The 243793-nt window shown below is 36.2% G+C and overlaps 4 protein-coding genes and 1 pseudogene across 9 annotated transcripts; 2 read left to right on the top strand and 3 right to left on the bottom strand.

The window, feature by feature from the left end:
• Positions 1-242: 242 nt before the first annotated feature.
• On the top strand, positions 243-63981 carry SLCO1C1 (solute carrier organic anion transporter family member 1C1). 2 transcript variants are annotated; one of them, XM_047743256.1, is made up of 16 exons: positions 243-308; positions 603-738; positions 5639-5793; positions 7135-7276; positions 18764-18896; positions 30002-30126; positions 33562-33708; positions 35530-35628; positions 37401-37646; positions 38673-38837; positions 46899-47094; positions 51691-51856; positions 54509-54693; positions 57366-57430; positions 61334-61451; positions 63018-63981. In XM_047743256.1, the coding sequence occupies exons 3-16, from the start codon at positions 5665-5667 to the stop codon at positions 63238-63240; spliced, it is 2139 nt and encodes a 712-aa protein (XP_047599212.1). In that variant the 5' UTR covers positions 243-308; positions 603-738; positions 5639-5664; the 3' UTR covers positions 63241-63981. The 2 variants fall into 2 exon arrangements, with proteins under 2 accessions (XP_047599212.1, XP_047599213.1); XM_047743257.1 differs by lacking the exon at positions 243-308 and having other exon boundaries at positions 354-738; positions 61337-61451.
• A 13686-nt stretch (positions 63982-77667) lies between these two features.
• Positions 77668-146608, top strand: SLCO1B3 (solute carrier organic anion transporter family member 1B3). Of its 3 annotated transcripts, none has more exons than XM_047743052.1 (16): positions 77668-77737; positions 77901-78013; positions 98254-98402; positions 116278-116419; positions 119474-119606; positions 122798-122919; positions 124220-124366; positions 124560-124658; positions 124924-125154; positions 126203-126367; positions 127803-127998; positions 131258-131423; positions 134430-134614; positions 138930-138994; positions 143292-143409; positions 146229-146608. In XM_047743052.1, the coding sequence occupies exons 2-16, from the start codon at positions 78001-78003 to the stop codon at positions 146440-146442; spliced, it is 2145 nt and encodes a 714-aa protein (XP_047599008.1). In that variant the 5' UTR covers positions 77668-77737; positions 77901-78000; the 3' UTR covers positions 146443-146608. The 3 variants fall into 3 exon arrangements, with proteins under 3 accessions (XP_047599008.1, XP_047599009.1, XP_047599010.1); XM_047743054.1 differs by lacking the exons at positions 77668-77737; positions 77901-78013 and adding exons at positions 93691-93717; positions 94949-94978; XM_047743053.1 differs by lacking the exons at positions 77668-77737; positions 77901-78013 and adding an exon at positions 93634-93717.
• LOC125107707 (prefoldin subunit 4-like) lies at positions 117136-117520 on the bottom strand (annotated as a pseudogene).
• LOC125107706 (transducin-like enhancer protein 6) lies at positions 141694-143027 on the bottom strand. Its single transcript, XM_047743055.1, has one exon. The coding sequence runs from the start codon at positions 142893-142895 to the stop codon at positions 141756-141758; it is 1140 nt and encodes a 379-aa protein (XP_047599011.1). The 5' UTR covers positions 142896-143027; the 3' UTR covers positions 141694-141755.
• A 12090-nt stretch (positions 146609-158698) lies between the features above and the next one.
• On the bottom strand, positions 158699-216305 carry SLCO1A2 (solute carrier organic anion transporter family member 1A2). Of its 3 annotated transcripts, none has more exons than XM_047743087.1 (15): positions 216184-216303; positions 215954-216070; positions 210344-210485; positions 205641-205773; positions 201909-202015; positions 199491-199637; positions 196505-196603; positions 195737-195958; positions 193172-193336; positions 191353-191548; positions 187823-187988; positions 186602-186774; positions 173233-173297; positions 172574-172691; positions 158699-159613 (listed from the first exon to the last, which is right to left on the bottom strand). In XM_047743087.1, exons 2-15 carry the CDS (start codon positions 216011-216013, stop codon positions 159394-159396), a joined length of 2013 nt encoding a protein of 670 aa, XP_047599043.1. In that variant the 5' UTR covers positions 216014-216070; positions 216184-216303; the 3' UTR covers positions 158699-159393. The 3 variants fall into 3 exon arrangements, with proteins under 3 accessions (XP_047599043.1, XP_047599042.1, XP_047599044.1); XM_047743086.1 differs by having other exon boundaries at positions 215954-216075; positions 216184-216302; XM_047743088.1 differs by lacking the exon at positions 158699-159613 and having other exon boundaries at positions 172570-172691; positions 215954-216075; positions 216184-216305.
• Positions 216306-243793: the final 27488 nt, after the last annotated feature.

Genomic DNA, 243793 nt, shown 5'->3' with positions numbered 1-243793 from the left:
GGCCCTTTCTAGAGAGAACTCTGGGCAGAGCCTTGATCCTGACCTGGTATGTGGTCCGTAAGATTCTCGAATCCCAGCGGGAAAAGAAACCATGCAGAGATTTAGCCTCTGAGCCTTTTTTTTTTCTTTTTCTTTTTTTTTTTGTTTTCTTTCTCAGAAGGATCCCAGTGATGTCCTCAAGGAGCGGCTGGCTTAAAAACTTCTTGGAAGGAGAAGGAGGGATCTTTGTTACAAACTTCCGCCCCTCCTCCTGCTTCTGTTCCTTTCCCCTCTGCCCCCTGCAGAGTTGTGTTTCTGGGAATCAGCAAGTAAGATCACAAGTGGTCTTTTCTCTTTTCACTCTCTCTCTCATACAGAAAGCTTTATCACGTGTGGCCTTAAACTTGCAGCAAACTGCAAAGAAATGGCTCCAAAGCTTCAGCTCTTTCTGTGCCCTGGGAGCTGAGATGCACGTCAGTGGCTTTGCCAGCGTGGCCTGTTCTTTGCAGACTGCCAGAGAAAAGAGGCCAGGAGGAAAGAGGAAAGAGTCGAAATTGCCCAGGGGTGAGACCATGCCCTTCATCTTTTCTTTCCCCTAATTTGCTCTGTCTGTGTCCATCCAGGCTCTCCCCACCTGGCATAACTGCTCAGAGCTGCTGTAGAATTCACCCCAGTTTCCTCTCTCAGCCTGTGGAGTGGGGTCCAGCCTCTCCCTGAGCACGCTGAGAGGAACTGGCCGTCTTTGATCTCCACCTCCAGGTAAGATTTAGTTCTCCGCTTTCCTGCTTTGTGGCTCTCACGTCTGATTCTCATAGTAGAGAGGCTAATCAGCCCTTCAGTTCTGCACTACCAGCGTCTTACCCACACCCACCGTCAAAGTTGTTGGGGCCCTTGTTAGGTTGATAGAAATAGCAAAAGGGCACTGGTTAAAGTCAGGTCACCTCAGATCTGGGTTCAGATTTTGACTCTGAGAACTTATTAGTTGGGTAGTTCTTGACCACTGAATGGCTCTGAGTTGGATCATTTTCGTAAAATGGGTATTCTAATGCTTACCTCGTTGAGTTGTTTTTAGGATTAGCAAAAAGTCTGTCATTCGCCTGGCACATACATAAGTACTTATTCGATCTGAATCTGACACGAACACTTATTTGTATGGGGGTGAGGGGGGCTCAGCCTTCTTAACACACACTCCTTGTTGCAAGTACCGTGAGATTACTTGGTGTCCAGAAGACCAGCTAGTCCAGAGGTTTTCCTCGTGTGGGGTGAAGTAGAAGAGGAGTGGAGAAGAGGGTGGTTCTTTCTGACTTGCTCTCTGGCAGTCTTTAGGATTTGACGGTGGTTGGAGTTTATGTCACAGGATCACAGCACGGAGGTTCTGGGCATGACCCAGTCATAACATGCCGAGGCTGTCTGTGCTCTTTAAAGACTGAGAGATTGATTTTCAAGCCCATGTGAACAGAGAATTCCTTTTTTTAAAAAAGAGGAATAGAGATTTTCTATTGTTGTATATCTATTAATATATTATTTTATATTTATTAATAATAATCTATTCTGTTATCTATGGTTGGCTTCTTTTTCTTTGGCCCCCCAAATAAGACACACTCCAACCCAGGTTGGATGAAAACTTTGCCATGACTCTTTTTCTGGTGGAATCTGTTCAAGAGGTGGGAGAACAATTAAGGATTTGCCAAATGCAAATCCTTCACGGTAACTGTGTTCTTGCTCTACTTCTGTGACTGCAAATGAATGGAGAGAGAGAGAATTTGGAGGATCTTTCTGTTCAGGTCCTTGAGCTCGCCTTCCGTTTCTTTTCACAGAGGGATGAAAAGCTCAATGTTCATAAACATAGCCTCCTTGAAACATACTATCCTTGAGATGATATGCAAATTAGCCACCAAGATTCTGTAACAATATGCAGTGTCAGTGTTTTATATTATTTTGCCCTAACACCACATCATCTAGGATGACCATAGTTCTCTTGTTTTTGTTATCACTTCTGGATTCTAGTTAGAGTGATATTTGTGTCATCACCTCCTAAGTTTAAGAACACAGTGTGTTTGGTGTCTCAAGCTTTTAATATAATTTCAACATGATTGTTTTTCTCTTTAGCATTAGCATTCTGGATTAGTGTAGTGATAGTATATTTAATTATTAAAGGATTAATTTGCCTGTTCTTGTCCACTGGCTTTATTATGACTGGCCAGAAATAATATATTGAACCCCTGAAAGAGTAGGCCAATTTGAATGATATTTAAATTTTTTCTGGTGAGTATTTCTTGCTTGGTGATATGTTTGTACTTGTAATATTTAAAATATTTTTATATGTTCATTATAGAAAAATTAGAAAATATAGAAACACAAAGCATTTTTGAAAACATTATCTGCATTGTCACCAACCAGAAATAATGTGTTAACCTGTTCTTTAAAGATTTTCTCAAACTTTGTTGTTTCATATACACATGTGAAAATGGGTGCTTCTTCTGTAAAATAGAGTATTATATATATTGTTTTTCACCATGGATTTTAAAAATCAGTTCTCTAATAAACATATTCTATATAGTAGTATTTACTTCTTATACTAATTTCTAACTGGTTCAAAAGATTTCACTGTATGAATAGACCATAATTTGTTGGACAGTTAGGTCATTTAGTTGTTTTGACTTTTTATTATTATTTGTTATTATCAAATTATTATTATTATTAATAGCTGTGTGTCTCTGGCAGTTTAATTAAATATACTCAGTAGTCTTTTAGTGTGAAACCTAACTAATATTGCATAATCCAGTGTTTCTCAAACTCCTTTTTATTGTTCTGACAAAGTGTTGTTCTGGACAACTAGCTTCGTTGACTCTGAATGTACAAAGTTGGCCATTGGTATCAGATAGATGGTAAAGAAGAATTTCTATGTCCTTAGTTTCTTAGAATTTGGGTTTTTTATAAATCAGGAATGGATGTTGTATTTTATCACCTGATATTTTGCATCTATTGAGATTTTATTATTTTTTACTTTGAATTCCTTTTTTTCCCAGCTTTACTGAGATGTGATTGACAAATAAAAATTGTATACATGCATAGCATACAATGCGATGTTTTGATATACCTATATAACATACTGAATTTTTAATGTGATGATTTAGGTGAATAAAGTTCCTAATATTAATTGTTACATTTTTAAACTAGATCTTAATTAAAGAATATAAATTCATTTCAATTTGCTAGTATTTTATTTAAAATTTTAGCATCTCTAAATTTCATCTGAAGTGTTTTTTTTTCTTATACTATCTTAATGAGATTTTATTATCAAAATAATTATGTCTTTTTAAAATGAATAGGGATTTTTATTATCTGTTTCAGTTACCTACTATTTTCTCCTTGAAGGATATCCCTTGATAAAGCACTCCTGTTACATCATCTATCCTTATTAGTTTTGTTTAGGGGATAGTTTTAGAGTATTTTTGGTAGTGTCTTCCTTGGCTCTTTTTCTTTTCTGGTTTATATTAATACAGGTAATTCTTGCTAGAAAATTATCTATTTGGTCAAGACTTTAAAGTTATTTTTATATATTCATAATTTTTATGTTTTATACTTTTGAACATCTTTGTTTAGAACTCACTAATATAGGAGCGCCTGGGTGGCTCAGTGGGTTAAGCCGCTGCCTTCGGCTCAGGTCATGATCTCAGAGTCCTGGGATCGAGCCCCGCATCGGGCTCTCTGCTCGGCAGGGAGCCTGCTTCCTCCTCTCTCTCTGCCTGCCTCTCTGCCTACTTGTGATCTCTCTGTCAAATAAATAAATAAAATCTTTAAAAAAAAATTAAAAAAAAAAAAAAGAACTCACTAATATAGTATTCTCATGTCCTTATCTTTTGATCTTGCTTAGCATTTTCTGTTCTTTGTTTACTTTAGTTCTTTGGTATTTATCTTTTTTCTGTTTCATTCGACTTTCCTTTGCCCATTTTTTTTTTTAAAGATTTTTTATTTATTTATTTGACAGAGAGAGAGCACAAGCAGGCAGAGAGGCAGGCAGAGAGAGAGGAGGAAGCAGGCTCCCTGCTGAGCAGAGAGCCCGATGCGGGGCTCGATCCCAGGACCCTGAGATCATGACCTGAGCCGAAGGCAGCGGCTTAACCCACTGAGCCACCCAGGCGCCCCTCCTTTGCCCATTTTTTAAAAGTTAAATTTAGGGCTTCCTGGGTGGCTCAGTTGGTTAAGCAACTGCCTTCAGTTCAGGTCATGATCCTGGAGTCCTGGGATTGAGTCCCGCATTGGGCTTCCTGCTCAGCAAGGAGTCTGCTTCCCCACTGACCTCTCTCCTCTCATGCTCTCTCTCTCTCATTCTCTGTCTCTCTCTCATAAATAAATAAAATCTTTTTTTTTTAAGTTAAATTTATGCATCAAATAATCTAAGAATCAAATATATATATATTTTTTAAACAGGCCTTTGCTATACCCTTCTCAACTCATTTGCTACTCCTCCACTTCTAATTGTTCAGGTCTTTCTTTTCATATTTAATTACATATTTCAAAATAAAATTTATTTTTCAGTTTTGAGAAATTATCAAACTTCAAACTGTGAAGGATGAGGTTTAGTAAACACAAAATAAGAATTACATAAAGTCAAGGTAATATACTCATAGACAGAATAAGCCTCAGTTATTACCACAGTACATTTAATTTTACTTGTAATCTTATTTCTTTAATTAGTGCTATGAAAATACAGATTTCTGTTAACGTGAAAATGCATCATCTAATAAATATTAGGGTGATCTAGGAGTTATTTTGTTTTCTAATTTCTTCAGATACATTACTTTTACAGGCAGGCATTGAGCCATACAAAATTCTAATGTAAAGCATGGGACATATAAATACTGATATGAATAGGGAGAAAATAGGTTCAGAGTATATGGATCTGTCCAGGGCTTGGTAAGGATGGGTGGATGGGAAATTAAGCATAGGAAGGGAGGCCATCTTTTTTACTTCAAGGCAGGCTAAAGTAATTTTTGCCTGAATTAAAGGTAAGCCTAAGGCACAAATCCTGCTGCTTCCTTATCTGTCAAAGTAAAATGATACATAAATGGTCCTCTTCTTTTTTTGCCATATTTTATACCTTTCTTCGGATGCTACAGACCTATAGGACTTGCAGTGTGCCATAGGGAACTACAGTGAGCATCAATATTTTCTACCCATTCTGTTAAGATAGATTTAAAGGCCTTAATGACTTAATTTTCATGAATCAATATTCAGATGGTTGAATTCCTCTTCCTTTTCTGCTTGCTTCTAGTTTAAGCTGGCAAGACCACAAAATTCTGCCTCATTATTTATTCCAAAGGCAACATTTAAATTTCTTCTTTGCCATAATGAGGCTTAAACTGAAGGGATTGGGAAAGAATGCTGGCTAGAGAGTCCCGATAGCTGGATTAGTTAATCAAATATACTGGTCAATTTTAATTGAAAAACTTTGCTAGCTGACTGTAGTAAAGTAAGGTAGCTTCATATTGAATCATGTCCCCTGCATTGTAATCTACTGTGAAATAAAAACATTATTTAATAAATGGTGGATTTGAATTAATTTTTGTTTCGTTTTTTGTTTTTTTTGTGTGTGTTTTGTTTGTTTTGTTTGGTTGGTTGGTTGGTTTTTTACTATTGAAATCTACTTTGACAGGATCAGAGTCAAGGAATATTTCCATAATGGACACTTCATCCAAAGAAAATATCCAGTTGTTCTGTAAAAGTTCGATGCAACCTGTTGGGCGACCTTCCTTTAAAACAGAATATTCTTCCTCAAAGGAGAAGCAAGGATGCTGTGGCGAACTGAAGGTAACAAACAATTAAATGGTAAACAAACAACCATAAGTAGTGAGTGAAAGAGTAACAAAGAATTAGGTGGGAGGAAAAAGCCCACAGATTAGGTGGAGGCTATGTTGTTGACTCTCCATTCAGATGTGTGCTATGCAATTTCATAATTGATATTTCTGTACAATTACATATTTCCCATATGTAGCTAGAAGCGAGAATTTTTTTCCCTTTTAGAAAAGTGAACTTAGGTGCAATTATTAAAACATACTCTACCAGGCAGTGAAAGCCATCTCTTCCTACCATGTAGATTAAATTACTAAATATTACTTTCTGGGCTCATTTGAATGCCCCTCCTAAACTGAAGTAAGAGAGAAAAGAAACTAACATTTATTTAGTTTCAACCATGTTCCAGATATTATACTAAGTATAGTTATAATATTTAATCTATAAAACATCCATATCATTCCGATTTTATAAAGGAAAATTTTGATTTTCCTCGCCACACAACAAGGAGCAGGGAAACTTTTTAAATGGTGCCTAGTGTGACTCCCAAGTTCCTGTTCTTTGTACCCAACATTCACTCAGCAAATACATGTGCTTTTTCTTTTTTTTTATATAATGTTTTATTTTTTTATTAACATATAATGTATTATTAGCCCCAGGGGTACAGGTGTGTGAATTGCCAGGTTTATACTCTTCACAGCACTCACCATAGCACATACCTTCCCCAATGTCCATAACCCCAGCACCCTCTATATGTGCTTTTTCATATAAATGCTAACCTCCTCCATGGATATTCCATCAGGGACTCAAGTCTAGCAAAATATATAAGCCAGCTATTAAAAAAAATTCATACTCAAATGCATGAATTTACTTTGAATATGAACTTAAACATGAGGATAGTGGGTTTTTTGGTCTGTTGTATCTCCTGCTGGTGCATGCGTCACCACTGTGAAACCCAAGTCATGAGTACGAGACTTATGATAAAACATTAAGGCTTTGAATTATGGTTCTTGTTTTATTTTCTTACCTGTGACTGGCTCCTTCCACTCTTAGCTTCACCATACAGTGGATTTTCCTTTCAAAGCCAAGACTCCTTCAGATGTCCTTTGGAGGAAGGGAAAAGAAGGGAAAGTACAGAATTCAACATAAATTCTGAACAAAATCTGCTTTAGAATTTGTATTTTTAGCAATCTACCTAAGCTTGAGGCTGAAGGAAGCCTGTACCCATGCTTGAGAGAAATCTTCAGTGATAATCTTGTTACATTGTTCTTGGTTTGCATTTTGTCTATTTATTGAGTTAAGTTTCCAGTTGTGTGTCAAGCTCGAGTCAGACTAAGTGTGATTTCTCCTAATTTCCAGGTATTTTTGGGTGCCTTGTCTTTCGTCTACTTCGCTAAAGCATTGGCAGAAGGCTATCTGAAGAGCACCATCACTCAGATAGAGAGAAGATTTGATATCCCTTCTTCACTGGTGGGAGTTATTGATGGTAGTTTTGAAATTGGTAGGTATTGCAGAAGTCTGGTTTTACTTTTACATGTCCTCTAGGCATGACTAAATGACATCCTCACTGCATTCTCTTGTCTGCTCGACTCTGTCTGTAAATTCCTGTTGAGACAGAATTTGCTAGGACCTTATGTTACAGTAGAGGCAATTTGTTCTCTCTAAGCAAGCAACAATAAATTTCCTGCCTCAGGTGTTCACTACTTTGTGATTCACACAATTTAGAGTTTCCAACCAGAGTGAGAGACTTTCTTGGAGGAGAGGGTAAGGTTCTATTAGGATTTTAAGTTTGAAGTATTTGGGAGGTATTTTTTACAAAAAGAGTCCTATATCCCAACAGCCCTGTGAATCAAAATTTGGAAGAATTCAAATGGGCTCTACAAAAATTTATTGTAATGATTTAAGAAGTGAAACAGTAAAAGGGGTTTCTGCCCAGAGGTCTACACAGAGGATAAAGAAAGCCTACTAATGAGAACAGTAGAGCAAGGCAGGCAAGAAAAATTCTGCTCTCATGTGTCTTTAGGTAGCCTTTGACTATAGACTTCTTGGCACTTGAAAAGACCAAGTGATTTTTATTACTGTTTTGGAAGTACTTTGAGGAGTATAATCCCAGGTAGAGCTTCCTGAAATAATAAACTACAAGGCTTTAATTCTTCATTGAAGTAAACAGAATGATAGCTCTGGGGTCCTTACTCCCTGTTGGGATTCAAATATATGCTTTACTTTATATAGAAAAATCTCTAATGGCTCCACGTTTGGCTCACTTAAACTTTCAGAAAAGTAAAGAAATATTTTTCAACTCTGCAACAATGACTTTTTTAGTTCATACTGTATGTTTCAGTTCTTACCGTGAATATCACAGAAAGAATAAAAAGAATGAGGGGCGTCTGGGTGGCTCAGTGGGTTTAGCCGCTGCCTTCGGCTCAGGTCATGATCTCAGAGTCCTGGGATCGAGCCCCGCATCGGGCTCTCTGCTCAGCAGGGAGCCTGCTTCCTCCTCTCTCTCTGCCTGCCTCTCTGCCTGCTTGTGATCTCTCTGTCAAATAAATAAATAAAATCTTTAAAAAAAAATAAAATAAAAAGAATGAATAGGCAACATTTTACCTTTAGGGTTTTCTTCCCAAATCTGTCTGTCATCATCAATCATCACAGAATGAGATTATGTAGCTCAATAGTTATCAATAGTTAATCAATAGTTGATTATGATTGATCATAATCATAATATTGATTATGTAGTAATCAATAGTTAATGTGCCTACAAATAACTGGGCAGTCTTGTAAAAATGCAGATGCTCATTCTTTAGGAAGGGGAATAGGGCTGCCTTTCTACAGGCTCTCATATGGTGTGATGCCGTTGAGTCAATGGGCCATACTTTGTGTAGCAAATTTCTAAAGCATGATCATATCACTCCCTTGTGTAAATTCCTTAGATATGCCTTGATAGTTGATGTATTCCTTAATGCCTGTCTAATCTATAGCCCTAAACTGAGTGAAGGTAGACTGAGTCAAGGTAAGAGTGACACACTGAATCACAGGAAGAAACCAGTATGAAGAGGCAGTTGTTACAGATTGAAAGATTAAATCACACAGAAAGAACAAGAAATGAGCAGATAGAAAATTATGTATCAACTATTAACTATTGCTGATTCTAGATTATGGTATAAAAACATTTTAGAGCCAAAGAGACTTACAATATGGTCCAAATTTTTCTTGGGTCCCCAGGTCCTGATGCAACTTGAGAGATTCTGTATTTGATAGAGAGTATCAATGTTTCACAGGAAGTGACAGAGGATCCTGAGAATAAGTTCGTAGTAATTCTTCCAGACCATTCTAAGGATGGAAGTTATTTATTGAATAAAATGTCTTCAGATCCTCTCACTTACACTGCAAAACTTTATTCCAAACATCACCAGGTTTGCTCTAGATAATTGCAATCCATAATGTTTCAGAAAAGTGGGTCTCCTGACCATGAGCTTAATCTACTCCTCTTGAGTCTCTCCATATTCCTTCCTTCCAGGATTCTGGACCCACTCCCACCTGTCTCTAGCTCTCATTTCTTCTTATTTACAGAAAAATTTCATTTATCCTCTGGCATCATTTGGCATTATTATCTCATGTCCACATACTGGACACCCCATTTTTTCCCATGTATTTTCTCATAATGAAGTCTTTCTCCAACAACAACAGAGCTGCCAAGAAAATTGTTTAAAAAAAAATGTTTTCTATATCATGACCTCCTAATATTTCCAAATATTCTCTTTCAAATGTTTTCCCACATATTCTTATACATATTGAAAAGTTTTGCTTTTCATATTTTAGTATTTAATCATCAGATAGATTTTATAAAAATTTTGTTATTTAGAGTAGTTTTGGGTTCACAGCAAAATTGAGTGGAAGTTACAGAGATTTTTCATATATACCCTGTTCCCACAAATGCAAAGCCTCTCTCATTACCAACTTCCCCCACCAGAATGGGATATTTGTTACAGATGATGGACCTACAATACATTATTGTCATTCAGGGTCCATAGTTAACATTAAGATTCACTCTTTGTGTTGTATATTCTATGGGATTGAACAAATATATAATGGTTTGTATCCACTACTCCAGTACATGCATTCTACTTTCACTGACCTAAAAGTCCTTCTGCTCTGCCTATTCACCCAAACTTTGCCTTACCCCTGGCATCCACTGATATTTTTAATATCTCCATAGTTTTGCCTTTCTCAGAATGTCGTGTAGTTGGAATCATACAGTATGTAGCCTTTTTAGTTTGGCTTCTTTCACTTAGTAATATGCATTTGGGATTCCTCCATGTCTTTTCATAGCTGGATAGCTCATTTCTTTTTATGCCAGAAAATAATCCATTTTCTGGATAGGCCTTCGTTTACTTATCCACTCACCCACTGAAGGACATCTTGATTGTTTCAAAGTGTTGGCCATTATGAAGAAAGCTGCAGTAAACATCCCTGTTCAGGTTTTTGTGTGAACATATTTTCATTTTCAGCTCATTTGGGTAAATACCAAGGAGCATAACTGCTGGATCATGTCAGAAGAATATGTTTAGTTTTGTGAGAAACTGCCAAATTGTTTCCCAAAGAGTTTGTACCATTTTACATTCCTATTAACAATGAATGAGCATTCATTTTGCCCTGTGCCCTCACCAGCATTCAGTATGTTGGATTTTGACCATTCTAATAAGTGTGTAGTGGGGTGGCTCATTGTCATTTCAGTTTCCGGTTCCCTCATGTCGTGTGATGTCGAACATCTTTTCATATGCTTATCTGCCATCTGTATATCGTTTCTGGTGACCTGTTATTTGGCCTATTTTTAAATCTCATTGTTTGTATTCTTCTCGTTGAGTTTTAAGTGTTCTTTGTATAATACTGATAACTGTCCTTTATCTGATGTGGCTTTCTTTTCATCCTTTTGACATTATCTGTCACAGAGAAGAAATCTTTAATTTTAATGAAGTACGGCTTATCCTTTTTCCTTTTTCCTTTTTTTTTTTTTGGTCACAGATTATGCTTTTGGTGTTGCATCTAAAAAGTCCTCCCCAAACCTGAGGTCATCTAGATTTTCTCCTAAGTTATCTTCCAGAAGTGTTATAGTTTCACATTTTATAGAGGTCTCTGGTCTCTTTTGCCTTTACTTTTGTGAAGAGTGTAAGGACTGTGTCTAAATTCATCTTTTTTGCATGTGGATGTCCAGTTGTTCCAGGACCGTTTGTTGGAAAGATTTTGTTTGCTCTATCTCATTACGTTTGCTCCTTCGTTGATGAGCAGTTAACTATGTTTATGGAGGTCTGTTTCTGGACCTTATAAGCTATTCCACTGATCTATTTGTCTATTCTTTCACTACTGTTACACTGATTAATGTGGCTTTACAGTATGTCTTGAAGTTCAGTAGTGTCACTCCTTTAACTTTGTTCTTCTTCATTATTGTGTTGGTTATTCTCAGTCTTTTGGCTCTCCATTTTGTCAGCTTAGAAACCGTTTTATCAGTATCCACAAAATAACTCCCTGTGATTTTGGCTGAGATTTGAATTGAATCTACAGATCATGTTCAGTAGAACTGGCATCTTGATAATAATGAGTCTTCCCAGTCATGAACATGGGGTGTATCTCCATTTATATAGTTTTGCTTTTACTTCTTTCATCAGAGTTTTATGGTTTTTTTCATTTAGCTCTTGTACATATTTTATTAGATTTATACCTAAGTATTTTATTTTGGGGTGATAAAGTAAATGCTTTTTCAATCCCATTTGTCCATTGCTGGCCTATAGAAAAGCAGTTTACTTTTGTATGTTAGCCTTGCATCTTACAACCCTACTATAATCATTTATTAGTTTCGGGAGTTCCTTTGTCAGTTCTTTTGGATTTTCTATGTAGATGATCATATCTTCTGGGAGCAAAGACAGTTTTATTTTTTCTTTCCCAGTCTGCTTACCTTTACTTGTTTTTCTTGTCCTATTATATTTTTTTTCATTTTTAAAGATTTTATTTATTTATTTGACAAGAGAGAGATCACAAGTAGGCAGAGAGGCAAGAAGAGAGAGAGGGAGAAGCAGACTCCCCACTGAGCAGCAGAGAGCCTGATGCAGGCCTCGATCCCGGGATCCTGAGATCATAACCTGAGCCAAAGGCAGAGACTTAACCCTCTGAGCCACCCAAGTGCCCCCTATTGTATTTAGTAGGATTCCCAGTACAATGATGAAAACTAATGGTGAGAAGGGACATTCTTGCTTTGTACCTGATCTTAGTGGGAAGCTTTGAGTTTATCGTCATTAAGTATGATGTTAATTCTATGTTTTTGTAGAAGTTCTTTATCAAGTTGAGGAAATTTGTCTCTCCTGCATTTGCTGAGTTTTTATCATGAATGGTTTTTGGATTTTCGTCAAATGCTTTTTCTACATCTATTGATATGAGCATGTGATTTTTCTTCTTTAGCCTGTGATGTGCTAGATTATATTATTTGATTTTCTAATGTTTAACCAGCCTTGCATGCCTGGGATAAATCCCACTTGGTCACATATTCTATATACTGTTGAATATGACTTGCTAATATTTTGTTGAGGATTTTTATACCTGTGTTCATGAGAGATATTGATTTGTAGGGATTTTTTTTTTATCTGGTTTTGGTCTTAGGGTAATGCTGATCTCATAGAAACGATCTAGGAAATTTCTCCTTTGCTTCTATTTTTCAAAAGAGATTATAGAGAATTGGTGTAATTTCTTCATTAACTGCTGGATAAAATTTGCCAGTGAATCTTTCTGGGCCTGGTGCTTTCTCTATTAGAAGGCTATTAGATTATTGGTTCAACTGACCATAGAGTTGAGGGTCCATATCTGGGCTCTCTACTCTGTTCCACTGGTCTATGTGTCTGTTTTTATGCCTCAACTCTATGGTCAGTTAATCTTCGACAAAACAGGAAAAAATATTCAGTGGGAAAAAGACAGTCTCTTCAATAAATGGTGCTGGGAAACCTGGGTAGCTATATGTAGAAGAATGAAACTCGACCATTCTCTTACACCGTACACAAAGATAAACTCAAAATGGATAAAAGACCTCAACGTGAGACAGGAATCCATCAGAATCCTGGAGGAGAACATAGGCAGTAATCTCTTCGATATCAGCCACAGCAACTTCTTTCAAGATATGTCTCCAAAGGCAAAGGAAACAAAAGCGAAAATAAACTTTTGGGACTTCATCAAAATCAAAAGCTTCTGCACAGCAAAGGAAACAGTCAAGAAAACAAAGAGGCAACCCACGGAATGGGAGAAGATATTTGCAAATGAGAGTACAGACAAAAGATTGATATCCAGGATCTATAAAGAACTCCTCAAACTCAACACACACAAAAAAGATAATCATATCAAAAAATGGGCAGAAGATATGAACAGACACTTCTCCAATGAGGACATACAAATGGCTATCAGACACATGAAAAAATGTTCATCATCACTAGCCATCAGGGAGATTCAAATCAAAACCACATTGAGATATCACCTTACACCAGTTAGAATGGCCAAAATTAGCAAGACAGGAAACAACATGTGTTGGAGGGGATGTGGAGAAAGGGGAACCCTCTTACACTGTTGGTGGGAATGCAAGTTGGTGCAGCCTCTTTGGAGAACAGTGTGGAGATTCCTCAAGAAATTAAAAATAGAACTTCCCTATGACCCTGCAATTGCACTACTGGGTATTTACCCCAAAGATACAGAGGTAGTGAAAAGAAGGGCCATCTGTACCCCAATGTTTATAGCAGCAATGGCCACGGTCGCCAAACTGTGGAAAGAACCAAGATGCCCTTCAACGGATGAATGGATAAGGAAGATGTGGTCCATATACACTATGGAGTATTATGCCTCCATCAGAAAGGATGAATACCCAACTTTTGTAGCAACATGGACGGGACTGGAAGAGATTATGCCGAGTGAAATAAGTTAAGCAGAGAGAGTCAATTATCATATGGTTTCACTTATTTGTGGAGCATAACAAATAGCATGGAGGACATGGGGAGTTAGGAGAAGGCAGTTGGGGGAAATTGGAAGGGGAGGTGAACCATGAGAGACTATGGACTCTGAAAAACAATCTGAAGGGTTTGAAGAGGTGGGGGTGGTGGGAGGTTGGGGGAACCAGGTGGTGGGTATTGGAGAGGGCACGGACTGCATGGAGCACTGGGTGTGGTACAAAAACAATGAATACTGTTATGCTGAAAATAAATTAAAAAAAAAAGATTAAAAAAAAAGATTATTGGTTCAATTTCTATAACAGATACAGGCCTGTTCATATTGCCTGTTAATTCTTAGGGATATTTGGCAGATTGTGTCTTTTAAGTAGTTGGTCCATTTTATTTAGATTATAGTATTTGTAAGTATAGAGTTATTCATAGTACTCCTTTATTATTCTTTTAATGTCCATAAAATTTATAGTGATGTCTCCCCTTTCATTTCTGGTATTAGTATTAGTATCTTCTCTCTCGCTTTTTCTTGGTGAGCATGACTAGAGGCTTATTGATTTCATTTATCTTTTCAAAGAATCACCTTTTGGTTTTGCTAATTTTCTCTTCTGAGTTTCTGTTTTCAATTTCATTTATTTCTGCTCTAGTTTTATTATGTCTTTTCTTCTACCTACTTTAGATTTAATTGGCTCTTTCTAGTTTCCTAGGTAGAAACTTAGAAAACTGACTAGATTTTTACTATTTCCAAATATATGCCTTCAGTGCAATGAGTTTCCTTTTAATCATTGCTTTTATAGTAATAGATTTTTGTTACAATTCCTATTTAGTAATTCCTGGAATATTGTAACCATATTAATATCTAATGTTATCTGTATGCAACAACCTTGCTAAACTTATGTTAATATTTTTTAACTTAAGTATAGTTGACACAAAATGTTACATTAGTTTCAGATGTTCAACTTAGTGATTTGACAAGTTTATGATTATGCTATGTTAACCACAAGTATAGTTACCATCTATTCCATCACATCACTATTATAGTATCATTGACTATTCCTTATGCTGTGCCTTTTATTTCTATGACTTATTCATTCCATAACTTGGAAGCCTGTATCTCCCTCTCTCCTACACTCTCTTTGCCCAACCATCCCAACCCAATGGCAACCTTCAATTTGTTCTCTGTATTTAAAGGTCTGAATCTGAATCTGGTTTTTGTTTATTCATTTCTTTTCTTAAGTGGAATTGTATGATATTTGTCTTTCTTAGTCTAGCTTATTTCACTGATAGATTTATCCATGTTGTCACAAATGGCATGATCTCATCCCTTTTTATGGCAGCATAATATTTCTGTGTGTGTGTGTGTGTGTGCACGTGCATGCACATGCAGGCACGTGTGTGCCCATGTACATGTGTATACACCTTCTCTTCTTTATCCATTCATTTAAGAATGGACATTTGGATTTATATTTGGGTTGTATTTATATTTGGGTTGCTTCCATATAATATCTTGGCTATTATAAATAGTGCTGCAATAAACATAGAGGTACATATATCTTTTTGAATTACTGTTTTCAATTTATTTTGGTAAACACCCAATAATGAAATTATTGGATCATATAGTATTTCAATTTTTAATTTTTTGAGGAACATCCATACTGTTTTCTACCAGCCCTGTACCAGTTTTCCTTCTCACCAATAGTTTCTTTTCCTCCACATCCTTGCAACATTTGTTATTTTTTGCCACTTTGATTTTTGCCATTCTAACCGGGATAAGGTGATATCTCATTGTGGTTTTGATTTGCAATTCCCTGATTAGTGATTTGAGCATGTTTTCATGTGTCTGTTGGCCATCTGTATGTCTTCTTTGGAAAATGTCTATTCAGGTCCTCTGCCCATTTTTATTATTTTTTTTTCCATTTTATTTTATTTTATTTCTTTTCAGTGTGCCAGCATTCATCGTTTATGCTCCATTTTTAAATCAGATTGTTTGTTTTGGTGTTGAATTATAAAAGTTCCTATATATTTTAGATATTAACCCTTATCAGGTAATATCATTTGCAAATACTTTCTCCCAGTCAGCGGGTTTTCTTTTTGTTTCATTAATAGTTTCCTTTCCTGTGCAAAAGCTTTTTATTTTGATATAGTCCCAATAGTTTTTTTAGCTTTTGTTTTCCTTGTGTGAGGAGACATAGCTAGAAAAATCTTGCTACAGCCAATGTCAAAGAAATTACTACCTGTGTTCTCTTCTAGGACTTCTTTGGTTTCAGATCTCCCATATAGGTCTCTAATCAATTTTGGGTATATAGAAAAACTGATTTTTGGATATTAATTTTGTATCCTGCCACTTTACTTAATTTCTTTATTACTTCTAGTAGTTTTTTTTGTGCAGTCTCTAGGATTTTCTATATATTAGTATAAATGTATGTCAATTTTAATTGATTATCAATTTTAATTATAGATGCTGTAGAGTTTTCTTTTTCTTTTAGATGCTATAGAGTTTTCTGAATAGACAATCATATTGTCTGAAACAGAAGTCAGTTTTATATTATTCTTTCCAATTCTAGATCTGTTATTTCTTGTTCTTGCTATATTGCATTGGCCTCAGTACTGTGTTAAATAGAAGAGGTGACAATGGGTGTTCTTTTCTCATATCTGACCTTAATGAAAATGCTTTTACAATTTCACAATTAAGTAATATGTGTGCTCTATAGTTTGGTAGATATGCTTAAATGTTAATTGGCTAGCTGAACATAATAAGAAAAACTAAAAAATAAAAGTTAATTTGCTTAAATATTTTTCTTCTCACAAGTGGGTGGTTAATTATATTGGATGCTTTTACTACATCTATTAAGATAACCATGGATTTTTTTCTCCTTTTGTCATTTAAGACAATGATTAAGTTAAATTTTTTTCCTCTTATTTGGTGATACCCTTGCACTTTTGGAACAAATTGCATTTGGTCTTTTCTTTCATTGTCCTTCTCTCGTTTTTGTTTTCAAGGTATATAAGTCATAGGAGATGAGTTGGGTGGCTTTCTTTTCTGTTATCTAAATTATGTGTGTGGAGAGAGAGGGAGAGAGAGAGGAAGAAAGAAGGGGGGAGAATCGGTTACTTAAAAGTTTGGTAAAACAGTTTTAAAGCACTGTGGTTGTATTGTCTTTTCCAGAGGCTAGTGATAACAGAAGTGATTTTTGATATCCAATTTAATTTTTTAAAGCTCATCACCATTAATTTCCTATGTGTATCTTCTGAGAACTCAGAAGAGATACTAAGTAAAGAAAGCAAAAACTCTGTAGATATCACAGGCACTGAAGTGGTAGTATGTGGTCTTTGGCATACCCACTAATGTAACACAGAAACAGCCTGAAACATAAGTCCTTTATTGTGAGGTTTTGATGTTGTGGGAGGCGGGGAGGGTAGGTGATATTGGTTGCAGTGATACGTTATCTATAAACTAAAGGTCAGCTTTCACTGTACTTTAGTTTATTAACTGTGACACATTAACAAAAGTATAGACATAATTATCACTGGAATATGACACAAAATTACTTCCACTCAATGCTTAAATATCAAATGAGAAATCTCATATTCAAGGGTTTTGTTTTTTGGTTTTTTTTTTTCCTATGAAAAAAGAAGCTTAATTCTTTCTGGAGCCATAAAACTTAGAGCCACTGTGCATGCTAATTTTCTCACTGTCATTATTGTCTTCAAGGCTATAAAAATTGCTGCTCTTTTTGCACTTGACTGAAGCTGGCAATGTGAACAAACAGTAGTAAATTAGATGATTGCTTACAGATGTAAGCAAACATATTCTTGCTAGAAAATTGGAAACATTGAAGGCAGAGCTTCAAAGTAACACTACCCATCAGCCATCACAATCAATTGCTGGGGAGTTGCTAAGTTATTACTCTATCTAGCACTGCAGTTTTTAAAAAACTATTCCAAGTGCAAAGAGCTGAAACTTTAAAAGCCCTTTGAAATCTAAGATCCTAAACAGTGTTTATCAAAGCATGTTCCTGGAACCATCTCCATCAGCACATTTGAGCGATATTAAAATGCAGATTTCTTGGCCTACCCCTAGATCCATGAAATAAGAAACTGTTGGAAGCTTCCAAGATTTTACATTTTTAAGGTTTCTGTTTCCCTTACCACCTCCTTGTAGTATTTTTCTATACAGCAAAATATTTTCCCTAAAACATATTTAGTAACTCATCACCATCATCAACTAAAACTAATTTATTCCATGCTTCTCTAGAAACTTTATGAAAGCATAATTTCCACCTTCAAAAAAATTTTGTCAATTATTTTTTTAAAAAGATGGGTACATTTTATGGAAATTTTGTATTTCATAAAATTTGGATTATAAGTAAACATTGAGATTATATAACTGGTATATTCCTGAAGTTTGCTTATATGAAGTAATTTTTACCTCTGTTTTGAGTCTTTTTGTAAAAAGCACATAGCAAATTGTAAAGTATCTTAGTATTAACATGAATTTCATAATTTGATTTAACAAAGTGAGGTATAGTTGTGTTTGTTTTACTTTTTCTATGAGGAATATCTGCTAAAATAAGAATATGTAATGTATGTTTCAAGAGCAAATGGGAAACTGATAAAAGCTTTCATAGAAAATGAATGAAGAAATAGTAATAAAGTTCACTTCAAAATCACTAAGGAAAACTTAAGAGAGCAATAAAGGAAGTATTTGATTTACTGATAAAACACTTTAAAAAGGACAAATAATTAGGGCGGATAAAGTTGAGGTAGTAGTATTCATAATTAAAGTATCTTGATCAATGGATGAGCTAATTGAAGTAATGAGTATGCAGGCAATTTCAACAGTCATCTTAGATTAAAGCAAAGAAAGACAAAGGATGGGAAAGAGGGTGGGGAGACCGTTTAGTTAAAACAAAACATTGCCAGACCTGCTAAGAACTTTCATTCACTTAGTTACATTCATTTAGTTATGCTGATGACTTTTTCTAAGTTATCTAACTGATAAACATTTTATTCTTTGCCCCAAGGGAATCTCTTAGTCATAACATTCGTAAGCTACTTTGGAGCCAGACTTCACAGACCAAAAATAATCGGAACAGGGTGTCTAATCATGGGCGTTGGGACATTGCTTATTGCATTGCCTCAGTTCTTCATGCAGCAGTAAGTCTAAAGCAATTCTCTTTTCTTGCTTTTACCAATTGTATTCCTCCCTGCTTATAATTGCAATTAATTATTTAAATTTACGGAAATGACACACAGCTTAAAGTGTAATCATTATATCTCATTTTTGCTGTATCTTCTTTGGGCAAAATTACAGCATATTTACACTTTTATTTATAATTCAGTAATCTATAAAAACTTTGTTTTGATAGACTACTGTCGATTGATGTTAGCAAAAACTGAAGGGACATTTTCATTAGATGTCTTCATTCAAATAATTTATCTGTGATGGTAAAATAAGTAAGAAATTAGCATATTGTGGTAAATGTCAAATGGCTGTCAAATAGGTAATGAATGAATGCTGCTGACAATGTGCTGGATAACTTGACTGGCAGATCATGGACTTAAGGATATATTATCGATTCAAATAACTATTTAGTGTCCAAATATCATCTCATAGCATTTTCTCAATAGAAGTAGGATATGTGTATTCTTTAACCCTAAAGTCTACTTTTGGTACTTTAGCTAATGCTTTTGTTAGCATTTGCGTACAACTTCGGTAGTTCCGAAGGTTATCATCATTATTATATCATCTTACCTTTACCTGTGAGGTAGAAGAGTATACTTCTTATTTAAGGATCTGACTTTCTCAAGGTTAGGTGCCTTGTAATGATAGAACTGGAAACAGGTATTCTGACTTATTCATGCATATCCATGTTGCCTTCCTTGTCCAGTTACCTGTGCCAACTTAGAGAAATGACTACCTCGAGGCTTTGAAGCAGGATAATTATAAAAGTTATATATCAAATCATACTTTGATTATTACCCACTCTAGATCATTATATCATGACATTTTAGAGTTGAAGAGACTTAGGTATGATATAGTCCAAACTTCTTCTTGGAATCCCAAGTTACTTATATAGTCAGATTTTTACCTTTGTGATCAGTCTATAAAAGTAGTACACAGAATCCTGTGTGGGATTTTTTCTACCTATTAGGATGGTTCCCCTGGCCCCTTTATTTTTACTTGGAGAGAGATTTTAGAACTTCTGTCTGCTGTTTGGATGCTTGTCCAACCTCCTTTCCACAGGGCAAAGGTTTTCCTTAGATCGCTGAGGTTCTGCAAAGGTTCTACACAGAGCCAATGGATAAGGAGGAGCAAAGGAGAAGGCTAAGGGAATGGGTCTTCACTCTGCCTCATCCCTTCTTGATCAATAGCTGTGCCACTATTATCCGTTCTAGTCCCTGAGCCCTCATGCAACAGTTTGCCCGGGGGTTAAAAGAATTCCATTACTAAAAAAACTAAAATCTGAAAGTAGTTGCAGAGGATAAATAAATCCTTGACTCTTGATATAACTCATTCTGCAGTGGATCAGTAGCTTTCCTGTATGACTTTGGGCATGTTGCCTAACCTTTCTAGGCCTCAGTTGATGCATCCTAAAAATAGGTATTATAGATATTAAAAATAATATCTAGCTTATAATAGCATTGCAGATATTAGATGACACAGCTAAAACGCTTATAAAGTTTCCTGATATAACTAGTAGTTGTGTCATTATTATTAAGTTTTGCTATCGGTCCTCCTTAGATAATTAAGCCACCTGGTTTTAACCAGATACCAGCAATAGTTTGTCTTAAAGGTATTGATTTCAGATTAGTAGTTTTGTTACTTCAAGTTAATGATAAATATAAAATGCTGGTACAAGAAAATCAAAAGACCAGACAGGTAGCCAGGTTAGGGCTGTCAAAGGATGCCAGAGAGTCAAATACAGATTCTTATATACTATCTTTATATATGTTTAAAGTTATATTTGTTATATTTGTTCATTCATTATTTAGTGACTGCCATTTTCCTGGCACTGCACCATGTAATGGGGCTACTTCAGTGGGAAAAAATGAAATAAATATATATGCAAGTTCTTTACCTATTAAGTTTTCTGTCTGCTGAGGGTTATTATAATAACTTCTTTTCAACTTTTCACAGCATGAATTGTCCAAAATGTCATTTTTGATCTCTGTAAGACAACTATACCCTGTCTGCCTAGGAGAAATACCTTTGATGTCCAACAAAACATAATATGGATATTAATTATTGAGGGTCTAACCCCAACCAACTTTATATGTGTTAGCTCACCTGATTCATGAATTTAACAAATATGTGGCCATTGTTTTAGGTAATGGGGATAGAGTAGAGACAAAAATCTCTGCTCTCGTGGATCTTAGGAGGAGGAGAGAAATCATAAATAAATGATAGAGTATGCCAAATAATGTTAAATGCTATAGAAAATAGTAACTTCCTGAAGACACATAAGGAGTATGTTGTGGGGAGGGAGGTTTGCAGTTTCAAGTAGGGTTGTCAGGAGGTGGCTCACCAAGATGACAACACTTGGGAAGGACTGAAGGAGATGAAGGGGAAACCCCTGCAGATACCTGGGGAAGAGAGATTTTGTGCTGACTGAATGACGAATGTAAAGTTCCTGCAGCAAGAGGGAGTCTGGCATGTGGTTGAGCTGTAGGAAGGCCAGGCCTCTGTAGCAAGGGGAAAAAGAGGACGAGCAAGGGGAAAATGGAAAGAGGAAAAGGAGAAGCCATCAAGGCTGTTTCTCAAACTTTGATGACATTTGTGTCACCTGAGGCTCTCTGTAGACTGTAGATTCTGATTTAATAGCTCTCCCATAGGGTTTGGTTTCAGCTGATGCTGCTAGTCTGTAGACTTCACTTTGAGTGGTAAAGTTGCAAACAATTACAACGACTCCAGCTTCTCTTTGGAATGAGGTGGGAAGCCAGTGGAGAGCTTTGAACAGGATGACATGACCTCAATTACATTTTTTTAAATGTCATTCAGACTACTGCTTGGAAAAATAAGTCTGATGGAGGAAACTTGGAAGGAAGGAGACTATTTTGGAGGCTATTGTATCAGAGTCAAGATTGTGTCTGAGTTTGAATCAGGTCAGATCTAAAATCCATGATTTAAAAGCATTTAAAGCACTGGTCCCCCGTTCAGCTACTTCTCTGTGTCCATATCCAACAGAGCCTAAAGAGGCACAGACTACATGGATACCCTCATTTTACCACTATGAAGATTGAAATTTGAAGAAGTTAATTGATTTTTCTAGAGTATCATATATAGTAATTAGTGACAAAGGAGACACTTGCATAAAATTCCATTTTATTTATTTATTTATCCAAAATATAAATAATGGTTATGCTTACACAGTTGCATTTTGATAGAATGAATTGAGAAAGCTCAAATAATTTAAAGTTTTCATAATACTGTTTAATCATTACAGATACTCATTTTAAGAACTTTGAGGCATTATAACAATCTGGTATCTCTGGAATTATTAAAGAAAGAAAATTATGTTTATCATGATTTACATGTTCTCTCTGTATAGCTAAGAATTGAAAAACAGTTATCCTCACTAAGTGGTTCTTAACCTATTTTGGTCAGAGAACCATTTGATAAATGTAACAAAAACTATAAACTTCTTTCCTTAAATAATAACATACTACAAAAATATTCTTTTTTGGGAGCTTCTTGGAATCGTTGAGGTATAGATTATGCAAAACTGATATAAGACTGAATATTTTAATAATTCAGTATATCTCTTCCTTACATGGTTGAGTAGGTTGTTAATATTTAAAAATATTACTCTGATTACTAGTCTTTTGTCACATGGTACTTGAACAAAAGGAAAATCAAGATGATGTTGTGATTTCCTCTTACTAGGCACCTCTTCCCTGAGGGTGCAGTAGAGCAGAAAAGTTGGCTCATGAAGGATAATTTGAGAGGCAGTGTGGCTGGGGAACTGAGACTGAATTATCATAGTGCTACCATTCAGCATTTGCTCTTCTATGCAGCTGTTATTATAACCTTACATGCAGAGGAAAGGGTGGAATTAGAAATAACTTAGAGCCAGATCAATAAGCTGTAGAAGAAAGCAATGCCATCCAGATAAATGGTCCAAAACCCCCACATGTCAGAGAAGAAGAAAATGGAGGCAGAGTAGGAAGACCCTAGGCTTGACAATTCCCATGAGCAAAACTAGATAACTATCAAATCATCCTAACTACTCTAGAAATTGACCTGAAGACTGAAAGAACAAACTCCACAGCTAAAGGGAGGGAAGAGTCACACTGAAGAAGGTAGGACGTGTAGAGACTTGATTTAGGGAAGAGACAGATCAAATTGCAAGTGTGGCAGAGGAGAGGGGGCTGTAGTCCCAGAGAAGGGCAAGAGAAAGAGAATCACAAAGGGGGGACCACAAGGAGAACATTTCCCCAAAGCCATTGGCTTGGAAAATGAGAGAGGCTGAACTTCATGAGTTCTTGCAACCAGTGGGGCATAAAGTTTGAAGTTTTAAGGGTTAACAGGCTTCACTGGGATAGAGCCCAGAGGTTACTGTGCTGCTCCTGGAGAGAAGGCAGGCAAACAATCCAGGGGCATACAGCGTGGAAACAGTGATCTGAAGAATGCCTAGGGCACACAACAGGGACATTATTTGCTCTTCTTGGAGCACGTCTCTGAGACATAGCACTCATAGAGACACCTCTGAAACAAAAAGGAGCTGATTGGCCATTCCCCACCCCCACTGTCCCTTAGCTTAAACACAGAGCAACCTACAGACACTGGCTACCTAAATTGCATATACCAAGCCCCACTCTGGCAGGACTACTCTTCTCAGTTAAGCTTGCCTCAGAGTCCCAGTGCAGTGGGCCCCTACTTCAGGAAGACTAGCACAAAACCCTGCTCAGACCATATCTCCCAAGCAGAGAATTCTGCAGGGCCTCAGTTCTGATGGAAGTGGTGTCAAGTCTCATTTCATAAGCAGACCAAAGCACACCTGGTTAAAACTCACTGTATTCAAGCCAGGGATAAAACACTGTCCACTGAAGGCAAGGAGAGCCTCTGAGGATGACTGGCATGAAGGATAGCTTAGATAAAAGACAACACCAGAACACATGCAGCATATACGTGAGATACTCCCTGAAACCAGGACCTGGGCACTACATGATCTCTTATTCATGAGGCCATTACTTTCAGGAGCAGAAAACATAATTGGCTTTTCTAATACAGAGAAGAAGGCAGAGACTTAGAAAAAATTCAAAGAAGGAAGCATTTATTGCAAATGAAAGAACAAGATAAGGCCATAGCCAGAGATCTAAGTAAAACAGATGTAAGTAACATACCTGATGGAGAATGTAAAAAAAGAATCATAAGGAAACTCACTGGACTTGAGAAAAGAATAGAAGACGTCAGTAAGTCCCTTACAACAGAGATAAAAGAGTTTAAAAATAATCAGAGATGAAGAATACAATAAGCAAAATAGGAAACGGGCTTCATGCAATGAGCAACAGGCTGGAAGAAACAGAGGAACAGATTAGTGACCTAGAAGACAATGGAAAAATAATGAAGTGGAACAAAAGAGAGAAAGAAGAATTATGGAACATGAGAATATGCTTAGGGAACTCGGGGACTCCATCAAACATAACATTCATATTATAAGAGTCTCTGAAGAAGAGGAGAGAGAAAGGGGGCAGAAAATTTATTTGAGGAAATAATAACTGAAAACTTCCCTAATCTGCAGAAGGAAACAGACATCCAGATCCAGGAGTCACAGAGAATGCCCATCAAAATCAACAAAAGCAGGCCAACACCGAGACTTATTGCAATTAAATTTGCAAGATATAGTGATAAAGAAAAAAAAAAGGCAGAAAGACAAAATAAGTCTTTAACTTACAAGGGAAGATCCATAAGGCTAGTTGCAGATTTCTCAACAGAAACTTGGCAAGCCAGAAGAGAGTGGCATGACACATTCAAAGTGCTGATGGGAAAATCTATAGCCAAGAGTACTCTATCAGCAATGCCATCATTCAGAATAGAAGGTGAGATAAAGTTTCCCAGATATTTAAGAACTGAAAGAATTCATGACCAATAAACCAGCCCTTCAAGGAATATTAGGGACTCTTTTAGTGCAAAGGAGAACAGAAGTAACAAAGACAAGAAAAGATCAAAGAAATGTCCGGAAACAATGACAAAACAAGGATAAAATGACAATAAACAGATATCTATCAATAATTACTTTGAATGTAAATGTACTAAACAATAAAAAGACATAGGGTGTCAGAATATATTAAAAAATCCATCTATATGCTGCCTCTAATAGATTCATTTTAGACCTATAGATACAGATTGAAAGTGAGGGATAGAGAAACATTTATCATGCAAATTGATATTAAAAAAAAGCCAGAGTAGCAATACTAATATCAGACAAACGAGACTTTGAAACGAAGACTATAACAAGTGACAAATAAAGGATACTATCTCATAATAAAGGGGACAATCCCACAAGAAGATCTAATAATTGTAAAAATTTATGTGCTCAGCATGAAGCATCCAAATACATAAAACAATAACAAGCATAAAGGAATTGATAATATAATAATAGTAGGGGACTTTGACATTCCACTTATATCAATGGACAGATCATCTAAACAGAAAATAAATACAGAAACAATGACTTTGAATGACACACTGAACCAGATGCACTTTACAAATACATTCAGAACATTTGATTCTAAAACAAAAAAATACACATTCTTTTCAAGTGCGAATAGAACATTTTTCAGAATAGATCACATAATATGTCACAAATTAGGCCTCAACAAATACAAAAAGATTGAAATCATTCCATGCACCTTTTCTGACCACAACACTATGAAATTAGAGGTCAACCACAAGAAAAAATCTGGAAAGACCAAAATTACATGGAGTTTAAATGACATACTACTAAACAATGAATGGGTCAACCAGAAAACCAAAACAGTAATGAAAAAATGCACCAAAAGAAATGAAAATGAAAATAAAATTGTCCAAAACTTTTGGGGTGTGGCGAAAGTTATTCTAAGACGGAAGTATGGAGCAGTAAAGGCCTACCTCAAGAAGCAAGAAAAATCTCAAACAACTTAACCTAAAGGAGCTAGAAAAAGAACAATAAATGAAGCCTAATGCCAGAAGAATGAGGGAAATAATGAACAGCAGAAATAAATGATAGAGAAACTAAAAAAAAAAAAAAAATACAACAGATCAATGAAATCAGGAGCTGGTTCTTTGACAAAATTAATTAATATTAATAAACCTCTAGCCAGACTTCTCAAAATAGAAAAGAGAAAGGACCCAAATAAATAAAATCACAAAGGAGAGGGCCACCTGTGTGGCTCGGTTGGTGAAGTGGGTAAGTGTCTGCCTTTGGCTCAGGTCATGACTTTAGGGTCCTAAGAATGAGCCCTGTATCGGGCTCCCTGGTCAGTAAGGAGTCTGCTTCTCCCTTTCCCTCTCCCTCTCACTTGTGTTTGCATTCTCTCTCTCTCTAAAAAATAAAATCTTTTTTAAAAAAATCACAAAAGAGAGGAGAAATAACCAACACCACAGGAATATAAACAATTACAAGAGAATATTATGAAAAACTGTATGCCACAAATTGAACAATCTAGAAGTAGATAAATTCCTAGAAACATATAAATTACCAAAACTGAAACAATAAGAAATGGAAAACTTGAATAGACCTATGATCAGCTAAGATACTGAATCAGTAATCAAAAACCACTAAACAAACAAATATCCAGGGCCAAATGGCTTCACAGGGGAATTCTAAGGAACATTTAAAGAAGAGTTAATACCTGTTCTTCTCAAACTGTTCCAAAAAACAGAAAAGGAAGGAAAACTTCCAAATTCATTCTATTAGGCTAGCATTTCCCTGATATCAAACCAGATCAAGACTTCACCAAAACAGAGAACTACTGGCCAATAACCCTAATGGATGCAAAATTTCTCAATAGAATACTAGCAAACAGAATCCAACAATACATTAAAAAAATTATTCACCACAATCAGATGGGATTTATTCCTGGGTTTCAAGGGTGATTCAATATTCAGAAATCAGTGTGATACACCACATTAATAAAAGAAGGGATGAAAACCAAGCAGATGCAAAAAAAAGCATTTGTCAAAGTGTAACATCCATTCATGATAAAAATCCTCAACAAAGTAGGTTTAGAGGGGATATACCTCAATGTAATAAAGGCCATCTGTGAAAAATCCACAGCTAATATCCTCAGTGGAGAAAAACTGAGGGCTTTTCGGGCTTTTCCTCTATGGTCATGAACAAGACAGGGATATCCTTTCCCACCACTTTTATTCACTATGGTACTAGGACTCCTAGCCACATCAATCAGACAACAACAACAACAATAAAAATAAAAAGCATGCAACTCATCAAGGAGGAAGTCAAACTTCTGCTATTTGCAGATGACATGACACTCCAAATGGAAAAGCTGAAAGACTCCACACACACACAAAAAAAACCTACTAGAACCAATAAATGAATAAACAAAAAGTGGCAGGATACAAAATGTACAGAAATCTGTTGCATTTCTGTTCATCAGTAATAAAATAGCAGTAAGAGAGTTTAAGGAATCAATCCCATGTACAGTTGCACCAAAAATAGTAAGATATGTAGGAAAAAACCTAACCAAAGAGGTGAAAGACCTATACTCTAAAAACTATAAAACACTGATGAAAGAAATTAAAGATGACACAAATAAATGGAAAGACACTCTTAGATTAGAAGAACAAATTGTTAAAAATATCTATACTACCCAAAGCCATCTACACATTTAATGCAGTCCCTATCAAAATACCACCAGCAATTTTCACAGAGCAAGAATAAACAATCCTAAAATTTGAAGGGACCACAAATGACCCCAAAGAGTCAGTCATTCATTCAGTCATTCATATATATATATATATATGTATATATATATGTATATATGTATACATATATACATAACGAATATGTATATATACATATACATATATATACACACATATATACATAACGAATACATATACATATGTGTATACATATATACATAACGAAACTATAGTGATCAAGATAGTATTGTTACCAGCACAAAAATAGACACATAGATCAATGAAACGGAATTGAAAACCCGGAAATGAACCCACAACTATATGGCCAACTAATGTTTGACAAAGCAGAAAGGAATATCCAATGGGAAAAAGACAATGTCTTCAATAAATGGTGTTGAGAAAACTGGACAGCAACAGGCAAAAGAAAGAAACTGGACAACTTACACCACACACAAAAAAAAACTCAAAATGGATGAAAGACCTAAATGTGAGATCTAAAACCAGAAAAATCCTAGAGGAGAACACAGGCAGTAACCTCTTTGATATCTGCCATCTCCTTTCTAGATATGTATCCTGGAGCCAGGGAAACAAAAGCAAAAATAAACTACTGGGACTTCAGCAAAATAGAAAGCTTCTTCACAGTGAAGGGAACAATCAACAAAACTAAAAGGCAGCCTATGGAATGGGAGAAGATTTTTGCAAATGACATCTGATAAACATTAATATCCAATATATATAAAGAACTTATAAAACTCAACACTCAAAAAATGAAAAATGCAATTTAAAAATGGGCAGAAGACATAAGTAACATTTTTCCAAAGAAGACATACAGATGGCCAACAGACACATGAAAAGATGCTCATCACTAAACATTGGGGAAATATAAATCAAAACTACAATGAGATACCATCTCACACCTGTGAGAATGGCTAAAATCAACAACACAGGAAACAACAAGTATTGGTGAGAATGTGGAGAAAAGGGGAACCCTCTTGCACTGTTAGTGGGAATGCAATCTGGTGCTGCTACTCCGTGAAAAACAGTTTGGAGATTCCTCAAAAAGTTAAAAATAGAACAGCCTATGATCTAGTAATTGCACTACTAGGTATTTATCCAAAGGATATAAAAATACTTGATTCAGGGGCGCCTGGGTGGCTCAGTTGGACGACTGCCTTCGGCTCAGGTCATGATCCTGGAGTCCCGGGATCAAGTCCCGCATCGGGCTCCCAGCTCCACGGGGAGTCTGCTTCTCTCTCTGACCTTCTCCTCGCTCATGCTCTCTCTCACTGTCTCTCTCTCAAATAAATAAATAAAATCTTTTAAAAAAAAATTTAAAAAAAAATACTTGATTCAAAGGGATACATGCACCTCTATGTTTATAGCAGCATTATCTCCAATAGCCAAATTAAGGAAATAGCTCAAGTGTTTATTGACTGATGACTGGATAAGGAAGATGTGCCATATATATATATATATATATATATATACACACACGCACACAGTGGAAAATTACTCCACCTTCAAAAAGAATGAAATTTTGCCATTTGCAATGACATGAATGGGACCTAGAGGATATTATGCTAAATGAAATAAATCAGTCAGAGAAAGACAAATACCATATGATTTCACTCATATGGGATTTAAGAAGAAAAACAAATGACCAAAGGGGAGAGGGAGGGAGGGAAAGAGGGAGACAAACCAGAAAACAGATTCTTAACTCTGGAGAACAAACTGATGGTGACCAGAGGGGAGTTTGGTGGGGGGATGGGTTAAATAGGTGATGGGATTAAGGAGTGCACTTGTGATAATCACCTGATGTTTCAGTAAGTGTGGAATCACTATACTGTACACTTGAAACTAATATAACACTGCATATTAACTAACTGGGATTTAAATAAAAACTTAAATCCCCAAACCCCACATATCATATCAATTCTCTAGTATCAGCAAAGCAGTTGTTCTACTAAATTTACAACTCTAAAACCACCGTGCAAGACCATAGTTCTTAAATTATTTCTTTTATGCTGACTTAGAGATCATCATGATTTTATCAAGTGTTGGATAATTTTTTCATCAGGAGAACAGGTGATTTAGGATCCTTATTTTTACATTAAAAGGAACCCTTGTAAATAATTCTTCTTTTATTTTCTTTTACCACACCGGGTAATTGGTTTGGAACTAGTGGAAATACCAGTGAACCAGACTTCCCGGCAGAGTTTCTGGCTATCTCTTCAGGTCGTTGCTGTTATATGCTGTTTCAGTTTTAATGATTCAGATTCAGGGGTAGCTGCAAGCTCGAACATGTGCCCTAATAAGTCATACAGTGTCCATATAATATTTTTAACATGATGTTAAGTGAATCTGTAGTAAAGAAAACATTCTTTTTGTACAGGTACAGATATGAAAAGTATTCTCCTTTCTCTAATTCTACTCTCAGCCTCTCTCCATGTCTCTTGGAGTCAGACAGTCAGTTACCTCTCTCGGTTATAGAAAAACCACAATCCAAAAGAAATGATGGTAAGATGATTTTTTTTTTTTACTTGACTAAGAAAGCTAAAAAAGAAAAAAAAAAGACTTTATGTGTGCTTTAGGATGGACAAAAATTTCTGTGAATTTTTTTTTCTGTTAAAAGCTTTACCATTTAAATCGCGATATTATAGTGCCATAAAAATTCCTAGAATATAAGGCAGTATATGATGAGATCCTAAGAGAATATGCAGAGATTCAAATCTTATAGAAAGGGCTATTAATTACCAGTGACTGATAAAAGTTCATTAGGAATGATTAGTTCCAAATAAGGTGGGCCATCAAATCAGGATAAAACTAGCTTGGCACATAACAGATCTCAGTCCATCGCTCCACTACGAAAGAAATATATTTTTCCACCAGATCTCAATTGAAAATCTGTGTGCAGCCTCTTTTCATCAGAATGACAAAAATTTAATCTCAATTTGTCCCTAACCTTCACCCTTTTCCCCAGGGGTGGCTTACATTCTGGGGAGCTTACATAATAGCAAAGGGGGTGGTCGTGGGAGGGGCCTCTTGGTGTTTTCAGTCCCTTGTCAACTTAGATATTTAAAATCCCTCCAACCACAGTATGTGGTCATACATGTCACATTAGTGCCACCCTGTGTCTACCTTTATGTCCTTTTTAGAACAGCAACTCGCTCTGATGCAGAGGTGACAGTCTTAGAAACTCAGAAATAGTTCTATTTTCCACACAAGACAGGATGCAGGGAATTTTGTTAGAATGTCTAGAGTTCCATATGGCTGACACATATTCTATAGCAATGCATTCTGTGAGCCACCCATGGGAACATGGGAATCATCCAGAAACCCTTTGAGGAGTCCAAAGAAGGAGTGTTTAGCCACAATGTACAGCTTTCTCATCTTTGGGGTCTTGATACCTTGCTGGGCTCTATATGCTCATGGTAGCACAGGTTCTCCCTGCTCATGGAGTCCACACCATCTACCCACAGGTGTCTGCCCTGTCTCTAGGATGCTAATGAGGCAGGAGTTCAAATGTCCTCTCTCTACTGCCCTTCAGCATTGACATGCTCTATGCTTCCTCTTCATCAATCCTATCTCCCTCCCTGTGCCTAGCCTCTGGATTGATTTCTGTATAGGCAGTGTGGAAGCTTCTCTTTTATCTACCTGCTAGTCATGCAAATCTTTTATCTATAGCATAAAACCTTTTGTTTCCCCTGATATCCTCACCAGTGCTTTCTTTTTAGATGTCTTTTTCCTGAGCACTGAACACTTGAGGTCTTGTTATTTGAATGAAGGGAAGGGGGACGCCTGGGTGGCTCAGTGGGTTTAGCCTCTGCCTTAGGCTCGGGTCGTGATCCCGAGGTCCTGGGATCGAGCCCCGCGTCGGGCTCTCTGCTCAGCAGGGAGCCTGCTTCCCCCTCTCTCTCTGCCTGCCTCTCTGTCTACTTGTGATCTCCATCTGTCAAATAAATAAAATCTTAAAAAAAAAAAGTTGAATGAAGGGAAGGGCCAGAGGATTAAAGAAAATCTAGAAATTTGAGGGGATGAGGTATGGAAGATGTAATCATGTAAAAAGCTTACCCCATCCTGCTGTATGAAAAGAAGCAGAAAAGCACACTGGAAGAAGAGGAAAGTATAAGAGAAGGGCTTGCACTTTCATCTCTACATGTGTACAGTCACTGAAGATATTTTGTTTTTGTTTTTGATAATCATGGAATATGTGATACAAATGGCAATACAACTAATTAGGAAATATTTAAACCTTTAATGTTAAGAGAAACAGGGTTAAAGGCGAGAATTAAAATGTTTTTAATGGGAAGAGAGACAAGTTATTAGACAGGTATATAATATAAGACTCACAACTCAATCTCTTTCTTTCCTTTAAATGAGGTCTTGCTCCCTTAAAGCCATAGACCTATGTGGACATCAGACATAGTGGACACAAAGTTCATCCTAAAAATGATAGTGGGGTAAATATAGGGCTCTTCTCAAAAATGCTCCACCTACAACTCCCATCCCCCCACAATACTGGAAAGCAGAGCTGTCTGACAGAACTCTCTGCAACGGTGGAAATGTTCTGTATCTATGCTGTTCGATATAGCAGCCATTAACCACATGTGATTATTCAGTACTGTAATACAGCTAGTGTGACTGAAGAACTGAATTTTTAACTTTCTGTAACTTTAATTAATTTACACTTCAGTAGCCACATATGGTGTGTGGTTACTATACTGGAAAGCATAGATCTAAGATATCTTCCCCTATCTATAAGACTTCCCTACAAACAAGCTTCTTGGGATCCCACAAATGTTAGGGGTAGAATTGAATTAGAATCAGTGTTTCCAGAAAAGGAATTCACATTATATTTGGGGGGGTGGGTAGACTGGAAATCCACAGAAAGATTAAAAAAGAAATGCTTCATCACTTGGCTACATTTTCAGAAGACGCAGAGTTAGAAGCAACAAAACTACACAGTAGTTTTATCTGTCACACAATCTGACTCATCTGCACAAAAGGATTCACCTCAGTTCTAAGTAACCATATTTTAGTTTCAAAATTTACTTTAAGGGCTACTGAAGAGTGGAAATAACTCTCACCTCATAGGATCATAGGAGAATTTAACTTTAAAAATGCCTGCCAATCACTTAGCCCAGTGTCTGACAGGAAAAGAGCACTCAGAAGAGGTGATTGTCAGAGATAGAAAGTATTATCTCTTTTATTAAAGTGATTAAACTCTTCAAAGTGTATTTCATTTGTGATATGGGAGTTAATTCTCCAGCTTCACATGATTATATCAAGACATGACTTCTATAAAAGCATTTAAAAGTTGTTAGCTTTGAATTTCATTCTAACAATACTGATGAAAGGTTCTTTATGTTGGAATAGTTACTAAAGCATATAAGGTTTTAAAATTTTATGTGAATTTTATTTCCTAAACCTGAGCCCTAAAAACCATTATTTGTTGTCAAGCAGTTGTGATGCTGCCCAAAGTTGAAGATTTACCCATATAAAATTTTGAATTGCAGGTGCAAGTTGGTCAGCAATAACCTTGCAAGTGATTTCTGCTGAAAAATAGAAAAGTTTAAAGATTAAGAAGAAAAAACCTTTCATTCAAAATTGTGTGTTTTGTCCCAGACAGGATATTGAATGTTATAGTAGCATAGGAATTCAAAGAACTCAGTGTAAATAAAAATAAGAAAGAGAAGAGAAAATTAGAAACAAGGCGTCAGAAAGAAAAATCAAAGGAGTCCCTCGATCAAAATCTCTGAGGGATTTACCCTACCTAAAACATTGAAGCTTAAATATTTTCCGATCTTGGTTTGACTCCTATCAAATTATGTCTGTTGAAAATTTCACTTTTACATCCTAATCCAATTTCACTACAGCTTGTAGAAATGCAGAATAAATATTTAACTTCGATACTGATCTAATTTCATTCCTCTTGTTTGCTTTTCTTTCGAGAATGTGAAATGGATGCCAGCTCTTCCATGTGGGTTTATGTTTTCCTGGGGAACCTTCTTCGTGGAATTGGGGAAACTCCTATTCAGCCTCTAGGCATCGCCTACCTTGATGATTTTGCCAGTGAAGATAATTCTGCTTTCTATATTGGTAATACCTACCTCATTCATCTTCTGAGGACGCAGAGTACCCAGTTTTCTTGACTCCACTCCAAACTAAATAGGGCATGAAAGGTTTTATCCTTCAGATCCTGTTCCTTTACTGAGTTCATATGTTTCAGAGGTCCACACTGAGGATTTGGATGATGAAGAAACTCAAATTAGAAGGACCAGTTGCGTTAGGGAAAGAACATCAGATTAAAAAGAAATAACTGGAAGATGGACTGCCATGATGTATGACTTCATGCAAATATTTTCATGAACTTCAGATTTCATAGGTTCTTTTTACTGGGTTAACTGTACTACTGAACCACCTAGGTATCATTTATATTCATTTTTTATTTTGTTTCCAGAGCTCTAGGAACTGCTTCCCATCTTTTAAACCCTATTTAAAGCATTTTTATCCTATGAGGGATGGGCAAGGAATTTTGAGATCTCAATAGCAGGCATGAATGGATAAAAACACAGGAAGGATGAGAGCAAGGCCTGAGGTGAACCCATGCCTGGAACAGGTGCCAGTAGATAGACCAGCAGCTAAAATCACACACACACACACGCACAGACACACACGCACACACACACACAATACAGCAAACTAATTCCAAGGCCAGGTGCATCTAAGCAGCATTTATTGAGTGCCTCTTATGTCTCGGAAACTAAATTTTTCTCCATTTCAATATCAACCTTGATTTCTTGGGGTTCTAATCTTTTGAGGGCCTGGCCTTCAAGGCATAGAGGACAAGATTTAAATTCACTGAGAGGGGCTGCGACCAGCCCTACACTATAGTTCTGCCCTGGCCATGTGTGCAGAACTCCAGAGGGCTCTCCTTACAGTCAGGTGAGCTGTAATTAAAAACAGGTTACCTGCTCTAATGGAACACTGCAGTGTAAGTCAGGACCTGGCACAGAAGCTCCATCACATGTGCTAGACAGTTACTCTGGGGACTGGAAGAAAAATTGCAAGCCAAGAGATGCATGCAGGTGTCCGGGTGTCCCTTCCTTGCTCTCTCTCTTCATTCTTCTCTTCTGTTCCGGAAAGGATCTGTTAATTGCCATTTACTCTTTTTCTTAAGTTAATCTGCCAGGGATACGTGTGTGAGAAGTTCTGTGGTGACATGAAAGGCAGATGGGACATACTTTGCAGGGAAGAGCTACCTTTCTGGTAACAAGAAACGGTGTTTTTTAAGTAATCTGCTCCCGTCTCATATTAATGCGGCCCAGGCTGGTCATGATTGTTCCAAAGAGCACCTCTCTGCACTCCCAGGTCTGACTGGTTGTATTCAGGGATCTGCATGGCTACCGCTCCCACAGATGGTCGCACAGACTCTCTGAATGCATGCACTTTGGCACTAAGGTGGAAAAAATCAATTTTCATGTTAAAAGGACTCAACACTTAACCAACCATAAAAAGTTTTTGAAAGACTGTCAAAATAGTATAATTCTGATTTTTTTTTTTTAAACCAATAGGGGAAATCTAATTCTAGGGAGTAAAGTTTTCTCCATTTGGGGGAAATTAACTTCTTCAGAATCTTGGTGTTACTTCCTTACTAAGAGGCAATTAACGCCTTCCACATGTTCATTCTTCTTCCAAAGCTGAGCAGGACTTATTTCATGATTCAGTAAGGTTGAAAAATGGACAAATTAAGCACAGTTAAGTGAAGAGTTGATGAGATATTTTCAGCTACTAACTGGACCTCACTCCTATTTCTTGTTTAAAAAATTAATCATTTACAAAAGTGGAGAAATGCCACTTCTTTTTCATTTTCTTTCTTTCTTTTTTTTTTTTTTTTTTTTTTTTTTTTTTTTGATGCAGGGTGTGTGCAGACGGTTGCAATTATAGGACCAATCTTTGGCTTCCTGCTAGGCTCACTATGTGCCAAACTGTATGTTGACATTGGCTTTGTAAACCTAGGTAAGGAAGTTTATTTTTATTTATTTATTTATTTTAGTTACTGAACATTTTTAATGGGGATGGTGTAGAAAATATCAAATTCCCTTTTTATAAAGTGACAGGATGGCAATCTTTCATAAAATGAAAATAATCCACTGAAAATTGGTCATTGATATAATCACTGCATGCATTAATAAATGGAATATGAAAAATAGGCAGTGGTTAGAACTGGATGACCCATGGTTTGTTATTCAGATGTATCCCTTTCCACTTCTGGTTTGCCACTTCAAATGAATTCCAGCATAGTTAAGACTAAAAACTGTGGCTTCTTGTTGGTTCAGGTGTAGCAACATGACAGTCACATCAGTTGATAATGTATTTTGTAGATTTGCCAGAAAGACCAAGAATTGAAAGTCTTCTGGCAACCAAAATATGTTCTTTACTGTACAGATCTTTTTCAGATGGAGGTATATTAGAATGAGGCTACCTAATTCTCTGGGAGAGTGCTTGTGGAGGGAACAAATGGGGGACCTCATCTTTCCATTCTATTAATGTGTTTCTTTCTTGTGAGATGTACCTCCTAGATGTGGAGATCACTTTTCTTTCTTTTTAAAGAAGTTCAAAAAAGCAGTTAGAGACAAGAAAACAGGTTTCATTTTTTTTTTTTTAATTCTGAAACTACATTTTGAGGTCCACATGTGTTAAAGTTAAATGCAAAATTCTTGAGCCAGGTTTTCTTTTTTATCAAACTGCAAGACACATTCCAAAATTTTTTTTTAATTCATTCATTTATTATTCATTATCCTCATTAATTTTGCATCTATTCTATCCCAGGTGCTGTTCTACCACAAAATGGTGAATACAATAGTAGTTGAGTGCTTGACTTCCTGAGGTTTTAAAATCCACTCATGGAGGCTGATTCAGATAAGAAAGCATAGGTGTGATGAGTGGTACAGAGGGAAGTTGTTAAGGGGAAGAAATGAAGATGTGATGATGAGCCAGTGCGAACATTTTACCAAGTATAATGTGGCAACGGAGCCTCGTCGTCACAGGACATGTGTTTAGTTCATTGTTCTCACGGAGTGTAGTGGAGGTAGATCTATCGTAAGTTTTATGGGTTCTGATATAGAAATAGAAAAGAAAAAAAAACACTTGATTTGGTTCAAAAAAAACTTCATCACCACTTACCTTTTTGTCAAATAAGAAATGGTGTCAAAAATAAAGTTTTGCTGATGAATAAGATTTTGACATTTTATTTATATAAACAAATCTTGCTTCAGACCTAGAGTAGCTCTGGAGTATTACTGTCATTTAGTGAGTAACACTGAGTGTTTTAGACTACACTGGGACCAGTCTTTCTTTGAGAAAAATCTTGGACAGACATTCAATATGTGGACCAGATGCAAGGGTTGCTGTTGGGGGGTAGCCGGCAGAAGGCTTGGAGCCCCCATAATTCTCCCTCATAGGGTGCTTGCTTCCGTGTCATGGACCAGGGGTTTCCTCTGCAAAACCCCAGAGTAAGACCCCCTCCCCCAGGATTTAGGCTCTATATTTTAAATCTAAGGAACAAATAAAGAAAAGCAGCATGTTCCAGAAATAAAGCAGCATGTTTCCTTCAAAAAGCAAGAAGATGATAACGTTCAGACTAGAAAGTTATCATGCATGAATTATTAGGTATTCTTATGATGTGATAGAGCTAATGCTAGGATTAAAAAAAAAAGAAGAAGAAGAGGCTTATTTCAACTCACTGGCTTTGCTGTATATGCAATTTAGCCGTCCTCTCTGTCTTTCAGATCACATAACCATTACTCCAAAGGATCCCCAGTGGGTAGGAGCCTGGTGGCTGGGTTACCTAATAGCAGGAATTGTAAGTCTTCTCGCAGCTCTGCCTTTCTGGTGTTTACCAAAAAGTCTTCCGAGACACCGAAGTAAAGAGGATTCCAGTTCCTCCTCTGAGAAATCCAAGTTTATTATGGACGATCATACAGACTACCAAACATCCCTTGGAGAGAAGTCAAAAATAATGGAAATGGCAAGAGGTGAACCAGACTCTCCTTGATTTTGAAGCACTTTCAGTTTTCCTGTTAAGACTCTGTAGGGGATCTATATATAATACCCTTCTCTCCCCATCGTTTGTTTAGAAGAATTCAGAAACTATACAGGACACAGAATTGAAGATTACAAAGTCATCTTTATTACTGGAGAGTAGATTAAAGAATATGACCCAAAGTTTGGGTAACCTTCATTGCTGACATTCCCACCCTTACACTACTTCAGGTTAGACCTAGCAATGGCCCCTATCTGGGATTGCTGCTTCACATCAGTCTGGGTGGACTGAAGAGAGTGAATCTTCAGATCTTGTGGCCTTTTGACAGATGAGATTCAGTCATTTGACAAATGTGTCAGTGCCTGTTTCCCACCCTTGACCGAAGGAGTGAGTGCAGTGGGGGGGCACAAGGCCAGACATGTTCACCTGAATTCCTTCCACATGGAAAAAGAGTGACCATGAGAATGATGGGTCCCCCTTAGTTGGGCCCAGCAAACAGTATTTACAGAAAATCTCCACATTTCAAACTTTTCAGCTACATCATAGGAAGAAGGGAGAATGCTAAAGCTCATTTCTTAGATTAAGTTAATTAAATTAAATGGAGATAAGGTTCATGTTTCTTTGTGACCATGATGCAAGTTTAAAGAGGAGATACCAGAAAACTGAAGTTCTTGATGTCCTGCCAATGACTTTCAGCTCTGTGGGGAGGGAGTATTCTTGTTTCTCTTTCCTTCTACCCATGTCATTGGGAGGAACGTGTTCCTGTCTGACTTCTACCTCTAACTGTCATCTAAATTATATGCCTGTAGAAGCGAGTGCTTGTGTCTTGATATGAACCCGACAGATCTCAGCCTTGACTTATGCCAGTGCTTCATATCCATAGTGTCTCACTGTGCTAGAACCGCTCCTTCTAACTGTGGCAGTGGGACCCGGCCAGCTGTGCCCTGCTGGCAAGACTGTGTCTTCTGCTGAGTGCAACACGGTCTTTAATTACTCCCACGTTATTTTTGTCTTACAGACTTTCTTCCGTCACTGAAGAATCTCTTTGGAAATCCACTGTACCTGCTGTATTTGTGTGCCAGCACGGTTCAGTTCAATTCTTTGTTTGGAATGGTGACCTATAAACCCAAGTATATCGAGCAGCAGTATGGGCAGTCATCCTCCAAAGCCAACTTTGTTATCGGTATGCTCATCTGTCCTTCACACTCACCAGTAGGCACCGTCAGCTGCATCTTGTTCATCCTTAGGTATTTTAGAGAAAGCTCTTCTCCTGTTTAGACTGAAGATGATTTATGGCATTTTAGATATGAAGTCAAAAAGTGAGTGAAAACAAATCTATTAGAGTGAAAAAAATTCAGTTAAAATACTGAGGTTGTCGGTGGTACAACTTCGCAGCAAGAATTATTCACAACTGTAAGTGAGTGACCTTAAGAATATTACATAAACTGAATGTGCATTTTATTAGGAGATTGTGATATTGGGTATGTGTCTTTCAAGTGTAGCCAGAACTTCCTAACAGTGGCCATTTAACCTGAACCGTTTCTAGGATTATAAAAAAGTGAGTATTCAGAGAGGTTAAAAGGTGCTCATTGCAAAACAAAGTTTGTTTTTGCTCAGAGTTAAAGGACTTTTCTGAGTCCTGGCATTCAGGTTATTTTTAAGGGCTGTGTTTCTAGCAGAGCAGGTCAGTCAACGATGAAAAAGCTATTGAAGGGCAAAGAAAAGCATGAAGAAATGAAGGAAGAAGAACCAGAATGTGCAAATACATGAACATCATGCTCCTAGTAATTGGATACTTTTAAAACCTGGGTTAGCTCCCTTAGTCCATGAGGACATCATTTAATGGTTCTGTTTCAAGGCATAAATAGATTTTATTCCTTTGGACAAATTCCTTAGTAGTAGGAAACTCCAATGATTTAAAAACATTTCTTCTTCATAAAATGTTTTTAAAATTTTCTATGTATCTATCTCTAAAAGAGGCCTCTGCGCTTATTTCAGAATATGCAATTATCCTGTAACAATCCTGGGTAATGGGCACTTAACAGATGTTAATTTAATTGACTATTCAGACTACTCTTCTAAATTACAAATATTAAAGCTATACCACTCAACTTTTGCTTTCAACATTGATTGGTTCAAATTAAGTTAATTGTGTGATTTAATGGTGGAGCTGAAAAAACATTTTAGGTTTTATTCCCCCCAAAACCCCATCATGCCAGTTGGTACTTTATACTGACTTTAACAAGAATAGAAGAGAAATAAAAGCTTAGGAGACATTTTTAAAATTTTATTTCAAAATCTCCTTTGTGTTTATTGAGCCATAACTTATAAGCGCTAGTTAACTCTGCAGCCCCTAAATGTGTCGCTCGGCTGGATAAATGTTTACACCAAAACCTGTGTAGTGACTGTCAGCTAGAATGTGGAGCTCATTTCAGAATCACAGAGGGCTCTCTCAAACCTTGTCCTACTCCATATGCTTTCCCAGAGCTAATAATTACCCTGAACCCTGCCTGAACCCTGTCATCATAGATGGTTTTTGAACTTAGACAAATGGGATCGTATGTTGCGTATGCTGTGTAGTCTTTTGTGTCTAGCTGATTTCAGTCAAAGTGAAATCTATGAGACTCATTCATGTTGTGTATAACAGTTTGATCTTTTTCATTGCTGTGTCATATCCTATCACATAAATATACCACAGTTTGTTCATTTTATTGTTGGTGGGTATTTGGGTTGTTTTCTGGTGTTCACTAGTATCAATAACACTGCCTGATCATTCTATATGTATTTTAGTGGGTGTATACACAATGTTTTTCTTGGCTGTAACTTGGAGCAGAATTGCTGGTCATGGAAAGTATATATGTTTAGACCCATTAAATATAACCAAAACATTTACAGTAGGGTTGTGTAAATTTATACTCACACTAGAAGTATAAAAACGTTCCAGTTTCTCTGTATCCCTGTCATACTCACTATTGTCAGTGTTTTTCATTGTCACCATTCTTACGGGTTGTGGAGATATCCTATTATAATTTATTTGCTTGTAACTGGTAACTGATGATGTTGAGCACTTTTTTGCAGGCTTGTTAGTCGTTTCAATGTTCTCTTTTTGTGGATTATGTTCAAATTGTTTGCCTGTTTCTCTTGAGCTGTCTGTCTCTTATTGATTTGTACGGATAGGTACTTTTTCTTGATACAAGTTCTTTACTGAATATACGTATTATAACTATTTTCTCACAGACTTCAGTTCTTTTTTCTCTCCTAGTGGTGAGCTTCATATTTTTTTATTACCATATAATGTATTATTAGCTCCAGGGGTACAGGTCTGTGAATCACCAGGTTTACACACTTCACATCACTCACCATAGCACGTGCCCTCCCCAATGTCCATATGCCAACCACCCTCTCCCTAACCCCCTACACCTGGCAACCCGTTTCATATTTTTAAACAAGTCCATTTTCCAGTCTTTTTCTTCTCATTACTGCTATTTTAAGCCTGTTTCAAGAAATTCTCAAACCTGAAGGCCGTGAAAATGTTTTCCTAATATTTCTACTAGTAGCCTAATTGTTTTAACTTCCACATTTAGGTTATAATACATTTCAGATAGTGGATTGTTTTCAAAGATTTTATTTATTTATTTGAGAGAGAGAGAGAGAACACAAGTAGGGGGACAGGCAGAAGGAGAGGAAGAAGCAGATTCCCTGCTGAGCAGGGAGCCAGATGTGGGGTTTGATCCCAACACCCTTGGTTCATGACCCCAGTGGAAGGCAGATGCTTAACTGATTGAGCTACCCAGGCGCTGCTGGTTATAATACAGTTCAATTTTTTTAATATAATGTGAAAAAGGTCAAGGTTCTTTTATCAAAATGAAAAAGCCACCTTTTCCCCATGAATTGCAATGAAGTGACACATCTTTAAGTGTATGTTCATTTCTTATTATTCAACATGTGCATAACACTTAGAGTTTGAGGGCATTTGATTTTGGTGTCACTAGAATGATAAATACATTTTTTATTTCAAATTGAAAACATTTATTTCATAAAGGAAAATTAAGAGCATTGTTTGGGAAAAGATATTTATAATAGAACATGAGATTGTATGTAATCTCATTTTTTTTATTGGGTAGATAATAAGTGAAATACTTTTGCTATAAAATTATTCTTAAGAAAAATTAGCTCAGATGAAAGAACTTAAAATTCTGAGAGATTCAATGGTCTACCTAATTGCATACATACATTATAATGTAGCCAGGAATAAAATTATTTCCCCTGAGTTATATTTCTTCTCTGGACATAATCATTTTTGGAAAACTGACAAGAAGAATCTAATAATTGTTTCTTAAGTTGTGGACAGTTGATTTCTTTCAACCATAATCCTCTGTACACTCATATGGTCCCTGAGAGCCAAGCTCATCATCAGAATTTTTTAACTCATCTATCAAAGTTTACCTAAGATTCTGATTCTTCATAGTTTCCATCATGTCATGTCTATGGATTATTCAAGTACTTTATGAGAGATAAGTAATAGTGTCTAATGATTTCAATCTTTATAGCTAGGATTCTTCTCTGAATGTATCTGGGTTTCACATTAAGTATGGAAAAAAAAGCAGAGTAAGGGTAAGTGGGAAAATGAGTCAACATCCATAATACTTATTTTGATTATCTTTAGAATGGCGAAAATAGATGCATCATTAGGTTAAAATAGAGATTAAATAAGACCTAGAAAATGCATTGTAAATGTCTATCGCTATCATTCAGTAAATACTGTTCTCTCACTTCTTTCTCTTCTTCTATCATTCTTCTCTCTCTTTCCTCCTTCATTTTTTTTGGGGGGGGTGTGCTGGGGGAAATTATAAAGGATGATCCTTTCTGTGATGAAATAAGGGAGAAGCACAAAGAAAGCACGTTTCCTCTCTGCTCTCAGAGAAGGCATTTGACCTGACATGGCAGAAAGAATAAACAGAAATTTTCCTAGTTTTCAAAGACCAGTTGATACAATGTTGATTTATTTTTGCTGTATGTGTTTTGCTATGTTGGCCGTATTTCTAAAGTTTAGATTAATATTTTCTCATGTTAACTACTTATTAAAATATTTTAATTATTAAAATTATTATTAAAATATAATTTTGCCAAGAAAATTAATGAAAAATAAGCAACAAAAATATTTCAAATTCAGGGACTAGGAGGCATATGGCAAAATGATCTTGCTTTTTCAAGTGTGTGGGGTTTTTCTTCCCCCATTGCAGTTTCCACTGGAAGAAGTTTAGATAGATAGCTTAATTTTTCTCCTTTTTTCAAAGCTTCTCCTATCACTGTTAAGTTACATGAAAATGATCTTAAGTTTTATTTTCCTTCTTAATATACAGATTGCAATTTTTTAGCCATTTTTCTTAATTTCTTGGAGTTTTTTTTTTTATTAAATAAAACAATACCTAGTGGACATGATACATTGACATTGCTTCTCATTGACAGCAGTGATCCATTCTCCATTCTTGGAGATGATACACAGACAAATAAGGGAAAGTTATGATAATTACTTCGGGAAAGTTGCTTATAATAGAAAACATTAATTTTTTGTGGCTAAGCTAGCATTAGCAAATTAAATGTGTGTTATGATATGTTCTAAAATTAGGTCAGGTTATATTAAAAATCTGAGAAATAATGGAAAACAATCTTAGTCTGTGAGAAAAAAAATACTCTTATTATACCCAAGAAAGATGGCTAATTTTACTTCTTTGTCTATACCAAATTGGCTACATGAGTGTGAAAAGTCCCATATATTTAAATCTTCTAACAGTGTAACATTGTGAAGGTCCATTATATATTACAGAATTTTACTTTGCTGGGAGAAAAGCTCTAAAACATCCCAAAGTACTATTATTACTATAACCTATTACCATTTTATTTTAGTGGCTAAGGCTATTGTACATTTTATGGGAATCAGAGTTCCCAAATTATATTGTAACTGTGCTGTCGGTCTTAAAATATTTATATTTAATATATATAAATATTTATATTTAATAACTCCTGTTTTGAACAGTAACAAAGAATAAGGTCTTCAGCTTGAATGAGTATATGGAAGTAACAACAACATATTCATTCTTAAATTTCTCTTAGCTTTCCTGTTATTTGAGTAAATATATTAAATTCAAAAGACATACATAAATTAAATTGAAACAAATTGTGGATGCTGGTGTAAATTACAACTGGTATTTCCATTTGGAGTATTTAAATGGTAAACGTTTTAAGATCAGCACATTTTATGGTGTGAGTGAAAAGAAGTGTGTAATGAAGAAATCAGTGAAATTTCTACTTCATCAGCTGACTTAAAATACTTTAGATGAAAGAGGAGAAGCTTTGGGAGGCAAGCAGCACATCTCATTTGATGTTTAGGAAATCTGCTATCAATTCAACTTGGCCCAGCATAGATAGCTTACAGATCCTAGAGAATTTGAAAGGGGGAATCAAGTTGACAGTATATTTGAAATGTACTGCTACTGTTTTTACAGAATCATTTTATAATTCATTTTTCTTGAAATAAGAAAGTAAAATATCCAAGAGAAATGTTGTATGTGAATAAACTAAAGTTTAGCCATTTGGCACATTTTTATGGAAAACTACAAGGAGCCCAGGATATGATGGTGAGCACAGTTTTTGTCTTGAAGGTGCTATGGGAAGGTGAGGGGTGTAAACCAGATAAGCTAGCCAGTAATTGTGACAAGGACCAAGACTGATGCCTATGGGACCCTGTACAAGGGCCAGAGGCAGAGGGAGGAAAGGGGCTTCTGATGACCCACCTTGTGCACCCTGATATCAGAGATGTCTCTGGAGGCACCATATGGCTGGTGGAGGCTGTGAGAAGTCTCTAGGAGTAGTCTAGAGAACTCTGGGAGAACAAACCCTATCTTGGAGTCAGAAGAAAATCCTCTAGGAAGAGGTATCAATACCTCTTAAATTAAAAGCAAAAGAATAAGGGGGTGTTAAAACATGAAATGTGGACACTAGGGTGGTGTACTGAAAGGATGTTGATCAGATGAAGCAAATATCTTGCCTAGAAAGGACTGGAGGCAAGAGAGTGCATGAAACTTTCTGGAATTTTAGGAGAACACAGGCTCTAAGAGGAGATCAGTCAGGAGAGGATATTCCTGATTTTTAACATTCTGTACTGAGGGAGCAATGCCCTTAGAATCACCCCATTTTGATTCTCAAGGTCTTCTAGGCCAGATCAGGGTGGGGAAGAGTTAGGGAAACCCATACAGCATGAACGTACAAAAAATATCAAAGGATATCCTTTGTGATCCTTTGTGCTATGACTCCTTATGTCCCAAGTTTGGATTGATATTTTACAAAATAAATGAAATTCTAAGCACACTCTCTCAAGGTTTCGATATAGAGGCTAGTTTTCAGAAGATATGTTTTTTATAAATTGCTTTTGGGAGATAGAATTGAAAGAGAGAATAGGACTCTGCCCTTTTTGTGTAAGTCTTGGGTCTGTGAGAGGGGGATTCGAAGTCAAGTACTGTGAATATGTGTATGTAAAAATAGGGTCTTAAATGGCACATATCAACTCCATGGCAATGCTTAATTCTTGAGAAGGAAGATGGAATCTGGAACAGAGAAGGAATCTATTTTATATATCTCCATATTTAAAAATCAGAAAAATTGGGAGAATATATTAGCATTTATTAACTTGGGTCATGAGAAACCAAGTTTGTTATATTATTTTCCATTATATCCTCTCTTTGGAAAAATAAATAATAATCAGTTTCCTCTTAGTTGACCTTTGGCTCTTAAGGGGCCCAGGATACATTTATCTCTACCACTTGCTATAGCCACAAACCTCAGCTTAGCTGGGAAAGAAAAAACTAGCATCTCTCTTCTTTTTTTTTTTTTCAACAGTTTTGTTATCTTGCCTCCTTCAAGATGGGATGATCTCTAATGCGATCATTTTAATTTTAACATTTACCAATTTAAAATCTAAACAAGAAGTCAGCAAAGAGCCTGTTTTCCCACCTTTTCTAACACAGAAATGTTCCACTCCACCCACCCATCCCAATATTTTCATCTTTGTGACTCTAATAGATGGAAATGCAAGTAACAACTTAGTTGAATGATATTTATGTGCCATATATTGTGCTAGGAACTTTTCATGTTAACACCTCAGTACTATTTTTGCTCCATATTATAAGTAAGGTGACAGGTTTATAGAAGTTCAGAGAAATCACCTGCCATTGCAAAGCCATGAAGGTATGGGGCTGAGAGCCAAACCAGGCAGTTAGGTCCCCAGAGTCCAAGCTCTCAACCACTTTGTTGGATCTATTCTTAGTGCTGTTTTAAAATCACATGTATTTTATTACTGGTGAGATTGCACATCTGTTTATCAAGAATCCTGAGTCCCAAACTGTCTGGAGGAGAGATGGTATAATGTAGTGACTAAAAACAAGAGATTTGACATCAGACTCTGTATTGTCGAATCTGGTTTTAACACTTACTAATCATGACCATGAATAAATTACTGTCAGAAGTGAAAAAAAACAATATGGCTATCTACTAGGGTTGTGGTAAAGAATAAATGTGAGAGATACATCAAATGCTTACCCAAGTGGCTGGTACATTATAAGCAAATAGTAAATATAAATGTCGTCAACTAATACATTGTTTCGTTGTTGCGGTTGTTAGGGTAGATACCGAACTAAACAACTAAGAGTCTAAATAAAATAAATTTGGTTTGGGCCAGAAAAAAAGAAACAAAACTGTTTTTGTTCCCTGAATTCCATGTACCTATTATTCTCTTATGCACAAACTTAACGTTAATTTTCACCTAGTTGCCCCTTGATTGTACCTGTTAATCCTGGGATTAGACCAGAAAGACATTGACTCATTGATTAATTCAGTGTTTATTGATTTTAAACTCTGTGCTGGATATTGTGTTAGGCAGGCTTCTGAGACTCTCAGTTGTGCTATCCTTAATTGATAACCTAGACACTCACAAAATCTCTTGATATGTCAGTGAATAATAGTAAATGAATATTTCTATAACTTAAAATGGCCAACCAGTCTAATAACTTGTCAGGAATTATATATAGCTTTATATAATCTCTCAGAAAGTTTATGTCGGTTGTCAGGAATTATATATAGCTTTATATAATCTCTCAGAAAGTTTATGTCGGCACACTCAAATTTCTTTTAGAGATTTACAAAATTACATATATATATTTGTTTGTTTGTTTGTTTGTTTGTTCTTCAGGACTCATCAACATACCTGCAGTGGCCCTTGGAATATTCTCTGGGGGGATAGTTATGAAAAAGTTCAGGATCAGTGTGTATGGAGCTGCAAAACTCTACTTGGGATCGTCTGCTCTTGGGTACCTCCTATTCCTTTCCCTGTTTGCACTGGGCTGTGAAAATTCTGATGTGGCAGGAATAACTATCTCCTACCAAGGGTAGGTTCACTTATTAAGTAATCTGAGGAGATTGGTTTGTTTAATCAAATTAATTATAGATAGAGCTTCAAAATAAGATAATTTCATTGTAAACATAAGTATGAGACAGGATTATAGTTTTATCATGGAATAGCTGACGGTACGTTGACATGGGAGCTGTTATTGTCACCAAAATTTGTCATCTCCTTTGAATTTGGTTGTCTACGAGAAATTATTAAAAATGTTAAATCTACATCTTCCTGTATAGGGCAACCTGACAATGGAAAACACAGACCTTGAATCTCACCTCTGTTCATCATTAGTGAAGTGACATTGCATAGGTCATTTAATCTAATCAAACCTCAAATTTTCCATTATAGTTTTTAAATTTTTTTAAAAGATTTTATTTATTTATTTGACAGAGAGAGAGAGCTCACGAGTAGGCAGAGAGGCAGGCAGAGAGAGAGGAAGGGAAGCAGGCTCCCTGCTGAGCAAAGAGCCCCGTGCAAGGCTCATCCCAGGACTCTGGGATCATGACCTGAGCTGAAGACAGAAGCTTTAACTGACTGAGCTACCCAGGCACCCCAAATTTTTCTATTTAAAAAAAAAAGAATACTAACTACCTTATAAAATTTTATAAGTTTTAAGCAAGATAATATACGTGGAAATGATTAGTACTTGCCTGGCACAAAAGAGATGTGCCATTTGTAAATAATTGTATTTTTTTTCTTTGAACACTTGGGTAACTGAAAAGGTCTCTGTGCTACTTTTTGTAGTCTCTGTTGTACTCAAATCATGTGAAGTTTCAGAAGAGAATGCTATTTCTCATCCTGGTGAACCACACAACAGCTCTGTTTAGCTCTTAGCAATTGGTCAAGAGAATATTTATTGATGTTTTCAGACCTGTGCCATCTCGTATGGGAGGGATGACTACTTTTCTTAGTTTCCAGGGTCTGTCAATCTTAATATGAAGCTGCATCCTGAAGGAACTACCCTGTCTTTTCCTTTGAAGAGTCCTTGCCATCACTCTACCTCTGAACATGAGTTCCCAGACACAGCTGTCTTCATTCTTCCACCCAACTATATATTATCTGTTTAAATTAAACATTGAGCCACTACTGTATGCCAGGCCTACCACCCTGACTGCACTACCTCACTGCCCAAACTCTGCCTGTGCCTCAAAGGCCAGTGCTCCTGATCTAATGATCTGTATTCTGTTAGTTCAGCTGCTGCCTATTTACTGCTTGCTCTCCAGGCTTCTTCCTGTGCTTCCTTCCATGCTTACCTGTCTGTCTTGTCTCCATAGTCCAATCTCCATCACTCTCATTAATCTGCTTTCTCCTGCTCTTAAGTGAATATCAGTTATACTTTTCACCATCTAAAAAGTCCAAGAAAACTAGTGACTGTGAAGTTTATATACTGTTGCTTCTGGGAGTTACCAGAGTGATGTTAGACTTAACTGAGTGCAGTAGCATTGCTTTGCTAACAGTCAGCAATATAGAATAAGGACGTTAGCTGTAAACAGGAATTGCAAGAAGATTCTGGAGAGAGTAGAAGCCCTACGCTCTTCAACTGTCCCTATGATCCTGATGGTAGATGGACAGTGGTAAACTTCTTTGTATTTTGCAATTTACAAAACACCATGACTTTCATTATCTCACTTGTATCCTCAAAGCATCTTTATGAGGTAAGTTTTGTTACCCTCATTTAAAAGAAACTGAATTTAGAAAGGTCAATTATCTCTTCAAAGTATAATATTCGTTGTACAACATCATGGCATTTCTAAGCCAAAAGTAAGCACATAAACAGGCAACAGTGGCAAAGTTTTGAGGTTCACGTTAAAAGTATACTCACACAATAAATGATTAGATATTTTTAAACAAATAAAAGATAGCGTATTCATTGCATGAGTACTAGCCCTAGAAGTACTAGCTCTTGAAGCAGTTGCCTTAAAAGACTACAATTGCATTACAATAATGCTATCATTGTCTAAAACATTCTCAAACTTCTCTTTTGAAATTGCTCTCCAGTGCTCGCTTTAACAGCACATATACTAAAATTGCCTTTCATGTTTTTCAGAATATTCCCAACAATGGCAAAGATTTAACCTTTAAGAGTAGCTTTGCTATTGGAAGCAGCCAAAGAAATGGCAACATCCCTGGAAAAAGCTCTTGCATCCCAACATGATTCTTTTGTTTTTGTTTTTGTTTTTTTTTTAAGATTTTATTTATTTATTTGACAGACAGAGATCACAAGTAGGCAGAGAGGCAGGCAGAGAGAGGGAGGTGGAGGCAGGCTCCCTGCGGAGCAGAGAGCCCGATGCGGGGCTTGATTCCAGGACCCTGGGATCACGACCTGAGCTGAAGGCAGCGGCTTAACCCACTGAGCCACCCAGGCGCCCCCCAACATGATTCTTTTGAAAGCAAATCCCATTTGAGTATAAACATTCTGATATATTTGATAAAAGTTATCTTAAAAATTTTAAATAATTCTGTCAACACATCCTTTGTAAAACATGCATGCAATTAATTTCTGCTTCAAGATAGTCATAGATGATAAATTTAACTTACTTTTAGTAATAGAAAATAATTGGCTTTATAGAATACAACATGCTCCCCAGGGATTATCCTGAGTTGTTTTGTTCCACAAGGCTGTTTTGATTCTGGACATTCAACAGGAACCCTGTAGACAGCTTTAGATATGGTAATGGAAGAAACCTTTCTTCTGCAATAATGAGAGTAAGTTTGATGTGAGACAAGAATTTAGAATCCAAAGGCCTGGAAGAATTCTCATTTTGAAGTTTGTCTCTAATAAACATTGTGAATTTGAGCCAGTAATTTGCCCACTTTGGACATGACTTTCCTGATCTGCCGAATGAGAAGTTGGCCTAGATCTCCCCCAAAATTCTTTCCGCACAACCTTCTGAGATCTCAGTCCTACACTACCCATAGTGGCCTGATTCTAGGCTTTCAAAGGCACTTATTTATACTTTCAGATACTACCAAATAGTTTCAGTTAATTTACCAAATACTGCCTTATGGAAGAGAACAGGATGAAATATTCCTATATGACTTCCCAGAAGGCCTAGTTATACCCTTTTATTCTGTCTGGAGACATCTCAGAGGCTGTTTTTTGTTGTTGTTGTTGTTGTTGTTTTGTTTTTGTTTTTTATGTTTGCAGTAACCAAATGCATGACAGTTCTACTAGATGGAATTGTCTATCAATTAAGAAATTATAATTGCAGTCATTATGGGGTTTACCTCTTAGAAGGAGGGGCCAAAATGACATTTATTTTCCTCCAAAATAGAATAGCATTTTACTTTGATTGACTTACCAGAAATCTTATTCTTAACCTAGTATATTCCAGATTGTTATTGCTGCTGGAGATACAGGAGTGAATAAAAGAAATCGTTCTGCCCTCACTGAGTGTACATGACAGTGCCCTTGGGGGTTTTGTTGTTGTTTTGGTTTTAAGGCCCTCAAACACTTTTGTTTAAAAAAAAATGAGAGGAGGAGAATAAACAAATAAATTCAAAATAATGGAAAAAAAAAAACAAAAAGAATGATGGAGTGCTAACGGATGAAAAATAAGTTGCAAGTAGAAGAGAAATATCACTGCACAAGTATCCCCTAGAAGGATACAGGAATATGAACAGAACAAGGAGAATAAAAGAAGAAAAATGAGGTCATTCAGTTGAGGAGAAGAAATAGAGGTGAAAGAGGAGGAATTCTGGGAGAGGTAAGGGGAGAAGGTAAGACAGAATGACAGGGAGAGAAAAGTGAGAAGATATCAAAATTATGTAAAGTTAACTGTTAGAACCAAAAGATAGCTCCTTAAGGGCAAATATTGTCTCATTCGTATTTGTAACTATCCTCTCTCCTCCCAAAGCTAGCACTTAGAAGGCTTCCACAAAATTTTGAACGCATGAACAAATGAATGGGTAAGTGATTGAAAAAGCATGTGCAAGAGAATCAGAAAGAATGACATGAAATATGGAAGAGCTACGTAGAGTGGGAGATTATGAGGGAGAGAAAAGTTAGATGAACTGCCAATGCTTTTTTTAGTAAGACACTCACATAGGATGTGTAGTTCTTCCAAACTGAAGTCTGTTGACAAAATGCTGACTGCTTGACTGTTTTTTTCTTTTACTGCACCATCAGCAATGCCCATTTTAATTGATGCTGGGACAGTTGTGAAGGAAATTGACAGAAAAGTACACACGCGCATGCACACACTGCCTGCAATGCATTTAAGAAACGTCATTAGTTGCTCTAGAAGTTTACTCTATCTTTCTGCTTTGTTAGCCGTTTTCCTCCATCTTTGCACAGAAATACATTAGAAGATGCTAGAGAACGTCGATTTTAATAGAAACCATAAACCAGGAACTGGATATTATGTGAATGTGTAAACCTCTAAAGATAACTTTCAAGAGAAAGCTTTTTAATAGTAGACTCACATTTAATAATCAGAAACCAGCATTCCTGATGACCATTGTGTTTTCAAAAGGCAAGCTCCATTGGCTGTGCCACTTATATACTCAAGAACACTGACTTTTGAAGATTTTAGGGTGCTGCTTGCTAAGAGGTAATATTTTATACTGTTACATTTCTTTTCAGAACCAAACCTGTCTCTTATCATGAACGAGCTCTCTTTTCAGATTGCAACTCAAGATGCAAATGTTCAGAGACAAAATGGGAACCTATGTGTGGTGAAAATGGAATCACATATGCATCGGCATGTCTTGCTGGTTGTCAAACCTCCACCAGGAGTGGAAAAACTCTTGTAAGAAATCCCTAATGTGTGTGCCTTGTGGTGCCTTCTACATAAACCACACAGCTCTGTGGGAGCTCAGGGACCAACCCAGAAGCAGACCACACTGGTCGCTGCTCTGGATCTTGCTCTACCCTTGTTCTTTTACGTGGAGAGCTAGTGGACTAGACTTGTTGAAAGAACTAGGGTAAGAATTAGAATCATGAAACATGCTAGAAGAGCCTCACGTGATGTAGTTCTCTCATTTTGCTTGTGAGGAATATTAGCCTCAACTGAGAAAATTTTAGTGATAAGATCTGCATTGGGATCCAATTCTTCTGGCCCCAAGGCCAGTGGTAGTTGGTGGTTTTAGGGACAGGACAAATAGAGGCCAGTGTTAGAAAGTCTAGCCTGAGAGGTCTAAACCCAGGGATCACAAACTTGATTTTGAGGAGACTGATAGCACCAGACATTCTGCCTGGGAAATCAAGCCCATGTGTGAAAAGAGTAGATGCTGGAATGAAGGAGCTCTGTAGGGTGGATTATGGAGATGAGGTTGGAAATAAAGGTAAGAAATCAGTTGTGAAGGATATTATGTACTTTAATCATTAAAAGACTCATTTCTGTAGTCACACCTTTACATTTCTGTCGCATACATAGACTCTCTCTTGTACTCTCCGTTTATATGGCTAGCAGTCAGACTGCTGTCTATTTGTGGTGATGAAATCTGCCTGTATTTGACAGTCCTGGGGGGCTGAAAATTAACCTACACATCTATTTACATATACTTATCAACTAGATAAGAATGCTTAGGCAAAGACTTATGTTGATGTAGAGTAATATGTTAGTTTTCTCTGTTTATTGTTACTTTGACTTTTTATTCAGAGTAGGAAGGGTTAGCCTCCAGCAACCATGAACGGGACTACCTACCCAAATGAAACTGAGTTTTGCCCTCCATTCCCCTTTCCCTCTCCTCTCCTCCTCCCCATTTCCCTCTTCCCTCCTTCCTTTCCTTTCTCCCTTTCCTTTCCTCCCTCCCTCCCTGCCTCTTTTTTCTCCCTGCCTCTTTTCTCCCTTCCGTCTGTCCTTCCTTCCTTTTTTTCTTCTCTTCTCTTTTCTTTCCTCTTCTTTTTCTTTCTTTTCTTTTCCTTTCTCTCTTTTTTCTTTTCCCCTTCCCTCCCTTTCCCTTCCCTTCCCTTTCCTTCCTCCCCCCCTCCCCTTCTCTTTCCCTTCCTTTCCTCTTCCTTTCCCTTCCTCCTGCTCCTTTCTTTTCTTCCAGCCTCTACTCTTTTCTCCAAACTGCTTGAAAGTTTTCCTTACCTAGAACTTCCACTTATTGAAAGCATTCATGCCAGGAACTAAGAGAGGTGCTTAAAAAAAAATGGGATTTAAATATCATGATCTTCGAGTAATTAGGTATTACTTATCTTATTTTTCTCATGTGAGAACTGAGGCACTGAGGTGCCTAAACTCATGTATCTAGTAAGAGGCAAGGTCAAGGTTCAAAAGTTTTTACCTGACAGTTAAAAAAATAACCAACAACATTTCTACTCTTCCTTGGAAAGGAAATGCCAGCTTTATTTCACTGTTTAACTAAAAATTCACAAACTCTTTTGTGAAATTTATAAAAATAATGAGGGATTATCAAAGTTGCCTCTCCAAGATTTAGTTGAGGTTTATTAGTCAGGATTTTTTCCCCCAGTTACCATTAAAAAGTCACATCCTCAATTTATGCCCATTTATTTAACAGATTTTTTTGTTGAATGCCTAAAAAGAGGAACCTTCTTAGGCTTTACATATGTGATGATGAGAAAGTAGATGGTTTCTGCTAGAGGTTTCATTCTAGTGGAATATATAGTTTAAAAACAAATGAATATATAGTATTCTAATGAGTAATGATAAGATGAGTTAGGATAAAGGATGGAGAGATGGGGGTATTTTTTTTGAATGGGTAGTCATGGAAGCCCTCTTTAATGAACTAAGCAGAGACCTGGGGTACGTGCATCAGCCTTCCTACTATCTAGAAGAGCTACCCAGCAGAGAGAACAGCGAGGCTGTGAGGCATGGGTAAACTCACCATGTTCAAAGATTGGCAAGGGCACAGTGGAAACCCATGTGTGCCGCTGAAGCAGAGGGAGAGAGGGAAGATCACTGAGCTGTGAGATCAGAGGGGAATCCAGGAGCTCCATTAGAGTATGTATGCCTCTGTAAGGATTTTGGATTTTATACAACCATAAGAAGAAGCTACTGGAAGGCTGAGAATAGTGACTGCCATTTTTAAAGGCTCACTTTGGTTACCGTGTGGGTAACAAACGATAGCTGGATAAGAGTGGAAATAAGTTGAGCATAAAGAGATCACTACAATAACCAAGGCAAGGAATAATGGTGGCTTAGACTTGGAAATGGCAGAGAAGAAGATGAAGTATGTTTGGACGCACCAAGATTTACTGAGGGTCAGTAGGGTAGGGTCAGTAGTTTGAACAGCTGCTGTTTGGATGAAAACAACATGATCTCTATAGATTTCACTTTGCTCACTATACTTAACACAGAGAAATAAAAGAATATTTACCTTATCGTTATATAATGCATGCATACTATATTGTGAAGTCTATTTAAAAATATATATATTTTCAATTTTACTTAAATGTTACCTCAATAATTGGACTTTGTTCTGTTGTATTACAGATATTTTATAACTGCACCTGTGTGGGGATTGCAGCCTCAAAGTCAGGAAATTCCTCAGGCATGGTGGGCAGGTGTCAAAAAGATAATGGATGTCCCAAAATGTTTCTGTATTTCCTTGTCATTTCAGTCATCACGTCCTATACTTTATCTCTAGGTGGCATACCTGGATACATACTGCTTCTGAGGTGAACACTGATTCTCCCTGACCCAGTTTTAATAAAAGATGTACTACAATAGTTTGGAACATTGATTTCAAATTCTGTTCCATAGAATTGTGATTCCTTATTGCTCTCTCAGGGGTCTTGACCCATATCCTTGTTCTAGTTTTAGACTCTTCCCATTTGGGGTTTTTATGCAAAAATATGGTTGAAAAGAAGTTTTTCTAGTTAAAAATTTTTTGCAAATCATTGGTCTAGAGAGCCTACACCACTATAGTACCTATATCACTATAGCCACTCAAAAAATACACTATGCTATTTCTAGATAATATAATAATTATCATATTATTATTGCCAATAATAATATGCTATTTCTGGATAATATTATCCAGTGTAGACTAAATGTGTTTTTTATTATTTTTTTAAGATATTAATTTTAAGTAATCTCTACACTCAACATGGGATTCAAACTTACAACCTAGAGATCATGTGTCACATGCTCTACCAACTGAGCTAGCCAGGTGCCCTTAGGTTGTGTTTTAGATTAAGCATGGTTTCACCAAATTATGGATGATAAAATTTTAAGATAGTTTTAAAGATTCATCTAATATCACAATGTTTCACATTTATTATTTTAATATATAGGTTATTTTTCTTGTTCTGACTAGAATTATCTATATATATGGGTGTGAGGGGTATTCATGACTTTGAATCAATTGCGTTCTCTAATCTATGAATATATGTTAATGATTCCAAGTGTGTTTGCTTAAAAACTCTAAAAGAATTTTTAAAACTGTGTACCCCTTTTGCATATTGTTAAGTGAACATCTAAAAATTTAAGTTTAATAGTAAACATTGATTTCCAGTATATTATAAATATTTACATTTAAAAATATAATAATTTTAAATGTAGATCACTTTAAATATAATCAGTGAGAATCTAGAAAACAGATTAGGTAACCAATATTACCTAATTCAAAATTACACACAAAAAAATCTTTTACAGTGAATATGTTACATTTTCTTCTTGTGCTTATATCTTAATTCAACTTTCCTATAGGCTTCTCTTCTATTGTAATATAATTTATGTTTGAACATTACTTATTGACTCTCCTATCATAGATCTCTATAAAAAAGTATATAAATTCAAACTTTAAAATAGTAGTTTTATAACTATATATATATAGTTATAACTATATATAGCTATATATAAGTATATTAAAATGGTATTGGATAATTGTCAGTGATAAAATTTTGTCAGTGATAAAATTTTCTTTCTAATGAGGGGCGCCTGGGTGGCTCAGTGGGTTGAGCCTCTGCCTTCGGCTCAGATCATGATCTCAGGGTCCTGGGATCAAGCCCCACATCGGGTTCTCTGCTTGGGAGAGAGGGGGAGCCTGCTTCCTCCTCTCCTTCTGCCTGCCTCTCTGTCTGCTTATGATCTCTCTCTCTCTCTCTGTCAAATAAATTATAAATAAAATATTTTAAAAAAATTGTCTTCCTAATGGAACTAGCCATGCAAATATTACTATTATACAATTGATAAAATAATCTAAAAATATTACAAATTTTGGTTAACTTATTAAGCATAAAAAGTCAAATTTTATCAGAAACCCATCTTTTATGAAATGATTAGTTGATTTTTAACTTAATGTACATATTGAAGGATGAATATAACATTATTCTACAATGAAACTCATCAAAAGTATATATCTATGATTTCCTACAATATATTAAGGAAATTGATCAGGAAAAATAAACAGAAAATAGGACCTAACATCCACAAATACATTTTTCGCAAAAGGGCTTAAGGAAAACATGCAATACTGTGTTTTCAAATGGGAGCATGATATGGAGAGCATTGCACCAGAGTTCTCAAACCAGAATTGTTCTTCATGGGTGGCTGTTTCTTCTAGAACTTAAACTGGGTCAAGTGCTTAATCAGGCTCCTAAGGAAGAGTTATCTTTACCACCAGCCCTTCAGATAAACCACGCTGTGTTTTGATGGCAGAAGGAGATGTCCCTGGACTAAAGGAGAAAAGTTGTGATTTTTACCTCCTTTAAAGTAGAGATTAAGTGATATTATACATACAAAGAAATTGGTACCATGCTTAACACTCAATAGTTATTATAATATCATCATGATTATTCTCATTAAAATTGACAGGCCAATTAGTTAAAGCTATACAGTCATATTAAGGATGCTCTTGTTATTTAGGTATTCTTACACTTGGCGGCAAGATTCAGGTCCCCACTATTTAACAGAAACACTTAGCATGCCACAGCAATGGTGATTGTATCAACTCGGATCAATACAGTCCTGTGCTTTTAGAGCAAAAGCCACAAAAATTAGTTATAGGTTATTGATCCCTTGTTGCCTCAAATTTCTTAGAATTTTTTGTCTGTCTTTGTTGTTTTGCTGATTAAACTCACAATTTTACTTTATCCAATACCATTTGAATATATCATGGAGAGGGGATTTACATTTTGGAAATAGTAACTGTAAACTCTCTGATGCATTGTATCTAATAGCACATGGAGTTACATAATTTGCCCACCCTATGCTAGGACACTATGGGTTCTCCATAAATGCTACTTGAATTCTAACATTATTTCATTTATGTTAAGCAGATTATCACTAACATTACTATTTGCTTTAATGGGCTACATTTTATTTATAGTGCTTTTGTTGTTTTTAGGTGCATTAAGCCACAACTTAAGTCTTTTGCCCTGGGTATCTACACCTTAGCAATAAGAGTTCTTGGTAAGTATAATGTATGTTTTAATTATGGTAGCCATGTCAAATGTGTTTTGAATACTTTTCTGAGTATTTTTTACAGAATTGCCATGCATAACTAAATAATATAGGTGGTTAGGTCCCTCTTTATTTTATTTCTTCCCTTATTTTTTTTTCCTTCCTTCCGACTCTCAACTTCTCCCTTCCTTTGTTTTAGAAACTGAGAGCCGATGCTCTGCTTGTGGTATAATAAAGTGATGTTGTGAGAAGAGTGACATTTTTTTAACAATCTTGTCTCTTCCAGCATTGGTCTATTGTCAAAAAGTTTATTCTTGTTATGAAAGAGCCCTCTGGGAAGAAAGCAAGAAATGAATCAGTAAGAAAGGCTGAAGCCTTAATATAATTTTTTCAGTTGTTAAAATAGAAAGAATTCTTTTGACCTAGTCTCAATGCTGGGATATATCATTTCGTAGCTCTTTCATACAGTCAAAACAGTATGGCTTTGAGCTGACAATTTTTAAATGTAATTGGAATGGTTCTTTTATAACTGATAGATTTTTCAGTATGCATTAGTTAAAACCCATAGAAAATAGAGTTAATGAATCAGGTAAGTTTTCTGTTTGTGCAAAGTTTATATTCTAAGGGAGAAAGCAAAACAATCACACATGTTCTTCTGTAATTTAACAGAAAAGAACTGCAGGGAGAAAAACAAACTCAGATCTTTAAAAAATCTGAAAATAAATAAATCTCGATATAAAATGGGTATATATGAAGATATGGTATAATCCCAATGAAATTGGGGAAGCAGCAAATATGGAAGTTTATCCCATTATGGCTGAATCCAGTTCTACAACAGAGCTTACTTAGAAAAACATCAGATTTTTGAGCCTGAAGGAAATCTCTGACTAGAATTGGTTTCTATGTCTACTCCTTTTGGAGATAAAGATATAACCTACACCATGAAAAAGATTTCAAGGAAAAGAAATGTTTCACTGGGGCACCTGGCTGGTTCTGTCAGTAGAACACATAACTCTTTATCTCAGGGTTGTGAGTTTAAGCCCCATCTTGGGAATGGAGCCTATTTTTAAAATGAAAAAAAAAAAAAAAAAGTATTAAAAAAATTCATAAAATGGATTCCATAAAAGTAAAAATATACTTGAAAATGGCAAAAATATCATAAGCAAGTCAAAAGGCAAATGATAAACTTGGAATAATTTTTTTTGCCAATTATGTAATAGACTATTTATAATATCCCTATTACAAAGAGAGCCCCTAAGTATCGAGAACAAAAAGACCAACACCCATATGGAAAAATGGGTAAAAGATATGAATAGCTATCTCATGGAAAAAAAAATGTAAATGCCTCTTAATATATGAAAAGATAGTCAAACTCATAATAAAGAGAGCACAAATTAAAATCATACTGAGAGAATGTTTTTTGCTATCAGATTTGCAAACTACCAAATGTTGTTCCCAACGCATGGAAGAATAGATATGCTTACATATTGCTGTTGAAAAAATGGTGCTGGGGTGCCTGGGTGGCTCAGTGGGTTGGGCCTCTGCCTTCGGCTCAGGTCATGATCCCAGGGTCCTGGGATCGAGCCCCACATCGGGCTCTCTGCTTAGCAGGGAGCTTGCTTCCCCCCCCCCCCTCTGCCTGCCTCTCTGCCTACTTTTGGTCTCTGTCTGCCAAATAAATAAATAAAATCTTAAAAAAAATAAAAATAAAAATAAATTTTTAAAAATGGTGCCATTTCCTGATGATTATGTGACAGTAGCGAACAAAAAAACTATGTATAGATTTATCTTTTGATCTAGCAATCCCACTTGTAGAAGTTGATACCAAAAATTTGCTAGCAAAACTATGAAATAAGTAAAATTTTATGGATGTCTAATTATTGTGGCATTATGTATAATAGCAAGACAATAAACAATCTAGTTGTCCATCAATATGACATATTTGAATAAACTATAGTTAACCCACATAATGGAATCCTATGCAGCTGTAAGGATGAATGGGGAAAAAAAACTCCCTCTAATGTTAACAAATTCATTAGTCATCTCTGGCTGCCATAACAAAATACCACAGACTGAAAGACTTAAACAACAAAATTTATAGTCTCACAGTTCTGAAGGCTGGGAAGTCCAAGATCAAGGTACCAACAGGCCTGGTATCTGGCGAGATCCCTGAGACCCTTTTCCTGGTTTGTAGACTGCTGCCCTCTCACTGTGTCCTTACAAGGATTTCCCCTGTGTACACATGGAGAGAGAGGGAGCTTTGGTATCTTTTACTCCTCTGATTAGGATACCAGTCCTAGCAAATTAAGTCCCTTAGGACTTCACTTAACCTTAATAATCTCCTTAATAACTCTGTGTCCAAGTGCAGTCATATTAGGGTTAGGGCTTCAGCATATGAATTTCAGAGGGACACAGCAGTCTATACTACCAAGGGATCTCCAGGCTATACCCTTAAGTGAAGTAAAATGTAGAACGATGTTCATACTATGATACACTTGGTGTAAGAAGTATGGAAAGGTAGAATTATTATAAATATATGCAAAGGTATTTGCTAACATTTAAAAAAGAAACAACGGAAGTATAAACTAAAAACGATGATGATGATGATAGTAATGGTAGTGGTTGCGGTGGTGGTTACCTATAAGGGAAGGAAGGAAAAAAGTAAGAGAGGACAGACTGGAAAGTAGAGTTTATAAATATAACTCTGGTTTAATTTTTAATTTGAAATCATGCAAAGTTTTTTCAGATCTTGATCTCAGGGCCTGGGATGGAGCCCCATGTGGGACTCTGTGTACAGTAGAGAGTCTGCTGAAGACTCTCTTCCTCTGTGTCTGCCTCTACCCCCTCCCGCACACCCCCCTGCCACTACTCATGGGCCCCCTGCGTGCTGTCTCCTCTATCTCTCTTAAATACATAAGTAAATATTTTTTTTTAAATGAAATTATGCGGGGTGTCTGGGTGGCTCAGTGGGTTAAGCCTCTGACTTTGGCTCAGGTCATGATCTTAGGATCCTGGGATAGAGCCCCGCATCGGGCTCTCTGCTCAACGGGGAGCCTGCTTCCTCCCCTCTCTCTGCCTACCTCTCTGCTTACTTGTGATCTCTCTCTCTGTGTCTAATAAATAAATAAAATCTTTAAAAAATATACTGGGAGAAGACATTTTAAAAAAATGAAATTATGCAAAGTTTTTTTGTAATTGAAAACAACAAAAAGAAACTAAGACATTTTTGAAACAAACTGAAATTTGTTGTGTATCAAATAAGAGGCACAATCATAAAGAAAAACAGGTTTAAAAGGACAGAATCATTACCAAAGCCACATAACTTCACTACATTTTGTAGTCTTATCTTTAATACTAACATTGGTGTCATTATGTTGAAACTATTATGTATTTTAAAATAAAGCAAAGGAGAGATTATGTTAATATCATTAGAAGTGAGTATTGTCTGCCCAATAGAAAAGTGATAACATAGAATAAGTAAAACCCATTCTTAAATAATGGGAAGGTGACCAGGAAAAGTAAGGTAAACAAAGGTTAGATTTGTTAGGGAGATTTGGGTGGGTTCCTTCTCCTTTGATTAAAGCCTTTTAGGATTAGGAATCCTCCTCTTCTGGGTACAGAGATGTAGACACCCTTACAAATGGAGATCTCTGTTATAAATGTTGCTTCCCTTACAAAAAGGAAACTTCTGCTCTGTCTTAGGGGTTTCTGTGCCTTCTGTTGCTCAAAATAACCTTTATGCCAGAGAAATATGATGAGGTGGTGTATTCTGGTCTTCTACAGGTACCCATTTCCCCCAAAGCAGTTTTTTTCTTTTTAGTTTGAAAGTAAGTGGTTCTGAGACTCATTCATTATAGGGTAATCAAGAGATGGACATATATTTTTAGTAGCAATTGTGTGTTTTTCTCACAGCAGGAATCCCAGCTCCTGTGTATTTTGGAATTTTGATTGACACTTCATGCCTCAAATGGGGATTTAAAAGATGTGGAAGTAGAGGCTCCTGTAGATTATATGATTCAAATGCTTTCAGGTACCGTATTAGACTCGTTCCTGCGTCTCCCCACTACAACATTCCAGGTTTGAACAATGAAATGAGCAATAATCATTCCTTATGGAGTTTCACTGCACAAGGATCATTGAACCAAGAAGCATGTTCTATTTTATAGAATAATTTTATTGCTATTTACTTGGCTAGACCTTTCAGCTTTTCCCCATTCCTAATCTTGACTCCCATTTTAAAAGAGTAATCTTTTTTTAAATAAAGTTTACAAAAGATTCCAGAATATAGTAGAATTTTTGTAAGTTGATGCACACAAGTGGGTAATTCTCTGAAGCTCAGAAGCATTTAAATTTAGGTCACATTTTGGGTTTAATTCTATTCTTTTTCAAACCAAGCCAAACTGTCCCATTTACGTCAGATATAATCCCCCTGGGCAAGAGTTGGATTTGGCTCTAAATCTGTCCAGCTTTTATTGCCAAACTGATGTTCAATTATTCCAGTACTTGAGATGCATAAAAGTAAAAGGTTTTTTCTGTGTGTATGAGTGTGCATGGGGTTGAGGGGCATGGGTTTTTCACTGTGGTATCATTCAGTTCAGTTCATCAAACTTTAGTCCCCTTATTGCTGAAAGCAATGCTTCAATGGCTTAAAAGCAGGAAGGATTTTTTTTTTTTTTATTTACAGTCTGAGCATTTTCAGGAGGAATAAGCTTGGTACTAAACTGTATAAGTTGGAAGTTGGATGTGAATTGAGCCAAGCATCTCAAATAAGTTTGTTTGATTAATAGGCTTTGATGTTATGTGAGAAATTTATTTTGGTCTTTGAAAGGGACTTGACCTTTGAGTAGAATTTGTGCTTTGCTCACATTTGCTAAGGTGGCATTTCCTTTAATGTAAAGACAATGTATTTCAATCAGAGACTGATTATGTGTACAAGGTGGCCAGAAGAAATCATCCAACCTGCCCTTCCATACCTTCCTGTTTTATGATAGAATGAAGAACTAAAGGCTTCTTACTGAAGAAGGTGATTTAAACCTATGGTTAATTCTTAAGTCATTCTGCTCTACTAAGAGCTCTGATTCTCCCTTGGCGGCTTTCTTTCTTTCTTTCTTTCTTTTTTTTTTTTTTTGTAGAAGTGCATCTGGGCAGGTTTCAAGGGTAGGGTAACCACATAATTTATCATTCAACCTGGACACTTTTGAGGGTGAAAAGGGGCACTATTAAAAAGTACACTGGGACAACACCAGCATAAGCTAGGACTGTTCTGGGCAAATAGACATATGGTCACCTGGTCTAAGGGAATAATTTACAGAGAGGATGGAACTGATTATGTAATTAGTAGTAACTAAAAATTATGGCACCACTAAGAAGTCGCTTTATATTAGCATACTGCCTTCAATAGTCTGCCAGATGTTCATAGAACGGTCCTTTGTAGCCACTGAATTTGCATTCTTAAGAAAAAACATCCTCGTGACAGTTTCATTGATAGATTGGTTTTCTTGGTATTGCTATCTACTGAATGATACTGTTACCTTCCTTGCCCATTTTAAAGTTGGATAGTTGCAATAATTATGACTGAGTTTCTTTCTTCTTTTAGACATATATATCTGGGACTTACTGTGATGCTGGGCACAGTATCCATTTTCCTAAGTATTGCAGTACTTTTCACTTTAAAGAAAAATTGTGTTTCAAAACATAGAAGCTTCAGAACCAAGACAGAAGGAACAATGGTGTCTACAAGAATCAGGAAGGAAAATTGTACTACAAGTGATCATTTGCTACAACCCAGCTGCTGGCCAGGCAAGGAAACACAGCTTTAGAAAAATGATGACTTGAAGCCATGTTTTCTAATTTCTGGAAATTTTGCAAACAAATAGATTTTAATCAAAGGGGTTTTTAATGTGTCATTTTTTTTCTCCTTTCAAAATATGTCTTTGACTCCAAGTATGAGATAATGTACCTAATAACAAATAAAATTAAACATATTACAGAAAATACAGATAATAAAGCTAATCCAAACCTTTTATTTCTTCCTTATATTATTTATATAAATTCCACATATTATTTACTCATTCTGCTTAATTTTGCCTTGCGCCTGTTATCTATTAGCTGTATTGCTAGAACAATTGTCCTGATAGTCTAATGGCTATGCATAGAGTAATTTTTAAACTGAAATACTTGTCAAGGGGAAGAGAGTCCTGTTAAAAAATTAAATTATATCTTGGCCTCCTTCAAATATGACCTTAATGAAGATGTTGGAATAGAGCCAGAATATGTAGAGAAAGATTTCATTTTAAGCTCTTCCTTTCTTTTGGACTTTAGTAATTGGCACAGAAATATATAGTGGCAAATGATCTTGGAGGATTAAAATTTTGGATTATTAGCTCTTCTGCCATCCATTATATGTGCATTGTGTGTGACACCTGAAGTGACCATAATGATAAAGTATAAAATTATTATTACCATGCTTCATTGTCTGGCCAAAATTAATGAGACAGTAAACAACAAGAGGATGTGGAGAAAGGGGAACCCTCTTACACTGTTGCTAGGAATGCAAGTTGTTATAGCCACTTTGGAAAACAGTGTGGAGATTCCTTAAGAAATTAAAAATAGAGCTACCCTATGACCCTGCAATTGCACTACTGAGTGTTTACCCCAAAGATACAGATGTAGTAAGAAGAAGGGCCATCTGTACTCCAGTGTTCATAGCAGCAATGGCCACAATTGCCAAACTGTGGAAAGAGCCAAGATGCCCTTCAACAGACAAATGGATAAAGAAGATATGGCCCATATATACAATGGAGTATTATGCCTCCATCAGAAAGGATGAATACCCAACTTTTGTATCAACATGGATGGAACTGGAAGAGATTATGCTGAGTGAAATAAGTCACGCAGAGAGAGTCAATTATCATATGGTTTCACTTACTTGTGGAGCATAAGGAATAGTAAGTATGGAGGACATGGGGAGATGGAGACAAGAAGTGAGTTGGGGGAAATTGGAAACCATGAGAGACAGTGGACTCTGAGAAACAAACTGAGGGTTTTGGAGGGGAGGGGATTTGGGGGAGGGATGAGCCTGGTGGTGGGTATTAAGGAGGGCACGTATTGCATGGAGCTCTGGTTGTGGTGCAGAAACAATGGATCTTGGAATACTGGAAAAATAAAATAAAATATTTTTTAAAATGCTTCATTGCCCTTCCATTTTTTCAGTGGATTAAGAAGTACAGTTAATTCTGCCCATATTTTAATGTATGTAAGCTCCTCCAGACATACACACATGATGTGATCCTAAAATGCTATTCAAAGTTGAATTTCTGAAAGTCTACAATAAGCTTAGATGGTGTAAGAGGAATGCAGAGGTGATGGGTTGAGTGATGGTGTGGTTCTTGGGTGCTTTATCTGGCACTCATCATGGGGTCTAAGGGCTTCTGGGCAGGGGGCTGCAGCTTGCCAGATAGCTCTTTCATTTGGGGCATTTCTTCTCTGCTGGCTTCCTGGAGCTTCTCTGAGGAGATATAGTAGGTTCACCAGTCCTCCATCATCAGCTCTATTACTTACTATATGTTTCTTCCTCCACCAGCTGTGTGAGAGGAGCCTGGGCCTCCTAAGAAAGCAGACTTAAAGTAGAGACCACTGCAGTGGAGTCTTGAAATTGTACCATGATTCTTAGCAGCCTTTACAACAAATAGAGCATGCAATCAGAACACTCCCAGCAAGAAGTTTGTTTGAGGAGTTTCTAGGAGCCTAAGTCCAACAAGAAGGCCCAGTTTAAAAATGCAATAGTCAAAAAACAAAACAAACAAAAAAACCAACCAAACAAACAAACAAGCAAAACCAATAGTCTTCAACAGTGGAAGGATCAAATAGTCCAAACAAAACAGTTTGCTGTTTTTTCCTTTTTCCATTACATACCAATCCTGTAAATACAAATGGAAAAAAAAATGAGATGGAAAGTTTGGGGATGGAGAGCAGAGGACTTTTCCTTTAAATGTATATTAATGTTGTCATTTCATTTGAATTAGTGATGTGAGATCATCTCATATTGTACTATTTTTGAAAATGAAAATAGACCTGTTTTGTTTCCAGCAGGCCTCCATCAGACCTGCTGCTGCTGTGCTAACTTGAGAGCAGGAATTCTTTTTGTCGTCTCGGTATCAGTCTTACCCAGAACAAATATTTTTCGAGTCGGTGAGTGACTACGCTTGTCAAGAATTTTCTTTGTGGGGATGAAATTAAAATTCATGGTCCTCATCCTGTCTCCCACATCCTCTTTATTTTTCAAACCTTTCTCTAGCAAAATTCTGAAAAATAACTTTTTTGCAAGTAAATTTCTAAACGGAATCCTATCCAATTTACTCTTGAGTAACTTGAAAAATAAGTAAAATTTGGCATGAAGGCTGATTGGATGATCTTTTTTTCATAAAAGTACTGGATGTCGGTGAAAAGGAAGCATTTTTTATGCATAACCATTAATTTGACAGTGGAATTATAAAAACTAAACTCACTAATATGGCACACGAGGGTATCATTTAGTGGGGAATTGAATTTACTAAAGGGGACCCTGATATTTTGGATGAGTAAATTCATCTGACAGAAGTAAGCAGGCTTTTTATGCCTCAGAAAGCACATGATTAACTTTTTTTTTCTAACAAGCCCAACTTCATTTCAAAGGTCAAAAAAATCCCCTCAGCTCCCGGGCCAGACATTTAGAGGTAAAGCCTTGACCAACACGCGGGACTCCACAATTGCTCCATATTCAGTGGGCCACTTTCTTCTCTTGTTCCACAGCCATAGCCTCTAGAACTGACCAGCACCTCAAATGACCATCTGATTCCCTGTAACTTTCAGACAGGTTAATCTCCAGCAATGTCATTTTATGAATGGAGTGACTTAAATTGGATGAAATGATTTAGCCAAGGTGGAGGGGGGCAAATTAGTGCTGGCTTCTTCTCTTCCATCATGAGGCCTCTGAAGCAGGTAATAAAAACAAGCCCTCTGAAACTCTGAAAAACAACTAGAAGAACTTTTATAATTAATAGCATTTAAGAAATCTCCACTGGGGCACGTAGGTGGCTCAGTGGGTTAAAGCCTCTGCCTTTGGCTTGAGTCATGATCTCAGGGTTCTGGGATCGAGCCCCACATTGGGCTCTCTCCTCAGCAGGGAGCCTGCTTCCCCCTCTCTGTCTCTGCCTGCCTCCCTGCCAACTTGTGGTCTCTCTCTCTGTTAAATAAATAAAATCTTAAAAAAAAAAAGAAATCTCCACTTATATATGACAGATTTATATAATAATACATAAATGGAGATTGATAGAATACAGTGACTGTAGCATATCCTTGAGAATAATAATCATTTTTAATAATTTTATAACATCTAGTAAGTATAACAATATTAAGCATTCTCCATATGTGTGCTGAGTGCTTTAGACACATTTCCTCAATTTCAAATATCAAAATAACATTTTGTGTTGGGTATAATTAGTGATATCTTTAAAGGAAGAAACCTATATTTAGAGAGTTTAGCAACTTATTCAAAGCTAACAAGTCTCAGTAATTGGTTGAGCCAAGATTTCAATTGAGTTTTATCAGATTTGGACAGCCACATTATGCCTGTATTAATCTATACCCTAAATTGTTATCTCCCAGTAATTTTGCTAAAAATAAATTTTGGACATCTACTTTGGAAGTTTTGACATACCAAAATATGCACATGGTTAAAGAAAATCAAATGATGCAGAATGATTTAAAATGAAAAGTAACAGTCCTGCACCCTAACTTCACTTCTGTTCCTCAAAGGCAATTACTTCTTGCAAGTTTGGGTTGTTGGTTTTTCTGATTGTCACTTCCCTGTTTTTAAATAACATACAAATACTGCTTCTGGACTCATCAACTTTGGGCAAGGTCTATTGACTGTCCACTCTGATAGATTAGGAGTAATGCCTCTCCTCCCCTGTAATTAGCATATAGTGAGGTCATTGTTCTGAGTTCTTCAAACGTCACCCTACTACCTCCATTTCTCATTTAAGAAACACAAACCATATTGTGTTTCCCCACCCTGCAAAATGAAGACCCTAGAGCTTCCTCCCTCTCCTTGATGTTTCCAAACTCTCATCTCCTTTCTGTTCACTGTGCCTTTACTTTAACATTGTCGAGAATAACACCTGTCGTCAGCTCTGTGAACTTTCCATCAGGAAAAGCCTAAATGGTTATGATAAGATCGATGCCATCTACTGGTGAAGCCATGAAATCTCACAATTAGGAAAAAAGAAAAAGGAATAAAACCATGTATTGAGGACCTCCTACGAATCAAGCATTAAAGGCACATTAACACATTTAAATATTAACGAGTATAATTAAAAGTTTTATGCTTCAATAATTTTAGAATATACTGAGTTAATGATAACTCACACAAGTGCAGGATCTCTAATGTGATGATGAGCACTACTGATGTCTTCAAAAGATGAGTAACTTTATTTGGCAGATTTATTTGGCATTAAATCTACTTTGTATTAACAAGTCTTGGACCTAGGTAATTTTAATTGCAGTGTATTAGGAAAATACAATTTTATCCTCCTCCTTTATACATTTTTGTTATCCTATATGTCAGCTTCTGGTATCAGGCTTACGCAGTTTTGTAAAATTAACTAGAAAACTATTTCGTTTTTAAAGTTCTGGAACAGATTTTATAGCATAGGAAGTATCTGTCTCTTTTACATTTGAAAGAATGTTTTAGCCTTTTAAAGAAATAATACTTTGAAAAGTTTTTGATTGGTTATTTTAACTTTTTAAAAAATATCTGCTTAGTGATTCAACTTTGAAAATTTGTGTTTTTTCCTAGAAAAATCTTCTAGTTTCTTTAAAGATTTTTTAATTTTATAAAATTAGAGCAAGTAAGCTTAGATTATATTCTTTTCTCATTCTTAGTTTTATACTTGGGTTTTTCATTTTTGTGGATTTTGCTTGACAGAGACTTTACTGAAATTTTTGGAGAAATGGATTTTGGATTCTGTTTCTCAGCTGCCTAATTAATATTTATTTATTTTTAATTAATATTTATTTCTTACTTTCCTTCTTTCTTTAGGCATGCTTAAAAAAAATCTTTACCTAAATTCTTGACTTGTAAGCTTACAATTATATGCTCTAGCTTAGTAATGAAAACAATATCTTTTAATGTAAAAATTTGTATATGATTAAAAGGTTTGCCAAGCTGCAGTACCAATGATGTTTTCCAAATTGTTTACAAATACATTTTGGATTTTCTATTAGATTCAAATATCCTATTTGCTCTGAAAGGAAAATGATTTAAAATTTCTCTGTTTGGATATTTTAATTTAAATTTGTCTTTTATTTTTCAGATTAATCACATTTATAGTTAGGGAATGTAGCTTATTCAATTTATCCTTTTAGAAATTAATTGAGGACTTAAACCGAAGAAATCAGTTTATGAATATTAAGTTCAGGTTTTGAAAATAAAGTATGTTCATTGATTGTAAGACTATATTAAATATATATTTACCAAATCAGACCAATTAATTATGCCATTCACATCTTTTGACACTTATTTTCTTTACTGTTTTTTAAAGCTTGAGAGTAATCGTATATTAAAGTCTTTTCATATGATTGAATGAATTTTGTGAATTGCTTCCATTTTTTCCAAAAGTTTTCATTTGTAGAATTTAATGTGTTTTATAGCTATTGTGTATTTATGGTATATAGACTTGATTTTTAAAAATTTATCATAGTTAATATTTTTTTGAATTTTATTATAATAATATTGCCACTTTTGCTGTCTATATTGATTATGTTTACTTGATATATTTTTGGCCCTGCCTTTATTTTTTTTTAATTTTTTGTGTTCTGTTTAAGGTTAGAAATTTATTAACAGGATAAAATTGGATTCTTTCTGTACTTTATCTAAAATTTTTCTATTAGCAAATATATTTATTTTTTTTTAATTTTTTTTTTTATTTGACAGACAGAGATCACAAGCAGGCAGAGAGGCAGGCAGAGAGAGAGAAGGAAGCAGGCTCCCTGCTGAGCAGAGAGCCTGATGCGGGGCTCGATCCCAGGACCCTGGGATCATGACCTGAGCTGAAGGCAGAGGCTTTAACCCACTGAGCCACCCAGGTGCCCCAGCAAATATATTTAATTGTCATACTTGATGTTTGATTTTCCTTCTTTTATATTATTTATTCCATTTTGTTTTATGTTTTCCTCCTTGTGTTTTCCTTTATTCTTCCATATGCTATCTGTGCTATATTTTTGCTTTTATTTTTTTTTTAAGATTTTGTTTATTTGTCAGAAAGAGCACAAGCAGGGGGAGAACCAGGTAGAGGGAGAAGCAGGCTCCCTCCCAGGACCCTGGGATCATGACCCGAGCTGAATGCAAACTTTTAACCAACTGAGCCACCCAGGCATCCCTATATTTTTGCTTTTTGTTCTTTTTTTTTTAAAATTTTATTTTTTATAAACATATATATTTTTATCCCCAGGGGTACAGGTCTGTGAATCGCCAGGTTTACACACTTCACAGCACTCACCATAGCACATACCCTCCCCAGTGTCCATAATCCCACCCCCCTCCAGCCCTCCTCCCCCCATCAACCCTCAGTTTGTTTTGTGAGATTAAGAGTCACTTATGGTTTGTCTCCCTCCCAATTCCATCTTGTTTCATTTACTCTTCTCCTACCCCCCTTAACTCCACATGTTGCATCTCCTCTCCCTCATATCAGGGAGATCATATGATAGAAGAAAGAGAAATTAAGGAGTCAATCCCATTTACAATTGCACCCAAAACTATAAGATACCTAGAAATAAACCCAACCAAAGAGATTAAGAATCTATACTCAGAAAACTATAAAGTACTCATGAAAGAAATTGAGGAAGACACAAAGAAATGGAAAAATGTTCCATGCTCCTGGATTGGAAGAATAAATATTGTGAAAATGTCTATGCTACCTAAAGCAATCTACACATTTAATGCAATTCCTATCAAAGTACCATCCTTTTTTTTCAAAGAAATGGAACAAATAATCCTAAAATTTATATGGAACCAGAAAAGACCTCGAATAGCCAAAGGAATATTGAAAAAGAAAGCCAAAGTTGGTGGCATCACAATTCCGGACTTCAAGCTCTATTACAAAGCTGTCATCATCAAGACAGCATGCTTTTTGTTCTTACTAACAACATGGAAGTTATAACCACTTCTTTAGCAATTTGAAAAATATTTTGCAATTGGTTATCCTAAAGTTATCCCCAAATTATATAAATGCGTTAATACTATTTTTCTCTTCTTAAAAATGCAAAACATCAAATAATGCTTTCCATTGACTCTTTGAGGTTAAACATAAGAGCAGAGCTCCTTGGCACTAGTCTTTTTTTTTTTTTCAAAGATTTTATTTATTTATTTGACAGAGAGAGAATGAGAGAGAGAGAGAGAGAGAGAGAGAGAGAGATTACAGGCAGGCAGAGAGGCAGGCAGAGAGAGGAAGGGAAGCAGGCTTACCTGAGCGGAGAGCCTGATGTGGGGCTTGATCCCAGGACCCTGAGATCATGACCTGAGCCAAAGGCAGAGGCTCAACCCACTGAGCCACCCAGGTGCCCTGACACTAGTCTTGACAGTAATTTTTTGGATTTGACACCAAAAGCAAAGGCAACTTAAGCAAAGATAAGCAAGTGGGATGACATCAAACTAGAACGCTTCTGCACAGCAAAAGAAAAACACAACAAAATGAAAAGGCAACCTATAAAATGGGAGAATGTATTTGTAAATCATATATCTGATAAAGGGATTAATAGTCAAAATATATAATGAATTCATACAACTGACAGCAACAAAATAAACAATCCAATTAAAAAATGGGCAGAAGAACTGCGTAGAAATTTTTCCAAGGAAGATATACAGATTTCCATCAAGAAAATGAAAAGGTGTTCAATATCACTAATCATCAGGGAAATGAAAATCAAATCCACAATGAGATATCTCTTCACACTTTGTTAGAATGGCTATCATCAAAAGACAAGAGGTAATGGGCATGACAGGGATGTGGAGAAAAGGAAACCCTTGTAAACTATTGGTAAGAATATAAATTTATGCAGCCACCACAGAAAACAGTGTGGAGGTTCCTCAAAAATTTTAAAATACAACCACCATATGATTCAGTAGTTCCACGACTGGTATATATTCAAAGGAAATGAAAACAGGATATTGAAAAGATATCTGCATTTCCATGTTCATGTTCATCACAGCATTATTCATATAGATAAGATTTGGAAGCAACCCAAGTGTCCATCAGTGGATGAATGGATAAAGAAGATGTGGTATACACCTACTATATATGATGGAGTATAATTCAGCCATGAGAAAGAAGGAGACCCTGCCATGTATGACACCATGGATGGACTTTGAGGGCATTACGCTAAGTGACATAAGCCCAAGAGAGAAATACAAATACTATATGGTATCACTTACATGTGAAACCTGAACAAAAAAAATAAAATTCATAGAATCAGAGAGTCGAAGAGGGTGTTGCCAGGGGTTAGAGGGTGGGGAAGATTGAGAGAGGTTGGTAAAAGGGTACAGATTTTAAAAGGGTAAGAAGAAAGAACTGAGGATCTAATATAAAACATGGTGATTATTATCGATACTGTATTATATAATTGAAATTGCTAAGAGAGTAGAACTTAAATGTTCTCACACACAAAACTGAGGTTATGGTTGTGTTAATTAAGTAGATGAGGGATTCTTTAGATATAAATCAAACAATCACCATTATGTATATTTGGGATATCTTACTATTTTATATGTTAATTTTACCTCAGTAGACCTACTACTTGTTTCAATTTAAAAAATAAAACTACAAAAAATTGTCTTTACTTTCTATCTCCTCTCCTCATCACAATTCCAAGATTGTTTTACTAATGTAATCAAAGATGTAAGACATAAATTATTAATAAATTACTTTTGTGTGTCTTGTCTTTGCTATATAAACAAATCCACAAGGAAAATTTTAAGCATACACCCCTTTGCCTATATTTATTTCTTTAAAATAGATTCCTAGAGATAGAGGGTTTTAAATATACTAACCAGTGGCATTCCAAAAGGGAAAGAAAATAGAACGTCACACAAACTGCATTTGAAAAATTAGCTGTTCTAAACGTCACTAATTTATCAATTTTATACATTAAAAATGGCATATCAGTGTTTTGATTTTCATTCTTTTTGCTAGTGTGTTAAAACTCGTATGTTAAAACTCGTATGTCTACTGGTCACATCTCTTATAGGTTGTGTTTACAGCCTTGAATATTATTTATCTTGGTAGTTATTAATGATACTAACTGTGAGTGTGTTCTGTGTGTAATATTTTTTCTAATTTGGGGATGGAATTAGTTTGCTAGAGCTGCCACAATAAAATACCACCGACTGTGTGGCTTAAACAATGGACATTTATCTTCCAGCAGTCTTGGGAACTGGAAGTCCATTATCAAAGTTTGTCAGGTTTGCTATCTCTGGAGGGCTTCCTTTTAGCTTGCAGAGAGCTGCCTTCTCCAGGTCTTTGTGTGGTCTTTTTTTGTGTACATATGTATCCCTGGTGTCTCTTCCTCTATCCTAATATCCTGCTCTTATAAGGATATCAGCCAGATTAGATTTGGGCCCACCCTAATGGCCTCATTTTAACTTAGTCACCTCCTGGAAGGTTCTATCTCCAAGTACTGTCACATTTTGGGATACTGGGGTTAGAGCTTCGCGTACTGCAGAGAACCCATTATGGTAGTAGGGCTGACCATGGAAAGCAGAATACGTACTACCATAGTAATCAGAGTGCCAGCAATCCGGGTGGTTTCAGAAGTCGTCAGTTAACAGATAGGAGGATCAGGACCACAGAAGCAAAAGTGCTCGTCGTCCACAAAGTCAGGTTACCTACTAACTGTGTGGGGTTGCTAGGCTGGTGCCCTGACTCACCACCAGTACCTGTCATTGGCCAACCTGAGTTGAGATTCAAGGCCTCTGAAGTTCAAGGTAGACTAACCTAGGATAAAAACTGGTGTGAGAAACTCTGATAACTTTATGAGTAGCGCACCCACCTAATTCAACATATAATTTTTGGCATTTTATATATATATATATATATATATATATATATATATATATAATTATATTATATATATATATTTAATGTGACCATGGCCTTCCCAGTTCTTACATAACTTAAACACAGCTACCTCTCACTCTCATTTCCTCCTCTCTTCCCCCTCTCACTCTGCTCCACTCAGGCCTCCCTCATGTTCCTCCAGCACATCAAGCAGCCTTTATCAGGGTCTCTGCATTTCCTGAACCCTCTCTGGAACATTTTGCTTCTATGACTTGACCCCTCACTCTCTCTTTGTTCAAACATTGGCCCTTAGAAAACTTCCATGAAAACCCTATTTAGAATAGGATGTGTGACCCCTTTCTATTCTGTTAATCTTACTTATTTCTCTTTACAGCAGTTATTCCTCCTTAATATATAGATATATATCCTCTTGCTAACTTATTTATTGCCTGCAAGTTCCACAATGTGTCAAGAAGTAGTTGTCCCCCCTGTAACTATCTTGGCACAGAATGGGTACCCAGTGACTAAAAGAATGAAACATCCCAGATTTGAGAGAAGTGTCTGGAGGTTAGAATACAAGTCTTCTTCTCCATTAAAAAACAAAAACAAAAACAAAAAAACATTTTGTCCGTTAAAAAAAAAATGTGCTTAATCCCTCCCCTGGGGATAAAAATGTATGTTTATAAAAAATAAAATTTAATAAAAAAATGTGTAAATAAATATCACATACTGGAAGCTAACAAACTCTCATACCAAAGTTTGACATGAATTTTTACAGAAATTTTTATTTATTAAGGTATTATTTACAACTAATTGGGCTTTACTACTGAGGTTATTTGGTCGTACCTACATATAAGACCCTTTAACAGATTGCGTTTTCTAACCATTCAGCCTCCCACATCATTACGACCCAATCTCAGGTTATGCAGTGCTTAAGGCCAGGTCTGGCTTGGATTAAATCCATGTTTTAAAAATTCAGGCATTGATTTATTTCATGCCTAAGGCCGGTGTGATTGGAGCATACTCCATCCTTCATAAGCAAAATCCAAAGTAGTAAAATATTCCAATTCCAAGACAGAAAAGTATTCAGGAGGCTAACAAGTGCATCAGTTTTGCCTTATTCAGAAATGCATATTAAAAACAACAACAATAACAAAAACAACAAACCCGCCAGAACCCTGGCCATTTTGAAAGGATTTCTCTTCCTGCAATTCTTCATGTGATGAGTGTTTATTGTACATTTGTAAACGGAGTCTTTGCCATTAGGTATCTGGGTTTGGATTGCCTGGGAGCTGGCAAAATGCCATGTCTGTACATGGACATCACCTCACCTACTCTCCTGTCCACCCCACCATACTTGAGGGAATGCAGTCCCTCTCACGACAGGGGCGCCCTGCTTCTTTGCCTTCATCAAAACATTCTACAGTCCCTAGGAATTTGTCATAGAGCCACAGGCATCAGTACCTGCTCTTGTGGCCCTGTTCCTGAATGCTTCCTCCTGCCGGTTATTTCTGGGCTTCCGATTCCTCCAACTTGGAGGAACAAGGTAGCTAAAGCACTTGACTTCTGTACACAGGATGCTTATTAAAGACCTGTGTCTGAAATAAAGTTCTGCTTCAGTATCCAGCTTTTTTTTTTCTTATATTGCCTTCCCACTAGATAGTGAGTTCCTTTTTCTCAAGCTATTAAAGGAAAAAAAAAAATGGGAGAAAGAGAACAACTCCTTCTTGATCTTACAGCTCCCTGTAGTTACTATTTTATCCTTCTTTTATTATACCCTAGTTCCCAAAAATATTCTGTAGAATATTAATAGTTATTTTTCATCAATCGCTAAGTATAGGTATTATGCTCCTATAAACATATACCTTCAATTAATGATCTGAACAATCAAGATATGTAAATAATGATTCCTGTGTTAAAGATGAGAGGGACACTGAGGCTTAGAGAAGTTAACTAATTTTCACAAAGTCACAAGAGTCTACAGAGCCAACCCTGGGTTCAAATCTAACTTCTGGTTGCTTTCTTAAAATTACATGACATTCCTAGCTTCCTTTCCTATACAGCCACCAGTCCTATTGGATTAGGGCCCCATCCTTATGACCTCATTTAACCTTTATTACTTCCTAAGAACGTAATCTCCAAAAGCAGCTATACTGAGTGTTAGGGCTTCAATATATGCATTTTGGGACAACACAGTTCAGTTTAGCACCTCTTTTTAATGTAAGAGAGAATGACCAGACACACTGACCATAATAATGATTTAAAGTAACAGCAGCACAATGTGCCCACATTGTTTTTTAAATTGGGATAAAATTTACATACCATAAAATTCATTAAAGTATACAATTCAGTGGGTTTTTAAATATATTGGAAGAACCATGCAAACATCATCACTGTTCATTTTAGAACATTACTACCCCCCAAAAAACCCCACTCATTAGCAGGCACTTCTCACTCTTTCTCTATCCTGCTGCTACCCCTGTCAACCACTAATCTATTTTTTTTTGTCTTGATGTATTTGTCTATTCTGACCTTTCGTGTAACTGGAAATATAAAAAAATGTGAACTTTTGTGGCCAAAATTGTTTTAAATACTTCAAATATTTCTCGTGTTTAATCTTCCTAACAACCATAAGGCAGGCATTATTATTATTTAACAGATGAGAAAAAGTGAGACATGGTTTAGGAACTTAACTGTGTCCCAGTGTTCCTAAGTGGAAGAGCTGGAATTGAAGCCTACGTAATCTGTATTCAGTCTGTGAGCTCAAAGGTATATGAGTTTCTCCTTCAAGGAGTTTCATCAAAATTTATCTCCAGAGTGATCAAGAATGGAAAGAATATCAGTTGGAGTCTGGGGAGGGAAATAGAATATCTATGGTCGAGTGAATGATATTTAAGGTGGCATGACCAATATGGGAGTAGGGTCTCAATCTGAGGTGAGAGTGGAAGCAGATTCAACTTCTTGGAAGAGAATGAGCTGTTGGAACTATGGTCAATAGTGTAGACAATGGTGTAGACTAGGATCATTTCTAAAGTGGAGCATGATAAAGAAGAGGAATGAGATTATGTTCAAGATTCACATGTATTTGAAGGAAATAACAAAATAAGATTAATTATTAATAAGACTAATAAGAAGGCAGTTACCACCTGTGTTCTTTTCCTATTGCTACTGTACAAAGTATCACAGACTTAGTGGTTTGCCCTAGCACAAATTTATTCTCTTCTGGCTGTTGAAGTCCCAAGTCTGAAATCAGTTTCACTGGGATAAAGTCAAGGTATTGACAGGGCTGGCTCCTTTGGAGACTCTGAGAGTAGAGTCTGTTTTCAGGATTTTCTCAGCTTCTAGTAACTTGTATTCTGAGGCTTCTGGCCTCTATCTCCATGTCAAAATGTGTTGCTGCAGTCTGTGCTACCACCGCATCACCTTCTCTGAGTGTAGTCAAACCTTGTTAAAGAACACTTCCAATTGCAGTTAGGACCAATCCAAATTATCCAGGATACCCTCCCTATGTTAAGATCCTTAATCACATTTGCACAGTCTCTTTTGCCACATAAGTGAACATGTACAGGTTCCGGTGATGAGGATATCTTTGGGGGCCACCATTGAGTTTCCCATGTCATCATTCTCCACTGCCTCCATCAGATATTTGATGGATATCTACTAGGTATCCAGAACCGTGTTAGCCCATTATAGATATAGTCTGGCCTCCTTGGAACTCACAGATCACATTATCCCCTTTATTAAATAATGTACACCCTTCCCCTTACTCCTTTTCTTGCTTCTGTGAGTTTGCCCTTCATTGTCCAGTCCTGCCTTCCTTACCCTGAATCAGGTAGCCTGATTTTGTCAGAGGATGGGGCAAGAGCAGGATTCATGTAAACATTTAACATGAATAGCATGATTTGTTTATTAGCATTAGAAACCTCAGATGGTGTTTTCTTCTTCAGTTATTACTTTTACTTCACCTAACCTGAAGGTTACATGGAAATTTAATATCCTAGGCATGGGTTAAATTTGGGACGGCCCCTAATCTCCTTTGAATAGGGATTAGTGACGGTATAAATATTGCCCAAGAAAGAGCTGATCTTTGGAGAATGATGGCTGCTTTTACCGCAAATGGCTAAACGAGTGCTCAGATGTGTGAACTGTTGATAGTATTCATCTTTACAGATAGGAGCCTGCTTCCATCTACTGGCTGGAGAATTTCACAATCAGGACCACACAGGTAATTTCTACTTGGATTTTTGTATTTGTGTCTGAGTTAAAGGCATAATGTCCACTCCTGCCTACTAGGCCTTCTTTACTCCCAAACTAACAGCTCTTTCTGGTCCTGCCTTCTAGAGTGGGTGATTACACTAACAAGTGTGCTGTCTTATGAAAATTGTTAGGTAGCTACAGAGAACCAAGTATCTCAGAGGACATCTGAATCCAGGAGGAAGTCCGTGGAATACAGAACACACTTAGAGGACCCTGAGGAAAAGGAGCAAGATGATCAAAGGAGGTAAGGGCATGACTGGAATTTCAGGGGGCCGAGGTTAGCCATTGCTGAGGACAGGAGAATTCTGTTGCTCCAAAGACAGTCTTCGGGATTGTAACTAGTCTTTGTTATGTCATGTGAGAGCAAACAGCTTGAAAATTCTCTAGGAAAGTTGTGATTTCCAGAACAAAATATTTATTTTACTGTCAGAAATGTTAAGAATCTTTTAGAAAACAGGGTTAGTTAGGATTTCTATTACAGAAAACCAAATGTTATACTTGTGCTATTCAAGAGAACACACACTTTCGCCATTTGAGTGTGAAAAATATTATTCTGGGTTTGAGCCAAAGAGACCTAAAAAGAATTGAGGGAAAGATTTGAATCATTTGAAATATATTAGAAGATTCTGTCACAAAGTCTTACAGAATTAGCATGAATGTAGTCTATGATCAAATAAGTGCAAAAATGAAACAGTGAGATTTCATTTTGCAATTAATTGTCCAAGATTGAAGGAATATATGATTGATGAGTAAGAATTAAGAGATGCAGTGTATTTGGAGGCACTGTTACTAATCCTTTTAGAAGGCAATTTTGAAAAGTGTACTTTGAAAAGTTTATATTCTGATTTGGTCGTTTTGATTCTAGGATTTACACCGTAGAAATAATCATAGATGTGTTTAAATATTTACATAAAAATATATTCCTTACAGTATTGTTTAATCAGAAAAGGTCTATTATAATAGTTACCATATATTCAGTAGTTACAATGTTTCTGCCATTGTGCTTGTTCCTTGATCTTGAGAGACAGCAGGGAAATAAAGGAAGAGAAAAGAGAAGGAAAAGAGAGGAATACTATAAGAAAAGAGAAATTAAAAAAAATTAAAAAGAAAATAGAAGTAATAGGGTATTCATTGCCTATCCCCGATGTTTCCTAACAACCTATGATTTGGTATTTCAGGCCTTAGGAAGAGTTAGATTAAAGGTGGAAGCCTTAAAAATGGTGTAAGATTCTGTGACACTCATAGGAAAAGGCCATTTTCCCTTTGCTGCACTTCAGCCATGATACAGACTGATAATCCTGAAGTTATGCTGCCCAATAAGGCAGACCCTGTAGTTACATGTGGCTACTTACATCTAAATTAAAGAAAATAAGAAATTCAGTTGTTCGGTCACACGAGCCACATTTGAAGTGCTCACTAACCACACATAGCTAGTTGCTACCACATTTGAGAGTACACTTATAAAACATTTTCATCATTATAGGAAGTGCTTTTACATAGCACTGCCCTGAAGGCTCAACACAAATAAATAACTGTGAGTTCTATGCCTTGCTGAGCCGTGGGAAAGATCTATTCCATTTCACATTAGTCATCCCATCTTGTACCTGGTATTTATTATCACTGGGAAATTGCTTCAAAATAATAAAATTAGATTTCCACTTTCCCCCCATCATCTCATTCCCTCACTTGTTCTCCATATACCCTTCTTCCTGCCTCATTGGACTTTCAATTTATTGGTCCCTCTATTTTCTCCTTATCCACTGGTACACTGATGTCCAATAAACATATAATGAACTATGATGATTATATAGGTACTCTGACAATCTGCATTACTTTAAGGAAATTCTAGTCATGGTTTGCTAAGTTTTTATGATGAGTAATGAAGAATTTTATCAAATGCATTTTTTGTACCTTTTAAAATGATAATATAAATTTAGAGGATTTTTCCTCTTTATTCTATCAATGCAATCAATTACCTTGATTGACTTTTGAATGTTAAGCTATTAGTGATTTTAAAATCTCAGAAAACTAGAAATAGAAGAGAACCTCTTCAGCCTGTGTGTACAGAAACCTACAGCGAGCATCATTCTTTCCAAAAAAATTATTTATTTATTTATTTATTATTTATTTATTTATTTAGAGAACAGGGGGAGAGACAAAGGGCAAAGGAGAGGGAATATTTCAAGCAGATTCTACATTGACTACAGAGCCCAAAGCGGGACTCAGTCTTACCACCCTGAGATCATGAGCTGATCCAAAATCAAGAGTTGGACACTTGACCAACTGAGTCACACAGGTGCCTGCTAGCATGATAATTTTTTATTAACATATAATGTATTATTTGCTTCAGGGGTATAGGTCTGTAAATCATCGGTCTTACACAGTTCACAGCACTCACAATAGCACATATCCTCCCCAATGTCCATAACCCAGACACCCCATCCCTCCCTATCCCCCCACACCCCAGCAACCCTCAGTTTGTTCCTGAGATTAAGAGTCTCTTCTAGTTTGTCTCCTTCCCAATCCCATCTTGTTTCATTTTTTTCCCTCTCTATCCCTCACAACCCCCTGCTCTGCCTCTCAAATTCCTCATATCAGAGAGATCATATGATAATTGTCTTTCTCCGATGGACTTATTTCGCTTAGCATAATACCCTCTAGTTCCATTCACGTCATTGAAAATGACAAGATTTCAGGGGTTTTTGATGGCTGCAAAGTATTCCATTGCATATATATACACCACATCTTCTTTATCCTTTCATCTATTTATGGACATCCAGGCTCTTTCCATAGTTTGGCTATTGTGGACATTGCTGCTATAAACATTTTGCACGTGCCCCCTTCAGATCACTACATTTGTATCTTTAGGGTAAATATCCAGTAGTGCAATTTCTGGGTTGTAGGGTAGCTCTATTTTCAACTTTTTGAGGAATATCCATACTGTTTTCCAGAGTGGCTGCACCAGTTTGCATTCCCACCAATGGTATAGGAGAGTTCCCCTTTCTCTGCATCCTCACCAACATCTGTTGTTTCCTGACTTGTTAATTTTAGCTATTCTGACTGGTGTGAGATGGTATCTCACTGTGGTTTTGATTTGTATTTCCCTGATGCCAAGTGATGTTGAGCACTTTTTCATGTGTCTGTTAGCCATTTGGATGTCTTCTTTGTGGAAATGTCTGTTCATGTCTTCTGCCCATTTCTTGATTGGATTATTTGTCCTTGGGTGTTGAGTTTCATAAGTTCTTTATACATTTTGGATACTAGCCCTTTATCTGATATGTCATTTGAAAATATCTTCTCTCATCCTGTCACTTGTCTTTTGGTTTTGTTGACTATTTCCTTTGCTGTGCAAAAGCTTTTGATCTTGATGAAGTCCCAATAGTTCGTTTTTGCCCTTGCTTCCCTTGCCTTTGGCAATGTTTCCAGGAAGAAGTTGCTGCAACTGATGTCGAAGAGGTTGCTGCCTGTGTTCTCTCAAGGATTTTGATGGATTCCTTTCTCACATTGAGGTCTTTCATCCATTTGGAGTCTATTTTTGTGTGTGGTGTAAGGAAATGGTCCAGTTTCATTCTTCTGCATGTGGCTGTCCAAGTTTCCCAACACCATTTGTTGAAGATACTGTCTTTCTTCCATTGGACATTCTTTCCTGCTTTGTCAAAGATTAGTTAACAGTAGAGTTGAGGGTTCATTTCTAGGCTCTCTATTCTGTTCCATTATTCTGTGTGTCTGTTTTTGTGCCAATACCATACTGTCTTGATGATTACAGCTTTATAATAGGACTTGAAGTCTGCAATTGTGATGCCACTGACTTTGGTTTTCTTTTTCAACATTCCTCTTGCTATTCGAGGTCTTTTCTGGTTCCACATAAATTTTAGGATTCTTTGTTCCATTTCTTTGAAAAAAAAAAAACAAAGATGGTATTTTGATAGGGATTGCATTAAACATGTAGATTGCTTTAGGTAGTATAGACATTTTCACAGTATTTGTTCTTCCAATCCATGAGAATGGAACATTTTCCATTTCTTTGTGTCTTCCTCAATTTCTTTCATTAGTACTTTATAGTTTTCTGAGTATAGATTCTTTGTCTCTTTGGTTAGGTTTATTCTTAAGCAGCTTATGGTTTGGGGTGCAATTTTAAATGGGATCGACTCTTTAATTTCTCTTTCTTCTGTCTTACTGTTGGTATATAGAAATGCAACTGATTTCTGTGCATTGATTTTATATACTGAATACTTTACTGAATTCCTGTATGAGTTCTAGCAGTTTTGGAGTAGAGTCTTTTGAGTTTTCCACATAAAGTATCATATCATCTACAAAGAGTGAGAGTTGGACTTCTTCTTTGCTGATTAGGATGCCTTTTATTTCTTTTTGTTGTCTGATAGCTGAGACTAGGCCTTCTAGTACTATATTGAATAGCAGTGGTGACAGTGGACAGCCCTGCCATGTTACTGATCTTAGGGGAAAAACTCTTAATTTTTCCCCATTGAAAATGATATCCACTGTGTGTTTTTCATAGATGGCTTTTATGGTACTGAGATATGTACCCTCTGTCCCTACACTGTGAAGAGTTTTGATCAAGAAAGAATGCTGTACTTTGTCAAATGTTTTTTCAGCTTCTATTCAGAATATCATATGGTTCCTGTTCTTTCTTTTATTACTGTATTTTGTCACATTGGTTGATTTGCGGATATTAAACCAACCTTGCCACCCAGGAATAAATCCCACTTGGTGGTGAATAATCCTTTTAATGTATTGTTGGATACTATTGGCTAGTATTTTGGTGAGAATTTTTGCATTCATGTTCATCAAGGATATTGGTCTGTAATTCTTTTTGATGGGGTCATTGTCTGGTTTTGGAATCAAAGTAATGTTAGCCTCATAATGTGAGTTTGGAAGTTTTCCTTCCATTTCTCTTTTTTGGAACAGTTTCAGGAGAACAGAAAGAATTAATTCTTCTTTAAATGTTTAGTAGAATTCCCTGGGAAGGCATCTGGCCCTGGGCTCTTGGTTTTTTGGGGGAGATTTTTGATTATGGCTTCAATCACCTTACTGGTTATGGGTCTGCTCAGGTTTTCTATTTAGTTCTGGTTCAGTTTTGATAGTTTATGTCTTTAGGAATGCATCCATTTCTTCCAGATTGTCAAATTTGCTGGTGTATGGTTGTTCATAATATGTTCTTATAATTGTTTGTATTTCTTTGGTGTTGGTTGTGATCTCTCCTCTTTCATTGATGATTTTATTTATTTGGGTCCTTTCTCTTTTCTTTTTGATAAGACTGGACAGGGGTTTATCAATCTTATTAATTCTTTCAAAGAACCAGCTCCTAGTTTTCTTGATCTGTTCTATAGTTTTTTTGGTTTCTATTTCATTGATTTCTGCTCTGATCTTTATTATTTCTCTTCTCCTGCTGAGTTTAGGCTTTCTTTGCTGTTCTTTCTTTCTCCAGCTCCTTTAGGTGTAGGATTAGGTTGTGTACTTGAGACCTTCCTTGTTTCTTGAGAAAGGCTTGTATTGCTCTATGCTTTCCTCTGAGGACTACCTTTACTGTGTCCCGAAGATTCTGAAGAGTTGTGTTTTCATTTTCATTTGTTTCCATAATTTTTTTCAATTCTTCTTTAATTTCCTGGTTGACCCATTCATTTTTTAGTAGTATGCTCTTTAGCCTCCATGTATTTGAGTTCTTTCCAACTTTCCTCTTGTGGTTGAGTTCTAGTTTCAAAGCATTGTGGTCTGAAAATATTCAGAGTATGATCCCAATCTTTTGACACTGGTTGAGACCTGATTTATGACCCAGGATGTGATCTATTCTGGAGAATGTTCCATGTGCATTAGAGAAGAATGTGTATTCTGTTGCTTTGGGATGGGATGTTTTGACTATATCTGTGATGTCCATCTGGTCCAGTATTTCATTTGAAGCATTTATTTCCTTGTTGATCTTTTACTTAGATGATCTGTCCATTTCAGTGAGGGAGGTTGTTAAAGTCCCCTACTATTATTGTATTATTGTCAATGTGTTTCTTTGATTTTGTTATTAATTGGTTTATTTAATTGGCTGCTCCCATGTTATAGGCATAAATATTTGAAATTGTTAGCTCTCCTTGTTGGACAGACCCTTTGAATATGATATAGTATCCTTCCTCATCTCTTATTATAGTCTTTGGCTTAAAATCCAATTTATCTGACAGAACAATCGCCACCCCAGCTTTCTTTTGATGTCCATTAGCATGGTAAATTGTTTTCCACCCCCTCACGTTCAATCTGGAGGTATCTTTGGGTCTAAAATGAGTTTCTTGTAGACAGCATTTCAATGGGTCTTGTTTTTTTTATCCATTCTGCTGCCCTGTGTCTTTTGACTGGAGCATTGAGCCCATTTACATTCAGAGTAACTATTGAAAGATATGAATTTAGTGCCATTGTACTGCTTGTAAGGTGACTATTACTGTATATTGTCTCTGTTCCTTTCTGGTCTACTACTTTTAGACTTTCTCTTTGCTTAGAGGACCCCTTTCCATATTTCCTGTGGGCTGGTTTGGTATTCGCAAAACCTTTTAATTTTTGTTTGTCCTGGAAGCTTTTTCTCTCTGCTTCTATTTTCAATGACAGCCTAGCTGGATATAGTATTCTTGGCTGCATATTTTTCTTGTTTAATGCTCTAAATATATCATGCCAGTCCTTTCTGGCCTGCCAGGTCTCTGCGGATAGGTCTGCTCCCAATCTAATATTTCTACTATTATATGTTACAGATCTCTTGTCCAAGCTTCTTTCAGGATTTTCTTTGTCACTGAGACTTGTAAGTTATACTGTTAGATGATGGGGTGTTGACCTATTTTTATTGATTTTGAGGGGGGATCTGTGCCTCCTGGATTTTGATTCTGTTACCTTCACCAAATTAGGGAAATTCTCTGCTATAATTTGGTCCAATATACCTTCTGCCCCTCTGTCTCTTTCTTCTTCTTCTGGGATCCCAATTATTCTAATATTGTTTCATCTTATGGTATCACTTATCTCTCAAATTCTCCCCTTGTGGTCCAGTAGTTGTTTGTCTCTCTGTTTCTCAGCTTCTTTATTCTCCATCATTTGGTCTTCTGTATCACTAATTCTCTCTTCTGCCTCATTTATCCTAGCAGTAAGAGCCTCCATTTTTTATTGCACCTCATTAATAGCTTTTTTGATTTCAGCTTCGTTAGATTTTAGTTCTTTTATTTCTCCAGAAAGGAATTTTATTTCTCCAGAAAGGGATTTTCTAGTATCTTCCATGCTTTTTTTGAGCCTAGCTAACACCTTGATAATCATCATTCTGAACTCTAGTTCTGACACCTTACTAATGTGTGTATTGATTAGTTACCTAGACATTGGTATTGCCTCTTGTTCTTTTTCTTCTGAGCTGAGTTTTTCAACCTTGTCATTTTATCCAGATAAGGATAGATGAATTAGAGAACAAAATACTAAAAGTGTAGCAATGACCCCAGAAAAAAATACACTAACCAAATTGGAAGAGAACCAAAATCAGGGGAAGAAGAAAGGGGTGGGGGGAGTAAAATATATACATACATATATATCCACATACCTATATAAATATATAGATATCTGGTGAATAGAACAGAGCCACACATTTGATTTTGGGTGTATTTTGGTCTGTTAGAAGAAACTGCCTCCCAAAATTTTAAAGAAAGAAAAATTTACATATATACAAAAATGAGGGTAAACATGATGAAAGGATGAAATATAACTGTATAGATGAAAATTGAAAAAGATTCTAAACAGGAATTGATAAGTAGTTGGTTGAAAAGAAAAAAAAAAAAGTAAAGAATGATCAGGCTGGAGACTAGAATATAGCCATGCATGAGATTTAGGATATATTTTGATCTGTTAGAAAAAACTGTATCCCCAATTTTTATTTATTTATTTATTTATTTAAAGATTTAATTTATTTATTTGACAGAGATCACAAGTAGGCAGAGAGGCAGGCAGGGTGGGGGGTGGCAGGAAGCAGGCTCCCTGCTGAGCAGAGAGCCTAATGCGGGGCTCGATCCCAGGACCCTGAGAGCATGGCCTGAGCCGAAGGCAGAACTTTAACCCACTGAGCCACCCAGGCACCCCATATCCCAAAATTTTAAAGAAAGAAAACCTATATGTATACCAAAAATAAGGTTAAATACAATGAAGGATAGAATATGATTATAACAATGAAAATTTTAAAAGATTTTTTAAAAAAGGTATTGATAAAATTAAATAGTTTAAAAAGGTTAAAAGAGGAAAGAGTAGAAATTTTAAAAATAGAATAAGAAAAAAATAAAATTAATAAAATTAACTTTGAAAGACTAAAGAATCATAGGAAAAAAGCCATAAATTCTGTGTTGCCTTCCCCTAGCTCTGGAGTTCTACCGTTCTCATTGATTTGTGAACTTAGTATTGGCTGGATCCTCTTGCTGATCTTCTGGGGAAGGGACTATTGCCGTGATTCTCAAATATCTTTGCCTGAGGTGGAATTGCACTGCCCTTGCAGGGGGCCAGGGTAAGCAGTCTGCTTGGTTTTGGTCTTGGGAGTTTTGTTCCCTGAATGCTTTCCATAGAGCTTTGGAGGACAGGAATGAAGATGGTGGCCTCCCAGTCGCTGGCCCATAGGAACCCAGAGCTCAGGGCCCTGCTCCTCAGGGCACCCTCAGAGGAAAGCAGTCAGTCTCTCCTGTTCCTCTGACTCCGGCCACACTCCGTGCTCACCCGGACTGTGATTGAACGTTTCTATCTCTGGTGCACAGCCCTTTTTGGAGTCTCCAAACCCAGCAGATTCCTGAAGTGCTCCCCTGCAGCTCCTCCCAGGGGAGGAAGGAGGGGATCTCCCTGGATCTGCCACTTGTGGGATCCCTGCTCCATGAACAGTGGCCCGACTGTGCCTCGGATCATGGTTTAAGGTAACCCTGAGCTGAGAACTGACTCCTTGGCTCTGTCTCTGGAGCCAGCTTCCCTGCTCCAATACCTGGGAGCTCTGCCGCACTCAGACACCCCTGTTCTTTCTGTGACCCAACAGGTCCTGAGACCACACTGTCCTGTGAGGTGTCCACCCACCTCTTAGCCTCTGGAGTGACATCCCTCAGTGGAGCAGACTTCCTAAAGTTCTAATTTTGTGCTCTGCTGCTCCACCGCTTGCCAGGAGCCGGCCCCGCCCCCCACAGTCTATATTCCCATTTATTGCGTCAGATTCACTTCTCTGCATGTCCTACCTTCCAGAAAATGGTCACTTTTCTGTTCATAGAATTGCTGCTCTCCTTCTCTTCCTGCTATCATGATTCTTAATTGTGAAAGGTTGAAAACTTTCCCCACTAATATTGGGACCAAGGCAAGGCCCTGCTATCACCTTTCCTTTTTTGTGATATGATAGTATAGAGAGAACCCTGCAGGTTTTAGTACAATAAGGACAGGGAAAAGGCATCCAAATTAGAAAGGTAGAAGTTCAGCTGTCTTTGTTTGCATACAACATAGTAATCTACACTAAAAATTCTAAGAAATAGGGGGAGCCTGGTGGTTCAGTCAGTTAAGTGTTTGTTTCTCGATTTTGGCTCAGGTCAAGATCTCAGGGTCATGAAATCAAGCCCCTCACTGGGCTCTGCTCTGAGCATGGAGCCTGCTTAAGATTCTTTCTTCCTCTGCCCCTGCCTCTCCTCACGTTCTCTCTCTCTCTCTCAAAAAATAATAATAATAATAATAATAATGCTAAGAAATATATTTTTTTAAATCCAGTAGAACCACCAAGTGAGTTTAGTAAGATTGCAAGATATAAGTTCAATATTCATACAAAAGTTTTATTTTTACATACTAACATTAAGCAATCAGAAATAGAAATGAAAATAATATAATTTATAATAGTATAAAAATAGTAAATGCTTAATAAATTTGACAGAATATGGGACAGACTTGTCACTGAGAACTCAAAACCGTGCTATGAGAAATTAAAGAAAACTTAAGCAAAGGGGGGATATAGCGTACGTGTGGATTGTATGACTCATTATTGCTAAGATGACAATCTACCAAGACTGATCTATAGAGTCATTGCAATCCCTACCAAGATTTCAGCAGAGCCTTTTTTTCAGAAATTGACAAGCATATTCAAAAATATATATGGAAGTGTCGAGGACCTAGAATAGCCACAACATTCTTGAAAAAAAAGTGCAAAGTAGGAAGACTTATATTATCTGATTTCAAGATTTATTATGAAGTGATAGCAAACAAGATAGTATGGTATTGATAAAAAGATCAATGACCCAGAATAAACAGCCTAGAAATAGACCCACATATTTATGTTTAACCAATATTTTACAAAGATTCCAGTCTAAGTTAGTAGGGAAATAACAATCTTTTTAAACAAATATTCCTAAGTAAATTGGATAATAATAGGCAAAATAATAAATCTTGACCCTTGTCCCATACCTTATACCAATAGTAATTCTGTAATGCAGTATAGACTTAAATGTAATATCTAAAAGCACATGAACTCTAGAAAAAGATGAGAAAATCTTATTGACTCTGATTTTGGTGAAGATTTCTCACATAGAACACCAAAAGCACAAAGGTAAAAAATTCATAAATTAGACTTCATCAAATTTTAAAGTTCTAACTTGAAAATCTTTGTAAACATATATCCAACTCAGATCTTGTTTGAAGACATCTAAATAACTCTTACAACTCAGTGATAAGAAGACAAACCTTCCAGTAAACATTGAGCAAAATGTTTGAGCAGACATATTACCAAAAAGGGTTGCGGGGGTAGATAGCAAATAAGGACATGACAGGAAACTCAACATCATTAGTCATGAAGTAAATGAAAATTTAAAATCAGAATTATATGCCACTACATATCTACTAGAAGGAATAAAATTAAAAAGACTATTCATACCAGTTGTTGGTGAAGAGGTTGAGGAACAAAACTCTTATGCGCTATTGAAGAGAACGTAAAATGATATAATTATGTTAGAAAACAGTATAGCAATTCCTTAAAAACTTAAATACACTCTTCCCTTATGATGCAGGCATTCCACTGAGGCATTTTTCAAGGGAATTGAAAGCATATGTTTACACAAAAACTTATAAACAAATGTTCACAACACTTTTATTTGTAATAGCCAAAAACTGGAAACAACAGAAATTCCTATAAACAGTTGAATAAAGAAATCATGAAATATTTATTTCTCTAAGATTTTATTTATTCATTTGAGAAAGAGTGAGAGTAAGAGAGATCACAGAGGGATAGGGAGAAGGAGAAGCAGACTCACCAATGAGCAGAGAGCCAGATGCGGGGCTTGATCCCAGGGCCCTAAGATCATGACCCGAGCTGAATGCAGATGCTTAGCCAACTGAGCCACCCAGGCACCCCTGTAATATATTTATATAATGAAATGCTCATCAGCATAAAAAAAGGAATGAACTATTGATATACATAACAATATGGTTGAATTTCACAATAATTATCTTGAATAAAAGAAGTCAGAAAAAAGGTATCATTTGTGTGGGAACTAAAAATTGGTGATGGAGCAAGATATGTAGATATCTGGAGAAAATGGGAAGAATGGCAAGTAGAAATACTCTGAATAGGGGGTCTATATTTAGGCCATTCTTCTTAAGGCCATTCTTTGGACTTTATGATGAGTTCTAAAGAAAGCCATTGGGGGGATTTGGGCAGGAAAGTGTCATGATATGACCTATTTTTACATGATTATTCTAGCTTCGTGGTGAAGTTTACACAGGGGAGTGGAGTTGGTAAGTTTAAGGAGATAGCTAAGATACAAATTAGAGAGTGTCACAGTAATTCAAGACTGGAGTGGTAGCCATGGTGGTGGTGAGAAAATATTTTGAAATTAAAGCTTGATATATTTTGAGTAAGGAGGAGTCAAGAATGATTCCAATATTGTGTGTGTGTGGGTGTGTTTATGGGTGTGTGCATACATGCATGCATGCAAACGCAACTGGAAGGATAGAATTACAATGGACTGAAATATGGAATATCATAGGAGGAGAGATTTGGGAAGGGAAGATGAGGGGAAGAGCTTTAAAAATTTTAAGTATCAGAAGCCTATTATCTATCTAAAAGGATATGGTGAGCAGGCAATGGAAAAAATGTAAAGTCCCAAGGAAAAATCTCAGGAGTAAAGTCTTGACCAAAGGCAAAAATTTTAGAATTTTCAACATATAGAGAACATTAAAGATATGAGAATAGATGAGATCATGAATGATTGAATCCCGATGTGGTCATGGAAAAACTGGGAATGACTCATAAAACTGTCATGGAATAAATGGGAATTAAATCCTGAAATTCCCATTAAGAGACCAAAGATATATAAAATATTTAATAAATGAGGTGGAAATGGAATAACCAATGAGTTAAGAGGAAAACCACAAAGGATAGGGTCCTGAAACCTATTTCCAAGAGAAGGGAATATTCAGGTATGAAAAAATGGCTAATAGGCCATTACACTACCACATTTAGGTAATTTATGACAGGCGAAAGTAGTTTGAATGGAGTTGGGTGTATAAACTTGATAGAGTGTACTCAAAGAATATGAGAAAATGAATAGAAAACAATATTATAGATAAGAGTTTTGGGAGGTTTTTTTTTAATAGTACAGAAATAGGACGGTATTTGGAATGTTATCAAAAGAGGGATTTTTGAAGGTAGGAAAGTGAGAACATACTTATAAGCTGATGGGAACATTTCTTTAGAGAAAGAAAATTGATATCCTTGGGAACACAGGGTGAGAGACAACTTTGTAGACAAATGGAGGATGGTCTAAGCTTCTTCATGAACAGTTCATCAAGGTGAAATATGTGGTCTGATGCTATAGAAAGATAAATGAGATGGAAGGAGATTTTGGAATTTTTAATAGGAGAGGATATGTTAGAGTTTTGAGGAGAGATATGAAGTTATAAAATAGAAAACAAGGTGACATGAATTAGGAAAATGCGGCATACCTACGTAAAATGAAAGGCTCATTTGAGTTTCTTAATCATAAAGTTAACATGTTGAGGGTTTTTCTTCAACCCTATTCAGTAGCATGGATGAATGGACAGGGTTGTCTGAGAGTTGGGCTTCATCAAGGTTGTAGTTTCATCAAGCAATTAAAACACAAAAGTTACTAATAACTTGAATATATGTGGAAAAAAGTGATTACCATGACCACTAAATTTAACCCAGATATGCAGGAAAATGAGGACAGGAAACAAAGAGCAGTGAAATCTGCAGTAGAATCAACCAGTGGATTATATAGATCCTGATTATTACATATATATTACATATGTAATATATATTACATATATATACAGATATATATATTACAGAGTATATGCTGGAAAGATAGACAGTGTAATTGATTATCTTTGTACTTTATAGATGAGAATATTGATGCTTAGAAAATTTAAATAACTAAGTTCATACTGTTAACAAGTAGCAGAGACAAACTGACATTAAAATTTATTGGATTTCAAGGACCATGATATGTCATCAGAACTGTAACAATTATCTCTTAAATAAATATCACGAGATTATTTTAGTAAATTTTTACAATTTTTGTGACCCATGGATGTTGCCATAATATGGATCTTGAAAGAACTGTTATAATATTTTTCTTCTGACCATGTTATTTCTCCACAAGGTTCACAAAAATAGTCTAATTAGTATTTAAATTGTCATGCAGAAGGAAGAACACAGAGAATGCTCTTTGACCTCTGGAAACACTTCCAGATTTCACCAGAAGGCTTTGGTTTAGGGATTAGAAATGTTTTCACTTAATTTGTTCTGTTTTACCTTCATTCTTTTTATATAGCTGTCCCGGAATAAAGTTTTGGGAGGAACCTTGGGTGGAATGGAAATTTGAAGAGAAAATCACTAACATGGGACAACCTAAACTATATTTCCACTCTGAATGATAGGGAAGTCCATAATGTCCTGAAAGTGTTCTCTTGTTCTGCTATAATGGTTCTCAAAATCTAGTGTTAAATAAAAAATTAACCAAAGTGCCTATCAAAAAAAAAAAAAAAAGAAGAACCCACATAATTTTTATTCAGGTGAATCAGAACTTCTTGTGGGGAGATTTGAGGAGGGGTGGGGGTGTGTGTCGGGGATGCACGCTGGCCTGCTATAGATTCTGATTCAGCAGAAAACTATCTGGGAGCCCAGGTCTTAATTTTCTTTGCCCTAGGTGTACATTTCCCAGTTCCCCTTCCTTGGGAAATTAGAATTTCCCAACCCCTTCTACCTCTCCTTAGTCTCTGGTTCTTCTCATGATTCTAGTACTTCCAAGAATAAATGAGGACAGAACTAATATATCAAATAAGAGAGAAATAGAACTAAAATATGTATTGCTGCAGTGTACAAACAGTTGTCCTCCAGAAGGGATTAAGGTTGGGGCACCTGGGTGGCTCATTCAGTTAAGTGTCAGACTCTTGATTTCAGCTCAGGTCATGACCTTGGGGGAGGGGAGAGCGGTCATGAGACTGAGCCCACCCTCGGGCTCTGTGCTCAGTATGAAGCCTACTTATAATTGTCTCCCTCTCCCTGTCCTCCCCCAACTCAAACATGCATGCATTCTCTCTCTTTCTCTTTCTCAAAATAAATAAATAAATAAATGAATTAATAAATAAAACTTTTTAAAAAGAAGTGATTAAGGGGTAATGTTTTCATATATGCCTCCTCACATTATGTGTGTGTGTGTGTATATACACACACACATACAGTGCTATGTAATAGCTAGTATTCATCAATACCATATTAGAATTGTACCAAACTATCAAGTAAAAAAAACCATATATTTTTAAAGATTTATTTATTTATTTGACAGAGAGAGCACAAGCAGGGGGAGCGGCAGAGGGAGAGGGAGAAGCAGGCTCCTCGCTCAGCTGGGAGCCTAGACTCAGAGATCTGAGCAGAAGGCAGACACTTAACTGACTGAGGCCCCCAGGTGCCTCCCGAAAGAACATATTTTATCTTAAAAGCTAAAGGAACCAGTAGACACATTTTAATAACTGTTTTTGAATTATTTTCTATTTGGAGGAGTTTTAACTATCTTGGATAATCTGTTGTAATTTTGAAGAAAAAAATATTATGTAACCAACATAACCAAATATGTTATTCTCAGAAACAAAGCTTAATAATTAAACTTTTATGTAAAAATAATTTATAAATTCTGAGAAATTATTAATATAATATAGTATAAAGTCAGACTTTTTTTTTCTTTTCTGTAATTGAATTGTCTGGCTTAAACTTTGATTACCAAAGCATTCATTTCAAAGAGGCATCCACTTCAAAGAGAACTATCTCAAATAAACACACTGCCAACCACCGACTAGGTGAAGAGCCAGGCCACTGTCCCCAGCACTGAGGCATCTTTGTTTTAACAATCTTGGTTGACTTCAATAACTGACCATTTGGGTCATTTTTATTTTTCTTTTCCTGAGTTTTATGTTTTCACTGTTACATTTGAAATTCACCAATGAGAGGGAGCTGGCTAGGGCCTTAATCTCAACCCCAATAAAAGCAGAGTCCCAGGCTTTGAACTCTCTCCTTCTACCCATGACCTTGCTCCGTGGCCCCATGTGTGCTGTGTAAATTCCAGGTCCTATAAGAAATAAACCTTTATTTTTTCTAAGTTCCCTGATGGTTATTGCTGAGGGGCGTCTTGAAATCATAATGAGAACCACCCAGAGGGGTCCAACTGTAACATTGGTTGTTAATAGACTGAGACTGGCACAAAATATATAACTTTAAAAATACCAGAATCTGGAACAGACTGCTAGGATAGCTAGTTAATTTTCTTTTATCTGCCTAGGACAATGACCTAGTAAGATGGTTAATCATCATTGAACTGATAAAAAAAAAAAAAAAAAAGTCAGCTATTTAAAGAGAGGCTTTAACAACAAATAAAGGATGGACTTGTAGCTGCTGCTGTAAGATTCTAAGTCCAGGTAAGAACCTTTGACATTCTGTAATTTCAGGGTTTCTTCTATGTGAGAAACTGCCACAGATTTCAAGGGAAAAATTTTTCAGATGGAAATGATAAGTATTAAACATTTTATGCTTTCTGTCTTCTACACACTTATGTTTAAGCCTTTAAAGCTCATTAAGTATTCCTTCTGGAGATAGGTGAATCTCAGGTTTATATACTCTTAAAGATAAAATACAGAAAATAAGACATTTGTAATTTAAAAATAAAGTTTGAAACCCTGTTCCTATTACTTTCTAGATAAGTGGAACTTCAAGTTTAAAAAATGGATCTCTGGTTACCTTCTCAAAATATACCACAAGGCAATTATTTTCACTAACTACATGGAATAATTAGATTTATTTCCTATTTTTTTGAGTCCATCTTAACTGGATAGTATGGGGCAGAGTGTTAGCAAACATTAAGAAACGGGATGTGTCTCAAAGTCATTTACCCACCTCTACATTCCTGTTTCAACTTGTTTGATTCAAGGTGAGGAAAAAGAAGTTTTCTAGATAATTTTGTCTTTGATCGAATGAGAAAAAAAAATTGCTCAGCATGGTTTCTGGCAAAAACTAAGAATTTAATACATATTATTTCCCTTCTCCAATTCAGGAAGGTGGCTACCTTATAAGACAGTTGTTATTGTCAAAGGAAGGTAGAAAATGGGGAAAATCCACCTATAAAATGTCAAAAAGTTAGTAAATTTGTTTTTCTTTTTTTTCCTCTTCAGTTCCACGGATGCATAGTACAAACTGGGTCACGTGGCTTGTACTATTTTTCAGTGGCTTTCAAACAGTAAAATCTTGATGCAGGTAAGGAGAGGCTGGTGAGATCCAGCTCTCCTCTCCAGTCCAATCAAACTAAGCAGAACTGGGCTGTTCTGTTGAAGGAAGAATTGCAGTGCTCTGTCTGAATGCCTGTGATCCTGTTTTATAAACATATCATTTCTCCCAGATTTATTTAAATGTCAGTTTTTGGGGACTCTAAGGAAAAAAATATGTCCAGAGAAAAATAAGTTAAATTCTCCTAGTCAGACTTAAAATGTCATGATGAAGTAGAAAGTGGGGTTTTAAAGCCAAACCTAAATTGATATTCCAACTTTGTAATTACTCTGGAGTTACCTATTATAATTTAGCTGTTCTCAGAAACGAGGGGGGAAAGTGCCTACATTTCCCACTTTTTGTCAACATATTTTTTTCTCAATTATCTAGGAGAGAGGTGTGGAATATTGACCTGTCTGGGTAAGTAGTGGAAATAATAGGGAAAATTAATGACTATGTTACATGTTATATCCTCTAGTGGAACAACAGTGTGGAGAGGTTTTTTTCAGCTGGGAGTAACTGGAGAAATACCTAAGAAGGGTGATTTGGGAACAGAATTACAACCAAGAGATGAGGAAGAACATTACAGGTTAAGAAGGAATATAGAAGGGCAAGGTATTCTAGGGACAGGTGGTTCCACAAGGCTGAAGGAGCTTATGGGTGTCTTGGGAAAAAGACTAAAAACAAGGGCTGTGTTTATTCATAAACAACCTCAAATAGGAAATGTGAATTTTATTCTATACACTATAGGAGACCTCTGAAAGATTCTAAAGGTGGATATGATAGTTATAAAACAGGAAGAAGGCTGAAAGGATAATCAGTATTTAATCAGTTGCAGTAAACAGGACCAGACTGGTCAGGTAATGGCCTTCAGGAGTTCTTGTTCAGTAGCTAAAAAACCCAACCAACCAAACAAACAAAACTAAAGCTAAAGGGCATATACACACCATGTCAATCATTCAGAGAGAGATCTGTAATAATAGAATTAAGTGGTAAAAAATGACTTTCTAACATTTAAATTCTGGGGAAGGATACAGAAGGAGGTATTCATGAAAAAAAAATAAACATGAAATTTATCAAAGGACTGCTTATGATGTTGGGACCACCCAACTAATAATTTCTTCCTCACTCCACTCCATTCCATAACTGAATAGGTACAGGCATGTTTGGAGCACATGCAAAAAAGTGGAATAACTAGGATTTACTTAGATGTACATAGATATGGATTTTTGCATTGATGCATATGTTTATATACACAAGTGATAATATCTTTAGATATTTATCATTTCTATATCCTGCATTGTACATTAAATTGGTATTATATATATTCATGGTCTTTATATAATATGGGTACTCAATGAATCCTTATTGAATAAATTGACACATAAAATATATAGTTAACTCTCATTATTCATGGATTCAGTATTTGTGAAGTTGCTTTCTCATTAAAATTTATTTTTAACCCCCAAATCAATGCTGCTCTTTTGTGGTCATTCATATGCCTGACAGAGTGACAAAAAATCAGAATTGTCCAACATACATGGTCCCCACTGAGGTCAGATAAGATGTGGCTCTGCGTCCTTGTTTTATCTTTCATATTGTAAATGAGAATGCCATATCTTTTTCATTTTTGTTCTTTTTTTTTTTGGGTGATTTTGCTGTTTAATCAGCTCCCAAGAGTACTGCAAAGAGCTGGTCGGTGTGCGTAAGTGTAAGAAGGCCGTAATGCACATGATGGAAAGAATATGAGTACCAGAAGCTTCCTTCAGGCATGAGCTATAGTGCTGTTGGCCACAAATTTAAAATTAATGGATCAACAATATATTTTAATTAGATGTCTTTAAACAGAAGCACATAGAAACAAGGTTGTAAATTGATTGTTTGATAAAAATGCTGTGACCAGAGATATACAGGAACCTAACCCTATGAGAAATAGGGTTAGGTTCCCTATAGGGAACAAACAGTGTTCAGGTTTCACAGTTTGCCGCAACTTTATAGAACACGAGTACTACAAATAATAAGAATCAATGTAATTATGGAGACTTATTAATTATTATCTATTTATGCTTATGTGTGTTTCTATATATAAATATCTTAGATATATAAGTATGTATTATTCAGATATGTATGAATGTGAATATATTTTCTAAACCTCAGTGAAGAACCCACTATTAAAGAGCAAATCTAAGGAATAAATTGCTCATTTTACTACTCTTTAATATAGAGGCTTAATGAAATAAGTCAGTCAGAGAAAGCAAATACCATATGATTTCACTCCTGTGTGGGATTTAGGAAACAAAACAAACGAGCAAAGGGAAAAAAGAGAGAGAGGCAAACCAAGCAACAGATTTCTTTACCAAAGAGAACAAACTGATGATTTATTTGGAGGTGGATGGGGGATGGGTTAGATAGGCGACAGGGATTAAGGAATGTCCTTGTGATGAGCACTGGGTGTTGTATGGAAATGTTAAATCACTTTGTTGTACACCTGATACTAATAGTACACTGTATGTTAACTAACTCTAATTTGAATAAATTAAAATAAAATAAAAATAAAAAATTAAATAGAGGCTTAATAACTTACAAAATTACAACCTCTTGCATTTTGACCTCAAAATTCCACTTGTAAGAATTTGTCCTACAGATATTATCATACATATTAAGAAAATGTCCTAATGTGAAATACTTAGATACAACTTAAAAGTTTTCAACATGTAACTACCTAGATATATTATGGATAATGGGATAATCTGCAACCATAAGAAAACTAAGGAAGTCATTTATTAATATAAAGTATATAAAGTAGCATAAAAAGGTTGAGAGCAGCGTTAATGGTATGCTGCCATTTGTGTTAAAAAAGGAAACCATTATGTATTTAATTAAAAATACATATTATATTTCTAGATAATATTCACTGAAAACTGATATTAGTCTTCAAAATAAGAAACTAGATTCTGGGTGGATAAGGGCTAGAGGAAGAGTCTTTAATATATGTCTTTTTGATATTTTGTACTTTCAACTACATATATTTTACATATATTCAACTGCATACATTTTCTCTTCAAAAGTAAATGAACAAAATTAAAATAAAGTAGGATCGTGATGGTGGTAAGGTCAGGCATGGCTAGAGTCTGTCTGAGAGGTACTTAGAGTGTGCTTTGCTTTCTTTAACAAATCCAACCTGCATTTCAAACCTGGTGCTTGAGGTATCTCTTCCTTGAAAACTTCTGGGCTTAGCCACTGTAATTACAGTTCATTACATGATTTTTCTACCCATTTTGACTGTTCACTATGTGCAAGACATTCTTTGACACTTTGTAAAACTATAAAGATGAATTAAACTTGTATTTGCCTTCCTAAATTTTATAATGTAGGTAGGTAAAACATATTTAAAATTTTTGTGATTTAAAATTTTTATCTCATCTAGTGTGTGACTCTATACTATTTACTTGTTTCAAGTTCTCTTTATAAATCTATCTTCCCAATTAAAATATAATCCCCCTAAAGCTAGTACTCTGTGTGTGTGTTTACCCTCCCTTTGTGTCTAGCATTTACCTAGTCTAGTGCTTGTGACATTAAAGACCCTGAATGAGTATTAGTAGGTTTATTGATTGAGGTCAACCTTGCAGCTTTTCTTGTTTTTGAATCCTATATTGTTAAAGTGAAATAAATTCTCCTTTTTCCTCCCTGAATAGGTGATCATTTCAAACCAAGCAGCAAGGACAGCTGGAAACACTCACATGCTATCAGTAGTTCCATGATGGACTCAAATCAACATTTGAAAAAGACAGTGGAAGAAACACCTTCCAAGGAAAGGGAAACTAGATGCTGCAATGGATTCAAGGTAGGAATAGTTTCATGCTTCCAAACTAAAATAAGTGGGGGGTTTGTTGTTGTTGTTTAAGCCAGTTTTGGAAAAGAACATTGTATTTCAAATTAGAGTTTCCAACTAAAGCACATCTTAAAATATTAACAGAATGATCTATATCTTGATTTAAAGAAGTCTTTAAATTTGAAAAAGGAATTTCTTCCATGATAATTCTGATGGCTGAGAGTTTACTAATGTTAAAAAAATTTAGAATTCTTTTGATATTTTCTCTTTGGTTTTTGATGGACCAAAAGATATTTATAAATTTCATTAAAATAAGTCACTGTATAATGAATAGTATATAAGATGAATTCTTGGAACTGACCTATAAAGAGAGCAGATTCATTAGTTTTATGAATCACTTTGTGGTCTTGACCTACTGATTATTTTTTCTTTTGAAGAACAGCAATTTTTATTCTAATAATTTAAATAATAGAGGCTGGTAGAAAAGAGATTTGTAATAACAATTAAAAAACATGAACCAAATACCTAACTACTGTCTTAGGAAAGCCATTTAATTTTTTCATATGCAAGTTAATAAAAGTAATAATGTTGTGTCTTGATTTTGTCTTACAACTGTAAGACATTAGAGGATATAGACTGTATTAGGATTTTCATTGACAGAAAAAAGTACTCCCTGAGTATAATGTTGAAGAAACCAAGATTCAAGGAAATTGAGAAGTTTGCCTAATGTCATCCAGCTTGTAACTGAAAACCCTTAAACCCAAGTCAAAACTTTTCAACCCGCATAGAGAAGTTTTGAAGAAATTAAAAAAATTTAAAAAACAAAAAACGTCTGTCTTTTACCAGTATTTTAAGTGTTTTCCTCAAAGTTGTAGTCTTAGTTGCTGAATAAGGACCACAGGAATCAGACTCAATTGCAATATTGTTATATAAGGTCCCTTTTAACTTTGTCCAGAGAACATGTTTGTTTGTTTTCAGAGATTACGGATAAGATCTATTCTGATGAAAGATTTGAGTAATATTTAAGCAGAATAGCAGTCACAAGTAAAAGGTAATGGTGAATGCAAGTCTAAGGGTAATATGGAATGCTGGGTTCTTTCTGCTTTTAAACATTGAGGGTTACAATGATCTCATTTGCACATCAATCTGGCTGAAACAATTAAAATTGCCAGAATGGTCCTCTGTAGCATATTTGCAAGTTAGTATGTACAAAGTATGTTAATTGCAGTATAATGATCCGGACCTGAGAGCTAGAATAACAATAGAAGCTAACATTTATTGAGCACTTATTATATGTCAGACTCTGTTCTAGCCATGCTTTAGTGGTTTTGTTCCTTACCACGATTCCACCGCCAGATGCTAGTATCTCTCTTTTACAGATGAAAAAACTGAGACACAGAGAGGGTAAATGAATCCTTCTTGGTCCCAAAGCTGTTGGAGCCAAGGTCCAAACTGAGGCAGTCTGATTCCAAATCCCATGCTTTCAATTCTACTCCACATTGCTATAGTAACTGTGGTTTTCTATATTAGTACCCTCCAGATGTTCTGGTAGGTAGGGATTCAGTGATCTTCCTCATTCTGTGTTTTTAAAAAATTCACCTTCAGACCAAGTAATTCAGTATCAAGCAACCACAGGATTCTTAAATCTGTTTAGGTGCATGGGCACACACATGTACACATGATGTTATTAACAAGTGTAAACTCAGAAATGTATCAGAGTGCAAATAGATAATAGACCTCTGAAAATAACAACAGCATGTTAATTAATTGAATTTAAATAAAATAAAATTTGAAAAGCTAAAAAAATAACAACAGCATAGTTTGATTTTTTTCCTTACCACTTTCCCTCAAGTTTTAGACTAAACCAACTACATCACATAAACCCTGCTGATACATTCTTCATCTTTACATGTGTCATTTCTGGCTTCAGATTTCTTGTACCATTATGTTGTAACAAAAATTCTTAAGGCAATGATAATGCATTGTTATCAAAAAATGTAAATAATAAGGTGGAAGTAAAAGTCCTCCCTTTTTGCCTTCATTGCACTCCCCCTTCAAAAACAATCAGAATAACCACCCCTTATGTAACCATCAGTAATATTCATATCCTGCTGGTTTCCTCTGACTCACTTTCCATATTAACCATCAGCCATATTAGACTTTTGCTAATTTGTCAAAATGTTGAGCAAACTTCTGACTTGGAGAAGTTTCTACTTGCTATTTTCCCTTCTGAATGTTCTACTTCCAGATACCTTGCTCCTTCATTTCATTCACATTTCTGTTTAAACATTACCTAATCCCTGACTACCCCATATAAAATACCCTTTCCTACTCATAACTCATTGATTAAATTTATTTTTTTCATAGAATTTATCACCAGCTGACACTGACACACAAACTCAGATATGTAGATGAGTGTGTGCACATGTGTGCCTTTAATGGCATAAAAAACTAATTTATTAGAGTTCTGTAATAATCTTAGAGTCCTGAAGTTCAGAAGTCCAAAATGGGTTCACAGTGTACTACAATCAAGGTGTTGGCAAGGCTGTGTTCCTTTTTGGAGGCTCTAGGTAATAGTCCATTTCCTTGCCTTTTCCCGCTTCTGGAGGCTGCCCAAAGTCTGTGGCTTAAGGCTTTCTTTCATATGCAGAGCTGGTGGTCAGTCCAAAAGTCTCAGACTGCATCAGGTGAACATTAACTCTTATGCTTCCCCCTTCCACATTTAAAGGACCCTTGTGATCCCATTGGGTTAACCAGGATAATTCAGGATAATCTCTTTAGGTCATCTGATTAGCAACTCCATTTGCAACCTTAATACCTCTTTGCCATTTACCTAATAAATTCACAGATAGGCAGAATAACAGCCCTCAAAGGGAGATGTCCAGGTCCTAATCTCCAAAACTTGTGAAAAAATATACTATGTGTGTAAATATGTATATATACACACTTTGTATATTACATATATTTTATATATTTTGTCTTGGTACATTGTATGTTTTTAGTAATTTATCCATTTCTATTAAGTTATCCAGTTTGTTGGTGTAGTAGTCTCTAAAAAGTGGTCTTTCACAGTAGTCTCTTTTTATTTTTTATTTCTTTTTCTTTTTCTTTTCTTTCTTTTTTTCTTTTTTTCCTTTCTTTTCTTTTCTCTTTTTTTTTTTTTTTTTGAGAGATAGAGAGAGAGAAAGAAAGAGTGCATGCATGCATGTGGGAAGGGTGGAGGGAGAGAATATTAAGTTGACTCCTGGCTGAGCCCAACTTTGGGCTCATCTCACAACCCTGAGATCATGACCTGAGCCAAAACCAAGAGTCAGATGCTTAATCAAATGAGCCCAATCATTTTTATTTCTGTGGCATCAATTATAATGTCTCTTTTTAAAAACTCATTTGAATATGTTATCTTTTTTCTTAGTCTAAGGGTTTATCAATTTTTAATTTTTTCAGTGACTAACTTTTAGTTTTATTGGTTTTTCCTATTGTTTTTCTATTTTTTTTGTTATTTCTGCTCTGACTTTTGTTATTTCCTTCCTTCTGCTAATTTTGGTCTTAGTTTTTATCTTTTTCTACCTCATTGATGTAAAGTTAGATGGTTTATTTTTTAATTTTTATTATTTTTTAATGTAGGTGCTATGATGTTCTCTCAATACTGTTTTTTCTGCATTCCATAACTTTTTATAGGTCGTGTTTCCATTTTTGTCTTGAGGTATTTTCTAATTATTTCCTTGAATTCTTCTTTGACCCATTGTTGTTGAAGAATGTGTTGTTTAATTTTCACATGTTGTAAATTTTCTAGTTTTCCTCTTGCTGTTGATTTCTGGTTTCATTCTATCATAGGGAGAAAAGATACTCAGTATGATTTCAATCCTCCCTAATTTGTTAAGATTGTATTTTGTGACCTACCATCAGATATATCTTAGAGAAAGATATGTGTACCTTTAAGAGAAATATATATTTTGCTGTTGTTAGGTAAATGTTCTCTATATATTATTAGGTTTGTTTGCTTTATATAGTAATGTTCAAGTTCTCCATTTTTTTTAATTGAAATTCCATCTGGATGTGCTATCCATTATTTAAAATGAGGTATTAAATGTTCCTATTGTATTGCCATAGATACTTTCTGTTTTGTCAGTGTTGACTTTATATATTTAGGCACTCTGATGTTGGATACACACATATAAAATACATTTATAATTTTTCTATCTTACTGGTCAATTGATGCTTTTATTGTTATATAATGTCCTTTTTTGTTTCTTGTGACTTTTTTACTTAAATTCTATTTTGTCTGATATCGGTGCAACCACTCCTGTTCTCTTTTGGTTACCAATTGCATCAAATATCTTTTTCCATCACTTCACTTTCAGCCTCTGTGTGTCCTTAAATCTAAAGTGACTTTTTTATAGACAGGGCATAGTTGAGTCTTCTTTTTCTTTTTTTTATCTGTTCAACCATTTTATGTCTTTTGATGGGGGAGCTTAATCTATTTACATTTAGAGTAATTATTGATAGAGAAGACTTACTATTGCTACAGTGTTGTTTTCTGTTAGTCTTGTAGAAGTATACCTCAGAGATATTTTGGGTTTGGTTTCAGACCACCATAACAAAGCAAACACTGCAGCAAAGGGAGTCAAATAATTTTTTATTTGTTTGTTTCTCAGTGCATACAAAAGTTATACTTCACTATGATGTAGTTTATTAAGTGTGCAATAACATTATGCCTAAAACAATGTACATACCTTAATTTTTAAAAATATTGCTAAAAAAATGCTAACCGTCATCTGAACTTTCAGAAATTGATAATCGTTTGGCTAGTGGAGGGTCTTGCCTCAAAGTTCATGACTACTGGCTGATCAGGGTGGTGGTTGCTGAAGTTTGGCAATTTCCTGAAATGAGACAGCCGTGAAGTTGGCCACACAAGTCAGCTCTTCCTTTCATAGCTCTCTGTTTTGTAGCATTTCACCATAGTAGAATTTCTTTCAAAACTGGAGTCAAGCCTCTCAACCAACCCCTACTGCCGCGTTAAGCTAAGTTGATGTAATATTCTAAATGCTTTATTGTCATTTTACAGTCTTCGTAGCATCTTCACCAGGAGTAGATTCCATCTCAAGAAACACTTTCTTTGTCCTAAGAAGCAACTCCTCTTCCATTAAAGTTTTATCAGGAGATTGCCGCAATAGAGTCAAATCTTCAGGCTCCACTTCTAATTCCAATTCTCTTCCTGTTTCTACCACATCCACAGTTGTCTTCTCCATTCACAAAGCATTCTAACTAGAAATTCTTCTGAGCAACAGTACTATCTGAAGATGAGAAAAAAATCAGTTTATTTCGGTAAAGCAAATAGCATAATAAATTTACATTACAAATATTAGTGAATTAAGATTAATTTAAAAACCCTATACCTTGTTCCTAAAAGGCAGGAAAAAACTTAGATATAGTTTTCAAGAGATAACTGAAAACAAACAAATGAAAAAAGATCAAATAATAATTTGTAGTATTCAACTATGAAAATTTTGCATTTCAGTAAAAAAGCTAAAACAGCGCCCCATGTCATTATATTAACATGAAAAATAAGTTTTTTTTTAAAACTAAGAGCTCTAAGAATAAAAATGGAAACACAACTGTTTCCATTTTTCTTAATTTAAATTCCAGCAAACATTTAGTTAGTGTATACTCACATTATAATTCCAGCAAACATTTGGTGTATACTTACATTAAATTCCAGCAAACATTTAATTAGTGTATACTCACACTATTTTCCAATTTTGCCTGACTTTTGCCTTACTTCTTATCATCCCAGCTGCACCTCCCCAGCACCACCTGCCACCTTTCTCTGGACCTCTCCTTTATAAGAGTCTCCCCCTGCAACTTTTAGGTGGCTGTGGTTAACCTAAACTCTTCTTTTTCATTTTTTGGGCTAAAAGGACTACAGGGATTTTGTTCCCCCCACCCCCGCCCCCGCATGCCCCTGGGAGAGAAAATGCATGTGCACAAGTGCAGGGAGCAGGAGCAGAGGGAGAAGGAGACGGAGGACCCTAAGCAGGCTTGATCTAAAGACCCTGAGTTCATGACCTGAGTGGAAGGGTAGTTCACTCAATGGACAAGCCACCTAGTTGCCCTAGAGTTGTAGCTTTGAAGGTACTGTGGCCTCACCTCAAAGCCATTAGAATGAGAACCTAATCTTATACCTTTTCTTCTAAGTGTCAACTCCCAACCAGAGTCTGACTGCTTTTGTTTGCTCTGTTCCTGTGTCTTCCTCCAGGTGGTTTTGGGTTTCCCCTTAGACTTTATAATTGTTATTTGCTGGAGGATCCGTTTCATGGGAACTTACTGAGCTCTTTTGGAGGCGGAAATGGTTATACATATTTCAAGATCACCCTGGCTACAATGACAGTTGGTGAGCTTTCCCAGAAGGGGTATGTAGAGTAAAAAGAGAAGAGAGTCTGAAACAAAACCCTGAAAAAAAAAATTGAAAAGCAAGAATAACATAAGCCTGCTCAGAATACTTGAGAGGAGTGAGGCAAGAAATAGGGTTTGATTCATGCAAATGTAAACAACTTACTGGAAAGGACAGGAAAGAGACTTATGGAAAAGTGAGGGTGCAGTGGGGCAGGAGATTTTTTTAAATAGAATAAACTTGAAAATTGATTAACTATAAAGCCATTCCCTTTTGCCTCCAGACAAAACTCTCTTTTGAGCACCAAACCTGCCAGCTGTGTCTTCTTGATGCATGTTTATTTTTAGGAATCTCACACTTGACTTTTGAAAAGGTGATTTCATTGTTTTTAACCCCAAGACTTCTCTTCTCATCTCAAATAACAATGTTAGTACATACACTTATCCAAACTAGAAACTTAGAAAATAAAATCAGAAAACTCATTTCCTCTTATTCCCACATCTTGTTGATTCTCCTCTTAAACTTCTCCAAAGTGTGTCTGTGATCTTTTGTTTCCTTCTTTCCAGCTTAGGCTTTCTTTTTTTTTCTGAGATCAGCTTGCTTTCTTCTTTGTTTTCTTTCCTTCTTTTCAAATTTTCTTTTTTTTTTTCTTTCTCTCTCTCTTGCTCGCTTTCTCTCTTTCTTTCAAGATTTTATTTTATTTATTTATTTGTCAGAAGGAGAGAGAGAGAGAGCACAAGCAGCAGAGGGAGAGGGAGAAGCAGGCTCCCCAGTGAGCAGGGAGCCTGATCTGGGGTTTGATCCCAGGACCCTGGCATCATGACCTGACCAGAGACTTAACCATCTGAGCCACCCAGGTGACCCTGAAATTAGCTTTCTAACAAATTTCTTTGTTACTAAGTCCATCTTTTACATGGATACTGGAATCAACCCTCTAAAAATTTAATTTCCTTATGCTGCATTTAAAAATACAATTGCATGTCTCAATGTTTGGCATATTTCTATCCTTCTGTTCCACCTACACAGATAATCTTTCTGTTTTTCAAATTATCTCTGTTCTTTCACTACTTGGGCTTTTCCTGCATTTCCTATTTTGTTTTAAATGTTTATTTCTTCTTCAATTTCTGAGTTTCTATTATCTCTTTTTTTTAAAGCTTATTTTATTTATTTTTAATTATTTATTTATTTATTTTTTAAGATTTTATTTATTTATTTGACAGAGAGAGATCACAAGTAGGCAGAGAAGCAGGCAGAGAGAAAGAAAGAGAGGGAAGCAGGCTCCCTGCTGAGCAGAGAACCTGATGCAGGACTCGATCCCAGGACCCTGAGATCATGACCTGAGCCAAAGGCAGTGGCTTAACCCACTGAGCCACCCAGGCGCCCGAGTTTCTATTATCTCTTAAAGACATAGTTCAGATGTCACCACACCTATAGAAAATTTAACCAGGATAGACAGAATTAATCATCTTTCCTATGTACTCATGACTTTATAAATTTATAGTATTCATTACATTATTATGCTGGCATTATTTATTGCTTTTGCCCCAGGAAGTTATTAATACTTTAAGGGCATTTATTATGTCTAGCTTTACCGCCCTTCTTACTCTGTACCTGTCTCAACTCCAAGATGTAGCAGAATAATTGCTAGATTGGAATTGCTCAATAAATGTTTGCTGAGTAAATCAATTGAGGTTCAAATGAGTTAACCTAGTTAATCATGGCTGTACCTCTGGCAAAATAGAAACTTGGAACTGTCTCCTGACTTCAATCCCAGAACTCTTGCCAAAAAATATAATGAACTAACTTGCCATGATTGCAGGTAAATATAGACTTTATCTCTTACCTGAATACCAGTATCCTTCTTCAACCTGTGATACTTTAATATCCATTTGATAATTGTGAACATTTGTATCTCTGTTTTGAAATCTTTCAGCCTTAAATTCTCTCCCTCATGGCATGTCCTTTTAATATTTTTCACTAAAGATTTTGGCTTTCTTATTCCTTTTGATTTTTTTTAAGTTCTGAGAAAAATCATTATATCATTCTTTCTCTGCATTTCAGTCCTACATTAGGAATAGGGTTAAAAATGCCCATCTCATGGGGTTATAGTTAGATTAAAAGAAAGCACATTTATAAATCTATCTACATTAACTAATTTCATATCCTTCTAAAATCCCAGGTCATTGGAGAGATTCTTTGGTGGCTATACGTTTACATCTATTACCTTTTTCCTTTTTAAATTTTAATTTATTTTTTATTTTAATTTATTTAAATTCAGTTAATTAGCATAGAGTGTATATTGGCTTCAGAGGCAGAATTTAATGAACTTTTCCCTTTCTTTAAAAAAGTTTAGAATTATGCTATGAGAGTTCCACTATTTTGAGTCTCTTATCTTTTTTTATAATTAAAAAAATTTTTTTATAAACATATAATCTATTATTAGCCCCAGGGGTACAGGTCTGTGAATCGCCAGGTTTACACACTTCACAGCTCTGAGTCTCTTATCTTAAGCTAATTTGCCTTTTAAGATTGTAGATATGAACTGTGAAAAAGCTTTCCCTGAACTTCCAGAAATTTCCTCTCATACAGGTCAGGGTTTATATTTGATTATATCTGCTTTAATGAGATACTCTGTTACTTTCCGAAATTTTCTCTTCTTTGATTTCACAAATGAGTGATTTAGTGGTCAGTATTTAGATGAGTTCACTTTTCTGTTTCTTTAATAATCAATAAATCATACTGTCAATATGCTCATTACTGATTCTGCAATGCCTATCATAGTATATGGCATAAAATTGTGTTTAGCTAAATGATCATAAGTTCAGTTTTGCTCTGAATGAACCTAAAGTTTATGAACCTAAAGTTAAAAACTGGATGATGTGGCACATAAACAATGAATTCTGGTACACTGAAAAGAAATTTAAAAAATAAAAAATTAAAAAAAAAACTGGATGATGGTATCTCATAATGGTAATAAAAATACATTTATCTGTGCTTACTGTATGGCCAGCACTATGCCAAGAATTTTATATATATTATTTAAATTAATCTGCCTAACAAATGTACAAGAATTATCTCCATCTGAAAACTCAGAAAACTAAAAAATGAGAGGTTTCACTACATGTTGACTCTGTACCAGATTTACAATCTGAATTGGGGGAATAATAATTCATCTAACAATCCAAAAACATTTATTGAGTCTTTGCTCATTGCATGTTAGGCATCCGAGTTTGATGGAGAGCCTAATAACATTTTCTCTATTTATTCACTAGAAGAGAGTCAAAACTCGAAGCCTTCCAATTCTTCATAGCAGACTGAGCATAAGGCAGAAGCCACATCTTCCTCCCTCCAATTTTAATAAATATTCTAAAGGGTATTAAAAGCAACTGATAACCCTGTTAGACAACAAGAAGGGATATATTCTGTAAATCAGAAACCATGAGGGTTTTCTGAAAGGTAAATAGTAAAAAGAACTAGAGATTCTAGTCCAAGACAGGTGCAAGAGAAGAAAACTGTAAAGCACAGAAGTAGCTCCAAGTGTATATCAAAGGCAAAGACACTGATAACAGGAGGAAGAGAGGTCCCAGGGAAAACTGACAGGAGGTTGGTTGGGTATCCCACTCATTCAGTAAATGAAAACATGCATCTTTCCTTGTTTAACAGGTCTCCCCTGATCATCAACATACCCCCACTTAGTAGTGTGAACATTTTAACTTTGCATAACATGGACATTTTAACAATATTTTATCTTCTAATCTACTAGCACAGTTGTCTTTCCATTTATTTGATCTTCTTTGATTTTTTTAACAGTATTTTGTAGTATTTAAGATACAAGTCTTTCACCTCCTTATTCTTAAATATTTTATTCCTTCAACGCTATAGTAAACAGGATTCTTTTTTAAATTTCCTTTTCAGATTGCTTATTTTCAATGTATAGAAACAACTAATTTTTGAGTGTTAACTTTTTTATCCCGTATCTTTGCTGTACTTGTTTAGCAGTTCTAATAGCTTTTTATATGTGGAATCCTTACAGATTTCTATGAACTAGATCATGTCATCCATAAACAAATAATAATAATAACATAAAGTATAAATAATATAGTGGGGCGCCTGGGTGGCTCAGTGGGTTAAGCCTCTGCCTTCAGCTCAGCTCATGATCCCAGGGTCCTGGGATCGAGCCCCACATCGGGCTTTCTGCTCAGCGGGGAGCCTGCTTCCTCCTCTCTCTCTGCCTGCCTCTCTGCCTGCTTGTGATCTCTCTCTGTCAACTAAATAAATAAAATCTTTTAAAATAAATAAATAAATAAATAATATAGCAAAAATGTAATTTTGCTTCTTTTCCAGTTTGTATGATTTTAATTTTTTTTTCTTGTCTAATTACTCTGGCTAGAACTTCCAGTACTGTGTTGAGTAGTAGTGGCTACAGTGGGCATCCTTACCTTGTTCCTGATCTCAGAGGAAAAGTTTTCAATATTTCCCCATTGATTATGATGTTAGATATGGGCTTTTTACATATGGCCTTTATCATGTTGAGATAGTTTCCTTCTTTTTTTTAAGACCTTTATTTGACAGAAAGAGAGAGATCACAAGTAGGATGAGAGGCAGGCAGAGAGAGAGGGGGAAGCAGGCTCCCTGCCGAGCAGAGAGCCCAATGTGGGCCTTGATTCCAGAACCCTGAGATCATGACCTGAGCTGAAAGCAGAGGCTTAACCCACTGAGCCACCCAGGTGCCCTGAGATAGTTTCCTTCTATTCCTAGTTTGCTGAGTGCTTCTAACATAAGACTGTTGAATTTTATGAAATGTTTTTTCTGCATCTGTTGAGATAATTATGTGGTTTTATTCTCCATTTTGTTAATGTGATGTATTACACTGATTTATTTTCATAAGTTAGATTTTCAACAATCTGACTTGCATTCCAGTTATAAATTCCACTTGGTTATGATATGTGATCCTTTTTATGCACTATTAATTACCGTTCACTAGTATTTTGTTGAGAATGTTTACAACAGTAGTCACCAGGGATTCTAGTCTGTAGTTCCTTGTGATATCTATGTGGCTTTGATATTAGGTCATGTGGCCTCATTTAATGGATTTGGAAGTATCCCCTCCTCTTCAATTCTTTCGAAGTGTTTGAGAAGGATTAGTATTAATTGTTTAAATGCTTGGTAGAATTCTCCAGTGAAGCCATCCTGTCCTGGGCTTTCTTTGTTGGGAGTTTCTAGCTACAGCTTCAATCTCCTCACTGGATACAGGTCTGTTCAGAGTTTTAATTTCTTCGTTACTCAATTCCAGTAAGTTATTTCATCTCTAATCATTTATCCATTTCTTCAAGGTTATCCAATTTTTTGGCATATAATTGTTCATAGTAGTGTCATAACTTATTTTATTTCCGTGACATTATTTGTAATGTCTCCTCTTTCATTTCTAACTTTAGCTATTTGAGTCTCCTCTCTTTTTCTCCATTAATCTAAATGTTTGTCAATTTTGTTGATTTCTTCAAAACCTTACTCTTAGTTTCATTGATTTTTTTCTATTGTTTTTCTGTCCTCTTTTCATTTATCTCTACTCTAAAATCCTTATTATTTACTTACCTCTGTTAACTTTGGGTTGAGTTTTTTCTTCTTTTTCTAGACACTTGAGGTATAAGGATAGGTTGTTGATTTGAGATCTATTTTTTCAATGTTATCATCTATCACTATACATTTTTAATAGTGCTTTTACGACACCCATATGTTTTGGTATGTTGTGTTTTCATTTTCATTTGTCTCCAGATAGTTTCTAAATTCTCTTGTGATTTCTTCTTTGATTTATTAGTTGTATTGTTTAATTTCCACATATTTGTGGATTTTTCTGTGGTCAATGAGAAAGAATACATGTATGATTTCAGTTTTATTCAATTTGTTAGGACTGTTTTGTGACATAACATATGGTCTGTTTTGGAAAAGATTTCATGTATACTTGAGAACAATGTATACTTTGCTGATAGATGGAGTATTCTACAAATGTCTGGGTCCAAATGAGTTTAATTGGCTTACCGTGTTGTTCAAGTCTTGTTTCCCTATTGATTTCCTATCTAGTTGTTCTATTCACTATTAAAAGTGGGGGTATCGATCTCTTATTCTTAATATGTTTCTATTTCTACTATTCTGTCAATGTTCGCTTCAAATATTTGAGTTCTAATTTTAGTTACATATATATGTGTTTACAATTATTATATCTTCTTGATATACTGACCATTTTTTCATTATATAATGTCCTTTGTCTCTTGTGAGTTTTTGTCTTAAAGACTATTTTATCTGTAGAAGTATGGCTATGCCTATTCTCTTTAGGTTCTTATTTGCATAAAATATTATTTCTCACCTGTTTGGGCAGTATAGCAAAAATACCATAGACTGGGTGACCTAAATAACAAATATTTATTTCTCATAATTTTGGAGTTTGGGAAATTCAAGATCAAGCTGCTGGCAGATTAGGTTACTGATGATGGCTAGTTTCCTGCCATAGCTGTTTTCTCATTGTGTCTACATATGATGGAAAAAGGGCAGGAGAGCCCTCTGGTGTCTCTTTTTTAAGGATGCTAATCCTATTCACGGGGTCTCTGCTTGACATAATAACCTTCCAAAGGTCCCACTTCTTAAAACCTTCTCTTTCATGATTAGGTTTTCAACATGAATTTTAAAGGGACAGAAATATTCAGATTATTACATACTTTTCCTTTTCAGCCTTTTGGTGTCCTAGATCTAAAGTGAATCTCTTATAGACATGTAGTTGAATCTTATTTTTTTTAATCAACTCAGGAAATCCATGTCTTTTAATTAATGTACTTAATCAATTTAAAGTAATTATGAATAGCAAACAACAATTATCATTTTTTCATTTGTTTTCTTTCTGTCTTAAAATTTTTTATTTTCTTTTCCTCTCTTGATGTTTCTCTTCATGTTTATATTTTTTGTAGTGATGTATTTTGATACTCCTTTCATTTCCCTTTATGTATACTCTATAGACAATAAATTGTATTATTGTATTGTATTTTATATTTCCTTTACTAGGGAATTTTATATTTGGTATGGTTTTGTGTTGCTATTCATCATCCTTTCACTTCAACTTGTAGAAACTTCAGCGTTTCTTGTAAGGCAGATCCAGTGGTTATGAATTCCCTCAGCTTTGACTTATCTGAGAAAATCTTGATTTCTTATTCTTAAAGGACAGTTTTGGGGCACCTGGGTGGCTCAGTGGGTTAATCCTGTGCCTTTGGCTCAGGTCATGATCTCAGGGTCCTGGGATTGAGCCCCACATCGGGGTCTCTGCTCAGCAGAGAGCCTGCTTCCCCATCTCTCTCTGCCTGCCTCTCTGCCTACTTGTGATCTCTCTCTGTCAAATAAATGAAAAAAAAATTTTTTTAAAAAAGGACAGTTCTGACAGATATAATATTCTTTCTTGGCAGTCTTTTTCTTTTAGTACTTTGGATACTTTATTCCTTTCTAGTTTGCAAGGATTTTTGCTGAAAAATCTGATGATAGTTTAATGGGAATTCCCTTGTATGTGATTAATCACTTTTCTCCTACTGCTTTCAAGATTTTCTTTTTGTCTGTGGCTTCTGACAATTTAATTATGATATATTTGGTGTCAGTCTCATTACATTTAACCTAGACTTGCTTCTTTGAATTTATCAAATGTGTACGTACACTTCTTTACTTAGATTTGGGAAATTTGGAGCTATAGTCTTTGAACAATTTTTCTGCCCCTTTCTCTTTCTTCTTCTGGTATTCTCATAATGCAAATACTGTTCTGCTTGATGGTGATGTTACATAGGTCCTTACATTCTTCATTTTTATTCATTCATTTTTTTCCCCCTCTTGGATCAGTCTTTGAGTTTGTTGATTCTTTTTCTGTCTGGTCAAGTTCAATTTTGAGCTCCTCTGGTGAAGTTTTCAATTCAGGTAATGTTTTCTTCAGTTTCAGAATTTCTGTTTGATTCTTCTTCCAAGTTTCCATTGCATCATTAATAATCTCACTTTGTTTATGCATTGTTTTTCTGATTTCATTTAGAGGTATCCTTATGATGAATATCCTTATGATGATAATTTTGAATTCTTTTTCTGGCAATTCATGTATCTCCGTTTCTTTAGGGTCAGTTTTGGAGGTTTAATTTCTTCCTTTGAATGTGTTATGTTTTTCTGTTTCTTTATACGTCTTACTAATTTTGTTGTTGGAAATTTGGCATTTGAAGGATCAGCCATTTCTCTCAGACTGGGTGGCTTTGTACAGGATGAGATTAACTATGTAGCCAGGCTAGAGATTATCTAGACCTCTCAAGTTTTTTCTGGATGTTTGTTCTTGGGCTATTAGAGAAGTTTGCTGGTGTCTGCTTAGGAGTTCTGCCCAGTGCCTAAGATACTGCACCCTCTCCGATTTAGTAAATTACAATACTGGTGCTCCACCTAGTGTCTGTCCTTGGTACTACAGATTCTAGTTCATTGTTCATTGTCTATTTTGAGCTTCTCAAATCTGGCCATTCACTTTTGTCAGTACTTGAATACTAACTGGTCCCTCGTGCTGCCTCCTTACAAGCCAGAACATTGGATATAAGTTCTATTCCTTTTTCTCCCCATACAGAATATGGGAGTTGGGGGTTTTGTCCCAATCGCATCAGTGATGCTTTTTTGGGGGAAGGCTCTGACAAGAAAGTTGAGAGTGTCACAGATTTTCCTACTGAACTTGTGCAGTTGGCTTCACACTGTGTAGGATGCAGAATTATGTCAAATAATTTGTGGATTTCTCACAGAGATGTTCAGTTTGTTGTTGTTAAGCTTATATATCCATGGGGTAAGGAAGATTGAGTGTTCCTATTTTGTCATCTTGTGGACATCACTCCTATCTCCATTTCTTAATTTCTGGTGTCAATAACATGATTCTTTTGAAATGACTAAAACTGGAAAATTTTCCTTTCTGTTCTATAATGTAAAGATAATAAGTGATATTATAATATGTCAAAATTGGCTTTCCATGAAGAAAATATTGATAATTTTTTCTAATCTCTCTGGACAAATTTATTTTTTTGTCCTGTGAGCCTTGTTGTTCCCTTTACCAACCTAAAAAAACTGACTTTGATACCCTTCCACCTTTGGTGTTTCATTCTTACATGACTTCCTATATTTTATATAAGAATTCTTAGTTATTTCTAATAAGTTGTAATATTTACAACTTTTCTCGAGCTCTTTCAACTTCATTGCAAGTTCCATATACAAGAAGGAAAGTACGCACAGTTTTCCAGCCATGGAAGAGCTGTATTGGGCCTTTTATCTCCTCCTCCAAGCACCTCATGTAAGACACATAGTAAGTTCTAGTTATACAACAGTTTAAAACACTTTTCAGCATCTTTGTAGCAGACACTGTTCTAAGCCCAGGGATAGGGGCACCTGGGTGGCTCAGTGGGTTAAAGCCTCCGCCTTCAGCTCAGGTCATGATCCCAGGGCCCTGGGATAGAGCCCCGCATTGGGCTCTCTGCTCAGTGGGGAGCCTGCTTCCTCCTCTCTCTCTGCCTGCCTCACTGCCTATTTGTGTTCTCTGTCTATCAAATAAATAAATAAATAAAATCTTAAAAAAAATTCTAAGTCCTGGGAATATAGCAGTGAACAAAACAGACAAAAAAAAAAAATCCTTCACTGATGAAAGTTATAGTGAGGGCAATATATATTACATACATAAATAAAATATTGTGAGGGGGATATGGTATAATTTTAAATAGGATGGATAAGGAAAGCCTCACTCTGAAAGTTACATTGAGGAAAATCCTCAAGGATGTGAAGGAATGAGTGATAGGGGGATAACTATGGGGAAGAGCTTTCCCTGCAAGAAGAAAAGCAAGAACAAAGAACCTGTGGCAAAATAATAAGCCTGGAATGCTCAAGATAAAACAAGAAGGCTCTTGTAGATGCAGAGCAATGAGCAAGAATAGAGTAACAGAAAATGAGATCAGAAAGGTAAAATGGAATATTTTTAGGGAAGGGATAATCAGGGGAGGACAGATCATTTAGAGCATTGTAGGCTATTGGAAAGACTAGATATTACTAAGAGTGAGATGGGAAAACAGGGAGCAGTGGCATAATCTAATTTTTATTTTGAAATAATTTTTGTAGTTACTGTGTTAGAGGAGACTGTAGGAGGGGTGAGAGGAGAAGGAGAAAGATCTATAAGAGGCTAATGTGATGATCTAGGTTAGACATGATGGTGGCTACCACTGGTGGTACAGGAGGTAATGAGGAAGACCTGTCTGAATCAGTTTCGGTTGCTATAAGAAAATACCACATATGAGGTTGCTTAAACAGAAATTTATTTCTCGGGACTGGAAATCTTGAGATCTGGGCACCAGCATAGTTGAGTTCTGGTGAGAATGTTCTTCCTCATTTCCAGATGGTTATATTCTTGTGTCCTCACAAAGCAGGGAGAGAGAAATAAGCCTTTTTAAGGACAGTAATCCTATCATGAGGGCTCTACCTTTATGACCTAATTCCCAAAGGATCTATTTCCAAATATCATCACATTAGGGATTAGGGTTTCAACATATGAATTTGGTGGGGACACAAACATACAGTCCATAGCAGAATAATATTTTAATATTAGAAGTAAAAGGAATTTACTTATGGGTATAAATGTGGTCTTTAAAAAAGATGAATCAACACATTTTGTTAAAATGAGTTTGAAAATAAAATATCTATAACCACTAAAGTTAAAGTTTTTGTTTGTTTGTTTTTTGTTTTTGTTTTTTAGAATGTTGAATATACTACTTTGTTGTTTTCATTTTTATTTGGACATCTCCAGTAATAGGTTTTGTTCTGTTTGGTTTTGTTCTGTTTTTATTTTTTAAAAATTTTATTTATTTATTTGAAAGAGAGAAAGAATGAGAACAAGCGAGCATGAGAGGGGGAAGGTCAGAGGGAGAAGCAGACCCTGTGCTAAGCAGGAAGCCCAGTGCAGGACTGGATCCTGGGACTCTAGGATCATGATCTGAGTCGCTCAACCAACTGAGCCACCCAGGTGCCCAATAGTGAGGTTTTATAAATTTTTTAAAAAGTTCCATTTTCCAGCGGACTTCCTGGAAATGCCATCTTTGAGAATGTCTAGCCACTCCTTGCACAATCTATACGATCATGGGAGGGGATAAAGAATAGCTTATCATCATCACCATCTCAGGTCATTATCTAGCTTCTCAAAAATCAATTAGTAATGTAAAATGAAAAATAACAGCCTCGACTGCCCTGCTCTAATTATCTCATGTTGTAACTAAGTTCGAAAATGATGCTTTATCCATATAGTGATGATAACCTTAAAAGGACTAGGAAGTACCAATTGGTATAGAGGAAAGTTGAGTATGATTTTAATGATAAAAATAATCTTTTTAAGTAAAGAAGATAAGTTATTTTTAATTCGGTACATATATAAGCATTATAGTCTTTTTATTGATCATTTTCTCTTTTCTTTCTGCTTTTTTTTAGATGTTTTTAGTGGCCCTGTCATTCAGCTTTATGTGTAAGGCACTAGGTGGAATCGTTATGAAAAGTTCCATCACTCAAATAGAAAGGAGATTTGACATATCATCTTCAGTTGCTGGCTTAATTGATGGAAGCTTTGAAATCGGTAATTTTTATTAATATTTTTATTATTAGCAACAAGATCTACAGAGGTAAAAACTGTTCATACAGCTCTACAGCACTGATTTTCAGTCAGGAGTAAATTTGCCCCCCAGGGACAATTTGATGATATCTGATGTTATTTTTGATGGTCATAACTGAGGGGAGAGAAATTGTTATAGGCATCTAATAGTGGAGGCTGGGGGTGCCACTAAACATCCTACAGTGCATAGGATAACACCCATGACAAAGAATTATCTGGCCCAGAATGTCAATAATGCAGAGGTTGAGAAACCTTGATCTATACCAACTCATTGCTTGCAAACTAATGCTTTGCAGGGCTGTACCTTCCCTCTCTCAAAATGTCCTAGTTAAAAAAAAAAAAAAAAAAAAAGAGGTTGGAGAGAGGATTATGATTCTGATGATTTGAGGAAAGAGGGACAGCTTTGAAGCAACCTCTGTTAGGTTTGTATTGTTTAACTGGGTATAAAATTGGGGATGAAAAGTGTTTTGTTTTTTAGAACATTGAATATATTGCTTTGTTGTCTTTAATCTGGATTTTTCTAATAACAGTGAGGTTTTATGTAATTATTGGATATTATTTTTCTCTTATTTTACGAAATGTTAGCTCATTACCTTGCCATCTCCCCTGCATAGATTTTTTTAAATTTTTAAATAATATTCAAGTTTATTAAACAAATTTTTAAAAGTATTATAAAATGTTTAACTTTCATCAGCATCAAGGTTTATGTTGCTCCCAAACTTTGTATATAACTGAGTCTGCTAACACCCCTGAATTAATTTCACTCTGGATTCTCCGACATCAATTTCTTCTTACAAATTTTTCTTTGTTTCTTTTAACATTTCCTATGTTTCTTCTTGAGAATGACTAATGAAAACATCATCAATTTTGTCAGGTATCATTAAGCAGTCATTATCTGCAAGCATGACGTCCTCATAAGCATCTTCTAAATTTTAGAGTTGTTTCTTTTTCACTTCTTTCTTCCTTCAGCTCTGCCTGTATTCAGTGCAAATTTGTTTTTCTTTTATTGATCTTCAAAAATAACATTGACATCTTCTCAGCCCCCTTCTTCATGACAGCTGCCATCTTAGGCCCTTTTTAGACTCTTCAGTGATTTGAAGGGACTCAAAATTATGTCTGTTGTATTAATTACAAATGAGTTTGCTGTTAACTTATTTTAAGACAGATTAGCTATTGAATATTTTTAAAAATAATTGTATAAAGAAAGACAACATTAATTTTTTTATAATGAACTCTGTCTTTTTATGACTAAGAGGTTATTATTCCCTGCATATCCTTTATTCTTCCACCTCTGAGATTTAATGAAATCACCTAAAGTTTTAGTTTTGAACTACTAATTAGCTCTAAATTCTAATTCCGTATGTGTCTCTTTTTATTGAGGAACAGATTCTTAATATTTTTGTTAAACTTTGTGCTATTTAACAGCAATTATGTGGGCATGGCTTTAGGTTTTACTAGTTTCTTTGCTTACCATTGTTAACTGAATCTTATAACTTAAGATCTCATCTTTAGTTTTTGTGAAGTGTATCTTCAAGTGGTTATTTTTTGCATGGGAAGAATTGTAAAAACATATTTTCCAAGCCCTTGCTTGTTGGAAAATGTATTTACTTTACCATTATATTCAAGTAATAACTTTTCTGATTATAGAATTAAATTTTTTAAATCTTTTTTCCTCAGAACACTTAAAATATTAACCTGGTTTATAATATTCAGTGTTACATATAAGAAACCATTATCTATGTCATTGTCACGCACCTCCTCTTTATCCCTGAATTTCAGAAATTATAACAACATATATCAGTTCTGTTTATTTTACATTAGTTAATGCTGGAGAAATATAGAAGTTTGTATCTGAAGGCTTAGGTCTTTCTTTAACTAACAGAAATCCCCCCCCCACTTTCTTATGTGTTTTCTTCTGAAACCTGTATAAGATGAATATTAAATTTCCTCACAATTTTGTTCCTTTAACTTTTTCTGTCTAAAATCCTACTTTTTTGCTTATGTTCGTTCCATCAGTCTTCTCTGATACCATCTTCCATCTTATCCAGTCCCAAAATGTACATGGTTTAAGAGTATTTTTAACTTACAAAAATTCTTTTTTGCTCTCTTATTTCTTGTCTGCCAGTTCTTATATTATAGATGCAACCTACCCTTTTACCTCTAGAGAGGCTCACTAGCTTCTTTTCAGGTTCTCCTCTTTTTAGTTTCTTTATTTAATGGTTTCTCCACAGGTTACTTTATCTGCCAGTTCATTTTGGTGCTGTTATTACATGCTTTTTTTCCCTCCATCAAATGTTCAGTAATTCTTGGTTGTTGTCTATTTGTTATTATACATGTAGCTCCAGGTGAGTCTGGTTGGTCATTACTTCTTGACTTGGAATGCTCTTCTTCTCCTTTTTAATCTAAATAACTTATGTCTACATTACATCTCAAGTGGCCTCTCCTCCAGGAAACTTTATTGTAACCCCTACCTTTTCCTTTCTGTTGTCCAGTAGCACCTCTGTTCATCTACTTATTTTTATCACTGGTATATAAGTTTCTGGAGGACAAATATTATGGTTTATTCTCTTCTTTATATTTCTAGCGCCTAGCTCTATGGCAGGTACTTACTAGGAATTTAAAGAATGGTAGGAGTGAATTAATAAATGTTTGAATGAACACCTTTCTCTCAGGTCAGGAGGATTTTCTGCTTTTTTGTTTTCCAGTCAAAAACAATTCAGTCAACTCCCAATTCTTTAATAAAATTTTGCTTCATTAATAAGACCAAGTTATTCAGGTGCTTTATTTCCTATCTAAATTTCATTCTTCTTCTTCTTAATAGCATATAAATTTACAGTGAGTAGTTTAATGTAAGTGCTTTCATCTTCTGAATTAAATTACATGATCTTTGGGGAAAAGCACCATGTCTTGTGCTCTATTCATATTCATTCTGGGGCTTTCCATTCTTTTGGACACAAAATTGTACTGGCATTGTTTGTGATAGTAAATCATACCAAAATAATTTAATTCTCTTTTTAGGAAATTTGCTTGTGATTGTATTTGTGAGTTACTTTGGATCCAAACTACACAGACCAAAGATAATTGGAATCGGTTGCTTCATTATGGGAACTGGAAGTATTTTGACTGCTTTACCACATTTCTTTATGGGATAGTAAGTGTTAAACAGCTCTATGTCATTAATTATCATTTACTCATAGATTAAGCAATCATCTTCTGAGAAGAATACCCACTAAACATGTGTAGAAATGAAATATATTTTCTATGTTATAACTAACTTATTGCTTTATCAGCCATAACTTTTGTTGATTTTGAAATATGAATAGCACGAAGGAAGATATACAGTTTCCTGGAGGAAATAAATGCATTTTTGTGACTTTTTGGTATAACATATACTTCATGTCTTTGTCTATAAGATTTTAATTATAGTCAATAAAAGTTCATCACCTAACCCACTATCATTTCTGTTGAGAGTATTGTTCTTAAGGTCATGGTATATTTATGATTAGAGTCAGATACTAATGACAGAAAACCTAAAATGGTGATGGCTTAAATAAGATAGAAGCTTATTTTCTACATAAAAAAGTACTGTAGCCAGACCAGGCATGATGGGTTCCTGCTTCTTTTTATTGTACTGCTCTGCCTTGCATGCCCTCAACCTCATGTTCCAAATTGTGACAATGTTGTTTCACGCAACAAGATAAGAGAAGGGAAGAAGAACAAGAAGAAACAGTGCATGCTGGCTGGTGCTTAAGAAGTATTTTCAGTGTTTCAGAAGTACTTCTAACTTCACATTGACCAGAACTTTTTTATATCTCACATTCAAATATCAAGACAATGGAATAACTAGACTTTATTCCAGATTGCCATGCTCCTAGCTAAAAATCCAAACTTCTATTACAATGGAAGGAGAGAAGAATGGATATTGAGAGACAATGAACTGTTTCTGCTAAAAATATTAATTACTTACTCATTGCCAAAGCCAACAGTCATGTCTTTTGGTTACCATAGTAATTCCCTCCTCACCTCCCTTTATTTGACCCTCATAAGTACTTTCTTCTTCCTGGTACTGCTTCTTTTTATTTTCATTGTATTATGTTCCTTGATTTATTTCCTATATTTGTGGCTTTGTCATGCCCATTGTTTTATTCTGCTGCTGACACCATAATGTCAGTATCGCCTAAGCTCTCTCTTCAATCTTCTTCATTTTTCATTCTAGATTATTTGTATGAAGTATGTGCATTAAATGTAGCAATCACATATATTGACTTTTTCTTATACTCAGGTCTATATAATCAGTCACCTCATGGGTGTCTCCTGCCTAACATCTGATAAGAATTTCCCATCTATATATTCAAAATCAAATTCATCACTGTGCCAAAACTGGCTGATTTTTCACTTTTTCAATAATGACTCATTTAGCCACAAGGAACAGAAACCAAAGTCAAGGGGGCTCATTCTAGATTCTTTCATTATTTCAATACACATGGCAAGTGGTCACCAAATATTGCTTATTCTACCTCCTATCTGTCAAAGTTGTTTCCTTCTTTCATCCCTATTCTTAACTTTCTTGAAGCTTCCCACATCTCTGGCCTTGACTACTTTGCCTATAATCTCAACTCCATTCTAACTCATATTCTATACTAAAATATTCATTTTTAAAACACAAATCTAATTATTTTACTCCTGCTTAAAACTCCTAATTTCCTATAGCAGTGTTTTTCAAGTGTCAGATTCTAAACCGTGAGTGGACCAATAAATCAATTCAGATTATCAAAATCAACAATTTTTGAGAGTAGAGGATAGAATAAAATAGAAGAATATACAATGTGAGAACAAACATTGTTCTGCAAAACTTTTATTTTGACTGCACATATATTTGTGAGTGTGTGTGCATATGTGTGCATATGTTGTGGTTGTGATGAAAAATGTATTTCTTACTGTTGGTCACAGTTGAAAATATTGAATGCCTCTTGTCTCTGGATTAATATCTAAACTCATTTACATATGTTTTCACTGTCTTTCTAGCTTCATCTAACTGTGCTCTCCGTGGTGGAGAACCACACTCTAGGTTTGTGGTTTTCCAAATGTGTCATAATATGTTATATTTTTGCACATGGTGTTTCTATAACCTTGAATAATTTTCCTCCTTTGTCTACCTAATTAACTCCTATCCATTTTTTTTTGCTCTTATCCATTGCTAAGATTTATTTCACATGTCATTCTCATCATGAATTCTATAATCCACCACCTCTCCTACCTCCAAGGAAAGCTAATCATACCCTTTGCCTTTGTGACAACTCAGGACTTGTTATATTAAACTTACCACATGTTTTATTATATATGTTTATTTTGTAGAGTAAAAATACCCTGAGTACAAAAGCTGTGTATTTTATTTCTAGTTCTCTGGAGCTGAGCATAATGCCTGGCCTGCAGTAGGTTGCCCTTGAGGGTCACAGGGCACCTCAGCATCTTTGGATCAGCATTTGTCCCTATTCCAGCTCCATCTCTGTTGTTATTAAGTTCTTCCTCATCAAACTGGACAAAAATTTTTTAAAACTGAGTTTTGTAGACTCAGAAAGTTGAGTGTATGTGAGAAGGAGGAGGGCATGAATATCTATGAAAGAAGACCAAACAGGTTATTGATTTTAAAAAATGTAGATGAGGGGTGCCTGGGAGGCTCAGTCTGTTAAGCATCTGCCTTTGGCTCAGGTTATGATCCCAGGGGCCTGGGATTAAGCACCCCCTCCCCAGTCAGGCTACTTGCTCAGTGGGGAGTCCACTTCTCCCTCTCCCTCTGCCCCTCCCCTTCTTCCCCCACCCCTATTGTGCTCTCTTGTGTGCCCTCTCTCGCTCAAAAAAATACATAAATAAAATCTTTTTAAAAATGTAGATGAATTGGTATGTTTGTAGATTGACTTGTAAAACGCCGTTCTAAAATTTAGTAAGTGTTAACAGAAAGTTAATCAGGAAATGAGACCACTTTTGAAGATAATTCAAATGGATGGATAGACACAGTTAGTGGGGTTGTTTTTTGTTTTGTTTTTTGCTTTTTAAACAAAACCTGAAATCAAGGTATTTCATATCTTGAACAGATTATAAGCACTCCTAGAATGATAATCCACCTTTCCTGGGAAGTATTGAATAATATGTCTTAGTGGGCATTCCCATTTCATTTTTACCCATCACTTCCCCTAAAATTCAGGCTGGGAAATTAACAAAAAGGATTCTGATAATTTAGAGAAGAAAATTGTGCAATTAAAGTAAGAAAATTCCTCTGTATGTCTGGGAAAGTGTAACTATTCAGTAGATAAGCAAAATTTTAAATCTGGTGATATTTTACAGTTACAGGTATTCTAAAGAAACTCTCATTCATCCATCAGAAAATTTAACATCAAGCTTATCAACTTGTTCATTTGATCAAAATTTGTTACTCAATAGAACATCACCTGAGGTAGCAGAAAAAGGTAAGAATTGATAGTATCACTAATAAATATTTGAAAACTGGTCAACTTAATTATATCTGTAAAAATGATTATGATATTTATAAGCAAAAGTGATTAAAAATAGGAAAAACATTTACATCTTATGTATATAAGAAAAAACAATGTTAACATATAAAGAGCTTTTAAGAAGTAATAAGAAAAGAAGAATATTTCAGTAGGAAATTGCCAAAGAATATATGCATTTAAATTAGGGGAGTGGTATAAATATGTAAAAAATATAATTTTATGAAAACACTAGTTATTATACCAATTAAAGATTTTTTTACCTATTGAGATACAAATTATGATTATAATTTTTTTACCTTTAGATGTTTCTACCTATTAGAAAAACATTAAATATAAAAAGATTTTCTACCTATTTTTATCAAAAATAAAAAGGAATGACATAGAGGTAAAGACATCTTATGCATTGCTGGGAGTATATAAGTTTCTAACTCTTTGAAAGTTAATTTTCAATATAATAAAGAACAAAAATATGCAATATGCTTAAATCAGCAATTCTACTTTTATTGACTTAGGAAAATAATCAGGAATGTACATAAGGATTTATTTATAATTATAGCCATGGTGTTCCTGTTTAACAAAATGGAAACTTAGAAATGTTTCATGAGGGGTGCCTGGATGGTTCAGTCAGTTAAGCTTCTGCCTTTAGCTCAGGCCATGATCCTGGAGCCCCTAGAATCTAGCCCCTCCTCAAGGTCCCTGCTCAGCAGGGAGTCAGCTTCTCCCTCTGCCCCTCATCTCACTCATGCTTGCTCTCTTTCTCTCAAATAATAAATAAGATCTTAAGAAAAATATTTCATGCGTAAAAAGTAAGGGATTGATTAAATAAATTACAAAACTTTTATTCAGCATACCACCATACAGTCATTAAAATTCTGGTATAAAAGAAGTCTTCAAACATGGGAAAATTGACATAATATGGTGTTAAGTTTAAAAAAAGTACATTATAATATGAGTTGGACTTTTAAGTATATAATGTACATAAATATTATGCATATTTATATGTGAACTAAAAATGTGGAGGATGTAACAAACACAAGGAACTACTCTCTGTGTTTGGTGGGGTTATAGATTTTATTTTTACTTGTTTACTTTTTGCTTTTCTATATTTTCAAATTTTATAACATGAATATGAATCATTCTTACAATTAGAAAACAAAAAATCTTAAATGAAATAATTAAGGCATTAAAGAAGTTGAGTTACTAATAGGAGTGCTAAAATTAATATTTAAAATAAAACACTATCTCGTCTACATAGGTTGTGAAAAGGAATCTGGGTCATATATATGGATATATGTACTCCTGGGTAATATGCTCCGTGGAATTGGGGAAACCCCCATAGCACCCTTGGGGATTTCTTACATTGATGATTTTGCTGAAGAAGGACATTCTTCTTTTTATTTAGGTAATGTACAGAAAATACTAGACTTTATGACTACTTTCCCTGAGTCTACCCTTGAAATAATAGTGTTCCTAACTTCATTCTTTTACTTACTAAAAAAATATTTTTAGGCATGTATAATGTTACTTTCAAAAACATATTGAAAAAGAACCATGTGTTCTTGGCATCTGATAAAATTGTTTTATAATATTTTCAGGTACCTTGCATGCACTATCAATGGTTGGTCCAATTATTGGCTTTATACAGGGATCTCTGTTTGCTAAAATGTACGTGGATATTGGATATGTAGATCTCAGTAAGTATAATCAGAACAAGGTAACATAATAACGTTCTTCAAGTACAGGACACCATTCTTCCAAATATTGGATTCACTTTTTCAATAGCCCTTTGCTGACTATTTGTATATGAAGTGTGAGCAAAATTAAAAAAAAATAGCATCTCTGAATTGATGTAATATAGTTTACTTTTTTCATATATGAAGGACAACAATCATTATTGCTCAGAATTTATTGCATTGCAAAATGATTTTTTGACTGGCTGCTTCTAATTCTTTATTCTAGGCAATATCAGAATAACTCCTAAGGACTCTCGTTGGGTTGGTGCTTGGTGGCTTGGTTTCCTTGTGGCTGGAACATTATCTATTATGTCTTCTATACCGTTCTTCTTCCTGCCCAAAAATCTGGATAAATCACAGAAAGAAACATCTTTGGATTTGCTCAAAACAAATGAAGAAAGGACTCAAATGGCTAACGTGATCAATCATAGGCAGAATGTTAGTGAAAATATTACTGGTAAGTATTTCACATTTATAATCAATTTGGAATTATTAATTTCAGTGAAAGTAGATGAAACTATTTCTTAGTTGCCATTGGATAGAAAGCTTAGTTCTGACAATATCTGATGGAAACCTTTAGAGATCTATAGAGAGAGGTATTTCAAAGTCCATATCATCCCTCTCTAAATAACTATATCTGGTTCTGTCTTGCTAGACTCTGATACTACTATTTTTTCTAAAAAAATTCCTCCAACTTTTAACTTCTATTACAGTTGGCTAACCTGATTACAGATCCAGGTCACAAAATTCTTACCACAAACAGAAATTACAATTTCTTACAAACCTGTTTGTAGGCACAAGTTGCTATACTATTATTGTCATAATGTCACCTGAAATGCAACATTATTATTCTCTTCCTCTCCTTGTACCATAAGAAAAGTGATTTATAATACTACCAGATTTACTGATACAGTATTTTATAGTAGAAAAGCTCTCTACTAGGAGTCAGATCTGAGTCCTGGTACTAAATTGAACTTTATAATTTTTTTAACTTTAGTCTTCTCATTTTTGTGAACTTTGAATTATGCTGTCTTTAAGGTAAATTTTTACTTAATAATTTTATTATTAACATAACAATATTAAGTGCTAACAAATAAGAGACATTGTATGTCTATTCACCTTGGTTTCTTGAGCATCTAGCATATTGCCTGGGACCCAGTTGAAAACCAAATATTTGTTAAATGAAGGAATAAATGAATTAATGAAATATGCTGTTGTATGGTGGAGTGCTAAGAATAAATATGAAGTGAACTGAGCAAGTTGTAAAACAGCATGTATGCATGATTTCATTTTGGGGTAAAATAAACTGAGTAGATATTAATGTACATATGGGAAAATGAAGGAAAATATAAAAAATGGTTGACAGGAATATAGGGTACTCTGACTTTCTATGTCACATGTTTAGGTAATTTTCAATCTTTTATAACTTTTATTACATTTATAAAATTAATATATTAATCTATATTTAAGCTGTATTGTAATATCTTATTTTTGTATTTTTATAGGTTTTTTCCAGTCCTTGAAAAGCATCCTTACCAACCCCCTGTATGTTATAGTACAGTTTTTGTCATTACTGCTAGCCAGTAGCCATATTGGTGCTATTACTTATGTCTTCAAATATATAGAGCAACAGTATGGTCAGTCAGCATCTGAGGCTAACATTTTGCTTGGTAAGACACATTATTTATATTCACTTGATAAGCTAAATACTACCAAGTAATTGAGCTTCAAGTGACATTTCTTTGTGAAGGTAATTTTATATTTTAGCAAACATAATTTCTAATTATTCTATTGCAAGTTTTATCAAATCTGTTGATCTCATAACATCATCATTTCTCTGCATTTGAGGCTGCCTCTCATGTTATTTTTGAGAAGATGAATTCCTAAAAGAAAGTTGTGTGTGAGTGGAACATTTAGCTATAGCATCTGCATAACTGATTTTATAAGGTTGAAATCCTGAGACAATTCCTTTTGTAATTTAATCATTATAATTTCATAATTCATGCACTTTGAATAGGACTCAGCTACATACAAAAAAATTGGACAAAAGAAAAATCAACTTAAACACATCATTGATGTCTACATAATTCAAATAAGTATCATATTTTAGGAGTTATTTTGTTATAATATCTATTTTCAATGACATATAAGAAAAGGTTTTGTTATATCATTCTTTTCTCATCCCCAGTATAATATGAGATTCTTGGGAGAGCAGTACGTTACCCTGTACAGTACTCAACACATTGTAGAAACTCAATAAATATTTGATAAATTGAACTGAATTTGTCAAGTGGTATGTGAGTAGGTCATTAGTAAGCAAGAAAATAATAATTTTGTTGGATACTTTTATTGAGCTTATGATAAAAATTTAAACTGTGAGAGTTAAGTTTGACTCCCAGGTCATGTTCCCAGCCTGAATTTGTTGTTGCCGTTAGAGGGATCTCCGCCCTTAATAGCTCTTGTAGAACAGTGACATGGAAAAATTATACCATAGATCAATCATTTTTAATACCATATTTAGTCCTGCTGATCATCACATGGCATAGGTATGTTTGGATACAGAAGAGGTATTAATTCTAGTAGTTAACTTTAAAGTGATGGGCAAATTTGGAATGAGTTTTTAAGGAATTGGAACTCTTCATTTTGAGGAGATGTAAAGGGTTTTATTTTTTATTTTTTTTACTTTTTTACTATGTTCAATTACCCAACATATAGTACATCACTAGTTTTGATATAGTGTTCAGCGTGTAAAGGATTTTAGATGGTAGGATGCAAGACTTACAGGCAGGAAGATGATAATTTTGTTGCTGTTTTCCAAAAAAAAAAAAAAAAGTTCCTCATAAAAACCATCGATTAATACATTCAAATATCCTAGTCACTTTTGCTATTGGGGAACCCAGATTCTCAGCATTGGCATCAAGAAATTATTTCTCTTTCTCCCATGTAGTACACTGGTCTCTTACCTCCATCCAGTGCTATCGACTTTCTACTTACGGAATAAGATGGGATGAATTTGGTTGATGCACTCTGTGTTTTCTTTATAAAGATATTTCAGAATAACCATATTTATATAATCACAATCTTTTTCTCTTTCTTTACTTCTAGGAACCATAACCTTACCAACTGTTGCAACTGGAATATTTATAGGAGGATATATTATTAAAAAATTCAAACTTACCTTGCTTGGAATTGCCAAATTTTCATTCTGTACCAGTGTATTGGCTTTCACATTTCAACTATTAAATTTTGCATTAATTTGTGAAAACAGATCAGTTGCTGGCCTAACTTTGACCTATGATGGGTTTGTATATATCAATATATTAGTTGCAAAATGTATAAACTATCCAATGTGAAAGATTATAAGGAAAAGAGGGCAGATAGCAATCTTAGCTAAACTTTCTTTTGAGAGAAATTTCAATTTACAAAATCTTAAAATGTCCACTTCCTAAGATCTCAAAAAAATTCTTTTATTCCTAGAAGAAAACCTACAAAAGTTGTAATAATGATAGTTATTCTTTATGGGGTGCTATAATGAAGATAGGTACTTTTACCGCCATTTCATAGGTAGGGAGAGCAGAGCTTAGAGAGAACACAGATTACCTAACTAACAGTGTTAAGATTCTGAGTTAAATTGGGGAGTTTAGACTACAAAACTTTAAGTCTTAACTACTACAATTTTGGATGCGTCATAAGAGGAATATAAATAACATTTCCCAAAAGTGACTGAGCAATTTTTATCTACCATTAATTTTAATGGTTAACAACTACCTTTATAAGAAAGCACTTCCTTATATTGTACTGAATTCTCCTTTCCTGCAAGCTAATACTATTTATTCTGGTAATATTGTTATTAGCAGTAGAGTCAACAAATATCCTATACATAATTGTATGTCAGGCCATATAAAACATTTACTTTATGTTATTATCATATTTTTGAAGTATTCCTAGTACTATAGTTCTGCCCCATATTAGGGGCAGGATTCTGGTATAGATTTTTTAATCGCCTCTTGAATATAACCAATAATTTAAGCTTAGGAAGGTTCACATTCAGGCAATAAGGAAAGATCTTTGGATAACAGTTGAGTAACTATGATTGCTGCTTATTATTGGCTCTGAGCATTTATACTCTGGATCTTATAAGATGTCAGTTTGAATTTGTCAATTTTCCTCACATTTCTTTACCTTAACACCATCCTATTCTTGGAGACCTGTCAAACTAGTCTTGAATTATCTCTCAGCTTCCTTCAAATCCACCATTATCCACTCTAGTGAATACACAGTACTTTAGAACATTGAACTTTTGAGGTAAAAGAACCTTAAAGATCATGAAGCCCAAAACTCTTACATCTTCTTCATTTATTAGTTGAGAACCAGGGGAACTGACTTATTTGAAGTTATACAATGACTCCAAACTGATGCTGCATCACATCAGTAGTTTCAAGGGCTCCCAAGTTGTCAGACATGCTTTAGAGTGGCTTTAAAGCCAGTTACCTAAAAACAAGTCTAGTAACCGGGCCATCTCTTCAAAAGAAAGCAGCTAGAGTTGTATGGGATTCTCTCCATTCTATAAAATTTTACCAAGTGCCTCCTTGAGGGTCAAAAAGATTTATAATAAGATCACTGCCTTCATGAAACTCATAGTTTAATGATAGCAAATTACAGAATTGATGTATTTAGCATTTATGAAGTGCTAGTAACAGGAGTAAGTTTTTGAAGTATGAATTAGTACAGAGGTTCTCAGAATGTGAGGGGTTTCTGAGACCTTACTGAAGCACATTCTAATTTTATTTTTAATAATAATCTAATCTAATCTATTTTTATAATAATACCAGGATGATATTTGCCTTTTTCATTCTTTTTTCCTCATGAGTGTATAGTGATATTTTCTAAGGCTACAATAATGTGATGATAACATCAATCTGGTGGCTAATGATGTGTGCTTGTGTATTATCATCTATTTTTTTTTAAAGATTTTATTTATTTGACAGACAGATCACAAGTAGGTAGAGGCAGGCAGGGCGGGGGGAGCAGGCTCCCTGCTGAGCAGAGAGCCTGATGTGAGGCTTGATCCTAGGACCCTGGGATCATGACCTGAGCTGAAGGCAGAGACTTTAACCCACTGAGCCACCCAGGCACCCCGTATTCTCATGTATCAAAAGAATTTTTTTTTTTTTTTGAGAGAGAGAGAGAGCATGACCGGGGTAGGGAGGGGCAGAGAGAGAGAGAAAATCTCAAGCAGACTCCCTCTGAGCTCAGAGCCCAACACGGGGCTCAATCTCTCAACCCTGAGATCATGACCTGAGACGAAATCAAGAGTTGGACACTTAAATGAGTGCACCACCTAGACACCTCCTGTATTAAAATTTTTTAGAATTAATTTCTGATTATATAGCTATCAGTGTCAATATGTATAACCCACTTGGACAAAAAACCTTTGAGGTTCCCAATACTTTTAGGAGTATGAAGGGCTACTGAGAACAAAAGGTTTGAGAACTGCCATATGAATTTTTCCCCCAATATCCCTATGTGGTTCATGTTATTATCTATGACTAACAAATGGCAAAGCTGATTTTAGGAAGAGTAGTCACAACACTCTGAAGTGGCAGAACTAATATGAGCTCAGGAATATCTCATGGCAATGTCTGGATTTGGTCATTAATCATTATGTTTAACATCTCCCAGTTGTATGTTCCCAAACAAAATTAGGTATTAGATGCATTTTAGTAAAATTATTGGTAATAGACTTTATGAGTTTCTGAATCTCCTTCTTCATGTAAATTACTTCCTTATTCAAAGATAATTTATCAATTCTCAATTATTATCAAGGTTTTTATGAATTTTTATGAATTTTAATCTATAATCAGAAAATTAATTATACAAATAATTCATTTTTTTAACTTTAGCCATATTATAAGATTATATTTTACAAATATAACTGTGTTTTACAGATAATCATTATAAAGTATGTTGTCATTTCATTTAAAAAGTGTATAGAGTTTTTCTAGTCTTTCTTAACTAATTTTATTATTCTTGATTTTTAAAAAAAATTATCCTTAGGGGTTCTGAAATTCTTATGTAGTTGAAATATAGATTTTAAAATTTGAACTAAATAACACAGATTCATGAGACTTTACAGTAAGCTGGGAAGAACTTTAGTCTATCACCTTATTGAAGAGAAAACTGAGTCTCAGAAAAGTGAAGTGACTTGTTTAATGAGTAATTTCTCAGTAAAATCACAAAGACCTCTCATATAAATTTTATGGAACCTCTTTATGTCTGGGTAAGATAGGAGGTGTTAAGTTAACAAATAGTATATAAAAATGCCATTTTGACATCATCACTCATCAAATTTCACTGTCTCATTAAAGTCCAATTGTTTTCCTTATTTCTCACCTTCCCTCCTTCCTCCCTCTTCCTCTCTCTCTTTCCTAATGGCCTTCTCCTTTTCCTCCTTTCTCTTGGCTTTCCTTTCCTATCTTTCCCTTTCTCTCTTCTCCTCTCTTCCCTCCTTCTTCTTTCTCTCTCTCTCTTTTTGATATGTGTCTACCTTATATTTCCAGAAATAATCCAGTGGCATCTCATATAAATGTACCACTTTCTTATTGCAACTCAGACTGCAATTGTGATGAAAGTCACTGGGAACCAGTCTGTGGAGACAATGGAATAACTTACCTGTCACCTTGTCTAGCAGGATGCAAATCTTCAAATGGCAATAAAAATGCTATGGTGAGTATTTGTTATTACTCTCTCTTCTCTCCTTGATCAACATCGTAGATTTGATTTAACAATTACTTATCAAATCTATAAGTAAGGTCTCTAGTAAAAAGAGAATAGACAAAGACTCCTAATATTGTCTGTCATTGTGATGGCTGTGCTGTTGTGTAAATGAAAGCCTCATGTAAAATCCTGCTCGAAATACAGATAGGTTTTCCTGTTGCTTAAATCTCATTTGAGATTATTCCCACTTTCCCTCCTTGAGTTTATGAGAACATGACCTTCTGGAATTTAAATGCATTTAGGACACGTAGGAAGCACCTCATTTTACTAATTAGATTAAATTAGAGGTACTTTATCCTTCGGAAATTAGGGGAAAGTTCTGATCCAACCACTTGTCAGTACTCCCTTCCTTTCCAGGACAATAATCTATATGCAATTCTGCATGTAGTTCTGACAAGTTTATCTTTAGGCTCACTACACTTTCACTTTCCAAAAAATTAATCAAGACTTCATGCTCACTTTGTCCAATTCTTGGCTTCGAATTTTGATTTCCCCAAGGGTGGCACTTCTATCCTAGATAATTTGGGCTTTTGCCTACCTATTCCTAACATTTTCAACAGAAATGCCATTTCCTTCTTCACTCAAAATATTCCCTTTCATGCAAACTATGGGCTCTTCCTAATTCCCTGAGTTTATTTCCAGTAATTGGGGATCGGGTATCGTGTTCTCTATTCCATTTCCAATCTACTGAGTATCTCACAAAATTGAGGAGCCATATCCTGGGCCATTTTCTTATCACCAATATTAGTATAATCAGCTATGATCATTGCTCTCTACCACACAGTTCTGTCTTTGATTTTCAAACATTTTCTATCTTTTTCTTGTCCATAATGCTACTAATTGTATTGTTGAAGGACACTGAGAACTTTTTTTTTTTTTAAGATTTTATTTATTCATTTGACAGACAGAGATCACAAGTGGGCAGAGAGGCAGGCAGAGAGAGAGGAGGAAGCAGGCTTCCTGTTGAGCGGAGAGCCCGATGTGGGGCTCGATCCCAGGACTGTGGGATCATGACCTGAGCTGAAGGCAGAGGCTTTAACCCACTGAGCCACCCAGGTGCCCCAGGCACTGAGAACTTTGAAGAATAAAGCACCTGGATTCTTTGAAGCCAGGCCATGAATTTGCACAAATGTGACCAAAGGACCGCACTTAAAAACTCTTATCTTGGGGCCCTTGGGTGGCTCTGGAGGAGGCATAATATTAGAATCCTAAAGAAAGCTCTGTGTACTATGGAGACATTTTTCTTAATACCAGCAATGACTATCCAATTTGAGGATAACTGTGGAGTTCTTTTACCAAATCCCTAGTAATAAATCAACCCTTCTTAATTGCTCAAAATTATGTCCTAGGTTTTATTTTATTTTTTATTTTTTTTAAAAACAGTTTATTTATTTGACAGAGAGAGATCACAAGTAGGCAGAGAGGCAGGCAAAGAGAGAGGCGGAAGCAGGCTCCCTGCTGGGCAGAGAGCCCCATACTGGGCTTGATTCCAGGACCCTGAGTCCATGACCCTGAACCCATGACCCTGAGACCGTGACCTGAGCCAAAGGCAGAGGTTTAACCCACTGAGCCACCCAGGCGCCCCTGTCCTTGGTTTTATTGGTCAGCAGGCTTGATACATAAAGGATTTGTCCATATTTTTCCTAGTGAAAAAGTAAAGCTTGATTATCAGCTGAGTATGGGTTCAAATACTTCTCCAATTCTTCCTTCAGTAAATAAAATACTGATAGGTTTAAGCTTCCCTTAAACCTTAGTTTAGCCTAGGGTGCCTGGGTGGCTCAGTTGTTAAGCCTCTGCCTTCACCTCAGATTATGATGCTGGTGTCCTGGGATCTAGTCCCACATTGGGCTCCTTGTTCAGCTGAAGCCTGCTTCTCCCTCTCCCACTTCCCCCTGCTTGTGTTCTCTCTCTTGCTGTCTCTCTCTCTGTCAAATAAATAAATAAAATCTTTAAAAGAAAAAAGAAAACCTTAGGTTAGCCTAGACTCAAACAGAATTTATTAAAACTACCACCTATCTAAATAAACTGCCTGACAAATTAAATCTCTAAAATCATTTGTTCCTAAGTTTTCCCTTTCTGTGATCTGCCCATTAGGGTATTCTGTTGTGTTGTACCTCTCTGGTAATAACATCATATATCCTATAATCTGTCACTATGCTCTTGGATGTTGTTTTTATGGACCTAAGTAGGATTCTAGTACCTCTGCCTAGCTCCTATTCCCCTAGACTCTGACCCATTCTAATGGGTAGCTCTAGTGCCAGGTTTTGCCCCCCACAAAACTTTCTTTTCTGGATTCTTTTAGTAATCCTTCCCTTCCCTTCTCTTCCTGCTCCTGACACTTAGTAGCATTGTTAAAAACAGTACCTAGTGGGGCGCCTGGGTGGCTCAGTGGGTTAAGCCGCTGCCTTCGGCTCAGGTCATGATCTCAGGGTCCTGGGATCGAGTCCCGCATCGGGCTCTCTGCTCCGCAGGGAGCCTGCTTCCCTCTCTCTCTCTCTCTCTCTCTGTCTGCTTCTCTGCCTACTTGTGATCTCTGTCTGTCAAATAAATAAATAAAATCTTTAAAAAAAAAACAAAAACAAAAACAGTACCTAGGTGTTTTATAGAAAGTACAAATGAGAGGGAGAAAAATTTATTAAAAAAAAACATATATTAATGAGAAATTATATACAGTGTTTCAAACATTAATTTTTTTCTATCTTTTCCTAATTTTTAATTTAGGTATAAATTAAATGTTAATAGTGAATTGAATTTTTTGTTGTTGTTGTTTAGAGAGGAATCCAGGAACTTTTTGCCTTTTAACTATTAAACAACTGTATTTTCAGAATACTTTCTTTACGCATTGTAAATAATTTAGCTTGAATGGATGAGACTTCTTTAAATATAATGAAATGTATTTATAGCCAGCCATATCTTCTAAATATATTCTGCAATATTTCAAAAACTATTTTTTAGGTGTTTTATAACTGTAGTTGTGTGGAAGTAACTGGTGTTCAGAACAAAAATAATTCAGTGACTTTGGGTGAATGCCCAAGAGACAGTCAATGTACAAAAAAATTTTATATCTATTTACTGGTACAAGTCGTGAATTATTTTTTCTCTTCATTGGGAAGCACCCCAACTATCATGCTGATTTTTAAGTAAGTATGACATTTTAAAAAACATTTTTATTTATATTAGACTATCAATACACCTAATAATGTACATATTTTCCATAATATATTTGGAAAACAAATTTGTATTTTGTTCTTTATCTTAATAAGTCTTAGCTTTTCAATTTAGGATCTCTTCCAGGGTAAAAGAGGGTTTTAGAGATCATTGTTTCATTAGTGTCATTTATATTTATTTTTAATGACATTATACACTTATAATGTCATTTATGTTTTAGAGATCATGGTTTCATTAATGTCTTTTATAATATCATTAATAAGGTTACATTAAACATTACCCTTGTCAAAAACATATACTAATCTCTCACCAGCCTTTGAATTTATTGAAAGAAAACTTCTGTGAAGCAGACTGTAGAATAAAAATATAAACCTCAGCCTATTAATAATTTTCCAATGCTTACATCATAAGGCTGTTATTAAAATTAGACTAAGCGTTAGTGATAATAGTCACTGATTCAATCTATTCATTTTGTGTGTCAGGCACAATTATAGGTGCTAAGGTCAGAACTGTGAGCAAAGTGATGAAGTTCTTGCTTTCACTACCTTCCAGGGGTGGTGAGGGATGAGGGACTGGTCAGGGTAGAAGAGAAGAAACAATAAATAAATAAGCAAGTAAGTGTGTAAAATAGAAGTGTTAAGGATTAGGAAGAAAAATAAATCAGCTTAAGAATATAAGGGGGGGCAAATAAATGGTACTAATTGAGATATTGTGCATTGGAAGTCATTTGATAAGAGACCTGAAAAAAAACGAGTGTGTGAGCAATGCTGACATGGGGACAGGTGAAGAGCATGGTCCAGAAAACCAGAAAACACACCCTGTGGGGCACGGTAACAACTTTGGAGTTTATTCTAATTGTACTGAGAAGCCAACATAGACATTTGAGCATTAGAATTATACAACTGACTTATCCAATTAGAAGATCACTCTGGCTTTGAAGTGGAGAAAAAGTTTTTGGTATGCAAGAATGGAAACAGGGAAGAGAGAATGCTGTGATAGTTCTTCAAAGGATGGCAGTTTGCTTGAGGATTGTGATGGTAAAGGAAATAGAAAGTGTTATGAATCTCAGTCTTTGTTCTGTTTTTAAGGCAAAGTCAATAGGATTTGCTAATGGATTGAATGTGGCATGTAAGAAAGAAAGTTTAAGGATGATCCCAAGGTTTTAGCCCAACTGTGAGAAGATGGTATTACTGTTGAACAAACTAGTGAGACTAGGGAGGGGTAGTTTGGAGAAAGTGGAGAAGTAAGACTTTGTTCTATCCCTGTAAATCTGAGATGCTTATGGAGAAATATTAGAGGTGGAGACATAAATTTTGGAATCAGCAACATACAGAAGCTATTTAAATCCATGGCACTTTTGAGATCTTCTAAGGACTGAGTAAATATAGAAACAAGATTTCAGAATCAAGGTTCAGGCACTCCATCTCCAGAAACCAAGAAGAGGTGGAGAATCTATTGAAGAAAACTGAGAAGGAGGTCCCATGAGGTTGGAGAAAAACCAAGAGCGCGAGTCGTGGAAGTTAAGGGTTAGGAAGACATCACTGGATTTCATTTTGTGCTTGTCACTGATAGCCTTAACAAAAATAATGCATAAAGATGGGGGTGGGGGCGGGGGGAGAAAGCTACTTTGCAAAGGATCAAGAGAAAATGCAAGAAGGGGAAGTGCAGATACCCAATAGGAAAATTACTTTTATGAGTAGTGTTATAAAAAGAAGCAGAGAAAAGGTATGGTAAGTTAGCACGGGTGTGGCCTCAAGATTTCTGTTTATACTAGATATTATAGCATGCTTATGCGCTGATGAGAATTATCCAGTAGAGAGGAAGGTGATTGATAGTGTAGGAAAGAGAGGGAACGATTAAACGGGGAACAATTAAAAGGGATATAACAAGTACACAGCGTTTACTCTGTAATAGAAAGGAGTGTTGGGGCACCTGGGTAGCTCTGTGGGTTAAGCCTCTGCCTTCGGCTCAGGTCATGATCTCAGGGTCCTGGGACTGAGCCCGCATCAGGCTCTCTGCTCAGCAGGGAGTCTGCTTCCTCTTTCTCCTGCCTCTCTGCCTACTTGTGATCTCTCTCTGTCAAATAAATAAATAAAATCTTAAAAAAAAAAAAAAGGAAGGGGATGTCTTCTATGTGGTAAAAATAAAATGATAGGTAGCTTTAGTCATGCAAAGCTATTGAAATTTTGTTCTGATTGCTTCTAATTTTTCTGTTAAATAAAAAGCAAGGTAATCAGCTAAGAGGAAGGAGGAATAAGAGGCTTCAGATGAGATCAGGAAATGGAAACTAGTCATCTTAAAGGCTGGGAGAATAAACTGGAAAGATAAACTAGTAAAATACAGTAGGATTGTACTGGAGGCCCTGAGGGTTTGTGTTTCAAATGAGCTTAGTCAGAGTATTTGAATGATTTCCTCCAGCCAGCAGTTCTCTAGGTATAGGTGCAAAAAAGGTGGGGGTTGTATGAAAGCATTTTTGCTTGCCTGGGACAGTAAAGCATGGGAAGGACAGGAAAGTCCAGAGCCTACGAAAGGAATGATTATATCTTGGAGAGAACATGGTGAGAAAACTGAGGACATGAAAATGGAGATGACCTGGCACAAAGTAGGAGGTGGCAAGGGCCTGAAGAGCCCTGTGGGCCTGAGGCTTATTGGAGAGAGTGAGTTTAAAAGTTGAGAGGTGCTTCCGTGAGTGTGTGCTCAAAACTGAGAATTAGGGAAGGTGTACTGATTAGCATGACCATGGGGTAGGTGAGGTAAGACCAAAGGAGTGAAGAGGTCAAGAAACCCAGAGGCCAGATCATTGGAGGATGGTCTACATGGATTATTATAATTAGGAAAAGTGGCAGCTGTAGTTTTGGAAAAAAATGACAGAGAGTCTAGTACTAAAATCTCCAAAGAATGATCACAAGGAATGTGATGAAGATACTAGTATCTGTAGTTACAGAATCTATAGGCAGGAGGTGGTTAGGGAATGATATATTAGGATAGCACACCACTTGAGGGGAGTTAGAAGTTTTTCAGAGGGGGCACTAGGGTCTGGAGGTGTTTAAAAGAAAAAGAGCAACAAGGACATCTACACTGAGGCCCAGTAAGATTGCAGAGAAAACCAGCCTTTTAAGAGTTGTGTGGAAAGAGCACCTCAGGGGGCAGCCAGGCTTGATTAGAATAAGAAGGTGAATGGGTTCTTAAGAACTCAGGCTCTAAGGATTTTGCCGGTAACAGGGAGCACAAGGGAAGTTTGAGTGATATAAAAGGAGCCAGAGACTGGGTGTGATTAAAGAATGATCTAAATCATGTGGGGGTGAGGGCCCAGCAACCCAGGAATATGAAAACCAGTGCCAGTGCTAAAAGAGGTTACATGACTTCTCCAAGTCACTCAGTCAATATGAAACACCATTTATCTCTTTATTCAAGAAGAACTACCATGGAGTACCTCAGGGGCCTATTGGCAAATGTTTGTTGAATGACTACATCTACTTTTTTCTGTGAACAAATACAGTCATCCAAACAGCTCAAGAAAAAACAACCATCACCTTTGTATCACTTAATCAAATATTTCAAAAAAGACAAGGTTTTTGAGCTTCCCCCCTATCCTGCCACTGCTGCTGGATAATTCGTTTCATATGATGTGTTTTAAGCTATCACAGGAATATCACAGAATGACATGGTAGTGTCATCATCTTATTGAACACAGAACAGTGGAATTATGGAAACAAATTTCCAAATGCAAGTGAGTTAATTTCTAAGAGAGGATACAAATGTGCTTGCTCCCTTTAAAACGACTTTAAATACACTAGACACTAGAATACAAGTAACTTTTTTGACCCTCCTGGTTATATTACATAGTTCATGAATCATATTAGTGAACTTTGTTGTTAGTAGCAATGGCAGAAATAAGACGGTAAAAAAGTTCTCATACCAAGATCTTAATAAAGGGATCGCTGTAGCATATGGCCTGTGTCAACTGAATGGGTCACATGAGAATTGCTTCTTCATAAGCATAATAAAGTCTGTTCCCACCACACACTTATAGAATTTCAAAGGATCAAGTTTGAAAATGTTAAACCATCTTGAAATCTCAACATGCTGAATAAATAAAAGAATAATTATTACTCAGCTCTTTGCCTTTTAAAACAACTGAAAATAAGACTTGAAATAATGTCAGCCATTCACTTGAAGGTTTTCATCTGATCATGAAAAACAATGCCACTGAGAAATGTTTTGATACTGAACTTGGTTTGGTATTTTGGAGATGGTTAATGTGCCTTTGCCTTTATCTTATTTCAGAACTGTTCAACCTGAACTGAAATCCCTTGCGGTGGGTTTCCATTCACTAATTATACGAGCATTAGGTATGTTAAATATACAGATTAAAAATTTAAGATATACATTTTCGCATCAAAGCTCACAACTGGATGTAATTAATTTCCAGTCACAAGAAATTTTTAAAGGTGTAATTAAAAATAATTGTTATTTTTGGTGATAAATAAAAAATAATGAGACAGAGGAAATCTAAGTAACTTAAAAGAGACTTTGATCATTAATTCTAGTCGAAGTTTATCTTTAATATTTAAAAAGTCATAATATTTGTTTTACACTCTTTCTAACACAAAGATAGGTATTGTTCAAAGTTTTTCTGCTTTCAGACTTAGGAATATTACTTCCCATAGACAGAGTGGAGGGCCTTCCACATAAGGAGGGTAATACCCAAAACAGCTTGGAAGGCCTGGGAACCCAGTCATGCCGAGACTGCGTGATATAAGAAGACTTTTTGTTGCTCTGCTTCCCACTGTCCACTTCTCTAAGGCTGGGGAAGCTGATCTTTATCAGAAGTGAAAAATGCAAGAGGAATGGGAACTAAACTTGTAGGTAGGACTGAGCATCTCGGACTAAGGGAGTGCCTGAATGAAAGCAAGCCCAGGATATTGTGCTTTTTGTTGTTTAAGAGTAAGGCCTTAGACTTCAGAAGTAAGAGTTCTATTTCTAAATATTCAAATGAGGTGATTAGCCCAAGATTTAGGAAATCATCCTTTTCCCCTTATCCCTATGAACTTGCCATTTATACCACAGAGATTTCTGTTGTTAGCTCTACAAGTGCTGACCTCACGCCTGTGTGTGCCCCTTTGTAAGACGTATTAACAATAATATGCTTGCTCCTGGGAAGTAGGAAAAGAGCCTCATTCATCTAGGGATTGGGATAGAAGACTGACCATGGCCTGGAGGCAACCACGAATGGCAGAAGGAAAAGGAAGTGGGAGGGGTCAATCCCTGGGATCCTTGCAAGCAAAAGAAAGAAGCATAACTCTTTGGCTAAGTGCAATGGAGAAGTTGTCCAAGAAGTATATTTGGGGAGAAGGCCACAGATCCTCAAAGGTCAAAAGAGGAAATATAAAGGGCTTGGAGAGAAGAAGATGGAGGTGCTGCACGATTACCCTCTAGTTCTTATCCCAGCCTTCTCTTCTATCCTTCTATCCTTCTCTGCTCTTGCATTTCTGTCTGTCCTGGCAGCTTCTCGCCTCCAGATACAATGGAGATACCTCTCTCCTAGAAGCTAGGCCACCGAAGCTAGCAGAGGAACGTAGAATGTGGGAATCTAGGACTCCCCTTTAGAGGATGAAATAAGATGAGCCTAGTGGAAATTCTTCTAGTGACATAAAGAGAACAAAGGGAATTTTGCAATCCTAAATGTGAGTTTACTGTTTTGATATGTCCAATATATGGCACAGTAGAACCTAACTACTTTTTGGAAAAAATACTTCCTGAGTAGTAGTCTTCAATTCACAAAAAGCTGTCTTTAATACAACACATGTGTAAGTTGTGGGAGGTCTATAGAGCATATTAAACTGAAAAGGATATTTGGAAAATAGATTATTTGAAGTTTCAAAATTCCAGTAATGACTAAAGACCAAGCTGGCTACCTAAAACATTTAATGAAAAGTTTGGCCAAACCAGTGGCATTGTATGGGAGAAATAAATTATTGGCATGTATTTTTTCATTTTTAAAATGGTGGCTGTAATTTGTGGAAAGCTGTAAATTTCTCACACGTTTTCTTAGTACCAGTTTTTCTCAGATATGTTTGGCCCCAGACACCAGTCTTTTGTCATCCCAGATTTCTCTTTCTTAGAAAAATGAGATTTAGAAATAAATAGAATCAATACAATTTTGAAATATGAATCACTACCATTTTTATGTAACAAAATAAAAATTGAAAATCACTCATCAAAATACAAAAAGAACAAAGTAAAATCATGACCACTTCAGATCTACCATATGGAATATAGATCTCTACCAGCATGTCTCTAAAATTTTGGTCAAATTAACAATACTTAGAACTAGGAGTGTTATCTCAGAGTTTATTAAAATAGCAGTAAGCAGATGGGTGCTTCTGCTGTAAGACAACATCTGTGTTTCTAAAAAAGCCTTGCATTCTGAAAAATCATTCACTACAGATAAAAATTGGCTTAGGCACAGACCACCAGACACCAGGTACTGTGATCAGAACAGAAACAAAATTCAGCCACAGGCCCTAAGTTGGACAGCCTACACTGCTTTGGTGAAGTATTAAAAATGCATACAATTAATGGAGAGAAAATGCAAGATTGTGACAAAGTGGAGCTCTGAGCCAAGAAAGAAGGACAACATGTCAAGGGCCCAGTATTCTGTGAAACTGGGCCTGTATTTTTCAAGGGAGGAAGTGCTAGCTTTCTTAAAACTGGGGTTGAAAACTCTCCTGACTTTGCAATAGTTGTGCTGAGAGGTCTTTCCTTTCTCTGAGAAGTTACAATTCTACTCCCACACTTTTCAGCTCTCCTTGCCTAGGAAAATTATATATGAACCAACATAACTTCTGTGCTGACAACATTCTCCTTCTCGCCAGTTAGGCTTAAGTTAATTGGTAATAATAAGAGGAACAGAGCATATGGGCATTTAATGTTCCCTCTTCTCTTCCCTCTCCCCCCCCCCCCCCTTTTTTTTTTTTTTGCTTCTTCCAATTGCTTTACTACCTGTGCAGTGGGGGAAGAGACCTGGCCCCACACACACACCCCTCCACCTTGTTGGGGGCAAAGGACAAAAAAAAAGGGTCCCGAGTCAGGACGACAGGGCCAGACCCCTCAGTAGGTGATCTGGTACACTGAGGCGTGGTCCTCCGACCCCGTGACGACCAGGCGGTTGTTGCGAGACACATCACAGCACAGGATGGAGGAGGTCTCGGGCACTTGGAACACCACGGTCCCCGCGGGCATGCCGTAGATGCTGACCAGGTCATCCGTTCCAACGCTCACCCACCACTGGCCAAATGGGGAAAACTTGAGACCCAGGATGGTGCCGTCCTTACACCCCACCATGTGCTTCTGGCCCCCTCGGGTGGGCTGTAGCCACTGTTGGCCACTGGCTGTGCCCACCAGCACCCAGTCTTCCTGGGGACTGGGGGACAGGCTCATTATCTGAGACTCGAATTGGTATTCCAGGGGCTCCCCGGGGGTCCTCAGGTCCCAGCACCTCAGGCAGGTGTCCAGCCCCCCCATCCAGATGTTCTGGTCTTTGACAGCAATGCTCTTGGTTCTGTTTGGGGGCCCCGGCAGGTCCCTGACAATGCTCTGGTCCCGCAAGTCCCAGATCCTGACTGTGCCGTCGGTGAAGCCCGCGAAGGCCAGGGTGGCCTCGGGGCCGGAGGCCAGGGCCTGGCAGGTGAGGCCTGCGCAGGGCAGCTCGCCGGTCACACGCAGGGAGGGCGCGGTCAGGTCCCACACGCTCACGCCGGCCAGTTTGTGGCCGCCCGTCAGCAGGGTCGTGCTGGTCGGGGACAGCAGGCAGGTGCGCAGGTAGGCCTGGGGGGTCTGTACACGCAGGTGGCTCTCGGGGCGCCGGTCCTCCAGCCCCCAGCCCACCAGGCTCCACACTTTGACGCCGCCGCAGCCACAGGTGAACGTATGTCGCGTGCAGCTGCTGACGGCTGTGGCCAGCACCGGCTCCCCGTGCTTTAGCGTCCGCATCTTCTCCGCTCCGTGCGGGATGGCCGCCTTCTGGGATTGCCAGGGCAAGGCATCTGGTCTCTTCCACGTGTCCTCGAAGTCCTCAGGGTCCCAGCATATGGGCTTCAGGAACCGGTAGGCTCTCCCAGCAGGCTCCTGGGCCATGCGGAGGGAGAGCATCCCTTCGGTGTCCAGGCCTGGCAGGCCTAGCTCTGTGCTCTCTTCTCCGGAGCCCTCGGGGGAGCTGGGGGAGGGCTCGGGTGGGCGGCACCACAGCATCTCTGCTCCGTGGTTCCAGTCCTGAGTCCTGTGGTCCTGCGTCCTGGCTCTCCAGGCCTGGCAACTGCTCTGTTGTCCTGCGGCGCTGGTCCCTCCTGTGGGTCCCCGCAAAGATCTGCCAGAGCTGCTCGGTCAGAACGTCCCTGCCAAAACCGGGGCTCGGGGTCTGTGTGTTGGCAGGGTGAGGCAGATAGCAGATATCTATGCTATTATATGTGATTTGAGACTTTGAGATTCCTAACAGTTTCAATCCTTGAGTAAATTTACATCAAAACAATGGAAGCATGCTCCAAAATTTTCAACTTTTACTTAATCTAAAATGTATCAATGAAAAATATCACCCAGTTATGTTTGAAACCATTCCTTGGATTGGCCTTTTCTCATCTTATGTTGCAGGAGGAATTCCAGCTCCTATATATTTTGGGGCTCTGATTGATAGAGCATGTATGAAGTGGTCAACCAGCAGCTGTGGGAAGCGAGGGTCTTGCAGGATATATGATTCCACATTATATGGGTAAGTTGTCATAAATATTTTTATTAATTGATTTTTCCTTTGACTATATTAATCCCTAAACGATGAAAGGTTATTTTCAGTATAATAATAATTACAGCCACCCTTTAATGAATTTTGCATTCAGTATTTTATCAGGCAACATGGTATCTCATTTTAATAGTCGGAAACTACAGGAGATGAATGATTTTCTCCTTTTTCCTTAAATATGAAGAAACAAAGACTCAAGAGAATGAGTAACTTGTTCAAAATCATACAGCTAATAAGAGAAAGGTCTGGGATTTGTACTAAAATTTGTTTTGTTGTTTCTAAAATCTCTCCTAATACTAAAAAAACCTATATTCAATGATCTGGCTTCTCTAAGAAGAAACAAACTGATGCTGGGGCTCTGGTAATATGTCAGTGGGAAAAAAAGAAAAAAAAAGTTTCTATATTGTTCTGTTCATAGGGAAATAACCGGATCGAGAAAAGAAATTGTTGCAGAAGTACCTTAGCCTTAAAAAATTAATTAGAGGGGCGCCTGGGTGGCTCAGTGGGTTAAGCCGCTGCCTTCGGCTCAGGTCATGATCTCAGGGTCCTGGGATCGAGTCCCGCATCGGGCTCTCTGCTCAGCGGAGAACCTGCTTCCTCCTCTCTCTCTCTCTCTCTCTCTGCCTGCCTCTCTGCCTACTTGTGATCTCTCTCTGTGAAATAAATAAATAAAAAAAATCTTTAAAAAAAATTAAAAAAAAATTAATTAGAGATTATTCAAACACACAAATTTACAATATGAAACTATGAGTATTAAAAAAATTGTGGTAGAAATATATTTAATTATCTAGGAAGTAGGAATGTGTTTCTCAGTAAGACCCACACCCCTAAAACCACAGTAGAAAAAAAATGATTAAATATTTTTAAATCTCTGTGTCACAAAACTTAAGCAAATTTCAAAGACAAAAGATAAACTGGAAAAAGAACTTGTAACTTACAACCAGACACAAGGCAAATGTTCTGAATATATAAAGAGCTCTTAAAAAGAATAAACATTACGAATGCTGGCAAGGATGTGGAACAACAGGAAATCATATTCAGTGCTGGTGGAAATGCAAAATGATTTAGTCACTTTGGAAGAGTCTGAGTTTGTTATAAAGCTAAACATAGGCTTGTTATGTGGTCAAGTAATTGTGCTCTTGGTGTTTACCCAAATAAGCTGAAAACATGCCCACTCAAAATCTGCACATGAATGTTTATAGCAGCTTTATTCATAATTGTAAGAAAAAAATGAAGCAACTAAGATGGTCTTCCATGGTACATGGAAAAACAAACTGTGATACATTCATACAACAGAATACTCTTCAGCAATAAAAAGAAATGAGTATCAAGCTACAGAAAGATAAGGCAGAATCTCAAGTGCACATTGCTACGTAAAAGAAGGCAGTCTGAAAAAGCTAAATATTGTATGATTCCAACTAGGTGATTTTTCTGTCATAAAGTTGGTACCGTTCCAACCAGCTACAAATAACTAACACTCCTAGAACTCTTAATACTTTGACGTCCTCTTATGGCCCTTATCACGTTCCTTTTGGTCAATTGTGTTCATTGCCTAAAGTACTTTGCAAGTAATTACCTAAAGATCATCTGAAGTGGAATTTTTAAAAACAGCCGTGAATTCCCCAATAAAGAAACAGTGAAAATGATAGTCACTTTATGATTTTTTTGGATTTAATATTTTGTAATAACCGGATAACTGTTCATTAATTTTATCTAACAAAGACAAATAATAATAAATTCCTACTGCAAGGAATTGAAACCTACATTATGACATCAATCCTAAATCTAAACCCACTTTATTCAAGTTTTCTCAGCAACAGTCACATAACTAAAAGTGCATAGTAATTTTTCTATTTTCAATGGAAACTCTGAAAAGTTTAACATTGGGGTAGAACTACTTGACATAACCCCAAAATGAGACAAATGTATTTGATATTTTAAAATATTTCTTTTGTTATTTTTGGTACACCACAACATTATGTTGTCATTTTAAAAGATTTAAGCCTAAACAATTCAAAATTATGTAATCCCATTTATCTTCAATTAAACCTAATAATTTTTCAAGGTTTTTGTGCCTAAAGCTTTTCTACATTTAATTAACAATGTCATTAGGCCAGTGAGTGCTTCCTAAGCTACTAGGTCAGTGGTTATCAATCTTTCTTGTTCTTTATAATCATCTGAAGAGCTTTAAAAAATACAAATTTCTGTGTCCATCTTCAGAAATTTTTATTTAATTGGTCAGGGGCTGTGTGCCCTGGGCATGGGATTTCTAAAATCTCCTTGGATGATTTTAATATGCAATCTAAGCTAAGAATCACAAGATTTGACCATGTGTGCTAGGTAATTTAATATAGTTTCACTAGAACTTCCAGTAGTCCACGTGACAGCTGTTGTGGACTGTATTTAGCCTATGAACTAAATTTTGGTTCCTATCTAAATGAATTCACTTTGGTGATCTCACAGTCAATTCCTTTATAATCCATTTCCATTACACATGAACTAATCTGCCTTTGAGAAAGTTAAACATCTGAAATATACCTTACTTTTATGGAAAGCATTTGGGTAGATTGTTAATCACCCTTAGTTTCTGTGGCTTAATATTCCTTTTAAAATAATTTAAATTTTCTATCTGTGTCAATAAGAAAAACACTAGAATTTCTGCCTTAGTATCGTTATGTATAATTTCAAACATCATTTTTTTATCTTTTAAGGTCTTCTGCATACTGGAGAGAAACACTGTAAATTGTTCCAAATACTTTAACGTGAAAATTGACTTTCTTCTCTTTTCACAGAAATACCTTCATGGGCTTGATGGAGAGCTTAAGATTCTTAGCACTTATTTTATTTGTTGTATTAATTTCCACTATGAAGAAAATATATCAAGGAAAAGATACCAAGGCATCAGAAAATGGAAGAAAAGATACAAATGAAGCAAACTTAGAATCCTTAAATAATGATGGATATTTTGTACCTTCTTCCAGAGCAGACAATGAAACATATATGTAAGGGGAGAGAAAAAAATTAGGTTGTTGTATTTCAAACAACATTGTGTGAATTTAGTAGGATGGTATTTTGAGCAGTTCTTGGTCTTTCACTAATAGTTCTCCCACCCTTATGATGGTACAGTGAATCACCTGTAAATTTGTAATAATAAACAGACTGTAAATGAAAAGGAATGAGAGCATGCATTGCTTAGGATATGGCTGTGCATTTGAGGTGAAGATTAGGACACATGTTCCATACAAATTTAAAGTGAGAAGTATGGTCAGTATATAATAAAAGAAAAAAATATTTGCTCTGGTAATTATAACTCAATAAAACCAGTGATTAAAAAATGGAGAGGAAAAGGGAGGAGAGAAATTAATAAACTAAATAAGGAGAGAAGCCCAATAGCTTTTTTTAAGCCAGTTTGGCCCCCGTAACTCAAGCATGAAGTTAGTATGATAGAACCACTATACTATCATGACATCTGTCATTCATGTATTAAGTCATATATTTCACAGACCTTATTAATTTATAATTTGAAATTGCATTCAACTAGGAGCCCATGATGCATCTTCTTCCAACCTTCCATTAAAATACTGCTGGAGAAATAGAGATATTTTAGAATTTGCAAGCTATGACTGCTGAACAACATATTACGGAATGTATTAAGTTTCTTTTAGGACCATGGAAGTGGATTAAGGAAACACATTTACTTGAGAAAGCAAAGCTCACTTAAAGGATGTGTCTTCATTTCATTTGTCTGTTCCTGGAAGACATGGAGTCTGTACCAGATAATTTACCAGCTGTTTCTCAGTTGCATATTTGTGTGTCTGTGTGTGTCTGTTTTTGGTTCACCAAGAGACAGCTTTCACATCCCCAAAATTAAGACAAGAGGAGAGTGGATGAGAACAAATACTTGACTATTCTATTTGTTAGATGACAACAGCTTTATACTGAATGCTAAAACTTGTAGTTTTTATATTTAGTAGGTTAAAAGACACTTTCTGGCATTAGAATAACCTGTGAAACTCCTTCTTTTTTTTTTTTAATTAAACAGATTTTTATTTATTTATTTGACAGAGAGATCGCAAGTAGGCAGAGAGGCAGGCAGAGAGAGAGAGAGAGAGAGAGGAGGAGGAAGCAGGCTCCCTGCAGAGCAGAGAGCCTGATGCAGGACTTGATCCCAGGACCCTGAGATCATGACCTGAGCCAAAGGCAGAGGCTTAACCCACTGAGCCACCCAGGCGCCCAAAACTCCTTGTTTTAGAAGAAACCAATCATGTGCCCAACCCAGAAATTCTGATTCAAAACATTTGTCATACAGCCTGAACATCTCCTTAAAAAAAAAAAAAATCTGTATAGAGTCCCTGGTAAAGAGATACAGAAAAGAAAGCCACAAGATAGAAGATAGTCCTGAGTATAGTAAAGTCACAAAAAATGAATGCTTGCTAGAATCTGAGAATTAGTCTACAAGTTATATATGTTAAATTGTTCTCAAGCTGCAGCCCTGAGAAAGGATTCCTTACTCCCACAAACAGAGATTTGGAAAAGCCACCAACATGCTAGGTTACTGTGTTACAAGTCTGATGGGATCTTATCTCAAAAAAGAGAGGAAATTGTGAAGCTGTTTTTTAAAACACTGCAAAAAAAAAAAAGGCAACATCTTGAATATTTATATCTTCAACAGTTATTGAGTATCAAATATCTGTCAGGCAAAATGAAATATAGTAAATAAAACAAAGGACATTATCTCATGGAGCTTATACTTTAAAGGAAAAGAACATTAAATTAAATTATTAAATGTTATAAAATGATATAATTTAAAAGAATAAATTTATATTTATAAATGTGATATGTACATTGAAGGAAAAGAACATTTAAAAACATGTCTCAGATAATCTGATCTACTTCAGAATCCAAGAATCCAGAGAGAATATTAATCCTTAATTCAATGGCATTTATTAAACAGGAATACATATCCTAGGGGGAAACAAGAAGGGGTGGTGATTCAACAAACGTATGAATAAGAGAAAGAAAGTTTGCAAGGATGCAAAATAATACAAGTATGTAGTTAAAACACACATTGGATAAGGTTAAAAGAAGACAATGGCCAAAAAACCAAATCATTGATAAAGAAGTTATACTTAAAAATCTGAAATTGTGGGGGGAAAAGATAAAGAACCAAATTGTGAAGAAAAAAAGGCAATTCAAAGGACAATCTAAAGTATCTACCTAGAAAATCTGATGGTTTTGAGGATGAAATCAGATTTAGAAAAGAAGCATTAAAGATTTAGTTGCAGAATGCCTTCTCGCTGTGAAGAAACCCTTGAGTATACAGACTGAAGACTCTATTTGCACCATATCTTCATGTTCTCATCCATTTTCATGCAGTGGGCCTTTGACTATGATTTTTCTTCCTCTTGAAGTGCTCCTTTTCCCACTGAATTAACTGATTTTTGGCATTCAGATAGAGGCTCAATCACCATTCCTTCAATGTCTCAGACTTCTTCACTGCTTAAGAATCCTCCGATTAGGGACGCCTGGGTGGCTCAGTTGGTTAAGCCGCTGCCTTTGGCTCAGGTCATGATCCCAGTGTCCTGGGATCGAGTCCCACATCAGGCTCCTTGTTCTGTGGGGAGCCTGCTTCTCCCTCTGCCTCTGCCTGCCACTCTGTCTGCCTGTGCTCGCTCTCTCTCTCTGACAAATAAATAAAATCTTAAAAAAAAAAAAAAAGAATCCTCCGATTATATTTGTAGCAGCATAGCACTTAACGATATAGTAATTTTATATTTATTTGTAATTATTTGTTAACTATTAGTCTCCCCAACCAGTCATAAGCTCCAGGAAGGTAGGAATTGAACATATTTTACCTATGTATTTTATTCCCTGCATTCAGCTTGGTGGCTGACACAGAGCAAATGCTTTATCAATTATTTTTGAGTGAATGAATGAGTAAACTCCCAAAATTCCAGTCATAAAAATATGAGTATTATAAATAAGAACTAAAAACAACATGCATGCAAAAATTTTAAAGGCTGCATCAAAGTAATTGGATAGGGAGTGAGGGCTTCAGATGGTTTGAAGGTTTTCTTTAGTATTTTAAAATGAAAAAATATATTTTAAAATGTTAAAAAGTGTCCTTTGACTGCCATTTGTGTACTAAACACAGGAAATAAAAGCATTTACAAAAATTGAGGTTGCCCCAATTAAAAGTTTATTCTTTTGAAATAAGACTTGGTCTCCTTTCAAATTGGAAGAGATTATGTATTATCAGTTATTTTACAGTGTGAGTGGAATTCCAATCTTTTTTAAGAAGCAGGTTTTTGATCGTGGAAATGAAGAACATGAGGATATTCAGAGAATAAGAGAAAAGGTCACAGAAAAGCAAGATTATAAATACCAAAATATATTTCATCTCTGTGTAGAATTGATATTAATAATGATTCTATATATTTAAACCTTATGCTTTGAGTCACATTCATTTAAAAATGTCTTTTTTTTTAAGTGAGAGAGAGAGAGCAGAGGGAGGAGCAGAGGGAAAGGGGAGAGAGAATTCCAAGCAGACTCCTCACTGAGCATGGAGCCAGAAGCGGGGTTTGATCTCATGACTCTGAGATCATGACCTGAACCAAAATAAAGAGTAGGATGCTTAACTGACTGAACCACCCAGGTGCCCCTAAAAAATTTCTTCATTTGTTTAAAATCCTGTCTAATCATTTGTCTAAGAATCTATTTAATATCTGAGCTTGATTCTGAGCTTGATTTGTCCACTCAGACTATGTTTGGTTTGGTTGTGTTGTGTGTCATAATTTGTTGTTGAAGACCATAAATGTAATATAGGACATTGGGAGATGGAGAGGAGAAGGGGGTTGGGGGAAATCGGAGGGGGAGACAAACCATGAAAGACTGTGGATTCTGAGAAACAAACTGAGGGTTTAGAGGTGAGGAGGGTCGGGAGTTGGGTGAGCCTGGTGGTGGGTATTATGGAGGGCACGTATTGCATGGAGCACTGGGTGTGGTGCTTAAACAATGAATTTTGGAATACTGAAAAAAAAAGCAATTAAAAAAAATATAAGACAGTCAATACTGAGGTAAATATTTTCTATACTTGTAAATGAATGCATCTTTCCTTCCACTAGGACTGTAGTGTGGAGTTTGTATAAAGAGTAGAGCTGGGTTTGAAGTTTGTTGTTGCTATAGTTACCCTCAATGTACAAAGGGCTTCAAATTCCTCTAGGGGAACCTTGTGTTTAGTGTTCTCACTGTATGAATTTGGTTCTTCCTTTTGCCCTGTTACCCAGAAACAATCAGTCTTTTGCAGTTCTCCCAACTATATTCCACTCTTACTTTTACCAGATACTTGTTACTATGGCAAGGGCGTAGAGGAGAGAGACTGAGGCAGGTTCTGTGAAACATGAGTCTTGGGGATGACCACAGGAGTGAAACTTTTCTTTCTTGCTTCCCTTCCCAACTGCAGGAGTTTTCATCAGTATCCCTAAACTACACTTTTGTTGCACTTCCCCACTGGAGAGAAAGGCTGTTGTTACTTAGGGGAAAAGGGGTTTACTGGTCTGAGTAGAATTTGAGTAGTGGCTGCTGTGCTTCTCCCCCAAGCCAGCATCAGCAGTGCTTTTTCAAGATTCTCTCTAAGCTTCCTGAGACTGCCTGGTGGGGTTCATGAAAGAATCACCTGCAAGAGGTATAAACTCACTTCTGTTTGCCACCTTCAGGGGCCATGCATGCCAACCCACATTTGATCTTTAGCTACTCATTAAACACCTCTAGCTGTGTCATTTTACTAACTTACATGGCATTGAGTGGCTTCTGCCCCAAGTGAGTAAGTATTCCAATTCTCTTCCTACCTGCAGGAGCCTCTCCTTCTCCAGGTTTCCAGTTAGCTGCTGGCCCATAGTATTGGTTGACTGACGGGGCATTTTCTTATTGTGAGGTTGTGGGTACAACACCTTTCCTGCTCTGTGCATGCCTGAACTGAAGCTGGAAGTCTCACTTTTATTCCTTTGATATAAAAGGAAATGTGTTTCAATTAACTATGAATTTTCAAGACCACTTTGATTTATTTGAGAATATTTCTCTTCCTTTTCTTCATGTGCTTCTAGTCAAAGGCTTCTCCAATAAGTAGTAACTTATCTATTTGGTAAACAATTCTCAGCATATCTACCATCCTGAGATACATCTTTTCTAAAGTAAGTCATTCCAGCTTAAGTCATCAGGCAACAAGACTTTATTTTGTTTCTACTGAGTTCCTTCTATCTTCTCAGTTAATTTTTTTCTTTTAAAGACTGGAATTAATAAAAAATAGGACCCAATTTTATTAATTCAAATATTTATCCTTAGCACCTATGCATAAAGAGTTCTAGTAAGGTTGTCCTAGCAATATTCTCATATTCTTAATATGGTCTTTTCTTTAATATGAGATCTCTAAACAATTGATAAGGAAAATAACAAATAGTGCCATTAAGGATGAAAGTGGAAGAAAAGGTGTAATCTTGCAAATACATCTGATATTTTGAAAGACTGCACAAACATATCCTATGTGGTGAACTTGTTAGAAGTTATTAGGTGAATGCTGCACGAGCCCTGCAAGTGATTTTTCTTCCATGTCTTAAAGAAAAATGCAGAATTATGAAAACAATGAGGTTTTCCACTCATGTGAAAACCACCTAAGTATCTTTTCCAGATATTAACCTATTCTAAGAGACTTAAAACAAGAGGTATATCTTTACTGATAGGAAGAATGTGTCTCTCTTTTTCCCTCCAACCCCCCCACAACCCACTGCCATCCTTTCCTCCCTGTCAAGTAAATTATTTCACTGTTAATTATCAAAAATGATATTGATGGAAGAATTTTGAATTTACCAAACTTGACATGTCACTGGGATCAGTTAAATTATAATTTTATTTGGAAGTTGACTTCAACAGGAACTATACACATCTCAGTTTTACAAGAGTCTTTTTCTTTAATTTTGTTTTTAAGTAACATTTGTTTAAATTTTTCTTAGGGCCAATTGCAAAAAGATTTCATACTTAGCTTTTATCACACATTAATTCACTAGCACTGTTTCTTTTATTTTTATTTATTTTTAATTTTTTAATTTCTTTCCAGCGTAACAGTATTCATTGTTTTTGCACCACACCCAGTGCTCCATGCAATACGTGCCTTCCTTAATACCCACCACCTGGCTCCCCCAACCTCCCACCCCCCGCCCCTTCAAAACCCTCAGGTTGTTTTTCAGAGTCCATAGTCTCTCATGGTTCACCTCCCCTTCCAATTTCCCTCAACTCCCTTCTCTCCATCTCCCCATGTCCTCCATGTTATTTGTTATGCTCCGCAAATAAGTGAAACTATATGATAATTGACTCTCTCTGCTTGACTTATTTCACTCAACATAATCTCTTCCAGTCCCGTGCATGTTGCTACAAAAGTTGGGTATTCATCCTTTCTGTTGGAGGCATAATACTCCATAGTGTATATGGACCACATCTTCCTTATCCATTCGTCCGTTGAAGGGCATCTTGGTTCTTTCCACAGTTTGGTGACTGTGGCCATTGCTGCTATAAACATTGGGGTACGGATGGCCCTTTTTTTCACTACATCTGTATCCTTGGGGTAAATACCCAGTAGAATAGCACTGTTTCTAACAGAGCTCTGGGCACTACTTGGGCCATTTCTATAATTTGTGTCTTATATGAGTTGTGTATGTACATATGTTAACCAGGCTATAACATTGAGAAAAAGTAGAAGTAAAGTAAATGCATTGTTTAGAAACAAAAACAATCTATTCAGACAGTTGTTTGTTAGAACCACAAATCTCTTGAGTAATAAATTTAAAAATTATATATGCAAATCATAAATTTTTAAATCACTTCCAGGATTTCCTGCATTTGCTATATGGTTGAACAAAGTGAAAAACATTTTAAATATTTAGTCAATAAAATAAACTCTTTGTTTCTATCTAGAGCAGGAGATAATATGAAATCAACTTGTTTTAAGGTAAAAATGTTAATAAATAGCATTTATTAATCTAACCCTAGACACATATAAACTTAGTGTGAAAATATAATTGGCAATATCCATCTACTCTCTAGATATATGTTATTCCAATATAATACTCACTTTCCAAAATTTATTAAATTTTCAATTGTGTTTTTCCCCTTTTCCCTTCCTTTCTCTTCCCTTCTCTTTTCTTTTCTTCATTTAATCTTGTCTTTTTTCTAACTGAATAATTTGATCCTGAGACATTAGATGGGGCAAAGCAAGTAGATATGTAGGTAGATGGGGGAAACGGTTAGCTATTGAGGGGAACTACAAGGGACTGAGTAGCATGTGAAAGTCCAAGACCTCAAACAGTGTTAGAAGAGTGATCATAAGAGGGATAGATCAGCATGGCTGCCAGAATCCAAGGAAGGATTATTGGTCAGGATTCTCCAGATGAACAAAATCAGTAGAATATGCGCAGAAGCTTTAACCCACTGAGCCACCCAGGCGCCCCAGGAAAGCTTTTAATATTCCTTATTTAACTATAATGTTTGCAGTAGGGTTTTTTTTTTTCCTCATGATGTGTCCTAAATATATCACATTGAATTTGTTGTAGGTTTTTTCTCATTCTAAATATCCCCTTTTAGCCTCATTTCATATTCATAATTTTGAATTTTTTTCTTATATAAGCTCTTCTTTCAAGTTTAAAAGCTTAATACTCCACAAAACTAGCCTTGACCTGCTTGTGCAGGTGTTCAGGACTACCATCAGGTAGCCAGGCTCTAGCCATCTTTCTGCTCCACCTTTCTTTCCTCAAATAATGTCTTCAATCCTATGCCTGTTGTCTCTTGGTTGAAAGAAGGCTGCTGCTTCTCAAGGTCTAATATCCACAGTTCAGGAAGAAAAGAAAAAAGAGCAGAAAATATATTCTCAGAAAACTTTTTCTCTTCTTTCTCTTCTCTTCTCTTCTCTTCTCTTCTCTTCTCTTCTCTTCTCTTCTCTTCTCTTCTCTTCCCTTCCCTTCCCTTCCCTTCCCTTCCCTCCTCTCCTCTCCTCTCCTCTCCTCTCCTCTCCTCTCCTCTCCTCTCCTCTCCTCTGCTCTCCTCTCCCCTCCTCTCCTCTCCTGTCTTGCCTTGCCTTTTTTTTTTTTTTGTTAGAAAGAGATTACTAATTAACAAGCTTCTGACAATATATCTGTAGTTAGCAGTAAAGGACATATTCTTAACATTTGTTTGCTTCTATTCTTCCCTTAATTAGGACTGGATTTTTTTCTTTGTCTCTTTTTAAAATATTTTATTTATTTATTTGACAGAGTGAGAAAGAGATAGTGAAAGAGAGAGCACAAGGTGGGGGGCGGTGGGGTAGTGGCAGGCAGAGGGAGAGGGAGAAGCAAGGTCCCTGCTGAGCAAGGAGCCCATTGCTGGACTCTATCCCAAGACTCTGGGATCATGACCTGAGTCAAAGGCATATGCTTAAGGACTGAGTCACCCAGGTGCCCTAAGATTGTTTCTTTCACTATATTTTGCAAATTTAATTACAATACATCTTGGTGTTGGTCTGCTTTTGTTGATTTTGTTGGGAATTCTCTGTGCCTCATTGACCTGGATGTCTGTTTCATTCCCCAGATTAGGGAAGTTTTCAGCTATTATTTCATCAAATAAATTTCCTGTCTTCTTTTCTATCTCTTCTCCTGGGACTTCTATAATATGAATGTTTGTTGGAGTCCCTGAGTTCTCTAAGTGTATTCTCGTGTTCCATAATTCTTCTTTCTCTCTTTTGTTCAGCTTCATATTTTCCATTATGTTGTCTTCTAGATCACTAATTCATTCCTGTTTCTTCCAGCCTGCTGTTCATTGCATCAAGCCTGTTTCCAATCTTGTCTATTACATTCTTCATCTCAGATTGATTCTTTTTAAACTGTTTTATCTCCGTTGTAAGTGTCTTACTGATGTCTTCTTTTCTTTTCTCTAGCCAAGTGATTATCTTTATGATTATTTCTTTGAATTCTCCATCAGATTCATTACTTATATCTGTTTCGCTTAGATCTCTGACCATGGCCTTATCTTGTTATTTCATTTGGGATAAATTCTTCTGTCTTTGCATTTTGTCTAAGTCTCTGCCTTATTTTTTGCATTTGAAAAGCCAATTATGTCTTCTGCTTCTGAAAGTAATGGCCTCATGAAGAGGTCATTGAGGTTCCCAGAGCCTGGTGCTTTGGGGAGTGTCTCAGGTATGTGCTGCATATGCTCTGCTCTTGTGTTTTGGCTGTTCTATCCTTCTGGACATTTTGCAGAGGATCTCCTTGCCTGTTGTGGGCCATTTTTGGTCCCTCGCCAGAATGTGGCCAGTTTTAACTAGGTATGCTCTGGTCTGCTTGTGAAATGAGACCTGAACTAACTCCACCAGAACTGGGGCCCTGCAGAACTCTGGTCAGGTGACATGATGTGAGCACGATTTTGTGCTTATCTTCTGGGGGATGGGAGGACTGCTGCTCCAGGACTGAGACAAGCTTGACTGAGAAGGGCAGTCCTGTCAGAGTGCAGGGGGGTGGGGCTTGGAGTTAACACATGCAGCAGCCAGTGTTCCTGCTGTACTGACCTCCTACAGGTGGTTCTGTGTTTATGATGAGGAGTGGGGGAGGGAAATGGTGCCAGCCAGCACCTTTGTTCCCAGAAAGACAGCTCCATGAATGTTGCCTCTCAGGGACAGCCTCTGAGAAGAGTAAATCATCTTCCTGCTGTTTACAACAGGTGCTCTTTAGATCACTGTTTCCCCACCGTCTGCCCAAATACTGTTTTCCTACCTCCTCTCCAGGAGCAGTGTAGTGCCCTCAGGGCTCTAACCCAGCCAAACCCATTGACCTTTAAAGCTCCAGTTGCCAACCCCTGCTGGTTGCAAAAACTAAGAAAATTTAGCCTCATTTTCCAAGCCAATGACTTTGCGAAAACATTTTCCTTGCGCAACCATCCCCTTGTTCACTCCTTTCAATCTTGCCCTTCTCTGAGACGATGGCTCCTTATCCCTCCACAGCACCTGGCATCTGTTTCTTCCCTGAACTCCATCTCTGCACTTTCTACTGTCTTTGATGTGGCCTCTTCTCTCCCTTTAGTTGTGGAGTTTGTTCTGTTTGTATTCAGGCCAATTTCTGGGTCATTTAGGATGATTTGATAGTTATCTAGCTGTGTTCATGGGATAAGATGGGCCAAGGGTTTTCTCCTCTGCCACTATCTTCCTCTCCCTCCAAAAGCTTCTTATGTGGTGCTGTTTCCTTTTTCTCACAAGTCTCTGGAAATAGGGTAAGTCCTTGTTCCTTCTTTTAGCTTCCAGGTGATTCTTCCCACTTCCTTCCTTCCAACTCCAGATTTCCTGTCATCAGACTCTAACACTCAACTATAAACACTGAACTATACTTCACTACTGCAATCATACCTACCCTGATTGACATTCCTCATTTCCAATGATTAGCTCTTCTCACTTGTTTCAACAATACTCCTTCCTGTCTTGAATCATGGTTATTTTTAGTATAACCAGAAATGAAATCTCAAGCTCCACAAGTCCAAAACTTAACTCTTATAGGCTGCCTTATCCAGTTTTTCTCCTCTCAATTTCTTTCTTCTCATATGACACTTCTAATCATTCAGGAAATTACATTAGTCTTCAAAACATCTTTAGGCAGTCTTTCAATTAACTGGTCTATTTTCTGTGCAACTATCAATTTTTCTGGTGGCATTTGAACTTGCAACTCAGAGGCTCCTACCTACATCCCAGGCTCCTTGTGACTGCATTCTAGATTACACCTTCTTCCACTCTTCTATCCCTGGAGGAAGTCACATTCCCTTTATATTATACAATATATAAACATAGTGTATTGCTATCCATTTCTCCCACCCTCCCTTCCTGTGATCTCCTCACCATTATGGATTTATATAATTATTTATGTATTGAATATTATTTGAGTGGGATGGAAATAAGGAGATAAAATAAGAATTAGATAAATATGGTTCCTTATTCTACTCTCTTGAACCAGAAACCCCATATCATCAATAGGGCCTCTTGTCTTTTAAAAGTCTTTAATCTTTAATGGACACATGAAAAAGTATTCATCATTATTAGCCATCAGGGAAATTCAAATCAAAACTCCATTGAGATACCAGCTTACACCAGTTAGAATGGCAAAAATCGACAAGGCAAGAAATAACAAATGTTGGAGAAGTTGTGGAGAAAGGGAAACCCTCTTACACTGTTGCTGGGAATGCAAGTTAGTGCAGCCACTTTGGAAAACAGTGTGGAGGTTCCTCAAAAAATTAAAAATAGAGCTACCCTATGACCCAACAATTGCACTAGTCGGTGTTTACCCCAAAGATACAGATGTAGTGAAAAGGGGCATATGCACCCCCAATGTTCATGGCAGTGGCTTCCACAATAGCCCAAATGTGGAAAAAACCAAGATGTTCTTCAACAGATGAATGGATAAAGAAGATGTGGTCCATATACACAATGGAATATTACTCAGCCATCAGAAAGGCTGAATACCCAATTTTTGCATCAACTTGGATGGGACTGGAGGAGATTAGGCTAAGAAATAAGTCAAGCAGAGAAAGTCAATTATCATATAGTTTCACTTACCTGTGGAACATAAGGAATAGCATGGAGGACATTAGGAGAAGGGAAAAATAAAAGGGGAGAAATCAGAATGGTAGAAGAACCATGAGAGACTATGGACTCCGGGAAACAAACAGAGAGTTTTAGAAGGAAAGGGAAGTGAGGGGATGGGTGTGTCTGTTGATGGGTATTAAGGAGGGCATAGATTGCTTGGAGCACTGGGTGTTATATGCAAACAATGAATCATGGAATACTACATCAAAAACTGATGATGTACTGTATGGTGGCTAACATAACACAATAAAAAAAAAAGAAAAAAAGAGAAAAGTCTTTCATTCTTTTATTGTAACCATAAATGACAAAATAATAATATCAGTAGATTTAGTTTTAAATGTGTATCTTGAATTTTATTAACCCAATTTCATAACAGAAGCTACTTTTTAAAGGCATCATTCTCTAAGATGAATTATGGAAAATTATATTGTGTTCTAACTTTGGACACCATGGATAGGATAAACATTGATTTCAGAAGGTCTCCTGAATTTAGGAAAATGTTCCCTCAACAATGTCTGATACTAAAGTGTTTTTCTAATATCAACCTTTCATCCTTTGACTCAGACACTTGTTTTTCCAGAGTTTAGTCACCAGGTTTGAATTGCTTAAAAAAAAATCCAACAATCTTTGCTACATGATTTTTAATGAACTGACTTAGTTTTTCAGTATCGTGAACAAAATGGGCAAATATAGGACTTGAGTGATAAAGCTGGGAACAAATTGTGAGCAAGTGATGGCTTATTAATGAGTAATTGATTTTAAAACAATCATGTCTGAAAGCAATAGGGAAAGTTAAAGAATAATTCCTAGAATTAGAAGGTGTGGGCTTCTGTCATACAAAAGTGATACATTTGAATAAAATAAATATTCATGTAAGCAAGATAAGAATTTCAGTCTCTAAATAACCTCAGTATCAATCAGAAGTTCAATGGAATTAAATAGGAATTAAATTTATAATAGGAAATTTTTAGAATCATTTGGAAAAGGCGATATGGGAAATATACTCTCATTTCACATGAGTTTAAAGAGAAATTGCTATTTTCACATAAAAAATAAAGCTGGCTCTAATATGCTGTTTTGAAAATTATTATAAATGTCCCTCTGAGAAAAATCTCAAGTGTCATGGATGCCTCAGAAATACCAATTGAACATTTTTTTACCTTGAGCAAAAACAACAACAACATCAACAACAACAAAAGACACCAAAACTTGAGGTTCATAAAGATAAGAAAAAGTTATCTTCTGTATCCCTATTGATTTTAAAAACAATTAAGTTGTAGTGAATTCTCCAACTCTGGGAAACATGATATAATAGGGCATCACAGTTTAGTTTTCAATTCATCATCATTCAAGACTTTGGAATTTTGATGCATATCTTTGCACTCATTTTCCTTCCCTGCAACTTTTGCCTCTATAAGCACAGTTCCTGAAGATACATTTTCACCAGGTAGACGACGTTTCTTCAAAATAATTAGGATTAAAAAGGCTGGAATATAGCTTATTCCTCTTAGAGCTGATGGCAAGCCAAGATAGATGTATCTATCAAAAAAATGTTAAAACATATTAAATCTTGCATAGTGTGGTGAGTACAAGCTAGTATTGCATATCTTTAATTATTAATATTTCATTCCCATGAGGACAATAGCAGCTAATTGTTTTGCATGTCGATTTTATATAAGCAACTTTTTTGAATTCACTTATTCTAATGTTTGTTAAATGTTTTTTTTTTTGAATTTTTCATCCAGAAAATTCACACTTATTTTCTTCTTTTCTAATCTTTTAGGTTTTTAAAATCTTTTTACATTAAATTGAACCTCTAATTTAAATGTAATACTGACAGCAATAGCAGTTTTATTCCAGTATCTAATTAAGAATGCTCCCAAAGAAATCTCCATCAATTGTGATTTCTACTCTGTGGGGGTTTTTTGATGACCTTAATCAAGTTAAGGAACTTCCTCTTCTATTCTGAATTTGCTCAAAGTTTTAATTATGAATATGTAAAGTATCACCAAATTATTTTTCTGCATATAGTTAGCAGAATATCAAAGATCTTACCCCCTTTACTGTGTTAATCTATTAGGTTAATAGATTTTTCTCATATTGAACCATCCTTGAATATCTAATATAAACTCTATTAGTGTTTTATACATTAGATTTGATTTGTTCATTTCTTATTTAGAATATTTGCATGCATAGTTATAAGTAAAATTAGCCTGAACTTTTTTCCTTCTACTGAACTTGTCTAATGTGAATATCAAGATTGTACTAATTTGTAAATGAACTGGAAAATTTTCTCTTTTCTTCCATTTCTTAGAGTAACTTGTTTTATGCAGAAATCATTAGTTCATTGAAAGTTTGTAAAACTTGCCTTAAAAGAATCTGGACTTGGTGCCTTTGGAGAATGGGAATTTTCAACTGATTCATGTTTTTAAATAGCTATGAAAATATTCATGTTTTCTATGTATTTACAGTAAAATTTTATAAGGTATACTCACCTAGAACACTCTCTATTTAATGTTTCCAAATTGCTGTATCTATCTTTTTATATTATTCATAGTGTTTATTTGTGTCTCCTCTCTGTTTGCCTTCCCAGATAACTGTTATTATTATTATATTTTAATCTTTTCAAAAAACAGTGTTTCACTTTTTTATGACCTCTATGGTGTGTAGTCTATTAATTTCACCATCTTTTAATTTCCTCTTTTTACTTCTAAAATATTCTTATGAAACACTTCAAAAATATAGACAAAATAAACTAACTAATATGTTTGTACTTACCACCCAGGTTTTCAAAATGATTAAATTTTACCATTTTTGTTTCAGGCCAATTCAAAAGAAAATATTAATACATTAAAATCCCATGTGTGGCCCTATGATATTATCTTCTAGCCCTTCCTTGATGTAAGACTATGTTGAATGTTATGGATTTTCTTTCTTGTTTATTTTTATAGTTTTACAAGGTATATATTAATAAAATATATAATTTATATATTTTTACATTTTAAATAATTGGCATATGCTATACATTTTATTTTGAAAATTTCTGTTAGCCCCTCATTTTAAAATTATGCTCATATGCACAGTTCTACAGTTCTACTTTTTTTTTTTTGCAGCACATTTCAATTTGTGAACATGCCACAATTTATTAATCCAGGTCTCTATTGGACACTTGTATTATTTAACTTTTTTCTAATATCAACAATACTGCAATAAAACTTTTATATGTCTCCTTGTGTACGTGAACAAGAGTTTCTCTAAAATATGTCTCAGGGTTGTAGAGTACACAACTTAGTAGATATTGTCCAAAAGTTTTCTTCATTAGTTTTTATTCACTACCAACATTCCTCATTATCTACAGTGTCTTCTATTTTAAAGAAATTTAAAAATTTATAGTCACATTTGCCCATTTCTTGCTATGTGGTTTGTGTTTTTGACTCAAACCCAAAGTAATAAGGATCAGAGATATTAAGCTCTATTGTTGCTGGTATTGGTCTAATTGTTATTTCTTTGTAAGCCATCTATTTATTTCATAACAGGTTCTTTCTATTTATCTTGAAAGTTTGTAATTTTACTCTAGTATGTCCATTTATATTCTATCCTATTCAGAATTCATCTTTGATATGAAAATTCATGTCTCAAATACCAGGAAATTCTAAGCCATTAATTCTTATATCTGACACTTCCTCCATTCTCTTCCTAGAATTTTTTTTTTTTAGGTGTATACTTTGTTAGTTGATCTTTAATATTATTTAAGCATTCATTTTTGTTGAATCAGTTTAGGTTATTGATTTACATTCTGGATAATTATTTTTTTCAGTTCGCCAATTCTCATTTTAATTAGGTAGGCTTGAAATTTGTTACATACTTAGAATTCCTTTTATTATCTCAATGCTATACATTTATTCTTTAGTATTTCCAAGAGTTCTTTTGGCATTCTCCTTTCTGCTTGATTTTTCTTATAATTTGTTATTCATTTTTAATGGACATTATGTCATTTATTTACAATTTTTAAACCTATTGTACTGGTTAAGCATACTTATTTTAAAGTCTTTGTCAGATTATATAATTTAATTTTTTTATTTTTTCAGCATAACAGTATTCATTATTTTTGCACCACACCCAGTGCTCCATGCAATCCGTGCCCTTGACAATACCCACCACCTGGTGCCCCCAACCTCCCACCCCCCACCCCTTCAGAATTCTCAGATCGTTTTTCAGAGTCCATAGTCTCTCATGGTTCACCTCCCCTTCCAATTTCCCTCAACTCCCTTCTCCTCTCCATCTCCCCTTGTCCTCCATGCTATTTGTTATGCTCCACAAATAAGTGAAACCATATGATAATTGACTCTCTCTGCTTGACTTATTTCACTCAGCATAATCTCTTCCAGTCCCGTCCATGTTGCTACAAAACTTGGGTATTCATCCTTTCTTTTTTCTTTCTTTTTTTTTTTTACAGCTTTATAAACATATATTTTTATCCCCAGGGGTACAGGTCTGTGAATCGCCAGGTTTACACACTTCACAGCACTCACCATAGCACATACCCTCCCCAATATCCATAACCCCACCCCCCTCTCCCAACCCCCTCCCCCCATCAACCCTCAGTTTGTTTTGTGAGATTAAGAGTCACTTATGGTTTGTCTCCCTCCCAATCCCATCTTGTTTCATTTACTCTTCTCCTACCCCCTCAACCCCCCATGTTGCATCTCCTCTCCCTCATATCAGGGAGATCATATGATAGTTGTCTTTCTCCGATTGACTTATTTCGCTAAGCATGATACCCTCTAGTTCCATCCACGTCGTCGCAAATGGCAAGATTTCATTTCTTTTGATGGCTGCATAGTATTCCATTGTGTATATATACCACATCTTCTTTATCCATTCGTCTGTAGATGGACATCTAGGTTCTTTCCATAGTTTGGCTATTGTAGACATTGCTGCTATAAACATTCAGGTGCACGTGCCCCTTCGGATCACTGCGTTTGTATCTTTAGGGTAAATACCCAGCAGTGCAATTGCAGGGTCATAGGGTAGTTCTATTTTCAACATTTTGAGGAACCTCCATGCTGTTTTCCAGAGTGGTTGCACCAGCTTGCATTCCCACCAACAGTGTAGGAGGGTTCCCCTTTCTCCGCATCCTCGGCAGCATCTGTCATTTCCTGACTTGTTCATTTTAGCCATTCTGACTGGTGTGAGGTGATATCTCATGGTGGTTTTGATTTGTATTTCCCTGATGCCGAGTGATATGGAGCACTTTTTCATGTGTCTGTTGGCCATCTGGATGTCTTCTTTGCAGAAATGTCTGTTCATGTCCTCTGCCCATTTCTTGATTGGATTATTTGTTCTTTGGGTGTTGAGTTTGCTAAGTTCTTTATAGATTTTGGACACTAGCCCTTTATCTGATATGTCATTTGCAAATATCTTCTCCCATTCTGTCAGTTGTCTTTTGGTTTTGTTCACTGTTTCCTTTGCTGTGCAAAAGCTTTTGATCTTGATAAAATCCCAATAGTTCATTTTTGCCCTTGCCTTTGGTGATGTTCCTAGGAAGATATTGCTGCGGCTGAGGTCGAAGAGGTTGCTGCCTGTGTTCTCCTCGAGGATTTTGATGGATTCCGTTCTCACACTGAGATCCTTCATCCATTTTGAGTCTATTTTCGTGTGTGGTGTAAGGAAATGATCCAATTTCATTCTTCTGCATGTGGCTGTCCAATTTTCCCAACACCATTTATTGAAGAGGCTGTCTTTTTTCCATTGGACATTCTTTCCTGCTTTGTCGAAGATGAGTTGACCATAGAGTTGAGGGTCCATTTCTGGGCTCTCTATTCTGTTCCATTGATCTATGTGTCTGTTTTTGTGCCAGTACCATGCTGTCTTGATAATGACAGCTTTGTAATAGTGCTTGAAGTCCAGAATTGTGATGCCACCAACTTTGGCTTTCTTTTTCAATATTCCTTTGGCTATTCGAGGTCTTTTCTGGTTCCATATAAATTTTAGGATTATTTGTTCCATTTCTTTGAAAAAAATGGATGGTACTTTGATAGGAATTGCATTAAATGTGTAGATTGCTTTAGGTAGCCTAGACATCTTCACAATATTTATTCTTCCAATCCAGGAGCATGGAATATTTTTCCATTTCTTTGTGTCTTCCTCAATTTCTTTCATGAGTACTTTATAGTTTTCTGTGTATAGATTCTTAGTCTCTTTGGTTAGGTTTATTCCTAGGTATCTTATAGTTTTGGGTGCAATTGTAAATGGGATGGACTCCTTAATTTCTCTTTCTTCTGTCCTGTTGTTGGTGTAGAGAAATGCAACTGATTTATGTGCATTGATTTTATATCCTGACACTTTACTGAATTCCTGTACAAGTTCCAGCAGTTTTGGAGTGGAGTCTTTTGGGTTTTCCACATATAGTATCATATCATCTGCAAAGAGTGATAGTTTGACTTCTTCTTTGCCGATTTGGATGCCTTTAATTTCCTTTTGTTGTCTGATTGCTGAGGCTAGGACTTCTAGTACTATGTTGAATAGCAGTGGTGATAACGGACATCCCTGCCGTGTTCCTGACCTTAGCGGAAAAGCTTTCAGTTTTTCTCCATTGAGAATGATATTTGCGGTGGGTTTGTCATAGATGGCTTTGATAATATTGAGGTATGTGCCGTCTATCCCTACACTTTGAAGAGTTTTGATCAGGAAGGGATGCTGTACTTTGTCAAATGCTTTTTCAGCATCTATGGAGAGTATCATATGGTTCTTGTTCTTTCTTTTATTAATGTGTTGTATCACATTGATTGATTTGCAGATGTTGAACCAACCTTGCAGCCCTGGAATAAATCCCACTTGGTCGTGGTGAATAATCCTTTTAATGTACTGTTGAATCCTATTGGCTAGTAATTTGGTGAGAATTTTTGCATCTGTGTTCATCAAGGATATTGGTCTGTAGTACTCTTTTTTGTTGGGATCCTTGTCTGGTTTTGGGATCAAGGTGATGCTGGCCTCATAAAATGAGTTTGGAAGTTTTCCTTCTATTTCTATTTTTTGGAACAGTTTCAGGAGAATAGGAATTAGTTCTTCTTTAAATGTTTCGTAGAATTCCCCCGGGAAGCCATCTGGCCCTGGGCTTTTGTTTGTTTGGAGATTTTTGATGACTGTTTCAATCTCCTTACTGGTTATGGGTCTGTTCAGGCTTTCTATTTCTTCCTGGTTCAGTTGTGGTAGTTTATATGTCTCTAGGAATGCATCCATTTCTTCCAGATTGTCAAATTTGTTGGCGTAGAGTTGCTCATAGTATGTTCTTATAATTGTCTGTATTTCTTTGGTGTTCGTTGTGATCTCTCCTCTTTCATTCATGATTTTATTTATTTGGGTCCTTTCTCTTTTCTTTTTGATAAGTCTGGCCAGGGGTTTATCAATCTTATTAATTCTTTCAAAGAACCAGCTCCTAGTTTCGTTGATTTGTTCTATTATTTTTTTGATTTCTATTTCATTGATTTCTGCTCTGATCTTTATGATTTCTCTTCTCCTGCTGGGTTTAGGGTTTCTTTCTTGTTCTTTCTCCAGCTCTTTTAGGTGTAGGGTTAGGTTGTGTACCTGAGACCTTTCTTGTTTCTTGAGAAAGGCTTGTACCGCTATATATTTTCCTCTCAGGACTGCCTTTGTTGTGTCCCACAGATTCTGAACCGTTGTGTTTTCATTATCATTTGTTTCCATAAATTTTTTCAATTCTTCTTTAATTTCCTGGCTGACCCATTCATTCTTTAGAAGGATGCTGTTTAGTCTCCATGTATTTGGGTTCTTTCCAAATTTCCTCTTGTTATTGAGTTCTAGCTTCAGAGCATTGTGGTCTGAAAATATGCAGGGAATGATCCCAATCTTTTGATACCGGTTGAGACTTGATTTAGGACCAAGAATGTGATCTATTCTGGAGAATGTTCCATGTGCACTAGAGAAGAATGTGTATTCTGTTGCTTTGGGATGAAATGTTCTGAATATATCTGTGATGTCCATCTGGTCCAGTGTGTCATTTAAGGCCTTGATTTCCTTGTTGATCTTTTGCTTGGATGATCTGTCCATTTCAGTGAGGGGAGTGTTAAAATCCCCTACTATGATTGTTTCTTGTCGATGTATTTCTTTGATTTTGTTATTAATTGGTTTCTATAGTTGGCTGCTCCCACGTTAGGGGCATAGATATTTAAAATTGTTAGATCTTCTTGTTGGACAGTTCCTTTGAGTATGATATAGTGTCCTTCCTCATCTCTTATTATAGTCTTTGGCTTAAAATCTAATTGATCTGATATAAGGATTGCCACTCCTGCTTTCTTCTGATGTCCATTAGCATGGTAAATTCTTTTCCACCCCCTCACTTTAAATCTGGAGGTGTCTTCGGGCTTAAGATGAGTTTCTTGTAGGCAACATATAGATGGGTTTTGTTTTTTGATCCATTCTGATACCCTGTGTCTTTTGATTGGGGCATTTAGCCCATTAACATTCAGGGTAAGTATTGAGAGATATGAATTTAGTGTCGTTGTATTGCCTGTAAGGTGACTGTTATTGTATATTGTCTCTGTTTCTTTCTGATCTACTACTTTGAGGGTCTCTCTTTGCTTAGAGGACCCCTTTCAATATTTCCTGTAGAGCTGGTTTGGTATTTGCAAATTCTTTCAGTTTTTGTTTGTCCTGGAAGCTTTTAATCTCTCCTTCTATTTTCAATGATAGCCTAGCTGGATATAGTATTCTTGTCTGTATGTCTTTCTCATTTAGTACTCTGAATATATCATGCCAGCTCTTTCTGGCCTGCCTGGTCTCTGTGGATAAGTCTGCTGCCAATCTAATATTTTTACCATTGTACGTTACAGACTTCTTTTCCCGGGCTGCTTTCAGGATCTTTTCTTTTTCACTAAGACTTGTAAATTTTACTATTAGGTGCCGGGGTGTGGACCTATTCTTATTGATTTTGAGGGGGGTTCTCTGAACCTCCTGGATTTTGATGCTTGTTCCCTTTGCCATATTGGGGAAATTCTCTCCAATAATTCTCTCCAACATACCTTCTGCTCCCCTCTCTGTTTCCTCTTCTTCTGGAATCCCAATTATTCTACTGTTGTTTCGTCTTATGGTGTCACTTATCTCTCGAATTCTCCCCTCGTGGTCCAGTAGCTGTTTTTCCCTCTTTTGCTCAGCTTCTTTATTCTCTGTCATTTGGTCTTCTATATCGCTAATTCTTTCTTCTGCCTCATTTATCCTAGCAATGAGAGCCTCCATTTTCGCTTGCACCTCATTAATAGCTTTTTTGATTTCAACTTGGTTAGATTTTAGTTCTTTTATTTCTCCAGAAAGGGCTTTTATATCTCCCGTGAGGGTTGCTTTAATATCTTCCATGCCTTTTTCAAGCCCGGCTAGAACCTTGAGAATCGTCATTCTGAACTCTATATCTGACATATTACCAATGTCTGTATTGATTAGGTCCCTAGCCTTTGGTACTACCTCTTGTTCTTTTTTTTTGTTGTGAATTTTTCTGCCTTGTCATTTTGTCCAGATAAGAGTTTATGAAGGAGCAAGTAAAATACTAAAAGGGTGGCAACAACCCCAGGAAAATATGCTTTAGCCAAATCAGAAGAGATCCCAAATTGTGAGGGGGGAGAAAGGGGATAAAACGGGGTTCAAAAAGAAAAAAAAAAAACTATTTAAAAAAAGAAAGCCGATAAAGAAAAAATATAAAAAGAGGGAAATATATATATATATATATATATATATATATATATATATATTAGATAAACTATTTAAAAAACGTTAAAAAAGAAAACGGTAAAAGTTAAAAAAATTTAGCAGAAGAAGTGAAAAAGAAAAAAAAATTGAAAAAGAAAAAAAAATTTAAATTAACTGCAAGGCTAAAAAATCATGGGGAGAAAGCCATGAGTTCCGTGCTTTGCTTTCTTCTCCTTGGAATTCCGCCACTCTCCTTGGTATTGAAACTGTACTCCTTGGTAGGTGAACTTGGTCCTGGCTGGGTTTCCCGTTGATCTTCTGGGGGAGGGGCTTGTTGTAGTGATTCTCAAGCGTCTTTGCCCCAGGCGGAGTTGCACCGCCCTTACCCGGGGCCGCGCTGAGTAATCCGCTTGGGTTTGCTTTTGGGAGCTTTTGTTCCCTGAGCACATTCCGTCGAGTCCGGAGGTCGGGAATGAAGATAGCGGCCTCCCGGTCTCCGGCCCGGAGGAGCCGAGAGCCCGGGGCCCCACTCCTCAGTGCGCCCTCAGAGAACAGCGCCCAATGACTCCCGTCACCCTTGTCTCAGGCCGCGCTCCGAGCTGACCGAGTCTGCGACTGGTTCAGGGCAACCCCGAGCTGAGAGTCACTCCTCGGCTCTGTCTCTGTAGCTGGCTTCCCCGCTCCAATACCGGTAAGCTCTGTGACACTCAGACACCCCCGATCCTTCTGCGACCCTGCGGGACCTGAGGCCGCGCTGACCCCGCCTGGGCTTCACCCCAGTTAAGCCTCTGGAGCGATGTCCCTCAGTGGAACAGACTTTTAAAAGTCCTGATTTTGCTCCGTTGCTCCGTTGCTCTGCTGCTCGCCGGGAGCCGGCCCCTCCCCCTGCGGTCTATCTTCCCGTCGCTTTGGATTCACTTTTCCGCCAGTCCTACCTTTCAGATAGTGGTTGATTTTCCGTTTCTAGAATTGCTGTTCTTCTTCTCTTCAATCTCCCGTTGGATTTGTAGGTGTTTGCAATCTTTAGATAAGCTATTTAGCTGATCTCCGCTACCCGAAGTAGTCTCAGCCTGCTACTTCTCCGCCATCTTGACTCCTCTCTCCAGATTATATAATTTAAAACAGATTAAATTATATTAAATTTAATCTGGAATGAAGCCATGTTTCATCTGATAATTTATGTGCATTTTTTTTTTACCATTAGATTTGTTCATGTGTTTTTAAGTTTTAGCTGGCAAAACTAAACAATTTTGAGTATTTTGTTGTTGCTGCTGACCGTTCTGGTGTTCTTTCACTATATTTATTCTTCCAAAATCTCTTTTACAAAGAGGTTTGTACTAGTTTCCTAGGGCTGCCATAACAAAGCACCACAAACTTGATGGCTTAAAACAAAGTTATTCTTTCACAATTCTGAAGGCTTGAAATTGGAGGTCAAGGTGTTGGCAGGGCCAGGCTTCCTCTGCAGGCTCCAGGAAAGAACCCCTTCCTTGACTCTTCTTAGCTGCTGGTAATTACCAGCAAACCTTAGCATCCCTTGGTTTGTAGATGCAACCCTGAAATGTCTACCTCTGTCTCCACGGTATTCTTCATGTGTATCTGTGCCCTTGTGCCTCCTTTCCTCTTCTTATAAGGACCCTGATGATTGGAATTAGGACCCACTCTAACCCATATGACCTCATTTTAATTTCACTAATTCAAAGACTTATTTCCAAATAAAATCATATACTGAGACTATGGGTAGATGTGAAATTTTGAGGGACACTACTCAGCTCAATCCAAGGGTGTTGAACACCACCTCATGGATTACAACATTGAATCTGGATCTAATCTCTTGACTCTTGAAGAACTTTATTTTCTCTGAAGCCGATCATCCAGAAACCACTGTCCATTTCTAGGTTTAGAGGCTTTGCATTCAACCTTTGTGCTCAGCTCTATTTAAGCCTTTATGTTTCTGTTCAGTTTCTAGTTCAGAAAAACTGAATGTCCAGAATGATGTTTACATTATCTTTGAAACCAGATATATCCCTTTAGAATTAAAAAGATATATTGTATCTATTGTTCTTATTTGAAACAGGAAATATATCAATACATAACTTAATGAATTATTTATCAAATTTTTTTACTTTATTTGAACTTGCATTGTCCTTTTTCTAAATTCTGAGTTCACTAATTTCCAGTCTTTTTTAAAAACATGTATACATTCGGGGCTCCTGGGTAGCTCACTGGGTTAAAGCCTCTGCCTTCGGCTCAGGTCATGATCCCAGAGTCCTGGGATCGAGCCCTGTGGGATCGAGCCCCGCATAGGGCTCTCTGCTCAGCAGGGAGCCTGCTTCCTTCCTCTCTCTCTCTGCCTGCCTCCCTGCCTACTTGTGGTCTCTGTCTGTCAAATAAATAAATAAAATCTTAAAAAAAAATGTATACATTCAAATTTCTAAATAAACTTTTGAGTACTGGTTTAGCCTTGTCCCAGAGGTTTTCCTATTCAATGATTTCACTGACATAGAATTTTTATTCCTTCATTATTTTTTATAAATTATTTATTCTTTAACCTATAAGTAATTTCATATGTGAGATTTTGGTAACATTTTATCATAGATTTCTAATTGCATTGCATTATGGGCAGAAAATAGTGGTTACATGGTTTCAACACTTTTTTTTTTAACTTTGTGGCATTAGACTTAGTTGTAATAAATGTTTATTATTGGCTGGAGAAAATATATATTCCATTGGTTGAGCTTTTTAAAAATTGATATATATCTACTAGATGACTCTTGTACAGTTTGGTGGTTCACACTTTTCTCTATCCTAAATAATTTTTGTCTATATTTTCTATTCACTTGTTGGGAACGTTTGTTGAAATTTTCCATTCTGATTTATATTTCTTCCTGTAATTTTGTGAGCTTTTTGTTTTATATGTTTGAGATTAAGTTGATAGATATATATGGGCTGATTACTGGTATATATTATTGATAAAGTGTTACTTTTATGATGTAATATCCTTCTTTAACTCTATTAATCTTTTTCACTTTTTAAAAATTTTTCATTTTTTTAAAGTAGGCTCCACACCCAGCATGGAACCCAATTCAGGGCTTGAATTCATGACCCTGAGATAAAGACCTGAGCCAAAATCAAGAGTTGGATCCTTAACCAACAGAACCACCCAGGTTCCCCAATCCTTTTCACTTTAAATTCTATTTTGTCTCAGACTCATTAATATAACCACAGGAGTTTGATTTAATACCTGCCTGGTATATCTTTCTGACCTTTATCTTGAACATTCCTCACACTATATTTTTTAGGTTGTGTCTTGTAAATAACATATAGCTAGAATTTTGAAAACACTGAAACTCACGTGAAAGTCACTATCTTTTAAGAAGCAAGTTCATTTGCTTTACATTTATTGTTAAATCTGATATATTTAGGTTTATTTTTTCAACTTATTTTGTATGCTTTTATTTTCCTATTTCTTAGTTTCATTGAATTTTCCTTAATCCTTTCCTTCCTTTCTAAGTAGCTTAGAATAAATGTAAGTGGCTATCCTTATATCCTTATATTTTTGGTAAAATTTAATCAGTACTTTTGTTCTTAAAAACTACAAAAGATTTCTAGATTTTACCTGGATTTTGAGCTAACAAGTTAGCCTGCCACAGTTGCATGGATGCTGATTCAAGATACAAGACTTCCAGGTCAGAGACACAGGACTTTTTTACTCATAGTACAATAATCAACAAAAGCTGCAAATTCAGGTTGGTTTTCCTTAACCTTCAAGTCCGAAAGGAATCACACAGTGAGAGACCTACGTGGATTTTGTGCACACAGTAGGTTTGGATCATGGCTAAGGATCCCTAAGTTAAGGAAATCCCATTCTTTTAAGTGGGCTACAAGCAAATCTGCCAACCTTTGCCCTAGAGAGAGTTAATATTTTTATCATCTTAGACAGCAAACTCTGTCCTATAGAAAATAAACTTCACTTATATCTTCCAAGGTCATTTATTACTCAAACATCCTTGAGAAGATAGTCCACAGCAGAAGCCTCTGCTAACAAGATATGCAGAAATGTAAAAGAGACCCATGGAGAACTGTCTACCAACAATGCCCACCTCCTATTTCTAAGCAATATTAACATCTAGTGAATTTTCTCATGAGTGCACTTTATCAGCTACTCTAATTAACCTCACAGAGTTTGGTACCAAATATAATTATTTTGTCTGAAATAGCATTTAATTAAGGCTGCTATCAACAGGAATCCTGGCAGCAGGCTTAGGCCAATCTACATTAGGGGCCCTTGGGGTTTCTCAACTGTGAAGCAAACACATGCTCTGCATAGTTTGTGCCTGGGACCACCTCCACTCTACCCCTGCAGAGCTTCAGGGGAACAGAGAACTGATGAAAACATGAGGCTCATGCTGTCTGCACCCTACACAGTTCTTCACATAGATCCTTTTACTAATCAACGAAGACCTTAGAGAGTTTTAAAGAATGCTACATTGTTTTTTAGTAAATGAAAACATTTTCGAACTGCCCTGTCAAGAAAAATTAATACAAATTTAACAGTTCAGGTCTCCAAGTGAAAAAGAAATATGAAAATAGAGCAAAATGGAAGTGTTTGTTAAAAAACACATTAATATTATTTTGAGTTTTTTTTTAAATCAGACTCATAATAACAAAAGAATATATATTCTGGAAACACAACCAAAAGTAATCTAGTATCTGACAAAGAAAATGTTACACATGAATGGTACTATTTTATGTACAGCCTGTGCCTAGAAAGCAATTCTCCAAAAAATTTATTATCTTTACCTGAAGTTGGTAGAATCATATATCCTGCATGCCCCTGACTCACCACATTTCAAAATTCCCCAATGTAAACATGTGGAATCCACTAAAGCTCCAAAATATATAGGTGCAGGAATTCCAGCTACAATTGAAGAGAGGAGAAGGAAAAATCCATCAACAGGGAAAGAATTAAGGCACATTATTTTGTTTGGAAACATTTTAATTTTCTCTATTTGTAGAACAAATAAAGTTTAACAAAATATGAATAGAATGTTCTGTTTTATTTTTAGAAATTAGAAAGTACTTTTATTATAAAGTTTTCTAAATTATAAAAGATAAGTAATATATAAATGCAGCATAAAATTATTACATTGAATTAATGATTCTTTATATTTTTTTCTGCAGTGTTTTGAACCGATCATGTGTATATTTTACTTCAACAATGCATTTTTGTTCATTTGATTTTCAAATCTTCTAATAGATGAAAAATAGAATTAAGTTCAGATAGATCTTTTTCAAGTAAAAGGGGGAGGTTCTCCATGTCTTATTGTACCACATTCTCATATAAATTACAAAGTGCTGCAAGCAGAAGAGATATTTGCTAGACTATTACTCTGGGAGACTGATTTCATTTACTTAGTATTTAATAATGGTCTGATGCGGGAAAAAATAATGATTTTTACCAAATACTCTTGTGCAAAATGTATGTAACCCCACACCAAGAGACTTCTCTTCAGGCTTGATGCACCTAAAAAAATAAGTAAATACACAAATAAAATAGAAGTAGAGATTTAAACACTGTCATAGTTTTTTTTTTTTTTTTAAACTCTTTGTATGCTGGTAACACACTGGGCACTAGAATATTGTTTTGCATGCTCAGGTCTTGGTTATTCAAGAATAATTATCCAGTATATAGCCTACAGAGGACCTCTACTTCTAGTCCTTGGCATTTTACCCATCATTTTTTGCTCATTCACTTGATAACTCATTCAGAGTTATCAAAGAAGAAAATATTTCATATCAATTTCTCGCCAATATCCACTTATTGACATGGCAGTTCTTTATTAAACCTTCAGACTAAAAACAAAACAATGCAACCCTCACTGTATTTAAGTCATTTGTATTGACAAAATACAGAAAAGCCAAGAATTTGTATAAGTAAATGGAAGGCAGAAAAAAGCAGAAATAAAAATTTTCAAAGGAATATAACAAAGAAATCCAAAGTAAACATATTTTATGTGATTTGGTACTGTTTCGAGTCACACAGATCTCTCCATTTTCTCCAAAAATTCCACCACTTTTGCACCTTTGCCTGAAATTCCTATATGTAGAAATGGAGACTATAATTCCCCAGTGGCTCTTTTTGTGTCCCACTCACTCCAGCATCAACATGGCTAACTCCCCAAAGAATTCACTTAGAGAAGTCCACTGCATTCCCTTCCCTTCCCTGATTAACACAAAGCTGAGAAAATAAAATCTGCTTTCTTCACAAAGGCATATAATACATTTTAACCAAAAATGTCATCTTATTGGCATTTTCTCAATGTAAGTATTTTACTAAATTTGAAAAATCTCATAGTTTGACCTAGACATTATCTTCCTGACATATAGGTTACTTAGACAACATCAGTGATTTATTCAGAAGGTAGTTAACAAAGCCAGGAGACCTAGCATGATCCCCTTAGTCCCACGGTTTCCATTTAATACAGAAAATAGGGCATTTAAATTTTATTGAATTTTTTTTCCTTCCCCTCTATCTCTAATATAGCCCTTAATGATCTCACAGAAGCATGAAATACTAATAACAAAGAAATCATTTAAACTATTATTTATTATATTATAAATTATAAATTTATAATTTAAATTATAAAATAATTTAAAATTATTTAAACTATGAATACATAGAACAGTTTAAACTGTTCTATGAATACAAGGAAAGCAGTGGCGTGGCAGAGGAGAAGGAGTTATTTTATTTTTATTTTATTTTTATTTTTAATTTATTTTTTTCACTACAAAATTACTTTAATTTGGAAATGTTCAAAAAAATAAGTTAATGAAATAGTCTGGTCATCTGGCTAATCAGTTCTACAAACTCCACACATGATATGAGCACATGTCGAGTTAGGGGAAACAAACACACATGCATATATACAAAATCAGAAAGATTAAAGACTCTTAAGTTCACAAATAAAAGCCCTTTAACAGGGCAAAACTCAACCGAACACTATAATCATTGATTTGTGTTGATAATAACGTAGTGTTATTGTAATCATTTTCACTGATTGGTGTTGGTAATTTCTAGAATTCAAGAATCAGAAAATTAGCATGCAAATCATGCAAAAATGCTGAGAGAAATTGAAATCATTCTTTAAACTGGCAGATAGCATTGATGTTGTGCCCCTTTACCATCAAGGTAGGAGATCCAGGGAAATTCCACAAAAATAGAGACAAACGTAAGTATATTAATAAAAACCTTGGGGTTAAATTCTACAATATTGTTCTGGCAAGAGATGGGGGAAGAAAATAGAGACATGAAGAGAACCTGATTAGGTACTTGTTTTATTAGGGGGTAGATACTAATACTAAAAAGTTTAGAAGTTGATAAGTAAAACATTAATGTAGTTAAGAATTTCAATAATCAGGTTTAACCATTTGAAAGATACAGCTTTCAAAGTAGTAACAGAACATCCAATATACACAGCAGTTCCCCCTTATCTGTGGTTTCACTTTCTGTGGTTTGAGTCACCCGCAGTCAAGAAGCAGATGGTCCACGGACTGGAAGATCAAAAGCAGCTGAAGGCTACAGTCCCTATATCACAGTGCCTATGTCATTCACCTCCTTTCATCTCATCATGTGGGCATTTTATCATCTCATATCATCACAGGAGGAAAAAGGGCGAGTACAGAGGCACTTGGGTGGCTCAGTTGGTTAACTGTCTGCCTTCAGGACAGGTCATTATCCCAGGATCCTGGGATTGAGCCCTGCATTGGGCTCCTTCCTCAGCTGGGAGCCTGCTTCTCCCTCTCCCTCTGCCTGCCGCTTCCCCCACTTGTGCTCTCTCTCTCTTTGTCAAATAAATAAAATCTAAAAAAAAAAAAAAGGGTGCATACAGCACAATGAGATATTATAATAGTGAGCAGACCACATGCACTTAACTTTCATTGTTACAATTATTCTATTTCATTATTAGTTATTTTATTGTTAATTTCTTGCTGTACCTAATTTATAAGTTAGATTTTATCACAATTATGTATATATAGGAAAAACAATTTGTGTAGGGTTTGGTACTATCCACTGTTTCAGGCATCCACTGGAGATCTTAAAATATATCCCTTGCAGATAAGGGGTTTCACTGTACAATGGAAAGCAAAAAAAGAAACAAAAAGAAAGTAAAATCAATAGAATGTATTAAGTAAAATAGTAAAAAGAGCTTTGCCACAATAATTATAAAAAAAAATAAATGGGTTAAGTGTACCAATTTTAGATGATAAAATCATACCTACAGATTATCTATGAAGCATAAAGGAAGATTGAAGACTGAAAATAAAGGGAAAGGAAAAGATGTAACAGGAACAGTGAACCAAAAGAAAGCTAGAACTGCAATTTTAATAAGAAACAAAGTATAATTCCTTGAAAGAAATAACTAAAAGATAAAGAGAATTAAGTGATGCTAATAATAGAAGTACAATGACCAAAAGCATATAATCCTATAATATAACCTCCAAATACTAAATTTAAAAAAAAAATGGGTGATGGGTATTAAGGAGGGCACATGTTGTGATGAGCACTGGGTGTTATATGCAACTAATGAATTGTTGAAATCTATATCAAAAACTAATGATGTACTATATGTTGGCTAACTGAACATAATTTTTTAAAAACTGACAGAATTATAGTAAGAAATACATCAGCAATATTTAGAGATTTGAACACCTATCTCTGAAAAACTGATGAATTACATTTACAAAATTTCAATAATAAAGTACTTTACTTCAAAAGATCTGAGAACTGTATACTCAAAATGCAGAAGTTACCTATTCTTTTCAGAAAAATGTGAAGTGTTCAAAAAATGCACTAGGCCCCAAAGAAAGCCTTGACATCTCACCTTCCCAACCTGTAATCTTTCAGATTATGTTCTCTGAACATAAAAATGAAATAACAATAATAAACGTATATCTATAGAAAGTTCTAATCAATATGAAAATTATATAACATGTTAATAAATAAGCTTTGGTCTGGTGGGGCAAATCATAACAGAAATTGTAAAATAGTTCAAAATAAACTTCAAAGAAAATATTAATTGAGGCATAAATAAGTAATAGTTGGGAGGAAATGTATAGTTTCATCTATAGTAGTCAAAATGAACAAATGATCTAAGTATTAAACTCAAATAGTTAGAAAAAGACAAACAGAACAAGCCTAAAAGAAAAAAAATTAAAAAGAGCAGAAATACATGAAATAAAGATTAACCAAATGAGAACTGATTCTTTAAAAGAAGAAAAATAAAACATATGTCTCTGGCAACAATGATCAAGAAAAAAATGATGAAGGAACAAAAAAGTACATAAGAAAAAAGAGTAAACCTTTCAGATATACCAGAGAATATCAGAATGATAAAAGAACATTATAAACACTTATTCACTAACAAGCATACAACAGGTGTAAGTAGAAATGGAAAATGTGAATAGGCACTAACATTGAAAAAATTGAAATAATAATCAAATATCACTGTCCAAATGAGCCCAAAGTATAAATATTTTTACAGGTGGATGTATGTAACTTTCAACAGACAGATATTTAATATAAGTAGTTCCAGAAATTAAAAAAAAGAAAATTTATAAATTCATTTTGTGGGATCTCAAGTGATTCTAAAGCAGAACAAGAATAAAAAAATAGTAGGTCTGTTTCACTTATCAAGATAGATATAACAATTTTAAATAAAGTATTGTTTAAACAAACCAAATCATATATAAAAATATAACATAAGTATGGTTTTCTCATCCATGCAATCACTTTAACATAAAAAAAAACTGTTTTATTTTACTACACTAAAAATACTGAGTAGAAAAATTATAGAATCATAGATGCAGAAAAATACAATTAATAAAGTTTTGTACCCATTTCATTATTAAAGACTTAGAAACTAGATGGAAACTATGTACTGAAAATCTACAGCAAGTATCATAATGGAAAAACTTATATGGTTTCCATTAAGATTAGAATACTCACTATCACCACTATCACTACAATCACCAGTATCATTTACATAATTTTGGAGGTTCAAGTTGATGATAAGAAAATTTAAAAAGCCTAAGATGTGTAAGGTTTAGAAGTGAAGAGATGTAACTCTTCACATTTGTACACCTTTCTATATAGAAAGCCTAACAAAATCAAAAAATTATTATAAGAAAAATTAAAAACTAAACTTTAAAAAATTAACAGTATCCCTCTAAATTAACAATAACCAACTAGAAAATATAAGAGAAAATAGGGCCACTTATAATCACAAATAAATACATACCAGTATGTATTCATACAAACATCCATATCCCTGTGTAGATATATGTGGATATGTATATGTTTATAATTGTGAATGATATAATCTTGTATATATGTATATATTTGGATATATGTGTGTGTATGGTATTTATAGAAGAAAGTTTAAATAAATGGAAAGATATTCACAGAAGATATTTCACAAAAATATGATGCCAAATTTTCTCCAGTTAATCTATGAGTCCACACAAACTCCATCAAAATTCCTATGTAAAGAGCCACGGAGGAGTCAAGATGGCGGAGAAGTAGCAGGCTGAGACTACTTCAGGTAGCGGGAGATCAGCTAAATAGCTTATCTAAAGATTGCAAACACCTATAAATCCAACAGGAGATTGAAGAGAAGAAGAACAGCAATTCCAGAAACAGAAAATCAACCACTTTCTGCAAGGTAGGACTGGCGGAGAAGTGAATCCAAAGCGACGGGAAGACAGACAGCGGGGGGAGGGGCTGGCTCCCGGCGAGCGGCGGAGCAACGGAGCACAAAATCAGGACTTTTAAAAGTCTGTTCCACTGAGGGACATCGCTCCAGAGGCTTAACTGGGGTGAAGCCCAGGCGGGGTCAGCGCGGCCTCAGGTCCCACAGGGTCACAGAAGGATCGGGGGTGTCTGAGTGTCGCAGAGCTTACCGGTATTAGAATGGGGAAGCTGGCTACAGAGACAGAGCCGAGGAGTGAGCTCTAAACTCGGGGTTACCTTGAACCGGTCGCAGGCTCGGTCAGCTCAGAGCGCGGCCGGAGGCCAGGGTGACGGGAGTCATTGGGCGCTGTTCTCTGAGGGCGCACTGAGAAGTGGGGCCCTGGGCTCTCGGCTCCTCCGGGCCGGAGACCGGAAGGCCACCATCTTCACTCCCGTCCTCCGGAACTCTACAGAAAGCGCTCAGGGAACAATGCTCCCAAAAGCAAACCCAGCAAACCCGAGCGGATTACTCAGCCCGGCCCCGGGTAAGGGCGGTGCAACTCCGCCTGGGGCAAAGACGCTTGAGAATCACTACAACAGGCCCCTCCCCCAGAAGATCAACGAGAAACCCAGCCAGGACCAAGTTCACCTACCAAGGAGTGCAGTTTCAATACCAAGGAGAGTGGCGGAATTCCAAGGAGAAGAAAGCAAAGCATGGAACTCATGGCTTTCTCCCCATGATTCTTTAGCCTTGCAGTTAATTTAATTTTTTTTCTCTTTTTCATTTTTTTTTCTCTTCTTCTGCTAAATTTTTTTAACTTTTACCGTTTTCTTTTTTTAACGTTTTTTAAATAGTTTATCTAATATATATATATTTTTTTTTCCTTTTTATATTTTTTATTGGCTTTCTTTTTTTAATAGTTTCTTTTTTTTTTCTTTTTTTTTTTCTTCTGAACCCCTTTTTATCCCCTTTCTCCCCCCTCACGATTTGGGATCTCTTCTGATTTGGCTAAAGCATATTTTCCTGGGGTTGTTGCCACCCTTTTAGTATTTTACTTGCTCCTTCATATACTCTTATCTGGACAAAATGACAAGGCAGAAAAATTCACAACAAAAAAAAGAACAGAAGCAGTACCAAAGGCTAGGGACCTAATCAATACAGACATTGGTAATATGTCAGATATAGAGTTCAGAATGATGATTCTCAAGGTTCTAGCTGGGCTTGAAAAAGGCATGGAAGATATTAAAGCAACCCTCACGGGAGATATAAAAGCCCTTTCTGGAGAAATAAAAGAACTAAAATCTAACCAAGTTGAAATCAAAATGCTATTAATGAGGTGCAAGCGAAAATGGAGGCTCTCATTGCTAGGATAAATGAGGCAGAAGAAGAATTAGCGATATAGAAGACCAAATGACAGAGAATAAAGAAGCTGAGCAAAAGAGGGAAAAACAGCTACTGGACCACGAGGGGAGAATTCGAGAGATAAGTGACACCATAAGACGAAACAACAGTAGAATAATTGGGATTCCAGAAGAAGAGGAAACAGAGAGGGGAGCAGAAGGTATGTTGGAGAGAATTATTGGAGAGAATTTCCCCAATATGGCAAAGGGAACAAGCATCAAAATCCAGGAGGTTCAGAGAACCCCCCCTCAAGATCAATAAGAATAGGTCCACATCCCGGCACCTAATAGTAAAATTTACAAGTCTTAGTGACAAAGAAAAGATCCTGAAAGCAGCCCGGGAAAAGAAGTCTGTAACGTACAATGGTAAAAATATTAGATTGGCAGCAGACTTATCCACAGAGACCTGGCAGGCCAGAAAGAGCTGGCATGATATATTCAGAGTACTAAATGAGAAAGACATACAGACAAGAATACTATATCCAGCTAGGCTATCATTGAAAATAGAAGGAGAGATTAAAAGCTTCCAGGACAAACAAAAACTGAAAGAATTTGCAAATACCAAACCAGCTCTACAGGAAATATTGAAAGGGGTCCTCTAAGCAAAGAGAGACCCTAAAAGTAGGAGATCAGAAAGAAACAGAGACAATATACAATAACAGTCACCTTACAGGCAATACAATGGCACTAAATTCATATCTCTCAATACTTACCCTGAATGTTAATGGGCTAAATGCCCCAATCAAAAGACACAGGGTATCAGAATGGATCAAAAAACAAAACCCATCTATATGTTGCCTACAAGAAACTCATCTTAAACCCGAAGACACCTCCAGATTTAAAGTGAGGGGGTGGAAAAGAATTTACCATGCTAATGGACATCAGAAGAAAGCAGGAGTGGCAATCCTTATATCAGATCAATTAGAATTTAAGCCAAAGACTATGATAAGAAATGAGGAAGGACACTATATCATACTCAAAGGAACTGTCCAACAAGAAGATCTAACAATTTTAAATATCTATGCCCCTAACGTGGGAGCAGCCAACTATAGAAACCAATTAATAACAAAATCAAAGAAACACATCGACAAGAAACAATCATAGTAGGGGATTTTAACACTCCCCTCACTGAAATGGACAGATCATCCAAGCAAAAGATCAACAAGGAAATCAAGGCCTTAAATGACACACTGGACCAGATGGACATCACAGATATATTCAGAACATTTCATCCCAAAGCAACAGAATACACATTCTTCTCTAGTGCACATGGTACATTCTCCAGAATAGATCACATTCTTGGTCCTAAATCAAGTCTCAACCGGTATCAAAAGATTGGGATCATTCCCTGCATATTTTCAGACCACAATGCTCTGAAGCTAGAACTCAATAACAAGAGGAAATTTGGAAAGAACCTAAATACATGGAGACTAAACTGCATCCTTCTAAAGAATGAATGGGTCAGCCAGGAAATTAAAGAAGAATTGAAAAAATGTATGGAAACAAATGATAATGAAAACACAATGGTTCAGAATCTGTGGGACACAACAAAGGCAGTCCTGAGAGGAAAATATATAGCGGTACAAGCCTTTCTCAAGAAACAAGAAAGGTCTCAGGTATACAACCTAACCCTACACCTAAAGGAGCTGGAGAAAGAACAAGAAAGAAACCCTAAACCCAGCAGGAGAAGAGAAATCATAAAGATCAGAGCAGAAATCAATGAAATAGAAACCAAAAAAAAAACAATAGAACAAATCAACGAAACTAGGAGCTTGTTCTTTGAAAGAATTAATAAGATTGATAAACCCCTGGCCAGACTTATCAAAAAGAAAAGAGAAAGGACCCAAATAAATAAAATCATGAATGAAAGAGGAGAGATCACAACGAACACCAAAGAAATACAGACAATTATAAGAACATACTTGAGCAACTCTACGCCAACAAATTTGACAATCTGGAAGAAATGGATGCATTCCTAGAGACATATAAACTACCACAACTGAACCAGGAAGAAATAGAAAGCCTGAACAGACCCATAACCAGTAAGGAGATTGAAACAGTCATCAAAAATCTCCAAACAAACAAAAGCCCAGGGCCAGATGGCTTCCCGGGGGAATTCTACCAAACATTTAAAGAAGAACTAATTCCTATTCTCCTGAAACTGTTCCAAAAAATAGAAATAGAAGGAAAACTTCCAAACTCATTTTATGAGGCCAGCATCACCTTGATCCCAAAACCAGACAAGGATCCCAATCAAAAAAGAGAACTACAGACCAATATCCTTGATGAACACAGATGCAAAAATTCTCACCAAAATACTAGCCAATAGGATTCAACAGTACATTAAAAGGATTATTCACCACGTCCAAGTGGGATTTATTCCAGGGCTGCAAGGCTGGTTCAACATCTGCAAATCAATCAATGTGATACAACACATTAATAAAAGAAAGAACAAGAACCATATGATACTCTCCATAGATGCTGAAAAAGCATTTGACAAAGTACAGCATCCCTTCCTGATCAAAACTCTTCAAAGTGTAGGGATAGACGGCACATACCTCAATATTATCAAAGCCATCTATGACAAACCCACCGCAAATATCATTCTCAATGGAGAAAAACTGAAAGCTTTTCCGCTAAGGTCAGGAACACGGCAGGGATGTCCGTTATCACCACTGCTATTCAACATAGTACTAGAAGTCCTAGCCTCAGCAATCAGACAACAAAAGGAAATTAAAGGCATCCAAATCGGCAAAGAAGAAGTCAAACTATCACTCTTCGCAGATGACATGATACTATATGTGGAAAACCCAAAAGACTCCACTCCAAAACTGCTAGAACTTGTACAGGAATTCAGTCAAGTGTCAGGATATAAAATCAATGCACAGAAATCAGTTGCATTTCTCTACACCAACAACAAGACAGAAGAAAGAGAAATTAAGGAGTCCATCCCATTTACAATTGCACCCAAAACTATAAGATACCTAGGAATAAACCTAACCAAAGAGACTAAGAATCTATACACAGAAAACTATAAAGTACTCATGAAAGAAATTGAGGAAGACACAAAGAAATGGAAAAATGTTCCATGCTCCTGGATTGGAAGAATAAATATTGTGAAGATGTCTATGCTACCTCAAGCAATCTACACATTTAATGCAATTCCTATCAAAGTACCATCCATTTTTTTCAAAGAAATGGAACAAATAATCCTAAAATTTATATGGAACCAGAAAAGACCTCGAATAGCCAAAGGAATATTGAAAAAGAAAGCCAAAGTTGGTGGCATCACAATTCCGGACTTCAAGCTCTATTACAAAGCTGTCATTATCAAGACAGCATGGTACTGGCACAAAAACAGACACATAGATCAATGGAACAGAGTAGAGAGCCCAGAAATGGACCCTCAACTCTATGGTCAACTCATCTTCGACAAAGCAGGAAAGAATGTCCAATGGAAAAAAGACAGCCTCTTCAATAAATGGTGTTGGGAAAATTGGACAGCCACATGCAGAAAAATGAAATTGGATCATTTCCTTACACCACACACGAAAATAGACTCAAAATGGATGAAGGACCTCAATGTGAGAAAGGAATCCATCAAAATCCTTGAGGAGAACACAGGCAGCTACCTCTTCGACCTCAGCCGCACCAACATCTTCCTAGGAACATCGCCAAAAGCAAGGGAAGCAAGGGCAAAAATGAACTATTGGGATTTTATCAAGATCAAAAGCTTTTGCACAGCAAAGGAAACAGTGAACAAAACCAAAAGACAACTGACAGAATGGGAGAAGATATTTGCAAATGACATATCAGATAAAGGGCTAGTGTCCAAAATCTATAAAGAACTTAGCAAACTCAACACCCAAAGAACAAATAATCCAATCAAGAAATGGGCAGAAGACATGAACAGACATTTCTGCAAAGAAGACATCCAGATGGCCAATAGACACATGAAAAATTGCTCCATATCACTCGGCATTAGGGAAATACAAATCAAAACCACAATGAGATATCACCTCACACCAGTCAGAATGGCTAAAATTAACAAGTCAGGAAATGAGAGATGCTGGCGAGGATGCGGAGAAAGGGGAACCCTCCTACACTGTTGGTGGGAATGCAAGCTGGTGCAACCACTCTGGAAAACAGCCTGAAGGTTCCTCAAAATGTTGAAAATAGAACTACCCTATGACCCTGCAATTGCACTGCTGGGTGTTTACCCTAAAGATACAAACGTAGTGATCCGAAGGGGCACGTGCACACGAATGTTTATAGCAGCAATGTCTACAATAGCCAAACTATGGAAAGAACCTAGATGTCCATCAACAGACGAATGGATAAAGAAGATGTGGTATATATACAAAATGGAATACTATGCAGCCATCAAAAGAAATGAAATCTTGCCATTTGCGACGATGTGGATGGAACTAGAGGGTATCATGCTTAGCGAAATAAGTCAATCGGAGAAAGACAACTATCATATGATCTCCCTGATATGAGGGAGAGGAGATGCAACATGGGGGGTTAAGGGGGTAGGAGAAGAATAAATGTAACAAGATGGGATTGGGAGGGAGACAAACCATAAGTAACTCTTAATCTCACAAAACAAACTGAGGGTTGATGGGGGGAGGGGGATTGGGAGAGGGGGGTTGGGGTTATGGATATTGGGGAGGGTATGTGCTATGGTGAGTGCTGTGAAGTGTGTAAACCTGGCGATTCACAGACCTGTACCCCTGGGGATAAAAATATATGTTTATAAAAAATAAAATTAAAAAAAAATAAAAAAAATTCCTATGTGAGTATAAAGATCCATACATCAGTAGCTAAATCAGTTTGTGAAGAAAAGAAAAAAGAAAGAGTAAAGATGACAGTTGTGGGTGGGTGAGGAAGAGTTACCATATGAGATATTAACATACACAATATCAAAGTAATAAAATCAATATGGTACCAGTATGAGAGCAGACAAAACTGTGGAATAAGAATAAAAGTGAAAATAGCCTCATGTAATATTAAAACATGAGATATGATAAAGGTGGTACCACAAATCAATAGAGAAGGGACCTCTTATTTATACTGATGTTGGGAAAACTACTTTATTATATGGAGAAAAAATAACACTGAACATCTGTCCCCCTTGTACCACACATAAAAATAGACTTGCAGTGGTTTATAGAACCATATATAAAAGGTGAAACTATAAATATTAGGGTAAAACTTAGGTTAATATTTTTATAAATTAGGAATGAAAAAACACTTTTAAAATATGACTCCCCAACATAAAAATCCTAAGGCAAGAAATTTCAGTATGATAAATTTCAGTATGATAAAATTTAGGATTTAATTTCATAAAAGATACTGTGGAGAAATTAAGGATGAGAGACTAAGAGATAATTGTATCCTGTAAACAATATTATATTAATATTTATAATTTAAGCAGAATCATCAAAATTGCCAAGAAAAGTGTAGGAAATATAATAGAAAACAGACAAAGAAAATCAATAAGCATCTTGAAGCAGAAGCCTAGAGCTAAAAAAAAAAAATTGACAGGATGCTTAAACACACTGAATCAGGAAATCACACATTAAAACATCAGTGAACTACCATTCTAGACTTGTTGGAGTGGTCAAAGTCCGAAAGTTAGATAATTCCAAGTGTTAGTGAGGCTGTAAGTGTAGGAACTCCCTCGCAGTAAAGGTGTGAGAATAACTCATAAGTACTAGCAGTACTTGGTGAATTTATGTATGCCTGTGCCTTATGAACCAAAAGAAGATTTACAGCACAACAGCTCCTGTGTGAATATAAAAGCACATACCAACAAAAAAATTAGCATTTTACAAAGGACAATCCATTAAGATCATATAGCTATCATATTCACGTGAGTGCCTATGGTAAGAGGATGTGAAAAATGGAACGAAAAAAACAAAGTAAAACAAGAATGAAAACTTGTCCCAGCCTATGAGAATAATGTGCTATGCACTGAGAATCATAATTATCTTAACTCTGCCTCTAAGTTCCAATAAAATACGAAGAAAAGAGAAAGAAATGCAAATTTTGTTCACTAGGAATATCTGTGATTGTTTACTAGGTATGAAGAATGCTGGAATTCCATGAACACATGTGTACGACACCTAAGTTTGAATTGGAGCTCTGCAGTTTCCTAGTTTGAAAAAGCCCTTCATCATTTGTCTCTCACAACAGACTTGTAAAAAGAGTTGAACATTTATTGTTACGCCTATTTTTTTATTAAAAAAAAATGAAGCGCAGATTAAGTGACCCGTTTAATGTCCTTTAGATAGTAATTGGTGACACCAAGGCTTCTGACGGCTTTAAACTCGATGTCCTATAGCTTGAGCCATATGACATGACTGCCAGGCAACTACTCTTTACCTATTGAAATGACCATTTCATACAGTTTATACTAAAATGTAAATGTCTCTTCTTGTGTTAAACAATGAGAGGTTCACATAATTTAACTGCAAAAAATAAAGGAAAAGTTAGGAAGAGAAATTCCAAAAGGTGAATATTCATATACCTGAACTATAAAATTTTATAAAATTTCAATGATGTACAACTCTTATTAAGTGATACATGAAGGCACTGAATTCTTAGATAACATGGGCTCCAAGTGGCTTTCTGAGAAAAAATTACCTTAATAAAGGGCCAAAAAGGAATCCAAATAAAGAAAATGATTTTTGTACCTTAGGAGAACCATATATCCAGGTATGGCAGATAAAGAATAAATAAAACTGCCAACTGCTGACAAGATTAAAAAGTACTGAAGCATCATGGAACAGTCATGTCCTTTGTCACACAGTCCAAGAACTGCAGATGAATTTCCTGACGTTTGAATGCAGCTACAATTTTGGAACACCTGTGTGAAAATAATATATTATCCTATTTAAGAAAGTAAAATTTTGAACACAAATCACAAATATTTTCTACATAGCCAACTGGATCAAGATGGAGACTATTTATTCCCTTTATTCTCATCTCAATTATGGTCCCTCTCAGGATTATAGCATAAAACAAGACATGGAAAGGCAATTTTAGAAAAATGCATTGCTTTCTAAATATGTGAAGTAAATTTGCAATAGCTCAGATATTCTGAAGTCATGTCTTTTAAAAACATATACTGTTTTGTTACAACAGGAAGTATAATAAAGTTTGCTTCAGAACACTCAGTGGAAATATTTAGATACTTATGAATAAAGCTTTATTTCAAAAAATACAGTTCATTTCAAAAAACAGAGTAAAGTCAGTCCTTTAAAAATTATTGTATGTTTCCAGGTTTTCATAAGAATTTTATGAAAATTTTTTGAAAGTTTTACTTTATCACCAACCAACATTTTAAATACTGTAACATTATTTAGGCAAAGAAAAAAAAGGCTAATTCCATCTTCCTAAAAAGCTGTCAGAACGTGAAAAATATAGAAAAGGAGAAAAAAATGGCAAAGCAATTAGCCGGATAATTGAGATAAAAACCACCAACTTCATCTCAATGATAAAAATATTTTAGTCCAGAATATTTTAAAAATGAATTATCTGAGTAATGACATTACCGCTTTATTAAAGATCAGTGATCAGTGTCCACTATATTCAAAAAAATTAAAGAAAAAGATTAGTGGTCAGACATTATGGGGTTAAAATAAGATGATCCCGGACTTCCAGGATCGAGTCCCGCATCGGGCTCCCGGCTCCTTGGGGAGTCTGCTTCTCCCTCTGACCTTCTCCTCTCTCATGCTCTCTCTCACTCATTCTCTCTCAAATACACAAATTAAAAAAAAAAAAAAGTAAATCAAATGAACTTTCAGAAAGACTTCAATTTTACTTTTATCAAATGAGGACTCAGTTCATGTTGGAAGTTTTCAGTGCAATGCATAAAACCAAAGTTCTGTGAAAAGACCAATAGAATGTGTTACCATATTTATTCCTGCTCCAACAGATGTCTCACAACCAGCAAGACAAGCTGACATATATGACACACCATTGTTTCCACACACAGGGTCCCATGTTTTAGTTGGACAGTTGCAATCCCTGTTACAATCAGCAAGGATGGTATTTCCCACATATAAATCTTGTTGCATTCTGAAATGATTTAAAATAATGCATGAATGTTGAAAGACTATCAGAGCATTTTCTTTTTCTTCTTTTCATCTTAATCCAAGATTTTATTTCCTCTCCTCCCCAAAGTAGAAACAGGAATCTTCCCACTATCCATGTGTGGACTCAGTACTAAGCTCTGGCATTAAAAAATATCTGTTTTGGTGACCACATAGCCACTTTTCAGTGATTTTCTTCAGATAAAGAAATAGCCAAAACAGGTATTAACGGAGTGCCTATCTCATAGAAGGTGCTTTTTCAGGTATTATTTGAACACAAAAATGAAGATGACCAAATCCCTGTGGTTGATCCATATGGTAGTAACAAGAGATCTTATGCTTGAACGCAATTTTGAAGATCAGAATCTGTCAGTTCAATTTGTAATGCAGATAGTACATTTAGCTTTAGAAAGCTAACTACTTGAGTAAACAAATACATTCTCCTAGTATAAAGTATGTGCAGTGGTCATCAAAATGTCAAGATAGGTTGTTCTGGACCAGTCTCCCTCCCAAGAAGACCAATTAGCAGCTATCCATTGATAAGATACCATAGTGAAAATCCCAGAACCTGGGGGTGAAGCTAAAGTACCCCCCTGGACCATGAAGACCTAGAGAGACAACACTGGAATGGTACAAGGAGCAGATGCACTCTAAACAAATTGCCCCACAGCCAGCTCAGCATAACGCCTCACTGGGAAGGCCTCCCTGGGCCTACAATTTTGCCAGTGGGAAGAGAGAACCCAAGGTGGACATCAAGCTCCCTCGGCATTGTGAGATGTTTCCCAGGAGGCCCATTCAGGTCTCACCTCATGAGGATCACTGGGAGAATCTGCAGTCCTCACTTATGAGGAATTAGATAAAGAAGGAGAAAGGGGACAGGGATTATAGCAAGCAGCACTCAGATCTTGGCAGACTGTATTCTTACTTGCAGCATTGACCAAATAGAGATCCCAGCCTGTGGTACAGCTCATCTATAGAGCTGAATGGTGGCTTCTTTTGGCCAAGGAGCTCAGCTGGCACTTCTGCTTGATTTGGGTACCTAGTCAACAGGCCATGGTGGCTGTGGAGACAGTTCAGCTGCCCTGTTTGGGCAGAGAAGCAAACTCACAGACCTGCCTAACTACTGAGCACAGCCTCCAGTCCCACCCATCCAGAAAGCCTGGCCAGAGAACCTAAGCCAGAGAGTCCATCCTATAGCCCTGCTCAGTCTGGGAGCCAAGCTAATAGCCCTGCCCTACTGTTAAATGTAACCTCTGGCCCCACATAACCAAGGAGCCTGAACAGTAACCCTGGGCAACCTCAGAGCCCAGACTACAGCACCACCCAGTAGTATAGCCCAGCCTTCGGCACTACCTGAAGTAGTAGTGAACACAGCGTGAAGCCTTGCTCAGGTAGGGAACCTAGTCAGTGACTCTACCCAATCATGGAGCAGAGCTTACAGCCTCACCTGATGAGAGAACGTGGATAGTGATCCTACCCAACCAGAGGACGCAGTTTCTAGTACCACCTAACTCTGGGATACAGCTAGAGGCCTCTCTCCTCCAGAGGGCCTGGCTAGCAACCTTGTCCCAACAGTAGAGCACGGTTATCACCTTGTGAAGCTCAGCCTCAACAAAACATTGGCAGAGAAATTAAGAAAACAATCCAATAATTGCATCAAAAGAATAAATACTTAGGGAATAAATTTAACCAAGGATGTGAGAATATGTACACTGAAATCTATTAGACATTGATGAAAGAAACTGAGGAAGACACAAATAAATAGAAAGATATTCTAAGATCATGGGCTGGAAGAATTAATATTGCTAAAGTGTCCACACTACCACAAACAATCCGCAGATTCAGTGCAATCCCTAAACAGATTCCAGTGTACCACTGGCATTTTTCATAAACATAGGAAAACAATTCTAAAGTTTGTATGAACCCACAAATAAGTAGCCAAAACAATCTTGAGAAAGAAGAACAAAGCTGGAAGTATCACACTTCTGGATTTCAAGCTGTTTTACAAAGCTACAGTAATCAAGACAGTATGATATTAGCATAAAAAAGAGTAAAAAAATTATGGAACAGAATAGAGAACCCAGAAATAAACCATGCATATATGGTTAATTTACAACAAGAGAGCTAAGTATTTACTGTGGGGAAAGGATACTCTCTTCATAAATGATGTTGGGAAGCTGGACAGCCACATAAAAAGAGTGAAACTAGACCACTATCTTACCCAATACACAAAAATTAAACTCAAGTGGACTAAAGACTTAAATTTAAGACCTGGAGCCATAAAATTCCTAGAAGAAAATATAGTGGGTGAACTCTTTAACATCAATCTTGGCAATGATTTTTTGGATTGACACAAAGAAGCACAAGTAACAATAGCAAAAATAAGTGCAACCACATCAACTAAAAAGCTTCCAGACAGTAAGGGAGATCATAAACAAACTGAAAAGACACCCTATGAAATGGGGGTAAATATTTGCAAATCATATATGTGTTAAGCAATTAATATCCAAAATATATTTTAAAAACTAATAAAACTCAATACAAAAAACTAAAAACTAATAAAACTTAATACCAAAAAAGCAAACAAGCTGATTTTAAAATGGGCGGAGGATCATTTTTAAGCCTTTTGATTAAGACCAAGTGTTAAAATGGGCAGAGGAACTAAACAGAGAATTTTCCATAAAAGACATACAGATGGCCAATAAGGAAGTGAAAGGATACTCAATATCACCAGTCATTAGAGAAATAAAAATCAAAGCCGCAATGAGATATCATCTCGCGTCTGTTAGGATATATTATCAAAAGTCAACAGAAAACATTACTATGCATAACCTTCCTATAAATTCAGATAACCCTCAAATACATATCCAAAACTATTCAACGATAGAGACATAATTAGACAAATGAAATGTATGAATTTACATATGAATTAATATATCATGTGTTAGGATTCAGTTATGCTGGATGTGAGCCCATTGTGGAAACATATAAAAGTGATTGAGGCTTTATAGGTAATTCTTAATTTTACCCGCTTATGAAAGTATAAAGTATATGGATCATATATCTTAATACAACCTAAGACTGTTGGCAGTTTGTTTGCTATCCACTTTACTATCTACTAGTATCATATACACACATGTGCAGTCATAAACTCACTAACCCTATGATATGTTCCCAACCTCTTTAATAAGCCTAGAGCCTGGCTTATAATTGACAGATGGAGGAAAGATAAAGACCATGGGTTATTGTTGGGAATTCTAATTAGCTAATGATCTGGTCAAGGGTAATCATTGAATAAAATACATTATTAACTGTCCTAAAAGTATGATATTCATTAGAAAACAACATACCCTTTATAAGTGGTGGTTATACCAGCAACTGAAGAATTATCACAGATCATGAGAAAACACAAAAAATGGAGAAGATACTCAATTAAAGATAACCAACATCCTATGTGGGCAGCTTGTTTGACAGTAATCTTGAACTTCTTCATAATTAAACCACCAGCTATATATCCAATGCATATTGGAGGTAAGTTATAAATGCCTATAATGTAAATAAAATGTTATTTACAAAGAGACTTAGCAAAAGAACAAATATGATAACACTTATCTAATATGTCTTACGTAAGAAACCATTTAGGTCCAACTCACAGTGAATAAAGCTGATTGAATTTTATCTCCAGTTAGTTAATATATCATGTATATGTATCATGTCTTAGGTTGTATTAGATATATGATCCATATACTTTATGCTTTCATAAATGGGTAAAATTAAGAATTACCTATAAAGTCTCAGTCACCTTTATATGTTTCCACAATGGGCTCACATCCAGCATAACTGAATCCTAACACATTATATTAACTAAATATAATCTCACATCTGTTAGGATATATTAAGTAAATGGAGATAAAATTACGTACAGAGAGATTTTTTTTTTAAAGATTTTATTTATTTATTTGACAGAGAGAAATCACAAGTAGGCAGAGAGGCAGGCAGAGAGAGAGGAGGAAGCAGGCTCCCTGCTGAGCAGAAAGCCCGACGCGGGGCTTGAACCCAGGACCTGGGATCATGACCTGAGCCGAAGGCAGCGGCCCAACCCACTGAGCCAACCAGGCGCCCCCGTACAGAGAGATTTTTAAATGCCCCACCATGTCAAAGTATTTTGAAGACTGTTATCACTATTCTTCCTTTAATTAATTATAGTAGGTTGTAAATTTCTCATATGCAGGGATCATATTCTACATTTCCTTCTAATGGTTCAGGTAGGAGTGACAAGTCAAAGTTGGCCATTAATTTATGATTAATATGATTTTGCGGTTGTTTATACCCACTCTAGATGGTGAGAATTTGACTTTGTTCAAGATACTTTGGAAGATTGCTGAGCCTGTGATTGTCAAGTACATTTACATTTCGTGTCTCTCTCCCTAAAAAAGGGGGAAACATCAAGAAAAAGGAAAAGACAGTGCTTGGTTGCATCCTTACAATGCCAGGGTAAGTGAATCCCATCAACATTTTTTTGGGAGAGTGGTTAAAAATTCATTCCAGAATACCACACCAGATTGTCTAATTTAGTATGTTTGAGGTGGGCACCAGGTATCTGAACTTTTAACAAGCACTCTAGGTGATGAGGCTGCAGGCAGTCTGGGAAATTCACTTTTCAAAACAGTAAAAAGCTCTCACGGGAAAGCCAAGGTGGAAGAGAGCCACTGGAGTTAATGTGGTCTCTGGAGAAACAGAATGCTTGGGCTGTAAAGACGCCTCAAACCACCAGAGGGCCCGAGGAACTAAGGAATTCATAACCTGGAGTTAAAAGAGTAAAACTCAGACTCCTAATTAATTAACATTGTTTTCCTTTTTGCATTAGTGGTTTGCTTCTCTGAAAATTATCTCTAATCCGTACATTCCCCAGGATTTCCAAAAATATTTTGAATTTGCATTCTGACTGGAGAAAGACCAGAAAAGAAAGCCAGGATTTCCTGGCTTCTTTCCTTCCCTTCCTTGCTGATTTCCCTGGAGACAGAAAGGGGGAAATGTGCCAGAGACAGAAACATCTCCACATATTTCAGTTTAGGAGTTTGCTAGACCCATCATCTTCACACTATTTACCCTTTCATGGTTAAAAAAAAAGGGGGGGGGAGCTACTGATATAGAGAAGAATAAACATACCAATTAGAAAGATTGCATCTGAAGATGATTTTCCATATTGCTGTTCCAGATATTTAGGCATGAAGGTGAACATATTAACAAATGCATTGAACTGTACAATGCTAATTAGTATGAAAAGCATATAAATTGGGTTGCATAAAAGACTTTTCATGAATGGTAAAAAATCTGAAATGAAAGAATGACAATAATGTTAAACTAGCTTGACTTTGCATTTTGAAAATCACTTTTTCTAAAACAGCAGCCTCCCCTCTCAAATTAAGTTTTTCTGCTTATGGTACACATACTTGTTTTTGTTTTGCTTTGCTTTATTTTGTTACCTCCTGAAAGCTAAAGTTATATCACCTTGGTACCCTCTGCAAGTCAGTAATGCAACTGACTGTGCAGGGAGCAGAACACAACTGTTTTACTATCACTAAGTCACTATTGTGTCTTAAGGAAAATCTATAACATAATCCAAATATTGTCTGTGTTCACACCAGTTTCTTTATTTTTCTTCCTTTTTTCCTTCTCTTAATATCCTCTCTTTTCTAGAGATTGCCTAGAATGAAAGATGCTTGTTCTGTTTTTTAAAGTTTAGAAGGAGATCAACTTGATCAAGTTCACACTCAAATATTTTATTATTGTTCCTGACCATATAAAATATGTGGGAATTTATGGTATATAATTTTCTTAAGTGCCGGGTATTTTCCTACTGCCACAGAATGACAGTTTGGTCCTGCCAGTAGTTCATACTGGACACACAATGAAACCACCTAGGGAATCTTTTAAAATACAAACTCCCAGGTTCTACTCTCTGAGATCTTGATTCATTTGGTACTTACTAAGGATTATGTAAATGATATAACCCAAACTTTCCGCTGTCAGTATGGACTGACACAGCTCAGGGCCAAACTTGTGACCCATTTCTTGGAAATGTTCCAAAGTCATCCTGCCACCATTTTGGGGGTAAAGTCTCACCTATAATTACTTTTCACTTTTCCTATCTTCACATTCTTTGTCTTGATTTCCTTACTTACTGTGTATTTTTTGCCCAATAAACTGGCTGGAATCCAAAGGATCAATAAATAAATTCAGAGAGAGAAGGGTGCATAGCTTAATGCAAAGAAACCTATTATAACTGTAGAATTCCTATTTATGAATAACATACATGGCAGGTGAGAAGTGCTCAGAGCACTTTGGAGATTTTTAAGTTGTCCGTGTTTGTTGACATCTCTGTTCTAGTAGATAAGTCTCAGTAGTTCAAATCTCTTTTCTATATGTTGCATACTAAGTTCAGCTGTTCCCTAGTTGTGGAAACTGATCTTGCAGATCACAAACAAAATTCTATGTTAAAATCTTCTATCAGTCTATATCAACCTTTCAGAAGGAATTGTGAGTATAATCACGACCACTCTGAGAATTTTGAAAGGTTCTGAATTGGCTTCAAATTATCTGAGAAGTATTATGTTTAATAACAGTTTAAGTGAATGTGTAATTGTTAATAAAAAATTCTGTGCAAACTGGTATTATAATTTATGGGTGATGGTAGAAGTAGCATCATCAACAGTAATAACACTAATACTAGTAGCAGTAATAATAGTAATATGTGCCAGCGCTCCTTTTACTCTCACACGACAACTCTGTAATAATAAGTACTGTTATTAACCCATTTTACAGATAAGGAGACTGAATCTCTCTTCACCTTGTAAATGAACAACCTTTAAGAGTTACAAGGCCCAGGCCATACCTCATACTAATTAAATCGGACCTCCTGGGAATACTACAATATTTCTGGGCATCAGTATTTTTTTTTAATTTCGCAGGTAATTCCAATACATGGACCAGTTTGAGAATCAACGTTCTTGAACATTAAATACTTAGATTACTTTAGCTTAGTTTCCCACAGAAACACTTTCTGTAAATTATTCTTTGAGCTTTTATTGAAGATGTATCCAAAAAGAAAAAAAAAATTGTTCTATAAAATATGCACTTGTACTTGCTGGAAACTATGTGGTTCCATAGTGCTTGCATTATACATCATATGATAAGTTTTTCTTTTTTTTAGGGTGTTACTCGGAGAACACTTTCTCTTTGAGAATTCTTCTTCTTCTCTCTATCAAGTATAGAGAGTTCTGTGACCTCTCTTTTCTTTTTCTGCCCTAACTTGCAGGAAGCTCATAGTTAAGCTAACATTTGTTATTGTTGTTTCAGAACTATACATCTATTTGCAATAGTGTATATTTTTCCTCCTTTTGTTCTCGATTTGGATTCTTTTTAATTAGACCTATGTTCTCTATAAAAAAGGATTTTTTAAAGGCAAATGAGAATTTATTTATTTAGTGCCTGAATTAACATAAGATTTTGTATATATGTTGATAACAGATAATTTGGCTTCCAAATTATATCACTTATTTCCAAGTAGTAGCACAGGAAGACTCAGACTTGTTAGACATTATTGACTACTGACTATTAATGACAAATTATCTTAATGCACCCTAGCATGATACAGTGTTAAAGTGAAATATAGACACATCTCTAAAAAGAACAAAAAGTAAATTATATGGTATTTAGAATTTTTATATTTGCCTTTAGTGATTCCATCCTTTTCCTTCTTGACTTTTTTGCTTTGTTTCTCTTCTTTCTCATTTTTAATGATGTCTGCATTATTCTTTAGTCCTTCCTTTGGAAGCGTTTTGGGCAGAAAGAAAAAAGGAACGGCAGTGAGCACATTCACTCCTGCACAAATCAAAAAGCCAAACCACCATGCACCAACCCAACGAGTATCAGTGGGAGTTATGGTCAGATCATCTGTAAAGAAATATACACATTTTTATTAGCTTGTCATGAACCATAATTCCTGCATGAACTATAGAAAATTATTAATATTACAGTTTTCAGGTTTTATCCAAGTATAGAATTTGTAAACAACTTAGACATTCATAAAATTTGTCCGATGATAGGTGGTATTACAATATTGCCTAGCAATAAATTATTTTGGTTCTCTGTCCTCTCCTGTAGGAAATTTATAAACAGATACTTACTAAACAACTATAAGCTCTAATTACATATAAATAATAATTTGATTAAAAGAAATTCAGACCTATGTTGTCTTTATATCTCTTGAGAAAAGGAAACACGGTTGTGGCACAATAGAAAGAGCACTGGATTTTGAGCCAGAAGGTCAACATTTTAATTTGTTTTCCTGCCCCCTGGTTTGAAATATTTGAAAAATTATTTAAACTCCTTTACTCCAGTTGGCACACATGAACCCACTAAAGCAAGAATGATCTGTGATAACATAATTGGAGGTGATTTGTGTATTCTAGATACTATAAATAAATTTTATTGAATTACCTGTGTTCACAGATCCAGTGTCAACATAAACATTTGCACAGAATGATGCTAACAAAAGTCCAATCAAAGGACCAATGATAGCTCCTGTTTCTACAAACCCTAAAAATAAATGAAAATATAAAGTTATAGTATAGTTATATACCCACATAAAGAGTCCTAATTCCATAAAGAGTCTGAAGACGCATTGTTTGTGCCTCAGATATGTTTGCCTTAAACTTCCAATTTGTAAGAAAATTAAGCTTGGTGTACGTATAAGTAAAAAGTTTGTTTCTGTTAATGTGGAGAAAAAGAACCTCAATATTTAAAGCCACATTCTCTAGTCCTCCAAATTCTTTTGTGTGATAAATCACAGGTAAAATCTTCTGTAGCAGCATTGGCTGGGATCATGCTGTTGACAAAACCACAACACAGAGTGAGATTCTTTTGCTGCTTTCTGTAGGCACAGTTTTGGAGGAATTCCAGACCAAGACCACGTTATGATAATTTTCTCATGACATGTTCCTCAGAAAACCTTCACTCCCACATCTCTGACTTGAAACCTCTTCTTCTGGCTATGTTCTCACTGTTACTGATACTTCTCTTCTTTGATCATGATCTCCTTTCTTATCCTCCACATTCTTGCCTTCTATTCTCATCAGTCCCCTCTGCCCTCACGACTTCTTACTCATCTGGAATTTCATCATAGGTGAGCTCATGGCCTACCTGCGATTCAGAATCAAGGCTGAGCCATCCTCACTGCAGAAAACACAGACATAACCTTCTTCAATGTGCTGCTCCTTCCTTCAAAATATGTCTTCTGCCTTCTCCATGGTTCCATAGGCTACCCCCCCGTCCACAGACCTGACTACTTGACCTCAACCCCTTCTATCTTCTCTGAGGTCTTGCTCAACTAGACATGTTTTTGTGTGTGTGTGCTGGTTTGGTCTTCCCTGTTCACTGATTACAATATCTCATATATCCACCCTGCTTGCTTTCATTTCACTGCTCTGCATTTACAGTCTCACCACTTCCTGAATCTACTCAAATCCTTCCACGTTCTTCTCAAAATACTTGCAGGTAGCACCAGTGTCCTTTTTGCCACTTATTTGGTGTCCTTTTCTGGTCTCCATTCTCCTAACTCTTTATGTTATTTGACACTGCAGGCTAGCTCCTCTTTTGACATTTCCTCCTAATACTTTCACTAAACTATGCATTTATTGTTTACTTTTTCCCTTGTTACTACTCCTTTGATTTTTTTCTTCCCATTCTTCTCAATAACTAAAAGTGTTCCTTGGTGTTTTAATGTAGAATTTCTCACTAACTCATTTCTATCTCTCTCTTTTTTTTTAAATTTTATTTATTTACTTGAGAGAGAGAGAGAGAGCATGAGAGGGGAGAGGGTCAGAGGGAGAAGTATACTCCCTGCTGAGCAGGGAGCCCAATGTGGGACTCTATCCCAGGACTCCAGATCATCACCTGAGCTGAAGGCAGTCACTTAACTAACTGAGCTGCCCAGGTGCCCACTCATTTCTCTCTTAATTTCATTTGTTTTCTCTATGTAAGTGACTCTCAACATTTATTTCTACTTTTCTGTTCTCTCCTAAACTTCAAATGTCATAAATGGAACTATTTTCTCCCATTGTGTAGCTTATTGATTTATAGTTATTTAATTATATGCATGTGCACATTTATTTATTTCATTTTTTAAGTCTGATTTTTTTCTCTAATTTAATTACACACAGGTATTTATCAGATTTGGTTGATTTATAATTATGTAGTTATTTATATACTAAAACTTATATGGACTATGCCTTATTCATCTTAGTACATATAGAGATTATTACTATTATTTCCATATATTATACACCCTAGTATTTATTGAATAAAGAAACACAGATTATAACAAGGTGTTTGTTGATTTATTGCAGGCAAGCATTTGTATTCTTTCAAGATAAATATTTGTATTCTTTCAAGATAAATAAATAAGGGATTTGAAAGGACAGAAAAGAAGACATCAAAAAAGCTTATTGAAAAATCAATGAATGAGCAAAAAGTGCCAAAGATTACTTGGGGTAAGGTCCTCTAAATATTTTGATCTATCTCAATTATATATAACTCTGCTCCAATTTTCTTTCACCCTCTTTGACATTTCTGATTCTTAAAATATATGTCTACATTAATAGCAAAATATGTCCAAACTAAAAGTTACTCTTTTATAAATAACAACAGATTGAACAAATAAAGAATACAAATAAGCTATTCATAATAAATTAAGAAGATTTAGGAGATTAGTAGACTACATAAGAAGGCAGATCTTATTTTAGTTATTGTGGGAGGTGACATTGATTGATTTTAGAAAAGGAAATTTCAAGAAACATAACCAAAAGTATGAACCAGATATTTATGAAGGATCTGAAAAAGCCTAACTAGCATGGAGAGATTGTGAAGAAACCAAACAGATTGAGTAGTAATTGGAGAGATTAGATTTAGTAAAGAAAGAGCTAGTATGTTTTATTGACATGGTAAGGAAGACATGATTAAAACATTATTTGAGAAAAAATATACTGCAAGAGTGTTTATTAGAAATTGAAAGAAAAAGCTAGTGATAACATGACCAATGAAGATGTCATAATAATCTATAGATGAAGTAATGAAGACCCAAACAAAATAGAGGTAATGAAAATAGAAAGATTTTGAATGTAAGAGACATTTTAAAGAAAACATTGGTAAGTCACTTAACAGACATGGTATAGAATGGTGTCAAGGAAATGGATGAGTCAAAGAGAACTCCAGGGGTACTAGATGAGTGGTATTTTTAATAGCAAAAAGCAGAGTTAGAAAAGAGACTTATTTGGAGTTAGCTCAATTTGGTAAACTTTTATTGATGACCAGCTGTACCAAGGTACTCTTCTCATCATTCTGGAAATCACTGAGTCCAAGTAACTGACATCCACCTGTAAGGAACTTCCTTTCCTGAGAAGAGGTTAAGGCAGATTTTCAAACTCACCAATATATAAAGGAGAGTTTTCAGATTTGGCAAAATCTTCTATGTAGGAAATACCCAAAGGCATGATGGGAGTTTCGCCAATTCCACGTATGATATTTCCTACTAGTACATACACCCACATTAATGATTTCACTTCTTTCACACAGTCTGTATTAAAAGAAAAAAAAAGATATTGTATTAGTGTTTTGGTAGTAAAGTATCAGTAATACTTAATTCTAGATTTTTGGTCAACATTTCAATTCTTTTTTTTTTTTAAGATTTTCTTTATTTACTTGACAGACAGAGATCACAAGTAGGCAGAGAGGCAGGCAGAGAGAGAGAGAGAGGAAAGCAGGCTCCCCACGGAGCAGAGAGCCTGATGTGGGGCTCGATCCCAGGACCTTGAGATCATGACCTGAGCCAAATGCAGAGGCTTTAGCCCACTGAGCCACCCAGGTGCCCCAACATTTCAATTCTTATGTGACATGGCATCTTGTCAATGATTTATACTACTGTGTCAGCTATGCATTATTGGACCATCCTATTTGCATTTTCTGACAGGGTACTTAGGTATGGCCAAATGTAAGTAGTATGTTGGAGCTAGTTCCTACTGTGTTGGAATAGATGAGTGGTATACACATCTCTTTTCAATTTAGTATTTAATGCCAACACATTGGTAGTTTGATGGCAGTATTTACACACACAAATTGACAAACAGTAAAAGCCAGAAACTTTTCCCTCCAGAGAGACAGTGAGTCTATCAGCACCTACTGAACCCAGCTGGCTGCTGTGAGAGCTACCCCACTTCTGTACTAACTTAGGGAAGAGAAAAAAACAAACACAAATATCTCTTTCTAGAATCGATACTGTGAGATTTCAATAAGAATCTCTCTGAAGTTTGAATTCTCTACAGCTCTAATTACTTTATAGAAACTAAAAATATTTAATCAGGTAGTAATCACATTTTCTCTATAGAACCTACTGTATACTGTTAACCACCAAGTAATTTTTAACAGAGAAACCAACCCCAATCCTTGAAGCAGCGCTGCTCAGTGGAGTAACAAAGAGTAGGCCAAAGGGAATGAAAGGGAGGAAGATAGGCAGTTGTCTGAAAACAGCCAATTCTGTTCTAAGCCCATATGGCTATCAAGCCAGGAGGACACTCTTTAGGGTCATGTTTTCAGAAAAGTGAATGACAATTTATTTTTGTCTCCTACAATCTGCCCAGGTATCCATAGATACGAGGCTCCTGAGCTCAGCTGGGCCTGGAAATATCTTGTGAGGTTTATCTCTCAGTTATTCCCAGTTCAGAAAATCATAATGCCCATTTCTGGGTATTCCCCCCCGCTCCATGGTGAGCACAGTGTCTAGAGATCATGGGCAAATTCTAGGCCTACTCCAGGACAAATTTTAACATGTCAGGTGATTAAAGAATTAATGTACTTTTCTGGAAATTCACTAGACTGGGAAGGTTTTGATTTATCTACTACAATGCAGATTTTAAACCAAATAGGAAATAGGACCTAGGTCAGCCTTTGGAAAAAGTCAGTTCAAGAAAAGAATATAGGCCACCATTGATGTCACAGGGTTTTTTTGTTTGTTTGTTTGTTTCCCCAGGGAGTTGCTTTGGCTTAGAGTTTCTGAGACTGCTATTCTTACACTTCTTGAAACTGTTTAGTTTCCTCTGATTCCATGCCAGCAGTGAAATTCCCAGCCTTGGGGATGAATGTAACTCCTACTGATATGAATCCAGCATAAAAATGTCCCCATCAGAGGAAGAGAAGTTCTGGTCTGAAGTAAATCAGTGGGTTAGTTCCAGACTAAGCATCACCAGGTGATTACAGAGGTCCTTTCACATATGAAGGAGCAGAAGCTGGCATGTTGGTGTCTGGGACTGCAGGAAGTCAGAAGAAGCACCACTATTGTGTCAGAATATAAATTAGTATCTCTGGTAAAGAGGAAGAAGTAGAGCAGAAAGAGAAGGTCCTAGTTCAGCAGAAAGAGAATAGAGTAAATCAGAGTCACAGCATACTTGCCTGCTTTCTCTGCTATAGAAGACCTGTGTTATAACACAGATCTTTTTGTTTCTGCTACTCATTTACAAATCATCAGCATAAATCCTCTAAGATGTTTTCCTCTGTGGAATTAACTCTAAGTGGTCCTTGGATGGATGTCTTTGACTTATTTTTAACTAACCATTTCAAAGAATAGATAAGACATTCTTAGTAAGTATATTCAAATATGAGAGGAATAACATTTAAATTATGGGCCATTTCTATTTCCCTCCATGATCTCCTCCAAAATCTCTGAAAAAAAAATTTTTCTTTTGTTCATTTACCTTACTCACTTAACCAAATGTAATAACATTCAAAGCCCCTCAGCAGAAAGTGTTCAGTTACAAATTCACGGAACAGAAAGCAGTACATTGAAGTAGACAACCTGATGGATCTTCTGTTGGTCTGAAAATCTGGGTTCCATTTTCCATACACAAGAAACTGTTTGAGGACAAATTGCCTGAAACTGAAACTGTAGATTCATATTCATATCTGTATGAACACAGGGAAAACATGGTGATGTTAAGGAGCCAATGAAGACAATGTGAGCATTGTGCAGATTAACTCCTGCTTCACTTAAGACACAACATCTAAATCCAGGAAAGATTTCTTTTCATTTTGCCAACTAATCATCATAAATTAATATAATCAAAAAGAATTTGCCACTCACTGTCAAGGTACAATCCCATGACAGCTAGCTTTCAATTATCTGTATGTGAATGATCTACCTTTTAAATCATCTGACATTAACTTTCAGTGGTTTTTAGGTGATCATTTCCTGGAAATAATTACTGTGGGAGAAGGAACAGAAACCAAGAAAAATAATAGACTCAACAAAATATAATTAAAGGCTTTTGGGGGGAAAAACAACACAACAAAACAGGTCTCCCATTTCTGAGAATCCAAACAATAATCCCTTCATGTGTTCATTAGTGTCCTCAGAGAAACAAAACATGTACCCATCATAATGAGAAACCTTAGGAGAATCTCAAACACTGTGGCAGCACAATGTAATGACTTTTTCTTTTCTCATTAGAACAAAAGTGTTAATAATCTGTAACCATTATCTTAGGCAAATTACCACAAGATCCACATGCCTTTTCCCAGAAAGAAAATTACATATTGCAACAATGGAGGAAAATATGTCCAGGTCTCTTTGTTAGAAATTGCACTGGGTTGGTTTCTATATTTCTATTAGAGAAGAGAAAGCCAAAGAAAACTTGCCTTTCTGAGTTTCAAATAAGCTAAAGAGTGTTATGCTTGGATGTCACCAAAAGTCCTAATCATTGTGTTACAGAACATAATAAAAAGGGTTAAAATACCTTCCCCTTAGAATAACTGCCCAGAGATACCCATAGAATTTGGCTATGAATTGTGGACAAAGGCTTCTTTCTCCAAGCCCATGATCCTATGAGACATGGGAGCTTCAGACAAAAAAACAAACAAACAAACAAACAAACAAAAAAAACCTTTGACAGAGTGTAGAAAGAAATTAAAATAATACCTGAGTATTACTTGCTTCTCCTTGAAACCTCTGATACCTTCAGAAATGACTGAAAGTTGGAGTATCTTTTTCATTTAAATTACTTCTTAAAACCCAGTAACTCATTCCATGTCCATTCATTCCCCAAACATCCCCAAATGGGTAGTAATGGATTTTAAAATAGGAAAGGAAAAAAACACAATACTATGCGGATAAAGAGAAGGGAGGATTTGACAAGAAGAGAGAGTTTAATAGGATTTTGAAAATAAAAAAGCAGATAAGTGAATGATCACTGAAATTGTGGATATGAGAAACATAACCCCGAGTAAGTGGCTATAGGAGAGCAACTAAACACATGCCATACAAACCTGGAAAGCTTCAGGCAAGAAACAAGATACTTCTAATGTGAGAGTATGCATGGTCCCAAAAGAGGATTGCTTTAAAGTGTGTATAAGGAGCAGTTAAACCCTTATAGACATCCTCTGCCATCGCAACTGATTATGGCCTTTGTCTCTAGAGACTAAATAGATACTGAGGCTAGGGAAGCCATGCTAAAAACTGCAGACATTAGGATAAAAAAATCTACATACTGAAAATCGAGATTCCCACCCCCATGTGCTGGTAGCCAAGCTCCAACCTCCCAGAAAACAAATTGGAGAATCACCACCTAAGAAAATTCACTGTTTAGGGGCAGTTCTAAGCCACCTAAAAAATAGCCAGTCCCTATACAATCACCCTACAAAGAAGTCCTCCATTAATTAAGCCTTATACACATACACAGAACTTCCAGTTAGCTTGTTGTTGTTATTCCTCTTTCTTAAATATGACTAGATAACTGAGAACCACCAGATATACGGGGAAAGCCTGTAACAGTAAAGATAGAGACAGAAACAAAAACTGTACACTCACAGAAAACAGAGACAATGAAGTGAGATGAAGAAAATTTAGACAAAGAAAATTTACAAAAGGACATTGCATTCTTGAAAAAAGAACAAAATGTTCCTTAAAAAGATACATTCAAGGATCAAAAGAGTTGTTGAAAATTTAAACTGTGATAGCAAATGTTAGAAATTCATTCAGAGCTTTGGAAGATAAAAATGTCTCCCAAAAAGTTACAAAAAGATGAGGATATAGAAAATTGGAGAAAAAAAGATGAGAAATATATAAACTTAATCCAGTATGTACAGAATTCAAATAGTAGAAGTTCTAGAAAGAGAAAAAGGGGAGGAGGTATATCATCAAAGAAATAATACATGTAAGTTGTCCAGATTGAAGGCACCTAGCACAATAGAAGAAAAAGATTTATACCAAGATAGTTATGATGAATCCAGACTCCGGAGCTTAAAAGAAAACCCCAGTAGTTCCCAGAGACAAGAAACTGGTCACAGGGATTAGAATGGCATAAGAGTCTCAATAGTAACATTGGAAACTAGAAAACATTGGAATGATGTCTCCAAAATTGTTAGGAAGATATTTCCAATCTAGAATTTTATATTAGCCAGGCTATCAATCAAATATGAGAGTAGAATAGAATATTTTCAGATGTTCACAGTCTTAAAATTTCTACTTCCTTTACATACTTTTTCAGAAACCTATTAGATTATGTTTTCCACAAAAAGGAGTGAGAGTAAAAAGTAAAGCAGAAGATATGGTAGCCAGGATATAAGTTAACTAAATGGAGAATAGAAGCAAACAAATTCCAAGAATAACAGTGAGGGAAGATTTCAAGGGAGGAGCCATGCACCAAGCCTGGGGAGATTCCCATTCAGACTGCAGACAAAGAATTGATGGTGACATAGAACTATCTCTAAGACAAAAATGAGACCCTGTGATATGTATGAGCATTTTGATATGTTGCCCTATCAGTGGAGACTTTGCTGATGATTAGTGAGAGATTAAAAAGAAATAAAGAAAGAAAGAAAATGACTCAAGTAAAAAGGGAACAATTATTAAATCCAAGGAAAATAAAGATGATATAAGAAAGGAATAACAACATGGTTCAGCAATGAAAGACACTTACATAGTACATGGAAATAGTGAATATAATTTTATAGCAGAAAATCAATATATGTTACAGAACACAAAAGTATTAACAACTAAAAGGATGAACATTTACTTAGAACCATGGAGACAAATAGCAGAAGAAAGTACTAAAAGATTTGCAAGTAGCTACTCATGAAAAGCAGTAATATGAACAATGTTGAAGGGATAGGGGACAACTCTTTTTTCAAAATAAATTTTACAAGTTGATGCACATATTACTTTGGTAAAAATTAAAATAAAAACCATCCTTCAGACTGGTCTGTCTCTTAGTGACCTACATACAAGTAAACAGAACCTCATTGTAATTAGAAGTGTCTAAAGACATTTTACCAGGTCCTAAGACTCTTTTCATCAGACTCCACCCCATAAAGTCCCAAATCTCTGTTTCATAGATGGAGAAAATGTGACTATGTAAGTGAAGCAAGGCAGCCTAGAGCCCAACTGACTTGTGGAACGAAATCTGCATCTCTCAGTTCCCATTGCTGTGCTATGTGCTTTTAGGAAATATTGTTCCTAGAAAGGGAATTTCAAGTTTCATTTCATACAGCCAAAAGTTGAACATAAAAAGTCACCAGAAACTGGAATACTTACCGGTCCATGAGGAAATGAGGTAGAGATTGTAAGAAACACCCTAGGCCCATAACCACACATCCGACACCAATCAGTATAGGTCTATGTAATTTGGTTCCAAAATAACTCACAAATATAATCAACAAAAGATTTCCTAGGAAAAAATTCAGATAAAAATGAATATCTTAATAAGCATGATCAATAGCTTAGCTTCATCCAGTCATTTGCTATCTGGCATTTATTGTATAAAAACTATTTTGAGTACCAGGACTGGTGCTAGCAATGCATGAAGCAATAAATGAATAAGACACAACTCCTGCCTTGAAGAAGGACTCTGTTTCACAATCTCAACAGATATGTAAACAGATCTCTGTGGAACACGAATATTTAACGAAGGCAGGGCACCTGGGTGGCTCAGTGGGTTAAGCCGCTGCCTTGGGCTCAGGTCATAATCTCAGGGTCCTGGGATTGAGTCCCACATGGGGCTCTCTGCTCAGCAGGGAGTCTGCTTCCCTTTCTCTCTTTCTGCCTGCCTCTCTGCCTAATTGTGATCTCTCTCTGTCAAATAAATAAATAAAATCTTTAAAGAGGGCAGAAGAGAAGCCATTGGAAGGGACTGAGCAATGGTTCTAAGAGATGTTAAAGACTGTGTGTGTGATTATGTAGCTTGGAAAAATGGGATACTAAAGTAGGTGTTAGACTTTATGTCACCTCTGGCCTTTCTCTCCATGTCTGCTCCATGCTTGAAAAGAGAAGCCAAAGTCAAATTCAGATAGATATATGTTTTAACTCATGATTTAAATATAACTAAATATTGGTCAATATAACCAACCCAGAGATCTCTGTCTAATTTTACTTCTACCCTTAGAAGTAAAAAATAGTAGGTCCTCACTTCTCCAACTGGGTCTTAGAAGTAAGTCTTGCTTTGAGAAGTCAATTCAATAATAAATTTATCCACGTCTTAGGATGAAGTTTAAGGATAAAGAAACTAATTGTGGAGGCCCCATTCTAAGGGACAAGCCCTTGATAAGAATGGCATAAAAGGTTGTAAAAACAAAACACATGAGGAAGTTCTCATATGATACATTTAAAATTTAGTAATCAATATTTTCCCTGATCCTACTCTGCATAGGAAAACTTCTATGATGAGCTTGAGAACTATAAAAATTTAAAAAACTCTCCCTTAAGTTTTTAATAATTTTCCAAGTAGTAGTGCATATTTTGAAGACTTTTCTTTCCATATCTGTTTCTCTCTAGTCTGCCTTATAAGAAGAAGAGATGTCAGCATCTACATTCTTTCATGTAGACAGTGCCCCACCAAGTGCTACCATAGTGACCTCCCTAGGTTTCTAAAATCCCCATCATCAAAGCCATCCACGTTGAAGGTATTATCTCTAGAAATCCACCATTGGAAATCCATAACCATTTTGGAAACAAGAAGAGAGGAAGAGCCTCCTCTCCACGTGTAAGGGTGAGCTTTTCAAGCTGCCTCTCTCAGTCGGTAAAATAATCACATGAGAGGGAATAGAAATGGATAGGTAAGATTTTATGAAGGGTATGGAGAACATGGTCTATAAAAATTAATGAGGAAAGGTAATCAAACTAATGCCGCTTTATTGGCATCTGTAAATTGCCTTTCCTCTTCCCTTCAGCCATTATTTCAGATCTTCATCATTCTTCTCAAGCCACCTATTGCCACTCACTTTCCATAGTCAATACTTCCTACTTTGTCAAGAAATTTGGGGCAGTCATATTTCCCACCTTACGGCCTTACATACTTCCTTCAGTTTCAGAGGTTGCGGTGCCCATCTGACCATCCAAAGTCCAACACCCTATCTGGGCACTCCCATTCTCTCCAGCAACTTACTCCAAGAATTAAAATCTCTCTCATACAATTTAAGTCTCTCTTTCTCTGCTGTGTTTTAATTACAGATATTCTCTAGTTTCTCTCCAAACCGACAGTCACCTGTAGTCACAGATTCCACTTCTTCCCCTCCCCATCTTTCCCAAAGTCATTGCGCTCTTCCTGCCTTCTAGCTTCTCTATCTACTGTTCAGGTAAAAGTGCCCTGGCCAACATCATAATTATCATACCATAAAACCTGGGGTATAGTTTTCTATCCTTGTCTAACTGGATATGTCTAACGCTTTTAAGACTGCTGACAATTTTTTCTTTTGGAAATTTCTACTCCTTTGGTATCTATCATAATATTCTCTCCTAATTTCCCTCTTAATTCTCTGATTATTCCTTCTCTTAACACTTTGGTGGGCTCCTTTCTTCCACTTGTTTCTTAAATATTGGTGCACCTCAGGGATCCACCTTTTGTCACTGGTACTTATCTCTCTTTACCATCTCCCTAAATAGCCTCATCTGTTCTTTACTTTTAACAACTTCCGGCTTACTCAGTAATCAGTAGCTCCAGCCCAAACAGTTCCTCCAGTGCTTCTAGCTCATATAACTGCCATGCAGACATCATTACTCAAAGAGCTCACTGCTAATACCATAAATAGTTTGCCTAAACAGAAATCATCATCATCCCCATAGCCACCAGCACAATCTCGTCCCCCTTCTCCTATTCTCTGTCCCAGTACCACTATCCACTCCACTGCCCAAGATGTAAATCTGTGGATTCCTGCTTTTCTCATCTGCCATATCTAATCTTCCACTAAGTTCTCAGGAACCTAACTCCTCAGTATTTTGTAGGTCACCCTCTTCTCTGTATTTCTATAGTATGATCCTGACTCAGACCCAGACAGCTCTCTCTTGTGCTTTTGTGTTATCCTGTTAGGATCCTCTCTGGTTGGCTGGCCACCTTTAAACGTATCTCTAACATAGCCACAAGCATGGCCTTGATTAAAAGCAAATCTGACCTTTGTTTTGTTTTGTTTTTTTTACTTTTATTTATTTATTTGACAGAGAGAGAGAGATCACAAGTAGGCAGAGAGACAGGCAGGAGGTGGGGGAAGCAGGCTCCCTGCTGAGCAGAGAGCCCGATGCAAGGCTTGATCCCAGGACCCTGAGATCATGACCTGAGCCGAAGGCAGAGGCTCAACCCACTGAGCCACCCAGGTGCCCCTGACCTTTGTTTTAAATAGCTGCTCTTAACCTGTGGTGTATAAACAAACTCCAAGGAGTCCATGAATAGAAATCAGGGGTTCCATTAACTTGAGTGAGAAAAAAAGTTATGTCTTTTATTTTCACTGTTTTAATTAAAATTAATATTAGCATTTTCTTTGATAGTGAGAGTAGGTATAAACTATGTAGCATTAACAGTACTTAAGATTTTGTCACAGATTGTCACCAATAGAAGTTATAGATATTTGCTTATGATACTACAGTTGTTGCAGATACCTCAAAATATCAACCCTACTTATTACTTAAAAAATTAGTGTAGATATTATATTTAGTATATTAGTAAGCACAAATATTACTATATGACAGTCATTTTAATATTTTGATGACTTTACTCAAAGCTTTTTTTTACTTTTATAATTTTTATTTTATGCAAATTCCATAGCAAGCACACAAGGCTAACCATAGTCCATTTCTCACCCCTGACCATTTCTCCAGGCTCCTATCTTAATAAATTCCACATAAGCTTTGTGAGTCAATAATATTGGGCTGAATGTTACTCCCCGGACAAATTACTATGTTATCTCGCCCTTAAGCTTCTTCTATTGAAATTCCCTTCACACACATCCTTGTTTCTTCACCTAGAAAGCTTTTTACTTATCTTTCAACATCTTCCCCAAGTAAGGCTGTGTCCCTGATGTGTGTTCTTATAGGACTTTGCACCTACCTATACCACCAAACTTACTGCATTCAATTAAAATTATTATTGTACATCAATGCCATCCCTTAGATTGTGAGCTGGGTCCAGGCTGGACTGTATAAAGAGTTATATCTTTTCTCCATCCCCAGGATCCAGCACATGAGTGGTACAGAGTTGTGTCTGGGGGAGGGAGACAAGATCAAGCATCACCTGTTTCAGTTTTCCCTCTCCTCAAACCCAATTTTTCTTCCAGATATTGATTAAGTATATTAAAGATAACTTGCACCTTGAAGGAAGTAGAAGCTACTCTAAAACTGTGAAAGAAAGGCGTTCATAGTTCTACGCAGCTTTGTTTACAGGAGAAGTCTTTTTCTTCCTCATTCTTCCTGTGTCTTCACATCTTCCCAGTCCTCCACAAAAAGCAGACAGTAAGAATAGATTCTATTCTTTCCTAGAGTCTGTTTCTGAAATAAATTCAGGGAGATAGAAAAACAGTTTCTTTTTCCTTCTGCACTTAGAAAGAAGAATTGTTAACTTCCCAGAAACAGCAGAAGAAAAATATTCATGTTTTCCTCTAGAAAACAGATTCCTTTGTTTTCCATGATGTGTATCTTCTAAATAGGAAGATGGAGCTTTTAAAAATTATCAAATGATAGATTAGATACAAAAATTCTTCTAGTATGCTACTCATACTAGATAACCAATAACTATTACAGTAAAAATTCCGATGGTGAGATATGTGGCAATATTTGATTATTATTTGGGGGATAATATTTAAACTAATTGTTTCTATGAATATTCCAAAGTTAGCAAGGCTATTCATTCCTTTTGGAAAACATGTTACTCAGTTAGATTAGATGTCCTAAGATTGCAAGTAAGGAGAATAAAATTCAAAGTAGCTTTATAGATAAAATAAAATATAAAAAGAAGTAACGCAAAAATAATTCATTACCAATCTCAAAGCTCCCATTAATAAATCCGACTAGAGATGTAGGGATGTTGAATTGTCTCTCTATTTGTGTGAGCATGGAATTCATATAAGATCCAGAGAGTGTTTTGGATACAAATGCACATGTTATTGCCAGAAGAAACATCTATGGAGAAAAAAATGTGAGAAAACACAGGAAAAGTTTATTTTTGATCATGTATGTTTATATTTGCCACCTGTTGACAAAATATCTTCTACCATAAGACTGATTGTCTCTAAGATAAGTAACTCTTGAATATGCAAGAAACTTTTAATGTGGTCCATTCTTCTGGTCTTTTATGCCATGTTATCTCTTTGAAAACTCAAAGTGGGACTGAATTTTGTAGGTAGTTGTAGCCTCATTATTTTATAGGCACATCTTGTATATACACAGAGACAGCCATTCTAAATAAGATATAGCTAATGGTTTTAAATAGATCTTCAGCACAATAATGCTATCTGTGGTACAAAGAAGACATATACGATAAGAAAAAAAGGAACATGGCATTACACGAAGACATTATTTCTATAGCAAATTTGCTCAGGCTCTCTCCAAAATAATAGGTAAGTCATGCAACATTAGATTGCTGCTCACTCCCAGTTTAATTATTTAAAACCATGTTATTTTTGTTATAATATATTTACATATATTATAATAAAGTAATTACAAGCCATTATAAAAATATTTCTAAACTGACCAGGTATTTGCTATAAGAAAAGAATATGAATACAATAAATTTCCATGCATTGAATTACATTTCCTGTATACTGATATAGTTTCAAAGGACAGTCAGCTTGATGGGATCCATTAAAAAAACCAAGGACAACTTAACAAATAAAACCATTGTAATCACCAAAAGCTAGTATGGTCTCACTAAAAACATGGAAAAGTAAAAATTTTGGTAGTTTTATTAAATTAGAAATAAACAGACTTAAATTTCAGTAGAGGATTTGACAAAGGAGTCTTAAATACTGGGTAATAGTATAGTTAGGTAGATTAAGCACTGCTTCAACACCAACAAATTAGTGATGAATAGATTTAGGTCATCTTGAGTGGTGGTTTCCAACCCTATGCCATAGACTTTTTCCTTGGTCCCACTTAAATACGTTTCCTGATGACATTTCCATCCTGGGAGACTGTTCAGTCTATGCTCTAGCCAGCATACTCAAATCCCTAAAATCCTCACCCCTCCACCTGCCACATTCCCATTCTTGAACCAACCCCACAATTTATATTGCACCTGTACAGACCCTTCAAAATTATTAACAATCTTTTCTATTTCTCAGTCTTCAACCCAGTCAGGAGCTTTCCATGACCAGCAAATGATCTCTGCAACAGTCATCATCAAACTTAACTCCATCTCTTCCTCTCTAATTCCCCTCCTGCCTTTGAAGGATAGGTGTCCCTTTTCCATTACAATAAAATCCCTCTACCCATGCTTTTTGAATCCATTCTTACCATTTGAGATTATGATTTATCAGTAAATACTCTCTCCTCTATTTCCAACCTCATACCCTTTACTGCCTCTCTCCCCACTATAAATATATCTAAGATATTTCTGTCTTTAAAAAAATATTTTTTTTTCCTTAATCCCTGATAGTTGCTACTCCAGCTAACACCAGGCTATTTGGAAGAATAATGTAGGTTTATTGCCTAGACTCTAACCTTCCATTCACCCTTTAGTTCCCTACTGTCTTCTCCTGAAGCTACTCCATGAAGGGTCAAAAACAACTTCTTAGTTTCCATGTTCAATAGATACTTCTCAGTCCTCAACTAACCTGTTGTCTCTGAATGATTTGACCCCACTAATCACTCTTTTCTTCCTGAAATTCCCTACCCCCGTGTATACCTAAATGTCCACCTACCTTCTAGACTCTTTCTATTCAGTCTTCTCTTTGGCCAGCCCCTTCAGGATTTGTCTTATACTTTCTAATCTTTGTGCTATATGTGCTCTCCCTAAGAAATCTCACTTATTCCCATAGCTTTCCCTATCACCCATATGCTGAAATCTCTCAAATGTACACAGTTTAGCTGAGATAATTGCCAGCATTCCTTAGTTGCCTCTAGTCTTGTCCATACCTACACTCCCTCCACTTGCCACCACCACTAATTTGGAGCTTAGTAAATATCTGTCAAATGAATTAATAAAATGCATAACTAGCATGTGATTTCACTTCTTAAAATGTTTTAGTGATTTCCCATAAACAAAAATCTCTACTTTTTTAGATGACAAAAAATGTCTCATCTATATCTCAGGATCATCTCCTGCTGCTTGTTCCTGGACATAATGTACTACTTACAGCTTCTTCTCCTCCTTCTTCTCCTCCTCCTCCTCCTCCTCCTCCTCCTCCTCCTCCTCCTCCTCCTCCTCCTCCTCCTCCTCCTCCTTCTTCTTCTTTCTTCTTCTTCTTCTTCTTCTTCTTCTTCTTCTTCTTCTTCTTCTTCTTCTTCTTCTTTCTTCTTCTTCTTCTTCTTCTTCTTCTTCTTCTTCTTCTTCTTCTTCTTCTTCTTCTTCTTCTTCTTCTTCTTCTTCTTCTTCTTTTTTCTTTTCAGTTTTCCAAGATTCATTGTTTATGCACCACACCCACTGCTCCATGCAATATGTGCCCTCCTTAATACCCACAACCGGGCTCACCCAACCCCCCACCTTCTCCCCTCCAAAACCCTTAGTGTGTTTCTCAGTGTTCACAGTCTCTCATGGTTTGTCTCCCGCTCCAATTTCCCCCAACTCACTTCTCTCCCTCTCCCAATGTCCTTTGTGTTATTCCTTATGCTCCACAAGTCAGTGAAACCATATGATAATTGACTCTCTCTGCTTGACTTATTCCACTCAGCATAGTCTCCTCAGTTCTGTTTACTTACAGTTTCTTAATTCACCATGCCATTTCATGTCTCAAGAGCCTTTTACAGGATGGTATTCCACTTTCTTCCCCTTATGCATCTGATAAATGTATACTCTATTTCAACTATCAACTCTATCATCATTTCTATTGTGGAGCCTTCCTCGTCTCTCTCCTCCCCAGGCAGCCTTGACTCATTACCTACCTGCTGTATACTGTCTCTATTGTAGCTCTTATCATAATGCACGTTATGTATGTGCTTGGATGCCTATAACCTCCTCCCTCACTATACTGTGAATAATTCAAATATAGGATTCATATATTATTTACCTTTGTATCTTTGGTGTCTAGTAAATACTTAAAGACTAGTAGGCCCTCAAATACAAGTTTGCTGAATGAATGACAGAATAACTATTCAACATCCTGAAGAAGTGGTCAGAGCTGAAAGTAGGTTGAATATAAGATGAAATATAATAGAATTAAATAAATACTCCTAAGCTGAGTTGGCTATACCAATTCATTTGGAGAAATCTGAATAGAAATTTATGTGAAAAAGACCTGGGGGATTTAAATAGCAAGCTCAGTATGAGTCAAACCTGTTACTTGGCTGAGAAGATAATATGGCTTTATCTCTAGTTATTTATTCTTTTATAGTAAATGTCATTTGTAGAAACCAACTTCACAGTATAAATCTTTGCAGAGCACATGACTGAGAATAAAAAATTTCATATGATTTTATAACTCAGGGTTTTATATTTAAAAGTAAGGTCTACCAAATAATATGTGAATCATATTTGGGAGAATAATTTTTTTTTTTACACTTTAAGGAAGGAAACTAGGTGAATCATAACCCCATTGTTTTTTCCTAAAACACCTAGATGGGTAGCCGAAACAGTTTGGTTCTATTCACAAAGTGAAAGCAACTAGTGGCTATTCTGACTCATATCTGGTGCAAAATAACCTCTATATTTATGTAGCTAGTCTTACTAGCATTTAATAGTACTGCCCGGAGTTCGAAGTAAACTTATTTTGAGTACAGTCGTACAGTCTTCTGATGCTTTCTAAAGAATTTTGTTTAATATGCATATTTCTAAGTTCAGAGAAGCAAAAAAAAAAAAAATCTATTAGGCATTTGGAATCCAATTTTACATGATAAACTTGTCCTCTCAATATTTTTCCATAACATGAACATCAATATCTAATCTTGCCAAACTCCAAAGTAAGCAAATATTAAATTAAGAGCAATTGTTTATAAATAACACCTGACTTGACTTTTTTTTAATTTAAATTCAATTAGCCAACATATAGTAGTACATCATTAGTTTCAGATGTAGTATTCAATAATTCATTAGTTGCATATAACACCCAGTGCTCATTACCACATGTGCCCTCCTTACTGCCTATCATCCGGTTACCCCATCCCCCCACCCGCCCCCGCTTCAGTAGCCCTTAGTTTGTTTTCCAGAGTTAAGAGTCTCTCATGGCTTGTCTCCCTCTCTGATTTCTTCCCATTCAGTTTTCCTTCCCTTACCTTATGATCCTCTTCACTATTTCTTTTATTCCACATATGAGTGAAATCATGTAATAATTGTCTTTCTTTGATTGACTTACTTGACTTTTATACTATTATAAAATGCTATTAATTTTTCTTCCAAGTTTTTATTTAAATTCCAGTTAGTTAACATATAATGTTATCAATAATAATAGCTAATATGTATTGAATGTTTACAATATTCTAGTCATTTTTCCAAGTTTGTAAAGGGGAAAAAATCCTATGAAATAGGAGTATTGTTGTTAACTATTTCAACTAAAAAAGCTGAAGCACACAGAGGTTAAGTAACTTGTCCAAGGTCACATGGCAATTATACAGTTGAACCTTGGTATGAACACAGGGAGCCTACACCTAGATCCTTATTTTTAACCACTCAATTTTAGACAAAAGACAAGAGAATTTGGGGACAATTTAAGAGGAATTTTTAAAATAATTAATATGACATTTTAGCCAAAAGTAGTTTTCTAGTTCTAGATCATAATTCTCTAATTTTATGTGTGTAGATTTTCCCTACATGTGTGTGAAGAGAAAACAAACTTTGATAGGGAGAATATTGGTGGCAGTTTTAGTCTGGAAGCCACTTGCTGGCACTAGCTGAAGAATCCAGACAAATTCCCTCGGTTTAAAAACAAATTCAAATTTTCTTTGAAGGCAAATGGCTTTGAAGCTATACAAAAAGAACTTGCTCTGAAATAGGCAAGAATACCAGAAATGGCTAACAAAATGGGCATTATTCTTACAAAGAATGATTGATATGTTGCCAAAGCTTGAAGTAAACATTTGTTTTACTGGGTCGTTTTGAAGTAATCATTGCATGCAGATCAACAAAGCATTTCTGCCCAGGGAACCATTTTCTAGGAGAGACCCCTATACTCCTATAGACTAGAAACTCCATAGGGTGAGCATTAAAATGGCCTTTTGATACAGCACATTAAATCCTGGTGTAATATATTATGTGCCTGAAAACTTTAAGATCTTATCTTCCATTTAAGTTCCTCAAAATCATTTCTGATTAAATTGCCTGAATTGATAGCCCTCTTTAACCCTTAGTTTAAAACCAACCTCAGCAAAGCAAGAAATTATCTATATATCAACTAATGTGACATTAACATTAAATCACTTCATGTGAGCAACTTTATAAGCTCTAGGTTAAAAAAAAAAAAGGTACATATACATATATCCACACACACACAAGTCCATACCTTCAACTTGGAAAGACATCTTATTCTATGGGTTTCATTTCTTTTCTCAATTTCTGCCATGTTGCTCTTCTGAGTATTCCAAGGCCTTTAGGTTTTAAATCTTGATATTTCTTAGTTCTATCCTTTTAAGAAGACAAAAATCTATTAATGACAATATCATAAATCGTCATTCTTTTGAGGGAAACATGGAATCTGAGTAACAATCAGAATCCATTGTATTACAAAAATACCTGAGAAGCTTTGATTCAGATCTAGAAGAAAATAATGACGTTAGAGAAGATTTAGTTGCTAATTTTCTATTGAGAAAGTTACATTAAATAACTTTAGTTACTCTTTAGTGAGATTAAAGATATTAGAATAATTTGCTATGGTCCCCTTGCAAAATAATGACCACGTGATTAAAGCAAAGCTTCTCATTTCTTTAGCCAAACAAATAGAACCAAAGTGAGCTTTTTGGACTTACATGAAAATGCTGCTTTTAAGTATACAAAGACTTTGATTTGTGTTTGTGCTAAAAATCTGCTTCAGCAAGCCTACCAAGGCTCAAAAATCTCTATTTGGCCAGGTTCCCTCTTCAAGTTCTTTGCGTTCCAAGACTTCCCTGGAGTCTCAGGAAGGGAAATGTTTTCTGGGGCACTGCTGATTCAAGGAAACCTGGGGAGATATGGAATTTTAATCATGGAAATAGCCTAAGTAAAAATAACAAATAATTCTATGATCTGGAAAAGAACCCTACAGTTCCAAGTTAGAATGTGAGGTTTAGAAGAAGACCAAACATGTAAGTGCCTACACACGTAATAAATACAGATATATGTATATTTACACACATATATATTAGTCACACATTTTTATATGTAAAACAAGATGTTAAACTCTATGAAATTCTACTAACCCCTTGCAAAGATTTTGTCTGCTTGTGTCTTGAAACTAGGACATTATTTTGCACCAAAATCAAAGTGTTTCATTCTGACAGTATTTATTCTACTAAATCTACTTCAAGTTGCCAGAATGATACCTTAGTAGTATCCCCAGCATTAATATATTAAAATGCTCTGAACACTATCCATTTAACAGCTGATCCTCAGTGACACTAATTTATAAAACCTAATTGCTTTCCCTCTATACATTTGCTGAATCCCACTTCCCTACATTCATTAAGGCAACAGCCACTGAACAATTATGTATGAGCTTAGTTCTCTTTACTCATCCTCTTACAGACATAACAAACATTTCTTGAAAGTCAGCTACGTACCAACCATAGGGCTAAGCACAAGCTTTTAGCACTGAACAAGAAAGTAAGCTGTCTTATAGACAATATAAACAATATAAAGGTGTAAGCCACTGTGGAAAGCACTTGGACCCAGATCCCAAGGAACTTATATTTTTATTCAAAGAGGTAAAATTTTTAAATAAAACACATTAGAATACAACTGAACAGTATATGACCAAATACAAATTGTCTGGTACCTACATGGTGAAAACTTCATATGTGAAAATTATTAAAGACAGTTTTGGTAAACTGAATAGCTTACAAATAAACTCATGCTGAAATCTCCCCCATAAAATGCCAAACCACCTTAATTATAGAGTAAGCACATGGCACTAATTTTGGAAAAACCAATAGATGAGGTTAATTTTTCAAAAGAATGGGAACTGCTAGTCTTCAGTCCTCATTTGTAATATATCTGCTTTTATCAGAAACCTCTCAGTGTCCTCATTTCTTCCTTCTCAGGATTTATTTATTTATTTTTTTAATATTTTATTTATTTATTTGACAGACAGAGATCACAAGTAGGCAGAGAGGCAGGCAGAGAGAGAGGAGGAAGCAGGCTCCCTGCTGAGCAGAGAGCCCGATGCGGGGCTCGATCCCAGAACCCTGGGATCATGACCTGAGCCGAAGGCAGAGGCTTTAACCCACTTAGCCACCCAGGCGCCCCTCCTTCTCAAGATTTAGAATCCAGTCTTGCTCTTCTCTTTTTTTCCCTTCTGTTTTCCTTGCCAATATCTGAGCTCAATTATGGTCATCCAATCAAACAATAAGAGAGGGAGAAAACCCATTCCTCTTCCAGGTCAAAGTTAGCTTCACTCTTTTTAGTGGCTAAAGTCATGACTATTCTAAATGCTTATTTTTCCTATGCGGTGGCTACAGGACATAGAAGATGGAGATAGTAACACAGAAAATCCCACAAACAGGAATTCTCTAGATCCTTCTCTGCATGATGATACTATGTACCCATCTTGAGCAGTTTTTATCACCATGACTCAAATATGTGTTCAAATTGTGCTTATTGTCTTGAGAGAAATTTTATAAACAGTTGTCTTGACTGGGGTAAGAGGTAGTGTTTGAAGCTAAGCACTTGAAGAAGTTAAATGTGATTGAATTAACACTAAGGATACCCTAAAACATTTCAGCTTTTCAGACACATTTTAAAAATTTTAATGGAGGAAAATAAATAAATGAATCAATTAAATTTATTTTCCTTATTTTAAAAAAATTCATGAAACCCAATAGTTAATGTCACAATTACTGTTGAGTACTTTGGCTCCAAATCAGGGAATGCACGCGTTGTTTCTTCATACCCTCGTGGCCCTGCCAGTGCCAGCCATGTGAACAAACCCCTTTTGTTAGCACAGTGTTGTTTGTATGGTGACTTCTGCTCCTGGGACTGCAATGTCACCAACAAATCTCTATCAATCATCACTGTTAATGAAAACAACTTGCTCAAGTTTTATTAAGTGGAGAAACATTTTCCTTCTCTAACTCCTTCTCAGCATTCAAAAGGGGTCAAGTAATTCTTTAGTATGCATTCTTGCACAGATGTGTTTGAGTTTCTTGCATGTTTACTCATCGGAACCCTACTGGGGTTCATTGTTTTTTAGCTGTGGTGAAAGCACATTATGGAATTGTTAACTAAATGCATATTTGGGGTCATTGGACCTCTAGAGCTTTTCATCTTGCATGACTGAAACTCTATAACCATTGAAAAGCAACACCAGGTTTTTGGCACCCCTGGGTTGTCAGGCTTTAGTGATATGTCTCAATCACAGAAGAATATAATGTTTTACAAAATAAATGGTCTGTTTGTGATTTTTCCCCAGTGTTAAGTATCTAGACTAGACATAGTTTTTTATTACTATAGAAATAGTTTTTATTACTATAAGTCACTTGGAGGAAATACATATGTTTAATTTTACATTATTCTATATTATTGAATAAAAATAAAGGCTTTCCTTTATTATGGCAAAACTAGGGAAGAAGAAGACTTATCATCCTTCCCTTGGATGGATGTTTAAAAAAAGAGAGGGCTGGACCAAAAAAAATAAAATCTTAAGAAAGTTGTTCATTTCCAGAACCTTCAAATCTCTCCTATCTCTGTAAGAAAAGAACAGCCTCTTGGCGGTATCCAGCTGAAATAATTTCAACCAATACCAAATCAACTAAGTGCAAGTAAGGCATGCGTAGAAGCAACAATAACTTTTTGTGTGATGACTTCCAAATATTTTTCTTCTATTAGTTAATTTTTATCTGAAATCAAAAAACAAGATAATGGATTCTGCAACTCAACCTTACAAATATGATGTGGGAAACAGAGGCAGAGGAAAATCATAAATTTCCTTACCTACTGACAAGACCTTGAAGCAAGCAGAGTGGCTCTTCTATAGGGACTCAACTGCCCTCACCTTGAGGCTTTGCTAAGGGCAAAAGGATAATCCTAGCCTTACTGACCCCTACCCCCAACTAGGATCCTGTAAGTCTACTTTAACAATTCCTTTATGTCACGGCCAGTGCGACAAATCGACCAGGAACGTGAGGGTAAGAGGATGAAGAAAAGAACTCGAGAAGCAGAGAGATGGGGGCAGGAGGAGCACTGAGGGGGATGTCCAACAGTGCTAAGTTTATTCAAAGCATTAAAGCCATATATATAGTGATATTACCATAAGAAAAGCAATACATCTGTGTCTAGTTAAACAACCACGAGTTCCCATAATAAGTTTCACAATTAACTATAAGCAGACCTCGTGACACCAAATGGCTGATACCAGTACAAGTGTTCTGTATTGATAAAGCAAACCTGAAAGTAATTTATGGCTGTACTAGGGCAGCAAGGACCAGCCACGAACTTATGACCCCAACCAAATTGTTCTCATCTGTTTAGCAAGCGTGTGGGAAGTCACATAGGCGAGTGCACAACACATAGCACAGACCCTTTCTCAGTACTACTCAACTTTTCCCGTCCTAAACCTTTTGTTAGGTTATTCGGACTTTAAAGGAGGCACAAGTCAGGGCCTGGTTTGGTCCTCATCTCAAGCCTTATTGCGGCCTCCCACACTTTTAGGAAACTTTATCTCTAAACCTCCAAGTGTGGAGGCCAAGAAAAACAAGGCTGTACCCACCTCGAGTCTAGCCAAATTTCCAGAGATAAATAACTCAGTTCCTTAAGCCCTGATGTCACCCTCCCCTCCATAAACAAAACTGAAGGAGGCTGAGGTAGAAGGAAAAGTAAACAAAGTTAAATTTCTTCCAAACCCAGATCTCACTAACAAGGATGCTTGATAGCAAGAATGTGACATTCCACCAGGAAACTCCCAATTGTCTTCATGCTAGTGCCTCATTAAAGGGAAAATGGCCTTGGCTTGATAGTAACCAGGCCTTCAATATCCTGTCTTCTTTACCCTGATAGCCCTTCTGAACACCCGCTTTGTCCTCACCCACCACCGAGTCCGCCTCTACTCTGCTTTTAAAAACTCTGACTGTGGTCTGGTTCAGGGTCCAAGTCCCTACTCTGCTGCATCGGGTATACTTGGGCCCAAGCTTAAGCATGTCACCTCAGGGTCCAAGTCCCTACTCCACTGTGTTGGGTATACTTGGGCCCAGGCTTAAGCTTGTCAAATAAACCCTCGTGTGATTGCATCAGTGCTTGGCTCCTGGGTGGTCTCTCAGACACAAAAACTCGGGCATAACACCAAGATAGTGTCAACAATCATTCCCAAGCATATGACCCACTGATATACATCTAAAGGGTCTCACAAGAAGATTTTTATTACTGGTAATAAATAACCTTTCTTCCAAACAATAGCTAGCCCCTCAAGGTCCTGGACACCTTGCTTCCAAAATTCCTTAGAGACTTATGCCATTCCTAACCCCCTCCCAACTTACAAGTATATCCCTGGGGCAGCACCTCTTCCTGCCCACAGGTCCTGTCCCCATGCTTTAATAAACCACCTTTTTGCACCAAAGATGTCTTAAGAATTCTTTCTTAGCGGTTGGCTCCAGACCTTGCCCCACTGAACCTCACCTAGATCCCAGAACTTCATCAAATATAGGCATTATTGTACTTCTTGCATTCAGAGGAGGGACCAGGAATGTATAACTCCAGGCGAAAGTAGAGGAGAAACTTAAATGAGTCCTAGACTCATATATTGATTACACCATGCAAAGGAAAGGATGGAAGACACAAAAACACAAACACAAAAACCTCCAACAGCAATCCAGCAATATGAACACCCACCTGTTACTTTGGATAACATACTGTCTAACTCTGGATAACAGACCGAGATGTGGAAAAGTAACCCTGAAACCTGACTTCTAAATCTTTTGGGGAACTGATTATAAATATCATCAGTGTTATATCCCATGCCAAGTCAACCTAGAGAATGATTAGGTAAAGCCATTGTTTTCGACACTTGCAATTTTTAAAAAAGATTGATTTATTTTGGAGAGAGAGCACAAAAACATGGGCAGGGGCAAGGGTGTGGGCACAGAGAGAGAATGTCAAGCAGACTCTCTGCTGAACTACTGAGTTCAGGGCCTCCCCCAGCTTGATCTCACAACCCTGAGATCATAACCCTGAGATCATGATCTGAGCCAAAACAAAGAGTAGGAGTCTCAACCAACGGAATCATTTGGGTGCCCCTTCCACACTTGCAATTTAAACTCTTTCCTTTCTTCAGATTATTATCCCAATTCTTTTCTTCTTTTTGTCTGTATAAACCTAATTTTTGGATACAAAAACATGTTCTTTCATTTAATTCTGGCATGTAGATACTGAGTTGCTCCTTTTCCTCACAGAGATAAGATTTTATTTATTTATTTATTTTAGATTTTATTTATTTATTTGACAGACAGAGATCCCAAGTAGGCAGAGAGGCAGGCAGAGAGAGAGGAGGAAGCAGGCTCCCTGCTGAGCAGAGAGCCCTATGTAGGACTTGATCCCAGGACCCTGGGATCATGACCTGAGCAGAAGGCAGAGGCTTAACCCACTGAGCCACCCAGGCGCCCAAGATTTTATGTTTTTAAAGCTCCCCAAATAACAGAAAATCCTTTAAAATGTTTCCATTTTCCCCCAACCCATTGATTTATGTATTTGTTCATTCACATTAATGGAGGGCACTAGATAGAGTAAAAATGTCAGAACTTGAACCCCAGTTAGTGAATTCTAGTGAGTTGTTTAAACTCTTTGAGCCTGTTTTTCCTTGCCTAAGATGTGGGATAGCTATGTGTTTATGCCTACCTTGCAAGACTGTTAATGAAGATTGAGTTATAAAATTTACATAATGCCCCTTGTGGGGTTGTTGGAATGAAATAGTTACTGCATAAATGGCAATGATTATTATTCATTCATTCCCCAAATATTTATGAAGTCTCTACTGCATTCCAACCACAATACTTGGTGCTAGAGATACAAAGATGAATAACATATGTGCTCGCTCATAAGGTATTGGGAGAGATAGACGATTAAATGGTAATCATAGCTAGCTAATGCCATTATGCAGACAATTTGAGCTAAGTGCTGAAAAGAGGCAATTAATGAAAACTTTTTATTTGGATATTCATTTAGAATACTGTTTGAATACAGCACAACAGTTTAAGTATTTGGGCTGTGAATCAAAGCACAGAGGGTTTGAAAGGTTGTTGTTAAACTAGCTGTGTGATATTGTACAAGTCACCTTAATCTATCCACATGATGAAGAGAGTCTCTATGTTTCGTATCAGTCAAGGTCCAGACAGGAAAACAGAACTCGTGACAGGTAGTTCAATAAAAGAATTTAATGTGGAAAATCAGATATAAAAGTGTCAGAAGAGTTTAAAAGTCAAACTGGGGGGGGGGGCGCCTGGGTGGCTCAGTGGGTTAAAGCCTCTGCTTTTGGCTCAGGTCATGATCCCAGGGTCCTGGGATCGAGCCCTGCATCGGGCTCTCTGCTCAGTGGGGAGCCTGCTTTCCTTCCTCTCTCTCTGCCTGCCTCTCTGCCTACTTGTGATTTCTGTCTGTCAAATAAATTAAAAAATAAAAAGTCAAACTGTGTGTGGGGGGGCTCCTGGGTGGCTCAGTGGGTTAAGGCCTCTGCCTTCGGCTCAGGTCATGATCCTGGTGTCTTGGAATTGAGTCCCGCATCGGGCTCTCTGTTCCGCAGGGAGCCTGCTTCCTCCTCTCTCTCTGCCTGCCTCTCTGCCTGCTTCTGATCTCTGTCTGCCGGGTAAATAAATAAAATCTTAAAAAAAAAAAAGTCAAACTGGGGAGATGATGGGCAATCAAGAGATTTATACCAGTAGGAAGTCACTCCCACACCTAAGGCTGAATCAAAAAGGGAAAAGGCCTGAGCTGTAGGAGCAGGGGTTCTCAAGGATACACAGCCCTGGCCAGAAGCACCACCTACAGAGGAAGGATATGCCCTGGCCAGAAGCACCACCTACAGAGGAAGGATATGCCCAGGCTTTTCTTCTCTTTACAGTCCCATCAAAAGTTCATAAATAACAGAAGTCAAACCAATGAATCACTGAAGTAGTAATTAGTAAAAGTTTACTGTACATACACCAAAAAAAGAAAGTTAGAAAAACTAGGAGCACTCAAATCAAAACATGGAATGAGGTTCAGAAGGATATTATTATAAAATATATAGTAAGAAAACAGTGACAATTTCATTTTTGGAGCAGTTGGTCAAAATATTAGAATTTTCTTAAATGATAGTGAATTGGTCAGTGGTTATTTCATATTAACTTTGGGAAAGAGTTTAAGTTTTCCTTACAATTTCCAGAAGCATAAGCAAGAAATGACCCACATCCAGTTAGTCTTGCCAAAATAAGCTAAGTTAAGCTTTGTTTGTACAAGTAAACTGGTATTGTCTGCTCCAGGAATTTCCAAGGCTGATCTTATTTGTTTCAATTTTAACAACTCCAGTCTTACACCAATACCTGGCATTCACAACCTAACTTGAAATCAGTTGCAAGAGAACCTGGGAAATTTCAATTTTAGAAGGCAGTGTCTTGAGATGCAGGGAGGATCAGAAGATAAGAGGCAGAAAAACAAATAACCAATTCAACCACAATCAGCTGCAGTAGAATTAAGATAATATGTAATAAATGTGTAGCAGGCTGTTAGCACACAATCAGCATTCAGTGAAGGATAGCTATTTGTATTACTGGATAATATACCTTCAATCATTAATGCTTTAAATTCTTAGTAATAGACTCAGATTTAACAGAGTCGCACAATTGGCCCGCTCTTGGCATTACATATACAGACATTGCAATCTCTTTGTGATACCCAATAAAACATAAGGCTTTGCACCAAATGAACTGATTTTCTCTTAACTCATACATTAATCAATTACTTTTACATCATGTAAACACAGTTGTGGTCATCAAATCTTCATATAGCCAGGCATATCCAGCTTTCTAATTCAAGTTATATGGGGAGAAAATGGCCAAAGAAATCTGAGCTACATAGTCTGAGTTACCATGAGTGCTTTGTTAGACTGCTTCAACAAGCAAGTTTTTATAGGATATTAAAGTCAGAAGTAAAATCTTTCCATGGTGGAAGAAGAAAAAGGGAAAAAAGTAACATTATTATTCCTTATTCTTACTATTTCCTTTTATGCAGATCGAATTCCATTGGTATGGCATGCCTTTCCTCTCTTTGTAACCTCACTTACCCCATGTGAGACAGCTGATCAGATCCAATGACTTACCTGGGGAAGTTTATGTATCTGGTGGTCAACTGTAAGGAAGCCTGCTTGCCAATAGAAGTAAGCCACATTCCCTCATATCAGCTTGTTAAGTACTGAAAGTGATATTTTGGACTCTCTGTGTTATACTTCTCTGTCTTATTTTTCAGTGGACTCACAATTAGGATGAGGGGAAAGCTGGTATTAATTTATTTATTGGACACTCTTAAAGGCCCTGATACGCAAGGAAAGCATGAAAAAGCAAATTTTCTTAAAGGGCTATAACCAGATTGGAAAAACATAAGATCTATTATAGTATATACAGTGTGATACCATTTTTTAAAAAACTATAATTAAAGATAATAATAAAACTATAAATATTATATACTACTTTCTACATGGTAGGCATTATTCTAAAAGATTTATGGATGTCAATCAGTTTGATTCTCATAAAACTCTATGATGTCAATGTTATCCTAACCTTAAAGATGTGGAATTAACATACAGAGAGGTCAAGTAAATGTGTGCAAGGACACACAGCTTGTAAGTGTCAGAGCCAGTATTGAGACCCATGCACTCTGGCCTTAGAGACTTTTTTTTTTTAAAGATTTTATTAATGTGTGTGTGTGTGTGAGAGAGAGAGAGAGGGTGAGAGAGAGAGAGAGAGCATGAACAGGGGGAAGGAGTTGAAGGAAAAGCAGACTCCCTGCTGAGCAGGGAGCCCAGTGTGGGACTAGAACCCTGGAATCATAACCTGAACTAAAGGCAGATGTTTAACCAACTGAGCCATGCAGGCATCCTGACTTTAGCGGCTATTAACCATTACCCTAATCTGCCTCACCACCATGGTCTGTGGGGTGTGTGTTGTGTGTGCAGGGGTTCACTGTTGTATTTTTTAGATAAAATACTGAAAGACCAAAACCAGAATCTTGACAGTGGTTATCTCTTAATGGGATTATCATTGATTTTGTTTTGTCTTTCCTTTGGAAATTTCTGTGCTGTTTTCCACAAGAATGGTTATACCCTTTTTATTAAAAAACAAACAAACAAACAAACAAACAAACCAACCACAAGGAAAAGAATGTCTTTCATTGGAATTGATTTTTTTAAGGTAATATGAGCACAGCACATTTCTAGTCCATGTTAATGTTCTTTTCTTAACTACTTCTGTTTTTCTTCTTGCTTCTCTATTTTGCTTTCACTAAGAACTTTTGTGTGTCTCCTTTTTTCTCCCTTCTCTTTGATTACTTGGGCTTAATTTGGCTAAACAGCTGAAAGCATCTGTGATTTCCCAGACTGGAATCACTGAAAGAGCTGGAAGGCACCTGGGGTCATTATGCAGAACTTCCTACTGGATGTGGTTACAGACCATGAAGGTATCCATTCCAGCCTTTACTCTGGGGATTAGTAAATAAAACAATTGTTTAAGTTATACAACTTGAGCCCTAAAAACATGTCAAGCAAGCAGTTTGGGGACTAGTGTTAATCATATGATAAGGCACATGACTGGCCTCTCCTTCAGGTCACCCTTCAGCTGAATTTGTCCGCATTAACAGCTTGGATCATTAGACAATTTTAAATTATCTTTATTCGTGGTCATATGCTGTTTTATTTATACCTCTAATGGGCCACTAAATAAAGACAGGAAGCTTGAAGAGCACTGCTGTTAAAATATAACCTAATGGGGAGCATTAAAAAATAATAATGTTATAGATTTCCCTCAAGATTATCATCATTGGATCAGTAAGTTTCATTCATCTAATCAAAATTTTTACCTACTACCTTATTTTATAGTACTATTGTTCTTAAACCAATTTTTGGAGAATAATAATAGATGGAAAATTAAATCTAGATGGTCTTTTTCATACTCAGAGAAATATCTGCAAATAAAACATAACAACCATTCTTTATTTCCTCAGTTTGAAAAAAAATTCATTCTAAAACTAAGCTTACTGATTTTAAAAAACTTTTTTAAACATTCTAAGTATAAAAATTTCTAACATCATAATATCAGCTTTTTAAATTTTAACGCCTTAACATGTATAATAGTTAAACACCAACCTACATTTTCATATATGATTCCTTATAGCCGAATGCAACAAATTTTTTAATCTGTTTCTTAGCAGGTCATACATTTTCTCACAACACTAATTTAAAATGAGGAAGTGCATACCTGTGTTAAATAAAATGATATATATGAGAAGAAATTAGTTTTCATACTATTATTACCAAATATCATAGTTAAGTTAGGTTAATAATTGCCTATAAACACTTAGGTAGAATCATCTGCTTTTAAATAAACTGTTTTTTAGTTTATAAGAAAATTGAAAAGATTGTACATTACCATGAAGGAGAATAAGAATCTCTCGTATAAGCCTAGAGAGACTGGCAAACACTGGTCCAGCCAAGTTCTCATTGGCAAATATGTATATACGATGTATGTATGCATGCAAAACACTTAGCAAAGCACTTTAACACACAAATCATTTTGACTAAAATCTAAAATATCAGAAGTCCATGATTCTTATACATAACGTATCTTAATAGTTGGCCTGCTGACCTCTCTTTCAACCTATTCCGATGGGAAACACTCCCCACCAGAAATGAATTGCATTAAAGCAGAGCTTTTATGAAGAGTTTCATTTGTTGGATCTGCTCCTTTAAGCAGCAGTATTGTTTTAGCAATGTTTATTTTGTATAACATCAAACATAGGGAAAATTTGCAAGAATATACAGTATTTCCATATGCGCTATTTTTTGTAATCAAGTTTTTATTTAAATTCTAGTTAAAATATCATGTAATATTTGTTCAAAATTTCTATATCTCTTTACTCAGATTCACCAGTTACATTTTGCATCATTTTCCTCCTCATTCCTTCCCTTTTCCTCCCCTCCCCCTTCTCTCTTGTTCTCTTTGTGTATACATATTTCCCTCTCTGCTTGGAAGCCACTTGAATACTTTGGAGATACTGTGGTCCTTTGTAACTAAATATTTCTGTGTGTATTTCCTAAAAACAAGGATATTCTTTTATATAATCAAAACACAATTATTGAAGCCTGAGAATTTAACATTGGTTAAATATTCTTATCTAATCCATGGATTATATTCAAATTGTGTTAATTGTTTTAATAATGTCATATAGCTTTTCTAAGTTTTTGGTTTGTTTGTTTCTTTGTTTTTAAAGATTTTCTTTATTCATTTGAGAGAGAGAGCAAAAGTGGTGTCGAGGAGGAAGAAGAGAGGAAAGAGAGATGGGGAGGGGGAAAGGAGAAGGAGAGGGACAAGCAGACTCCCTGCTGACTGGGGAACCCCATACAGGGCTTGATCCCAGGACCCTGAGATCATGACCTCAGGTGAAGTCAGATGCTTAAATGACTGAGACACCCAGGCACCCCTAGCTTTTCTATTTTAGATCCAGGATTTAATCCAGCACCATACACTGTGTTTCATTATCATATCTTAGTTTATTTTGATCAGGAACAGTTACTTACCCTTTTTTTCTTTTTTTTTTTCCTTTTCTTCTTAGTGTTTCTTGACCTTAAAAGTTTTTTGAGTGTAAGTTAGTTGTTTTGCAAAATATCTCTCAATATGAGTTTGTCTGATGTTTCTTCATGATAAGTTTTAGCTACTCATTTTGGATAGGAATACTACTGAAGTGATATGTCCTCAGGGTTTGAGACACATGACGTCAGTTTGTTCAGTTGTGCAAATGCTAGCTTTGATCACGTGAAAGTATATCTGCCAGTTTTCTTTCTGTACAGTTATTATTTTCCCTGTGTAATTCATAAGTAACTTCTATGTTTCCAAAATATTCTTTAATAGTGGTAGGGAGAATTATAACAGACTCCCTGTGTCTGCTGAATGCAAGGAGAATGTGTTTGTCTTGGACTCAATACAGAAGTTAAACTTCTACCAAAAAAAAAAAAGGAAAATGCAAAAAAAAAAAAAGTAGAAAATAAGAGAAATAGCAAAAATATAAAAACATAGAAAAACAACAACATAAAGTAGTATAATAAAGACTTAGAAACTTAGTGAAAAAAAATTAAAAATGGTCATTGTGGAGGTTAAAACAAAAAGCAGAATGGAAGTGAGTAAAATTTATTAGACCAATTGCTAAACTGAGTCAGACTAGATGATATGATTTTATAGAAGATCATAAATATTTTTGTGTAATTTGTGCCAGAAATATTCAATAAGAAGAAAAAGAGGGAGATAAATAGAAGTATGTGTTCATCTAGAATTTGGAATTGACGAATTTAACTTGGCAATGGGTTAAGGCAGTAAAGGAATCTAAGAGGCCAGTAAGTATAGAATTAAATTATGGACCATGAAGTCAATTTTTTAAAATTTATTTATTTATTTATTTCAGACAGAGAGAGCTAGTGAGAGAACATGGTTTGTTTGGGGGAGCAGGGGCAGAGGGAGACGCAGACTCCCTGCTGAGCAAGGAGCCCAACATCGGGTTCCATGCTAGGACCCTAAAATCATGACTTGAGCCAAACGCAGAAGCTTAAATGGCGGAACCATCCAGGCACCCCCATGATGTCAAATTTGAATGCAGAAGGAAAGGAAGAATGAAGGAAGTGGCAGATAGAAACCACAGGGAGAGTCATGTTGTGAGTAATGTGAGAGAGATGAAAAGCTGATTAACTGAAAAGGTTAGAGAGTTGAATAAATAAAACACTGTCAAAGAAAAACTATCCAGATGCACTTCCTGGTACAAGATGTCAGATGAGGAGTAGTTTTTTGAAGTAACAGCATCACAGGACAACCAGACAGGTGTGCTGTTGATCTAAGAGTGGAAAGAAAGTGAAATGGAAGATTCCTCAGAAAAGCAATGCCAAGGTTTGAATAATTGATACACAAGGATGTGAAATGTGCCCAGGTTAAGTAAAAAAAATTCTCAAATGCATCAAATAAGTTTTCAAATGCATTGTTTCTCAAAATTTTGATATGATTTGTAATTAGTTTATATTAAGATTGTGGGTTCTTCTGACATGGAAAAAAAATTTCTCCTGGGGGCAGCTGGGTGGCTCAGTTAAGCATCCAATTCTTGATTTCAGGTGAGGTCATGATCTTAGGGTTGTAAGATCAAGCTCTGTGTGTGGGCCTGCATTCAGCACAGAGTCTGCTTGAGATCCTCTCCCTCTGCCCTTCCCCCACCCCCTCCACTCGGGTGCTCTCTCTCTCTCTCTCTCAAATAAATAAATGAATGAAATCTTAAAAAAAAAAAACTATCCTGACCAACATTTTAAAACAATATCTATTTTCCCCTTTCCTTCCCTGATACAACCCTTACATATAAAGTCTTATCAAGGTTTAATATTTGGTAGGGGTTAAGCTAGGATGCTTCTGTAAAGTCTCTTAGAAACTTAGAAAAGTGACAGTCCACATTAAGTGAAATAGAAATTCCAGAACATCCATGGGAAATGGTAGGAGAAGGGGGTCAAAAAGCTCAGAGAAGCAAACATCCTAAAGTAGATGTCACATAAAGCCCCAAACCCTATCAGTCATCTGTGTTCCTCAGGAGAGACTCCAAAGCATACTCCATTTGTCCAAGCCATATACATGCATTGGTGAGCATTTTTTTTTTTTTTAAGAAATTCAGGGATGACTACCCTCTATAGGCCAGGGATAACATTAAGTTGCTATTAAAGAATAGAGCTCTCCGAGAGCAAAGAGGATGATAAAATCACCACACAATAGAGGTCAGATAGTAGCATTTAAATATCAGAAGCAAAGTGGATTAATTATTTTAGGTAGTATTAAGGTTGGGGTAGTAACCAGTGGGATCTGAACTTCAGAAAGTTAAGGGGATCATTAGTAGAACATGGCAACCTGAGGTGCAAGATAGATGAGTAACCAACAAGAGTATTACTCAACCTATACAATCACAAGAAATCAAGGGTGGATTATCAGGAGGCTGAGTGCAGCCATTCCTAATAAAATGTGCAGTATCTTGTTCTGTTTCCTGATATGAGCCATTTTTAGATTAGAACCTATTGACTGAAGGGGAGGCCAGGTCCCCAGGAGGAAAGGACCATTACATCTCAAGTCCAGATGGTTTCTTCCAGTCTGTCCTCAGTGAGCTATATAACCATTTACTAGGGTACTCTTATGCTGTGGAAAGGGATATACTCAGACATTTCAGCGGCTAGTATATAAGGTCTGAGTTGACACTGATACCTCCCATTAGTCTGGGGCCATATGTGGGCAGACAATAAATGGAGTCCTAGTCCAGATCTAGCTTGCAGTGGGCTCACAGACACACTCAGGGTCGTGTTTTTGTTTCTTTGTTTGTTTATTTGGGTTGTGTTTTTTTGTTGTGGGGTTTTGTTTTTTTTTGGGGGGGGGGATCAGCTGTAAGTAGACTGGATATTCTTGGTAAATGGCAGAAGCGCCCGTTTGTTCCTTTTGTTCCTTGGCTTATGGGGTAAGATATCTCATAGTGATCTATGGAGAACAGCAGAAATTAATGCTACTCTAAAAGACCAAAAATGCAGGATTCCTTTTCTATCTTCCATTTAACACACCACTTTGGCCCCTGCAATAAATAGAAAATGCTAGAGGATGATAATAGGTTACCCAAACTCAAACTAGCAGGAATCCCATTTATAGTTGCTATGCAAGATATGTCATCTGTTCAAGGGAAGGTTAACATGATCTCCACTCTTTGTTATACATGTGTGTTATATAACCATTGATCCATGAACTATATTATTTTCTGTATCAAAAAAAAAAGAACTAAAGTTGCTCATATTTGTGTGGGAGAAAAAATGATATACATCTACAGAGAGAGCTATAATGGGAAAAGACAATGTGTGGAGGTTATGGCAAGCCCCAGTGTGAGAGTCACAACAGAGACCCCCTGAGTTTCCGAAGCAAGGCCATGCTCTCTGCAGCTACCAGGCCCTGGGAATGATGGTGTCAAATGACCATGTGACCAGAGCTGCCCACGATGAGCTGAGTTCTGTTGCACTCACCAAGTCAGAGTGAGATGGGTGCAAAGCTATCAATCATAAGATAAAAATGAAGCATTTGGCATGAGGCACAAGCAAGTTCAGAGAGCCTGAGTGAGCTGCAGAGCAGACAGATCAGACTCCGTGTTATCCAGGAGTGTTATACATGCATCTCTCCAACAGGTCATATCTACACTATTAGCAAAGTTCCTTAATATCAGCTAACAGCAGACCAAAAAATATGAGCTCGGTTAACAGATGGGTGAGCTCAATATGTGGGTGTTATGCAGTTATCCCTAAAGAAAGGTTATCAGATAAGGTTTTACCCCTGAGGACATGCCTTAACAGCCAAGAAATCTTCAGTGTGATAGGAAATGATTTTATTTTGCAATCACAGATTTCTAGGCTCTCTATAATCCCTTTCAGTTCTGCTGGAAAACACATCACCTTCTGAACACACCTCTCTTTTGCAGTGTCTTTTGTTGCCATTAGCAACAACCAGCTCAGCAATCAATGTTTCTCTTGCAAAACCTCCTTATCTGTGTCACAAATTCATTAGGTACTTTTTAATTTTCTAGGCTATTGCAGACAAACTGTTTGACCAAATGTTTTACCACCATGTAACATGAGTCACCACCATTTTCCTAGATCATATTAGAGACCTTTTCGCCACTTGAGTCTTAACACCAGTGCTTCATACTTCATTTTTGTTACAGAAGAACCATATTTCTAGTACCAACTTCTGGATTTATAAGGTCTTGTGCAATCGTGATGCAGAACAACCTCAAAAGCCTCAAAGGCATTAAAGCAACAAGATTTTTGTACCTTTACAACTCTGTTGTTTGGTGATGAGGCACACATAGTGTGTAGTTAGCTGAGCCAGGCTGGATGTGAGGCTTCTGTTGTGGTTCACTTCCATGCTACATGTTTTCCTTTAAAAACACAGGTGACCTGAAGCATATTCTTCTGGTGTCAGCTGACAAAGAGTGCAAGTGAAGTAAGTAGAACATGCAATTGCAATGTTCCTTAGTTTCGTGCTGAACTTACTCAGTATCGTTCTGGCTGCATTCTACTGACCAGAGCATGACAAAGGCCAAGCCAATGATGGGGTTGGGGAGGGGTGGCAGAAAATATTCACCTAGAGCCAGAGGATGTGAAAAGATCCATGGCCCCAACTGTTTAAGAGCCATATTCATTGATATACTCACCCTCTGCTACTTGTGTGGGCTACTTACTTTTTCCAATGCACCTACCACACTGATTTTCCCTTTTACTAGAAAATGTTTCTGCTTTCTCTGCTAATTCCTCTTATTCTTCAAGGTCAGACCCCCAAAGCACCAGTGTTAAATCTCCCCCCACCCATCTTCATCTGCCTTCATACAATTTGCTATTTTTTCATTGCATCACTGCTTCTTCATCATAAATATATAAGTATCTGTATCTCAATATAGATTATTATCTCTTTAAAGGAAGATTATAATATTTTACTCATAAAAAAGATCTTCTTCTACAAAACAGCTTTCCAAACTGTGTACCACTTATTTAGTGAACAGATTAAAAGGGTGGTGAGATTTGAAGAGTCTAGCAAAAGATGGCCAGTCTGGCTTTGGGCCAACCAGAGTCCTTAAGGCTGGGAGCAGAGTCCTCCAGGTGGGGGCAGCCAGTACTGTTGGCCCTGATATGCAACACAAATAGTTATTTTCCATGTGCACCATAGAAAAACCTCTTAGGCACCTAGAAAAGTGTTGCTATGTTAATCAATATTTCCTAAATACTCGCTGACTACATTAACAAACTATATAACTTTTCTATAAAATAATTAAATATCACTTTAAAATTGTATATTTGGAAGCAAATATTCTAGGTTCAACATACTACAAGTCAGTGTGAATCCCAGGATTTCTTGGAGTTCAGGGTGCATAAATCAAATAAGCTGTCATAGAATTTCTTAATTATGATGTTAATACATACAAAAACATGATTGTGCGAAGTACATAAAGACTACATGCTTGAATAACATTTAAAAACACCATTAACTGAGTCTTGTCTTTCTTAAGTATAATGAAGTCCAACTGATAGAAGTAAGTCAAATAATAATAAACAGAAGTTTGTTTAAGAAAAATTGTTCAGGGACACCTGGCTCAGTGGTTAAAGCCTCTGCCTTCAGCTCAGGTCATGATCTCATTGTCCTGGGATCGAGTCCCTCATCAGTCTCTCTGCTCAGCAGGGAGACTGCCTCCCACAGCCCCCCCCCCCCCCCGCCTGCCTCTCAGCCTACTTGTGATCTCTGTCAAATAAATAAATAAAATCTTTAAAATAAAAGGAAAGAAAATTGTTCAGCACATTTCTTCTGGTCGGGAGAAAATTATATGTGCTTGGGGTTAATGAAAACATGCCAAGGTGATTTATGATAGAAAATAATTTCTATGTGTCTATTTTATCTAAATCTGAACCTTGGCCGATCTGACTTTCCTTTCTACAAGGCCAGAAATCAAGAAAAACAACAAAAGCTTATGTGTGGGCTATGTCTCCTCTCTTTTCTCTGGTATTAGAGAGCTATCTCTGCATCTTATTTTATCTTCCCGACACTAATACCAGTGCATATGAGGTAGATAAAAATAACCAGGTATTTTCCTTAGTTTAGAGGTCTCCCACCATGGTGAAAGAAATTATTAAAAGCTTTATAATCAAAGCTTTATTTAATCCCATCTACTCTCTTCTAAGTGTCCTTAAATCAATTTTGTTTTCTTATCTCCTTTGCTGCCACTTTAGTCCAATTTGCCATCTTGTCTAATGTATTCTCAATGTTAGCACTTTTATTTAGTAAGGGAAAATAATTCCTTCTCCCTTATTTGATGACATAACTCTCCCCATCCTGCTTTGTACAGTTTTGGTCAGTAAACATATATGATATACCTAATACATATAGAACAGTCTTCTAGATGCTTGGAGGATAGGTAGCTTTAGAAGATGTGGTTTCTATCTACAGAAGGCCTATGGCTTAACAAATATCTATTGTAGTAACTGTAACTGAAAGTTATATCATGCCAGTGCATAGGCTAAGGAAAAAGAATGTAGGTCCTGGAACCAGACTAATTCCAATCCTGACTCATAATTTTCTAGTTATCTAGCCTTAGAAAAATTATCCAGCTTATTTCCTTATCAATAAAATCTACTTGATAATGGAGAACCCACCTCAGAGGTTTTATGTGAGTTACTGTGAGCTACTATGTGCAGATCTGAGCATCATGCCAGGAACACAGACAGAAAGTACTCAAAAAATATTAGTTATTATTATTATTACTTATTATTAAAAGAGAAAAAGAGCAAGCCATCACCTGCCCAGTTCCCACCGCAATCCCTCATCTGCAGGCCTCTGGTGTCTCCCTACCTTTGTCTCCTATGCCCACAACACATATGTGCACAAGCATGGACACACACACACACACACACACGAGCACACACACGTACATGTCTGCCCAAGCATGCGTACACATGGATCTTATTTTCCATCTGTCTACAGGTAGACAAATGTACATTCTAATGTGAACACTTAGAGGTAATGACTCCAGTGTTGTCTCTGTTAACCCAAAGTAGTGACTGGTTTCAAAACAAAGGAAAGAAGAAAGTAACCCTGTAGCCTGCTGTTATGGGCATTTTTTTCCCCCAAGATTTTATTTATTTGAAAGAGAGAGAGAAAGCTAGCACAAGCAAGGGGAGAGGCAGCCCAGCATAAGACTCAATCCCAGGACCCTGGGATGAAGACGTGAGCTGAGGGCAGATGCTTAACTGACTGAGCCACCCATGCACCCAATGGCTCTTTTTTTAGAGTAAGCAGAACTGCAAAGAATTTCATGAAAACCAGTTGTAGCTAATTTTGCTGGTCATGAAGGAGAAAGTGGAGCGGATGAAAGTCTGTCCTGTCTCCCTAACCCCCAAAATGATGTGAATAAGGCAGGCACAAAAACTGTTGTGTAACACTAGAGAAAGCTGAATAAAAGTAATTTTTATTTTATTTTTTTATGTTTTTTTTTTGAGATGAAGACTTATTTTTTATTTTTTCTTACTTGCATTTTCTAAACTTTTTTTTATTGTGTTATGTTAGTCACCATACAGTACATCATTAGTTTTTGATGTATTGTTCCATGATTCATTGTTTGCATATAACACCCAGTGCTCCATTCAACCTGTTTTAAAAAATTACTTGGGAAATAGTCACATTAACTCTCTATGTTTTAAGTTAGTAGATTCTTGCCAACTTTGCTGTTTACCTGAAACTGCGTGGAATTGACATCTGTATCCCAAGCAATCAAAGTATTCTCTCAACTTAGCCAACCAATTTCTTTCTTTTTTTTTTAAGATTTTATTTATTTATTTGACAGAGAGAGATCACAAGTAGACAGAGAGGCAGGCAGAGAGAGAGAGGGAAGCAGGCTCCCTGCTGAGCAGAGAGCCTGATGCGGGACTCGATCCCAGGACCCTGAGATCATGACCTGAGCCGAAGGCAGCAGCTTAACCCACTGAGCCACCCAGGCGCCACAGCCAACCAATTTCTTAAGCCGTTCCCCTAATGATGTCATTTAGGATGCACAGATGTGTTAAAAACAGGACTTGAAATAGTTCTGAGTTCATCTAAATCATCTGAGTTGCTTGCAAATTATCTTACACAAAGGGCTTTTATTAATACAACCTAAAGAAAGAAATGTGATGTAAGTTGACTGTAGCTCAAAGACTTCATTTTTCTCAAGTTTTTCAAAAAAAGGTCATGAATTATGATTCATCAATCTCTGGCTTATGGAACTAGATAACATTTTACTTTCATTACCCACCAGGCTATAATTCTGAGTTTGTAGAAATGTGACTATCTTCAAATTCATCATACAATGGCAAAAATGGTTCTGCATTAGCAGAATAATAGCTAATAGATGTAATTTACTAACACATCGTTTGTTTGAAATATCATTGGCCCTACCAATATGGGAAATTTTAATTAAGCATCTGTTGGTGGTCCATTAAGTCTTCCCTTTGGCTGGGCTAGATGGGATTTTAAACAAACTAATTCCAAAATCACTCTCTGTAGGTTAAAATTTTCCTATATTCCTTCTTAGTAAGGTATTACAGAATTCCTGTTAAAAATGTATTTCCATGCATAAAAGAGGCTCAGTAAATATGTGTATTTTGGCTAATAGTGTATCAGCTGCTATCAGATTACCTTATGCACAATGAAATAGTTGGTCAAAAGATACAGCTGATCACTTATGAAGATCTACCACATGCCTCCAGTCAGACTAAAACACCTATATATGCTGTGAGAAACCCACACACAGAGCCTACCCACACATGGCCTACCCACACACCCTTATGATCCACACCTGTTTTACTAGAGTCAAATTGTCATTGTCATTTGTTTTTCCTTCTTTAGTCTATCTGAGAGATGACAGGTGAAGTTAAAGACTACTATGAGAAAATATATTTTAGTCCCTTTTGTTCTTCTCCCGTTAACTCCTCAGACGCGTCCCTCAGGGGTCTCATTTTGTTCCTCTCCAATGTGACACCAGCTAACTAAGGACACCATTCTCATTAGAGGGTAGCATCATCTTTCTCCTTCCCAGAAAACAAAAATGCATAAATTTCCTTCCATCTTCTTAGGGAAAAAATGCAAAATATGTCCCTGTTTGTAAAATAAAAGAGAAAGCCCTTACCTTGATTATGTCATGTAAAGGAGAAATTTCAGGAATGGATATTTCCATTGGCAGGGACATAGGACAAAATAGCACACAATTTTTCAATAGCTTTCTTTTTTTTATTTTATTTTTTTAGCTATTTAGTAAGGGAAATAGCTTTCAAATCACATCTGTTAGGTGGCTATTTATATATGCTAATCTATATATTAGTAATATATATATTATTCTATCTACATATATGCCAGTTCTTATATAAAGGTGTGAGTATTGGCTGGAAAAAAAAAAAGCAAAGGAATAATATGAGTCAAATTGTTTTCTTTTGCTTGCTGAATAATGTCCTTTAAATCTGATAAAATTACTGTGAAACAGTGAAAACTAGGACTTTAATAACTGAATTTATACATGTTAAGAAATCAGGTAAATCTAATTGTGTACTATTTGCATGTAGCATTGATGTTGGAGGTTAAATAATTATATGTGCTGCTTATCAGAATGACTACAGTGGGAGATCCATAAAATTTTAGCGTATAAAAAACCCGAGAGAAGATGTAATCCAAGAAACATCCCACCACCCCTTATCCACCAGACCATAAACCCACAGTGTACCCCAATCTTGGCCTCACAGAAGCATAAATTATTAGTGGTCCACCTGATTCCTTTTCTACAGTATTCTATGACCTTATTCTGCTTTTTTCTAGTTCCTAAGAAACTAATCTAGTTAATAAATTCATACTAATATATTACTGCTTCTTAGTTTTGAATTTAATATGCTCTTCCAGGCAGGTACATATTTTAATGAGCCTTTTGTTAGAGTTTTTTCATTAAAAGGACAGGCTCACATGTTAGGAATTTTAGCACATGAGAAGCAAAAGAGGCAAGTATATTTGATAAGAAGACCTTTAAAGATCCTTCATATTATACTGTAATTTATCTGAATGAATGTAGCAGAAAATTATATGCATAAGAGGAAGGCAAGAGGAAATGAACATATTAATTAAAGTCCTACTCTATGCAAGTACATTTGACTCATCAAGTCATAGACAAACACACTTTTCTTTTTTTAAAGGAAAGTTAGCAGTCTGAGGTTTTAGATTTAGAGTAAGTTTTTCTGTACACTGAATTCGGATGTTAGTAATCCCCAGCCCTTCTATAATAACTAAGTGTAGTACTATTTCTCCCTCTTCTTGGTAAAATCTGTGTCAAGAATATAGGTTCTTTTTTCAAATCCTAGCTCATGTGTGCAGAACAAGTTTTGTAATCCATATTTTATAAACATGAAGCAATTAACCTATAGGAGAAAATAGGTGGTACTTCTTATTGTACACCCACACAAAATGAAACCCTAACAGTATATTCAAAGAAGCAGAATAATATTCAATCTTCAGTTGCTTTTGATCTGTTTTTATTTTATATTTGATTTCATTAAGCACAGTCACAGAGTTTTCTAAGACTGTAATTTTTCATCGTCTAAATTCAGTTCATTCTTTACCTAAATCTCAGAAAATTAAGGCTAACTTATGTAAAAGGCTAAAATGTATGTGCATATTCATATGGAATCTATCCTCTCCTTGCAGTAGGAAAAGTAAATTTTTATAAATCTTTGGGTCAATGCTTATGATATGAGCATAGTAGTCTACAGACTGAGAATAGACTAGACTATTCTGAAATTTTAGAATCAGAGAAAGAATAACAGATTGATCTATAAGCAAGCCCACACTATCTTTTTTTATTCCTTTGGGTAAACAATAACTCTGCTCATTAATTTTAGGTGAATGGCTAATCCTAAAAAACTCAGGATCACTATCAACTTGTGGGAATGAATTCATAATATCATGTTTAGAATTATAATTAATTTTATTTTACTTTATTTTTTTTAAAGATTTTATTCATTTGACAGAGAGAGATCACAAGTAGGCAGAGAGGCAGGCAGAGAGAGAGGAGGAAGCAGGCTCCCCGCTGAGCAGAGAGCCCTATGCGGGGCTCGATCCCAGGACCCTGGGATCATGACCTGGGCCAAAGGCAGAGGCTTAACCCACTAAGCCACTCAGGCTCCCCTATTTTACTTTATTTTTTAAAGAGAATTTACTTATTTATTTGTCAGAATGAGAGAGAGAGAGAGAGCACAAGCAGGAGGAGCAGCAGGCAGAGGGAGAAGCAAGATCCCTGCCGGAAAAGGAGCCTCATGCAGGACTCTGGGATCCCAGGACTCTGGGATCATGGCCTAAGCCGAAAGTAGACACTTAACCCACTGAAACACCCAGGTGTCCCTGATTTTAAGTTAGCTTTTGCTATGTCATCATAGAAGCTAAACAGGAAAAATTGAGTTAAAGTTATAAAATTGAACTGTATTTTTCCATTCAAATCATGAAAGACAATCACAAATTGTGTTTTTAAAGTAAATGAACTAGTTACAGAATTAAATCTGAGGTCAGTAACAAAGTCAATTTACTAAATGACAAATTTACCAAATTTGCAAATTTACAAAAACTTTTTATAAGGCATATTGTTTTTAAATACACATATATTTTCATTAAGTACATTTTGAGGAATTTTAAAGGAGTTCCTTAAGGAATTCCTTTTAAGAAATGTTCAATTTGTCAAAAGCTGAGTCCTAGACTTATTTGGTCTTTATTATTTTCTAATAAATGTATAGAATATATTAAAATATACTTAAAATTAATATATTCTAAAATATTAATATATTAACAAAAATAAGGCCTAATAAGGTACTGTAATAAGCATAATAAAGGAATAAATTCATTGAATATATTCATATTTGTGAAAAATATGTTCATGAAGAATACAATTAGGAAGAATGCATTTATGAAGATAGTATTCATATAAAATATGTTCTTCAATAGGTTCTTGACTATATTCAAGAAGTAATATTTGTATTTATTATATATAACCAAAAAATTATGTTCATAGAAAACCATATCAAAAACAATTTAATGTGCTCACACAGATCAATCCTTAAAACAATACTTTTGGTAAACCAATACATTTAGAAATGGGCTATTCCACAAGAGGCTTTCAGCACTTTGATCTCTGAAGAATTTGCATACTTCTGTAACATTGTGCTAAGAGCATAGTATGTATTGAAGAGTACATATATTTTTGCTGAGCACAGGATGCAGATCGAAGATAGATTATTGTGTTCAAAGAATTTACCTTGTATTACTGCCAAATCAAACCATAACTGCTAACTATGTGACTTTTTATTGAGAAGATAGGACCCCAAAATAACACAGATGTGGAACAGTGATTGTCTTTAACTCTGCTTCAGCAGAAGCCATGGGCATCGCCATCTTTCCAGCAGTGATAAATACCTAGTTTTACATTCCAAAGCAATTTCTCTTTGACTAAAGTTTGGCCTGTTGTAAGACCCAACTTCCAATATCATCAGATATTGCATATACTAAATTTGCAAAGATGTAACCATGGCTTTGTGTTCAACTTCACTATGAAAGGGACCCCCACATTTTCTAGGGCACTTCATGGGGAAACAAGATGAGCTAGCAAGCCATATACATGCCATTAATAGAAGGTTCCTTATGTTACTTGGTGATTGCCACCTATGTAAACTAGAGCCTTTCCTTCACTTCTTGTGGGAAACTCTTAATAACATGACTAACCTCAAATATATGTGCCCAAATTGGTCTACTTCTCAAGGACAATTTATGTAATATTTATAGGATACAAAGCGGTGCAGTGGGTGTTGGAGTTGAGTGATAGCCTCAGGCCATTTCATCAGCTTCTTTAACTCTATTTTCAGTAATTGTCTCACTTCACCATTAGCAGGCACAAGCTGATCAGCATGTTTGTTGTATAATGTGTCTATGTCTCAACAATATATGTTTCCCTGTGGCCCAGGACTATGGTTTTGCCTTATTTTTCTACCCATGTTTCCTAATTAGTGTTGAGTTTCAAATGTGTGCTGAATTCATACTGTCGGGCAGTACAATAATGTGGACTCAAGAGTTCTCAGCTAAATGAAACATGACTAAATGAAGGGCTGGTCTCACTTTACAGTAACCTGTCTTGACTGCCAAAATAACTGGGTATTTACATACATCCCCTTAGACCCAGTGCTCACTGAGTCTTGTATCAAACCACAAATGATCAAACACATGACCCTTTTATATCTTTACTTTTATTATCAGTTCAACCCAATCATTTATTATTTTTACTTTTCTTTGAGGTAGTTGATTGCCCATAAGAAAAATATTAAATTCCACTTCATCCATACCACAAAATAACTTTAAAAAATAGTTCTGGAAGAAAATTTTTGTGTTATTTATAGGCTATAGTGGAAAAACAGGCCTTTTAAAATATAAAACTAGAGGCAAAAATACCTATATTAAATACTAAAAAATTAAAATTTACAACAACAACAGTAAGGAAAAAAAATAAAGCCTATTTGTAACAAAAAAGAATCTGGAAAACACTAAAATATATTTGATACATTCTAATAGCTTTAGATTAATAATGCTTACCTACCAATAAGAAAACTATACCATCTAAAGAAACATGGACAAAAAATAAAAACAGATGAAAAGTAAATAGCAAGCAATGACCATATATTTAAAATGATAAAATTCTAACTACTTTTAAACAAATCACCTGTAATCAGTATCTTCATTTCTTAATCTCATTCCTCAACCACTGTGGCTTCTAGCCAAGACATTGCACTAAAATCCTTCACCAGTGAACTTGGTGTTGCTCAATTCAGCATCTCCCTTTTAGTCTTTCTCTTTCTTCATCTTAGCAGAATTGCACAGTAAGAACCATTCTGTCTGGGGGGAGAAAAGTATTCTCTTTCTTTAGCTTCATGACACCACATTCAGTATCACCTCTTACCCCCACCCTCACTGTACTTTGAGTCATTTATCAACCACCAGAGATCAAAGCCAGAAGACATTTTTATTACTTCTTGTCCCTGTGGATTTTAACTACTCCTATTGTCTCCATTACTATCTATAAACACAAACGTCAGAATCTTTTAAACAGTTGCCTGGTGAACATCGCAATATGGGTATCTCACAAACATTCCAAACATACTGGTACCAAACTGTCCAAATCAGAAATTTTGGAGTCCTCCTAGATTCTGGTCCCTCCCTCACCTCCACATGCAATGAATTGCTGACTCCTGTTGATTCTGCTTTATAAATATCTGCTGAATCCATCCACTTATCCCTACTTCATAATGGACATCTGTTGTTTTGACTTTCTAGTACCCTTTCTACTTCTTTCAGTTACCAGAAGACCTCTGTTGGATTTATTTTTAACTCACTGAAAACATGAGTCTGTCCTTTTCTAGATGATGAAGCAGCAATAGTTGCAAGTCCACCTGTGGCCTTGTTTTTAGCCATATGGAAGAAGCCATTATGACAGAATAAGCCTGAAAAGCAGAGAGTATAGAAAAAAAGATGGGTAATGACAGCAAAGGGAATGGCAAAGAAAGGGAAAAGGAACAAAGGGAAGAGACTGTTGGAGTTTTGGGTTTCCTTTGTCAATAAGACCAGATGAAAATTTTACTTTAATGTTTTGGTTATAAGAGTTAACAAATTCTCACTTTTGTCTTAAGCTGGTTTGAGTTAGATTCCCATCACATGTAACCAAAGAATTGTAAGACATACTATAAATCACTCTAGTTCACACTGTCGCCACCCACCTAATCTCCCCATAGGCATCCTTGGTCTTCAACAATCCATTCCCAAAATGCAACTAAAATTATCCTTTAAAAATGAAAAATCTATCCATGGGGCACCTGGGTGGCTCAGTGGGTTAAAGCCTCTGCCTTTGGCTCAGGCCATGATCTCAGGGTCTTGGGATGGAGCCCTGAATCAGGCTCTCTGCTCAGCAGGGAGCCTGCTTCCCTTCCTCTCTCTCTGCTTGCCTCTCTGCCTACCTGTGATCTCTGTCTTTCAAATAAATAATAAGTAAATAAATAAAATCTTTAAAAAAAAATAAAGTCCTTAATTTTAACATGGCTTTTAAGGCCCTTATGTGATCTACCTGACCTCGAACTACTTTTCATGTCGCATCTTGAATCTTTCTATGGTGGTCGCATCTTGAATCCTTCTATGGTGGTCCACGTACTAACTACGCTATATTTTCTTCAGTGCCTCAAGCATCAGTCAGTCTGAAAGCTCGCTCTTCTGTGCTTCCTGGAACTTCCTTCTCTGCCCAGCTGAATCAACTTCTGCCCATCTTTGAGTGCACTTCAGGGAGCCAAGTCTAACACCTTGGC

This window comes from Lutra lutra, chromosome 8, assembly GCF_902655055.1.
Source record: "Lutra lutra chromosome 8, mLutLut1.2, whole genome shotgun sequence".
Taxonomy (NCBI): domain Eukaryota; kingdom Metazoa; phylum Chordata; class Mammalia; order Carnivora; family Mustelidae; genus Lutra; species Lutra lutra.
Note: the sequence above shows the minus strand (reverse complement) of the source record. Positions and strands in the feature narration are given on the sequence as shown.

What these genes read in the sequence shown, in the direction of transcription:
- SLCO1C1 (XM_047743256.1), top strand. Translation starts at nt 5,665, where the DNA reads ATGGACACTTCATCCAAAGAAAATATCCAGTTGTTCTGTAAAAGTTCG. An exon ending in TAATTCTGCTTTCTATATTG is followed by an intron (nt 33,709 to 35,529) that starts GTAATACCTACC and finishes TTTTTGATGCAG; the next exon opens with GGTGTGTGCAGACGGTTGCA. An exon ending in AATAATGGAAATGGCAAGAG is followed by an intron (nt 37,647 to 38,672) that starts GTGAACCAGACT and finishes TTTGTCTTACAG; the next exon opens with ACTTTCTTCCGTCACTGAAG.
- LOC125107706 (XM_047743055.1), bottom strand. Translation starts at nt 142,895, where the DNA reads ATGCTGTGGTGCCGCCCACCCGAGCCCTCCCCCAGCTCCCCCGAGGGC.
- SLCO1A2 (XM_047743087.1), bottom strand. Translation starts at nt 216,013, where the DNA reads ATGGCAGAAATTGAGAAAAGAAATGAAACCCATAGAATAAGATGTCTT. An exon ending in AAACTCTCCTTTATATATTG is followed by an intron (nt 196,604 to 199,490) that starts GTGAGTTTGAAA and finishes ATTTATTTTTAG; the next exon opens with GGTTTGTAGAAACAGGAGCT. An exon ending in ATTTTGCACAAGAGTATTTG is followed by an intron (nt 172,692 to 173,232) that starts GTAAAAATCATT and finishes CTTCAATTGTAG; the next exon opens with CTGGAATTCCTGCACCTATA.
- SLCO1B3 (XM_047743052.1), top strand. An exon ending in TATTGGATATGTAGATCTCA is followed by an intron (nt 124,659 to 124,923) that starts GTAAGTATAATC and finishes TCTTTATTCTAG; the next exon opens with GCAATATCAGAATAACTCCT. An exon ending in ACTATCATGCTGATTTTTAA is followed by an intron (nt 134,615 to 138,929) that starts GTAAGTATGACA and finishes ATCTTATTTCAG; the next exon opens with AACTGTTCAACCTGAACTGA.